The sequence below is a fragment of the Lates calcarifer genome, linkage group LG19 (genome assembly GCF_001640805.2).
Source record: "Lates calcarifer isolate ASB-BC8 linkage group LG19, TLL_Latcal_v3, whole genome shotgun sequence".
Taxonomy (NCBI): domain Eukaryota; kingdom Metazoa; phylum Chordata; class Actinopteri; family Centropomidae; genus Lates; species Lates calcarifer.
The window spans coordinates 1,562,178-1,818,327 of NC_066851.1; the positions used below are offsets into that span (position 1 = coordinate 1,562,178).

The 256,150-nt window shown below is 39.9% G+C and overlaps 6 protein-coding genes and 1 non-coding gene across 11 annotated transcripts; 2 read left to right on the top strand and 5 right to left on the bottom strand.

The window, feature by feature from the left end:
* The first annotated feature begins 7,329 nt into the window (after positions 1-7,329).
* Positions 7,330-7,401, top strand: trnaw-cca (transfer RNA tryptophan (anticodon CCA)). The gene has a single exon. It is a non-coding gene; the product is annotated as a tRNA-Trp (tRNA).
* A 94,262-nt stretch (positions 7,402-101,663) lies between these two features.
* vrk1 (VRK serine/threonine kinase 1) lies at positions 101,664-119,794 on the bottom strand. Of its 2 annotated transcripts, none has more exons than XM_018697718.2 (13): positions 119,688-119,794; positions 118,920-119,079; positions 118,260-118,315; positions 116,365-116,434; positions 115,691-115,778; positions 114,325-114,433; positions 112,101-112,193; positions 109,234-109,366; positions 108,344-108,464; positions 107,801-107,856; positions 106,424-106,593; positions 102,952-103,039; positions 101,664-102,018 (listed from the first exon to the last, which is right to left on the bottom strand). In XM_018697718.2, exons 2-13 carry the CDS (start codon positions 119,077-119,079, stop codon positions 101,852-101,854), a joined length of 1,311 nt encoding a protein of 436 aa, XP_018553234.1. In that variant the 5' UTR covers positions 119,688-119,794; the 3' UTR covers positions 101,664-101,851. The 2 variants fall into 2 exon arrangements, with proteins under 2 accessions (XP_018553234.1, XP_018553235.1); XM_018697719.2 differs by lacking the exon at positions 119,688-119,794 and adding an exon at positions 119,278-119,298.
* Positions 119,795-120,719: 925 nt separating this feature from the next.
* si:dkey-288a3.2 (protein phosphatase 1 regulatory subunit 37) lies at positions 120,720-187,620 on the top strand. Its single transcript, XM_018697717.2, has 12 exons — positions 120,720-120,971; positions 122,846-122,946; positions 133,941-133,986; positions 140,303-140,403; positions 140,597-140,716; positions 143,026-143,173; positions 147,564-147,719; positions 148,858-148,970; positions 152,375-152,516; positions 153,589-153,755; positions 185,254-185,371; positions 187,433-187,620. Exons 1-12 carry the CDS (start codon positions 120,806-120,808, stop codon positions 187,618-187,620), a joined length of 1,566 nt encoding a protein of 521 aa, XP_018553233.2. The 5' UTR covers positions 120,720-120,805.
* Positions 187,621-196,718: 9,098 nt separating this feature from the next.
* On the bottom strand, positions 196,719-206,630 carry ak7b (adenylate kinase 7b). 3 transcript variants are annotated; one of them, XM_018697709.2, is made up of 18 exons: positions 206,477-206,630; positions 206,128-206,289; positions 205,904-206,012; positions 205,083-205,177; positions 202,905-203,015; positions 202,735-202,818; positions 201,543-201,631; positions 201,244-201,334; positions 201,052-201,129; positions 199,939-200,088; positions 199,614-199,742; positions 199,390-199,495; positions 198,643-198,771; positions 198,470-198,535; positions 198,023-198,220; positions 197,448-197,668; positions 196,923-197,081; positions 196,719-196,833 (listed from the first exon to the last, which is right to left on the bottom strand). In XM_018697709.2, exons 1-18 carry the CDS (start codon positions 206,567-206,569, stop codon positions 196,795-196,797), a joined length of 2,109 nt encoding a protein of 702 aa, XP_018553225.1. In that variant the 5' UTR covers positions 206,570-206,630; the 3' UTR covers positions 196,719-196,794. The 3 variants fall into 3 exon arrangements, with proteins under 3 accessions (XP_018553225.1, XP_018553226.1, XP_018553227.1); XM_018697710.2 differs by lacking the exon at positions 199,939-200,088; XM_018697711.2 differs by lacking the exons at positions 199,614-199,742; positions 199,939-200,088.
* Positions 206,631-207,111: 481 nt separating this feature from the next.
* galcb (galactosylceramidase b) lies at positions 207,112-218,397 on the bottom strand. Its single transcript, XM_018697716.2, is given in 18 exon segments — positions 207,112-207,494; positions 207,982-208,058; positions 208,352-208,515; positions 208,668-208,848; positions 209,378-209,522; positions 209,612-209,701; positions 209,794-209,883; positions 210,138-210,265; positions 210,964-211,088; positions 211,368-211,523; positions 212,796-212,926; positions 214,782-214,820; positions 216,826-216,965; positions 217,449-217,562; positions 217,870-217,933; positions 218,016-218,054; positions 218,056-218,085; positions 218,206-218,397. Coding segments are annotated over 18 exon segments (1,998 nt in total). The 5' UTR covers positions 218,347-218,397; the 3' UTR covers positions 207,112-207,350.
* A 1,513-nt stretch (positions 218,398-219,910) lies between these two features.
* On the bottom strand, positions 219,911-227,186 carry LOC127143622 (GTPase IMAP family member 9-like). Its single transcript, XM_051078240.1, has 2 exons — positions 227,056-227,186; positions 219,911-222,367 (listed from the first exon to the last, which is right to left on the bottom strand). Exons 1-2 carry the CDS (start codon positions 227,075-227,077, stop codon positions 221,604-221,606), a joined length of 786 nt encoding a protein of 261 aa, XP_050934197.1. The 5' UTR covers positions 227,078-227,186; the 3' UTR covers positions 219,911-221,603.
* LOC108897910 (GTPase IMAP family member 9) lies at positions 223,279-227,185 on the bottom strand. 2 transcript variants are annotated; one of them, XM_051078239.1, is made up of 3 exons: positions 227,056-227,113; positions 225,835-225,908; positions 223,279-224,539 (listed from the first exon to the last, which is right to left on the bottom strand). In XM_051078239.1, the coding sequence occupies exons 2-3, from the start codon at positions 225,839-225,841 to the stop codon at positions 223,572-223,574; spliced, it is 975 nt and encodes a 324-aa protein (XP_050934196.1). In that variant the 5' UTR covers positions 225,842-225,908; positions 227,056-227,113; the 3' UTR covers positions 223,279-223,571. The 2 variants fall into 2 exon arrangements, with proteins under 2 accessions (XP_050934196.1, XP_018553236.1); XM_018697720.2 differs by lacking the exon at positions 225,835-225,908 and having other exon boundaries at positions 227,056-227,185.
* Positions 227,187-256,150: the final 28,964 nt, after the last annotated feature.

Below are 256,150 nucleotides of genomic sequence, written 5' to 3' on the forward strand. Positions count from 1 at the left end.
GGCAGTGAGGCCTCTGTTCTGTTTCATGTTGTCAGGAGCTTACCTCCACTCCTAATTGATAACCACTGGCATTTGATCTGAAGGCGTTCAAACACCCAGTCTATCTTTGTGCCTCCAATAAGACGAACCATCTGTTGTTGCCCAGCCTGCCGTTCATTAAATCTAATTTCCTTCAGCAGAAATAAGGTTTTAATTGTACAACTCGCGCACAAGGTTACCGTGAGCAGAGAGTAATGGGTTTCTTAGTGAGATGGGAGGACTGTAGACTGTGCGGAGGATATAGGAGAGATGGATGGACGATTGATTTAGATTATGGAAATCTGTTTCGCTCACAGAAATAGTTTTTCACCACTGAATGTGGCAGAGGACTGCACTGTAACAATATACAGTAAGCAGGATAGTCAGCAGCAGAGTCTTATTGGCAGGTGAAAAAGAAAATGCATGACTTTGATACAAGAGGAGGAAATTTACATGAGCATTGTAATGCTTAAAGTGACTCCTCATTCATCTGAAAATCTACTTTCTGCAGCACATTTGCAACATGACATCAGCACTGGTGCAAAAATGATACAGGGCTGTAGCTAACACGGAGGACACCGTGTCTTTGTTTTTTTCTTCAGGGAATATTCGGGGACTTGCAGTTTACTTGCAGTGAAGTGCAGTTTACATTATTTATAATTATACATAGTAGTTGTGTTCAAAGCAGATGGTCATTTTTTTACTCTGTGTCCTCATGATGTTTCAGCACTAGCTGATGTACAACTGGTGCAGAAACAGTTAACTGACTAATCAATAAGAATAGAAAATAAAAATAAAACAATTTTTAGGATTGGACTGGATTAGTCTTTTTCAGGTAAACAAGCCAAACAGTGTCACTTTCCATCAGCTCAAATGTGGGAATTTGCTCCCTTTGTCTATTTTATATCATTGTAAATTGAATATCTTTGGAGGCAATATGAAGATGTTAGTCTAGGAAATTAGAATGGGTATGATTCACGGACATTCTACAGATTAAACAATTCACTGACTTTCAAAGAGATGACCAAGATGAGTCTATAATAATAACTAAAAAATCAAACATAAAAAAATCATTAATTGCAGCCCAACATACAACTGAATTTAATGAACCAAACATTTTAGAAAACAGCATTTAATGGAACAGTTGAATTGAATGATCATATTGGATTTCCCTTTCCATTTCCTTAGCAAAAGAATAGTTAAAGTTAAAGCAAAAGAGGTGAAGTAATCCTGACATTTAACCTTAGTATGGGGCAACAATAATGCAACATCATAGCGTCTTTCATCATAGAATCCCCCCTGCCTAGTAGTGTCTAACAGCTCAGTGTAGATGAAACCACGGCCACTTCTGTATGATGAAAGTCCAGAACAAAACACTGTTTGTTTTTGTTTGTCTGTTTGTTTGTTTGCTTGTTTTTTTCAGCATACAGAATGGACCACTAGCAGATCATCAGGAGATATTCACAGAATCTGACAAAAAGTGTATTGGACTCAAATCACTTACTCCACCTTTAAGGATTTAAAATTTTCCATCAATGAGCACTACATGTGAATTTTACATTACATTCTCTCCTGTCATCATCTATGTGGTGTAGTTTGGAAACACAGTAGAATCTAATGTTATGTATGGAAAGGCAGTGGGTATGTGCAGATGACACTGAGGCCATTCACTATGTGATTCTCCCACCCACCACATTCTTCAATCTGCCAGCACCTTGAAAGAGCTCCAACAAAGAGTTATAAATAAGACTTACTCTTGCTACTTGTCTCGTTTCACTGGCCAACTTCACCATTCCACTCTTTTTTTTTCTTTTTAACAACACATACTTTTTTTAATCCAATACCAGCTTAGCTGATGGTGTTGTCTTTCTTTGTGATAAAAGAGTTGTTTGCAAGACCCTCACCGATGGGTCTAGCAAACTATTTTAATTGCCATCTGTGCGAAAAATGTACCTGGCGTGTTAACCGATGAAAGAACATTTAGTCAGCTCAGAGGAAAAGGGAGTAACATTTGTTCTGCTGAATTGGTGAAAGCTTAATGTATCAGCTTTCTGAATTCTTAACAGAAAAATGGAAATAACCAATTCCTGTATAGCTTCAAAATGCTCAATATCAGCTTTACAGTACATCTGGGACTAATGATAATGTAACTTTAATGAAATGTATGTTGTCTCATTAGAAATGGTATTAATATTGGAACCAGACAGATAATAGACACTGAGGTAAAGTTTGCTTACCATTCAATCCAACTGAGATATCTCACCAGTACTAAGTCATTATATATGGGGGACCGTTCTTGGTCAAGGTTTTGGGGGTCCTGGGTGGATGGTTTGGTTCATCAAAAGCATCTAGATGGAATTCAGACATCATTTTATTACATCACCTCTTCTCTCTTGCTTTTTTGAGCAACAAAACATCAGGAGCCCACTGTTCGCCTCCTACTCCTACCAACAGTCAGCATTTGTTTCTTTTAACCATGATCATGTAATTATTTTAACCTGATGAAACAAAGATTCTCTGACCTTAACAAAACAGTCATTTCAACCTAAACCACAAGGTTTCCCTAACCTTAAGAGAGAACTAATCAAAGTCAAATCAAGTTAATCATAGTGGTGTCAGATTCAGGAAGGTTTTATCTCTGCAGCAGTGATTTGTAACAGCTGTCAGATGACGTCATCCTGGCATAAGCATAAGATCAGAAAAACCTTGTATTATTCAGGAGGGCAGTCACAAACATGGTTTCATTTGGAGAACTTGTTGCCTGATTTGTATAAATCAGGGGAAAGCAAAAAACCAACATATGTCAAAATGTGCTTTTTCCAGTTATTATGATGGCTGCGACTACAGCCTCTACGGTTATTTTACGGCACTGGGAAATAGCTAAAGCTCCAGATTTACACGATTTGGTAAAAGCTGTATGGGATCCTATGAGTTTAAAAGGTAAAAAAAAAAAAAAAGAAGGAATGGGATTTGACTGTGTTTTATGAAATTATATGACATGCTAAAGTGTAGTATAACAGCAAAGAGAAAAGTCAGCTGACTTAGTAATGTCAGTATGTTACATGATACATGTCAGTCTATCTATTAGATCCATTAACTAATATTAGCTGTCAGAAATTACTGGTCATGCCAGACCATAATGATCTAGCTCAAAAATCTTGAAGTATATTTAATTGTTTTTTTGTTTTTTTGCTTTTTTTGTTTGTTTGTTTGTTTTCATTTTACTGATCAAAACTTATTTTTACATTTTTTCAAAGATTTTGTTATTTTTCCTATCACAGTATCACTTTAAAGAAATGCTGTTCTCTCTCATGTTTGTGGCTGTGAGTGACGAGATTTGTCTCTAATTGTACAAATGTAATCTAATTATGCTTTGGAACTGTGTCTTACAGGACTAACAGCAGAAAAAAGAAAAGTGGCATCATCCAGTGACCTGTTTATGTGCATTTCATGTAAATCAATGTGATGTAGATGGAAACAAGCGCTGAAGCATGCAGGCCATAATGAAGATGATCAGCAAAGCCAATGCCACATGTGTGTGGTTACCCGGTGCCTCAGTTCTGTTCAGACTTACATTTGTATCCAGATTAGCATGGATGTCTGTTTAGCACACGACACTTGATCTCTCTTTCCTCTAGTGTTAGTCAGACAGATGTAAACAGATGCGACGTGCTGCCCTGGAGAGAGAGACACAGAGAAAAATACACAAAGAGAGAGAGAGAGAGAGAGAGAGAGAAAGAGAGGGGATGAAGAGGTAACCCCACCCCCCCTCCAAAAAAAAAAAAAAAAAAAAGAAGCCCAGGGCAAAGACAGACAGGCCTGGAACACGGCAAGGCAGCAATTAGACTGCTGGAAGGGGAGAGGGAGGTGTTTTGTGTGCTCTGTGTGTGTGTGTGTGTGTGTGTGGTGAATGCTTTTTGACAGTTTAACAGATGTGATGTCCAAAGCTGGGCCAGGCTGTTTAGCGACGCCCTCCTGCATTAGCAGCAGGACAGAGAGGATGAGATGATGGACTTTAACGTGTTGTTGTTACTTTGCTCTTTTGTCACCTTGTGGATAGCGTGGCATAATACAGTATAAAGACAGCTGTATGTGATTGGAGGGCACAGTGAGAGGACACCAAGTAAAAGTCTCATGTTTATTCATTTCCGTTTAAGGTTAAAAGTTGCATTAATTGTTTTATTAATATTATTATTATTGGATTACATGATTATGTGAGATATGAAAGTGGTTCCTGAATAAGTGAAGCTGAAGAAGCCTCTTAAATAAGAAGCGAAACAACTTGTGAAACTTAACTTTTCTTGGATAACCATGACCTGGATGACTGAGAAACTTCACAGACTCCTCTTTTGATCAGTTGTTTTGGTTTAACAACCTGTAAAATCACTGTCCACTACTACATTGTTTTCTATCAAACAGCAGGCAAACACAGTTAGAGACTAGCTGATGAACATCGTGGAGCATTGAGCAGCGAAAGAGACAGACAAACCAAAGCTAAACACAGAATATTACACTGACATTAAATAGATAGTCTTTATCTGTTTTCAGTCAGGTGGGCACAATGACACTATTGAAACAAAATGTTGTTTTAAAGATTAGTCAGTTTATTATAAAGCAGGTGTTGTTACCCTAGTTTTAGCCGTCCCTCCTTATAGTGACATTGTACTCACATAATCAAGTGCTGAGATCCAGTAATGTACCTATATCTCTAACATTGCCCCATTGAACTACTATTTATTATTATAACAGCATTCCCAGAACTTTGCAAGTTCAGTATCATCATAACTGACAAATGATCTGCTACTACTAAACAAAACCCAAGTTGGTAGAAAATAGAATTATCCATGATGTTGATTTGCCACATGTGAAGCCTGCATGTGGACTTTATGACAGTTCAAGAAAATGCCATGTTAAGCCACTTTCCATATTCATAATTCGCCTCTCACGTCTTCCCTGGTCCTTGTACAGGGACTGGCGCATTGGTATCCTTCTGTGCCTACACATACACTTGCAGATGTTTGCTTTGTGTGAAATAATTGATGTGGCACACATGACGTGTCTGATTATTTCATTGTTATTGGTTTTTCATTTAGTGTAGGATCATGATTTGTAATTCATCTGACTTTAATAAATTATATTTTGGATTGCCAACAGTGCATTTTTATCCAGTAAACAATCTAAAGAGTTTAGGAAGTGGGTTGGTTGCCTGATTATAACCCCTCCCTATAATGACTTCTTTTACAAATGTGCATACTGACAGTACAAACAGTCTAAGGGATTTATGTTGTCTGTGGTATAGATTCAAGATAAACAATCTTGTTTAGTAATAATAACTTTGTGTCTAACTTCTTCATCAGGTCTCCAGAACTTTTGTTTTCAGCATGCACGTGATAATAATCATCCATTTTATTTATGTCTGAGATACTCAGAGATGCTTTGCACAGAAAGATACAGAAAAATCAAAATAACACATTAAAAACAAAGAATATACTAAAAGTACAGTAAGTGATCAATTAGCAGGGGGACATTTTGAATAGTAATAATTGTTTTGTTTTGTTTTGTTTTCTTGAATGTGGACAGGTGTTGGTGCAAGCTATGAGAGAGAGTTCCAGAGAGTGGATCTCCACCAATGGGGAGAGCCCTCTCACCTCAGGTTTGGGGCTGCGTGGCATTTGAATTAGCTCGCTATGTCTGTGTGGGTACTCTCCAGGTACACTGGCCTCCTTCTAGGGACCAGAGACAGGTTAGGTTAACTGGTAACTCTAAATTGCCTGTAATTGTGAATGTGATACAAGACACAGTTGACATTGTTCACAAGTGGTGCAATAACAAACACATTTATAACTAATCAAAATACCAAAACCAGTGCAGATGGATGAACATGGGGATTTTAGCTGTGTATGTTAATTTTCTCCATTAATAAAATTAAATGAATAAAAAATATTTTATAACTTTTGCAGTTGTGTATTTTGGTCAATATTCAATTTAAGATGTAACATGCTGTATGTACACTAATACAGTAAGATAGATAGATTCATTTCATTTATCAGAGGAAGGTTACAGTTCAGAGAAAACATAGATTTAAATAGACAAAAAAAGGGTTCAGAATTTTCATAAAACTTTCTTTTAGTAAAAAATAAAAAGACGAAGTGAGATGAAAAGTACAGTATGTGGATGCATTGAGGACAACGATTGAAATGGCGCACTATGTGAAAATAATGTTCACTCTTTCATAAAAGCATGAAATAGGGTACACTTGTTCAGATTGAGACCCTGAACATTTTCAGAAATGGAACCATCACAAAAACACCTTGTGGCCTTTACTGAATTATGGATCATAGCTACCCTTATGTTTTGATGGTCAAAGATTACAATGATACCATATGCAGCATCATAAACTGTTCAGGTGAAAATGGTGAATTCAGTGACTCTGAAAAGGAAATCACAGTATGTGAAAACTAAGGACTTCTAAGGTTAGACTACATGAAATAGGTCATCATCTAAGTCATGTATAGAAACAAACATGATCTATTTTGACTGATAACACATAAATCATTATATTGTTCTTACCATACTGAGTACACCATTCAAACATTCACAGTGTAGGTTGGAAAAAGTATATGAACCCCGCAGCTAATGACTTCAGCCAGTTAACTGGAGTCAGTCAATGAAAAGATCAGAGGTCGGGGTTAGAGCTACTTTTACTTGAAAAAAAAAAAAAAAAAAAAAAAACCCTCTCATTTTAAGTTTGCTAGGCAGTAACCCACTTAGCCCAGCTGGTAATGAACCTATGGTCCACACAACCAGAATTTTGTCTGGTTATGTGGACCATATTTTTTGAGTATATCAGTACCTTAATTCAAAGTAGGTTTTGAGCATGCAGTGAATACACATTGGAAAGAGATCGAATATAGACAAAAACAAAATATACTTGATTTTTGAGTGTGTCCCTGATGGACACTATCACTCTAAAGTGCAATGCACAAAGGAAATTGAAGAAGCTGCTCAAAAACACTGAAACACACAGTATGTTTGGATTTTCTCACTCCTACCTTCACACCAAACTCACATACCAATACGTACATTGATTACTGGTGGCTGTAATTATTCCTGCTTTTGGTATTGGCCATGAAGTGATTCCTAAAGGAATTCACATGACATTGTGTAAAAAAATCAATCTAAAAAGAGTGTAACTGCAAATATAACTACAAAACCCTCTGCAGATCACAGTCAGATACACAGAGATCATGGGTATACTGCTTATTTTTTTTCTAACTAACAGCAATCACTAACTGTGATTGCTGCTCGTCAGACCTCGTGGCGCAACGGTAGCGCGTCTGACTCCAGATCAGAAGGTTGCGTGTTCAAATCACGTCGGGGTCAATTCTTTTGATTAAAAAAAAAAAAAAAGCAGCAATTTCCCTCGGGATAAATAAAGTTTCTTGAATCTTGAATCTTGAATCTGAATCTTGAATAAATAGTACTGTACATAGTAAGGGGATGGGGCACAGTTAAAGAGAAATAAAGCTATTTAGCACTGACTTAATACCTTTTTTCTGGCATTTTCCTGTCATCGCCCACAGTTTGTTCGAATTTGCCCAGTTGTAGCAGCCTCTGTTCCCTTTGTGCATTGTGGGTCATCAAACAATCAAACATGTTTAGTCTGAAGTCTTTGAGTTTAACTGGTTTTGTGCCATTTCCAGTGTGAGCATATATTCAAAGCTGTTTACAATTACTCTGTAGTATGGGATAACTACTGAGATATCTGTATATTCAGGCACTTATTTTCCAGTGTCTTTACTCACCAACATTCTCCATCATTTCTTTTTTACATCTTGTCCTGCATTTTAATTTGGGTTTTGATAAAACATTCTGAAAATGTTGTGTTCTTTTTGGGTCGACAAACCTGCAGACAAAGCTAAGGTACTCGCTTCCCCTTTCCTTCCTTTATAATGCAGCAGGGTTTCAGAAAGATTTGAAAACATCCACTGTACTGTAACTCCTGCTAAACCACTTTATCCAACATTGAAACACAACTTAACTCCTTCCTGTGATTGCTGAAGTCCAACATCCCAACTTTACCCCTCTGATCTACCAATTCCAGCATCCTCACTTCTATTTTCACGTCTGCATCTAAAAGCAGAGTATGTTAAGCAGTTGGCTAGGGCATGTTGCAGGCTGTATTTAGAGCAGCCGAGCGGACCGGGCCCCCCCTTTGTTCTGAGCTTGATGAGGAGGAAACCCTGCTAGGCTGCGACGAGTTCTCATCATCACCCTGCATCTCCGCCAAGCTGCTCAGCCCCGCGCAGAGCCGGGTTGGAGGCGTGCTGCTGATTGACAGGATAAGAAGATGCCTCAGCGGAGGGAGAGATCTCTATCCTCTTCTAAAATGTGCCTCAGTCGCTGCGCGACTTGGAAGGGAAAGGACTTCTGGGAGGAGTGGAAGCAGCTTGGTTCCCTGCATCAGACGTCACTAAGGAAAGGGTCAAAGACATGCAGAGATTTACTAACTTTTGCACCAATACATGTGTCCCCAGCAGACATTTCATGTGTGGTTTTAATGTTTTGAAGCTAAGTCAGAGGAATATGTAAGTTTTGATTTTAAGGAAGGATTAAGAAACAGGGCCATAGCTATCATTCTAGATCAGTGGTAGAAGAATTATTTAGATGCATATAATTCAAAAAAATGTAATTAAAGTATCAAAAAAGTAGGCTAACTGTAGTAGAAAAAGATTTAAAGAAGAGCATTCAGAACTTCAAGTTGAGAAACAGGGACAGCGCTACCTCTAAAAACCACTGGTTGACGAGGTATTCATCTGCTTTACCTAAATAAGACCAAAAAAAAAAAAAAAATGCACCATTGCAAGTCAAATTCATGCGCTGAAAATATTATTTAAGCACATGTACAAGCTTTATAACAACATATAATTACATAAAACACAAAACTTACAAAAGATAGAAATGTTAACATTAAATAAATGTTTTTCTAAAATCATGGATACGCCCCTGTTCAGACACTTTAGAGAATCACCTCTTCAGCTGCAGAATATCTGTATTCCTGTGCAGTGAAAAACAAATGTGCTGATTTTCAATATCTGTAATATAATGAGATGCTTTGTGGGATGGGAAAAATAGTCTATTTTTAACTAAATAAAACATTTAAAAATCTCTTGGATTACTTAAAAAGGCACTGTAGCAAATCTGAAAACAGTGGGGGGTTTTTTTTCATGTGAACTTGAAACTATGAAAAAATGATATTTGGGACATACAAGGTTTCATGTGACATTTTTCTGTATGTGCATTCGTACAATAGATACAACTCACATTTGAGTTTTTAAGTCAATAATCCATCCTCCAGAAGTCATAAACAGTTATGGCTGATCTACAGTCCTCATCAGTGAAATACACAGAATTATGTCCCAGGGTGAAATGAAAAATAGGATGAATTCAGTCATTCTAAAGAGTAGATTAACACTAGAATGAAACTGATTGAGGAGTCTTAGCAGGCCAGAAAGACTTGAGTTGAATGGGGATAATTATATTTCCTTGTCATGAACAGTAGTTTGTAAGATGCTGGCTACAAACTTATATACCAAAGAAGAAAGAGAAAACAACCGTCTGTCGGTCAGCTTCAAAATATTTCATGGACATACAGGACATCAAGTTGTGTGTGTTATTTCGGTTTTACAAAAAAAGTTATCAAAAATAAAAACATGCATACAAGTGCATCCACAGCCAGCGTCAAACTGATGTTGTTTTTTTCCCTCTCTATAACGTTCTGCATCAACAAAGCAATTTGTTTCCCCGGAGTGTGCTAATTTCTGGATTTCACAGTGCCAGGTGTTACGGCTGCCAGTCATTACATGAAAATCAGCAAAACCTTAACCACGGTGCTTATCCTCACCGCAAAACGCGCCGGCTGAATTCTCTCTGATTTTTGGGCGAGAGTAGGGGGAGTCAGGAAAGGAGGTTAAGTTCCTAAGTGCATGTTCTCTTATTTGTGTTTTACTTTGAAAAAAAAAAACAAAAAAACACGAAGCTGTCTGACAGACAGCTTTCCTGATTCCACACTCTCTGCTATTTTCCCCCTCAGACAAAGATCAGTGTTGTTTGATACTTTTTTTTTTGCATTAACAATTAACTATGCATACCTATAGCAGCCTAGTGATTTAGGAGGATTCCATCAATTAGGGAGACGCTCTGCACCATTAAAGACAGAGTGAAGTGAGAGGAGGAAAAAAAAAGAGGAAGCGAGAAAAGGGTTTGAAGTGGTGATTCGAGACTTCACAGGTTGTTCTGAGATATGGTTTGCATGGTGACTGACCCTGCAGTCAACAGCAAGTGTGTGAGAAAAAAACACTGACACTTTACAACAAACTGGTTTTACATTCCAGCAAACAGCAGGTTGGATACAGGGTCAAATGATTCCACTGCCACACAAAGACGAAAAACAGAAAAACAGGAAACATAACCTGTACATTTGATAAATCACCTGCAAACATGTAAGTGAATTAAATAAAATTATTTATTTGATCTTATAATCCTCACTCTGTCCTCTGCTCTGATCAGTTCTCATCTTAATTCACAATACGTGAGTTCTTAAAATCTTGGAGAGCAGCCCAATTACATGAAATGTAAATATTGTTTTTTCTTCATAAGTGTTGCTGTGAATTATTAATATTTAATGGAGTGTTTTCAGTATATGAAGAAATATTGTGAGTTTTTTTTTTTTTTTTTTTTTTTTTTAAATATGCTGGTATGATGTGACTTATTTCATAGTGCCTGGAAAATAATTGTGCGATCAAGACGCATTGAGATATATTTAGAGCTGTTAAAATGTGGCATTAATTATGCACATGTATGTTAAACTAATTAAATCAATCAGCTGCAGACACAACTGAAGAGGAAAGCCATAAAACTGTGTGTGTGTGTGTGTGTGTGTGTGTGTGTGTGTGTGTCTCTTTCTGTTGTGTGTGTGTCTGTCTGTGTGTGTGCCAGGGTGTGCTTCCTGTATTTTGAGGAGTCTTTTTTTTTTTTTTTTTTGTCACTCTTAAGGTTATATTTTCTCTTATTAAATCATCTTTTCATTTTATGCACAGAGAAGTACACAATTATTGTTCTTAATGATTATGACAATTGTTATGTTATTTTTCCTTCTCTTTCTGTTGTTTTTCGTTCTTTAATTATTCCTTTCATCATTCACATATGATAAGTCAGAGCGCCATTCAAAAACAAAGTAATTTATTTTAAGGAAAACCCACACTTGATAAATTATTTAAGGCTGCTGTGATTATCAGTGTGATGTGGAGTGAGTGTGTGTGTTTGTGTGTGTGTGTGCTGCAGGCAGGAGTTGCATTCAACTCTTCTGATGTTAAAAAAAGGAGACGCTTGATGCACAAATAATTGGCAACTTCCTCGATGCAAATGCATTGTTATTCACATTTGGCCTTTTTTGGCCTTGTTTACAGGGATGTTAATTGAGGGGTGCGACCCCCCTCCCCCCACACACACACACACACTCTAGTCCAGTGGGTGCTGCCATGTGTTTTGTGTATTTCTGACTTCACATTTCTTCTCTGGAGTTTTGCATATACAGAGCTGTGACACACAGCTGGAGTCAGTTGTTGCCTGTCGAGGAACTTGTCTTTAAATGAGTTAAATCAACTGAGGATTCCGATGTATAATGATAATTACACTGGAAAAAAAAAGAAAGAAAAGTGTAAAAGGCATTCTTCCATAGGTAACTACAGTATGATGAATGTACAGCCTAAACAACTAACATCTGCTACTACCTTTGTTTTTTTAAATAGTTTTTTTATGCATATTTAATGCATTTAAAATGGATAATTAATTCAAGCTAATGAAAATCAATACTTATCTTGAACAGCAATTTGAGCGATTACACTTCATGAACACAAAGTCTGGGGATTTTTTTCACTGCAGTTTAAGTTCAACTTTTTGAACTCAGTTATTAATGGAGATAAAGGCAGAGGAAAACAGTTTTCATTTTAACTCATTTTCACAGTCGTTCGTTCGTTCGTACTTCAAATCTGCAGTGCAGCTTTAGAAACACTCAAACAGACTGAGAGTGGAAAGGGATATGAGAGCCACTTTCTCTTTTCACTGTCTGTGCAGGGGGGGGGTGTGTTTGGGGGTGGGGGATACAGACTGCCTTCTTTCCTGTCAGCGTCTTCCTGCTCACTTCAACCGTCTCCCCTCTGGTGGCCACGCCTCTGCCGCTGCCAGGCCACAGGCACTGGTGGGTGGGCGAGGCAGGGAACCGCACAGGAAACAGGAAATCATGAGAGGGAGAGGAAGCAATGGGGGTGAGAGACGGCGGCGGCGGCCATGACATGTCAGAGCTGCCACAGTCGCTCTGAGAGAATGACAGAGAGAGAAAATGGGAAGCTTGGGTGGCTTGCCCTGGCAGGCTTAGCGTCCCAATTACCTCCCCATAAACAAAGGAGGAAGTTTTGCCACATCTCTCTACCCCCACCACCACCATCACCACCACCACCGTCACTACAGCCCAGCAAGAGCTTCCTCTCTCCTTCTTTTGCCTTCAGATAAGAGATGTTCAAACGTGCCACAACCCCCACTATGATAACACAAGGTGTCACTTTTGAAAGGCAGCGTCCCCACTGAATATGCTCACGTCGATGAAAGGTCGGCAGAACTGGGGTTCACACACGCCGCCCTGTTTCTTGTCTCCCTGCCTCCTCTTGTCATCTTATTTGTTTGAAGCTGATGGCTGCCTGCTCCTTCAAGGCCTGTACCTAGTGTCATCTGCATAGGACAAGAGCCACACAACCTCACACTGCTCCCATATGTTCCTGAAAGTCAAGACAAGTTTCTTATTAATATTTTTTTTTCATGATTGGAATGAAGAAAAAGGTCTTTATCATCAGAAACGAGCAGGGTATGTGTTTGATTGACAGCAGATATATGTGTGTGTGTGTGTGTGTGTGATCGATCTCATATTACATAGAATTGTTCAGCATCTGATCTTGACATATGGGTACATATTTAAGCTGTTCAGTGTGCCACAGCTGACTAACTCATTAGCTTACCAGCCTGCGACAATACATTTTGGCAGACTGATTGTTTGGTCACTTGCTGAATGAAGTAACAAAGGAGCAGGACAAGAAATATGTCTATATGAGCTTCATTAGCTAAAGAATCATAGCTTGTTACTTTTAGTCTGTAGCTGTCTTTGTGTTGTGTTGTAGATGTTAAGCAGATGGCTACTGTTTTAAGCAAATACATTTGATTGACTGTGATGAAAAATCTTGAGACTCAGAGAAACACTAGTATTCAGACAGGTGAATGCTCCATTGTGAAACTAAAAGGTGTGTATGCTATAGCAGAAAAACATGTAGTTTTATTTCACTCTCAATATCTGTGTTAATGAGACGCACACGTTTGTATTCTATCCTCACACCTTCCCAGCAGTCAAAATGGAGGTGTAGCTGCTTTAGGCTTCAGGCTCTAGTGTCATACTAACGGCTCTATTCATATCTTTTTGTCTGAGCAGCTCAGATAAATTAACAAGCCAACTTGAAGTGTCAGTCTGAAGAATCATTTCTCTGTTCTCCATTAAAATAGCTGGACTACAGATCTACCCTTTGCATTTTGCTGCCTGTCTCCTTCTATCCAGGTTCCTCAACTCATCTGTCACTCCTGCTATTTTTCATGTGCCTCGGAGCAACAACACAACCTCCCTCCCCCTGTCTGTGAAGGAGTAAACCAAACTGGTGAGCTTAACGCATTTCTAATGAGCCAACGCCAGTTAGAGTGTGGAGATTAGTCATCATACAACCGCAGCGAGGATCACGTTCATCGAGATGAACCATGTATCATCTCTTGTACGCCATCAACGTCTCAGCAGAAGCACCAAAAATGAAAAAGCTTCTCTATTCCAAATGATTAACTTCGTTTTGCTGATGTCATAAAAATCTAAAAATCAGTGTTTGTTTGGCTGCTGGGTTCATAAAGGAGCAGTTCAAAGGATTTAGGAGGGAATCTCTTCTTGTTTGAGGAGGCAGTTCTTAAATTACTATTTGACAGATGGCATTGTCTTAAAATATGCTGTCATATTCATATAAATAAGCCCGGGTGACATCATCCATCCAGCATTGACAGACAAGAGAAGAACACAAAGTGCTTGGCAGGTGTTAAGAAGGCCTATCTAAGTCACTGCTCAGTGCAGAGAACATTGTCTCTCAGTTATTTCTGCTGCCTCATTAACAGGTAGCTTTTGATCTGCAGAGTTGCCGTGTTCAAGGAAGGGTCAGCGTGTTGCCAGTGAATGGACAATGCATCACTCCTCTCTCTGATCCAGCTGATTACATAATCTGATTACTGCAGAGATGAAAGTGTCTCAATGTGAGAGTATGTCTTTATTGCTAAAAGGAGGCTACTAATTTCCAGCCCTGCAGCAAAACTCTTAAACAACTGCACCTCTTTAACTCTTAATCACTCCTCAGAAGTTATTGAGGCACTGTAGTCATGTCCTCTTTAACACATTATTTCCAGGTTATTTCCTCTATGGGTTGGACTAGTCCTTGTCTTGTTATGTGCCTTCCATATTCATAATTAATCATCTGTCCACCACCAGATTTACATCACAACTTGAGGGTTGTTGGATGCCAACAACTCTGTGTTTTACATGTTTATCCCAACATTAAATTCAATTGAAAACTGTTCCCCAAATTCCAAAACCAAGCATCACAAACAGAGGAGCCACCTTCATGACCACGACTGCAATTTATTTGTGGTTGAATATTAACATCCATGTTCCTTTTCTCCACAAAGGCCATGTAAACCTGCTTCCAATGAGCCCAGTGACCTATGAAATGAGGTATGGCCAGCCAGCGCTCTCCACCTATAGTGGATCACTCTCCTCACTGTCCAAACTGACATGCCATTCTTAATTTGATTGGCATATTCTATTTATTACCATGCAACCAAGTGTTTCTCTGCTATTTGCTTCCAGATTAGCCAATAAGAATAAAGACGACAAGCTCATCTGTGGTAGTAGTGATGTCACTCGCGCAGAGTGAATACCCAAAATGCTTCATCTTAAAGTGGAGGAGACCAAGAGGATGTACGGAAAAAGACATTTTAAGGGCTGAAAGCCTCTCTGTTTACCTTGATAGTTAATTTGCTTGGTGTGAAGAGGAGAGCAGGTCAGACTGGCTTCTGGACAGAAGAACGTAGATGTGTCAGCAAGAAGTTCTTCTTTAAAAACAGAGAGATTTCTTTGCATATGCCACATACCAATGAGGATGCTGAAGATCAATCAGGCGTCCAGGGGCCAAACATATTTAGAAGTTTTGATAGGACTTTGGAAATTTAACTCAAATTATGAGGCAACATTTCAAGATATTTCCTTTTTCAAAATTCAAATCATAACTTGTCTTTTACTTACAAATCACCTGTTCTGACTGACTTACGAGTCTCAGCTACCTTTTCTTCTTCTAAATTGATTTGTAGCATTTTGGAATGAAAGCCTTTCCGCAGTTGTCTCTGCTGTTTTTTTTTTGTTGTTTTTTTTGCCAGTAGCTCTGACATGGCTTCTCTCGATGGCAGCGCATCACCATCTGAATCTTTCCATCCACATCAGGGGAGCAGAGCTGTGACTACTGGGATTAGGCTAATCACACATTCACCCAGGAGGCTGCACACACAGGAGATTCTGTGTGAGGCATGACCTTATTTTCAATGTATTTTCATAGCCTCTCATTTACTAGCACCCCAAGCTAATGTTAATGCACAGATTTCACCATGCTCTGGTTTACGTATTGATACGAGGCTGAGCCTTGTTCAGGTTTCTCCCTGCACGCTGTATTTTACATTGTTTTTTTTCTTTATACACTACAACCTTTAATGGAGAGCATTGATGAGGTGAATCCTAGGTTATTATTATTCCATTCAATAAACTGCTAATAAATCAATGGGAATCACCCAGGGAGACGTGAAGAGATGCAGATGAGTTACAGGGTGTTTACACTTTGACAGCTGGGATGTGAGTTGTACAAAAGCTAGCTGTAACTAAGGCAAAATGTCTTAAATATTTTGTACATTCAGTGAATATTGCTGGATTATTATTTATTGTGCTATGGGTTTCTGCACCAACTCAAGGTCAGAGCTGTATCTGTCTATAAGTACACTTGGTACTTTTTTCAGGGAATTAGGGAGATTTGCAACCTGCAGTTTATTTAAAATGTGCTCATGGTGGGTATTTCCTGAGAGGACTCCAGGATTTTTACACTCAATGTCTCTAAATCAGACTACCAGTAAATAAATACTTACATAAAATCTAAACAAAGTCAAAATATAAAATAGACATATTGTTTTCAAAAATCCAAATGATTATAAAAAAATGTTGAGATTTCTTTTTAGTGTCTATATACATGACTGTATGAGTTTGTATGCACACAGCATGTGTCAGCATGTGTCTGCTGGGTGACTTATGGGCTTCATTTCAGTCTTTTTAGACTTACATTTAAATGCATTTTTAAAAAACTTATGTATGTATTTATTATTATTATATTTATTATTTCAAGGTTTTTTTTGATAGGGATGGAGGTTTTAAAATACACATGGTTGGCATATCACATGCTGATTCCACTCATTTAAAACTCAATATACTAAACTAAAATGTAGTGATTTAAAATTCAAATATGAAAAAAATAAACAATAAAATTAAAATAAGGTGATGCTTTCTTTTGAAGTCTCACCATTTTTTTTGTTCTTAGAGGGGTGGCAGTTGAGTTCAGGAGACTCACTCACTAGGTGTAGAAGCCTATCTACGACAATGTTCTGGGCAGATTTTTTGCAAAAGGAAGTTTAGGCTACAAACAAAAAAAGTAAATGTTTCTAAAACCCCCAAGTTTTAAATTACCTACTCTGTGTGATAAGACCACATACGTTGTGATACTTTTTGGCCAGTGTTTCTGGACTCATTATTTTCATATGTGACAGTTGAAGGATTTAGTGTATTTTTACCAAAATTTCTGTGTATTTTAAAAAGAAAATTCAATTGAACATTTTGTTGAATAAATAAAAAAATGAAAAAATTAAATAATGAAAAACATTATAGGAACCTTTTTGGTGTATGGTCAAAATTTTCTGGGGTGGGTGGAGGTTGCCTTAGAGGAACCTATTCAAGATAAATTCTTCATAAAGGGAAGTTTCACATAATTTTTTCGAAGATATGTAATTTAGAAAATTTAGAAATAGAACATTTCAAATAAAAATACACAATCGTGTACTCGATCTGTGCAGAATCTAACCCAGGTTTAAAGAAGGAGGGGGAAAAGAGAGAAAAAAACACCTCCCTCCCGTTCTTCCTCCTGCATTCTAATCAACAGTGCTTCTAATTTATGAAATGTAATTCTGCCCTCCACTGGTATGAAGAAGGTGCACACACACTCTCTCTAGAGCACATATTTCTTTCTCTACTTGACTAAACCATTGAGCTAAAGAAAGTGTGTGTGTGTGTGTGTGTGTGATTGGGGTGTATGTGAGACAAAGTGTGTGTTTAGGGAAAACAAGTTTGAGAAGCAGGTGATTTGTAATATGGGCCTACCTAAAATTACAATTATACAGCTGACTTTTTTCCCTATTAAGCATAATTAGCTTGTTTTAATTTAGTTGTGATTCAGCAGCATAATAAGCATTTATGTTACACTCAAATTAAACAGAGTCAATGAATATTTTGCATGTTAGGGGAAAAAAGCTAATACTGCACTTTACTGTCTGAGACTGAAGATAATTATGGAAGCTGACTGAAGATTAAAAAAAATCATGCCTGACATGTATGGAGAAAAAAAAATCTGCTACATGTATTTCTCACTGCTGTGTGTGTGTGTGTGTGTGTATGTGTGTGTGTGTGTGATCCCCCTGAGATTCCAGTAGGGTCTCCCCTGGCAGGCTCAGAGTCTAAACCTCATTCACAAACTATTTTGCCGGAGTGTGTGTATGTGCACAAACAGGAGTGGCACGCCCAGGATTATGTTTTCTATTAACATAATGAGGAAATGTTGTTTATTTATGTATTTGACAAGTCACAAATACATTAAAAGCAGCAGAGTGTACACTTGTAGTGACTACAGCATTTTTAACTCTTTTATGGTTATGTATAGATTTTCACAGCAGTTGGTTCAGGTCAGAGAGAAATACAATACTGAAAAAGTGACCTCAGGCACAAAGTGTGTAGTTACATTTAAAGTAACACTATGTAACTTTTGCTGAGTAACAGCAGCTTCTGCAGCCACAAGTGGTACAGGTCCTCTGAGTTTAAGTGGTTAATGGTTCTGGAAGCTGACAGCTCAAGTATAGAAATGTTTGTGAGTCTTTATATTTTATATCACCAGAGATGAACCCTAGTTTTTGATTACCTCTGAGTTTTTTTTTTTTTTTTTGGTTGTTGTTGTTTATTTTTTTCTTTTTGATCCATAGTTCAGTATTACTCTTTAACTTGCTGGCATTGATTCCAGCAGTTTAAACTGCTGATTATCACTCAGTTATGCTTTCATCGTGGGAGATCGTACCCACTCAACTCAGGTTACACAGTGCAAGAACAGGTGTTTGGGGCACAGAGTGGGAATGACATTTCTCCCTATTACAAGTCAGTGCACCATCAAAACAATTTTGATACTGCTATTTCCACGTAAAAATATTGCATGAGGTGGCTTCAACCAAAACAACCATCTTTCCCTGTTAACCGAAGGGCTTTTGTTGCCTAAACCATAGATGGGACTGAATGTGTACCCTTGTTTCTGATGTGACAGTTGTGCATTTTGTACACCTGCCTTCCACATCAGCCGCTTCCTGGTGAGTCCCCTGTCATTAATAAAAGTAGCCCTTCACTCATTCAAAAAAAAATATGTTGCTTCTGAACATAATCCAGCCAGAGATTACACTTTCTAGTTGTAATCTAGTAATCTAGGGTGAAGTATTCACACTGGACATGGTGAGGACATGACGGGGGACACAGTTACGCTACATTTTTATCTGAAAGTCAAAACAGTGACGCTCAACTTGGACATCAAGAACTACCAAAGGGTTGCAAGATGAATCCTAGAGCTCATGAGATGATCAAAATTTGGGAAAGAGCAATAAAAAAACATATTTTGCTGCACATGTTTTTCCCAGATTTTCTCACAGCTTTGTTTTTTGCTTTGTTTTGTGTTCAAAGGACAGGTTCAGTCTGGTTCAAGTCTGTCTTAAAACAGCAGTCAGGTGTCCACTGAAATAGATTTTTGTGCTTTAATCATTCCTCCTGATCATACTGGACATTAAGAGACTCTTTCCAAACCACATTCAGTTAATTAATATGGTGCTTCAGTCATAAGACTTACAAAGTTACAGTCTTCAAACAAAAAAATCACTCTGTTTCCATCCCTCCACTGCAGCCCAACAGGGAAACATACATAGAGAATTTTAGACTATACTAAGGTAGGCTAACCAGCTTATGCTAAGTCTGTGCTTTGGACTGAGGCTGACTCTTTTCAAAGTAAAACAATACACCTAGCAGTATCTCTTAAGTTCACCAGCTAGTATGTTACATCTAATTTGTCTCAAACATGTAATTTTCCTGCAAACAGAAATTACAAAATTACTTTGTGGTTTCAAGGGAACTATTTGACAAACAACAGCCAGGTGCAGTGACTGTGCACAGCTTTCCAAAGTCTTGGCATTGCAGTGATGTCGCCAGGTCAATGAGTCCACACAACAATATGCTAACCGACGGTATCTGGTAACTGGAATTATGGCACAAGACACTGCACAGTGGTGCTGCGTGGATGGAGAAACTGTTCCCCCATGACCACACATTTTTACATTTCTGTTTGTGTAGGGGTTAAATATATTATATGCAACATATTAAATGTAGCTGTAGCTGTAGGTGTATTTTTTAAACTATGGACGGACCTAGGCTAGCTAACCATGTCCTAACTTTAGCTCCACACGCGCGAGATTCATACCAATCTTCCCATTTCACTCTTCTTACGAAAACAATTAAGCATATTTCTCTATCTATTTTTTACAACACTTGTGTAAAACTGGAATTGTTCCTGGGAAATGTATAATTTCACACCCTCCCTGTACCCCATGGTGTCCACAGAGATTACCTGTCGTATAGGACAACCTGCAGAAAAACTCACTGAGAGTGGGTACCAGGAAATGTCGGGTAATTACATGTGAAGGAGGAACCTTTAACAAACCCCGGTGCATTGGCAACAAAGACACCTGCATCTCCTCCCGAAAAAGTGCAGCTCAAAGCGTTTGTCATCTTTAATCTAATGCACCCGCAGGGAAAGAATAAGATGCTAGGATGATGTGTTTGGTGGGAAACAGCTGGTCAGCCCACTCAGTCAGTCTGTCTGTATGTCTCAGCTGACGACTGGGCTGACCATTTGTCACTGTGCTTTAAGCCTTCAGGAGAAAGTCTTCAGGCTTTTGAAAGGCATGAAATGTTTTAAGCATAATAAACATTTGTTTCACTATCTTATGCAGGTCTTATTTTGTTTTAAAAATATGTTAAAAGTATTCATTTCTACTAGTCTATTTAATTTGTTTTTGACATTTAGTGATATTATTATCAGTGCAGAGTATGTGGTTAATAATGTGGGTAATATTGGACAATTACATCACAAATGATGCATGACAGGCAAAGGAAAATAGGACCAGCAGTAAAGTTTTTTTGTTTGTTTGTTTTTTTTTCTAACATTTTATTAACCTTTTGCTTTTTAATGATGTTGTATGAGTTGTAATCTGGCATGTTCACTTTTTGCATAATTAAATTTACAAAAGGACAGACAAAGTCATGCTTTACTTTCAAGAGAACTAACTTTAGTTGGTGAAAATATAATTTATTAGAACTTTTCAGTTGTAATAAAAAAATTAAGAAAATGTTTTCTTCCAGGGCTGTAGCCAGGACTGTAGAAATATTGAGGTCACACAATTCAACACCACCCATCTAACAAATTTTTGAGAAGTCATCACAGAGGGAAAAATCTTCAAAAAACATCATTTTACAGCTAATACTAGCTTGAAGCCTCAGCATGATTGGAGTAGTGGACCAGAAGTGCATTCATGTGTTCCATGAGTCCTCACCCCTGACTTTGGCCTTCACTGACTGATTAGAAGAGTCTCACTCAGAAATTTTAGAATGGGATATCTCTATACTGCTGCTGAGTCTGGGTCACAGAAGCCTCTGACAACACCTCTCAACACTGATGTGTTTTGGAGCACATTTCAACTAAGAATCTTAAAAACTCCAGATACACTTTAAGACAAGTAAAAATGCTCTTCTTTTGTATCTGATATGTTTTTTTTTCTTCTTAGTTCAATCAAAAAGTAAAAAGAAAAAAATCTTAAAACTCCTTCTTCCTCATTTAAAAACACACAACTTCATAAGTCCATTGTCAGTATCTGTGACATAGGGGCTTCACATTGTAAGCTGTATACTGAATAATGGTTGGCTTCCAATCAGGCTGTGGTGTCTCAAAATCTTGCTCATGCTAAACTCAGATTGAAGGCGAGCACAGATAAACTCTCCCCCTTCAGCAGATGAATGTGAAAACAAATTCTGTACCAACATTGTTCTGCACAGTGAAGATCAAACATCCAAATGAAGGAGCTATAGTGAAAACAGTAAAGAAGTAAAGAGTTTAATACTCAAACATTTGATTTGCTTCTTCAGGACTGTGTGGTTTGATCAGATTTGACGGACAATTATCAAACAACTTATCACCTGTCATCACAACTTACCACCTGTCAGTAGCTGCTGAATCCTGATTGATGCACATGCATGTTACATCAGATCTTCAGAACTCAGCCCCGCCCACTTCAAACAGGTGAGAAGAAACTACTTGAGTAATATTACACACAGTTGATATACTCCAGTGTACAAATAACCAACAGTGCAAGTTTATTATACATTTCGTTTGATGACAGCAGAATAACATTTTCCTAGCAACGTTAGCTTTGACAGCAGACATTTCCTACTTCAGTCAGCATTTTAGTTGACATACTATGAACTTTGAATGGGAACATGTACAGAACATTTTTTAAATAAATGGATTGTGACTGAAAGACTAAATCCAACATTATGTCACATAATAAGCAGGTAACGGATGTAATATGCACCTCACAGAGACATCCTGCTGTAGTCTGTCCACTCTCATATTCAGATTCAGGCTTGAACATGTACAGATGGATTTAAGAGGTTGCCCTTTAATCAATTAGTTTTAGAGTTTTGCTGTGAGAACTGTGGATGCGATTCCAGTTTACTGAGGGGTAAAGTTCGACCAATCAGAGGAAAGTGAGCTTTATTGATACATCAACTTTTCCACCTCTGCGTACCATAAAAAGTTTTTTGTGATATTTTTTACAGACTCCCTGACATTTTCACTCAGGTTTCATGCCTAAGATGAAGTTGTGCATAAAAGCAGGTGGATGAAAATGCACTTATTATGTCATGCAAAATAACCAAGTGTGCCAACTGGCATTCCATTGCTCATGAACAGGAAACTGACTGAGGGCCTTTAAAACACATCATGTGTAATTAGTGTGTAATTGTAGATTGTAAACTCACGTTCTTGATATTATTTCAGGTTCAAAAAGACTCCATCTCAATGGAAGCTATGGCCCCGTCTTTTCAAAAAACAAAACAATACAAATGAGCTACCCTGGAAAACTCAGAATTGCATCAGCCACCTCTTCTTTTCCTCTGTATCCCACATCACGTTTCAAATTCCTGAGCCTCTTCACTTTCTCTGTCAGCTGAAAAGTTGAAAACCTCTCTAATGTGGCATCTTGAAAGGTGAGGCGAGGACAGGGTCAAAACAGACAAATACCTGCAATGGCAGTAGAAAAGTGGAACCACATGGCACATTTCACATCCACACAGATCCACGGCCTGCTTTCTGCACAGACAGGCACTCCTCCACTGTGCAGCCTCTGTGCAGCCTCTTATCTTTTGTTTGCTCTGAAGTTCAACATATAGACCGAGGGCCCTATCAAAAATCACAAGCAGAGGGGGTTGGGCGGAGGGTGGGGGGGGCAGGTAGAGATGAAGAAAAGCTAAAAGTGTTTCAAGCTATTGCTGAAACAATCCAATTACAATGCCTATCAAACTTAGCTTCACAGGTTATAGCTTCTAATTGCCTGACAAAAATTGACACTTCAGTCGCAACAGTGTAATATAATAGGGGGCCAAATTAAATTTGATCGAGGGGCAGAAAACGATGCTATCACTCAGCAGCGCGGAAAAGAGGAGATCAACTAGCATGATATAATGGATCAAAAATGAAAATTATTCATTAATCGCGTTGGGTTTTCCAATAATGGAAATGACACAGTTCAGACGTCTTCCTAAAAACACTATTAATTAAAGGGATGATAGATCTAACAAGGCATGGAGCCCAGAGAAATCACTCCACCTCTTTTCCTCCCTCCCTCCTTCATCCCTGTCAACTTCTTTCTTCCCTTCTCTGGCTCTCTCTTTTCTTGCTTTCTGTATTTTTCCGCATTCTATATTTCTCTTCCTCCTATTCTCTCTGACTCACATTTTCCCATTTAGCATGACAGCTCTCAGTATTCTCTGTTTTCCTTTTCTCTCTCACTCCATTAGAGATCTGTACCCTACCTGAACCTGACTGGTCCACACAGAATCTGAGGTTTCTGGTTCATGCCTCTCCCTCTCCACATGGACACAGACTGCTGTGTCTATGTGGGTCAGATAAATGAAGTACGCAATGCACCATAGGAGGTAAGGGAAGAAGGTGTAGAGTAGGTAATGTATCGCGCTAGTTTGGAAAGATAATGGTTACTGACCATCATTGAATGAAATATGAGCTTTTCCCTTCTCTTCAGGAAAGGCCGCTGCATTGTGAAAAAGGATGAACTTGTGACAACAGCTGAAATCCTTTACTACGACTACAATGTCACTTGGACATATGATATGACTGAACTCTTGAAAGTTTATTACAACTTGTTTGACATTTTCATAGCTTTGCCCATCAGTTCTATCAGTAAAATTTCTGCAGTCTTGAATCTTGAAGCCTGTTTGGGTGAACAGTAAAACGTCAATCCAAACTGTTTACAGAATTATCTCTCACTTCAACTTTTACCTGCTGTGGGTACTCTCTGTGTTTATGTGCAGTGAGGGATTATTATAACATCAGGTGCCTTGACATTTTTTCTGTACCTGGTTTAGATAATCTGAGTAAACTTTCAGCTTGTTTACAACTGGTCTGATGTGCACATTTGTTTCCCTATTGTATCTATTTCCTATTATTCCATGTTATTTTCCCATCATCTGACAAGAATATAAAATTAGGAAAAATATAGATGAGAAAACAATCTCAGCTCTTATTTGGAATCTGTTAAGTCATATTATATCATACATGTTGATAATGACGCAACGTGACTTAAAGCTCCAGATGGACCTTAAGATTTGTGAGCTTGTTTTATAAATTTCTGCTTCAACGAGGAAACAGCCTTAATTCAAAGGTTGGCCTCAGGTCTCAGATATTCAAATAAAAGTCAGTCAGGTTGAGTCTTAAATACAGGAATACAGGGTGCATTCATGTCTCAGTTTTAGGTCCATGAAGAATTCTACCATCCTCCTCCTCTGCACCAATCAGATGTCTAGCTAAAGGAGACTGACAGTAGTGCCAGTGTCACCTGGCAATAGTTTCTCTGCTCTCCACGCCCCCGTGATTGGCTGAGAGCTGTGTTACTTTCATCCCGTGGCCCTTGCACGACCTCATCATCCATCTAAACACTCTCATACACACACAGTTGTACTGGATGTCCAGGAGTAAGGCAGCAGACTTTATTTAATCTGTTTTCCTCAGCGTTAATTGGGTCAAAGCTTCCTTCTCTGCCTTCTTGATGTGCAAATGAATGTGGCATCGAGGGACGCCCGCCCATCACTCCACAGGCACATTTACAGGACACCTCAGGGTGCCAGGCCGCCGTCTGTGACCTGTATATGGCAGATGAAGGAGGGGCAGGGGGGGTGTAAGGTTGTCAGTACCGACCTGGATCAGAGAGACTGGAGCTGAGGAAAAAAAAAAAAAATCCCTGAGTTAATTATTGTGGTGGAAGCCCGGAGGCCATACATGTCACCCCGACTCCTAATGAAGTTTACCTTCTCCATCCTGCAATACTAGAGTTTATGTGATATTTAATAATGCATGTGGTGAATCAGAGATGTGTACGAAAAGGTCACAAAGAATATCTACATGTGTGCACTGTGAGCAACCTGGTCAATGCATTATTCTGTTGAGGTGTCTGTGTAGTAATCCTAAACTAAGATGCATGCCTTCTCCTTGTGTTTCCTCTTTCTCAGAGCTGTCAACTGGCAAAAAAAGGAGAAAGAGCACAAAAAACTGACCTCAGATTTATACATCACCATCATCCATGACGCAACAGAAAAGCAGCAGGGCTAAAAAGACTGCTGAGTCAGGTATTAATAATAGTGAACCAATCCAATTTGCTTACATGGTATCAGTGGTATTACTGACCATTAAACAGATCAGGTAACAGATAAATTAGACGTCAGCTATGCAGGCTTTTGTTTTTTTAAACATCATTATAAGTTTCAGCTCTTAGTTATGGCATTCATTCAGTGAAATGTCAATGACTCAAATAAAGCAGTAAATCTGATTATTCAACAAAAATGTATTATTCTTTGGATTGAAACATAACTGTACAGATAACTGTACAATACACTGTACAGCAACACAAACACAGGCAACATTTATATCCATAAAAACTTTGAAAATTAACAATACATTTCGGGTTAGTTTACATACTGTTTTAGATGTAGATCATGGGTTGACCTTTTAAGATGCTTTTATCACATTCTAGTGTATAGTCTATATGGTGCAAAGGATTTCAGTGAAATTACCATTTGAATGTATAGCAATCAAGAGCCATAAATTGAGAGCAGTTCTTCAATAAGAACCTCACAGCTTGACTCTGAGAATCCGTCTGTGTCTCACCATCATTGGACATAATTACATTGACCATAATCCTCTAGCAAAACAATTTATCATCACACATATAGGAAAGAGAAGCCCTCATACCCCAGGCTGGGCCATCGTTGCGAGCTAGTGGCACCCCTTCTAGTCATATAATTGGGTATCGATGGCCAATGATCCCCTCCATCTCGTCTCTTTCTACTTGGGCACGCCGCTGGAACGCCCAGACAACCCAATCACACCTCCCGCTGGGAGGGCTGGGTCCCAGCACCCCAGGGAGAAAAATCATGGACTGCCTCTTCCTATCCTCAGCTAATTGGATAAACTTCCCAGGAAAAGTGAGAGAACTAAAAAAAAAAGACAGATGGGATGAAAGGATGATTCCAGTTTCTTACAACTTATTTTCATAGTTTTACTTTTATTATTTCCATTGGTTATAATAACATACTCTCATACTCATGTACTTACCACAGTAATTGCTAAGAGCTGGCAACACAGTAATGTCACTTAACAGACAAGTACAGCTCTATAGGAACCAAAAAGTTGCAGGAACTTGGAACCAAAGGAACAAAAATAGAAACTAAAAGTCCCTTTTTCACATTGCTGTTTGTATTTACACTGCATCTGCATCAACAAATTTACACACACTGGGAAAATCACAGAATCATCCTGTTTTTTGTATCTTCAGTTGGATGAGTTTGATGTGATGATTAAGTGTAAAGGATTCAGTCATGGAAAAGAAGACTCTCTTCAAAGTGACCATCCTCTGAGTGTCTGAGGGTTATCTTGGCTTTTCTCTTTTTTAAAGTAGCCTGACAGCCAACAATATAAGTTCTTTGCTATTGTCAAACATTTTAAGAAATGTCCGTCTCTTATCCCATCAATTCTAGTGGCACCCAATGCTTCCTTGTTTTGTGAATGAAGCAGTGGGCTATACAGTGGTAGCTGCTGCAGCAACTGGGTTTAACCGATCAACAACATTAGCCCCGCAAAGCCTGCCCCAGTAGTTCCTGAACTATAAGATTGTACCATCCTGGAGATGAGACTTTTCGACCTGGAACTATCATATAGGAACTCAATTTAGTCCCTGTTTCCGCCAGTCAAAATACAAGTTCCTGAGTTCCTCAAAAGATCTGTGGTTTCCAGAGAAAGCTGATGTGTAAAAGACTTATACTCAGAGGCAAAGTTAAAAACAAGCATAGATTTCCATTACAAGAGGTTATCACAGAACTCAGATGTTGTTAGTATCGGAACAGTAGTTCAAATCTCAGTTATTTTCACTGTCAGTTTTTTATCACTGATTAAAAAACCACACAGCTAATGATGAAAAACTGTCTGGAAAATCAGGTGTCCACAGTTCTCTGGCATTTATTGTGAGTGCACAGTAGCTGGTAAGTTGACATGTTTGTTAATGAGTTAGCTGCTCATATGTTTTGCCATAACCCTTCTCTCCTGACTCTATGGGGGGCCAGGGTTGGGCACATGTGGATTTATGCTGTTTAGATGAAAAATGTTTGACCGCTTTAAAATGCTTAATCAGGTCAGAAATCAGTTGACATATGCTGGCTGTCAACTGTGGTGTTGACTGTGTTGAACAATGTGACAGACAGTTACAGTTGGTCGGTTCAGTCCTCTCTTGATCCTCACAACAATATCATTATTGTACTTAAACGCACAGAGAGAGAGAGTTCAGCTGCTCTAGTTGGAATTTTTTCTGATTCTGTTGTCAGACAACTAAATGAGCATAACAGTGAAGTGATTGTAGCTCAATAATGCTAACGTCACCTGCTAACCAGGAAAACCTGAACTCTTGCACTGTTGTGCTAAAATGTTTGTTACTGTAAATCACATTTGCATTATTAGGTTTGATGGGGATTTTTCTGCTAAGTGGAACTCAGTGGAGGAAACTTCAGTGAAGCTACTGGATATCACAACAATAATTGCCTCAGAAGCAGGAGTTAGACAACTGCACATGTTTGAGTGAAAGAAATGAATGTCAGTAACCAAGATTACAGGGAAACATACACTCTGTTTTACTTTTTTCTGTACAAGTAGGTGAGAAATGACCTAAACCCAGAGAAGTGTTAGTTGTGAGGAGAGAGGTAGCTTGCAAGCAGTAATGCAGTAAAGCGGTAACACACACAAAGAACACAAAACACAATATGTGATGTAAACAGAGTTATTATCAGGGTGTGTGGGTGGAGAGTATGATATGTAGCAATAGAAGATGTGAAATATTATCTAAGAATTTATCTCTGGTAAAAAGACACTCACTTAATAAAGTAATAAGTGCTGTAGCCACTCTCCCTATGTGTTATTGTGACTGCATATTAGTAACACCTGACCAGTGACATTGAGTTAGTCACATTACAGAAAAATGTGTTATGAACTGCCCTGCTAAATTTGGATGGTTAAAAAAATGGTAAATATATGAAATTAGGTTTCAAATTAAGCCTAAACCATTAAATAATTGACAGAAAATTCCAATTCTTTGAACTTGGAGCCTTTATTGGTCCCTTTGAACAAACAAACAAAAAAAATTCAAATATCATTTTCCATATATGAGTTTCAATTTGTATCATATTTGATACATCAGGTCACAATGCTCAAAGATTCTTTTTTCCTGAACAAACAAAAACATAATAAAACACAAACAAATCCAACAAATTTGTAATTCCAAACATAAAAAGTGCTACCATAATGCAGTAATGAGAATTCCACCAATGGAACTGGCTGGGTGGAAGTCTGGAAAACATAACATTTCAGTTATTTTTACTCATTTGTGGTTCACAACCTTTTTATTTTGCATGGTGGTAGGCTTGAAAACAGTTTCTGTCCTTGTTCAGGCAAAGATGCACACTGCATTTCTGACAGTACACATGGGTAAAGTGGCCTGTGCAGTGCTTGCATCTCTGTCGGGTTTCCCATGTTGGGAAATGATCCAGGCCATCCTTTCTCACATCGGGGGGCACCTCAGTGGTTTTCCTCTTCCGGGGAGGGGTTGGCGTTGCTTCTGGAGAGGACAGTGGTCTGCCATACTTTTTGACCTTTCCTGCGCTTGTGAGGGCAGTGCCAACAAAAGCCTGAAACCTTCGCAGGGGCAGGGGTTTCTGCCTAGGCTGCAGTTTCTCCAGGTCTCTTCTGTTGCGGATTCATGCATTGATTACTGCCACTGTAACAGTGTGCCACCAAATGTAAATGTACCATCTTTGGGATCTGCAGCTGAACTTGTACAGTGCAGATAGCATATCAAGAAGGTCAACACCTCCCATGAACCTGTTGTATGTGTCAACAATGGCTGGTCTGGGAACCATTATGTAGGTTTTGGCTTTCCGATCCCAACGCTTCACATGGTTCCACGCCAACAAAAGAAGAGAGCAGGTTATCTCGCTAACTGCAAATCCTGCTTCATGGTACAGGCCTCAGGAGAAGTACTGATGCTAATGCAGTGCTAATATTTATAATGGCTGTAGTTTTAGGGGCAGGGTTATGCTGAGTGGCGGCTCTAGTGCGTCATGAGTCACCATTTCAGACCAGCCCATAAAATCTTGAAAATGAAACTTATGAAAAACTGTGAAACTGTCTAACTCCACAATGCAGTGATACAGAGTTTAAATTATTTTCACATTTTCAGGAAGTATTTTCTAACATAAATTATGTGTTTAGAGACAAATCTCTGAATTTGCTTTACACAGACTAAAACCGTCATGAAACAGTAGCATGAAACTGTATTTGATTTGATTCTGAACCATGTCAACATAAGTGAAGGTGAAATTACTAATCGTACAAAGATTTGTTATGTACTTAGAAACTGCTCAGTAACCACAGTGTCTGCAGCTACCATGAGGACTATACTGTGTTCATATTTCATAGAGCGACCTTTTTTCGCTTGATAAGTTTTTGCTGTCAGATAATTATTGCCATATTGCTTTCAGAGTCACTATTTACTACTGGTAGTAAATAAAGGATTATTAGCAAAACTATTTGTCTATCTATCCAAGCCAGCATGATTAATGAACCAGGTTATTGACCCTTTTATATGCATGAAATCAGTTTTTTGTATCACCTGTTACATAAAAATGTTATGACAGAATATATTTTTCCATTGCCAAAGGACCCTTACTACTAAATTTACTACCAAATAAATTTTAAAAAAAAAACCTCCTTACAGCACAACACACAACACACACCTAGTGATTATATCCTCCTCTGATGGCCTCTAATACCATCAAACATGAGCTTCATCAGGTCACTCAGATAATCTGTAACATGGCAGATTTAATGTTGTGTACAACTGCAGATATTGAAAAGAATCTATTTAACAGGACGCATGGTGATCCCAAACTTAATGTTGCTTTATAGTATAACAAAATAAACCAAAATGACACAAACCTTTTAATCCAATTAAGTGACCAGTGAGGTGATGTGCAACAGAAACTCTTTCTCTCAGACACTGGTCAATGATATTGCAGTCACTCATGTCTTGTACTTCAATGGCACTGACACCCTGAGCAGAGGTCCATTTATTGACATCTGCGATGATCTGATGTCAGATTGTTAAGAAAATATACAATATAAATACAGAGTAAATTATATACAGTCTACACTGTATAAAATCACAGTCCACTTTAAATCTGGAACTTGCAGGATATTCTCATGTTTTGAGAGAGTCTATGATACCTCCAGCCAGCTGTTGGTTCCCGGTTCATGAAACACCCCAGGTTACACAGCCTGCAGGCCACCAAGTCATCACAACTGGCCAAGGCCAACCCCCCACCCCTCCACCCACCCTCTGTCGCTCTGTCATTGCCTCCTCTTTTGCTCCCTTCTCTGCTCTCTATGTTCTTTTGCCCCTACAACCCACAGCCCAATAATGATCAATGACCTGGAGCCACCTCCCACCCCACTCTGCTTCTTCACCCCTCCTCCTCTTCCTGACCTAACCTGGGGGGGGGTGCTGGTTGGATGGAGGACAGGTGGAGTCCAGCCTGGGGTCAGCTGCAGGGCCAGGCATCACATAAATCAACCTGACGTGTTCACCCAGGCCTGCCTGCCAAAGCTTGGGCACTCCAGCCAGCACCCGGCCTTGTAGCTCTTTTTCCCCTCCATCCCTAACCACCACCACCATTCCCCCTCCCCCTGGTGCCAAGGCGTGGTTTAAGGGGTGAGTTTGGAATGGGTCAGCGGATGGGCTTCCAGGCTTCCAGGGGCCTCGGTCTGCAAGTCGTCAGGTGCCTTCTGGTATGTTGGGTAGGGTGCCAAGGATAGAGCAGGAATGGGATGGGGGGTGGAGAGTACATGGGCTTACACATCTCTGGGTTACAGGATCATTGATGCTAGAAGGCAAGATTTCATTGAGAAAGGCTGTTTAAATCTTAACCTGTCACCAGACACTCCTATTTTTATGTACAAGCCCAAAATTAATGCACCCAGTATATGTATAAGTATAATGTTTACTGTTCTTCAACCATTTTACTATTGTTATAATCCTGGTCTCATTTGAAATGGAACCAAAAAGTCAAAATGAGAATAAGATACTCAATTAAAGTTACAGAGGCACAAACTATATATAATATAATATATGATTACATTACTCTCCATTATTCAGGTGTATTACAAGAATTCCCAAGCTCCCACATCCACACATCACATTTTCTGTTATTAAACTGTAGAAATAGGAAACAAGACACTACAGTGTAACAAGCAGCTAAATCCTCCAAACTAGACAACAAAAAATAACGGAGGAACCACTGGTTACAGTTAAGAAAAGATTAGTAACTGTGAAAAACAAACAATGCTGGCTGGTGGTAAACTGGAGGCAAATAGTGGGTTCCATTTTCAAGTCACACAGTGAAGTTCCAGGCTGGTGTAAAGCTAGCACTTCTCATACAAATCTCCCTGATTATGTTAAAAAAAAAAAATTCTGTATTTCATAACTAATCACTGAATTTCAAACAGTTTACTAAAAGTATTCACAATTCTGTTCACAGCTGTAGCGAATTTAAGAACAAAACCAGTGTTAGTAACTGTTTTAAAAATGTGTTCCCACACTTGATATACTGTACATATTATACCCCTCACATTCTTGTTTTAAGATTGGAGGAAAACTTACAGAGTAAGTTGCTCTGTGTTTGGAAGCCATGTTCTCTCCTCCAAAGTAATGACACATTAAAGTCTGCATTCTCAGGGGCCTCTTATCTGTTTCTCAAGTTATCTTCCTGAAGTTCTTGTTAATGCGTTTTCCCACTTTTACTCTCAAATTCATTATTTTTCTTACTAATCTCCAGTGTGGATAAAAACCTCTTAAATCCTTCAAAAACCATTTCTCATGAAGTGTCTGAAAAAAATATTATTGCCTCTGTTAAATTAATACTCAGTGCCAATAAACTATTGATATCTTTACTTCTTCAAAGCTGGTCTGGCACCTGGGACAACAGAGTGGGAAATTGAAAAAGATTTTGAGAAAAGGAAAAGAATCAGTTGAGAGCAAATTAAATTGCCATCTTGAACTCGTCTGTTAAGGATTAGTGGTTAATTGTAATTTGTGTGCTGTGTCCCCGGCCATCAGCATAGTGTTGCTGTAAGTTGTCTGCCAGCCAGTGATAGAATACTCACTGCTCCTGCTTTCATAATAGCAAGAAGAAGGAGAGACTCCGATTGTCGTCCGCAGAAGAAGCTGGGGGCGGTGGCAGTGGAGTTTTGTTTTCTTCAACAGGTTTGACACTTCACAAAATAACCTGCTTCAAAGAGTCTTTGTTTGTTGCCAACTGTTTTCCACATCCTCCATATTGCCCTTTAGGAGGCAGTGAGACGGGAAAGTGTATCAATTAAACACATTTAGTATTGTTAAGTTGCTCATCAGAGGAGGACACATCTGACAGTCAACGTGTAGGAGTCATGTTTACACATGCAGGGATGAAATACAGAATGCTGAATGTGTGTGTGTGTGTGTGTGTGTGTGTGTAAGAGAGAGAAAGAGCAGAATGAATGCAGCATTAACACTGCCCTGCAGAAAACTTGTGCATCTTCACCATCAAAAACTCAACATTATAAGAACTAGTGTGAACATTTTTCCACTGGCCATTGAAACTCACTTTTTACACAAGTAGAAATGCAAAAAAAAAAGTTTTGTAAACTCTGTTTCTTTGTTGTTGTATTTTCTTTTTTTGATAAAGCAAGTCAAAACACACCAGGTGATTTAGTTAGGAGAGGATATGGAATAGAAAGATATGAGGAGGAAAAAACAAGAACACAAAGAAAAGCCAGATAGTCAGACTTAAGAGGAGCACCGCCAAAGAGATGATGGGAAAAAAAAAACTAACAAGGAGGGCAAGAAAAAAAATGGGGAAAGGGACAAAGAAAAAAATGCAATGGACTGAGAATGCATGTGAACGTGTTGCAGATATGTTTTAACGAACATCAAGACTGAAAGAACTACAATCATTAATAGTACTGTTTAAACAGTATATATAGTATAGAAGTAGTTACAATAAATCATGATATAAAGAATGCAATATAAACAGGAAAAAGGCAAGAAGAGAGGCATCTTTCATAACTACTTCAGAAAATAAAGTAAATAAATGAACAAAATAAATGAAGATATGTCTTATATAAATGCTACAGAGGGATGCCTTGGGTAATAAAGGCAATGAGTGATCAATAGATAAATAAGTTACTTACATTGCAGTACTAGTTGTTTTACTAGTTGTAATGATGAGGAACTAACATGTGAAAAGAAAGTAAGTAGAAAATAGAACAGGAAGTCAAGAAAACAACAAGACCAGATCAGAACCTCGTATAAGACTGGATTCACCTGTATCTGCCTGCTTCTCTCTTACTCTCTGCTCACATATACAGTATTATAAAAGATCTGAATTCCCAATAAAGCTTCTCTGTTTTTGTTGTCAGACAATGGAACAAGTATGAATTACTGAGTGATATCCAGCCCATTAACTCTATGTATACAGCAGTCACTTTTAAGCTAGCCAGGCGGCTGTGGCTCAGGAGGTAGAGCAGTCACCCACCAATCAGAAGGTTGGTGGTTCGATTCCCAGCTCCTCCAGTCTGCATGCCGAAGTATCCTACTTTTGTGGAAAAATTGTTGCTAAAGGGGTCTGAAAATTTGGTAAAAGTAGCAATGAAAGTGCTAAGGTGGCAGCACACCCTGTAAACACCAATTTATTTTGAAAGCTCAAAGGCCAATGGTGTCACCTGTAGCCAGGTGGCAGACCAATGGTATAATTTGATCATTCACTCAGTTAGCCAGTTACAGACATTCACATTTATATGGCTGGCCTCTGGCTCTGGATCATTTTTGATCCCCAAAGCTGAGAGAGGGTCCATCCATTAATCAAATGCCCTGCCAGTGACCTTAGTTTTCCCCCAATGTTGGTCAAATTCATGTTTGGCATGAATTTTGGCATGAGATAAAGTTTTCAGTTTTTTGTTCGTGTATGAAGTTTACGTTGGACTATTTCTTGTGCTGGACTTCTGAAGCTAACAATAATACACTGCCAGCTGTAGCTGCACAGAAGAGACTTTTATTGTAGCGGGGCACAGGATAAGGATAAACATCACATTCTGAAAACTCAATCAGAGTTCTTTGCACAGAAATCAGTCAACATAGTGTTATAGGCAATGTAAAAAGTCAGGGCATGGCACACACTGACAATAAAAAAGCAATTATTACACATAAATACAGTAGCTTCACAATTTTCCATATAGTACCTTTAAGGAAGTATTAATTTTATTAGCGTAATAATCGTTACCATTCCATTAGCTTAACTGTGTGTTTATTATTTTTATAATATTTCATTGTAAAATTAACTGCAATGCTGCATATGCCTGTTGCCAAAGGGGGGCTATTTCAAGAGATGCTCCTATGGGTCACAGTAGGAACAAACAACCTATGTGGTTGTTTAAGTTGGAAGACTTGTTGGAAGTAAGGAAGTTGTTTATTGTGCGCATTTGTCTATTATGTGTGTGAGTGTGAGTGTGAGTGTGTCTATTATTAGTGTCTGTGTCTGTATATATGGTGATCGTCAGTGCTACCTAAGGTGGATTGTCTGGATTGTGATAGATTGGTAACAGTTGGTATCAGGCCGTTAGAGATGAAGAGATTGTCTTGGTTTTACAGTAATTTTTAAAAGTAGTTTCACAGTGTCTTAATTGTGGTAGGAAAGTAAGGTCTGCAACTGAAATGCTTTTACACTTTTACACACATCATTTACTCATCTGTTTTTCGGTTGTGTGAATAGTCTGTTTATAGGTTGTATGGCACTGCTGCATCTGTGTTTCAGCTTAGGTTCTTGAACCCTCTCCCAGGTCTAACAGTTTTACAGTTTAACAGTCTTACTTGTTCTGGTAGTTCATTATTGTGCGGAGCCATGTTGCATTAGATACAACACAATCCAAAAGTGAGCTGTGGCGTCCGCAGGTTATTTTATAACCATGTTCATGAAATTAGCCTGAACTGGAAAACACAGGTGTAATCACTTTTGTTACAGTGATCACAGATTAACTTGTTGCACTGAGGTTTTACTGTGGGACCTCTGTATTTTCAATGCAGTATATTTAACCAGTTGTTCTTTTAACAATACATACAATCAAATACTCTGAACTTTAACTTAAAAACAGTGATATTGCACAGGGGTTTGGTACAGTTTGGTTTTATACTGTATATACAGTATATTAATATAGCTCAGTGAAATCTATTTAACTTAAAAGTATATCAAAATGAAACCAGGCTGGACTTACCATATTTAGGTCATCTGATGACAGCTAAGCAGTTTTCAAATATGGGTGACAGATGTGGAGAAAGGGGACTATAACCTACTGTTTACGAGATAAAGAATGAACTTTAATGCTCAAAATGAAACTCAGTGAAGATAAAAGACTAAACATTACTACTGAGCTTCAAGATTAAATTTTAAAACTGGGAACAAATATCTTCACTTGCTGTAGCTTTTATCTGACCACACCTCTCAGCGGCCTACAGTGGAAAAGGTGTCAGCAGGTGACTTCACTACCCAGAAGAAGAGAAAACATATACAATCATAGTCTTCATGGTTGTGGCTGAGAAAATGTCATTAAGTTATTAAAATCAAAATATTTTATTCTCTTAACATCTCCCTTTTAGGTGATGAGATATTTTGTATGTAAAGATGACAGTTTGTTCTGTGGGTGGCAATAGAAGAAAACAACCACATACTGAGACCACTTGCAGGGCATAATTCACCAAAAGCATACAGTATCTGTATTAACCTGACAATTTGAAAAATTGTGTCAGTGTAGTCAGGGTACAGGTTCTCGTGTACATGTTGGCACGCACACTTGTGCGTGTGTGTGATAGGGAGATTAGTTGTTGGGCATTCAATTCCACGCTACTGACCTTACTGTGGCCTCTGCGCTGCCATTAGCATCACAGAGAGGAGCTTTTAGACGAAATCTAATCTGCTCTGCATTGGATCTGTCCACTTCAGAGCACTGCAAGATACACATCTGATATCCCTGTGACACACACATGCACACACACACACACACACACACACAGATAAAGATACTTGTGCAGCAACACACAGGTGCAGATACAATCAAACACATATAGACATAGACGTATAAACATACAACTGCTCATGCACAACTGCATACATACACATAAATGTACAAACACATACATGCACACTCAGATGAAGCAGACATACAAAAACACATACAATCACCCACCCACACACACACACCCACACACACGCACACACACACACACCATCACATCTTACACACAAACTCATAGCAACAGGTACATTGACTCCCCAGGCTGTAATTTCATTACTTATCCACATTCCTACAGCCTCCAACACCACCTAATGACTGACTGGAGTTTTATACCCTACACCCTTACTAATTTTGTCCTAGTGTGTAAGGGAACAGTTTGTATTGTTGACTTCATCTAACACTCAGTTTAAAACATATATCTCTACTGGTACTGAAGTGAACTTTTACCTTTGCTTGGATTAATTTGATGGGTTGAACTAGGGAGTGGGACACCACCTACCACCATGTACCTGGGGAAAATGTTGTTGTTGTTGTTTTTTTCCCATTCCACTGACAAATTTAAATTTGTGTAAAATGTTTTCCAACAAATGGGTATTATGTATTAGATCAGTAAGTTGTAACCATGTGGAGACCTCTGTAACAAGAAAAAAATCACACATTTGTAGTTTATGAATTAGCAAAGTATTGCCTAATCTTACATTCAGAGGGCATGGAGCAGCATTACCATTCATTTGGTTTTTGACTGCTGCTAAATTATCCACTTTGTTCACCAGCCAGTCTTTCACTTTTTCTGTCCTCTGTTTGCTGTTATACAGGTGGCATACAGTGGGTTTAATGTGATATGAATATCTGCCTGCAGCTACTAGAAACAGATCAAGAGTTTTAGACTGAACCAAACCAACAATAAGCAAATAGGAAAAAAAGGTCAGTCATTTGATCAGTGCAGCTTTAAGGTATAATTCAACAAGAGGTCACATTTCTGTAACATCACTCATAGGTTTAAGAGATTTTCTGAACCCTGACCATGTTTGTTAGTTACAGTATAATCGAGACAAAACCCAGATTTGGTCAAGAGGATTAAGATGGAGAAATCTCTCATTATTTCAACAGTGCTTGAAGGTAGGGTATGAGGGTATCAGGTATCTTGCCTAAAAGGCAAAAACAACCTGTTGAAGCAAAAAGAGTGCCCACACAATGAATATCACAATTATTAATGTTTTGATCATTACATAGACTTAACCTTATTCAACTGAGGTGTAAATCCCAGGTCAGCCAGGTCATTTATCTCAATATGTACACATCCATTTTGGAACAATAAATTGCTAAACAAATGATTAAAACTTTTAACTGGTTATAGAATAAAATAAGTTGCTCGCCAACTCAGAGACGACAGTAGAGCTTGTCACATTAAAACTTAAATTCCCCTGAATGTAATCTTGTAGATCACAACTCTTTCTCCCGTTACCAGGTTAAGACAGAAAAGCAGACTTTATAATTTCTATATCCAGCAGTAATACTTAATAAACATACTGTAGACAAGCATTCCAACAATCAATATTTACGTAATATAAAATCATATCACAGCCCATTAATTGATAATTTAGCATTTTCTCTTATCTGCCATGCTGTCAGAGAACCTATTTAAAATTAAAAGACTTGATCAGACTCATTTAAAAACAAATAAACGCAGTCTGTGTAACCAGTGGCTAAATACTCTGATAACATCAATAGTATATATTCTCTCTGTTCTCCTCAATATATTTCTTTGTCATAACAAGCTCAGAGGAATTAAGAGGGCTACAAAAATCCCCCCTGACCTTTCCTCATTAATTTTAATGGTATGTCTCATGGAAAGGGAAACAGGACTCGTCCCGTATCTTCTCTTCATAAATCTCCAGAGATAATGACGCTGAAGTGAAATGATATTGCAAAGACCTTCGCCAAACACCAATTTCATTATCTTACCATCTTGCATAAAATAAACAACACAGATCTCCAGTTAAACAGAGGCTCAGAGCTCAGCTTGTGGGAGGTGGAAAGCTACAGTGAGGGAGTGAACTCCAGATGACTTTAGCCAGTGGTTTGGTCCAAAACTAGAGGAGAAAGGGGCAGATGATAAAGCTATTACCCAGAACAGACCACAGACTAGAATCCATAGCCAGTGGGGGAAGTTGTGTACATGAATGATATAAATTGCCACATACAGAAAATATATTTATTTGCAGAATCAAACATTTGCCCATTTCTTTCTCTGGGCATTGCTCCACTTTTGACTGTTCTGCATTTGGAGAGATATTTGGCTCTTAATGCATCATAACAGAATCACTGTGATCAGTAGACATGAGAATTATCTCACAGAGGCAGAGTAAATCAATGCAGAACCTTCACATGATATTAAACTTTGTCATGCAAATTTGCACTGCTGGCCAATAAGAAACAGGCATGACAGTGTTGCTGTTCAAGGGGACATTTGTCCATCCCTCCTTCCATCCATCCATCCATCCCTCCATCCATCCATTTTCCACTATTTGTTCAGGTCAGCAGGCTGACCATATGTCCTTCTCCCTAGCTACATCATCCAGCTCTTCTCTGGACATTCCCAGGCCAGAGAGGATATGTGACCCCCACCAGCTTATCCTGGGTTTGCCCCATGGTCTTCTCCCAGCTGGATGTGCCTAGCACACTTCCACTAGGAGATGTTGCAATCTCTGAAACACTTCAGGTGACTCCCTTTAACCTGATGGACTGTTTCTACTCCAAGGCCAGTCTGTCTGAGCTCCTCACCTTATCCTAACAGATAAGACATTCCTGATTTAGGCCAGCTGCATCACAATATCATTCCTCTGGTCATTACCCAAAGCTTTGTTTTTAGGCTCAGTTGCACTGAAGGTCAGTGTAACTGATTGAAAAGCCAGCAAAACCATGTCATCTGCAAAATAAGCGGTGAAGCCAGAGCCCAGAGAGAACATGTTTGACTGAGAGCTGGGTGGGCAGCCCAAAGGAGGGAAGATATTGGATTTAATCAGCAATGCAACTCCAATGGATGGATGAAATGGCTATTACAACTTTAACCCAAACGAGACCACACCCATTTCTCCTTTTAGCAAAATTATAAAACGGACTAAATGGACCACATGTAACACATCAGGGGTTACAGGACATGTTGACATGCCACAACACCCTGGAAAAAATGATTCTCCCTCAGGGCTGTGTTTTGGAATCTTTCTATACTCTTTGTGATCATAAAAACAATTACTGAAACTTAAATCTTTGAAAAATATTTACTGTGAAGCAATTTGCCTTTCAGACACAATAAAACGTCTATGCTCCAACATCTTGGACACTTCCTCCTCTGGTATCAAGTCATGAATGCATAGAAGTAGTAGGAGGAGAAAAAAACAGAGGAACAACATTCTCACAACTTTTTTTTTTCCTCCCTTAAAATCTCCCTCATTGTTCTCTATCTTTTCATCCCCTGACAACTCTTCACCTCTTTCTAACTCCTCCCCTTCCCTCCTCCCCCTCCCCCACTGACTAATTTCCAGACCATTACACTGTTCTGCTCAGCTGGAGCACATCCATATATTCTTAAAGGGCTGGTTAAACTTAATCATTAGGCTAACAAGCTCCTTGCCCCCCAAATGATCATCCTCAGAATTAAAGGGATTTGTTCTGGAAGGTAAGCCAGTAACTGGAATGAGAGGCACAAAAGGCACTGATTTTGACATTTTCCTTCCAACAACAAATTAACAGAGAAACAATTTTGTCATGTTTAATTGCTCTGAGGTCAGCGACAGAGATAAACAATATCTGCAAACACACCTGCAGGTGAAGGTCTAAGGTAGCAAACTTAAGCTTTCTTTTTACATGACTTTGTTGAATACTTATGAAGGTTTTTAGAGGAATGATGTCTCTGAATAATCGGCTGCTTTCTCAAATTAGAAAACAACAGGTTCACGTCTAGTAACTTTTATTAATCAACACGTCCAGTCCATTTTGATGGTCTAATTAATGTAATGATAACGATACACAGAACACACAGAACTAGCCTGTGGATACCTGCTGGGTTTGTTTATGGTCTCTCTGTTTCTTCCCTTGAATTAATAAAATCAATAAATAAATCTTTACAGAGAATATGATATATATGGTTTCAGTGTGTCTTGCAAAGAAATTAAGCAAAAAAACAACTGCATACTGTAAAGCAAACCAAACATTTCTCATATAATTTGCCATGCATGACACAATAATCAGAAAGACATGTATGCTAGCGACTTTCCATAGCTCTGCCAAAATCAGTAGTTTTGGTTTTATGGACTACAGCGCTCATCAGTCTTGTTTTCAGTGACAGCAGGTGGCAGTTTTCAGGAAAAAAGCTGGAAAGCTCAGCAACAAACAGCAGACAGACACAGTTAGAGACCAGCTGGTGAATATACTGGATCATTTAGCCAAAGAGCCAGATATTTCCCTCAGGAGTTGGTAGAGACCAAAAACAGAGCTAAAAACAGAGAGTTCTATTGTGTAGCTCATTGATTAATAATTACAATATTTTGTCGAATCACCTCTCTAGCACATTTAAACAAGAGTTTAAACAAGAGTTGACCTGAAGTGCTTTACGATTGCAGGAGATGAATTAGCAATAAAGCCAAACATAAATAAAGGATTAAGTAGTACTAGGATAAAATCTCAATCAATGCAAGAAAAATGAAAGACTTCTGAGAAATTGAATAAAACTAACAACAGATTAAAATACAGTAAAAAAAAAAAAACACATTAAAAATAAGAGTGGACATTAACAAAATCAAGAGGCAACCTCAGATTATATTAAAAGCAAGATAAAAAGTTAGGTCTTTAAAGATGATGTAAAAATGTCAAAGGTGGAACAGGACTTAGTGTAGGATGGGGCACTATTTCAAAGTCTGGGGGTAGCAACAGAAAAAGCCCGGTCACCTCTGATGATGCTTGATTGCCAACTGAAAGGAGTTGTTGTGAAGGTGACCTAAGTGACCTAGAAACAGAACATGGAATCAAACGATCATGTATTGTGGAACTAAACCATTAAAGTCTTTAAAACTTTTTTTCTTTTTTTTAACCAGTGAAAAGTCTAGCAGATTTTCAACCATTTGTGGCTTTATGGAAAACTTTCTCATGTGTGTGCAGACATCTTTATAAGCCCACACTAACCTTAGCCTAAGTCTGAGCCTAAGTCTTAGACTAGCAGCAGGAGGAACAGAGGAGCAGATAATAGCCCCTTTTACACGGAGACTCTGCCTCTTGCTTACACTGAGCCAAACAAAGCTGGCATAATGCCATCACACTGTGTGATTTTAGACAGCATGCTGGCGTTGCGGAATCAGAGGTGTGACGTGTAACATAAGGGCCTTGGCGTCAGTAGGTAAAACAGCCCTTTAAAGTTGAGAAAATGTCCTCACTTTCAAGGCCGTATATTCAACCTGGTCCTCACAAAGATGGAAGTACACGCAGACACATACCCACACACACACACAAACACACAAGAGGCTGGTGGGCAATAAAAGTAGCTAATGGAGAACACCTAGCCATCAGTGTTGAAAGTGGAAAGTGTGCCAGAGTTTCCATCCCATTCTGTAGTGCTGTACTCTCAGGAAGTGTCCCTGCTATCACACAGTTAATTGTCTTTATTGTCTGCAGTGCTCCAACCAATATATTATGCTAATGTCAGCAGCTACGCCTGCTATGTACTATTTATTCACTCCCTGATAGCACTCCACGCACATACATGTTTTCTTTTAGACCATCTGGCTCGGCATGTATGACCCGTTCGGAAATGCATGTATGTGCTAATTAATTAGCATAGCTCAGGAAGCAATTATACCGTGATGTAGTCTCTCCCAACACCCCTCGGTTCCCACCCCTCCACCATCATCTCCCTCCACACACAGTCACACACTCTCCCTCTCTCTTACTAGTCTTTCCATGGCACTTGAACACACTTCATTAGCTTTGATGTGTGGAAGAACGAGCAGCGGTCCGAGTTGCTGTCACTTGGCATCTGTCCTCGGCTGTTGCTCAGGCTGAAGCTGGACGGGCCAAAAGGGTTGCGTTCAGAGGCCATCTGGTGTCAAGCACTACAGCAAAGCAGCCTGCACAACATAAAACCTTATACTGTATGAGTACACCGAGTGACACACGTACACACACACACAGCAGTTAACATGCCATGTACGTCATTCACGGCCCACTCACAGCTTTCTGGGACTGATGGTTTGAAGGCTTTTTTGGGATGTTATAGCTCCATTGGCAGGTCTACAAATATTTACAAATGTAAAGTGAAGATATTAGAGCTGGTACTAAAAAACATGTCCATCATCGATTAATGTTTGAGAACTTCTCTGTTGGTCTATGAAATGGCTCAAAATAGTGAAAAATATCCATCACCATCATACAAACAGTCCAAGACCCAGATTTCTAATGTTATTTTGCAAGCATGTAAAACAAGGAAAAGCAACAAGAAGCCACAATTAATAAATGTTAGGCATTTTGTTTAATAAATTACTAAAAAGATCAAGAGTTCATCAAAATTATTGAAGATTTATTTTTAGTCTATTCTTTATCTATTATCTGACTAATTATTTTGAAGGACCTCTGTGTAGGATTTAGTGGCATTTTGTGGTGAGAATGCAGATTACAACCGACTGACTATCTATCCCCTCACACTTCATGGGTAGTGTTTATAGCTAACATTAGCATTACATTCTAATACAAGATTTTCAGCAGCTGTGGGCCAAAATCTGAAAGGTATTTTGCACCACACAAAGAAAAATTATACTTTCAAAATGTGGCTCAGGAGGTAGAGCGGTCGCCCACCAACCAGAGGGTCTGTGGTTCGATCCCCGGCTCCTCCAGTCCAGGGGACAAGATTTGCCCCCGATATGTGTGTATGTTGGTGTATGAATGTGTTAGAGTACTGTGTATAGAATAAGTACTGTATGAATGTGTGTGTGAATGGTTGAATGTGACGTAGTGTGAAGTGCTTTGAGTGGTAAATCTGACTAGAAAAGCTCTATATAAGTACAGTCCATTTACCATTTACCATAAATATAAAATTAGAAATGTGATATCCGGTATATATTTTCAGTTTAAGCATAGGGGGAAAGGAAACTTTTAACAGCAACTAGCGTTATGCCCGTGGCCACGTTGTCACATTAGCTGAAGCTATCAATCAACAAATTGCAATTCGATTGGCTAAATTCTATTAATTCAGTAGGCTAAATTACCTGTCCAGCAGATAGCAGGCATCACTCTCTAAACATTTATCCCTGATCAGCAATTTCTAGCTGGGAAAGGCCACACCAATAATGATCCTTGTTTTCTGCCATCGCCTATCCTGCTTTTTTTTTGGCTTTCTCATCTTTATATGCTACATAATAAGTGTGATCTTCCATTTGTCAAAACTTGGGTTCTCAAACCTGTCACAGCAAAAGAGAGTTTGCCAGCAACCACTCTCTCCTTTCTTCCTCTTCTGACGTACACAAGCTGCAGTGTCAACATAAAGATGTGAAAGCCCCTATTTAAAGCCAATGTTTGACTCGGCTCATCCATTCTGGGCTAATACAGAAACATGGCGCAACATGACTCCTGGAAGAGGACCAACTCCCTATGTAGATATAAGTGGCTCATTCTAAACAAACAAAAACACAACAATTAATAGTTAGTTTAGGTGATTATACACTGATAAAAATATACAAGACCTTTAATCAATTCGTGGTTTCAGATGTAACAGATAGGGCTGGGCAATAAATCATAGTAATTCAATTAATTCATATTTGTTGGCAGGACATATTTTCAGTTAGAATACAATGGATAATAGCTTGCTCTATTAGCTGTCTTGAACCACAGCAGTAACATGTTAAGTAAGATCCTGTCGAATGGTAGCACAATCCATCCCTCGAATTGTTTACCGAGCTGACTTAGGATATGTGTTGGCTCTAGCTGTACCTCATAGCCAGTGATGACACCCATGAAACAGACACTCAGTTTGTGTTTGTTAACAAGATATTATATCTTGTTACAAGTGGTGAAGCCAGGGAGTGGATTCTGCTTTTCCCAGCCTGTATGGATGAATTAGTAGGGTACCTGTAAAGGTTCGATACTGTCTGTGATGAAACTGTGCCACAGAGCTCTGCTGTTCTTCAAAAACTATTAAAAGCACATTAGTGTGCCACACTGTTGCCCTGGATGACATGTTCCTTCATTACCATTAACACACGCTCACTGTAGTTTATTTTGACTCAATCTTACATACACCATGCTTCTGTCCTACATGCTCAGCGGTGCACCAAATGTAGATTAATCCGCCACTGAAAATAGTTATAGTGCTCTTTCCCTCCATCTGATAATTAACGAACCCTTTTTTTTAAAAATTAAGCCACATATGTGTGAGATGTTTTTAAATATTTACTGAATGTCTTCAGTAGGAACCAAGGCTTTGAGGCAGAGAGCAACAGATAATACTTAGGGAGGGACTATCACATAGTTTGTTTTTGGTTATAAAATATGACTTTCTGGCAATAATAACAGTAAAATTATAATAACACATTTAATTTTGTTATTTCTAAAATATTCTGCCTCTGATCTTGATATTTTAAATATCATAAAGGTTTTCTGTTGTATTTCCTTTTTGATTCAGAGCTATTCACCAGCCAGTTATTTATTCCTTATGAATCCTGCAGCAGTCATTCTATATCACACTGTGTTGATGTCAGAGTTGTGTATATAGAGTCTCAACAGTGTCAGCAGTGATTTCATTTGAATATATGAACTCATCCAAATGAAGACCACATGTCAATTCCAATATATGTAATTTATCATTAAGCAGTAGCATCTACTTACATGAACCTATGACTGTGAACATGAATCCCATTAACACTTGATAAAAAGGAAATGTGTGAAGGAATGTGAAGGAGCTGCAGCTGCTGCACAAATCAATCTTGAGGAGTGAATAGGAGGTCATCTACTTTCTGTATTTTTATAATATGTATTTGAAATAAGGAGAATTATGTTCATACAGCTATGACTATGGGCCGGGGTGTGTACATATATATGTGTGTGTGTGGAATGAGTAAAGAGTACATGATGGTTTTTTATTTCCTTCTCAGCTGAACACACAATAGTCCATTTTAATCTTGCACCTAACTCTTGGTTGGGCCATGCATATTCATGGGAAGCCCAGACCGGGGCAGTAGTGGCAGTGACACTGGCGTTTGGAGAGATGGGGGTGTTGGAGGTGGGGGATGGGAGATAGGAGGCAGGAGGGGTTTGGGGGGGCGTGCTTGTCGGAGTGTGTCACGTTTCCAGACCAGCGAATTTTTTTGATTAAAGTCCCTTATCCGTTTTATCATGCATATCCTTGCTCTGATTAAAGTGATCGGAGTCTGACACTCACAATGTCAGAGCAGGGAACCCAGGAGCACCACGCTCCCTTCCTCCCTCCCTCTCTCTGTCACTCTTTCCATCTCTATGTCTCTTTATGCCCCCACCCCCACCTCCCATCCTAATGCATGCTTGGAATGTGTAAATCTTAAGCTGGAGATACTGGAGACGCTGATACCCCATTGACATCTATACGAGACACCAACACTAAATATACAGTGTATTCATACTTAAAACAAATGTTACTGTATACATGAGCTACTTGTTCTGACATGATGGAATGCAGAATTTTAGGAATTCATGACATTTTAATTAGATTTTACCTAAATGAAAGATGAATCAAGAATGACTTTGTATATGCTAATTGGTTTATGCACAACATAGACAAATTAAAAGGACAATTAGAGAATGTATCACAAGATTGTCCAGGTTAAATGACTGTAAAATGATATGTAAAATCAACAATGTTGATAAAGCAGAGATCATCTGCGCCCCAGTTGTTCCCATGCAGGAAAACCTTGGTTGCTTTTCTTCATCTAGTAAATCCACACATCACTCCTGACCACCACGTGAAGTGTTTCATGAGTTCCTGTTTTTGGAGTCAGGGCCCATTTATGCTTGAACAAACTTCTGAAGGAGATGAGGCTAGCTATCTTTGTGTTACTGCAAGACATTTGTGCAGTTTGATAAGGCTTTTCAGAGTGTAAAAACCTAAAACTTAAAGGAAATATGCAGCAGTGTATGGATGTAATGCACTGATGTCTGGTGTCACCTTATGTGGATTGTTCTGTTTTATTGGCATACTCATAATCTCAGAACAGTGATTTCCAAGTTAGAAATATATTTTTATGAATACCCACTCATTGGAAGGCTATAAGGTTTTAATTCTTAAGAACTGTATTATTTTTAAAATTAAAAGAAAAAAAAATATTTTTATTTGGTACTGTTCTCATTTAAAAGACACACAATACTACATAATAACACAAGTCTACTTTCATTTCCTCACACGCATACATACCACTCTGCGATGGTGGGCTGAATTACAGCAGGAGTCTTGTAGAATGTCACCACATTACGAGGAGATGCATGTGGGGTGCACTGGGAGTGGGCGTTTCACTTACACACACACACACACACACACACACACACACTCTCTTTCTCTCTGTTGCCACACACACAGGCTTGATGAAACAGCTGGTCCAGACACAGCCGAGACCATCCAATCGGAAATAGTAATTAATGGCATTAGAATATCACACAGTTTGGTGCCATTGAGGGACTGGATGACTTTAAAATGTGTAAATCCACAAACTTATCTGACCTAGCGACGGGTGGCTTTCCACCCCCTCAGCTAAATAGATTAATTATCTGCAGGGCCTGGTGCTGTCATTGGGAGCCACATGGATATCAGATCAGCCCAGATACCGCTGGAAAGCATTCCTTCTGCTAATGATTACAGCACTGCTGCTGCTTACGAATATGTTTACCCAGAGATTCATGATGCGAGATGGGGCTCATATGCATTTAGCTAATACAGTTGAGAAAGGTTATAAAAAGCACTAAGCAAAAGTCCTGTACCTTATATTTATTCAGACTTGTTGTGTACTGGGGTTTTATTGTAAAATGCTGATTCCCATGATGCACATTTAACAGCTTTTCAGTCTAACAGTACATGATACTGCCCATGTGAATGTTGTGTGCAGAGAGCCCTCAGGTGTATAGCAGTATCTTAAAATGCTGCAGAAGCACAGAGTATGTTCCAACGCATTACATCCTGGAGGCGGACAAATCATCTGAGATTTTGACAACCAATATGGAAAAAAAGAAGAGGAAAAATAACAAGGCAAGAGAAAAAATAGGGTCCAAAGTCCCAGAAAATGGAGAGAGCAAAGGATCTCAGGGGTAAGTATTAGTTGTCACCCCATGATCAAATAGTACAGGCCGGGAAGCGACCAGAGAGCCTGCGCCCGGGCAAAAAGAAATATAAAGTCCAGATTTAATTCTGATACGGAGAAATAGAATTTCAAAGCTGGATGTCTTATCGTTGGCATGTCCCTTTGCCGGACTGATTTCCCTAGCAAAAGCCTGTCAGTGCTATTATGTTGAACATGGAACCAATTTACTGTGCCGGCTAAACAGGGTTACCAGTGCTCTTGTACCCCCTAAATGTTTGAAGTTATCACACAGTGGGAAAAATAGCATTTTGAATGTTTGGGGAGGGGCTGTGCTGGGGCTGGCTCGGATGGGAGTGGACTGTAATTGAAAAGTATCAATCAAAAACAAGGCAAGGGTCAGGGAGGGGAAGCTATTATGTTAACCCAGTCCACTGGTGCACTGGAAGAGCCCAAATGCATTTCTTTTGTATTGGTAATGCTCCCCTGCTCTCCAAACCTCTAAGCCCTGTGACCGGCCGGCCTCGTATCTTGGAACGGACAGCAGCTGGGAGGGGAAGGAGGGGATTATCAAGTGGAGCATGTGGCCATTACAGGCCTGTTTCATGATGCTATCTGCCCTCTGAGATAAGCAACCCTCGGCTGGTCAGACATTTCCAATTTCTATACATGAGAGATGAAGACCTCGTGCTTATGCTCGCCTTCACCTTTTTTATGTTATTATATTTTTGCTCAGCCCCTACGACTGCCCTCTTGGTATATTACAAGTGTCCTTTCATGTGACTGCAGCAGGCTGGCTGACCTGCTGCTGCCAGTAAGCAGTTGAACTTCATAGAATTGCTCTGCATGAGATAGACTGAAGAGGAAGAACAAGAGGGAGAGGAAGAAGAAGAGAGGTGGAGGATAAACAATACATGCAAATGAAGTGCCTGTTAGATAAGAGAAGGTAGCTTCACCAAAGTTGGGCAAGATATATCTTAAGTATTTCCAAACCACAATCTTGGTTGTGGAATCACTTCCTTTTCTTTTGTATATCCACTTTAGCTGTCTGCTTCAATTATACAATATTCCCACTTCACACACATTTCTTTTCTTCTTCTTCTTCTTCTTTGAAAATTCTGAAATGCAAACTAGTTGGCAGGCATAGCTTGTTGAATGTGTATTTCTATCAAGAGGCCCAGAACAAATGCATTTCATTTTACTGAACCACCCTTGTTGTGTTTTGGCCATGACTCAATCTGTTCTGATTAGGCTAGAGACAGGGACAACACACATATTCAAATGGGCTAGACCTCAAAGGGTCACTGAACAATTTCCTCTGTTCATGGAAAAAGGATATTGCTCAGCCATTGGTATTCCCTTGTGGCTTCCCTTTTTTTCTCCAAGGGTCTTAGAATAAATTCCTGGATGCATTAACATATAAGAAAGTACAAATGACATAGAGTATAGCCAGTGGTTTTTCACCAAATAGCCCTTAGTTAAGGACACCCTTAAGTCGAGGTCAAGCTCAGAGCCAGGGAAATTATGCATTCTCGCTTGGTCTGAAGCAAACTGTGGGTTTTCCATGTATTAAAATGAATTGTTTTACAAGTTTTATCCCCTAGAAATGGGACACCACTGAGACCCAAGTGAGCCAGTTTCTGTGGTGCTGTCACACATGGCATGTGAAAAGAGTGGGGCATACATTTCAATATCTTCTTCTTGGCATTTACATTAGAGAAAGGAAGAAGAGCTGATAGAGTACTGCAACTGTTGTCTCTGATGTTTTGTTAAGGTTTTATAATCTCACTGGTTATTGGATAAAGCTGTTTTACATATGTTCATCCAGGGTTGAAGAAAATCCTCCAGTAACCTTGTCAGATATACCAAAAATAGCTTTTACACCCTTATTATTCTGTTACCCACAGTTTTCCTTTGTTTTGTGAGTGATGAATGAGATACAGTGAAGCCTGTAACACAATAACCCATACCTGAACCAATCATATCATTTAATCACAAACCAAATATTCTCTAATCTCCGTGATGACTAAAAATGATATTGAAGTGAATCGGATGATCTGGCGATGATGGACAGCATCACATTTGTCCAGTTTCTGTATCAAATTTATTGTGTAGCTGCTTAAATGTAATTAATGTATGTTGTGAAGTTTTTGACCACTGGTGGTAAAATGGAACAGTGTTATCCATGTTTTGTTTGAGCATGCCATTGGTTTAAAATTATTCCACCAATCAACAGGTGGTGGTACCACGTGGTGGTGCCACGAGAAGACGCATTGTGCCCGGAAAAGGCAGGGAAGAAGAAGACTGCTAATAAGTAACAATGATGTTCAAAAAATTGTTTTATGAAGACGAAAATGACTGCAACACATCTGTTAGACCTTTAGGGCACACAAGTGTAAACAGTGTAAACAGAAACTCAGATTTCTAGAAAACTTCAAACAGTACCTGTATGAGCGACTCCTTAACAAACTGATTGACCATTTTCTGAAGGAACGCAAGATGCAGATGCTTGCAGCAGAGCCATAGATTTTAAGGCAAGCAGACAAAGTAGACAAGGAGCCATGTACTCTATATAGCAATCGCTGTGTTGTGGTCACATACTTTGTATGCCCAACCATTCACCAAATCCCCCTCCCTCAGAGGTTTTGGTAAACAATATTACACTGTACCAGTGTAACATTGTGCTACTTAATTCTTTGCTTCTGTCATTACTTGCTCACCCATAAGAGGCCACTCAACCCAAGCTCCTCTTTCTTTCTGGTTTGGCAGCTTTTGACTGGATTTAAGTTTTCCGAGGTACTCCGAATAATAAGCTTGGAAATCAGCAGTACACTGACATCAGTTCCACAACAATGGAATGTTTCAGAGCAAGTGAGAAGGTGCACCTTGACTTAAGATTGTTTGTCAGTCAAAACTAAACAGTTAAACTGAATAAATAGGTTGGTTTACACATGGGAACAACCACTTCTGTCATTTTTCAGATGACGACACATATTTGAACCTTTTTTTGTGGTGGGACTACCTAAAAGAACAAAAGGTAGGTAGCTAGCTTTATTGATGTAGTTAGCCATGAAGATAGGTAAGTCGGTCAGAGAGGAGGATAGGAAGTGTTTGGGGCAAAGTTAACTCAAGAGCTATGTATTGTGGAGGTAGCCTTCCAGGTAGATTGGCTGATAGGTAGGTAGGAAGGAAGAGATGGAAGGAGGTAAAGTAGGTATGTAGATGGGCAGGGATGGAGGAGGGTGTCAGGCGGAGGGTTTTTAATTCAGATTTCATGTGGGCTCACTCAGCAGTCACTGGAGTCTAAAGTGACTCTGGGGAGCCTCACAGTTCTATATGCAAATAGAGCAACGCACCTGGCCAGTGGAGCAGGCCTGCTGAGAGGTTACTTATGCAAATCTGATTGAGTGAGAGCATATTGCCAGAGCACAAGCAGGCAAGCAGGCATGTGTGCATGATTGTACACACACACACACACACACACACACAGATACTGGCAGTTATTTTTCACAGAGGCTCTAGGACACTATGTTCCCCCAGAATAGAGGTGGTAGACAGAGGGGGAAAGGACAAAGAGGAGGACAACCAAGACGGAGAGGGGAAGATAGAGAGAGTGGAAGTGAACGACAATGACAAGACAAACAGATAAAGGCTGTAGGTGGGAAGGAGGAGGACATGTGGATGGGGGACAGAGAAGAGAGAGAGAAGCAAAAATTCTTATGGACATAATAGCATCTCTCACTCCCCCCCGTCATCATCCTTTTCCCCAACCATGCCCTGCGAGCTCTAAGGGCATACTGAGGGCATGGGGGTGAGGAGTGGGGGGGGGGGGCACTAGGTACTTCACTATGCACACTTTGTGAATGGGCAGCCCCCACCCCTTCCCCCATACTTCTCCCTCAGAGGCTGGCATTAACCTGCTGATTAAGTGGTAGAGCTTGGCTGGAGCTCAATCTCAGTCTGATGCACAGGCCCAAATGACTGGAAATCACATTGGCATGAACAGTGCTCTTAGTCAGGCTGGCCCCCAGCTCAGACCCCAAGGCCAACACATTAATAAAGAGAGATTTAATCTAGTGATGATTATTGATAACACTTGATAATGTAAAATACCAGTATGGATCAGAGAGGAGCTTTTTGAAAACAGTGTTTTAATAGTTATTTCTGAGGAGAAAAAGTATGCATGTTAAGATATTGATAGGCTTTCTCATCAATGCAAGTAACACAATCATTAGTTGTTTGGGCACTGAGCTAAGGTGTCTAATTTTGAAGCCTCTCTTTCAGCCCAAACTCTTGAATAAAACTGACATACTCAGTGCTATCACCTGACAACAATCTTTGATATTGGATGATTAAACAAAATCCCAGATGAGATTCTGTGTTTTTTATGATTGGTAAATTGTTAAGTGTTTTTTTTTTTTTCTTCCCACAATATTGCATGGCAACTATATCATACTTAAGGTTAGGAAAGGCCCAGATTATGGCAAACAAACTATACTAATCGTATGGTTAAAGTTATAGCACTATAGCACTTAATCTGTGGCAGAGATGCCAGCAGGATCAATCAACTCATTCACAAGGTTAGGACCATCATTGGTCATAACCTGGAAATGTTTGAGTCAGTGAGGGACAGGAGGTCACAACCTTCTCTCCACCATGGACAATCCATCCCATCCCCTCCGTGACACACTACAGAGACAGTAGATCTCATTTTCTAAAGGACTCTTTCAGCTCTGCTGTCACAAGAGAAGTTTCAGGAAATCATTCCCACCAATCACCATAACTCTGTGCAACAGCTCGCCTCTGTGTGACAGATGAACACAATGCTGCATCACAATCTATACATTTATATCATATTCTTACTGCATTGCCATTTTTGCACACTTCTCTTGCCTGCCAACCTTTCTTAAAATGAACATTATCCTACTGTTTCTGATGCACATACTCATGGTAGCCACTAAAATGAGTAGGTAATGTTATCTGGGGGCTATGAATGTCTGGCCAAATGTTAGAATTTGCTGTAAATCCATCAAATAAATGCATTTGCCATCCCTAGAGTCTGGCTGCTTGTGTGGCTAAAAAGCAAAAAAATCACTATTACATTGTAAAAGCATGAAAGCTCCAGTCTCACTCATCAAAGTCAACACATGTTCATCCACCACCCTGACCTTCACACTCTCAGGCTTCAGTTATACTCCCTTGCAGATTCGCACATGAACACCTGTGGACAGCATGGATAGTTGATGTTGTGGAAAGTATAAAACTAGCTTTACATTAACGCTACTCTCTATACTGGCACAACTCATGTTGGGGAATTATGTGTTGGTGAATCATGGCTTTTATAGTAAGGGAATTTCATTCCACAATGCTCTACAGCCATAATGTGTGTTCAAATGGAGCACATCCCAAACAAGTCTTCCATCCACTTAAACTCTCTGCCATGTCCATCCACCACATGCAGACCTGTCAGGGAATATCTACGGTATCTATTTCTCTTTTGATCGATGGCCCAGTGTATAAGCACAGAGAACATACCATTTACTTTTACTGCCTTGCCTCAGGTGTTTACTGCTCTCTCCTCAGTCGCTCTTTATCACCCAAGTAATATTATGTGTTACATACAGGAATAAAGCTTCTGTCTCTGTTTGCTAGAGGAATCTAGAAAATCTGCACTCACAGACATGAAGATAATGTGATGTTTATGTGCTTTTCAGTATTAGATAGGGTATAGAATCCGAAACACATAAGTGTCAAAATGTCATAAATCTGTTTGCAAGGCTATGAAACAAATTCAGACAATACAAATGTTGCTGGGTTATGATGTATTTAGCAGATCCGGCCTGATGCACAAGCAAACCAAACACCTGCTTAGCCCTTAGGCCTTGGTCTGTCTGTGTCTTGCCTGCTTGCCAGCCACGTCCAGGGCTGTGTTCTGTGACTGACAAAAGTGAGAGTGAAGTATAACTATTTATTAGCTTTGATAAGCTGCACTGTATGGTAAGGACAAATGGTGGGCTCTTCAACAGAACTTTGCTTAGGGCCCCAGGGAAGTGAAGGCCAGCCCTGGTATTTAGGATAAAATTACAAACTCTAAACTACACAAAATACTGAAGATAGATCTGTCATTTTAACACAGAAGAAGATAAACCAACCTGAATCTACACAGTGACATACTGTAAATCTTTATGACTAAGAACTTGTTATCTACTTAGTATTTAGTTCTCCTAGTTAGTTGTATCCTAATAATGACAAGAAAAAAAAAAAGAAAACGGCAGCATGAAGTGAAATATCTAGCACGTTTCCCTCATTGTCACATGGCACTTCACTTTGGTTTTGCTTGAGTTGATTCTTTCTGCAGCATGAACCATCACACCTGGCATCAGTCACTCTATCTTGACATCAATTGCGTTTAATTAGTTGTAACCAAATGTTGGAGGAGATACCTGTCCTCATTGTGTGTCACATGTCAATTTTCTCTTTAGCATGTCTCACAGAGTGATGAATTGGCTCTGACAAATTAATTTGATAAATCTTAATTACTGTATATCCAACTTGGATGGGAGGGTGATGGTGGCTTTGGATGGATGATGGGTTCTATTTGTATAAACATGCACTGGCTTCTAATGTAGCAGCAATAAGGTTTGAATCCTCTTCAAATAGGATACACGAGGACACCCCAATCTAGTGTATATGGAGAGCTGTGTGTTATCAGCAAATCTGATGATTTTTCTTTTAACAACAAATGAATCCCTAATGGAGGCAGTATCACTTCAGCTAGGATCGTCCTCTGAAAATGTATTTGTTTTTGCTTCTTAACTGAGGGGTGGAAAAGCAGCCAATACAGCCAGTGGAGGGAAAAATAATGCAGCGTCTAGCTAATAATAACACAGCCCCTTTCTCGTTAGTCAATGCCTCTTGCTCCAGTAATGGCCCAATTAAGGGAAACCAACCCTGGTCCTCTTTAGGTATGTCACAAATTGATTATCTCACCATGAGCAGACAGCCCAGTGCTCCCACATCACAGATAACTGAGATGGTGCTTGTGCACATGTGGAAGGTCTGCCCAGGCCCAAACTGGGCTAATAAGTGACTGTTTACACACTTGTTTAGGCTTTAGAGTGCTCATGCAGAAGAGTGGATGGGAGGAAAAAGAAGTGAGGAGGGGGTCAGGGTGAGAGGGAGGAGCATCATGGATTGGCGATTTGCTAGTTCAGTACCACTCTTTCAGGCTTTTTTTCCCACCATTTGCACTTTCAAATCTCCTTTTGTTTTCCTTTATACGTGGTTTTATGCATCATTCTCTATCCACCAGGCCTTTTTTGTCAGGTTTGCTCTATCATCTTCTACCTGACTACTTTAGCTCCAGTTCTTTCTGCACTCATGTATGTCTCACTCTTTAGGAGATGTGTCCCCCCCAATCCAACTCTATCTCTCATACTCATTTGCCTGCAGTTCCTAGCAATGCCTAATTGTCTTTGCAAACACCCAGGTAAGAAAGCATTTGTCTGTTATGAGACTGGTCAGTCAGCATTGTTCCACATTGCCAGTGCATCTGTCAGGATGCCCTCTTTACCCCTGCATTCCCATCCAGGGTCTATCCTCCACTCACCCCACCCTCCTCAGCCTCCTCACCAGCTGAACAACAACAGGGTCCCTGCCTTGGTGACTGACAGTCTCCCTAATTGTATCCACTCATTCATGACAATTTGATTAAAATATTACGCCAAAGTCTCACCCCCTGTTTGTTCCTCCCCTCCAAATCTAATTTTGATTTAAAAGAAGAGAGATTACCTCCACCAGCATGACTGAGGATGCCATTAACTTCTACTTAATCTTTATTACTGCCGCAAATTTAACAAATGTATAGCTTTCGTTTTGCTTCCTTTGTTTTTTATTTGTGTGTGTGAGTGTGTGTGTGTGTTGTTTGTTTGTTTGTGTGTTTTTGTCCATGTTGCTGTCCACTTTTTCATCTCTGTTATCCCGTTAGGAGTTCAGGACAGCACTGAACAAAGAGGTGCATCTATGGTAGGAACTGAGTTGAAAAAGCAAAGGTTTTGGAAGTGGATGAACACCCCCAAAGCAGGGGTGGTGCTACAGACGACAGTCAGGGATGGTTCTCACACAGGGTTTGTAAAGATTACAAATAATCACTCTACTCTTTACTATGAATTATATTATGAAAAGGAGTGTTCAGGTGGACCAGGGCTTTGTGACCATCACCCCTTAAGTGTAACATCCCTGGTTTGAGTGCAGAAACTTTGCTGCATGTCATCACTCATGTCTTTCTCCTCATTTCCTCTCATCTCTCTGCTGTGTATCAAATAAAGGCAAAGAAAATACCCTGCAAAACACACACCAAAAAACCTATAGACAGCATTTTTCTCCATCGTATAGCATCTCTGCTCCGTGAATGATTTACAATGTTCAAATTAACAGTGCATTACACGTGCTTTACATTTCCATGTACATGATGTCAAGTGTCAAATGTAACTATATCTCATATCACAACAAGCCCCTGATGCCCCTCAGAGAAATAATATTTAATTATATTTGAACCCTGCATTGATTTGAAGCATTGAGTTCATTCCAAATGATATAATATGTTAATGTGCATACATTATAACACGCATAAACACATAATTAAACAATGTCACATTAATTGTCCAGCTAAATTATGCTACCTTTACAGACACTGAGTGTGTTAAACTACTTCCTGCTTCAACTGTGACCTACCTTGCATGTAGCACCCAGTTCTCTTGCACAATTAGGGGAAATAAGTGACATTTAAGGACACGTCTGAGTTTTTTGAGATTTAGATAATGAGTTGGAATGATACTCGACTGATATGATATTCCTTCATTGGTCTTTACTGTAGTGATGTTGCTGCCTTGGCAATTAACTTCTTTGAGCTGTAAGAGCTTGGTAATTATAACTCAAAATTATGATGATAAACCAAGTTGTTATAAACTGGATTTGTCTGTTTATTTCAGCTCTGCTGTTATTTTCATGAACACAGAACCTCTGGACACAGAGCACAAAGCGGTCTGTAGAAACTATTCTTGTATAAACCATTTACTTCAGATTTCCAAATCTGAACCAACCCCAATTTAAAAGGAAAAACAACCATATTTTTGCGTTTTGTGTAATATCACTTCTCCTGTTGGCTGCACTTTTTTGTTTTAGGTCATCAGTCCAATTAGCTCACTCACCTTTGGGGTGCATGTAAATATGTGGCAAGTTGACCCCTTTGTACCATTTTGCTGACACATTCTCTCCAAGCGTCTTGTCACCCACTCCCTAAACACACAGAAAACATGCACACATCCATCAACACCAGTATGTATAACCACATACATACAAGCATGCATGAATACAATCACAGAAACCCACACACACACATGTATTTTTTTCTTTGAGTTGCCCCCTCCCACCCTTGCCCTGCCTTCAAAAGAAAAAAATAAATCTGGTGTAATAAGATTTTTTTATTTTTTATTTTTTTTGGGGGGGGGGGGTTCAGCTCAGTCATTCACTGAAAAAAAATGCCATGTATCATTCACCTGATTTGAATTGTAGCTCCCCCCTTTTTTGAACCCCTGCCAATTCATTTTGTACATTAAAAATTGGTCAGGGTTGATAAGATTCCATTTTCACGGTTGGCAATGCAGAACTGGCAAAAGAATACAATTACAGACCCCAGAGTAAACTCTCCGAATGTCAACTTGATGTAAATGATCAGAAGGCAGGGCGCCACAAAAGAACAGGCTTCAACTTCAGCAGCCCCCACCAGCCTCGGCCCCACACCACCTCTACCTCTCTCCTTTTGTATATGTCTGTGTCTATCTACCTCTAGCTCTCCGTCTCCACTCGACAGCCTTTCACCCTGGCAGTGGCAGGCAGACAGGGCTGCTGAAGTGCTGTTTGTCCTGGTGGAGCGCAGAGGGGAAGTTTGGACTCACACTGGCAGCTTGATAGCAGACTAGCATTCATGGGAGGTGTTTGAATGTACTTAAGCCTCCAAAGAAACAGTTTATAACATTGTGTTTTGTTGCTTGATGAGCTCACATCTTTTCAAATCAGATTTTAACAATGTTCAAAGAGGTTGAAAAGTGACTCAAATTCTAACTCTGCTCATGGGGGAGCTGTGCAAGGAAAACTGCATGGATTTTACAAAGTGTTGCTCCAGGTTTTAGTGAGTGCTACTACATACTGTCTGTGAAAGAAAGTTGTATAAAGCCTTTGTGTCTCCAGTGGGAGTTGTGTACAGTCTGATAAATGTGATGTGATGCCACCTGAATCAGTGTTGGGCCAAAGACTACAAGTTTGCAATTTAAAAAAATCTGGGGGTGTGGAGATAAAAAAGAAGTGAGCTTACCAGACCTCCATTGAGTTGAGTTGTATTGTGGTTTCTATGTTGCCAGTTCTGCTGCACTGATTTCAATCTTTTTTTTTTTTTTTTTTTCAAACTGTCCATCATAAGTCTGACAATGTTATGGGAGTCCAAAGCCCAAGCCAGTGGAGTACCCCCTAAGGGTGGGTTCCTTTTTATTATTTATTTAAATCAATTTTAATACAACTCTCACATACAGAATGTATGTTGGGAGAGTTACAGGTTGCTGTAATCATCTGTCTTCTCTATATTTGCTGTTAACTGATACGCTCACAGAGAGTCTTCATTTTGTGTAAACATGCATTCTGGAGTTCTGGTGAAGCCAATACAAAGCTTTAGCAGTCTGAGTTAGCAGACAACAGCTAGTTGCTGTCACATGTAGGTTTGTTGCCGCCATTTTGTCCCAACAAGAAAACTTATCAAAAATACCCTACCTACTTGATTGGCTAACTTAGACTTGATAGCTTAATTATCATATACATTTTTATTGTTTCTCACTTTCCTTGTGACATGAAAAGACCATGATGGCATATTGGTAGTCACAGTTTTATTAATGCAGAGATTTTACACATTCTTCTCTTTGTGGGGATTTATCTGTTTGTTAAATTTCAGTTTCATTTTTTCATGCTTATCTGTGATTTGAAGGTCCTGATTAAGGTATTTAACCTGTTATCAAAGACAAATTTTGCTGGAATAGCTAACATTAGGATAACTATACCTAGAAACTGAATTTTAAGGGATATACCATAACGGAATACCTCTCGCACTGATAAGCTCATCCTCATCCAGAGATGGTCTTCTTACATGCTGGAGTCAGTGTTGAGGCTTTTCCCTGCCTTCAAAAGATCAACATCTGGGTGGGAACTCAAGCCCCTTTCTATACAGCCTGCTCACAATGGGAATGTTGTCCTGTATAAAATGAAATTAGGAGGCATTGTTGTCCCACCTTTAAGCCAGGTAGTCACAGAACTGAGTCTATATAAAAGGGAGAGCCAGAATGGCAAGACAGACGCCAATGCTGTTGTGTCACACATGGGGGTGGCATTATGCTGCCTTTTCAGAGGTTTTAAGTGTTTTGTGTCTTGAGCAACAAATTGCACAGTTACCTGGCATCTGGACCCGAGTTCAGAGTTCAACACATCTTCTTTGACATGGTTGTGAGCCCCTTCCAACTGATAAGGTATCAGAACACCAGGTCTGTCCAACCACAGTGCAATCTGCTTCAGATCCTGCAGTTAGGTGTCTGGTGGAAATGTTTGCTGGGTTAATTTTCCCTTGGCAGGGTGACCAAGACTTTGGATTAGTTTCTCAGTTCGTCACACACTGTTTATACAGCAGAACTGCATGTCCAATATAGCACTATCCCTGAGTGTGCCTATAGTCAAAGTTATGTCCTGTCTACTTGCAGTGATTTCATGAGGGTCCACTCCAGCCTGGCTCCTATTATTGCTGTACAGCCATATAGTAGGTTTTAACCCAGTCTTGTTCATGGTTTATGTTCAGATTCCCTCACTGCACTCGGTGAAGGAAAAGTCTGGTTTAATACAGAAAAAGTTCACAGTGACTTCAGATACAAAGTGTTTATTTACAATGAACCAGAACTGCAGTTATGTGCTGTGCACACTGTATATCCTTCCTGGCCTCCCTGTGACTGTGGTGCACTTCCTACATGTAGCACTTCATTCATTTGATAAAATATTGCTTTTCAACATAATCCAGATGGATATTACAAGGTAACTGGGATAACTTGAGGAGAAAAACATAGTGATATATAAATGTTATTTCTAGGGAACAGGGTTGAGATTCCTGAACTCTGAAGGTAAAAGTTGTGTAGAACAGTATGCCCAACATCCACACCAATCACCTCCCTGAACTAATTCAGTATAATACAGTGAGGCTAAGCTAAACAGAGGGTAGTTAACAGAAACACCTGTCCATATAATGCAGTAGTCTAATATCTTGTTCTCCATGGAGTAAATCACTATAAGTGCAGGAATAATTGTGCTGGCTCTTGGCACCTCTGCACAGTAAATTTCCCCTGCTGGTGCTATGTTTTATTCAGATGTCACCTCCGTTGACTACGAGGTGTCATCCGCTTTGACCTGAACCCCCACTCCCCCACATGCATGGTGTCACCCAGATTTGGATCCAGCCCTCTGCGGTGGCAGCAGGATACTCTGACACCTCACAATTACAAGGGTCGTGTCCCTGCCATCCGATCACACATTACCAGTCGCCAACATGCCCGATGACTCCCCACCATTCTCCCTTCTTTTCCCTTAATGACTCTCTCTCACTGTGTCTCTATCTCTGTCTCTCTATTCTCCCCTCTCTCCTCCATGATTATTCAGAGGTTTGCACATTAGTCAAGTTGGCTGTGAATGACAGGGTTATGCATAAATTGTTTGCAGTGGCTGAACTTTGACACTCTGCAAATAGATGGAGAAAATGCACAAGCCAAGATGTCTAATGTAAGAACCAGACCGGTGATCACAGAGGTCAGGGGTCAAAGAGATTGCTTGCATCAACACCAGTTTGCCTAATATGAGTGACAGTATGTCTGGTTGTATACAGACAGAGGCAGTGGTTCTACTCCAGTGCATCTGATCCAACAATATGCTCCAGTTTAATCTGTGACATTTACGTGGGCTTTGAGACCACAGAGCATGTTGGTAGCGGCAGGAAAGATAGAACGATGTCAGTTGCTCAGCAGAGAGTGAGTCTGTGCTTTGAATGGAAACTGCTATCTTCAGAAAGAACAAATAAGAATATGATGATAACAAAACTGATACATGTCTACTGTTACATATCAAATAATAGAAAGGTTCTTTTTTTATTTTGAATGCGCTTCAACTTTGGCCATACATTTGTGTCCTTTGCCCTGACTGCAGTTCCAAAAAAGACATAATTGGAGATAGTCTTGTTTAAAACCTGTTAAAATTTGCATATTTTTCTTTTGTGATCTGGTGCTGTCATTCCTTGGCTTTGGATAATGATAATGTTCTGAATTGTGCTTTGCAATGTGAATTTGCAATCATTGTGGTCTGTCTTTGTCAGGTTCACTCACTGCAGCTAATAAAGTTTGGTATACAGTTTAACACTATGGACTTAATAATATATATGAATAATATACACTTACTTGGGGTTATTGACAGGCCTTGAAAAGTCTCACCATTCATTGAAGTTTCCTCAAAAAAGTCTTAGAAGGTTATTGTCTTCGATTTCATTTCAAAGAGTTTTAAATATTTTCTCTGCCTACCATAGGCATTTTAATTAGAATGTGTTCTTTATCCAGTTGTGTTGGGAGGCAAATTGTATTCCTATTGGTCAATCTTCAATCATATTTTCATTCTTTTACCATGTGCTGCTTTGAAACAGGTAAATTATGTGGTATGAAAGGGGTCGTCAAAAGTCTCAAATTAAACTTGTTAAATGCTCAACAACAACAACAACAGCAACAACAATAATTATAATAATAGCAGCAAGAATTACAGGGAGTAAAAGGCAGTAATACAGTGTGATGCATAAAAGTACAACAAAAGAAAGATCTGGTCTTGCAACAAAGAAAAGAGTGGCTCGTCCCAGTTTTGAACACAGATGTTAAAAATGGATGTGTAAAAATGCTTCCAACATATTAGGATTGTATATTTTTATCTATTAAGATGAAACCTCATGGCATGTAAAAACAGTTTTAGTGATGGCACACAGAAAAACAGTTTTAGCCAAGTGGTTAGCAATACAAAGAAAAAGATCCAAACTCAACAATGCATGGAAGCTTTTGGAGATACGTATTAGACAGCACTCTACATCATCACCATCATCAAACCACCAGATGAGGGATATTGTTGCTTTGCTGTTCATCACACTGAACCAATAAGGTTCATGATGGAGCAACATCTTACTAACAAACATCTTTCATTTGTAACTCAGTATTACAGTATTACATACACCGATCAGCCATAACATTAAAACCACTGACAGCTGAAGTGAATAACATTCATCATCTCTTTACAATACAATGTTCTGCTGAGGAACTTCATTCGTCTGGATGTTACTTTGTCACGTACCACCCACCTAAACATTGTTTTAGACCAAGCACACACCCCAATGGCAACAACACTCCCCAGTGTCAGGGGCCTCCCCCAGCAGGATAATACTCAGAAATGTCTCCAGGGACACGACAAAGAGTCCAAAGTGTTGACCTGGCCTCCAGACTCCCCAGATCCCAATCTGACCCAGCATCTGTGGGATGATCTAGAACAAGTCAGATCCATGGAGGCCCCATCCCGCAACCCACACAGGACCTAAAGGATCTGCTGGCAATGACCCGGTGCCAGACACTACAGGAGATCTTCAGAGATCCAAACCCCGACAGGTCGGAGCTGTTTTGCCAGTACGAGCTGTGTGTTGTGTATGGATCATTATGTGAAAGTCAAACTCAACCAAGTTTGATCCAGTCAGCAGTTTTCCTTGGACTTTTCAGCTGAACAATTCAGTCAAGTGGTTGAATAAGTGGCATTAATTCACAGCATGTTTATCAGCAGAGCAGTTTAAAGGTCACTTCATATTTAATAATGTTGGCTAAGTGTCAGATTGTGTGTTTGTGTGTGTGAGAATGCATGTAGTCTAAATGGCTGAAGGGCTGTATTTTTAAGCATGTCACCCAGCATGCATCACAGGGCCCAAGATCATCAATATTCATTTCCTTATGACAGTGGCAGTCAGCGTTGTGTAACGCTTAGCACTTAACAAATGCTGCACTCCAACCACTTAAACATATGTCAGCGCACCGCGAAGATGTGTTCATCAAGGACGAGGGATCTGTGCTTGTCCTTAGACATACAAACATGCCATAAACACAAGATGAAGATGGGGAAGGGCATACACACACACACACACACACACACACAAACATGCGCACGTACACAAACACAAACAGTCTTGGCGATGTACACAACCTTTGGACGCAAACAGAGAAACAAACCTCTCTGCACAGGGCACCAGGAGGGAGAGAAGGGAGAGAAGTGCAGAGTAGGAGAGGAGAGGAGAAAAAAATAAAAGGAAAGGAGAAAAGGAAACAGGAGAGAAGGGGAGAGGAGAGCAAGTGAAAGGAAAAGAGTAAACGAAAGAAAAAGGAAAAAAATCAGACAGAATAAAGGAGAGGAAAAGAAAGGAGAAGGGATGCTAAGGGATGAAAGAAAAGGAAAGGAAAAGAGAAGAGAGTGTGTGAGGAATGGCAAAGAAATGAGAAAAGGAATGGAGAGGAGCAGAGAAGAGAGGACAGAATCAAGGGAATGTGATGAAGAGACTGATGAAATGAGGGGGGGGGGAATAGGGTTAAACAAGAAAAATGAGAGGAGAAAGGGAAGAAACAACAGGAAATGAAAGAATGAGAGAGGAAAGAAGAGGGAAAGGAAAGATGGGAAGAGAGGAGATGATGGTGGTGGCGTGCCAGGGCACAGAGAGTAAATCAGAGCAGAGGGCTTGGACAGGATGCCATGTTGGCCGATGGCTGCTGATCTCCTCTCTCACCCACCAGACAGCCTTTGACACCAATGAAACGTGGCTTCTCTGTCCCTAATGACCACATGGCTGAGGGTGGTGGTGGTGGAAGGAGGTGGAGTGGGGGTGGGAGGTGGTTGTCTGATGAGGCCGGAGAGGAAGGATCAGTGAGACAGAGAGGAAGCGGATGGGAAGGGGTTACTACATTATGCATCAAATTAGAAAAATTCATAATTTATCATTACACCCAGCCCGAAATGCCACCCAACTGAGCCTCACCCCCGCGAAAAACATCATGGCGAGCAAGGAGAGGGGAGGGAAAAAAAAAAAAAGTTAAAAAAAAAGAAAACTGTCAGAGCCCCAGCAGCAGCCGATGGGCAAAATTAATATGCAAATATATGCAAGAAATTAAAAAGCAGAATTACACAGGCAAATGAGGTAGCTACACTTGAATTGTTAGGATTATGAATAATTACTGCGAATTTCCTGCTCCTAATATAACTTGTTTTTTGATAAACAAAGACTTAATTATCGAGATGCGCTGGAGAATTTCCGCGGCACTCATTAATCTTGCAGAAAAAACAAGTCCCCGGTGGCCGCCGGTAATGAAGAGAGCGTGCCCTGAATCGGCGCGAGGATCAGAGCCACGGGGCGCCAGGCGAGCCGCCACCAGACGCCGCCCTACCACTGTCCCTCGCCATACCCAGGAGGGTCATAACTTCTTCCGCTAAGTATCAAAGGGACTTATTTATGCTGGCAACACAGCCATAAGTCCAATTTTATGAGGCCTGAGGCTGGGGAGGGAGGGGAGTGGGTGATGCAGAGAGGATGAGGGAGGCAGAGGATAGAATAGGGTATCTGTTGATGCGCTCTGGAAATGCCACTTTTGTCGCTGCAACCTCTCCCCTCTCCCCCTCCCTCCATCCCTCCCTCATTCTCTCTTTCTCTCACTGTTTGCTCTCTTCTGGTACAGACATGGAGCCTAAGGTGTTTTGGCAGAGTGCTGCCCTCTACAGGGGTCAGGAGGCCACAAAGGGGCAGCCCAGTGATTTTTGTATGTGTGTGTGTGTGTATGTGTGTTTACATGTTTATGTTTTTTCCTGTACTTCTATCCTTTTAGCCTCCTTTTAAAGGCTGTTTGAGGCATAAGGACCAGTTGGCTGGTGGTCAGGTTTTTAGAGGGGTCAGTTTTAAGAGTTTTGTTTAACCCTGTAAAGCCAAAATATTAAAAAAAAAACAAATGCATTTTTTCCACCTTTCAAATGTAGTAGGAGGCCTGATGCAGATATTTAAGCGTTCCCTTTCCTTTTTTAAGGGGAATTATGCAATATTGCAATATTGGCCCAGGTTTGGAGCAGAACTCCTGTATTTGTACTGACATTGCTCACATCTGAGCAAATATACAAAACAACTAAGGGTTTGTTTGCAGGGTTGACTGCTTATGTAGACCCATACACACACATACACATACACACACACACACACACACATGAATCAAGCCATGGTCTGAGTTTCCAGAATTTGTCGTTCTTTTCCAACTCCATCACTGTCAAGTTGTTTCTAAAATGTAATGATGCGAATAGAGATTGGGCTCCAGTATTATATACACACAGTACACCACTGCTTCTGATGTGTGTGTGTGTGTGTCTGCCATTAGGGAGTACTGTTGCTTGGGGGGGGGGGGGCTGGTCTGCAACAATGTTTAGGTGGGTGGTACGTGTCAAAGTAACATCCAGATTAATCCCAGGACCCAAGGTTTCCCAGCAGAACATTGTATTGTAATCTGCCAGTGGTTTTAATGTTGTGGCGAATCAGTATATATATCTGTCTGTATATCTTATGGCATGCCATGCTACTGCTCTCCTCGTGAGAGAAAGAGGAGAGGAAATGGTTGCATTTTTAAATGAATTAAAGGAGTTTGACTCCAGCGGGCGCTAACATTAGCCAGCTGAACTAGCTGAATTGTCAGCACCAGTTAAAAGCAGGTACCCCTGATATAAGCTATGTGTTTTATGGTGTGTTTTTTTGCTATGAGCCCACATCTTCATGCTTCAGTTGAATAATCTTTTCCTGTGCTGCCCAGCTAAGGCGAATAAAGCTGGCTTTAGCTAGCTATCTTTGCCCAGCTAAGGTGAAAATAGATGACCATATCTGAGTATTTCTGCTATGTTTAAGGAGCACAGAAAAGGACTGCTTGTTGTGTCAGTGCACGTAAAGGATTGCCCTTTGTGTACAGGCAGTGGATGGCAGCCAGTCACTGGGGTGTTACTTAAGTGCACATACAGTAAATGTAATAAACCAAAACACTGTAGAAACTGTAAAATGTAGAAATGTAGAAATGTAGAAAATGTAAAGCACCATAACACTACTGACATGAGGCAAGTAAAAATTTAGTAAAGATTTAAAACACAATTTTACGTAAACTTATGTCTACAACTATATTGTCTCAAAGCATGCAAGTTCCACCCACCTTCTGAACACTACAATTTTAATAAAGGCTAAAAAGCCCAAAAACAATAATTTAAAAATATCTTATTCAAAATAATGCACCATATACCAGCAGCTCTACAGATTAAAATCTGGTGATCCTCTGACTTTTCATGCATTGCCATCATAGTGTCAAGATTTTGAAATGTTCAGTGCTTTGGTTTTATGTCCCAATACCTGCAAATCTAATAATATTAACAGCAATATTGATTAATATTTGAATTCTCCTAAACCTTGTTTCTTTCTACCTTTTTTTGTATTCATTACCTGTGCGTTGTTTGGATAGCACCTTGGATTTTGAAAAGCTGTAACTGCAAAAATTATGATCTGACTACCTTACCATACCTTTTGAAACAAAGACACAGCAATGCGAGTGTGTGTGTGTGTGTATGTGTGTGTGTGTGTGAGTGTGAGAGAGAGAGAGACAGAGAGAGAGTGAAACACCAGTGTTGGCTGTTTTCCTGACCCTGACCCTGAAATCAATTTTACAAGAGTTGCAAAGCTCAAATAAAAACAGAGCATTATGAGCTTTTGACTCTGGCTCAATAAGATCCACACAATGTAAACCATGAAGTGTCCACACTCCACACAGCAAGTAAACCAGACTTTTATTACATCACACCACAGCAAGGGTCTGTGATATTTAAGTCATTTATAGAGTTAGGAGCAGTACGGGTGTAGCCGATGCAGTGGATCTTGTCAATATTTCATGTTGAGAGCAATTTAATATATTACATTCTCTCTGTGTGCTCTTTGAGCCAGTGCAGTCATCAGCCTCCTTTCTGATTTTCTTCAAAACATATTTGTGTGGAATATATTTGCTTTGTAAGCTCCCACCATGTTCCAGAGCTGCCATCTCCTCCCTGCTGGCCCTATTGAGACTATCCACACATATCGGCCTACCATCAGTAATGGACAGGGTGGCAGAGAAACACATTACAAATTAAAATATTATAAGAATGTGAATACAAATTAGAGTATTAAACATACTCTAGTGATTTAGTATGGTACCAAAAACTTGAGAGAGAAAGAAAGAAAAAAAAAAAGAATCATCAAAATGGTATCAGCATAGGCTGAGATATTCTGACATTTAGTCTTTAGTATCTGTAAAACATTGATAACCTTGATGACATCACTATGACATCAGCGTTATTTTCTCAGACTCGACAAAACCTTTGTCTTGACGCTGAAGTTGTATTCCTTATGTTGAATTAACTGACCTTTATGTGTAAATATAATACATATTGAAGTAACTCGAAGCAAGTATATCAAGCCACTTGATGTCTCATGAAGCGATTTTGATGTTGACCCGTCAATATTAGTGGATTGATACAGTGGTACAGACACAGTTCATGTTTTCCACATGACGTATCCTAATCACTTTGGTGATCCCTTAACTATCCCTTTAGAACCATCGATGGGTCGATCGAGGAGTTTTTATTGGTTCAGTACTTTAGTTTATGACCAAATACCACCAAAACAAATACAGCACATCTAACATCAAGCTGCTATCTAAACTGTAAAACTGGTTCTACACGACAGTACAAATACCAGCCTGCTGACACGACGGCACAGTCGAGCCATTACACAGTGTAACAGGAATGACAGATATCACAGCATTTGTTTCCACACTCAGGACCAGTTAAAGAGTATTTTCTGCAGCACTGCGGGGTCAACTACAATATATCATTATCTCTGTTAAGAATTAACATGGTGAGAATATGAAGAGAGCCTGACAACCTTCATATTAAAACTTGATGGGAGTGACATTCAACGATGAGTGACGATAACTTTTTTAGGTCAACTCGACACACACAGACACACACAGACACACACAGAGTCATTAATTAGACAACATCCTGCCATCGGCTCAAGACATCTGTTTGAAAAACAAAAGAAAGGGTGGAAGAAAGGAAGTAAGACTATCTGTCTCCTGATGAGGCCCGTACCTATGAGCTGACAGACCTGCTTTGATGCTGCCATCCCTCTCTCCTTCTCTCTCTCTTGTTCCACTTTTGCTGACATGTCTGCATGTCTGGAGAAAGAGAGAGAGATGGAGAGAGAGAGAGAGGAAAGCCTTTGTCAACATATTATGATTGAAAATATCATAAGGAAAGATCCCCTCCCACCCACATGTCAGAAAAAAAGGTTTAATGTATTATTTTTATTTTTAGAGAGAGGAATAAAACATCTGCAGCATGACGAGCTCCCTCAGTAAGCCTAAGGATGAGCAAGATTAAGGTTGTGTGTGTGCCTTTGGTTCAGCAAAGGTGTGTACTAGGCCCACATATATATACAGTATACAACAAAAGAACAACCCCAGACGATATCACTAAAATGTTACTTAATTACAAATCCTATCCATGTATTACAATTTTATTTGTTTTAGTAAAAACCCAAAACGAATGAAGCCACTTCTTTTTAACAGAAATGTTTGATTTATTGATATTTTCAATGACAGATTTGATTCTCCTGGTCATGATTGATATCAGTCTTGGATCAGTCTGTGGAGAGATGTTCTGCCATTCTTCACAGATGATTCTTCTCAGCTGCTTTTTGCTAGAGGGGATTTGCTGCTCTACCTTCTACTTTGAAATTCTCCAAACGTTGTTTGATTGGATTCAAGTCAAGGATACACTTGGCCACATGATAATAGTGTTCACTCGTGTGTTGTATTTTTTATTGAAACTATTGGTGAAGTTTCAGGAGCAGGACCACACCTCAACCACACCTCTTCCGGCAATTTCATACATACCAACCTAATCCTCTTCCTCTTCCTCCTCCTCCTCCCCTCTCCCTTCCCTCTCACCCTATTTTCTGGTTTCCTCTCTCTATCTCACTCGTAGGTCCCTGGGGGATTCGCTGCAGCCCAGGCGCTATGATGGATTCCCCACACCACATCTGAATCAAGAAATCAAACCTCAAGAACTTTTTGTTAATAAATACTCCAAACACGCTCTGTTGATGGTGTGGTCCTTGCTAGTGAAACTGACATATTTTACTACATTTAAAGTCAAAATCATTAAAGAGTCAAAATGAAAGTCATACAATGAAATTGTGTTCAACCGAGTAGGAAAGCAACAAATGAAAAGTACATCATATCAGCAGAGAAGAAACTGCTGATTTGATGTTCCACCCAGCAACTATGTCAAGTGGCCCCAAATCAAACACACTTTCCATGTTGCATGACCAACAAGTACATACTGGGTCTGGCTAAATGCTGAATGCTAAAATACTGACACTGCATCCTTCAGTTGTGACTTACCATCAGTGAGATGAGTACCACTTTCCTGCTGTTTTGAATATCTCTGCTGTGATGGCAGAGCTCATTCACAGAAGTTGGGTTTAGAGCAGGTTGTGAAAGTACTCTGCGGAGCACAGGACTCAAAAAAACATTTGGGCAGGCATGTGCAACAAATGACTGCTGTAACATGTTGTACAGAGGAGAGCATCAACAACTTCTGTATTCCCTAGCAATGTAGCATTTTGTTTGTGTTTGTCTGCTGTGGAGTTTATTTTGTTTTCTATATCTCCTACCTTTTCTGCTGCTTCATTCTGCTGTTAATTCTATAAGAAGTGGATAGGTTGGTTGGTTGTTGCAGCTTAAATGGATCACAAGAACCTTACAACACGAATGACTCAGGCTGAAAAACAATTTCTGATTAATAGATCGAAACAAAACTATTATTTCAATGGATCCAGACCAAGGCATCTATTGGCTTTAAGCCTATAAAAATGTGAGAATTATGCTAGCATTACATCAAATTACTGTGACCATTATATTTCTGAAATTCCTTTAAATATAGCATTGTGTTAACTTTTTACACAAAGTGACACTTCCTACCTTCTCTTGAGTCCATGATGTAGGAGGCCCCACCACACTGACTGAACTACAGGAAGCTATTGGGAGGATAAAAAGGCGTACATCACCAGAATGGGATGGCATCCCACCAGAATTGTGTTCCAGTTTTGGAATTAGATACGATAATTAGATATGATTAAATGTTCTATCGAAGGGCCACACAGTGGTGCAGTGGTTATCACTGTCACCCAGGACGTTTCTGTGTGGAGTTTGTATGTACTCCGGCTTCCTCCTACACACTAAGACATGCAAGGTAGGTAAACTGGTGACTGACAAATTGCCCGTAAGTGTGAATGTGAGCGTGGATGGTTGTTTGATTCTATATGTCTGCTAAACTCAATCACAACTCCTTTGAAAGCCGTCCTCTTAGTCTGTCACATCCAAGGTGGAAAACAATAAAGCAAATTCTGTTTATTACAGTGTATCCCACTCCCAGCTGTGGCTCAGGAGGTAGAGCAGTCGCCCACCAATTGGAAGGTGGATGGTTTGATCCCTGGCTCCTCCAGTCCACATGCAGTAGTATCCTTGGACAAGAAACTGAACCCTGATTTGCCCCTGATGTGTCATCGGCATGTGAATGTGTTAGACAGCGCTTAATAAATGCAGTCCATTTATTGAGCATCTAACAGTCTTCTCACAGAATCCTCTTTTATCAGACCACTGTTTAAATGTTTGCAAACAGGGAGGACTGCTTGATAAAGGCATTTTTTTCTCATAGTGTAGCGTCAATCATGGTGGCTTGCTCAGACTATTAGCCTGCAGAGGAAATTAAGTTAATGGATAGTAATAATAAAAAGTTTGGGAAGCAAGTAGGAGCAGAGGACTCACACAGCCATCTTCTCTGCAGGTAACGTGAACATTTTTTAGGTAACGTTCTTTCCAATTAATTAATTAATTGTGTAGACTATGAACTCCAGAAGTAAAACTTCTGAAGAATTCAAATTGTTTTGTCTGAAAAACAGTCCAAATCCCACAGGTATGAAATTATAATTAAGTATTTTTTTGTTGATGGACTAATATCTTAATCATTTCAGCTCTAGTTAAGGTTTTGGTCAAGATCTCCCTGACTTGACAATGTAAAATACTGACCTGGTTCCAAAGTGACAAAAAGCATTTGTTTTCATATAATTAAGTCCGAATTTCCCCTGTGATCAGGCCTGTGTGTGTGTTCATCCACCTACCATTCCTCATCAGGGAAGGTAAATAACTATGGTAACTAGACTAACTAATGGCTGCTGTGTCATCAGTGCACTTAGTGTGTGTTGCGGTGGTCACAACAGACTGATCTCGTTGCTGCCTGGCTGTGGCCCAGCGCATCCTTGTCAGTTTAGTGATTGTAAAGTAGCCACAGGAGGTGAGGAGGTTGAGCCAGTTCTACGGCAGCCAGCAGCATTAACTGGCTACTCAGAGCCAATTAAAATGCTTGTTTTGAACCCAGGGGCCAGGACAGCAGCGCCAGCATCCCCCCACCACCACCACCTCTATCTCTCCCTCTTTGGGGCCTTCATTAAAGACAAGATGCAGAGGATTGATCTCCAAGGACACTTCGGACACACAAATGTGCAGCACACACACACACACACACACACATACACACCCCCATGATTTCATTATGAGCAACAATGCCAGCGCACAGTTGAATATGTACACAGTGTCCCCCACACATGGACACACACAGGATGTAATTAAGCAGAGCAGTAATAACAGCAGCACGTGCTGCGGCCTGTAAGATTGCATCAGCAAGAGTGGTGTTGAAAGGAAAAAGTAGGGTTGCATCACTGATGTTAGGGGCAGTCTGCTTACCTGCAAGCACCAACATGAATATGCATTGTAGGCATTTTTGAACATGATGCAACCACACCTAATCAGCTGAAAAGTACAGCTGTGGCACTGATGAGAAAGAGGCTGCTTTAAATGCAGTTTCAATGTTTTAATATCTTAATGTCTCGGTTAAAATGTTTTTAATTTTCTATACAATTTGAACTGCCTTGTTTTTATTTTTTCTAAAACACAATTTCAATGTCTTATTTTTAATGTAATTCTATGCCTCTGTAAAGCACTTCAAATTGCCTTGTGTCGGAAAGGTGCAATAAAAAAAAAGGTGTAATTTGCCTTACCATGCCTATCATGGCAAAATCTTTGGTCATGTATGGTTTTTATACCGATTTCACATGTTAAAGTCAATTTACTCATCATAGGAAATACGTCACACCCTGTAGAAACAGGCATATGTTTTCTGTGGAACAGAACAAAAGACACTTTCAAGCTGCATTATACTGCAACGCTAGAAGTGTCTTTGGAACTAAAAGAAAGACTAGTCTATCTTTTGCAAGTACCATAGCTTTATGGAAGTGCAATACTAAATCACACATATAAGGTGGAGAAGGATGAGAATTCCAATAGAAACTTGTCTCAAAGAAATTATACCCACATATGACATCAGTTTGTGTGTTTGGTGTCTGCCCAGCTGTAAAATGTTCATACTGAATGTATCTGCAAAATGTTCACTGACTACATATTTTGTTTTCCTACAGTATCTGTGCATAGCAGCTAAACCATGAATAATGTCAAAACTGTACAATGATCATTAGTCATTACATGTGTGATATTTTTTATTTTTATTTCAGTTCTATGATTTATAGTGTCCTCAGCAGAGAGACAGACAGAGTCAGATCGATACAGAGAGCCAGAGTGTCTGCTGTTCCCCATCGGCAAACACAACCCCATAAAGAAAGGCCTGCAGCCATGCCTGGAGGAAGCACCAGCTCAGCAGCACTCTGACTGTCTGACCAGGACCCAGGGACCAGTGTCATAATGTGCTTTTAATTGGGGACTGGGAAGCATGGTGCGAGGCCAGGTTTCACAACACATGTTCCAGGGTTACTGCTTAATGTGTAATAAATGGGATTTATGGCATGTTGCTCAAACGTGCCCCCCTGGCAGTTGCAGAGGGAGTGATATAGGGTGATGCACAGATGTGGGGATGTCTTGTTTAGCAGTGAAATTCAAAGTAGGGCCACACAACATTTACAGCAGTTTGTGGCTTTTTCAATAGCATTTGTGTTAAACAGTTAACAGTGACAGAGAAAAATGGAAGCCAGAAATGGTTGAAGGTGACAAACTGGAATCCACGGTGTTGTATGAACATGATATGCTCCAAGTTGGAATCCAGTAACTGCTGCCCACGTTCATTTGCATCACATGCATACTACAAGAAAGTAGTATATCAATGATTTAGCTGTCCTGGACATGCAAAACATTCCTGGTAATCAAGTTGCTGTCATGTCTTAAAAACAAGACCATAACCTTGTAACCCTAAGGCCTTACGGTAGCAATGTTCATTATTCCCCATAATGTGAACATTTTGGATTGAACGAATACCTGGCTGCCAGCTTATCCAGTGTAATATAATCAACTGACTCAAATGGATTCTTCTTTTGAAGAGCTTGAGAGAGGTCACCAAATGTCATGGGAAACTGCTTTTCAGGTCATGAGATGTGCCGTAATGAAATGCAATATGTTGCCATTTCCTTTTTTTTTTTTTTCTTTTTCTTTGACGGAAGGAACTAGAACTCAGGATCAGGAAGGCTGGCTCTGTGCTGGGGACTTCTCTGGAGCTCTTTAAGTTGGTTGTGGAGAGGAGGATGCTGCACAAACTGTTGAACATCTCACACCCTCCACCACTTGCTGGTCAAACAGCACTTTCAGCAAGAGACTTATTCAGTTCTGCTGTGACAGGTAACACTACAGGAAGTCATTCTCGCCAGCAGCCATCACTATGTGTCTCCTGTTTTGGGAGAGGGAAGTCCTAACAGTTGATTTGTTTCTCCTCATAACAGAACAGTCAGATTATTCTGATCTTCCAAGATTTGCTCCATGTGTATCTAGCCAACTTTCACTAATAGACAGTGCATTATAATATATTATACTACCACCATTGTACAGTGTGTTTCCAGTGTATAGTATAGCCATGGGTCTATCTTTATTCTCTATTTATTTATCAATTACCTGTATTTTTATCTTTAAACAATATTTAGTCTATTTAGCTATTATATAGAATTTGATTGCATTGTGTGTCTTTGTGATCTATCTATCAGTAGTTGCCAGATGATCAGACAGGTTATCAACAATTCAATATCCAATTTACTTGAAAGAGAAAATGAATGTGAATGAAATTATTATCTCTACTGTCCACTGTAGTCTTACTGTAGTTTTATAGTCCGACATCTTATTTTACCCATGACCTATTGGACTTACATTTCTGGTGTGTTCACTTTCAGTTTCACCTCCAAAGAAAGTGGTTTATATTCAGATAAACTGTTTGCTTGTTTACAACCTGCTTGATTGCCTGACTGCTTGTGTTTCTTGACCCATGAGATTTAATTGTTGCAACCTCACTGTGTTGCCATTTTTCAGAATTTAATTAAGCAGGCTATCATAACTGATGATATCATAACTGAAACCAAAAAAAGGGAGCTAATTATCCTTTCGGCCAACATTATCCTCAAACTGAACCTGTAATAGCTAAGGTGAAGACTGCATATGAGGCTTAACAAAAGTTCATTCAGGAAGACTATCTCTCTGTTACAGAGGTGTATTGCTGCCACACAAAGATAACGGATAACTATCACTATAATGTGATAACTTACATCGTTATAAGTAAAGTTTCAGATTGTAATGTGATATGATGAAATAAGGAAATGATGTGTGAATACAGGATAACTGAGGAAAATGACTCAGTTTGGTAAAGTTGTACTTCATGCTTGGATTGAGACATTTCCTGTTACTGAGCAAGGTGCATGCCATTTTGATAAGTAAGCGTATACTAAGGAGTAGTTTAAAAAGTATGGGGCTGTACTGAAGGAAGAATAAGCCCAACCCTCTGAAAGTAGAGTCATTTCTCATTGATCAGCCGAAGGGGCACAGAAGGCACCATGGATACAAGCTACACCCCACCAAAATGCACCTGAGATAGTGTAGCTTGTATCTATGGTGCCTTCCCCTAACTGATCAATGAGTAATGACACACATTATAACAATATAAGTTATCATGTTATAATGTGACTTATGTAACATTAAAACCATCGACAAGTGAAATGAATAACATTGATCCTTTTGTTACAATCCAATGTTCTGCTGGGAAACCTTGGGTCCTGACAATCATCTGAATGTTACTTTGACACGCACCACCCAGTGAAACATTGTTGTAGACTTTGCGCAAGATACTGAACTCCAGATTGGTAGCATCAGAGTATGAATGTGTGTATATGTGTTAGAGTTCACTTTGTATATATTGTACAAGTGCTGTATGAATGCTGTATGAATGTGTGTGTGAATGGGTGAATGTGATCTGTAGTGTGAAGCGCTTTGACATTTTCATACACTTATAGATTTTGTTAGTCTTATCAATAGTTAAGTGTCACGTTGGTGTTAAGAAATCCATCCATCTATCCATTTTCTTCCGCTTATCCAGGGTCAGGTCGTAATGGCAGCAAGCTAAGCAGAGTATTCCAGAAGTCCCTCTTCCCAGCAACACTTTCCAGCTCCTCTGGGGGGATCCTGAGGCATCCCTAGGCCAGATGGGATATATAATCTCACCAGTGAGTTCTGGGTCTACCCTGAGGCTCCTTTCGACGCAAAGGAGCAGCTGCTCTACTCCGAGCCTCCCCCAGATGTCTGAGCTCTTCTCCATCTCTCTAAGGCTGAGCCCCACCACCCTGTGGAGGAAACTCATTTCTATCTGCAATCTCATTCTTTCTGTCACTACCCACAGTTGACAACCATAGATGATGGTTGGAACATAGATTGACCGGTAAATAGAGAGCTTTGCCTTCTAGCTCAACTCTCTCTTCACCACAATGGTATGGTAACTTTGTGCCGAGGATGTAGACACAGCTCCCACTTTGGTTGAACAAAGACCTGATGGCTTGCCTCAGCAGCCCTGATGCCCCATACTTACTTAGTACTCCCCACACAATCCCTCAGGAACATGGTCGTAGGTCTTCTCCAAGTCCACAAAACACATGTAGATGGATGTTCAAACTCCCATGACCCCCTCAGCACTCCTGCGAGAGCTGGTCCACTGTTCCATGGCCAGGATGGAATTCCCATTGTTCTTCCTGAATCTATCGTTCAACAATTGGTCGGAGCCTCCTCACTACCATCCTGGCATAAACTGAGTAGTGTTTCCCCCTTTTTGAAAATAGGGACCACTACTCCAGTCTGCTACTTCACTAGTACCCTCCCCGACCTCCATGCGACATTGAAGGACAATACTCATCCACGCCTGGCACCCTGCCACCAGGGATATGGGTGGGGCTTCCCATGTCTTCAGACTTTGCCTCATCCACAAAGAACATCTTGGCCAGGTTCAGGAGTTCCTCAATGTGCTCTTTCCATTGCTTGACAATCAGTTCAATCTTCTCAGTCCAGGTCAGCAGTTCTCCTCCATGGCTGAACACAGCCTGAGCCAAGCCCTGCTTTCTATGCCTGAGTTGCCAGTTTGCCAGAGCCTCCTTGAGGCCAACCAAAAAGTTATTCTCCATAGCCATAGGCCCTGTCCAGGAGTTTGGTTTCAGAGCCTGTGCCATTCATAAAGGTGAGCTCAGATATATCCAGTTGGTAGCGCTCCACTTCCTTCCCCACCGGAGAGGTAACGTTCCACATCCCCAGAGCAGGTCTGCACCTGGATCCTTGCCCTGCAAGCCTGCCACCCGGCAGGCACCCGACCCCAATGCCCATCTCCATGGGCAGTGGGCGCATGTGGCAGCAGCACTATATAGTTTTTTTGGGCAGGAGCAGTACTGCAGTGCAGTATTTGAGTAAATGTACTTAGTTAGATTCTATCATTGATTGTAATGTGTGATCACTTTACTAAAATGCTTCTTTGTGGGTGAACACAACCCTTCAGTCAACCATCTGACTCACAGTCTGCCAGTCAGATAAACAATCTCATACAAAGGCACTAAGAGCATTAATACTACATTCATAGCCCACCATTAAAGGTTAATGAGGGAATAAACACTCTCACATGTGAAATAGTTGCTTGAGAAATAACAAAAACCCACCCAGTGTGTTTTCTTATTTTTGCTGTTTACCCATCATAGTCTTTTGTTCATTTCCATTCAGTCAAAATAGCAGCAGAGTGATAGTTCTGCTGTCCCTGAAGACCATCCCTCTAAGACACGTAATGCTCCTAGAGACACTCGACCTTTTTAAATATTAACATTTCCTCTCTTGTTTCATTTTACTCACCAGGCCCACATTGCAGGAGTGAAAAAAAGCAATGTACTAACAGGCAGGCGCTGACATAAAACACTCTCTGCAGCCCGGGAGTGTTACAGAGTGCAAAAGACTAGCCTAAAGGTAATTTCACAACATGCTCTCTCATCACCTGGATAAAGGGAAACTGTACTCTGAACATTGCAAATCAATTCCATCTGAACATGTTATTTTTTTTTTAATATAGGTTTTCTTTAATGCATTAATGCAGTTAAACCATCTGCCTTTTGCATTAGATAAACAATTAGCAATGAAAGTAAGATGAATTCTGGAAAAATCCAAACAAACTACAACATGAAATCATTTACTATACATTATAAGCTAATATCATGAGTTTCTCTAAACCAAAGTATTGTTAAACTCTAAGTGTTACATTTATTTTGTTAAGTCTTAAAAGTTTATTATTTTTTAAATTAAAAGCTTGTGTCAGTTGACTCATTTGTTACCATCAGGACCTAATAAAATGCATGTTGCTCTCCCCTGCAACTACTTACACAATCTGTCAGAGTTTCACCCTGCTTAATGTGTGATCACTCCCTAACAAAACCATTGATTTGAATTATTTTAGTATTAATAATGAGCTTGATTTCCTATTTTTAACAGATACATGGTTAAGACCATGCTAGTTAGACTATAGCTAGTTAAATAAGCTTTGTCCTCAAACTCTGATTTTTCTCACCTTCCCTAGGCCAAGTGGGCATGGAGGAGACCGTCCTGTAATTTTTAAAAGTCATCTTAAATGCAGCCATATTTCTGTCAGTGATTTATCAGATTTTGAGGTAATGATGCTCAAAACTCTTCCAGTTCTCTGTATAGTCATCTATTGATCTCCATATTCATGGTCCACCCACAACTGTGGACACACACCTGACAGTGTTTGGATCTAAACACTCTCTCCATTGGAGGCCTTTCTGTCTCTGACTATATTCATATCTTGCTTAATATGGTTTGCCAGGATGCTACTGAACTCCACAAAACAATTACGCAGTTTCATGCTATCAGTAAGCACACAACTCAGTCATTTTCCTCACTTTACAATAGTGATAAACAATTTAACAATTCTTCCAGTACAAACAATTACTTATCTTTGCATGTCTTCCCCTCCAGCCACAACATTATAACCACTGACAGGTGAAATGAATAACATTGATCATTTCATTACCATACAATGCTCTGACACATACCACCCACCTAAATATTATTGTAGACTAAACACATCCCCCCATTGCAACAACACTGCCCAATGGCAAGGGCCTGTCCCAACAGAACAATGCTCCCACCACACCACAAAAATTGCTTAGAAATTCTTGAGGAACACGACAAAGAGCTCAAGGTGTTGACTTGGCCTCCAAGTCCTCAGATCCCAGTCTGTTCCAGCATCTGTGAGAACTGCCTAATATTATGTAGGTGCACCTCATACTGCCAAATCAGCTCTGACCAGTTGGGGCATGGACACACCACCTCTGAGGGAGCTCTGTGGTGTCTGGCACCATGGTGGCAGATCCTTTGGGTCCTGTGGGTTGTGGGGTGGAAGGCCAGGGCAACACCCTCGGCTCTTTGTCAGGTTATCCTACCAGATAGACATGCCCAGAACACCTCTAACGGGACAGGCCCGGGAGGCTTCCTTATCCAGTGTGTGAACCACCTCAACTGGCTCCGTTTGAAGCAAAAGAGCAGAAACTGTACTCTGAGCTCCTCCCTGCTTCCTCTGGCCTGTGAGTTCTGACTGTAGGTGTGGTTTGGTACAATGCTTTCATTAATGCTGACATTGCAACAATTCACTTGTCAGCTTAACATCTCATTTTACCCTGACATGTGAACAAGACACAGATACAACTGAATTCCTCCAAAAAGGACAGAAACTCAATCCCAACCTGGAAGGAGCAATCCACTGTTTTACAGGTGGTGCTGACTCCCACCATATCCCTCTAGCCCCCTGCACTCTTCTTGCTCTATGTGATTGGGCATTCTTGCTCTGAGCACTGAACTTTAATTTTGTAACTGATAGTTGGAGTTAAATGGAGATATTAATCTGTGTGAGTGGTTTTCCTGCACACTGTGGACTTTGCAAATGGTTTAAGGTGCCATCATGGTCAACAGGCACAAGGAAGAGATGGTGAGAAACCCACCCCAACCTAAGACCAGGACAGACACTTCTAAATTAAGTTTGATCACCAGAGGCAAGAGCTCCCTATAATACCCCCCTTTTTGGCTCAACTTCAACATGTAGACAGAATCAAGTCACAGGGAGTATGAACTAGTCACAAACCATTCAACACCGTAAGATCTCTGCTGGTGCACCCTAACGACAAGACCAGAAACAGACGACGTAAGCTGTGTGTGAACACCAGACCTAAACTGCTCATCCGATGGAAAGAAGTCAGAGATTATCTACAAAGAGACAGTGGAAGGCTGAAGAAAGATCAAGGAGGCAAACCTATCAAACTTGGATGGATCCCAAAGACAAATGTCCAGTATGTGCAATGTCAAGCATTCATTAGCAGTTGTGTGCGTGAGAGTGTGTGTGTGTGTGTGTGCGTGCATGCTCAAAGTTCCAACTGTAGACCACCAGGCCACCGTCTGCTGTGTACATGGAAACATTTGTTGTGTGTGGCAGTAACACTGCGTTTATGCATGTGTGTTTGTGTGTACTTCACATATGTAAGTCCATGTCCCTTCTCCCTTAGGAAGCCCTTCTCTGCGCTCTTAATGAAGTCCCATGGAAAGCATGGAGGGGAAGGAGGAGAGCATGTGTGTGTTGGGGCTGTTTGTGCATGTGTGTGTGTGTTCCCCTTGTTTTTCTCCCCAGTCGCCTTTTGAGCCGTGGCCTTAATTGGGGGCCCGAGTGTCCAATTAACGGCGAGCCAGTGCGGCTGTTTGGTATGGTGAACATGCGGTGGCCACATATAATGTTTTCGTCCCAACCCAGCCCCTGTCCCCCTCCACCAACCCCCCCACCCAGGGGACCTCCTTTTAGCTTGTGAAACCGAACGGGTTAACAAGTTTCTGCCTGGTGCCTTGTCCACTCCACTTCACACTTCACACCTTGAGAGAGGTGAGTTTCTCTTCCAGCCTGTGTCCTTTGTCAAGCGTCCTGCATCTAGGTCACAAACAAGGGAAAGGCGGTGGTTGGGTGGATGGGGGAGGATAGCACGGGGATGGTGGTGGAAGAAGAGGAAAGGCAGGCAGAGAGAAGGGGATGCTGGGGAGTCCCTCGGTCCCTACTTCATTAAAACCAAATAAAAACGGGAGGTCATTTATCTCTTTCCCTGCAAAGCCATAAACACAAATAGGTTCACCACAGTCCTCCCTTCCTCCCTCTCTCAGCCAGGGAGTATATATCACAAAAGATAAAGCCGACCTGTGATGATAGGTTGTATTCAATTGGAATGTAAGTGAAATTTTAGATTGCTGATATGACTGGAGGGGTGTGGAGCAGGTGTGTTTGCTGTTTCGTGTGTGTGAGAGAGGGAGATTAACCTGCATCTTCCTTTCTTATTTCCTTGTCAGGGACAGCATTAAATAACTGCTCCTGGTCTGACTGATGAGCGCTGCTTTTCATTCTGCATTCAGGTGTGTGGGGATGTGTTGAGGTATAAGCTATTAAGATGAGTACTGAGGTATAATGTTTCAGATCAATCTACACTGAGAAGAGTTAGGATATGTAAAATTCCTCACTCAAACCTCTACATGGATCCACATCCAGCTCAACGTTTGCAGTTGTACTGCCAAACAACCTGCTGCATGTTTAGTGGCCATCACTGACACAGGATGAAGTCATCAGTGTCACTGTCTCTTCATAACATTGTTGGGACTAAGTTATAAGTTTTACAAGTTCACAACTCTGGACAGTGGTGTATAAAATATGATGTGCAAAACCATTTTAATAGCACTGTTGTGACATAGTAGATATCCATTAGATATAAACTAAAAACAAGTTTATATTTCTGTATGGTATTAAGGTATAATAAATGAAAACAAGTATTAAAAAATGTGAAAATATAAAAATAATATGCTACATGCAAGGGAGGAAACACATTTAACGTCAGCATTTCCTGCAGGATGGTATAATAACAAAACTTTTCATCTCATAAGCACAGGTGTCACCAGGGAATCATGCATAGGATGATTACCTGGATTCCCTTTAGACAAAATAAGCCTGTATACTCCATCCAGTCTCTGGCCATCATGATGACAAACTAGCAAAACTGCCAAATCACAACACAGTCTGGTGTTCACCACAGACTTAAAGGAATCTCCCATTTGTGCTGGCCCACACTGCTGAGCAGGGTGCTCCGACTCTGATGTGGGTGTGTCCATTCAGCTTTGACAAGCAGACAAGTTGCAGATGAGCTCTTTCCCATTATCAGGAGAAACTCTAAAAACAGGACAAAACAAACTAAAAAGTCTCTTCAATACTGATATAACATGAGAAACACATCATAACCTCACTAAGATAGAACCTTTGTCACTAAGACAATGTTGGATAAAGTCACAGGGTATAAATGCAGCACTTATGACAACGAAATGTCATAAAGTCACAGTATGAATATTTCTTAGATACTGGAATGATTTAATTCAAAGTAAGCTCACTGAGTTACTGAACCGCCACCAGATGCTCTGAGCCTGTACAGGAATATATTACAAAGACTGACATTAAAGAGTGAACAAGTGTTCCTCCCTATATTTTGTTTTATTTGTTTATCTATTTTTTAAATTAATGAGTAGGCCTGACACTTTGATGACCCATAAATAAAGGCCATAAGCTATAATCCACTTTACGCTAAAGCTGCACTAATCAACATTTTTATATTAACAATGGATCAAACTAGACTGCATATGTTATGTGAAAGTGGTCCTTATAGTGACAAAGCCACAGAGAACCTGATTTTCCGGCTCCCTTCAGCTTTACAGAGAATTTTAGCATCTTTCATTTTGGTTTCAAAGTTAGCTGCTTTGGTTCACTCATAGCTGATCAACAGTGTTTCCAGTAGCAGCAACAGGCAGATCATTTCATGGGGAAAGTTCTGATAAACCCCCCTTTCCTCTACCTGCTCAGCAGCAAACAGCAGACAGACACAGTTAGAGAGAAGCTGGTGAACATCATGGTGCATTTTAGGAGAGAGCAAAAACAGAGCTAAATGAGTGTGGATGTAAGACTTAGATTCAGTCAAACTCAACTCCAGATAAATGATCGTGTTGCTTAAGTCCACAAGTTCAGTCTAAATTATTTTCTGCTAGTTTAAAGTGCTGGCAAGCTACATGCTCGCTAATTTTATGGCTAGTTTGCTTTGTGTGTGTATTAGCTTCCCCTCAAGCAACATGAAGGTGCTCCATCATTCTATGTGTTACTAAGTGGATTACAATTGAACAGATTTAGCCTTTATTAATGACAGATTGAGTTGGTGTGACAAGCAACCCCATTCCCTACCCCCTTGAACCCCCACCTCCACTCTTCTCTCCCCAGCTCCACCTCCAGACAGAGCAGGAACCAGTGGGGAAGTGACAGTGAAAAATCATCTCTAAACCACGTATATTAACTCCTGGCTGGGACGGAGGAGGAGAGAGTGGAAGTGTAGAGGGAGTCAAGATCACAAAAAAGAAACAAAGATTCTTTTTTATGGCATTTGTGCTTCCAAAAGTCCCCAGCTCCACTGCAACCATCAGCCAAAGGGGAATACTGCCTTTGATATCCAGGAAAGCTCTACTACTGCTGTGATGTGCTGATAAAATGTTGGCTCAGATTCCAATGGAAGTGTCCAAGCTCAACAATCACTGATATTTAACACTCTCACTGCTGCATTTATCCTAAAATAATTGCCTGGGGTGAAGTTTTAATTTCAGAGGCAGATCATTGTAAGAGTGTCTGTAGTTTGTTTCTGCTCAGCTTTTCCTCACATATAGTAAATGCACATTGTGAGAACATATCAAAGCTACTTTATAATGTGGGATCTGGCCCCATGTGTTCTCCATTTGTTGCACTTTCAAAATTACAACCCAGAACACTGTTGTTGTGTTGCGTTGGATACATTTGATGGAAGTTACTGTTACTAATTTGTAGTAGAGACTTTACCTCAAATGTAGAGAGAACCACATCTTTATTTAAAACAGGCATATATAGGCACGTATTCCAGACAGTCTTTACTTCTAAGTGTTTTATATTTGATCAAATTCTAGGAAGACATCTCTGTGTTTTCTGTCGTCGTCTCATCATACTGTTGCTGCAGACTCAGCACTTCCTCAGTGTTTATTTGTTGTCTAGATGAATTCAGCACAATCTACATTTCCACAGCACTAATTCCATTAGTACTTTTGTTCAAGCTATTGTCATACAGTCGACTACAACAGCTGTTTACATCCAAACACAACTTTGTAAATTTCTCACTTATAATGTCTGTGAGGGAAGATCATGGTTATGGCTAGTGATGTTCCTCTGGAAGCAGATCACTCACCACAGAATCACAGCATTGCAGGACCCTAAAGCTCTAACCCTCGAACATCACACTTGTATCAGAGAGTTGCGCTGGATTCGAATATGGGACGTTCTTGTCAGTCTGCATCAATATTTTAAAACAGAGCTTGAAAACTCTATTTAAAAGTGATTATTTAAACTTCTGGAATAAAATATTAATAATGAAAGACCACTCTCAGATTTAATCCAAACATGCAATACCAATGTATTACATAAAGAGCACAATGCTTCCTGCATTGGCATTGAGTATGTTGGCAATGGACATGCCCTACATGTATATAATTCTTAAGATACTGGGCTGGAAAAAGGACAGATTGTGCTGTTTTAAGGCACTGTAAAGCTTTTCTTCTGCAACATCTGTACAGGAAGTGTCAAATTTCATTGAAGGTAACACTAGTAGAAAAAACAGAGACTGACTGCACCATTCATTTCAGCAAGTGTTTACGTTCAAGTGATAAAACTCTTTAGTGACCATAGTTATTATGGTAATGACAATGACCATGATTGTTCATGAAACCTTAACCAAGTATTTGTTATTATACCCATGACAGTGAAGCTCCCTGACCCTGACCAATGAGTTATTTTCATACAGACAGTATGCTTCCCTGAATGTAACCTAAACCTGACCTAACCTTCACCACTGAGTCATGAAACAGTTTTAATTTCCAGCAGTGATTACAGTTACAGTTCTGAAGTCACAGACAGATGATGAGGTTGAAAACACAAGCATGTCGTTAAAGAGCGCATGTATAAAAGAAGTATTTAGTTGTTTAATTAGCAAAGTAGAACAGAAAATAAAGAAAATAATCTGAATCAAAAATATTTCTGTTAAAAAGACGAAGGATGGAAGAGTGTTAATTATGACGTGACTCTGTTGTAATGATGTAATTAGCACAGTGGGAATGTGCATAATGCTGAATTTACCATGTGAGCAGATATAAGACTAGTAACTCCATCCCCCAACCCAGTGTTTTTTTTTTTTTTTTAATGATTTTATGGTAAAAGATTGAAGACAAAACATGAAAACAACATGACAGGAGCTGGCTTTTAACCTGTCACAGTTTGAAAACAATACTTCCTAGTGACCATACTCAGCACCAAAACTAAATTTGGACAAGTAGTTTGAGTCTAATTAGTGAGGATGGCTCGCTTTCCTCTGTTGCAGCCACATGCTGTGATTTTGGCTGATGAGACGGCTTGATTTTTACATGAGCCATTATTCCAATCCATCTTCTTTCTTATCTGCTGTCTGGTGCAGCAGAGGAGAGCAGGTTAGCTGCAGAGAGGCCTGCTGCTTCCTGTCCTCTGAGAGCCAGAGACAGAGAGTACAGGGTGAAGATGAGCACTTGTTAAATGGACTGATGACTAATAATCCAGAGATGAGAGCACAACTTGTAGCTCATCGTACTGTACGTCTTTCCCATACATCACAGTGACACACAAAATTCCACACAAACACACTCACAGGGCTCATGGTTACATTTCCCAAGACAATGACTTCAGGGGTTTTAAGGTGTTATAAAACAATTACACACACCATAATTTCTCTTGTAAAATCTCAGTCATAATTTGTTGTATTAAGCACAGACCACAGCCTATATCGTTTAATAAGGCAGGAGGTGCCTTTCTATGATTACGACCATGAAAATGTGCATATGATCGAATGGGGTTTGGTTTGACTTCATAACAGAGGATTAGTTTAACTAAGATTTTATTTAGGTTCATCTGTTTTCATGTACATTGAGACATTTTGTTTTTAATATTACCTTCAAAATGTGCCGATGATGATCTGTAAATCTGAGGTCATTGGAGGATGAAAATGTAACTCTGTTTTTTTTAAACTACAGGTTAGTTGCAACTAGTTGCAATATTAATGGTTAATTAATTATTTACTAACTTTATAGAATAATTATAAACCTTTAATATGAACACCTTTTGTTTCTTTAATAAATGCTTAATGAGTAACTAATAAAAAGATTTTGGTGACCATACACTTGAGTTTTACATTTTGTCTGTTGGCTGAGAGGATCCTCTTATTTTTTTCATCATAGGTTTTTATGTTTTTGTCCTAACCTGCACAATTTGCTGTAAAAAATAAATGAATAAAAAACTCTTTATAGACCGAACACTAAACACTGATTCATCAAAAATATCAAAAGAGTAAAATTGATAAATAATAATAGTTGCTGCCAGAATAAATACTACAGTCACTGTCAGTAGTAGTCAAGTGTACTGACTTACACTGCAGTGTCACTGGTAAAAGGCAGTGCAGTAATTAGGAGATGTGGCACTACTAAAATGTTCCACCCCTGCTAACAAGGCTCAGATCAGTTTTCAAATCAGCGCTGCACTATCACAGGAAGACAGACAGCAATTTAAAGGCCATGAGATTTAAGTGGAAGAAAAGCTACTCATGTCTCTGGTAGAGTCACTGGCACTGATTATTATGATATGTAGGAAGTCATGTAAAGTTAAGCAATGAGTTATGAGATTTCCTTAAGTGTTTGTGGTCTCTACACCAGTCTGCACTGTCCATAACCATACATACTCACACTCTAAACCATGTATGAGCTGTGGACAAATGCAGAGCAAGCAGACAGGAAATCTTGATGATGTAAAACCAAGTTTTCCTTTGTACAGTATTAATCATTGTGTAGTTTAATACATTTTCAGAGGCATGCACCAGGTCTGTCAAACTTATCGTCAACCAAACACTGTAATAAACTGTTGCCAGATCAGTTTTACTCACACACCTACACTAATTTAATCCTGTGCATTAGCTCCTACCCTCACTCCTTCTCCATGTGACTTTCTCTCTGTCCCATGTCCAATACATCAGCATGCCCTCACCCTGTGCTCTCAGACAGTCAAACAGGAATTCTAAAACATGTCTATCTATTTGAATGGCCCTCTCTCTAACCCTTCCAGCTGCTTGTGACCTCTGCTACAATGTGCAGCCCGGCGATTGAATCTATTGCCTAATCCAGACTCCACTCTCTGGGCCTCTCCCTCACCTTTGCCCCAAACCCCAACATCCTTTGTAAGCTGCTACAGTGTATGTAAGTGGGTTAGCGCTGGGCTTAGGCTACCTGGTTCTCACCTCCATCCGGCTGCGAGGGGTCAGCTGGAGCACAGTTCTTAGGGAATGTCCTTTTTTGAATGACATCCATATTCTCTGGAGCGTGGGAGAGTAAGGAGAAGGGGAGGGGACTCAGGGATCAGGAGGTTAAAGGAAGGAGAGAAACAACACTTCTTTGGATTTGAGCTCCAACATGATCTCTGACCCCCCCCTCTCCCTGGCTCAGATATCAAAACACAGAACCATCTGCCCCATACTGATGGGGTTGCGGGGAGCATGGGGTTAATATCATACACTTAGGGAGCAGAATACAGACTGCAATTAACTTCTATTCTCAGACAGAATCCTATTATTTGATCCTGGAGTTGTGACAGATGGAAGGGGGGCACATCCTCACTTTCTCTCTCTCTCTCTTTGCTGCCATTCCTGTGCAGTCTGGAGTGTCGGGTGAGTGAGGATGAGGACATAATGGAGAGAGGGTGAAGAAGGGGCAGGGGAAGGGTGAGAGAGGGCACAGGGTGAGCAAGGCTGCAGAAAAAAGGAGGTGGAGGAGGGAAACCTGAGCCTGAAGGGGTTGGCTTCCTCCTCCCTCCTTTATCTATCCATCCATCACAATGGGAAGAGAGAGCGTTTGAAGGCGATAGATAAAGACATGCAGTTTGTAGACAGAGGAGGAGGAGAAGAAAGTGAGAAGTGAGGAACAGCTGGTGCAGTGAGGCACATTCGCTTTCTTTACATGATTAGATTCTTTTCATACTATATGTCCTGAAGTAACCTTAAAGCTGCACTAAACATTTTTATATCAACAACAGACCAAATGACCATGAGTCATGTCACAGGTGTTGCTTCTTGCTGGGATGGCAGTGGTGGTGATGGTCACTTGCCAAGAGCTTCAGACACAGACGAATACCCCCTCTGAGAAGCACTACTTCTTCAGGCAGTCTGGACACTATAGTGAGTCACTAGTGAGCAGGTAATGTTAGTTGTAGATGTAGATGGGTGCAGACCTAGAAGTTGCTCTGTAGGTAAGCAATTTTGCAATTTTACTATCTTACTATCACTACGACCATTTTTACTACCAGGCATTGCACTGTGGACTTCAGTGGCATGATCAGTAATGTGGATGCCTACCAACCAAAGGTCTCCTGTTCAGCTGACCAGACAAGTTCAAAAAGCCCTCCAAAAAAAAGAAGTAATAATGATAATAATATATATTATTATAAATATTTTGCAATTTTACTACCACTACATTTAATTTTAGCACCACACAACATCCTGTGGTCTTCAGTGGTGCAATGGGTAGAGCGCTTGCCTATTAATCATGGGATTGCTGGTTCAAGTCCAGCAGTGGAAGGTTATAGATTCTTAAAATAATATTAATAAAGTTTTGAAGAGCAATGGTGCAAATGATGGAAGCATTCATGTGCATTTTCTGCAGGAAATGCATATTATCTAGTTATTATAATTACTATTATTTATTCATTTATTTTTTGGTCAGACTAGGCTAGCTGTTTCCACTGCTTCCAGGCTTTATGCTAAGCTAAACTAGCCACATCCTGACTCTCTCTCTACACAGGTACTGATCTCTTACACATGTATAATTTAGATGAAACTTTAATTGATTAATTTATAATGGATTTTTAATATTTTGATCAAGGTATTAATTTATTATAATTAAACACTTAAAAGTCTAAATATTCGCTAAGCATGTGTCCTGAAATAATTGTATAATGAGATATTTTTGAAGCCACAAGACATTCTTGAATGTCGTACAAAAATTCCCAGATGAATGACCAGATATTTTTTTCCTTCTCAAATAAATTAGTCATGAGTATCAGGCCCTCGTCTCAAACACAGATCAGACAAACATACAGATATGCATACATTTGTGGGAGAAAATATTGAGGTTAAAAGATTCATTAAGTGTATTCCCCAAATCCAATGCTACAAGTGCACACACACACACACACACACATACACCAAGAGTGAAGCTGTGAGTGTGTGTGTTCTCTAGGCAGACATCTGAAAGTGGATCCTGAATTTCCATGTAGTATCGGGCCCAGGAGAGCTGGTTTACAGGGCAAAGAACCAGCCACGCTCATTTAATTACCGCCTATCAGTAGCATCAGAGTGTGTAGCTACCAGTTTAAATGGAAAGTGGGATGAAGCGGTGCTGGCATCAAGGCCAGGGAGCGAGCACAGAGAGCTGCTGTAATAGTTTCACGCAGAGATTTGAAACTTTCCTCTCTGGTAGCTGTGGTTAATCTCATAGACATACAATTTTAAACATTCAATTGTGAAATGTGTAGTGATTTATGAAATAAGGCCACTTTGATGTCTTCTTAGGATAACACAGTTTAATGCTTTGTTATGCACTCATAAGTACAATATAGGTTAATTGGAAAGCAATATAAATCAAATATAATTGAAATCAGTTATGGAATCTGTTTCACATACATAAATAAATAAATAAAAGACTTTAATGTGATGTTTATTATATTCCCCAAGGAGAGAAGTCTTTCCACTCAGTGTCTGGGTTGACTGGTTTTCCACTCACTTAATTCAAAATGTAAACAGAGACTGTAATTTTCATGTTTTACAATGAGGTCTTCTAAGGAAGTTCTTCCCGTTCTACTCAATGAGGTCACAGATGATCAGTTTCAGTGCTTCGCTACAGCAGCATGGGAATTCATAGTGGTTCGATGTCTTTCTTAAGGTCACCTCAGCAGGACGTAGACCTCCTAACACAGAAACCGCTACGGCACTCTACTGCCAGAAAAATGGTTTGGGCTACTGCCTCGTTAGTGACTGATCAACATAGGGTGATATTGTTCCATTGGTCCATCTCTCAACACTTTGTTATAGAGTATGACATAACAATAGATTTCCATTATTTATTTATTTATTTTTTTTTGGAATCTATCATGGACCAAAGATAGTGAACCTTCATAAATTCACTGACCTCTTTACACTTTCTATTTGCCTTATTCATACTCTGGTGATACCTTGATACCTTGAATGAATGATGGGTGCAGCGTCCGGATATTCCTGTCACTCACCCAGTGTCTGGTAGATAGTGTCTAATAATAAGGTTTCTTCTTCATTATTAGACATGTTTGGAAGATAAATGAAGTCAGAACACAGCCTGTCACATCTTATATGAAATTATTGTGAAATTATATCTTAACTTATATCTTATGTCTTATTCTGCTGAGAATGGGGCAGCAACAAAGACTAGGCCTCAGATAGCAGTAGCAACCTAAGTTAGCTTAGAGCTGGCTTTGTCTTGGCTCTGTTTCTTCCATTATAAAACATGCCCCACTTTATTACCATTGAAATGATAAGCCTCATACCTTCTCAGATTGTTCATCTCTTCAGAGGCCACATGTCATCCTCCCATCCCTTTTTTAAGTAGAAAGTACAGATATTATGTTTATGGCATTATCCAGTTTAAGGTGTTACCACACCATTTATTTTCCCAAAATCTCTATCAATCTCTAGCACACACCAGTTCTGTGAAAGGTTTCAACATGCCACAGCTTTGATCTGTAGTTATAGTTTTTGTGTGCCTGAAACAATCACTGGTCTGACAGGACTATCAGCACAACAAGAAATGTAAATATAGGACACAAGTTGTTGTGATGTTGTAATATTGTATGAAACCTTTAAGGCCAGCTAGCAAGGTGTGTTAGACTGATCTGTCTGTGAGCAAAAGGTTGTTAGTTTCAGTATTTGGACCAGCGGTAAACCTGGTCGTCTAACCACTTTCTTCCCCATATTTTAAAATGCTGTGAAAGCAAGACAAAGGAATTCCAGCTGCTGGATTAATCTGTCCTTTGTAAATTTAAAAGAAACATAAAAGAAACCTGATCACATTAGAGAGAGGCTTAATCTGACAACAAAGGGAAGGCTCCGGCAGGATCTGTTCTTCAGTTGACCGCAACTCTGATGTAGCTGAACCCAAAGAGTTTCACCACAACATTGTTCTGTGGCCCCGGTGTGGGACATTGCCCAGGGCTTCCTACCGGCCCTTAGTGTTTGCTGAATGAGCACGACTTCCCTGCGGACCACAGACAAGCTCCTCCAACCCCCACAGAAGCTAACCTCCTCTCATCTACAGCGTCCTAGCCACGGTCAGAGAGAGTGCTGCCTGAGGCCAGTCTATCTGCCGGACCCTGCCGGCACTTTCAGACATCTGGGGGGAACAAAATGGTTTCCCCCAGGACTTATTGCCCCACCCTCATGACATACATACTGTCTCTGTCTGAAGTGTGAGAGGAAAGTGATGTGTCAGAAGGGCTGGTGTGATGTAGACCTACAGAACAGTGAGGTGAGGAATGTGAATGAAATCAAGAACATGAAGACAGATTTAAGGGAAATTATATTTCAACCCTTGTTTCACTCTTAGAGCTGTGGCCATTCTGACGATGTTTCATGACTTTGCACCTGCCACTTCTGTTGTATGTGATGTATGTAATGTGACTTGGACAATAAAAAAAGCACACACACTAAATCAACAATGATCCATAGTCTAACCATTTAAAGAAACATGCATGTACAGATGAATTGATAGCTAGTTTGGTTAGCAGCGAACTTGGCCCAAATGTAGATTCCTGTTTAGTTAGCTTCAGTGCATAATCCAGGGGCTGATTTCAGCGTTTCTATATATGAAACGCGCTGTTGTAATGATGGAATCATTTTTCCATAACATCTACACAGAGGTAGCAAGTGCAAATTTACAGTAGTATGACCCATAGTCAGAATTGCCACATATGACTAAAGCACTAGAAGAAGAAAGAATACATTTAAACCTGAAGAATAGTCAGACAGTGCAGTCAGCAAGCTTCCCTGATTATCCTCTAATAGATGTTCCATGGCCCAGAGGTGCAAATTGCTTAATAAATATGTCCACATAGGTTTATTTCCTCTTAATGGCACTCTCAGCATGACATCCATTAGTTGCTGTGACCCAATTTAAGAGCCATCGTTCACACAGCTAAATCAGAGCTGAGGATTGTCTCTGCTGCTACTATGACTTAACCATCCAGTCCTTTGCATCGAGACAAAGCCATCCATGATGTGACTGAGGATGGGTTACGGCTTTGGTCTGGGTGATGTGAAGGTGGGTTTTGGGGCAAGACTAAAATTTGAGTGGTGTCAGGATGCAGCTACTTTCTTTGGAGATAGCCTCAGGGTGGGAGGGTTTGCCCAGACAGCATGGGACTGAACCAATGTCATCACAATTAAGGGTTATCTCATTACAGCCATGAGAGGGCCACTGACACTAGAACATATCTGATGCCCCTCACATTCATATTACTACTTTCATGAGGCCACTCAGACCTCTAAACGTCTGATTGCTCTCTTACCCAGAGCCTGAATTCTTATTCTAAAACAACCTTAAAGAACTTAGGTAATTTTTTTTTTTTTTTTTTTTACCATTGGTGACCAGTCATTTCTGTAGCTAGGATAAAGTCACAGAAGGAAGTGGTGCAGCTAAAGTCATTGACATATCCCTGCAAAATAGGAAGGCAATATTAGTCAGTAGCCCACCAAATTAGCTCTCTTAACTCACTTGTTGAGCAAGCTAGCAGGACCGCTAATAGCACAATAAGTAACTCAAGTTTATTCAAAATGTCTACAACTGATTCCAGTCTCAAGAATTTACTAACTTTATGTCTTAACACAGGGGACTAGCATCATTGTCAGTGATGACTCCTGCATATTGCATTTTTATTTCCATAGCTGTATTCCGTCACTTCATTCTCGGTGCTCCAACCGTCAGAGAAAGATTAGAATTATTTCAAAAGTAAGAAATGAGAAAACATGGGAACTCTCAGCTTTAGGGGTTTTTCACACTGAGGGTGTTTTTTTCGTGCCTTTGTCTGGTGGCACATTGGTGCAGTGGTTAGCACTGTCGCCTCACAGCAAGGCTCCGGGTTTAAGCCCCGGTTCACCTGGTTCATCCGGTTCACATGTTCTCTCTGTGCCTGTGTGGGTTCTCTCCAGGTTCTCCAGCTTCCTCCCACAGTCCAAACACATGTCAGGTTAACTGGTGACTCTAAATTGCCCATAGGTGTGAATGGTTGTTTGTCTATATGTGTTGGCCCTGTGATGGACTGGTGATCTGTACAGGGTGTAGCCCGCCTCTCACCCAATGACAGCTGGGAGAGGCTCCAGCCCTCCTGTGACCCCATAGATAGCGATAGATAAATAACGAATGTCTATTTTTTCGAACTGTCATTTTTGTTATGAGTGCTTTCACACACAACACAAATATTGTGTAGCGAAAAAGTCCATGTAATTTGTGGGAGCACAGTGAGACCAGAGAGGCTGAGTGGATTTTGTATTGAGAATGAACGAGCAGAGACGTTGGGTTTACTGCAGGTTGTGGACCACGTTGCTGTGCAGTGATGTTCATAGAGGTGTGTGTACAACAAATGACTAAAACCCACTGTACAGAGGAGAGCATCAGCAAGTAGTGTTGTCTAGCAATGCAGCAGTTCGTCAGTGCTCATCTGCTGCAGTCGCTGTGGAGTTCATGTTGTTTGTACCTTTTCACTCTGCTGCTAATTCTATGAGCGGTGGCAGGCTATTTGATTTATGCAGCTTAATATTAATAAATAAATTCTACATCCACCCATCATTATTTTATCCACCCCATTTATATCAATAGGGCATTCTAAGTAACAGAAACACCTCTTTGTGTGATATAACAACACCAGAATCTACATCCTCAAAACTGATTATATAGTTGATCCAACTACTCTCTACAGAAAAACTGAACATTATAACATTTAGAGAGGATTTATTGCAGGACTGTTGTCAGATTATGTTTTAGCCAGGTCCTCCTAATAAACTGTGTTATGTGTTCTTTTAAAAATTTTAACTGATTGACTTTGTACTTTTATTTGAGTACATTTTTCCATGAGTAATTTCACTTCTATTACATTTCTACTTAACCACAGCTTTTGCAGTCCTCTTTCCACAACTGAATAACTGTCCTTAAAAATGATCCATTGTTCTTTCCCATGTTACATCTGTGAGTATATGGTTGTTAAATTTGAATTACTTTGATTTTATTTTGTGTTTCTGGTCATTGACTGAAGCCCACTGACAGATTTGACAGATTTTGAGTTTTTTAATCATTTGTTAAACACTGCATCAAAGTGAAAGCAGATAAGCGGCTCATGAAAAAGGGCTCATTTCCTCACTGCCTTTGTTAAAGGATCTGACATCTAACTTTTCCCACACTGCAGCTGTTTACTGTTATTACAGAGTGGGTGTATGTGTTTAGGATTGAGCATGATCATCTTGATGACCGCTGAGCCCAGTCAACACCTCTGCCAGCCAGAAATCAAATTATAGCTCCCACTTGACCTGTGGCTGACCCCCTCTGGCACTCTGCGTCTCCTGACAGAGTCCATCACCCTTTGGGATTTGAAGAGAGATGTTAACTCTCATCCTGGACTTCCTCCATCATGTCATCAGTAAACACACATGAACACACAAATGTTCACAACAGGCAGAAAAAACAGTGATGAAACTAAAAAGAAACTGTTCACTTTCCCATGTCTCTGCTGCTTCTCCCCTCCCCCTAAAAAAAAAAAAAGGAAAGAAAAGATGAAATTAACTGTGTGTGTACATTTTATCATGTCTGCTATCGCCTTTTGAGAATTGCAGGTAGCGGAGTGTTTAACATTCTCTTGTCAAGCGTCCTCCTGCTGGGACAATAAATGCCTGTCCAGTTTTGCTCACAGTGGCGGCTGCAGATTACAAACAGCAGGAGCACGCCGGAGTCTGAACACAATACCGATAAGGATGCCTGTCTTAGTGCCGCCGCTTTGGCTGGCTTCTCCTCTCGCCAGGAACCCGCTGCTTTTAATATTTACACACAACTAGAATGGCAAATGTACCGTAACTTCACCCGCACACACCCCCACCCCACACCTGGAACCAGTGTGCATATTTTTGTGTGTTTTTGTCTTTTGGGAGAGGGGTCTGATTTCTGACAAAAAGGAGAGAGGGAGGGCTAAATTACAGCACAAACAGAGTGAAATTTCCATCGCAGCTTTTCATCCAGGAGTTTCAGGAGGAGGTAGGTGTGGATGATTGCAACTGTTGAAGAATTTTTATTGTACTTTTTCAGGTGGAAGATGGGTGAAATCCAGAGAGTTTCTGTTTTACGTTTTTTATTTATTTTTTCATCAGGTGAGGGTGGAGGGTGAAATGGAGATTTACTGTCTAAGCTGTGACAATTGAAGAGCCAGAGAATGTAAAGAGAAGACACAGGAGGCCACTGACACAGCACATTATTCACAATGGCAAGACAAAAAAGTGATTTAGATTAAAACACAATGAAAAGAGAAATGACTGTTGTTACCTTTTTATATCTAATTCTCTGTGTCACAACGGGCGCAGAGAGCCATAAAAATACAGGTATTCTTCAAAATGTCAATACTATAACATCCTAGATTTCAGCAAACTAGTTTTGTTTTTGAACAATCTGTCACTGTATTCCTCCCTCCGACTGAAATCTGAAACTTTAAAGCTGCAAGAGTTTAAATGCTCCAAGCTGAAACCTTAATAAATTGTTAGCAACTTTAGCATTCATTCGGAGTGCTGTTTGTATTCACCTGATGATTCCTTTTAGCTCAGTTTTTGATCTACTCCACCTCCTGAGAAAATATCCAGCTCTTCAGCTGTTAAATGCTCTTACATCAGGGGTGTCTCTTGTTTCAAAATCCTATTTTTGTTCCTCGCTTTAATTGTCACAGATTCATTTTCTTACCAAGCTTTCTCTGAGCATCGTTTTCTTATTGAGTTCATTGCTGACTGTTTTTGCTCTGGGTTTCACCCCTCATCAGTAAGGCAGTGCACAGGCTGATGATGGTTGTTGGAGCTGTATGCAGCCTGAACAGAATACCCACAGACACTACCTAGGGCTGTTAGGAATTCCTCCCAATGTTGTTTTTTTTTCTGTAATATTTTAATTTACAGTTAAGATGCTAGAATAAAAAAATCAGCCAAAGATATTTATTCCTCAAACCAAAACCAGCACTCAACAGCCAGCCAAACTTACATACATACAGCCGTGTGTATGTTTTTATTTAGTGCAACTTTAAAATAAAAGAAGGGTCCTGAAATCGTTTTGAAAATCCTGTTTGCTGTATGGTGGCTAGAAGTGAATAATTTGAGGAATCGTACATTTTTGACCAGACACAAAGCGTGGTCAACAGTATTTTGTGTCACAACCACAATTACAGTGAGTTATGGAGGCGAAGCACCGTCAACACACTTTCCTCCTGTTAGTTTGATTCGTTTGCAGTCACTCAACAGGCGGTTGTGTTGCGACCTAAACACCTCAACAGGAGCTACAGCAGGTACAGAAATGACCCAGTGGGAACACACGGACACACTCATGACTCTGTACACCCACATGTCCTATGCATAAACACAAAAACAACCAAAGAACAAACAAAAGGAAAAGATTTACCAGTTTGACGGCTGCTGAGTTGTGAGACAGAGCACACCTCAGCAGATGTTCAGGCTATATCAACACTCACATGACAGCAGAAAAAAATCCTCACACACGCTGCAGCACTGTCAGTGTTTTGTAGATCCACATCTTCTTCAAACGCCTCCACTTTCTTTAATGGACAGGGTTTCTTCTGTTCATGGTTTAAATCCAAAAGTTTTATACTTTTTCCAGAGATTTACTTCCAGATTTAGTATTCAGTATGATTTACATTATCCTACAGTCTCACAATTAATTAGATCACCAGAACTAACTAAATAAGTAATAATAAGACTCACCCTCAAATGAAACTTCTACAACTTTTGAAATAAGGAATAAAATGTTCTTCTTTTTAGAAATAATTCAGAACACTCGGGTAGCTTATGGTGGCTAATGTTAGTGCATATACACTCAGTGACACACCATACTAACACTGGGTAGAGCCTTTGCTCTCAAAACAGCCTTGGTTCTTCATGGATTCCACAAGATGTTGGAAATATTACTTTGACATCCTGCTTCATGTTGATCACATCATCTCAGCTGATGTGTCAGCTGCACATTCATGCTGCCAACCTCCTGTTCTACCACATCCCAAAGGTGTTCTACTGGATTCAGATCTGGTGACTGAGGAGGTCACTGAAGTTCACTGAACTCACTGTCATGTTCATGAAACCAGTTTGAGACGACTTCTGCTTTGTGACATGGAGCGTTATCCTGCTGGAAGTAGCCATTAGAAGATGGTGAACTGTGGCCATAAAGGATCAGCGACAATACTCAGATAAGATGTGATGTTCAAACAATGATTAATTGGTATTATGGGTCAAAAGTGTGTCAAAAAACATTCCACACACCATCATACCACCACCATCAGGCTGGATTGTTGACACAAGGCAGGATGGGTCCATGGATTCAGAAGAAATCCAGATTCATCAGACCAGACTGTGTTTTTTCCGATCATACTGTCAAGATTTGTCTGTGTCCACTGCAGCCTCACATTTCTGTTTCTGTCCTTGGCTGACAACGCGGTCTTACGGTGTTGTAGTCGATCTGCCTCAAGATTGGATGTGTTGGTCATTCTGAGATGCTTTTCTGCTCCACACTGGACAATTTATTGTTTTTGGCAACACGCTGGAGAAAACTCTGGAAACTGTTGTGTGTGAAAATTCTAGCAGATCAGCAGTTTCAGAAACACTCAGACCAGCCTGTCTGGCACCAACTGTCAGGACAATCTCATGACACTGCTTGTACTACTCATGTATTAGTGTTTCCATGATCATCACTTGAGAGCACAATGTCTGCTGTTTGGCAAAAGTTAGCTTTAAAGACGCATTCATCGAGAAGATGCTATCACTTGCATAGATGCCACTTTTAAAGGTGTTGTGTTTAATGTATTAGCATTATTATGCTAAACATACAGTAAATATATGGGCTACGGAACAAAAACAATATGCTAAAAGAGGCAGGTCCTGTAGAGGTGTATGGTTGGATGTAAACTCTCCATGATATCAACGCTTTTAAGGAGCCCTTCACTTTACACTTAATTCAGTGTTGATATGAAGTATGTTTAAGATTGCATTACTAATGAAAACAAAATGAAATACATGATCTTGATACATGATATGGTAAATCTCTATCTGAGTTGCTCTATCAGCTTTTACAGCCATAAAGTCCTCTCTGTACTGTGATCCTTTACTTATTTTATTTTATGCTTCTCTGCACTTTGCCTCGTCCTTGTGCAATGTATTATTATTATTATTATTATTATTATTATTATTATTCACAAATATACAAAAAAAATCTACATTTATACAAAAAGAACAAAAAATGTGATGGGGACGCACAAAGGCCTTCAAAGGGACTTTATTGAGGAAATCTCCAATGCATACCTTACTCAAAAAAGAAAGGAAGAAGAAACACAAAAAGGATGGGAAGAAACAGAAAGAGATAATGAATATACTGTATGTGAAACAGAAGTACACTTTTTCATCACATTATACCTGGGCAACATGCTTGAGGATGAAAATCTGTTTAAAATATTCTTGGCTGCTTGAAAGAACACCATCACATGAAAGTGGCTGCAGCTAAACCCCCACAGCAAAGGATGACCGGACTGTAAAAGCTCCTTCTGCTCTGAAGAGTAAGGAGATGATCTGCAAATGATCTGATCTGATCTGACAAATACTACATTCAACAGATTCAACTGTATTTCTCCCAAGTTTTAGATTTTATTTGAAGTTAAAAGTAGTGGATCTGTAGGTCTGAGTAATGTAAGAAATAGATTAGAAATATGTTGACAATTCATAGGTGGGCAATTCCAAACCAAAAGTTGCAATACAGATGTTAAAGCCAAATCACAGCTGACGCAGCTGCGCCATCATCATCATCAGAAAAGGATGTGGCTTAAAACGATGGTTCAAAGGAAAGGACATCTCTTCTTCTTTCTTTGACTCCTCTCTCCTCACATCCTGTCCTTCTCTCCATATGTCTTCACTGGGAGGGAGCAAGATGGAAGGAAAGGTGTGAGGGAAATGTGGATGGAGCTGAGGTAAATGAAATGTACCTTATGTTTTATGGTGACTGGCAAACTAGAAAGTGATTGAAAGCTATGGAGTGTGTCATTGGGGTGTTTGCTTTTACACCAGAAACTTTATTCACACCTTATTGCTAGGACACGCCCATACGGTGGCACATGCCGTACTCACTGTCAACACGTTCAAAAAAGTAGGATATAGCAGCCAAAGTGAAAGTAATTGTGGGTATGGTCTGTTATTATTATTATTATTATTATTTAAATGAGAAGCAATTTACTTTGTACATTTAAAAGTAATGAACCAGCCATACTGACGCATGAAATCCATGATTTTAAAACACTGCTAACTGCAAGCATAGAATGGATGAAAACATTCCAAGTCTACTTTTTCTTTATGTCTGAACTTTTGGACTCTGCATGAAGCCTGCCCCTGGCTGCACCTTACACTTCAGTTTCAACACTTTGGATCCCCTCCTGCCCCACCCCACCAAAATACTGACAATTGTCACAAACACAGGAAACCCACTGGTTGGGGAAACTGTTATTGAGTTATTCGGCGCATGGTCCCAGGGAGGGTTGGCATCCGTATCATGAGAGTGATGGTTAGGCCACTGCTGTGAGGCTTTCACGCGCCGCCAACTTGCCAATCGGAGGCCGACCACAGCAAACACATGGGCAACAACTGCCTGCCGGCCCGGCCAGTGGATAACACATCCATGCAAAATGAAAACGGCCAGCCGGGGTGAAAATGTGCACCTCTCTCCGCAAGCAGAAAGGATGGTAGTGTTCTCTTTAAGTGCTATCCCTTTCCTCCTCCATCTCTCCAACCCTGCCCCCCGCACACCTACATCCATTTGCTGTCATTATGTACTACTGCCACCTACTGTGGGACCATGGCTGTGGTGCCCCCAAGGTCGGTGTCTGGGAGGCAGGGGTGGGGGTGTGGAGGGGCAAGCCAGGCAGAGAGCTTTTAGTCTTGAGGTGGCTAGAAAAATCGATGGCGAGCCACCAGCCAGCATCAGGGCCCCCTCATGGTCCCTCACAACACTGACATTGGTGGAGGTGTCTTCCTGCATGGTGAAGGAAGTGAGGGAGACAGGTGTAGCCTGTTGGGAGTTAATGACGAAAGGTGGAGGAGGGGGGGGGTCCCATTGGGGACGGTCCATAAGCTTGAGGACAGGGGTGGATGGAAGGAAAATGGACAGCTTGTCAGCAACTTCTCATGTGTGAAATGTTCTCCTGTATACTTGTTGTGACATAAATGTAGCTCTGATGTTTTAGCGCACAATTTGAATATCTGTCAAAAATGTGACATTTCAGCAGCAGGACAGAGATGGACAGGACAAAGACCTGTACTTGCAAATGCAAGCCGGTGGTTCAGGTTTGACCAAGTCTATTAAGAAAATGTGATTATCATCCTGCACAGCAATGATACATTTAATCCTAAAAGGTTTAAGAAAGTCAAATGTGACATTCACATTTCTAACGCTTTAGGAGGTGAAAGCTGTTATATCAACAATTAGTCACAACGCCCATCAACAACCCATCTTTAAACTCAGCTTTCATTTTGATGTCAGCTACGCACCTGTAAGGTTTTCTGACATAGTTGTGACGCTACAGTGATGACAAAATCTGCTCATAAACACACAAACAGCCAAAGTCAACACTGCCTCTGTGGTAGTTCCTGCTACTGTAGCTGTGTGCAGGTCCACAATTTGCCATGTTGACACACACACACACACACACACACACACATACAGACCAGACAGGTGAAAACATAACCACTCCCACTATCACACCCAGGAACAATCCTTCCAATCTACAGATATTTTCAACTGAAGAAAGAATTTCACAGCAGTTTCCTCACCTTAACATGTTTAGAACATTCATACAGAGCAGCTGCCGTTGCTGGACACTCAGGAGGACATTATCTTCAAATTCATTCAGTTACTTGTATGTTGACAGGGATGGGGTTCAATACATTGAGAAGATGCTGTTAAGCACTGTCAAGCATGCCAATGATGCCAACACCGTTTACACCAGAGAGCGCTCAGTCATCTTATCGATCAACGCGTTGTAGGAAAAGTCACACAAAACGCAAAAAATTCTGACATGCCACCCTTTCTGTCAGGGTGTTATGGGGCGTCCCAAATACCACATTGCTGTTCTCCCATTATGTTACACTACAGGCCCATTCATTGCTCCTAAGACTTATATTTGGACCTGATGCTGGAAATTTGTCAGCCACAACATCATATCACAGGTAGGCTGAATTTGTGTTAGGGATGGGCATTTTGATTACTTTTAAGTCAATTAGTCCTGACGTCATAATTAACATGTGCTCTCCACCCAAGCTAAAATATGTTGTCATGCCTGAAATGTTCCGGCCACCGTCAATGTAACAGTGACAAAAAAAAAAATCCAGCATGAGAGCTGTCCATGCATCACGTGTTAAGTCAGGATCTTCAGTTATCAAAGAAACAAGCTGAGCACGTCCACGTCGCTGAGAAAGAGTGATTTTTTTTTTCAATCTGAAACTGCTTTATTCAATGAGGCCTCGTGGATAATTCAGGAATCCTAACCTAAAAACAAGCTAAGCATCTAGCAACAACCTGAGCTAACATCAGCAGCAGCTTGGTTTCAATCAAGAGAACAGCCTGGAAACCATTCATTGAAAACAAAAGTTGAACAGTTTAATTTCTTCTTTATTACAAAGAGTCTGACTTTAACCAAATCAAACACAATCAAAGATCAAACACAATCAGTGTGTAACAGATAGAAAATCATACCATCAAAACTTAAAAAAGTTAATTTTTAAGAAGCACAGCATGAGGGAGGAGTGCAGACAGAGGTGGATGTTTAGGTGCTAGTTTTCTTGGGTCTGCCTCTGGATTTCTGGGCGAGTCCAGGTGAGGTCTGGGTCCCCATCTCCACTAGTCTGGATTTGGGGTCACCCTGTTTTGCAGTGCTGGGCACTGTCCTTGGTCTGGGAGTCTTTTTGGGACTCTTCTTCACTCCATTCACTTCTGCAAGGGAAAGTCCATCAGATTTAAGCAGGGCAGTAAAACATTTGCCCTTAAAAGACACATAATTGGACTGCTTACAAAGTCTTTCACTTTACTCAGTCTAAACACATTTCATGCAACTGGGCAAAAACTGCCTGCAACCATACAATGCTGAGGTTTCTAACTTCACCTCTGTACAGTGGAAGTGAAGGTATTTTGTTGACCAAATTCCTGCAAAACTAACAACATTCTCAGCAGCCTCAGCTGTACTTTGTCTAGTGCCAATTAGTAAATATTAACATGCAAACATGCCAGATAATTATTATTATTACACCTGTTTAACATCAGCAATTTAGCATTGCCATTGGCATGGTGATGTTAGCATGCTAATGATAGCACTTTTTCCATTGAAGGAATGTAACAGCCTAATTTTGGGCTATTACTTGAACTTTAAATGTATTTGGAAGGTCTTGTTACTATATGTTTTACAAACCAGGCTATTTACTTTGTGGTTTGCTCCACTGTACACGCTGACACCTTTTTTCCTACAAACGTCAGCGATGCCAGGACATCATGGTTTGTCTTTTAGCTTTTTTGAATTTTCATCTTTAATTGAAAGTATAGTTGAGAGGGTTTCCCTGTCAGATATAATGTCAGTGTGATGTTTTTGCGGTTGTCCCCGATCCAACTATAAAATGGTGGTAGCTGTTGTGTGTAGTCGGTGTGGTCCGTCTGCTTGAGCAGTCGAGACCAATAACACTTCTTCCAACCCCTGAAAGTACTTTCATTCATTTATTATCACCTGTTATTTCCAAGAACAGAGCAATGGAAACAAAACAAACCATGACAAGGGGACACATTTTCAGAAAAGTTTCTGCAATAGAAAAGGGCTGTAAATGGACAGGAGGACACACACACACACACACACACAGACTCACACATCGTGGATCATACCTTTTTTCTTTGCGACTCTCTTTTTCTTTATGGGGCTTCCATCAGCCTCACTCTCTTCATCTGCTGCTTTCTTTCTCTTGGTAATTTTCTGGAGGGAGAAGAAGAACAGAAGAGAACAGGAGGAGCATTAGCTTGTTGCTGTCAGTCAGAAGGTGAGTGAACATGGACATATGTAGACATTTAAGCCTGTAACTCAGTTGTGGGTCATGTACTATTTGTTGCTGTGTCCCTTTTTCAGAACATATAAAAGCCTTTCTTCTCCCTCTGAAAAACTGACATAATGAGTTGACTTTTTGTTGCACCACTGTAGTTAAGCAGGAAATGTCCTGATGGACATCACATCTACCATCAAAATAATCCAAATACAATACAAAGAGTGACATGGTCTTTTTAAAGAGTTAAATGTCCTTAAATTAAGCCATTTTGTTTTTAACTAAAATTAAAAGCAGGGAGTTTGTGAAAGCCCTTGAGCACTGCAGTATCTGATGAGAAGAATGAAGGGACAAACAATGAGATGAGGCCTTGACATGGTGATGAGGCGACCGGACTTCTCAGAGCCTCCAGGCTTCTGTGTGAAATCTAAGCCACAGCACTTATCATTCTACCATCTCATCAGCCACCAAGACCTTGCAGACATTAATCCATTAAAGCATCCAATTATTTGTTCCACTGTTGTGACCTCAAAGCAGCGAACAAACACTCTGGCTTTCCTTTCCTCTGCTTGTAAAGTGCATTTTACCAGTGGGGTCACCAAAGTTGAAGGTTTCCCAGAATCACTGCTAATACAGCAAAGAGTTTTCCATAAACTATGACTGTATTATTTCTGTCCTGTACAGAAATCAGAGCGAGTGTGGGGTCTGCTGAGGAAGCAGAAAGAGATGGCGGCCCCTAAGAATGTGCTGCACTTAACGAAGGCAATCAAGTCCTCTGTCCGTCCACCTCCTTCCTGGGCCTCCATAATGAAGCTCCACTCTCAGTCTGAACTATCACTCACCCCCTGCCCCCCATTCCATTTTTGCCTCCATTTTGACAATTGCTACCTCATGATCACCATTTGACACCCGCTGAGGTGAACAGATTGGCGGGATAATTACATACAATAACCAGCGCAGGGGTCCGGTAACCCTTCGGCTGGCAACGTCATGTCCCCGGTGGCATCTTCCATATGCACAGAGACCAAGAGAGCAAGACAGGGACAGAGAGGGAAAGAGCGCAAGGAGGAGGAGGGATGGAGAGAAAACAAGAGGATGGAAAGCAGGAAACAAACACTGACTGACTTGTAAATAAAGTAAATGTTAGAAAGTAAACCTGTTAGAATACATACACTTTAACTGCTAAGTGCTGTTAAATGTTAAAGTTATAAATCTACAGATTTCAGGAAAGATTTAGCCTCAGTCTTTCAGCATTTCGTCATGTAAGTAGCCATTGATGCATGTCTATGACCTGTTTGCAGGCAGAGTCAGACCACCTCAATCTGTGATCTTGTCTGTTATGTCTTTGTGAAATGCTCTCACTTTCCAAGCTCTGCTCCAATTCATGAAGTCTACATCTAGCCATGAGCAGTTTAAATGACTTGAAATGTTCTTGCTTTAAGTATCCCAGAATGCATTTCACACAAACCAGTGGCAACTGCAGAGATTTTATGATGTTCTAATTTTGGTCCATTTTTCAACATTATTTACAACATGTGCTAAATTTATCAATATTGCCTGTGGTGCCTATTTGGAAATTTGCTGTGATGTTTTTTTGGAGATGTGACGACCCACTGAGTGGGTGAGATCAGCAGGTCATCAGGCATCTAACAAGCATCTAACTAGCAAGCAAATTGATTGTACTGTGTCCTGTTCTCAGGAGTTCGAACTCCCTAAGAGGAAAAGACAATGGCAGTTGAAATTTAAGCTAGCTAAATTGATGGTCACTGGATATGAATATGCATGCAGTTAAATGAAAATAAATTTAAATAAATGATTAATTTCGCCCTCCTGACTCCAGCCCCATCCCACAGCACAGTCTTGGCCCCCCATCAGCAAATGTCAAACCATCAGCTAAAAACTTGGGTGCCTTCAACCACCTGGTTGTTTATCTTACCCCTAGTGAGCTAGTAGAACAGTACCTCAGCAGAAATCCAGTTTCATCAGACCAGGCCACCTCTTCCAAGTCTTCAACTGTCTAGTTCTGATGAACCTGTGTTCACTGCAGCCTCAGATTTCTGTTCTTGGCTGACAGGAGTGGAAGTCAAAGTGGTCTTCTCCTGTTGTACCCAATCCACCTCACACTTTTCTGCTCACCACAGTTGTAAAGAGTGGTTGTCTGAGTTACTATAGCCTTTCTATCAATTCCAACCAGTCTGATCTTTCTCCCCTGACATCTCTCATCAATGTGTCCGTCCACAGAACTGCTGTTCACTGGATGTATTTTGTCTCTGGTATTTCCCCATTCTGATGTTTGATGTGAACATTAACAGAAGCACCTGCCGTGTGCCTGCATGATTTTATGTACTGCACTGCTGCCAGTGATTGGTTCATGGGATAACTGCATCAATAAGCATGTGCACAGGTGCTTGGTGAGTGTATTGTAGTAGGCTGTAAGGAGCATGTAAGGGGCGCTGCTCATGTGGCGACCTGTGGCCTGCAGGAGCAAACAAGCTGCTGTTGTCTATGTATACCTTCTTTGCACACTTGATGCCTCTAATTATCCCTTGAGGAACAAATACACTACAACAACAATCATAATCCAACAGACTATAAATTCTCATATAATACTGTAATTTCTGAAATAGGCCATTCTGCATGAGTCATTTTACTTTGATACTTTAAACATTTTGCTGATAGTACTTCTCTATAGGGATGGACTAAAAATTGCTGATATTTTGGTCTGACTTTCAGACGTTTGGGATGGACGTCTGTATAATTTTACAGGAGGTAGCTCCTTGTTTAGCGTTGAACTCCTCCTCGACTTCAACTTTGCCTTCCACCATGCTTGTTCTCGTTCTGCACCAGAGCTGCAGGCTGCGAGTGCGTCGCATGCACAAATATGTCATCAACTAGAGTTTTTGTTATTATCGCAGGAAGGCTCATTCTTACTTTTTCCAGGTATATCACAAACAATACAATGTCGTACATCCCTACTTTTGTATTTTTACTCAAATAACATTTTGAATGTAGGACTTAAGAATTAGTACTTCTCTCTCTAATACTTCTACCTCCATTGCCCATGTTCACCACTTCCTACTGGCAGGTGTAGTTGAGACCTGGTAAGGCACTGGTAGATACTCATCCCTATATGCAGCAACACCTTGGCGATAGCCTCTCTGAAAGGCCAGCCATAGCCAAATACTAGCCCTTTAGAGCTAAATGATCCTACATGACCCGCAATAAAATGAGTCTGGGAAGAAGCAGAGAATTCCCATTCAGAAGTTTTATTACTCAGGTCACTCAAGTTGCTCTTGATTTTAGCGTGAGTGTGTGCTGACCTTGGCAGGAGGTGATATAGCTCCATTGATGGGAGTGAACTCGAGCTTGCCATCATCTTTAGCCTGGATGGTCTTCAGACCAGCCTGCAGGATGGAGCGCAACTTCTCGTAGGGTGGTTTGTCTTGGTATCCCAGAGATTTAACCTCTTCCATGAATTTCTGGATTTCATCTGCAACAGAGTGACACTATTAGTTCATTATAAAATAAAAGCCTACAATTAGCTGCTTGCCCCTATGTTCATTTCAGTGGTACCAGAATAGGTCAGTCAGGTTAGGTATATCTGTTATATCTTTGTACAGGCACCAGTATATCAACAGACTTAGACTTGACTTTATTGATGCCTTCGGGATGACTCCTTCAGGGACTCCTTCAAATGAAATTGAATTAAATTAAACATCAAGTCTTCTTGATGTGTTCTCTTCCCCTTATATTATTTGTCTTCTGCATGTCGTCATTTTGTTTTAGGTTAAGCCAGCTAATGAAGTACTTTGATCCGTGTTTTATTTTAGGAGACTAAAAAATAAGCCTGACTGGACTTGAACATCCCTCTCTTTATGTTAGACTCCTCCTCCTCCTCCTACCTACTACTACTACTTTGTTCAAACACACTGTCATCACCATAATGTTCTACTCTGGTTCCAGCATCACACTTAATTCTGTTTGGTGTGATTTTTTTCAGACTTGACACACAGTCACAAACACAAACACAGATGGAGTTGCAAACAACAGTTTGGTTGTACTCAACAGAGCAGAAGGAAGGAGGTGTGACGCTTTGTGTTTGCCTTCTATGCCTGAACCAACACACTGCCTGCAGGTCAAAATGCCAACATTGAATTTCCGGTGCGGATTAATAAAGCATCTATCTAATCTAATCTAATCATTAAAATGGCTACTCTTACCACAGTGAGACAACAAACGTCAAAGTTGTCATTTACAGCCGCAGCTAAAAATGCCTGCTGTTGTGCACATCGTTGGACTTACTATCCTTATGAGAACCAAGGTGGACATTGCTTTTAAAAATTATAATTAGATGAGGATGAAGATAAATGAATGATCTCATTTACTTTGCTGGAACCAAAGCCATTTTCCCTTTATGTGTATGTGTGTGTGTGTGTGTCTGCTGAGTATAGTGAGATGATGTTGATGAAATTCGGTCTCAACCTTTCTCTGATTAATGCTCTTGATGCAGGAGGACAGGTTTAACCACAGCTGGAAAATACAAAAAGAACTACACTACTGGGCCATTGAGCGGCTAGAGAAATTGGTGGATAAAGGGGATTGTTAGTGGATTTTTACTGGTTGTCTGTTGTTATTAATGGCAATGACACATCTACACCCACCCCTGTGTTTGCCACCTGTGTTTGTATCTGTCTCACCTGGCTTGTCTTGTGAGAAACATTTGGTCATAAACTGTGAGATGTTTTCTTGACACCTGTAAGGGAGAAACAAGCGTCATGATTTTTTTCCCACAAGTTTGAAAATTCTCAGTTTAATACACCTCAATCTACTTTGAAGGTAAAAATGCTAAAGCTTTTTCTGGCTGTAAAGGACCTATGCCATGTCAAGTTTATCTCTTCACAGTTAAGTTCAACAAAGTTGTTCTTATTTTTCTGTACAGTTCAACATATCTTTTTGTAAAAAAAAAAAAAAACTGTTTGTTACTCATGTTTCATAAAATCTACAATTTATATTACAGTAGATTAATAGTAGGAAAAAAAATGCTTTCTGGCTGTAAAAGAGGGAGCCGATCCTAACACCACCCACACACACAGCCGCTTTGGGGATGTCTTAACAAGGGTGCCAAAAAAACAACTACGGACCCAGCATCCTCTCCCGATCCTTCATTTGCCACACCACACCACAACACACATCTACAGTGGTACTGCTACTCAGAAATGATGAAGTTGTTCTTCTCTCACTTGATTTTGGAGTCTCTGACATAGATGGGGTCCTGTAGCTTGTCCTCCCAGGGCAGCCGACCACACAGCCACTGAACCATGCAGTAGGACAGGATCTCTAGGTCGCTCCGCCTGGATGGAGCTAGCACCAACAAACACATCAGCAGCAGCGAACACTGCCAGCAGCTACTTTTAAGTGCTGTCATTAATAGCAATGCCAACATTTAAAGTGGCGATGCACTGTTATCAAGTTGTGAATATCACAATTTGATTGACCGTGTATTTTTAAAACTATTATTATTATTATACCAAATTAAATTCTAGCTTACAAAAATGTTTTTTAAAAAAGGAACAATTCAAATTTGTGGAAATTGGCAGATTTCTTTCTTTGAAAAAGTGAGACAAGGATGTAAATATCAGTCTCATATCTGTGTGTTAACTACGTAACTGGAGTTAGAATATGATTAGCCTTGCTAACCTAGCAATAAGACTGGTAGTATGGGGAAACAGGCTAGCCTAGCAGTTCAAATTTACTCCCACAAACACACTGTATCTTGTTAGTTTGATCTCGGTCAGTTTGCAGCTCTGTACGTAACGCAGAGATACTGACACTCAAAAAAAAAGTGAATATGGAGATTTCTCAAAACAATGATTGATGCTTTCAAAATAAAATGTAAGTGATTTTTCTTCCACTTTTTTTGGGAAGTCATTTTTACATACTTGGGAAATTACCTTAATGTGAAGAGATATATCTGCCTCATGCTATAAGAATCAGTTTCTATGTAGTGGTAATACTGCTAATCCCAATGTGGCTTTCCCTTTACAATTACAGGTCTGGCAGTATGCTTTATTAATTTGTATTTGGAGTCAAAATACTAGTCAAAATAGTATACCTGTAGTAATATACCTACATGCTCCTTTATGGGCGTCAATGCTTGTGAACTCGATGGTGCCATCATGACATCTCTTGGGGTCTTCCTTGTACTCTTTCAGGATGCCATCAGGTGAGTACCTATATGCCAGCCCATAATCTACTAAGAAAATCTACAGTTCACAAAACAGTGATTCAGGCATGCATACAGACATGCACAAACCAAGAGTCACATTTAACACTTTTATACAAATATATGTCTGTAATGATTCCAGGAATCAAACTTTATAATAGAGAATACAGATTTCACTGGTGGTTGTGGACTAAAAGCAGGAGGAGCAGGTGATTTCATTCTCTTTGGAATTGAAATTGTAATTCCACGTACATAAGCTTCATTGTTATTATTTAGCAGTGGTGGAGAGTAAGTATATTTACACAAGTACTGTACTTAAGTACAATTTTGAGGTTCTTGTACTTTACATGAGTATTTCATTTTTATGCTACTATATACTTCCACTCCACTACATATCAGTGGGAAATAATGTGTTCTATTCCACTCCATTTTTTTGACAACTTTAGTTACTAGTTACTTTTAAGATGAAGATTTTATACAGTGGATAATGCAACAAGCTTTTAAAGTACAACACACAGTTAAAGATGAAACAAGTGGTTTCACCCGTTTAGATTTCTGACTTCTGTGTAGTCATCACATTTCAGACGTCTAATTATCTGGCGTACATTTAGTTAGTATTAATGTTAGTATTTGGTAGCATTGCTTTTAGCTTGTTTATCTCGGGCCAAACATTTCAGGTAGCCTTCCACTCTCTGGCTGATGTGTTGAGATGTTCAAAATATCCACATAATTTTCCTTCCTCGTGATGCCAATTGCAGCACTTGCAGCAAAGCACCCCCACAGCATGATGCTGCCACCCGTGTTTCACAGATGGGATGGTGTTATTCAGCTTGTAGTCACATAACGATGGTCATTAAGACCAAACAGTTCAATTTTTTCATTTTTTCCTCTAAGATCTTTGTCCCCATGTGCAGTTGCAAACTGTAATCTGCTTGCATACTATGTACAGATGAACATGGTGCCTTTAGTCATTTGGAAATTGCTACCATACAAATAGCAGATTTGTGGAGGTCTATTCCTGTTTTTTGAGGTCTTGGTTTATTTCCTTTGATTTTCCCATGATGTCAAGCAAAGAGGTAATGAGTCTGAAGGTAGGATTGAGATTTTCATTCATTACTTGTAATGGAGTATTTTTACATGGCTGTAACTCCAGGAAAAAAAATAGCAAAATTAGCACAGCTACAAATTATCTAACATTAAAATCTAGGGATGCACTGATACCGATACCAGTATCTGGTATTGGTCCGATACCCTGTTCCTGTACTCGTACTCGTAAAAGTGTTCCAATACCACAGCACCCGATACCACTTTACGGCAAGCGTGACGTTCACTTGGGCGGTCAGGTGCTAATTGAGGGCAAGGAGGAGCAATGTTGGCGGTGTGGAGGTATTTCAAAGTGGATGATGGTGACTAAAGTAAAGCGGACTGCAAAAAGTTGTCAAGAAGAGGGACAAAAGTGAGTACTTTCAACACAAGCAATCTGATAAAACATCTAAAAAACCAACACAACGCTGAGTTCAAAGCTTTTGCTAATAATGGCAAACAGCAACAACCAACTTTGCAGCAAACTCTGGAGAAGAGGGAGAAGATGCTAAGAGACAACCCTGCGTGCAGTGAAAATAAGGAAGAGAGGCTCTGACCCAGTACATTGCTCTTGATAACCAGCCATTGTCGGTTGTTGATAATATGGGATTTAGACGTCTTCTCAGTGTACTGGAGCTGAGGTATGAGGTCCCTAGCCAACACCACATCACTGACACACGTGTTGCCAAAGCTACATGACTTTGTGAAGAGGCACATCCGCAGCCTGTTGCAAAACATTTCAGCCCTCAGCTTCACAATAGATATTTGGATGGAGCAGCGTTAGCCTGGTGTCCCTCATCAGTTTAACTGCACAGCGGATTGACGAGGACTTTACTCCGCGAAGAGTCGTCCTACATGTAAAACATTTTAGGGGTTCACACACCAGCCAAGCCATCGCAGGTGTGTTTGATAACATGCTTCAGACATGGAGGGTCCCTAAAAGTTCTGTTCATGTTGTGCTACGTGATAATGTGAAAAACATGATCAAAGCCATGAGTGACGCTGGACTCCTGAGCCTGCCGTGTGTCGCACACACCCTCCAGCTGGCTGTTAATGAGGGGCTTTTAGCACAGAGGAGCGTGGCTGAAATAGTTGGACATTTTAAACATTCCGCCTTAGCCTACTCCTGCCTTGAAGATATTCTGTTTGTTAAAGAAAGATGCAGTTGAATGCTAAAATGTCAATAACAGTACTTTAACAGTACTTCTATTTGAGTAAAATGTGTGGCAGTGCCATATATGATGGAATGTTCCAATTTCAGTCACAGCAATTTCTTAACAGCCAGAAAATGAAACAATATCTGATGAAAATAAAACATGTTTTCAAGTAAATGTACGAAGTGTAATGGCATTAATAAGTACTCGTATCGGTACTCGGTATCAGCAAGTACTCAGATCAAAGTATCGGTTTCGGAAAAAAGTGGTATCGTTGCATCCCTATTAAAATCCAGAGGGGTTGGTTTTTAAATAGTCATTTATAAATAGCGCTTTAATAATACCACCAATGATATATTATTCATCAAATTAAATTGGCCCTGCCCTTGTTTGTTAGAAAGCTCTTTGCTGTTGTCATCTAATACCCCCCTCTTCCCCAGGTCCTAATTGAATCCAATGAAGCAGTGCAAGTCTGAAAATTTCCCCAGAATATAAACACAATATGATTTCAGTCATTATGCTTTAAGTTCTACCAACCTGGTTGGGATCACTGTGGCTCAACATGAGGTTGGATGCTTTAATGTCAGCATGCACATACTCGTGGTCATGGATGTACTCCAGAATATCCAGCTAAACAAGAAAGCAAAAAATGATCTAATGTTAGTACTGACAAAACACATCTTTTTTGTTTGTTAATTTGACTTCCAAAACAAAGACCTCTTTTCTGACCTAGATACGTGTTGTCTGGGCTAAGAAAAAAAGCATGTTAATACAGGTGTAAATACCTGTCAGTAATCAGTATCAGTAATTTGGGTCTGCTGGACCACATCTCGATATGTCTTACTCACACTGTGATTCAGTCAAGTGTGTATGACATCTGAACAGTTTGGACATACAAGGCCTACGAGATCAAAAAACTCAGAGACTGTGCCAATAACAAGCCAAACCATACCCAATTTAAATTTGGCTGCCATCACCTTCTAAGCAGTCTCCTAATGCAGCGATACACTGCTCCCGCACTCTTGCTGTGCTTGGAATACTCCCTGTGAATTCCATTCTGTAAACGCATCAAGCACCATCTGCAACACATGCAAGATGTCCTCCAAACTATCAAAACAACAAGAATTCATTTTGGGGAAGAGGAAGACATCCCAGAGAGCCATATCTGGCTGAGTAGGGCAGGTGGGGAGCTGCAACTGTGTGGTGCAGCCAAAAAACGTACTATGAGTGGGCACGTGACAGAGCATTCCACTTACCACTGTGTCACAGTTCAGATCGTTTGCGCCAAACACCCTCCCTCAGGTACCTTAGAATGACGCAGAAGAACTGAACTTGACAGTCTGACTCTGGGACACATATTTACAGTGCACAACCTCACAAATGTTGAAGAAACAGGCAAGCATGATGTGCCTCCTTTGGTCTTGCAGACTGCAGGCAAAAACTACAGTTTGGTCCCTGGGTCATGGCTGATCAAGCAACGCAATAGTCACTCACAACAGTTATTGCTTGGACATGCTGCATGTGCATCACCATGCTGTGCTCCATCAGTCTGCAACAGGAAAAGTCTGTGATCTTTTTGAGTGTATCTGCCATCTGACCCTACCTCTTCTTTCTATCTTCAAGCTGGCCATCAAAAAACTACCAACAAGAAAAATAAGTAGCAGCCCATACAGCAGTATCACTTCAGAAGACTCTTGAAAGACCAGTGTAACGTGCAAAACAGGGTCACATGGCAAGAGTAGCTGATCTAGCAGTAGTTCTTGTAAGCATCCCGCCTTGCTCTGATTACTTTGTTACAGTATGACTGTTCTCATAGTTATCAGTGCCTTTTTGTAATTCCCTGACATTGAAATTACAGTGCATGCCCTGCTGATCTGTTAATACATTAAGATGTTTTCTTTGTTAATGCAATGGTACAAGCTAGTGAGATGTGCTGAGAGGATAAACCTGACACTGAACCACCTGAGAAATAGGGAGGAAGCATTTTGGATTCAGTATCACACAGGGAAAAAATTGAGAATAAAGGTCAGGTTGTTTGCCGACTCTGTAAAATGCTACTGTCTTATAGTAATGTCACGTTGTCAATGTAAAGCAGAGGCACTGCAAATGAATGGCACAACGTTAATTCCGCACCTTAGTTTCATAGTTATGTTATGTGGGTTTGTTTTAATTAATATGAACAACTTGTCTGTTAGTCCTCATTTGCTCAAACTCCACGTTTTCAAATGTGACAGTCAAACATCGACACTTTGGAGATTATGGCCACACCTCAGGATAATCTGTTCTGTCTTTCCTTAGTTCCTTCCCACCTCCATCTTTCTAATTTTCATACTGAGATCCTATCATTGTGTAGGCAGATTTGGGACAAGAACACTTGTTAACACCAGATTTCATGTTAATACCAGGTATAAACAAGGTCAAAGATAACCAAAATTCAATCTGTGACACCTGGATGATCAGGGAAACCCCTTTAATCCTACTCTCAGATTGCATACTTGTAAAACTACTGCCATAAGGAACTACAAAGTAAAGTGGCTAACCCCATAAACCAAAACAATGTGGTATAGTATGCTAAAACGCAGCGTGGGGCTGCAGAAATTGTCCCAACAACTTCACTTTTGACTTTTTGGTGCAGTGGGATGTTTAGAGCTAGGAGAGATATGATGTCCTCAAAGTCATTATCAAATCATTAATAATGCCACATGTAACTGCAAATCAGTGTTAAAGCAAAATGAAACCACTTGATCATGAAATAACCAACCAGTCGAAGACCAAGCTGCAGAACCAGTTTCCTGGGGAACCTCCTTCCATATTCTTCAAACTTCTTCTGCAGGTCTGTGCCAAGCCTGTCAATAACCATGAACCTGTACCTGGAAGGCACAGAGAGGACTTCTTTAATACCTCTGATGTGTCAGATAAGCTCTTTTACTTACTGGTGTAACTGCAGTAAGCCACTACAGAGCTTTTCGTTGTACTGATCAGGCTATAATTTGTTTCTCAAAATAGGCCTTTTTCAGGCCAGAGAGAAAAATGTTAAGTCAGTTCTCAAAACATTTGGCAATGTCTGAAGGTCCTGTAAAAGACAACAACTCAGGACTTTACAACTGCTTGTTAGATGCTGATAAGAATATCTGAGTCATCATAAGTTTTCTAGTTCTTACAAATTCTATCTTAAAATTAACTCTGGTCAGAAATCAACTAAAGTTCAAATGGATTTTTTTCAATATGCCTCTCAATTATCATTTGTCCCCTCTTTTACTCTCTAAAACAGGGGAAAAGAGGGCACTCTAAACCAATCGTTATCCATTACCTCACAAAATTAAAGATATTCACAGATTTAAACCAGCAAAAACCTAGTTTAAATAAATACAAAAAACACTGTGCCATTTATAGTAGGTCTTCTGAGATCCTGTAATCCATTCATTTTGGCGCTGCCTTTTAGTGAATCTTTTCTGCTTTTGTCAGCAGCCACACAGAGTAAACTTTAGTGTTGCTTTGTAAACATGTATTGTTTGTGTTCTACAAGGTAACAGAGATATGATATTTTAATTTGCCGTCATCATTTCATATTATATTATTCTTAAGCGCAAATTTGCAAAAGAAAGTAAATAAATAGTGTCAATTTCATGGTTTTTACAAAGAGTTCACACAGTACATTAGCCCCATTAGTTTGTCTGTCAAATTCAAAAGATTATAGGAAGAAGAAAATTATAAGAAGTTGTATTTTCTTTAACTCTTTTTATGAAAATGTAAGTCATCCCAAGCCTGGGACTGTTAACTTATTTCCTATACACATCTTTTCCAAGAGAAGTTGAATCAAGGACTTCTTCAGCTCTCTGAAGCCTCTTAGATGAGAGGTAAAACATCTTATAGTCCAGCTGTCCCTGATTCTGACTATTTTTGGATAACCATCACTGACCATCTTCACAGACATATGTTGTGCAGTGTCTGAATTTTATACTTTTATTATCTAAATAATATCTGGTAGAATGAACAGGTGTTATTTTGGTCTTTCTAAGATGCCAAGTTCATGAAAGTAAAACTAAAATCTGATATGTTTCTCTGAAAAAACAAAAAAGTGAATGGGAATAAGTATTGAGTGTGAGTTTCTCTGGTCAAAGTCTTACCTTTTCCCTCCTCTCTCATGCAGACCCGAGCCCCAATACCTGGGAACTCCCAGATTTTTCAACTTGTTAGACTTCATCCAGCTTTGGACTGCAGAATAAGAGAAATTTTTAAGATCTCTTTCAGGCTAAAATGTCCCAAACGTCTGTGTATACATGAACACACTGCTAACTGGTGCTGGTGTAATTGGGTGATGGCTGTGATGCTCAAAGTAATAAGAGTAAAATTCCATGGGGGGAGCTGGGCAGCGTGGCTGCAAGCTAATCTGCTGCTGGGACAAATATTTACCAACAACATGAGATTCCAGCATGAATAAAATATGAGCCTTTGGTTCCTTAGTAATATAACAGTTAATTGTCAGGGGAGATTGACATTTGGATTGTTATTATATAAAATGCAAAGCTGTGGCCTGGGGGCCAACAGCGCTTCCACCAAAAGCTTTCCCTCCTCTGTAGGGCCCCCCCCCCCCCCAATGCCTCTGCTACAAGATTGTCTTTTTTAATTAAGAAAGTTAGCTTTCTTTTATTTGTTTACCCTGGTGGTGGGAGACTATGGTGTGCTATGATCGTAATGGTTGTGGTTGTGGAGTTGTGGAGTGGTTTGGTAGCATACTTGTAGGGGTATGTGTGTTAGTGTGTAGGAGTGTGTGTTTATGAGGAATTATAATGTGGCTTACTCAGATCTGGCTTAGCAGCTCTCATGTAAAACTTGAGCTCAGAGAACAGTGGTCCATTTTCACTGGGCTCCTGTGGATATAAAAACACATAAATTTATGTCTAAATTCAATTGAACATTTATGTAAACCAAAAGTAGCACTGTAAAAACAAGGGAATGTGACGGTGTAAACATGTCACAGATGCAGGTAAAAAAAACTGAAATAGAATTTAAAAATCCAGTGTGATAGATGGATTCATGAGTCTGAACCCTTATCAGGCTTACAAATCTGGAAACAGTTTGATTAACATGCAGTGCATTCAGAAAGTATTCAGACCTCTTCACATTTTGTTATGTTGCAGCCTTATGCTAAAACAAAAAGAAAAAAAATCCCTCATCAATCTACAATCAATACCTCCTAATGACAAAGAATTTAGGAATTTTTTGCACCTTTATCTAAAAGTAAAAACTGAAATATCACATTCAGACCCCTTGCTATGACATTGGCAATTTAACTCGCAGCAAAAACCAAGCCATGAGGTCGAAGGAACTGTCTGCAGTGCTAGAAAAGTTCTGTTGTATTCAAGGATTTCAAGAGAACAGTGGCCTACTTAGTTGTTTGTTGATATCCCATCTCCACAGAGGATCTCTGGAGCTCAAACAGAGTGGCCATCAGGTTCTTGGTAACCTCTGTCAGCAAAGCCTCCTCTATCCTGTTTGCTCATTTTGACCGAGCAGCCAGCTCTAGGAAGAGTCCTGTTTGTCCCAAACGTTTTCCCTTTAAGAATTATGGAGGCCACTGTGCTCTTGAGAACCTTCAATGTAGCAGCAAGTTTCTCAGAGCTGTGCCTCAACACAATCCTGTCTCTGAGCTCAGCAGACAGTTCCGTCAGTCTCATGGCTTGTTTCTTGTGGCCTGGTTTCTGCTCTGATATGCACAGTCATCTGTGAGTCCAATCCACTGAATGGACTCCAATTAGTGTGCTTTACCCTTAAGTGCACAAACTAACAATACCATCTCAGCAAAGAGTAACATGTTCACATAAAGCAGTTCTGATCTCTGTATTACTACAAACCAACATAATATAAAGAGTGCAGCAAAATCTCTGATTTAAATCATCCTCGTGGTCTATATTATCATATTGCCCAACCCACCAATGTAGATTGTAAGTAAGTCTCAGACAATTTTGTAACTTTGGCCATATACACAAAACCAATGTAATAAAGAGGAAATACCTACTTAGTATAGGTGTAAAGATACATCAATCTATATTGATACAGTGATTCAAAGATCAGTGAGCCCATAGCAATCCAAAAAACAGAGAAAACTAACCAACCAACCAAAACAAACTGTTCAAACTGATGGAGCAGTCTGGTCAGGTGCCTGGAAAACAATTTGACAATGTCTAACAAAACAAAAAAAAGGGAATAGCACCTGAAAGGCTGCTGTGATTTTCAGCTGTTGTCAGACTGTGTTTTTTTGGTTGTTGAAAATGATAATAAAAGACACGGGCAAAACACAGGTGAATTGCACTAAACGGGACACATAGAACACATTGTAGAAACTACAGCCAATGATTGAACAGACATGGCCTAAAGGAGCAAAGGCAGCTGACGTGATGCATGAGGCCCCGAACAGATAACTGATAATTTAAGAGAAACATTGAGGAAAAATGTATTTCAGTTAAACTGGCCATGTTAATAGAATTTTGTATGGTATATTACAAATCATATGGCAAATTCCAAAAGTTACTTGGAAACTTCACAAACTAAAACAAAAACTACTATAGACAATGAAGTGAAAACCAAGTTACACAGCAGGTGGGCAGTGTTCATACTGAGGCATTCTGATATTTATGTGAAGTGGACATATGATGCGTATGAAAGGAAAAGCATGTTAGCACATATGAGTCTTACCACTTTGATGACATAGCGAGCATCAGCACCCACAGATTTTGCAGAATTCTCGTCAGCTGGAGAATAAGAAGACGAATAACTGGTTAATTTGCCATTTTTTTTTCTCTTTGACTGTCTTTAACCCATGTACACTGTATCCTTTTTTTTTTAGCACTAACTTGGCTACAGGTCTGATTTATCATTTTAACAAAGCTGCCAGGAACCCAAAATACAATAAAATGACATGTTGATGAGATGTCTATGACAATTCAAAGGGATAATCACTCAAAATATTTTAATACATATATTCAAGGCTGTAAAAATGTTGTTTCACTCTTAGCAGACACAAATACAAGACTTGTAGAAGTCAGTTTAAGAAGTAAGTCTGTTCAGATGCACATTTCTTTTATAATCTAAACATGAGATAGGAATGGAAGCCCCATATCAGCTCTTACAATAGGTTTTCACAGCTTGTTATATAAATAAGTTATGATACTAAAAAGGACTAATTCTCAGTGTATTCACTGCTGATTTGCAATTGATTTGAACTGGTTAGTGTCTTGAGTTCAGGCATTACCTTTACCTAAGAAAAACATAAAGCCTGATGAATAATAAAAATGCAGTAAAATCATCTATAGATGTTTCTGTGAACTTGGCCATCTGTGTTCCATCTATTCTTACCCAAATATATGAGACCAAACCCCCCCTGGCCTATTGGAGCCCCCAGTTTCCAGGCCTTCTTCCCGGTGTCTGTCAGGACTTCTCCAGGAGGGAACTCCTCTGCCAACTTCCTCTTAGCTGGAGCTCTGCCCTTCCCTGCTGCCTTGGCTTTTGGAGGCATCTGAAACGCAAGTCATCTGTGGCTGTTAGCGCTAATGCGTGTTAAACAGCATTGTGTTTAACACTGTGTTTTACAATTAAACGCGTAGTCAAATAGAGCTAAAGTGTACACTGTGAACAGACCCACAAGTTGTAATATGTTGCACGTGTGACCTAATTTTAATTTATCGAAATGTCAGTTAAAAACAGAGAGTTTTACCTACGGTGCTACATGGTATCGTATCTGATTCCTGTATTCACGAGCAAAGTTAGCTAACCACATCTTGAGTACGTCCGTTAGTGAAGTGTGTATAGTATAAAAGTTCATTAGACATAGGATTTAGGACACACTAAATACCAATATGTGTAGTGCAATGGTTACAGCCTCCTGACGTTAAAACAAAGCAGCTGAAAAAGCAAAAGTTACGTTAGCTAAGTGCTGTAGCGAGTAACATTACATTTTATAAATTTTGTTTTGCTACAATGCTAACTGCACTGCCTCGCTAGCATCGATATCTCAAGTAAGCTGCTGCATGACGACGTTTGATTACAAATGCTCCCGAATATCCGCGTCATCGCTGATGCAAGTGACAGTTACACGTTTCATTGAATTATAAGATAAATACAAACCTTCGCTGTGTTGTTTATCGTTGACTGTAGGTTAGCATGAATGAGGACCAAACTTCCCGCAAAACTACCGGTCAGGAAGTGGCGTCACGACACTTTACTATTCTATTGGTCGACTACGCTGCGTAACTTACGGCAAAGATTCTCCGCAAGCGTATGTGCTTGAACCCCAGGTGGGAATAAGAAATACATGAGTTTACTGGGTTTACTGAACAGATAGGGAAGAAGCCGTTTCATCTTCTTCATGTGACAGATAGTTGGCTCTTGATCTTAATGCAAAAATACATGTGAACATTCAAGAGTCAACTTTGTACACATTTTGCATTGCATACAGTGTTTTCTGTTGTCTGACTTGTCTTCATGTTTCTTGACTTTTGTAATTGTGATTGTAACCTAGTTTCTTTGGTGTGTCAACAGCTGATAAAAAAGGAGAAAACACAGAATTAATAAACATTAGATGCATATTACTATGTTATAGTTAATGTATTTTTGAGACATGTCTTCACTCTGTCTGCAATGATAAACTGACAATTAAACTACAGTTTAACAGTAATGGTCTGTAAAATAATGAAAATATTAATTTACAGTGTATCATTGATTGGTAATGACAATGTGCAACAAACAAAACAATGCTGAAATAGCTGCATAGTTGGTTATCAATGAGTTTGTCAATGTGACCACCTGACATTGCACATTGAACAGATGTTCAAAAGGTGTACTATACCATGCTACTTACCTATTGGATACTCCTGAATGTTGCTGTAAAGCTGATTTAACAGATAAATGTGCAGAGCCTTACCTATTTTGAATGTGTCATTGGATACAGACATATTGGGTTTCACTTGAAACCTGGCGCACAACTCATGAATAAGATAATGTTTCTTTAGTGTCTTGTATTTCCAACCCACAGAGTGGAAAGAGCAGCATATCACATCCAAGAGGGCCGTTGGTAGAACTCTTTCTCGTTTCTGCTCCATCTTAAATTAGGACTACTTCAGGAACTGTCGCCATGGTTCCTCAGAGGAGATACAGTGGTTGTTGACATCTCAAGCACTACCTGCTTGAACGGAATTTACCCTTTGCTTTCAGATTCTGAAAGTTTCTTGGTCCTAAACAGAGAGATGACCCACTGTAGTGATGAAGAAAATGATGAACAGAAAGATGACAGAGCAGAAAAATCAAATGAGGACCAGAAGAAGAGAAGCAAGGGAAGAAAGCATGTATCTTTCCCCCCTGATGAACGGATAGTATCCAGCTTTGCTGAGCACAGGAACACTGACAGAACAGGTAAGCTGAAGTTTAATTATGAGTCTGGTGAAACTGAATATAAATAGTGCAATTAGGATAACAGAGTGCTGCAGGGGTGATTGGTCAGCAGGAAGTTAACATCACTCTGGTTTTCTTGACAAATTGAACATCACTTTGATGATTTTTGAAGCAAACAAATGAACTACAGCAAGGTCACATGACTTCAGTGTCACGACCACTAACCCCCAACTTGTAACTTGATTTAGCGAACTTACGATAGCCTTTCTTAGAATAGGAAATACAAGTTGTGGCTGGTTTTCATCTTCTCTGTTATGATGTTGACAATCTCTGTAGCCATTCAGACACTTGATAGCAACCACCTTTTTTAAGACATAAAAGCTTAAAAACAAGTCAGATGTGAAAATTGCTTTTGCTTCTGTGTTAGCATGAAAGATATTTTCAATTGAAATACACTAGTCCTAAAGTCACGCTGAGAGGCGCTCTGTTAATGTTAACTTTTTCAAGTAACAGCCACGGTCATGGAGAGTGAGTGACTGTAGATATTTAGATAAACTTGCACTTTCTTTAGCTACTGAACAACAGTACTTGCTCCCTAGTTTTAGCTAACATGAAACAAAAAAACAAGACGTTTTTTTTATTTTCAGTTTGGAACAAAAACAAAGAACAACTAGCCTACCCATGAGACAGCCTCCACAATCCAATGAGAAAGATGTTTTGAGAGGGCCTTGGAGTTACCAGCCTTGCTATCTTTGCTAGATTCTGGGAGTCTTTTTCCTTTGCTCCAGGGACATTTCAACAGTGAAAAGGGTGGCACTGTCAGTGGACTTAACAATCTTCTGTTAGCTAAGTGAAATGGTGGTGGGGAAATGTAGCTTAGCAGGTGAAATTGTTAGTTGGGCTAAATAATTTTCTGTAAGTGAGGCTAAATGGTGTGGAGAAATGTAGTCAGTTAGCAAGCTAAACAGACAGACTTGTTAGCTGGGCCTCTGTTAGCTAGGCTAAGTTGTGGCAGGAAAATGCAGGTAATTAGCAAGCTAAAGAGACAGTGAGGAGTATAAAAATTGCACTTAAAGGGGAACCAAGTGCACAGGCAGTGCTAGGGACACCTTGGGGCCTGCAACATCACACTGCATCTCTTCACCACCTACACACAACACACACAAAAACAAAAAAAATCAACTGTGAAGTGTATGTGAGTTTAAATACAGTGTTTATTGTGCTGTTAGATGCTCGTTGTGCAGTCTCATCAGATATCTATGTGTCCATAGATGCTTATCAAATACCAAGCAGTGAGTTTTGGTGTCCTTGTGCCTCCATCAATCCATACTGTGGCAGTAAGGCATTCACTTCCATTTGACCATGATTGGCTGCTTTAACAGCTGCTACCATTCCTCCACATGGAACAATAAGCACATCACCATTCATAATGGTTTTGCGTTGACCCTTTATCATTAACTAAGGGTGTGTGGTGGGTGAGATATGAGGCTCACCCATGTGCACACATTTTCGACTTCATTTACCTTAGTTTTATTATCCCTAAAATGAACTGAACTAAAAATGTGTGAAGTGTAATCCAGCTCTCTAAGGATAAATCAAAACATTCACATATTTCAGCCAAAAATCCTCTGTAGTCCCACACATCTGGAATTTCTAATCCCATAAGGCTATGGTTGATAAATTGAGCCTGATTCAGTTGATTTATCGTTAGACAGACATTCATGTCCTTCTCACCTCTTACTGACTGCCATCTTCCCTGCACAAACACACAGATGCTACAGCATAGCGCAGTTTACCATTTGGCACTTTCTTGCCTCTTAAGCACTTTGGTAGCCGGTAGCTCACTGGAATGCACAGACATTAAAACAGTGAATGACTGTATTCTTCTATTTTAGCTGACAGCTGCCTCACCTTGACAGAGGTAACAATGGCCTACCAGCAGAGCTGCAGCAGACACCAGGTCCAACCCAGGGCGCGCATTTTGGAACAGCTCCAGGTACACTCTCTGACCTATGAACACTAGTTTTGTAAATGTCAGTCAAACTGCATGAAGTGAGTGTGTGATTTGCTGTTGAAATTTCGGTTTCTGTGGGTGGTGCTCTGTAGTATCCAACACTGTCAAAATGTGTTTCCCTGAGGAAGAATTAGGGTAACATTTTAACTAAATCACATGATCTATAAAAGCTAGTACAGTCCAGAAGACTTTCAGCATATCAGAACTGCTGTACTCCTCACAGTAAAAAATGTCTTTTTGTCTCAGACTGTCATCGTGGTGATGAGGGGGTGCACAGCTTAGACAGATCTTAGATGAGGTATAGTAGTTTTAAGATTATTCCAGTTGGAGACATTTGGGTCTGTTGGAAATTATTTTGAAAATCACTAAAAACGTGAAAAGTTAGTGTGTGTGTGTGTGTGTGTGTGTGTGTGTGTGCATACGTGCAAGTGTCCACTGCCTCCCTCCTTTCTGCTGCATTCTAAGTGGATACTGTTCATCCTCTGTGTTTGACTCATCTCTGAAGCTGCTGCAACAAGCTGCAGCGCATTCTGTTTTTGGCTCCGATAAAATCAAACATTTTTGAAAGGTGTCGTAGCATCTGGAACAGCTCACGGTAATGTCAAGATGTTTCTTAGAATTTCGTGCCAAATGAAGGGTTTTCGTCTCAGATCTCAAAAATGTGTCTGCTAGTGGCAAACTGGGCAAAAGTTGTGTGGTTCAAAATGATAAGACAAACATAATTACCAGGTGTCTGTGTATAGAGGGCTGCTTAGAAGTAACAGCCTAAACAGGGCCAAACTCTGTCCCACTGATACACATTTTTGCTCACTAAACATTGGGTCTAAAGCTGGGGAAAGACTTGGCACCTCACTCACAACACTTGTTTCCACTGTTGCATATTTTGCCCTCTAAGCAGGAAGAGCTGATTTGAGTAACTAAGTCAATACCAGACAAGAACGATCCAATGACCCATGGACAGGTGAACTATGATTAGTATTGCTTGAACCCCGTCACTTATTTAAGCTCCTTTTGGTATTACTTCTATGAGCCTTAACCATCAAGCTATGAGGTGCCCCTGTTCATTTATTTTGAAAACTTTTAGAACAAAAATTCATATCTCCAGAATAGCTTCAATGGAAGGGTTCACAGTTTTTCAAATCGGTTTTAAAACAGTAGTGCTCTAGTGTGCTCTCTGTGCAACTGATGGAGGGCAAAGTCCACAGCTCTTATTCTTCCAAAAGTTAATATGGTTTCAGCAGTCTGTGTCAGACAAATCACGCAGATATCTTCCCTCTTTGTTTTACTATCCCTCCACTGCAGCTTTACATAAAACCACTAGGAAACACAAAGAGGGAATTTTGTTCTAAAAAGACCTTAGGTTTGGAAGACACCTACTTGATTTGTCTAACTTAGACTGTTGAAGCCTCTTATTACCACTGCTCTTCACATAAACCTTTGGATATATTGTTGCACAAAAGGAGGACTGTGGATTTTGTCCCCCATCACTTACATGAAGAACCTTACAACTGTTAATCTTACCATTTTTTACATGCTAACAGATCCTCACTCTGAGGGTCTAAACTGAAACTGATCCAATATTGCTTTAAAAAAGTGAGTGCAACCCTGTTCTTCTATGCAACATCAGCAACTCTGCTCAGAAAATAACTGTACCATGCAATGATATTACAGCACTCCAGAAAGAATCAATATCAACACTATAACCTGGTGCAAGACCAAAAGAAATGAAATACTCTCCCCCTGCATCCTGTCAGAGGACATTTGAAGATTTTATTTAAAAAAAAAACAAACAGTTGAAGCTTACAGATACATAACTACTGATGTGGAGCACAGAAACATACTATATGCATCCACGCTAATAACAAGATAATATATGAGATAACTGTGACACCGTGAGTATGTATACACACATACTAAAATCCTCTGGATAATTTGAGTCATTTGGTTCCAACAGCCTGCATCAGGCTTATTGCTGCAGCAGCTCCAAACACAGTTCAGCTTAGCAACTCAACTGCAAATAATTTACAACCAAACGACAGCTAACACACACACATACACAGGCTGATGTATGACATTCTATGTAAGTTCATATTTTAAAGAGAGGTTTATTATCATTATTATTATCATTAATTTGTAGAAGCAGTGATTTACCCTGTGATCATCTATTTTCTTTCTTTTAGCAATTCTCAATTTCTTTGTCTATCATGTTGTTATTTATGTTGCAAAAACACATTTACTGTGTCCTGTACATTAATGATGAGTAACAACATCAAAGTGTTTGTTTTCAGTTGAACAGTTTTGTGAATCAATAAGATCTGTGTAATGCAGGTTTTGTTCTCAACACAAAATAAGATCACTTTTATTAATCAAACACTTGTTTTGACAATGTCATTCACTGTCAGTGGGACTGTGAAAAAACATGCCAACACCACCAGTGTAACGCAAAGACCAGCAGTGGCACTGCATGCAGATGTCCTCTAATGTGAAGAAGTGACAACTTTGCAACAACTGGTCAATTAACACTTTTGATGAGTTTCCTGGTGGCAACATGACCATACAGCTTTAAATTATGATCTGTGTGATCAGTCTTAAGGTGTGTTCAAACAGAACTGACTGTGCATTCCACTTTTCTTTGTCCCAAACATACAGTGAACCAAAACTACAGACATTAGCTGTTGGCTAGCACCAGGAACCCCTATTGTTATTTAGCTTTTTTTGCTTTTTAGAAAAGAGTTGTAAAACCTGCAGGAGCTGAACCATTTTCCTGTGCCCAGGTGAATTGTGCCCCCTCTAATCTTTCCAATGACTTTGTACTCTACTGCACTGCCTCCAAAATTTGTACTGAATGCACCTTTATAAAAAAAGCCCTCTGAAAGTCTTCATTTCTTATTCTCTCAAAATCATTATAAGGAAATCCAGATTGATGTCTAATTTTGAACACATACATCACAATCACTCACTTGTATACACACTCTTGTGCAAGTGTAAACATTTTTTTTTTCTCTTTCTCTGTGACACACACATAACCTCTCACTCTCTCTCCCCAATAAAATAAACTCACTTATTCTGTCTTAGCCACACGCAGTCTGCCATTTATAATTCATTTTATGTACATACTTACTTTACTTGGACCAGCCATGTTAAAGCATTCTGCTCACTACCCACCCCACCCCCACCAGTCTGCATAAATTTCACTTGAGATCAAGGGGAATTATTTGTGGAAAATTAGAGACTTAGCAGTGCTTACATTAAGCATACAGCCGGCGTATTATCTCTGAGGTGCTAATGAACCCAGCTGCATTGGAAACGAATGTAGGTGGTCCTCCTGAAAGAGTAAAATATGTATGGTTAAGCATTAGCTAAGAGGGGCAATATTTAGACCAAAAGGGCTGCATGCGAATGAATTCATAATAAGACGATGCAAAACGAAAAGATGAACGCCTAAAGAGCAAATTTATTAAATTAGGTCTTTTCAGGCGAGGGGCAATTCCCCCGAGGACCAGCACTGAAGACTATTTAAAGCTTTTTTTATTGCACCCTTGGGCCCCTTTGCACTCCTTTGAAATGTTGTAAGTGGATAAAACAGTATTGCTGTTGGTGACATTTTCATAGGAGTGGTAAACAATAATAGGCTGGAGCCAGCGGGGTCTAAGGCCGCCATGCTTAAACTCTGTGATTTCACTGTGTAAACTATGAAGTCTGTGTGTTTCTGTTTGGTTCACTCTGTGATTATAAAGGTAATTAAGATGATCAAGCTCTGACTTTACACAACTGTTTTGGCACGAGGGAAGAGCTTAACTGCAGTTATTTATATTCAAATTGAGAAGTAACTGAAACACATTAGGAGCTAATACAGGTGGTACTGTAAGGTTCAGCTTTCCTATGGGAGAGATGTTCTGCTGACTTTTGATTGATAATGATCAATCTTTAATAATCAAAATAATAATAATACATAAGAATAAAAACTGAAAACAGAAGTGTACCCAAGAGCACGGAGTCGTGTGTGTAAGTGTATATAGACGTGTGAACGCATATATGTAACCCAAATGGATTTATCATCATATGATGTTAAAACATTATTTTATACCTTTTTATACTATTTGTTAAATATAATTTTACCATGAAGAAGCAGCTTCAGTAAACTGCCCCACTCATACTGTACAGTCTCCACCACAAACCTGATTAAATTAGACATTGAAAATCTTGCAGGTGAAATTATTTAGCAGATGTCATGAAATGTGACATGAAATGTTTTTATTTGGCTTTTCTTTATTGATGAAATCAATTAAACAGCAATACCACAGCAAAATGTCTACATGTTTGTTTGACATCATTTAGCAGAAATCCAACATTTTGTCACAACACAAATCCTTTCTCCTTTTGAAAAGTTTTTTTTTTTTTTTTTTTTTTTGCCCAACTCTGGTTCAACTTCCAAATCACCTGTCTTTGTCACAGTGTACTGTGTAAATTATTTATCCTGTATGATTGTATCAGTTCGTGAAGCTAAATAGGCAGCTTGTTTCAATACTCCTCCTTCCTTAATGTGCTATGAGTTATTTATTAACTCATTTCTTTCAGTTTACAGAGGAAAAAAATGTTGTTTCTAGGCTTTAAGTGAAGTATTTTCCAACCCTCCAAACACAAAAGGATTCTAAATCAAGCAAGCTACAACTATGGGTTTGTATTCTTTCCATGATGTTTGGAGAATAAGCTTGGAATTAGTTGCATGTTGGCAAATCTTCTAATGAATAGCTTAGTGGTTGTTTCCCTTGCAGATTATTCAGTTGAGTGGACTGAAGAGAAATCAATTACCACAACTTAACTTTCATTATTTATCTTACAGCCGAGGAAGAATGGCCTTACATGGCAATGTGCCTCTCTTAAATTCATGGGGTCAGATTCAATTCCTATAAATATTATTTTCCCAGGATAAATCCCTCTGAGGAGGGGGGGTGAGGGGGGGTAGGGGAGAATCCCTCCAGAAATGAAAAGACAAGAGGAAATCTGTTTTACAGACCACCGCTGCTTTCTCAGCTCTTTTGATTAGCATTAATGTTGCACTGCGGAAGTCAGCCTGCACAACTGTTATAGCTCCTTCCACACACGCACACACACAGAGAAACACACACAAGTACACAGAAAGCTATATCTCTCCCTGCCTGCATAATTGTAAAGGGAACATTTTTTTTCTTTTAAATTAAATGCATGCTGATTGTTATTGCCCCCCCCCCCTCGTGTGTGGAATAGTCGGCAGCGAGGTAAATGTCACTAAGTAAGTGCCACACTATTTTCCTTGGTGGTTGTTAGCAGGTTTTGTATGCAAAATAAAAGCACAGAGAGGAGAAGGAGGAGGTGGAGGAGTGTTCCTGCATGTGTCTGAATGTGAGGGCTTATCAGGAAACAGTGGGGGGACCGGACATATGTTGCTCCTCTCATTACAGGCTGAGACGGTGTAACGAGGCGGTTAGTGGCACATTTGAAATGGCGTACAGCAGCAGCCGCGACGATTACACAGAAAAAAGATAAGTGGAGAGTATAGGTCGGGATGAGGATCACCACGGACCTGCCTCTAACACAGTCCAGTCTGTCACTGAGCCTCTACACACACACACACACACACACACACACACCACTGGTTGTCACAACATGGTTTATTTAAAGCACGCAGCCTCTCCATTGTAGTTTTACACGATCTTGCTTTAATGCCGTTTGGGAAACAGCATGCATAACTGAAAAAGGATAAAACCTTGTCTACATGTAAAAGAGTCTATTTTACATTCTCTGCCTCTAATTGAATTGGAGCAGTAGCAGTTAAAATGAAAGGCGTGTGTGATGCACTATTGGTGGTGCACTATTAGGCTGAATTGAATTTGCATGGTCGGGTAGTCACACAAGTAATATGAGTGCTTTTGTAAGTAGGATAATATTACAGACCTGGACTCACTGATGGCACACACAGGAGAGAGGCTGTGACCAAAATTACCACGTTTTAAAAAAGTGTAAAAAAGTTGCAGTGGATCCCGCGTCTCTCTTTACTGCGTCAGTGTTTGTGGTGCTCGCAGTGCTTGATATTATTTCGTGGAATTCGGGGGGTTGTGGAGGAGTTTCCATTCAACAGATTTAAAAATGGAAGTTCACTCTTGACTTGGGAACAGTATGTGTGACCACATGGGAGTGGGGTCTCAGTTGTCAGTGCATGACCTCAGTGACCTTGTAAAATATCACATATTGTGTTACATGTCTGTCCATCGTGGAAAAGGAGATAGACATCAGAAAGTGGAAGAAAGGGTGAGAAAGCTAAATTAAGGTCAAATTCACGCAGAATTTTGTGGGAAGAGGTTTTTTCTGTTTGAGCCCAGAACTCAAGTCTTACCTGCTTGTCTAGAATTGATGTTTTCACATATTATATTTCATGTGTCTGATTGTAAATGTGCTCCACAGTGATTCATGTGTGAAATTCACATGCTTTTAAAAAATGGCTTCATAACTGTATTTGGTCAAAAGTCAGCAATCAGCCTATTGTATAAACTACACACCATTTTAAAGTTTTTATTGTGCAATTTAACTCCTCTCACCTTGTTAGAGTCCCGCTCGTCCGGATTGTGTTGCTTGGTTGTACATTTAGCAATTCTGTAATGTGAAAAGGGTGGGCAGAATAGTTTTGTGATTGTGTATGCACATTGGGCGCATTTCTGCTTTCAGTTTTTAGAATCATTTATTTTAAAGACTAAAATAAAGTGGTCAAATCAAATCAAATGTTTGTGCCAGTGAAACAGACCCTGTTGATGAAAGACTCCCAGAATCCCTCAACACAGGCATCCTCCATCAGACTGTTTTTGGTAAATACTGCAGTTAGAAAGAGTGAAATAATGGCTTATTTTAGAAAGCATTACACACATTCAGAATGTTACAGAAAGTGTACATTTATAACGGTGACCAGCTTCTTATTAAATATAGACTTAACAGTAATTTGAATATCGCTATTCTAAATACTATTCTCATATGAAATGTTATCAAATTCAAAAACTGCATCAGCAATCTGTTTTCTCTCCCCTTCCCTCCAGTATTTAGACCAATACCATCATATGGCAAGAAAAACGTGCAGAATGTGAAATACAGTAGGGAGTTAAATAGACAAAACACTCGAACACGCAGATCAGAATGCTGAAGCACTGAGGCACATGAATGTATACATTATTTTTGAGATCAACCATTGAAGGTGACAGTGTATTTTACACAAAGTGGCATTAATTAAGTCACTAAATGCTCGCTATCATGTATTTTCAAAACCACTGCAGATCAACAAAAGCAGTGACAGTGGCAAATACTGTGAAAGTCAATTAGAATTTTATGTACATTTTTAGATCTCTTTTTTTAAATGATAAATGAAGTTACTAATTTTTTCTGTGCTCTTTCACACTGCAGCTTTAATTGCTAATTGTTAACAGCGAATGAATATATTTGCATATTAATTAAGTCCCAATTTACATTTTTAATTTGCTGCCTTCAAAGGGTGTGAGATAAAAGGTCGTGTTATTTTAAATAATTTATCCTTTATTGCAGAAAAGATGCTGAAAGGAAAATGTGGGGTGATTTTTAACCCCTAAGAGCTCTGAAAGTGTGTGTGTGTGTGTGTGTGTATCTAAATATATATATATATATATATATATATGTGTGTATACATTCAGCTAATTAAATGGGCTAAGAAGAGAAATTGTGCACTCAAACACTTTTTAATACAAAGCCACCTGGAGAGGCAGAGCGGCTGTGGACGGTTGAGTGAAGAATAGTGAATGCACCAGAGATGACTTCTGTGGAAGTCAAGTTTGGAAACCAGATCCCCCCTCTCTCTGTCTTTTCCTGCTGCCTGCGTGTGTCTCAGAGAGAGAGTGTGAGAGGGAATGCTTTTCTTTTTATCACTCGTTTTGTCCTCTCTCCCTCCTGACACATCAATTGATTTGGCAGCCGGCGCCTTCAGTTTCCGTCTTTCACCACGAGGCAGCGGCAAGCGGAGAGGGAACGAACAAGTTCAGAAATTCATTAAGATGAAAAACAGCCGCCACTGTATTCCTTGTGAGGAAGACGAAATGCTGCGTGTGTGTTTCTCTCTCTTTCTCTTTTTCTTTGTGTGTGTGTGTGTGTGTGTTTGGGAGTGTCATATGGGTAGCCAGCCAGTTGCTTGCACATTCTTACTGAGCATCGTTCATTGGCTTGGTGCCACAAACAAAACCAGTTTTACAAGCAGTCGCCAGCCGGACGCCAGCACACACTGACACTTTTTTTCCTTCTATAGTTGTTGCTGTGACAAAAAAAAACAAAAAAAAAAAAAACAGAAATGCCTCCAAAGTCAGTGAAATGGACTAACTACTAACATTCCTTGAGTTGTATTTTTTTTCCTAAAGGGGTGATGCTGTAAATGGATTGAATTAAAATAAATGATAAATATATCAACCAGTCCCATGAATCACTGTAATTTGACATATTTTTAGAATCAATTTGACAAAAAACATTTAATCCAATGAGGTGAAATTATATCTCCACTCCTTCCTACAGTGACTGAAATCCTCCTTTGTTTATATATAAAGCAGCGTATGTTGAAACACATCTACACATATATACATCAAGCACATATACACACATTCCCCTGCAGTGAATGTGTGTATGTGTGCATCTAGATGCATTTGTGTGTGCGCGTGCGTGTGTGTGTGTGTCTCAGTTAAGATGATTACGGGGGGAAATTCAACCACCTCTACCAATTACACACCAGCCTCTTGTATACATAAACAGTGCAATTTATGTCCCATTGATCTGTCTAATTCTTTCAACAGGAGCACATTATGGCCGCCGTCCTTTTGTCTTCTGCCTTGCTCGGCTCTCTGCAGCACGAGAGCCGAGCAAGGAAAGCCTTCCAAGTTCTTTTGTACTCCCTGTGTCCCTTTGAACAATGAATCATATTTAGCAACAACAGAGGAAACAAGGCGCTGTTCGCAAATAAGAAGGCTGCAATTCAGTGAGCCAAGATGAGTCGGAGTAGGAGAGGCAGTTAGAAAGCCAGGGTTCCATGTGGTTGTGAAAGGTGTGACAGGGTCAAGATGAGACTTTCCCTGGGCCTATGTAAAAAAGAAACCTCAAAGGACTGTTTTACAGTCATATTTAATATAAGAGTCCTTAAAAACTTTCAGAACTTAACTTTATCTGTGTAACGTTAAATGTCCATACATGAGTGAGCAGGAATTAAAGGTAAAGTTTGGAGGAATAACATAACTTTAACTATTTATGAAGAGTTAGACTCTACTGTGCTTCATCAGGACTTTGTGGGTGCGGTTTTACCAGGTTTGATTGACATCGACACTGGCAAACAAATAACAACTGTTCCCATATTTTGATTCAAATGTTGATTAAGTCCTGATTGGTGCTTATAAGTATGTGATGTCACCTCCTTCCAACTGAGCCACGCCCACTTTGAACCAGTGTGAAAAACTGGGACAAAAAGACAAATTCTCAGATAGTCAGATAGTCACAACTGTTCTAAATTTGGCAGATTATTGTGCATTCACTCAGAGTTAAATCTGAAGATACACACAGACATCACAGACATATTTAGAGAGGAGTGATGTATAGAAGAGGTGTAAATCACAGAGATTTGAAGATGGAGCCGACGTGCATACCTCCCATATCTCTGCATTGTGTTGGGCAGCCCTACATGTTAAACAGTCTGATTGGTTGATTCAACTCCTGTCAGGACTGAGTTCGAAGCAGAGATGAGAACTAATCGCAAACATAATACATACAAGTGTGAAAGAAACTACAACAGAGACATATCTATGCAAAGCCCATGCACACTCACCTAAGTGCAGCCTGGAGAGGTATAATTCCACTTTAAACATCAGTAATATAACAATAATATATGTCTTCTTCCCAATCGTTTAGCATCTTTAAAATCTGCGTTGTAATGTGTAACTCAGCCCGATACAGTTAAAATCACTCAAATGAAATAAACAGAAAAAACTTAAACAGTATGTTCAGTATGGCTTCCCTCCTGTGAAAAGTGCAGATGAACAGAGGAAACCAGAACGACTTCACTATTTTAATTTGTTCACTTTTGGGGCCCCCTGGTGGATGTGGGGCTCTAACTGAGCTGTTTTTTTTTTCTTTCTAATATTCAGTGTCCCTAAATTTGACAATTATTGATGCTAAACCCCCAAAAAGTAAAACAAATTCTGCAAATATCTCAATGAAATTAGTTTTTATAAATTAGTCCTAATTTGAAACCAAGCTTATCAAATCATTTCAGGGTCAGCAGCTGCTGCCTGCCCTAATCAATGATAAGGAATATTCAGTACATAACTGCCTTTACGTATCAACCAACTTTTTGGTCGGTGTCAAAGAGGAACTTCTCTCATGTCAGACGTGAAGTCAGCTTATATTAATGAAACAGCAAAATGAGCTCTATATTTTTGCTCAAACACTGATCTCCTTTCTAGAACTGCATCCCATTATTATCTGTAAAAGTGAGCTTTAAAAAAAATTCCCTGCTCTCTTCCTCTGTTTTGCTTGTCAGTTGAAAAAAAATCTGTGTTTTCTACCATCCGCACAAATCTGCCACCTCCGGTGATTGATGCAGTCAAATTAGATGTATGTGGAACACTGGCTCTGGCAAATGAACACATCAACTGATGACCAGCTGTTTCTAATTATTATACACTGGTTAATTAGGACGCCGTGTCACCATCAACGACGGCGGTAAACTGTGTGAAATTTATAATTCATGCTCTGGCGTCCAATAAGCCTCCCTGATCAAACCGGTACAGTGTGGCATGGATGGAGAGGCCGTGCAGAAAGAGACCAGGGAGGGTGGATGATGCACTGCTGTTGCCAAATATCTCTGTGTGTGTCTGTGTGTGTGTGTGTGTGTGTGTGTTCGCGCCTTTCCCTCACACCTCCTGCTTCTACCCCTCTCTCTGTCTCTCTCTCAGCAGGGTGTGTGTGTAGGTGGCAGTGTGAAATGTCTGGATCTCAAAGGTAAGCTGAATGCCTCACTCCATTATTATTAAATATGATTGAGGACTTTATGTGACATTCATGAAACACTGAATTATTTTGTTATGTTTTACATATTCATTGAAAGTGTAATTAGAAAATATGGAATACCAGACCAAAAATATCTTAGATAATTTTATGATTTTTGTACTGGAAGAGGAAATCCTTCATGTCAGCTAATAACAATATTTATTTTTTTGTGCTGTGTGTGATATGTTTAATGCTGCATCTTAACATACTTCACACACAGACACACACAATTAAATTTACTGTAAGTCTTGAAGACTAGCCAAGTGGGTTTATTTATAGAAATGATCTTGTTTAGTAAAATGTGTGCATAGCCTTTGTTTGCTGCAGCGTATTACTTATTTCCATGTGTATATCAAAAACCCAATGTATTTCAATTAAAGATCTCCATAAAAGCACTAACTACTGTGTTGTCTGGACTACAGGGTGGGATAATTCCACTTGTTCCTGATGCAGTTTATCATTTTTCAATAATTTTCTAGAAATTTGTCATTGTATGAAACAACACAGAATGTGACAGATCACTAGTAAGGAAATAACACACGGAACCAAAGTCCTTCAAACACTTTGAATTGCTTGGCAAAATTTTATTTTGATCTAATCAAATATATGAGCTCTCATGCTCCAATCCAGTATTCATCTCAGCTCTCAGCACTGATTGAAACCTGAGTCAGTGTTTGTCCCTATGTTAATTTTCATTCATTGGCTAATCCTGAATTTAATTCTCTATAAGCATTACCCTCACTCGGCTCTGATACTAAATAATCAATACTCAAATACTAACCATGACCTGAAATCCTATTCTCAAACTAAATGTGACTGTAAAAAACTAAACCCAATCCTAGCCCAAATCTAAGCCTACATTCAAATCCTCATAAACTGAATTTATCTGTAGCACATTCATTAAACAAAATCTAATCTGACTTAAAATCCAAATCCTGAATACAAATTGAAATCCTAAACTGAATTTGATCATAGTTCAACTAAACCTAATCACAAAACCAAAATTTACACCCAAATTGTAATCTTGAACTAAGTAAATATGTATGTACCCCTTACATTCATCCGAGCCTAAGCCTGGTTCAAATGCCAACCACAAACCCAAATTAAAAAATATGAATTGAATTGAATACAAATTCCAACCCTACATCTTAATCCTATTCCTAAACTAAGTTTGATTGTGGCCCTCACATTGAGAGAAACCTAATATAGTTCAGATTGGACTGTAACTCTAAACCAAAAGCTTAATCCTAATCTTAATCCTCTAATCTTAAACTAATATTAATCATAACATTTACATTAAACTAAACCAAATCCTGATTCAAATCATAACCCGTAAAGACGCAGTAAAATGAAAACTACATTTTCCATCTTCCATCTTGTGTCTCTGTGTAAACTGTTCTATTTGTTGTTAAATATGTAACATATATACACATATATTACAAAAATGATTTTTGTGTATTTCTATATAAATTAAAATAAAAAAGCATCCTACACTTGGGATGGTTGCATAAATTCAGCCAATCAAATGTGATTTGGGGTGACTAGCTAACCCATCCATTATATAAAATCTGATTTGACTATTAGCTAGCTTTGGTTTAATTTTGACCCTTATTAATTTAATTTAACCCTTACATTAGACTAATCCTAGTTCAAATCTTTGCCCTGAACCCTAATACCAATTCAAAACAAAATTTTCAAAAGCTAAACATAATCCAAATTTTACTCTCAATGGAATACCTAGTCTTGAACTAAACATGATTGCAGCCGTTACATGAAACTAAATCTAATCCTAGTACAAATCCAAAATTGAGCCCTAATGGTGATCCTACTTTATTTCAACATTAAACATTAAACTCCTAAACCCCTATCCTTATTCTAAACCAAACTATGATTAAATTAAACCTAATCCAACCTCAAATCCTAAACTAAATTTGATCATAACCCTTACTTTAAACAAAATCTAGTTCTAATTCTAAATCTAAACCAAAATCCTGACTTGAAAAAACTGAAACTGTAGCCTCAACATCAAACTAAACTTAGTATTAGTTCAAATCTTTACCCAAAAGTCAAGTCAGAGTTTATTTATATATCCCAATATTGCAAATTAGAGAATTGCTTCAAGGGGTTTAACAATCTGTGCGGCATTACAACACCCTCTGTCATTAGACCCCCGAATCAGACAAGGAAATAGTGCCCCAAAACCCTTTCATGTGAAAAAATGGAAGAAACCTCAGGAAGAACAGAGGACCAATTGCTCTTTCGGGACAGACTATATAATGTAATAATGTTGTGTGTACAGAATAGAACAACATATTAAATATACAGTATAGACTGTTAGGATAACAAGAGCATAGATTGTAAATGTGCATGAAGAATATGATCTGGGAGGATCTCAAGCAATTTACCATACAACCTCAATTCCCCCATGAAGACCTGGAAAGAGGACAGGCTACACAAACACACGAGGCAAAACGAAGCACATCATTCAACTAGGTGAAGGAAACAAACACTCAGAGGTGTTTATATATTTGTGACACACCCTGGCTGAACATATTAACTAAGCTGTTGGACTCAAAAACAACACTACCTTAAAACCTAGCAGGGTCTCTAATCACCTCTAATCTGCTGAGCTGCAAATCCCTAATGTCAAACCTGACTAAACACCGCTCTATGTTTCAAGATAAAATAGCAGTGCCTGCTGCAGTAGGATGAAGGCCGTCTGCTTTCAGCAGGTCAGAAAACTTCAAAACTAAATCCCTGCTGACGACAGTGATGAGCCACCCAGCAGTTCAGTGAAGTAAACCTAGTACACGCTTCATCATTACCTCACATGGGTAAAGGACCAAAACAATGCAGACACATCTGTCTGGCAAACTTGAATATCCTGGCTAAACTGTACAGTGCTGTTTATCAGAGCCCTACGATTATCTTATGTCAGAAACTCTGGTTCCAGCTAAACAGTGGCTGGTGATTCTTATCTATCCTAGTGAGCAATGGAGTCTCCTTTTACTGGTTTCACCATGTTGGTGGAGGTGGAAGATGCATGCAAGTCAACAGGATTACGAACAGGACTGGCTGAAGGTCGAAAAGCGCAGTCAGGAGGGGTGACTGCAAACCAGGTCACACAACCCTTTGTTTGGTCTTACCAGTCTCTCCATATTGGCAAACAGGGGTGACCTCCACACCACCTGCCAAAGAGGCTATGCTAGTGCTAACAGGCTGACTATCAAGCCTCTGGCTAACACTCAGCATGTAAAGTTAGGTGAGATGAGATGCTCTAACGGACAGAAACATCTCTCTAGCTGAGACGCCCTCTCTGCAGAAGCAGATACACACTATCATAATACCATTAGCAAGGTAGCATTAGCTGTAGGAAATTAGAGCCTAAACTGATATACTAGGCTAGGAGCTAACTAAACTTATTCTAACCCTCAACTAAATTCTCACGCAAATCCTAAATCCAAATGCAGATCCAAAGTAGTGTCCTGTATCAGTGAACAAGGGACAACATGTCCTCACTCTGGAGGTCTTACAACTCTGCCAGCTCTCACAAGTATAGAAGTACAGCAGCAGACACATCTGCATACAGCAGCAGTGTAAAGTTGTGCGTGATGCCATGATGGGCGTCACTGTCGTCACGCACTGATGACATCTGACTGCGGGTGTTGCTGCCTTATTATCTCCCTGACGCAGGGCGGATTAGAAAAATGGGATTTCAGATGGCACTCCCTTCCACCCCACACGCCCTCTGCCATCACTCAGTTAAGTGATTATTGTTAAAACAGAGGGGAAAAGTATCATTTTGGAAATAATTATGATAGTAATTATCATTTCCCCCTTCTTGGTTTGGTAGATAAGAACCCAGGAGAGAGAGAGAGAGAGAGAGAGAGAGAGAGAGTGTCTTTAAAGTCCCATGGGTTTGTTTGATCAGTCACAGTTTGGAGTGTGACTTCTGATCAGGGCGAGGGAGCAACAGTAATCAGATTACAAAATGTTAACTGTAACTACTTAAAGTCAAAAGCAAAGACACATCAGTCATAGGATTACTTATATATTAATATATATAGAAAACATGGGATATGAGGCAGTGACACATTCCAGTAATCAGATTATGAAATGGTAACAGTGATCCCTGATAATCATTCCTAAAAACAGAATAATCACAGAAACAATAGGATTAATGGTTGGATTACAAAAATAAAATAATAATGCGGAAGAGAAGAAGGAAGAACAAAACAAAACAACAAAAAAGGTTCATTTCACATATCTCTGTACAGATGGCAGGTGAAAGTTAAATAGTGAAAGTAATGCTGTTCAGATCAGGATAGTGATGAGTGAAAGTGAAGATAGAATACAACTTTATTCATTCTAAAGGACAGGCAGCTTTACTGTGCCTGAGATATGCAATATAGTCAAATATACATAGAGTGGAGTAAATCTAGTGTATAAACTAGGGGTATTTTGTAAATAAAATACAAGATTTGGTAGGTACCTGGGATTTAATGATTCGGTATGTTTTCTGTTGAGCAAGGAAAACAAAAGAATCACATAAGATATTATTTAGTCATTTATTTAGAAAGATGCAAATATTAAATAGTGTTACATTGCCTATATTTTTGCTCTAACCATTACACTATTTAGATTTATTTTAGGCATGTGTCAGTAAGACGAAAAATCCCACAGATGTCAGCCCATTTAGTTCAATTTAAGTTTTATATAGGGCAGCTGACTTTAATTGCACATGTGGATGAACATCGTAGCAGATCACATGCCCTGGTTGTATTTGTCTGTCAGCTGTCTCAAACAGAAAGAATTTACAAAATGATAATTAACCAAACTAATTGAGAGGATGTTTATTGGTGTTATCATCAAAAATGGTCTGGTGTTTGTGATTGTTTGAGAATCCAGAGACATACCCAACTTTAGTTAAGCACTGTTTTTTTTCTATAATCCATCAGTCTCTGTCTGTCATTGTAAATATAATACACTGATACAGGAGACTCTTGTGTCTCATTTGTGTTAACCTGCGGTCCTCTGACTCAGGCCTTTTATTTATTCCCCGCATCATAACGCGGTCCTTTGGGGATAGAGCCTTCAGTGTGGCAGCCCCCACCCTCTGGAACTCTCTCCCAATGGAGATTCGCCATGCTACAGCTTTGGTCACTTTTAAGTCTGCTCTGAAAAGTCACTCATTCACCCAGGCCTTTGGCACTTAGGTTTTTTTTTTTTTTTTGACATTACTGACAAGTTTTCACATATGACCTTAACAAAGACAAACAGAGGATGTAAAAAAAAGTCCAGAGTCCATCTGTAGGAGAGAAGCAATACCAAAAAGTAAAAAAAAAGATCAATTACAAGCAAAAGTACATCCACCCATCCGTTAGCTACTATACCACTTATCCTTTAAGGGTTGAAGGGAGCTGGAGCCAATCCCAGCTGACACTGGGCGAGAGGTTCGGCACACCAGGGACAGTTAGGCAGTCTATCACAGGGCCCACAAGTTAAAGTCCTGCATTCAAAAGCTCACTGATTTGCAGAAAATACAAAAAGTATTATCAGCTAAAATATCAAAACATAGTGTTAATGAAAATATAAGTATCTATATTAGTTTATGTAGAAAATATGGTATTGAAGGTAAAAGCACTGTTACTATATGTTACTACTGTATATGTTACATTGTCTCATTATTATTATTGCTGAGACATTAACAGACAATTATCCAGTTTATTATCCAATATTGATGCTAATGCACTAAGTGCTGGTAATAATAATAATAATAATAATAATAATAATAATAATAATAACAATAATAAAGTAAACTATTCATACATTTTTACATATTTCCACCACATATGTTAAATTATTTATTCTATTATCAGTATGATTTTTGAGGTAAGTATCTCAAAGTAATCAGACTATGTTAAGGAACTTTGGTGATTACAGTGTTGTGCAGGCAGTCAGTAATCAATGGACACTCAAGCAGTAACATGTTGTCCAATCATGAAAAACTACATTCTGTTACTTCAAACTGGAGCCGTCATCATGATTTCTATTTCTCTGTTTCTGATTAAGTCTCAGAACTTTATTAACAAAACATCTACACACACACACAAATAAACTTTGCCTGTAAAGGAAGTTGTTTTGTTGTGTTTTTTTGCTGAACTGTTCATTTCAGAAAAAGGATAAAGCACATTTAGAGCTGTGCAATTTTGCCTGTTAGCAAACAGCCTCCCAATTATCTTCCGTTTGATTGCTTGCCTCTATCAAGGTGAGCGATTAGACCACCGCTCCTGTGAAGCTCTGGAAGTCGTCCTGAAATCGCTGCACTTTGATTTCATCAATCTGCAGGCAGCCCAACTGGAAGAAAATGTGAGTTTTATGAGCAAAACTTATTTTCCTCATCTTCGTCTTCCAATTCCAATACAGTTTCATATTCAGGCCTTACCCTGTATCAGATTAGAGGCTATTTTTTTTTTCTACCAAAAGAACTTCATAACATTCCTGTCAAATTTGAGGCCTTGCTTTCTTAATTTTTTCTCCCTCACTATTTTTTCTCTCCCAGGGAGCATCATCTTTGCTGGATATGATTTTGTACTATGAATCTACAACCCATCTTGACATTTCTGACAACAGCAGTATGGGAACATCCGGTTGGAGGGCCCTCGCTCATTTGATAAAGCAGGTTGGCTGATGCAGTGGAATAGTAATCTTTTCTTGTAGGCTTTCTCGGGGGGATAATGTACATCCTAGAAAGTAAGTTTGTTGCACATTACATGGATTGGAAATGCAGGGCAGAGCAAATAAGGTGCAAAGTTCTCCCACAGCAAACATAAGCATAAACACACCAACACACACATATACAGTGGGTTACTGCGGCATAGCAAGCACAACTGATTAGCCGTGAGGTGGGAAACAATCAGTCAAATCCAAATCACACTACTGACTGACTTTGATGTCTGTGTGATTAGAGTGAGACAAGTTGATGGAAATCAATGTAAGGACTTTGAGCATGGCTTTGTTAAGATATTTGTCAAAAATTTGAGGGGTGCACCAAATATACTTCTTCAAATATACTTACTTTTAAACAGTTTTTCACTTCACTGTTTTAGTATCTGGCATTGTAATCTGACTTTGTTTCATCAAATGCACAAAACTGACAACTGTCAGAAGGCAGCTCACTGTGCTGTCTGAAGTGAATGTTGTGTGTTGTGAACAAGGTGAAACTCATCTATGTATTGCAACTCACTCAGATCTCAAACTGAAAAAATAAGGGAATGATAATGTAATGGTAAACATATTCCCCCTGTAAATCCCCAGTCACATCAGAAAGTTGCACAAAGAAAGTTCATCCACAAAGTGGTTGGTACTGGAATGGTGACAAAGGGACCATTACAATGTTAGACTGCTGTCTGTAGTCCATAGCAGACTACTGTAGCTGCTAAGCTGACCACTAATGTTAACCAGCTGCAATAACTTACCAGCTATAACAGTCAGAAAACAGATTATTAATTAACAGTTAACAGATAGCTTACTTAAGTGCTAAGTGTACACAAGTTAACACAGTTTATTCAAGAGATTTGTGTCTTGATTTTAGGCTGCCAACTTCACACCTGGCCAGAGACCAAGGATCAAAACCTTTGGTTAATTCTGGCATGGTTACAGTGCTGTTTATTAATGTGCAGTGTCCCTGACAAATAAATAAATTGGTAGAAAAAGATATATAAAAGAGTTTGCCGTGGTTGTTAAAGTGGCAGCACTTTGGTTCCAGAAGCCAGAGATCATGAGGTAAATACACTGTTCTGTACATGAGCTGTTAGCTTCTAGGGGCACACTGCTTTCAGAGCCATTAACCACTCTGAGCCCAACAGAATTTAATCCACTGTCCTCTACCTAATTACCACTTGTAGCTGCAGACTCTGCTGTTGCACTAGAAATTGAAACCTTAATGATTTTAAGAAAGCTAAACAATGATTAGTTTGTGAGCACAGAGAAAACTACAGCTCCCAGGAAATCACCATCATATCTTCGTAACTTGGTTTCATCCTTATCTAGGGCTGGGTACTAAACTTCAGTTCTTTAATGCTTCAATACTACCCAAAAAAGGCAAGACATCGGCAACACGACCAATTTGATGAAGCATTTAAACATGCACAGAATCAATTTACAAGCAGAAAGTTGCTCTGTGGTTTGATAAAATTGGAATCAAAGAAAGTATTGTTCAGGAACCGGTATGGAAGTTAAGGTATCAGTATCTGTACCGGTAACGATACCCAGCCCTATCCATATCTGTAAAACTTACCATACATTCTCTACTAATGAAAATTGATCTGAAGCAGAGGCCATGCCCTAACCTTAACCAAATGTTTAGCTAGTCTAAACCTGAGAACACATACAGTAGTAGGAGGCAGAATGTGAATCCATGTCTCTGCCAGTCAAAGCCCAAATGCTGACCCTAAAACCTGAGACCCAAACTTGACTCCGCAGCATCTGAGTTCAAGTTATAAGCTTTAATGTTTTTGTGTTTATTGGATGTTTGATCACTTTAAACCCACCAAACCTAACATTGCTGCTTTTGCACCCCCAAATCTCCAGCACCATCCTACTCCTAACAAAATCATCTATATCTACCATCAGTGTAATCCCAAACCCATACCAAGATGCCCCACATCTGCCCCAGCCAACCCTGCACACCATCCTGCAGCATCTACCTGGCTGCCACATCAGTCAGCCATGTTTTCGTCTACCTCCAGTTTTCTTCTCAGTGTTTGATGTGAGGGAGGACAGACAGGTCGGTCCAGTGTTAGATTATAACTCTTCAACACCACCTTCTCCACTTTTCTTTTGACAGGCCTGAGTGTTTGACAGCAGGTGATGAAGCTCTTGCTCTTCATGCATCCTCTCCCACTCTCCTTCCTTCTTTCCTTTGGTCATATTAGAAGTACCGTTGTCTGTATTCATTGTATTTCTGCACAATGTGTGTGTGTCTTTCAGAGTGTGTGTCTGTCCAGACTGGATGTGTGTAACGTGCCCATGGTAGACTACCCAGCCCTGTCTCTATGTAAAGCTCTGCTGACCAGCCGGCTCACAGTGCTGCACCTTCACAATGCCCAGCTCAGCGGCATGCCACTATACACACTGGGTATGATGTACACACACACACACAACTGACCACCAAGATCTTATTTGACTGGTAAATAATATTCATGAGCAAATGCGGTCTGTGTGCACAAATTCATATGTGTGTACAAGCATTTGTAAATATGTGTGAGTTGTGTGTGTGTGTGTGTGGGGGTGGTGGATGTGTTTGTGTGTGTCCTGTGGCCAGCAGGACCAGATTTTGACCTGTGACCCTCTCTGCAGGTATAGACCCGGATTAGAGGGCTAATCTCTTACCTGTCACTTTACACACCACTGCACACATCTATAAAGGCTCTGGCAGCCAGGACACAAACACACACACACACACAAAATATGACCTGAGATATGCATGTTTTTATGTTTGTTCATATCTTATATCATCTGCACATGTTCACACACACACACACACACACATTTATAGCATATGAACACTTAATTTGTTTATGATTCCCATTAAAAGTGTCATTTGAAATAGACAAAAAAAACGAACAGAGTGACTTCAGCGATGTCCGTCCTCCCTGACCTTCATTGATCTGTACCTGCTGTGTCTCTGAACAGTATCTGTGCTGATGGAAAAGAGGATCAGGGTGGAGGGATATTGGTGGGTCATGTGATCCACAAATGAATAGGGTGTAGATACAGGCACACACACACACACACACACACACACACACACACACACACATACATGCAATTGCTGGATGAGTATACACACATATAAATGCACTCACCATGTGGGTGAACGCAACACTCAATGGGGGGTTGAGTGCTGTACATGGATGGACACACACACACACAGAGACACACAGACACACACACAGAGTCACAGGTAGTTAATGATAGGCTTAAGGTGCTAAGCTAGTTTGTGATGTAGCAGGAAAAAAAAATCTCATTGTGCTTTAATATTCATTATTAGATAATCTAATAAAAATTATAATAAATGTTGTGTTTTAAATAACCTGGCGTCATGGTAACGCAATCACTATTTCTGACTTTTTGTTTGAGACAGATAAATCAAAACAGTGAACATAGCGTCTCATGTCCTCTCAGCTGGGAGCAGAAAAAGACCCAAATGGACGCAGTATGCTGCCCACTCTTCCCAACAGCAACTTGTTCCTCAAACATTTTCAGCCACTTCCTGGATCAGTTTGATATTTTAGGGTCTCACACTACTCCCCCACCATCCTCCCCTCCTGCCACATTTATCCCTCACCCCACCCCATTCTCTCTGCCTTTACCGAGCCCGCTGCCACCCCTCCTTCCCTCCCGACAGGGGGTCCCAGCTGAGGATCATTGCCTTCGATCGGAGGGGCCTCTGATTGCGGGATTGGGCGCTCGCGGTGGAGTCGACCGGATCAATCCCACCGATTCCACCATTTGGTCCCCACTGTGCCTAATGACAATGTTGGCATTCCACATGCAGCCCAACAGGCTTGATCAAATCTGCAGCATCGATCGGGATGCAAGGACAGTGCGGGGCCCAGGCAACACAGACACATGCACACAGACATGTGCCACAGTACAGTGCACATTACATGAATACACAGGGAATGTTCACACTCATAAATACAAGAAGAGTCTCCAAAACACTAAAGCTGTGATAAAGTATGGTATTTTAAGAGACTGAAAAGACAGTAAACAATGGCGTGCATGCTGACATTTTATAAGAGACGGTCATGAAATTTGACAGGTGTTGCACAAGGTCTCCCGTGCAGAGGAGACAAAACTCTGGCCTCAGCAATGTCTCATTCATGTTAGAGTACCACTTGATCTTTACTGGAGTAATTTCAGGAGGCAGCGATTCCTGCTGGGCTCTCGTTTTCATGCTCAAGTTCACTTGCCATCAATCAGTCTATCACAGCTACAATGCAGGTTCCCATTTTTGGGACTTAGAGGACAGACTTGTACAGTGGATCATATCCACTTTAAAACAATCAGATTTTTTAATTGCATGAGGTGTTAGAGCGTGATCCTCCTTTTTTCATCCCAAGTTGCAAGAGCAAATTTCTGTACTCTCACACTCACTGCCAACTCCTCTGACTGTTTCATCCTCCAGCAAAGAGCTTCACCAGTTGAGCTTAACATTCCAACCCCCTACATGGAGGTCACCTGACCAACAAATAGAAACTTCAGGCGCTCCCCCCCAAGGACCTGACCCCCAGCTGGGTTCCCATCAACAAACAGCTATATCTGGGGCTATATCTGAGGCTTACAATCTAGAACACCGTCCAAACATCATTAATGTTCATCAATCACTGTTAAAAACGTAAAAGAACAGGGTCCTATTGTCATTTCTGTGCCATTTTGACTATGGGTCATGCTAATTGGTGTGGAATTTGACAAAAAGCAGACAGGGCAAATAGCAAGAGTCTAAAATAAACTTAAGTTTTATATGAAATTTTTCCAAATCTGAGTGCAACTGAAATAGACACAGAAACTTGAACTAGTTATTGAGGTAACTGCATAGGGATATGTCTTTTTTTTCTGGTGTCCACCTTTCCTGAATCTCTGTAATGGAGGTGGAAAGTGCAAAGTGTGTGATTAATAGTAAGAACAGCCACCACTATACAAATAAAATCAAGGTTAAAAAATATTGTAATATTCTTTTAATATACACTGTGTGCACAATTATTAGGCAAGTTGTGTTTTTGACGATTAATCTTATTTTTTAACAACTACAGCGCTCTCGCTCAATCCAAAATGTTGATAAAGCTCAAACCTGAATATTTAAGGAAGTAAAAGTCAGGTTTTGTCTTTCTTAAGAGAATATCTCAGTGTGCACAATTATTTGGCAAATATTGGTGTGCAGAATTATTAGGCAACTAAATGAAAAATGAATATTTTCCCATCTCACTTGTTTATTTTCATCTGTTAAAGTGAAAATAATGAAAAACGAATGAAAATTTACAAATAAACATTTCTAACATTTCCACAAAAAATAATCAGTGATCAATATAGCCACCCTTCTTTCCAATAACTGTCACAAGCCTTCCATCCATGGAGTCTGTCAATTTCTTTATCTGTTGACGATCAACTTTTTGTGCAGCACCAACCACAGCCTCCCAGACACTGTTCAGAGAGGTGTACTGTTTTTCTTCGTGGTAAATCTCCTATTTAAGAGGAGCCCACAGGTTCTCAATAGGGTTTAAGTCAGGTGAGGAAGGGGGCCATGTCATTTTCCTGTCATCTTTAGGGCCTTTACTGGCAAGCCATGCAGTGGAGTACTTTGATGCATGTGATGGAGCATTGTCCTGCATAAAAATCATGGTCTTCTTGAAAGATGCAGGCTTTTTTTCTGTACCACTGCTTGAAGAAAGTGTCCTCTAAAAACTGTCAGTAGTTCTGGGAGTTGATTTTAAGTCCTTCTTCAACCCGAAAAGGTCCAACTAGCTCATCTTTAATGATACCAGCCCATACTAGAAACCCACGTCCACCTTGCTGGCATCTGAATCGAAGTGGAGCTTTGTGCCCATTATTGATCCAGCCATGGGCCCATCCATCTGGTCCGTCAAGAGTCACTCTCATTTCATCAGTCCCACTAAAACCTTTGAAAAATCAGTCTTCAGGTATTTCTTGGCCCAGTCTTGATGTTTTAACTTATGTGTCTTGTTGAGTGTTGGTCGGACTTCAGCCTTCATGGCCATGTCTCTGAGCACTGAACACCTTGTACTTCTGGGTACTCCAGGTAGGTTACAGTTCTGGAATATGCCAGCACTGGAGGACAGTGGGTTCCTAGTAGCTTCACGCTTGATTTTTTGTAAATCTTTGGCAGTTAATTTGCATCTTTTTTTCTCATCACGTTTCTTTTGACCTTGTTGACCTTTTGCAACAAAACGTTTGATAGTTCTGTGATCACGACCCAATATCAGCATACCAATATGCTGCATTGATCTGAAAGATGTTTTTAAAATTTTTGACTTGTCAGAGTCAGTCATATCTCTTTTTTGGCCCATTTTGCCTGAGGAAAAGAATCTGCCTAATAATTATGCACACCTTGATATAGGGTGTTGATCTCCTTAGGCTACACCCTCCTTCATTACACAAACACACATCACCTGATAATCCAATAAGCACATGTTTATACAGTTTGGAGTTGGGAAATATGCATTAAAAATGATGATATGGTCAAAATACTCACTTGCCCAATAATTGTGCACACAATGTAGATTTTCTAAATGGAAATGCACTGACAAAGTTGATTTAGCATGACTAATTGACTAATTACACAAATGTTGGAGTCATCTTTCAGTTTTGCTAGTATTTGTCTGATAGCTTTCCATATCAATAATTCAAATGTTTCAGGAGAATTATTGGAATTTAAGAGAATAGTGTAAATTTTGGATCATATTGCTGATCTTTTAAGCACTCTTTCCTTTTGTTGCTGTCTATAGTTGCTGCACTGAAGTCGAACCGGGCTTTGCAAGAACTCCACCTTACCAACAACCTGCTAAACAGCTACCATGATGCCCTGCAACTTGGAGACCTGCTACGCTACAACACCACTTTAGAGATTCTGGAGCTCAGCAACAATGTTATAGCAGATGCTGGTAACATGCTCATCTTTAGGACAGAACAAAAATTAGAATTTGTTCACAGTTGCACAATGTAAAATTAATATGCAAGAAGTCATATTAGTATGGTGAGTCCCGAATGAAACACCTTAAAAAAATATTGCATTGATGTATAGTAAGTTGGAGAAAGCATGTCTTAAAAGAGATGTTTGTAGTGCATTTTCATGTTTCCCCCAGCTTCCAGTCTTTATTTTAAGCTTAGCTAGCCATATCCTGACTAACACCAACTTTGTACTTAAAACACAGAAATTAGATTGATAACAGTATTCTCATCTCACTGGGAAAAGGGATGAATGTGGTTATTTGTAGCAATTCCTTAAGCTGGAATTTCACAGTTCAAAGTCGACACATTTTTGGAAACTGCTTTTTGATGAGTCAGACATTGTTCTTAAAACAACTAGCTGTTAAAGCTAAAAATCCATGTGCTTACATTTCTAAAGCTCACTAATGAACTTGTAACTTCTGTAATCTATATAAAGAGCGGCATGGTGGTGCAGTGGTTAGCACTGTCACCTCACAGAAAGAGGGTTCTGGGTTTGAGCCCAGGTTCACCCATGGCCTGTCTGTGCAGCGTTTGGGTTCTTAGTGGGTACTCCTGCTACCTCCCACAGTCCAAAGACATGCAGGTTAGTTTAAATCTGTGTCTTGATAAACTTCTTATCTCATTTTGTGAATACTTTTTGTCTATGGAAATGTATCCTAAGATTTTCATCATTCACATTATGTGAATAGGAGACACTCAAGAGACAATCTTTGCCGAAGTTGGTGTAAAACATAATGTTACTAATAATTAGTGATAATACTTTGGCAGCCCTTGATCAATTGACTGACCCACCTAAATTGCCAGCCAGCAGCCTAATCGGTAAATATAGTGGGAGGTGTCATCACACTGTCACCGTGCAAGCTTGCACAGTCCAGCTTTATCTGTGGAAAGGTTAAGCACATAGTAACCCTAGTCATAGTTACCGAAGCTCAAGTCATAAGTAGCACTGCAGCAACACTCCCACTAAACATCTGTCAGTGCCATTTAGCTTACAAACACTAGCAGAGACAAGCAGTTAACTTTAACACATTCTGCTAATTACCATAATTGATACTTATTTTTTAATTCCAGGTTTGGAGGAGCTGTGTGATGGTCTGAGGCGGCAGACGGCAGGTCTAAAGGTCTTACTGCTGAGGAACAACCAGATTACTGCAAAAGGCATGGTCCATCTGGCCAAGACTCTGGTGAGAAACAAATATCAGCTTTTGGTTTAGAACAAAACCATATAATGCAGACAGTCAGCATATAAATACATTTTAATCCTAAAGAGCACATTTCTTTTAGAAGCAATGCCTTCAGCCTAAAGCTGCAGAGTGAATGTTGCTATAGGTTAGTGCTACAATAGTTTCTATTGCAATACAACAGAAAGTTTCCTTTCTCACAATGAACAAAGGCCACAGCAGTGCACACTATTAAGGCCTATATATACTTACAATGAAGTGTTTGTTGCATCATATAACAGTCTCTAAACTCCTTGTGTGACAGCAAATTTACAGTGGTCTGAGTCTAGGATGTGTATGGAGGTAAAGATGGATTTATGCACCAATCAGCCACAACACTGAAACCACTTGCATAATATTGCATAGGTCCTCCTTGTGTCACTAAAACAGCTCTGACCCATCAGGACATGGAAACAGGACCTCTGAGGGTGTCCTGTGGTGTCTGGCACTGGGACATTGGCAGCAGATCCCTTTTGGTCCTGTGGGTGGAGCCTCCAACATCTGGCTTGTTGTGGTGCATCCCACAGATGTTCAATCAGGTTTGGATCTGGGGGATTTGGAGGCCAGGTCAACACCTTGGGCTCTTTGTCGAGTTCCTTGAGCCATTTCTGAGCAGTTTTTGTGGTGTGGTGGGAGCGCTGTCCTGCTGGGGGAGGCCCCTGACATCAGGGAGTGCGTTTGCTATGGGGTGGGGGTGTGCTTGGTCTACAGCAAAGTTAAATTAGGTGGCATGTTTCAAAGTAACATCCAGATGAATGTCGGGCTCCAAGGTTTCCCTGCAGAACTTGTATTGTAAAGAGATGATGAAAGTTATTCACTTCACCTCAGTGGTTTTAATGTTGTGGCTGATCGGTGTAGCTATATTTTCCACAGGAACTGTTTATATTCTTCCATTCACTTTACAATCACTGTGATATGAGTGAAGGTGAACTACACCTAAACTTACAGAATTAGACTTACATTCCAGGTAACATATAACATTATTTCACTTTGTCTTATTACTGAACAGGAGACCGCTGTGTAGTCGCTGTTCTCTCATTCATAGAGATTGTGGAGAGCAGAAGGTTTGAAGTATAATGATTTGTTAGATGTGTCTCACTGAAAAGGAAAAGACTGCTGAGTTCTTTTTCATCTTAAATTCTAACAATCTCCATCAGCATCAGATACTTCTAGGAGAAAACACAAGCAATCTGTGCTGAGCACCCATGTAGTATTTTCATAGTCATCATAGCCCTGACATAGTGCAGGAGCTACACCCTAATGTAAGAGCCCTATATGCAGATACCTCCTGTAGCTGTGGTGTAACTCTGCATGAATGCCTTTGAGGAGCGACTGTAGCTCTGCTATCCCCATTTGTAGTACCTGACACAAAAGACACAGTTTGCAGAGAGGTGTGGGAGGATCAAACAGGAAGCATTATTAGGTCTAAATTGTTAAAACTTTAATACTACTAACTTTATCTGGGACAAAGTCCACAGGCCTCATTTCATACTAAGTTTGATCTGAAGTTAACATGACGTGTCAACAGTCTGAGTTAAGACAAATTCAGTGGATATCTTCCAAAGTTACAGTCTGTTAGTACCAAATTCACTGTTACTGTTGCTGTGCCTCCACCACAGCTCAAGGAGCAAAACACTATCCTATAGACAGAAAAGGGGGATTTAATGCTAAAAAGACTAAGACTAGAAGATACCCACTTGATTCTATTTCTGACCATGAGGAGATCAGAATAACCCTATTAAGTTTGCACTAGCTGAGCTAAACTGTCCAAATGATACCTGTTTTCCTCTATCTGGTATTTAGGAAACGGAGAGCGTTAGGCCTCATCCCGAGAATTCCCCCACTGAAAAACGTCCCGCCTCCACACGTTTCATTGCACACTCCTAATAACATGCATTCCTTCCACCTGATTGGCAGCATAAACTGCACCTTCCTGTCATGTGAGTGGCGATTGTGGAAGTCAAAAGGCTAGAAATTAAAGGCCTGCCTTGTTCGCTTACACATACACACACACACTTCGCCTGTCTCCTCCAGTGCTACCAAAAGAAGGAACAGTTTGATTAAATAATAGATGTGTGTTAAGGAGGGCTGCTCATGTGGCCTGCCAGTCACAGGGATAAGTAGATGTCCTTGCAGGCCATAATGATGATAATTAGACTCGTAGCTGGTCGTGTCGAATATGATGACGAGGAGAGCTGTTATTAACCTTTCTGGTTGGTGTATCTGCTTTTCCTCTCTGTCCTCCTGGCTTGTCTTTTGAAGGACTAAGATGAGGCGGGGGGGGGCAGATCTGGGCCAAAATCCATTTGACTCCAATTTCTAGAATGTGGCTGATGATGTCTAAATTTACTCTTTGTTCAAAAAAAAGTTTAAAAAAAGATTACTCTGAGGTGAATGTGCAGGGTTCTCATTTTATTCTACTTTGCGTGCTTTTTTTTTTTTTTTTGTTTTAAAGCCAGCATGTCATGTGTGAAAGCGTACTGTGTGTTTGGTGGTTTCACACTCCTACCCCCCTCAAACTTCTCACTCCAACCCTCCCGTGGTTTACGTTTGACAGGCTTCAACCATGCTTGACTCTCACACACTCTCAACCACGCAGTCGCCTCTTTAATTGTCTGCTATTATCCCTCGTGCATAGCCATTCGAGAAACTCTTCTTCCCTCTCCTCCTCCCCTCCTCACCGGAGAAGCTTCTCGCCATGCGTTGGATGTGCCGGTGCTTCTGTGTGCTGCAACTCCGCAAGGAAGAAGGGGGGGGGGGGGACCCTCTCAAGTGTGTTTGTTGTCACCACGGTGCAAATTAACTCAGAAGAAGACGCTCTCTGGGTCTGTCGGTTGCCTTCCTGGCTTCCTTTCCGCCCCCGTGCTCCCTCTCTCTTCAGAGCAGTGACCAGAGGAGTTTAACAAGGGTGGCGAGGCGAGGGGGCAACCAAGGAGTGGGTGGCGTGTTCCTCTTCAAGCTGTTGGGCAACATGGGCCCCTGGTGCCCCAGACACCCCCAGCTTTATGCACCAGCTAATCAACCTTCAATGCTAATGTGGCTCTGGAGAGTGGAAACAGAAGTTCTGAGCTTTTAACATGAGAGGAAACATTTTGAAAAGGAATAATAATCACCACATAATAATGATGATTAAAACTTCTCAGCCTTTCCACACTCACTTGCACGTCGAAAGTAATACAGTACAGAGACTCTAAAGCAAAGATTAGTTGTTGGATAAAATCATTTAAACTCACTTAGACTGACATGCTTGAAAATCTAAACACAGTGATTTGTTGGTACCAAATGTCCCTGGATTTAGTCTGAACAGTGTCTGGTACCAGGTATGAGCTGACATGACTCAGTATAACCTCCGGATCTCTGTTTTTCAGCCAGGGCTGAAAGTTCTGCAGGTCCTGGATTTGGGTGAGAACCTCCTGGGGAACGAGGGGATCCAGGACATCAAGATGCCTCTGATGGTGAACTGCTCAGTGTTGCAGCTCGGCCTTGCCCAAACCAACATCACCTGCGAAGGTATAATCCGCATTCAGTATGGCTGTATGTGGACAATTTTTCTGTTTAGATCTTAAGTTACAACAGAAGGTGATAGGAAGTATGATGCATCAAAATTAAACATGTTTTTATTTTTGAATATGATTTTAATATCATATTTATGTTAATTATTATTGAATGAATTATGAATCCAGTCACATATTCATGAATATTCATTCAACTTCAATGAAGTTGTGACCAATATTAATACTGATGGATTTGTAGTTAATAGTTTTTACTCTTAATATCAGTGGTGACACAGAGATAGGGTCATTCATTCTCATTTTTCTTTCTTTTCTTGGTCTAAAATAAAAAAAAGAAAGACATGAAGATGCACACCACAATTTCCCAGATGCTAAGCTAATGGTTGGCTGTTTTGTCCAACTACACTCCAAAACCTAGAAAAGATATTCAGTTTGCTATTGTAGGACTAAGAGAACAGAAATGCTCACATTTGATGAGCTGGATTGCTCATGAGTTAGTTGGAATTTGTGCTCAAAAAATTACTAAAAATGAATTGATTGTTGGTGTAGCTGCCAATGATTTTTCAGTGAATAAACTAATCATTTCAGCTTGAAACAGAGATAATACATTTTTGTGTTTTTGCACTAGTAATTTTCCCTCTTTGGATCAGTGATATTTAAAACTAACTTTAGCCCTAAATGTTTTGCAAGTATCATTAGCAACAGAACATTGCATAAAGCGTTACTTAGCTTTCCACACATACTGTAATGTTCTAATTTGAAAGACAAGAGCATGTTTGACAGTACCTAAGCAGATTTCTTTAAGACAGAACTATTGTGGAGATAAATCTTCACACCTAAGCCTCAGCCTTTGTAGCCAAACCATAGATTTTCCTGCTAATTAAGCTTTAAACCAGAGCCCAGTGAAAGAATTAGGGTGGCAAACAAATTGCTACACAGTCTAGCCTCATAAAACAATAAGTAAGTCAGGGTAGCTAGTTAGTCAAAAGGAGTTTGCCAGATGAAGTTACCTCGTAACTACCTGGCAGCGATACCCTTTAACCCCTTGATGTATGTTTTCTTGGGTGAAGGTGCTGTGGCATTGGCTGAGTTCCTCGCTGAGAACCATCAGATTCAGCGTCTGGACCTCCGCCAGAATGAGGTGAAAATTGGGGGCCTGATGGCCTTGTGCCTGGCCCTGAAGATCAACTGTTCTCTTGTTAGTCTGGATTTGGACCATGTACCCCCACAGGAGCAGGTAGGTGCAGTTATTATGTGGACTTGTGGCTCCTCTGCTGTTTCACTGGATTTTAGATGGTGGTAACACTGAATGCGGCGTAAGGGTTTGTTAGACAGATGCATGGTGCAAAAATTTCATAAGATATTCTGCTGTACCGTCTAAAGCTTACCAAGACTATGATAAAGACTACAGCAATGCAGCTGATTAATACATCACCATGGCTGATATCATCAGCAGATTTTAGCTTATTACAGATATGCAGTAAACAAAGTGAGTAATAAGTAACAAGAAATTGCAGTACAGAAATGTCAGAAGCAATTTTGAGTTTCTCAGTTTTTAACTCCATTCGTTTATCCACCACAGAGCTCTGATGAGTTTGTTTTTCAAGTGCAAAATGTCCCATTCAGTACATTTGTTGGTCACAACTCTTCAACAGTCCAAATTTAAAGGGTCCCTGTCATTTGTTTTGTTTTTAATCATTAAAAGCAATATCAGTCATTATGTCAGATTTTTAGCCATGCAAGTCATTCCACAACTTTGGTCCAAATTGAAATATCTCAAAAACCACTAAATGGATCGTCATGAACTGTGGTGCAGATGTTCATGGTCCTCAGAGGATGAATACTAACGATGATCACATGACTTTTCAATTTGATTCAGTTCGAATTCAATTTAATTTATATAGCGCCAAATCACAACAGAAGTTAACTCAACTCATTTTTCATATAGAGCAGGTCTAGACTGTACTTTAGATAATAATAATTACAGTGAGAGACCCAACAATTCTCACTAAGCACTAGGTGACAGTGGCAAGAAAAAACTTCCTTTTAAGAGGCAGAAACCTCGAGCAGAACCAGACTCAGGGTGGGCGGCCATCTGCCTCGACCGGTTGGGTTGAGAAAAGAGAGAGGGGGGTAGAGAATGGCAACAGGAGAACACAGCATAATGCAGATTCCATGTAAAAATGTAAATTGGTATCAATAATACAAAAGAGGTAATAATAGTAATGACAATTAAAGTCGTAAGTGCAATAGCAGCAGTAATACTAGAAGCAGCATTAATAATTTCTAAATATAAAGCAGGTGTTGAGTGGAGTTGTAGGAGCAGCAGGAGACTTGTCATCACAGATCAGACTCTACAGCTCCAGAGGAAGAAATACCTGCAGAAAGAGACAGAAGAGGAGAGAGACATACTACCACTATGAGGTTCTGTGTTTTGGTTTTGAGTGGAATAGTTGACAACAATTGGATGGATTACCATGAAATTTCATTCAGGCATTTGTGAATCCTAATAACTCTGCTGATAACCTGACTAGCATTGCCACTGTAAGTATGATTGCATCCCAGTGTTATGCCTTACTGCGGCCTCACAGAGCCACTTGCTTGGCTTTACAGATTGTCAGCATGTCAGCAACTTTTTGTCAGTCACTCTTCACAAGGAAATTGTTGGAGTGCTCACAAAAATGTGAATTTGAAAATCTACAATTCCATGAAAACTGGGCAAAATCCATCAGCTGTTGAAGATCATGTGATATAATCAAACGCTTGATGGCAGAAATGGACGCTGTGGTGAAATTGTTCTATCAGTTGGATTATTTCAACTGAACAGTGATTTCTGTTACTATAAAGCAGTGTGAATAGTACAGGCTACAGGTGATGTTGTCGACAGTAAAATTCATACACTCTGTGTCTCAGCTCGGTAGACATTCAAATGACTATTTGATTGTCCTTCTAACTTAGAACTGAGGGATACTGGTGACTTGAGGATTTCTTATCTGTAACATCTTGTCTTTTGCAAAATATTCAGACTCACTGTGGTCACAGATTTGTCACTTGGATACACAAGTAAGTCATTTGTGTCTGAGTTCATCAGTGATACTTGTCTCCCTCTACATTCCATGGCTGCAGAGGCCTGAGGAAAACGATGCCATAACTTTAATACATGCCCCTGCTGGATTCACAAAATAATTACCCACACTTGCCATCTGTTTGTCATGATTTTATCTCTGCTAACTTATTTGCATATTAAAGCATTAATTAAAATCTCCAAGGAACGGGATGCTTATTTTAAAATTAACTCTGAAGGCGATCCGTGCACAGCTTCCAAAGTTGTTTTATTTTTGTTTGCAGTGGTTTTCTGTTTGTCTGCATGTTGTTTACACGATTAAGTCTGATTTTTATGAAATGTCTCCTCTGGCTAAAGCCAAGCGGCAAGATGTGCCAGATTTTGGAGAAGCAGCTTTTAAGAGCCATGACGCTTCTGTGAATGTGTGTCATTAAAGCTGGGACTTCTTCTTATTCTTTCTTCTTCTTCTTCCTCACTTTTTCGCACATGCACCAAAGTCTCCATATTGGTGGCTCTGTTTTCATGCTCTTCTAAGCCACCGAGAGACGTGATTAGCATTTCTACCATTGTTGGGAGTTAGTGTGGCTGGGTATTTTAAGGGAATGGTAATAAGGGAATTTTTAAGCTCTGTCAGGTTTTGGAGTCACACAGCTGGGATTTGTCTTGGTGTGGCATATCCAGGTGGGAAGAGTGACGATTGTATTAAAAAGCAAATCTTTCCATCAGAAAACAGCGGGTGGCCAGATCAAGTGTTCTCGCTCAGTCACATTCCCCGGGTCGCCAAGGAATACATGAAAATTTCATTCTTGTGACGGAAAATAAGTGTGGGTATGAATGTGACTGAGTGATGGAGGGGGTTATGGCAGCACTTTGTGTCGCTGATATGGAGTTTGTGTGTTCATACATGTGCCTTTTGTATGTGTGTGGTTTTACAGCGATGTGGGGGGTGACTGAAGATGCGCATATTTAAAAGGCAAAAAAAGAAGGTGGCAAGAGGGGAGGAAATCTGGGTCCTCTCGTCTTTGTTTACAAGAGTCTGATTTTTCATGTCTGTTGCCACGCTGCTCCATTTGATCACTGGCCTGTTTGCTGTTAATTATTAATTATTTACCCAAATAAAATATTCATGCACCCTGGCCCGAGTGGAAAGCAGCCTTTTCCAAGGGGCAAGTTCTCTCTGTTGCCACTGTAAGGTGGAGCTGTTTACACATTCTTATCAGGGGACTCTGACAACCCAGCTAATGAACTAAACTCCCCCTGCCCGATGCTCTCTTAATCACAGGTTGGACAAGGGAGGCTTGCGACCTATTTACCTGTTTGATGCTTAAATATTTGGATCTGGCCAGTGTGAGCATCCTGTCAGCTGTTTTCCAGCAGAGGAGTTATGAGTGTCCTCTCCTGAATGTCGCATCTTAGCAAGGTGTAGCTGTTAGAGAGTGGTTGTCTCACTGAGTGATAATTACAACAGCGTGATGTGTGCATGTTAATAAGTGTGTGTGTGTGAGAGAGAGAGGGAGAGAGCAGGAAGGAAAGGCAACAGGAAGCAGGTTCAGTAGCTTGTTTTCCTGTGGAGGTGGACAACAGGAGCTGTTGTTGGTCTTTGAGAGGAAGCCAGAAGGAAAACAAAGTCTTTTAATGTTTAGGAATTTAGGGGAGCATTTCACCCCAACTTTATTTCTACTTTGTTGCGCTGAGCCTTTATATATACCACATTTCATATTAAGTTGCTCAATGTGCATGGCTGTTATGCCTTTAAACACCATGTTTCATCCAAAAACACAACTGTCTTCTTGGAACACCTTAAATTGTCAAGACCAACACCTCTGAAGAATATGCCTTCAGATAACTGAGCCTTTCAATATCTACTTGCTACCATACCATACACAAACATAAGAGTGTGAGAAGAAACATATTTTTCTACAAATGTGTAGATAGAGCAGCTGTTCTGTCTAATCCACTACAGGGCACAGGGACAAATTTAGGTTGTTTTTTTAGGCCCTTATTTAACTCCCATTTCCTTTTGCCTTTTTTTTTTTCTTTGGTAAACAGATGGTAACTGCTCATGATATTAAGGATCCATCCAGTGCACAGAGAACCCTGCAAACCTATCAGTGCTACTCTGCCCTTCTTTGTTATGTATCAGTAAGCTCATGATCATTTTGATTGTGAAGTGTTTTAGATCAATGTACAATGATATTTGATATAATTAAGGGCCTGACAGGCCTTAAAGTCCTCATCATTTCAGTGTAGTTTCCTAAACAAATGTCAGTGCCCATCAAATTACCACAAACTAATTGCCACACAATGAACCAATGGCCTTTGGGGTCCCAGAGTGGTCGCCCACTTTGGTAATCCAGCCTGGTCAATGGGGAATGACATTTGATGTAGCACTCATTAGGTTATATTAAAGGACTAGTTAACTGTTTTTCAACCCAGATCTTAGTAAAACGTTCTTTGATGAGATCAGCTTTGGTTACTTGGTTAGTTTTAGTCTTATGGATTTTATTTAATTCCATATAATGTGTATATTGAAGGTATCTATAAACTATTCAGTGCCAAACAAAAATGTTCAGATTGAATATACCTGTGAAACATTTTGCACTGGCAACTAAAGCACGATCAATGCTTTGAGCCGTGCCTGAGGTGTGGTTGGAGGAATAGCATCAGTCCGTTGCTCCACCACTTGGTGTTTCTCTGACTTTGCATCTAGCACCAACAGCAGGTTGATATTACTGAGTGTCCTAACAACTAACTGGATGGGTTTCCTGTGGAACATGTTATGTTCTCCACAGGATGGATTGTTACTTTGCTGATCTCCTGACTTTTCATCTAGATCATCAGGTCAAACCTTCAGTTCGTCTAGTACCTTGATTTATCACCAAATACCTTTTAAACTAATGACATTCCTCTCAGCCTCAGCTGTATTTTGTGTTTAGTGCTAAGTAGGGACATTATTTGCTAAACATCATCATGTTAACATTGTCTCTGTGAGCCTAACAAAGCCACTGTAGCTGTAGACTCACTGGATCAATATTCATTCAGATGAGAAATCAAAAAGAAAACAGGTTGTAATACAATTAACCTTTCAAATAAATAAATAAATAAAACAAAACTAAAAATATTGTTAACAAACTTCAGGTGCTACATTCAGCTCAAACAATAGATGTAGTCCTTCTCCCAGGGGGACTGTGCTTGTGATGCTTATCCTGCAGTTTTTCTTCGAATGGCCAAAAAGAGTCCACGGTCATCTGTGAAAAGATCAGCTGTATTCCATCAACGCTGACTGTTCACACTTCAGTTTAGTTCCCTAGCTTTAGTCACATTTCTGTGAATGTGAGAGGTATGGGGGTGACATCTGAGAAAAGATACATGTGTTTGTATCAGTCTGTAGAGAGATTGCTGTGGGAAATGTACTGCACAGAGGGCACCATTTGAAGGAGCATGGGTTCTTATTTTCAGAGCAGTGTGAAACAAAGAGGTCTCTGGGTATGTTTTTGGGCACCCTTCCTGTCATGGTCAGTCCCAGTAGGATGGCTAGGTGACAGGGCGGCCTGACCATGCATGTAGTCAGCACTCAGGTTTCAGCTCACATCATGATGACACCACTGCTCTGGGGAATAAAGTATGTAGGCAGACAACAGCAACCAGGCAGAACAAACCTCACAGCAAGGCCTCAGAGGGCAGTGGGGAACAACTCAGAGCAGGGGGGGGGGGGTGGGGGGGGACCAGGGTTCACACTGCTACCAGATCAGTCAGCCACCTACTGGAAACGCAGCACACATGCAGCTCACATAGCTCAAAGAACATAAAGGAAAGGTAGTTTTAACACCTTTTTAACCACAGGAACCATCAGAGAACAGCTTGTTTCTGATGATCTGACCAAGAAATTCATCCTTCAACAGAGTTTTCACTGAAACAATGTGTGCTCTTGTAGTAATTAAAAACACTTTACACAACAGTATCCTATATCTATTGGTCCATGCTGCCACCAAAAATCTATACCAAGGGACAGGTGTGGTGGGTGATGCATGCATACCTCCTAGTGTTAACATCTATCTAACCATAGTTAGAGCATACTGTATCGCAACTGAACATAGTGTTATTATCAATATCATCATCACTGAAGCCTGGTCCCATGCATTCATTAAAAGTAAGTTTTCAATCCTGTGAGGATCTCAAATTAAATTCCATTCATCTTTGCTGTATTTGATTGGAAGGAGAGATCTTAGTTTGCAAATTGGGTGAACTGATTCAAATTATAAATATATATGTGGTATAGAGCAATAGTCATGTATGTATTAGAGACTCTCTGATATACTGTTTTAGTTTTCTAAATGAAGAAAAAATAGAAGAAACACTTGAACAGGTGAAAATGTGCCAGAAAAATCCAGTGTCACATCAGGTTTCCCAGACAGTTTCCAGGAAGTTGGACCTCACAGACTGGTATAATATCAGCTCTGTCAACAGAACATTCATATTCAAAGCTAATGAACTCCAGTTGTGTCCCTCACTAAAATACCACAATACTTGTGCAGAGAGAGTTGACTTTTCCTCCAGATACCTCTGAATGGGACAAAGCTGGATGAGTCTCACATGAGGGGGTGGGTGGGGGGGGCGCTGAGGTTGCTGGGAGGGGGCAATCCCCTGTCTCTCTGCAAACACAACAACAACAGCAGCAACACACTCCTCGCTGCACTCCTGATGTATTTTCAGGCAAAAACAGGCATATTTGCCAGCTGTGTAATTTACTGCGGCTCTCATTTGCATATTAAAGCCTTAATTAGCCCCTCTGAGCGTGTGTGTGCTCCTGTGTGTGTGTTTGTGTGTAAGTGAGGGGCTGGGGGGGTATAGTGTAATCACTTGGACGTGTAGTTGAGGGGGGATCAGCATTTTGGGGTATAGATTGGGGCCGGAGGGGAACAGAGTCACTTCCCTGCCCCGGTTCCCCCTGTGGACCGGCTGGTTCTGATACAGAGTGAGGTGGAGCTCTTTGAAGAATAACACTCGACATGGCTCCTTGTCATTTTTAATCACTCCCACTCAGCCAAACCAAGAGGTGTGACCTGTACGATCACAGGGAGCAGGGATTTGTGTCTTTTATCCTCTCAGTGAGTGGAGGTGATGGAAAACTGACAGTCAGGAGAGGGGGTGGGAACAAGGAAACACTGCTCAGTCTTTTTACAGTGTCAGGGTTAGGGTTACAGTTAGAATCAAACTGCAGAACAACCTCTGGATATCCCCACTGACTACATAATGTAAACAAGTGTTGATTTGAAAACCTCTTGAAACTTGATTGTCCCCCAGTTTTCTCCTGAAGTAACTTCAAAGTTACAAAAACATTTTGTTCCACACTGTTCACATATATATATTTTTGTACCTGCTTGTCACAATATGAACCTACAAACCTACACTGTTAAAAGAAGTAAAAAAAAAAAAAAAAAAAAAAAACACATGAAGATCCAGTAGAATACTGTCACATTCAAAACGTGTAAAATAAGGGTTAGTGGTCATACCACAAACAGCTGTTATTTTACAGTTAGAGTTAAGCCAAGGAAGTAGTCTGGTGCACCAGATACACAATAGTAAGTTACCGATGGTAACCTAAAGAACAACACAAAAATACCATAAATATATTATGATTTGAATTTTCTAAAAATTAAAAGCTGTAATAACTTAACGTGATGAAATTGTGCTAGTACAGAAATGCTAATAAAGTTAGCATTAATGCATGTTAAAACTTAAAGGTCACATAATGATAATTATTTTTATACTGCAGTAAACACGTTTTTCTACAAGGATATTCTTTGTGATTTAATAACAAGCCAATTTAAAAAAAAAACACACAAAAACATAAAGATATCATCTACATAGTTCTCACCAATAGGGATGTACCTGAATCTAAATACATTACTCAGCAAAGCACAATAATGCAATTGCACAATAATGTAATCACAGTGCAATATTCCCCTCTAATTTTCTCACTAATATTTAGGGAAGGTATATCAGCTCTGTGGTTGACATAACAAGTACCTGCTGCGTTGTGTTATATCCAGAGGCAAATGACTAGTGGGGTGTTACTAACCTTGAACATAACTTCACTTATGATGCCAACTATGCATTCTTCACAACAGTAACTATAAACTACCAACTGTAAACACTGTAGAAACAATGTGAAGAACTGTAATACTACTGGGAGTGGAGCTAGTGAGACAAGTTTTAGTCATGACTGTAACATGTCTGTTAGTCCATTCATTTTGGATTATTTATTCATATTAACATTCATATTTAAGCTATGTTTAACTGTTATTATGCAGTTATAATACGTTTAAATTACCAAAAAAATCTCAAACATTTTTTAAGGATTTACTATATTTTTTTTCTTTTAAATATCAGAAAATATCTGTAAAAGAGTTTTGACATTATAGCATGGTAAAGTGGTGTAATTTTATACTTTAACATGGTATGTATTATACAAATGGTATTAAAAAAAATCACCATTTGTAATAATACAGATATTTTGCTGTAGATATCATTTTCAGTTTTGACCTGTGACCTGGCATGTCAATCCAAACTTTAACTTCTTTAAATTCTGGGTGTAGTGTTCATCATATAACTTCCTTTTCATATACTTGATGTTGTTTGAAACCTTTTCATGTCAAACAGAATTTAACATGACGTTACTGTAGGTTTGAATCACTGGAATAGTTCAACATTTGGTAATACTGTACTTTCTTTCTTTCCTAGAGTTAGATGAAAAGACTTTTAGCAATCTTATATCTATGCAGTAAATATGAGGCTAAAGCCAGGATGTGATTAGCTTAGCTTAGCATAAAGACTGGCGGTAGGGGGGAAACAGGTAGGTCTTTCCAAAGCACTTGTGTGGGTTTTTAGTCCAAACACATACAGGTTAACTTGTGACTCTAAATCACCTGTAGATGTGAATGTGAGTGTGAATGGTTGTTTGATCTATATATGTTGGCCCTGTGATGGACTGGCGATCTGTACAGGGTGTACCCCGCCTCTCACCTCAATGATAAGCAGTATAGATTTAGAACATTAAAAATCAGCATCATCTTCTCATACAGAAACAAAACAACATATGATGCAGATATGATGCACATTCATTCCACCGTGAACAGTTCTCATTGAAACTGCTTTCTATTAAAAAACAATAGTTCTTGCAGTAGACATTAATTCCATTCACCTCCATCGTATTGCAATGATTTTAAGATATAGTCATCATCCCCACCAGAAATACAGATGGTATAATACCGTACTGCTTAAAGGACTAGTATGTAGGCTCTCTGCATCTCTACATCTAGCAGCAAAAAGCAGATTGCAACCAGCTGATTACCTGTCCCCCCCACCCTTCCCTTTCCAAGCATGTCAGAGCATGTACTCTCTCCTTCTTCCTCTTCGTCCTCTTTGTCTCCTGCATACAAGTCAGTGGAGCCAATGTAAAAACATGGAAAGCCCTATGAGGAGATATGGTTTGGTTTAGTTTGTCCATTCTGGGCTACTGTAGAAACATGGTGCCACAACACGGTGGACTCTGGAAGAGGACCCGCTCCCTATGTAGATATAAATGACTCAGAGTCAACAAGCAAAAATACAATTATTATTAATTTTAGGTGATTATGCACAAAAAAACATAACTTATGTATATTATATTCCATTGCTGCCAATAGATGCAGTAACTGTCACACACTGGTCATCGAATAGTGTATTTTTATCCACAGAATAAGCCCAGCCCACAAAAGCCAGTAATACCACAGACATCATTTCAGTGCTGAAACTAAGGTGCTTTATTAAAACTTTATTCACACAGCAGCTTTGCTGACACATCACCAGACAGTGTGATTCAACATTTCTGAGAAGCCACAAGGTCGTTTTATGCAGAGGAGGCTTTTCTCAGTGGTCATAGCCCAGTAAGTCCACATTCCCTATACCGACATGCAAGGCGCTCACTCAAACAACTTGGCATAATGACCAAAACACTGAAAGTTTTGCAATTGATATGGGCCTTCTCTGCATAAGGGGTGGGTGGTGGGTGGGTGGGGGGGCATATGTATATAAGCCCCGCATAAGTGGGGGTATCGGATCGCATCGCTTTTCAACGGGCATGTCCTGAGGCGCCACGCTCAAACAGTCACCCATCAGCAGCTGGCAGCCTCTCATCTGACTACCATGAAGCCCCATGCGTGTCTATCTCTCTCGCTCCCTTCATCCACAAGCCACATCCCTTTTCACTTTTGAATGGCGGGCTGACTGCAGAAATTGCCCCTGTCCACCATGTGCACTGAATTTTTAACTATGAATATGAAATATCTTGGCAAGATCTTGGCAACCACCTTCAAAAGTAAGAGCCCCACCAACTCTGTGAGCATACACTCACACCCTCCCACTATCCCCTCTTTTCTGCACTCAAAGAGATCGTCCCAGCCCTGTATGGAGAAATGTCAGGAGAGGAAGTGGTGAATGATCTTCTCCAGTTGGGCACAAAAGTCATCGACTGAAGGCAAAACTCCCAACATTAAGGCTCTGTGGATAATAAGTTGAGACTCCTTTAACACAGCACAGGGTTCTGGTGGAACGAGGAGGCTGACAGACTGAGGGAAAACATAACAGCTCAGGAGCTCTGCTTTTTTCTGCCTGGTTTTGCTTTTCTCTCCGTTCAAGGCCCTTCCTCCATCCTCACCACCAGACAAACTCCCCTCTGATTCACCTTAATCCAGACAGCAGTGTCGATCACAGATCAGTACTGACCTGCGATGATCACCATTTAACATGTTCTGTCCCAAACCATTAGTCAGAAGCAGTTTGGTGATTTAAATGAGTTAATGTGTAAAAGCAGGACACTAGCTGGAGTGTATCAGCTCACTGGGGCTCTATTTTATCATCTCCCACACAGGGCAGAACCTCTCAGAGTTAAACAGGTTTGAGACCTTTGGTTTAACTTTAAATTCTCAGCTCACATAGTCCAAAAGACTCAAATACAGCAAGTCAAAAAGACATTTCTTTGTCCTGAATTTGATGTGTTAGAGCATGAAAAATACAGCAACCCTGGTGTATCATCCAGAGGCCAAACTGAGCCTCGACGTCAGTCTGGTGTCAGTATACCACCTCTTGTCCTACTGTCCTGTCTCACATGTCCCTCATCCTCTATCCTAGCAACATCCGCCACTGCGCCCCCCCCCCTCGTCTGGTCCGGGCACCATGGAGGGGAGGTAATTGGATTTGTTGTCACCTCCACTGGCTTGCAGGCCTGGCCTGTCTGCTCAGCTTAGGGATGAAGACATCAGTGTGACAGGGACCCTGGGAGAGGATCAGCTGGTGTCCTGGAAGCCACTAATAAAGCTGTGGTCATGCCACGGCCATGCCGCCATGGCTGCAGCCAGCTGTTACCTCTGCCACCTCTCCTCCAGTGCCAGTGCCCATTCCACAGCTTGGGAAGTGGGGGGTGACATGGTGAATGAGGAGTGGGCAGCCTTATTAAAGCAGATGCCAGTTCACCCCTTCGTACTGTTGGAGAGGTCAGAGAAACCCTCTCCAAACTCTCCTCTGTGGTTCCGGGCAATGCTGGCACCAGAAACTAGTGTCCTGGCATTCCCTGTGACACAGTGTGTCGCCAGGCATCTTATTAAAGCACTGACAGGAGGGTAGCCAAAGTCAAGGTCTGTAGTTTAGGCTTCACTGCAGTTGTCCCCTGGTTCACCCCATCAGGGATCAATTAGTTATGTCCTCAGTGTCCTGTAAAATACATTATCATCACACAGTCTAATAATTAATGCAGAGAAAAGAGAATCTTGTTGATCTCTCTGCAGATGTTTGTACAGTTTATGGAATTAGTATGGCTTAGGAGATTTTTTTCTTGCAGTTTATTTGATGGATGTGTGTAACCTGACATAATCGTAGTTAATGAAAGGAAAATAGCTGATGTAGAATCCATCATGTTTAAGGTCCAACTCTCATGTATTCTTGTTACAAAGGAAGACATTATTATTATTATTATTATTAGTAGTAGTAGTAGTAGTAGTAGTAGTAATCATGCAACAACATGTGGGGAGAGAATATGTCACAAGTTTTTCTGCGTAGCAGTTTATAAGCACATAGTAAAACCACACGAAGCACGTGAGCAGGGGTGAGTGTTTTGGATATGAGGCTGACCTGCTCATGTGATGGTAGTGATGACTGAAGTTCAGACAGTGAGATGCAGTAATGATAGTAGTGATGATGTGGTTGTGATCGTGTGTCACTAACTGCAGCATGTCATTAGTTGTGGCAGAATGGATGATAACATGGTGGTGATGAAAGTGTGATGGTGATGACACTGTATTTTTTATTTTTTCGGTTATTATTTTCTATAAATTCTTTTGTTCCTTTGCTAAAATTTGGATTTTCCTTCCAAAATGTGTCCTCAGAGGCCTAATGGACAGCATTATGCCACAACAAAAACTTTTAAATATGGTCAAGAGACCAAAACAGAGAAAAAGGCAGCTTTGAAGATGAATACCATAAAAAATTTAAATATTAAAATTTCAACAAAACCTAAGCAATACTGCAAGTGTTATTCAGCAGCTATCATGTATTTATGGAATGCGGATTCCATAAATACATGGATGGATGGATTTAACTGACCAGTTACACTAAAAAGCAGCAACTAATTGAAATTCATCCTATTTAGAGACATCATCTGGGGACCATGAGCTCCTGTTCAAAATCTCATGTCAGTCCAATGGTTGATGAGATATTTCAGTCTGGGCCAAAGTGCTGGACATTCTGACCCATATTGTAATAGAATAAAATAAAAAAATAAAATAACACTGGTAGTCAGTTGGCATGTTGGCTTAATGAACACATCTTTCCAAACATAGAGATTACTGGTTCAAACCTGCTTTGGAGAAGTTGCCTTTGTACATTTTCTAGGATCTTGGATCAAGAATAGCTCTGATCTTACTTCAAATTTGATCTTGTTTTAGGAATCCCACCCACTGGACATCCACACACATTTAAAAAACTCTAAGTGAAATTACGTTCTACACTGGCAGCCAGAAAAGAAACTCATATCTAAAACGCTTTTGCTTAAATGTGATAGAACATTTTTGCAGTCTAGTGCTTTGAAAAATATACACTGTATTCATATTGTAAACTTGTGGACTTGCACCTTGAACATTTTATTATATTTTATCCGTATCTCAGTCTCATATCTAAGAAGTGAGCTGTGTTGCAAGTCATTCACATCCTCTGTCTCATTTTTTCTTGTCCACGCTCCCTAACAAAACACAAGTGAATTATTGTCCTTAAGTTGAAAAAAAAAACCAAAACAAACAAAGATGACAAATACAACCAATCCATGAAAACTTTAATGGTAATAATAATAATAATAATAATAATAATAGGAAAAGAAATGAAAGAAATCCATATGAAAGCCACATGAATACTGCATAAGCAATTCATGTGCCCTTAAGGAAACAATGAGTGCTGAGTAGGCTGCAATTATTTATTTATTTGCTGCATGAATTACTTTAGAGTGTACTATAGCTTTAAATATGATTAATAAAAGAGAGACATTTTAGAGTATTTCACTTTTCATAAAACTAGGGCAAGGCTGCTGTCCGTTCACAGTCCAAACAAGTTTAAAAGTTTCCATTGGGAGAGAGTTCCAGAGGGTGGGGGCTTCTCTATCCCCAAAGGACCACATTTTGGTGTAGGGAATAGACAGAAGGCCTGAGTCAGAGGACCGCAGGTTCCATGAAGGGGTATGCTGGTGGAGGAGGTCCAAAGGCTACTGTGGAGTGATTTATAGACAAGCAGGAGGAGTTTGTAAATCATGCCGTACTTAACCGGTGAGTGAGGGTGAGTCAGTGGAAGATATCTGCCAGTTATTTCTGTAAGTCATCTTACAACAACTTGTACAGCTGTGTCAGTCTCATTCACACCTGTGCCATTGTTGTGGCTACTTTTCTGTCTTTATTTAGACAAATGCAAAACTAGGGAATTACACAATTTTACAGTTTGATATGGTGTACTATTTAACATTTTCCATGCAGTTTAATACAGGTCATAATATAATTGACCACATACTGGCTCTCTTCAACTTGCTGCCCACTGCTCCATTTTCACACTCACTGAGCACTTTATTAGGAACACCTGGACAAACTGGACATTTGAAGAGTGGAAATCCATAGCCTAGTCTGTTGGATCTGGATTTCTGCTGAGGAATGCAGATGGTAGCATCAGAATTTGGTGTCATGGTCCCAACTTTCCTGACAATAATTCAGGCTGTTGGTGGTGTAATGGTGTGGTGAATGTTTTTTTTTTTGGCACTCCAAAGGTCAATGTATCATGGTTTCCATGTTTCAGTCTCTCTGGTTATTGTTGCTGCCCATGTTCATCCCTTTATGGCCACAGTTCACCATCTTCTAATGGCTACTTCCAGCAGGATAACGCTCCATGTCACAAAGCAGAAGTCGTCTCAAACTTTTTTCATGAACATGACAGTGAGTTCAACAGCCTCCCAGGTCCCTTTAACCTATAGAACCTTTGGCAATGGGTATGAAGGTGGGATCCATGCAGACTTGAGGCTGGTTTGAGAGCAGAGAGAGGCCCTACCCAGTATAGTGCTCCTAATAACGTGCTTTCTGAGTGTATGTACTGTCAGTGTGAGTAGCTATGTTTGCAATTCAGAGCAAGTCCAGTTTTACTGTGTTGTCTCGATGACGTCTGCTTTCATGTTTAATAATTCTCTCAGATGTTTGTGATCCTGAAAGCTTCTTCTTGATGAGGCACCCTCCCCTCCACACAGGAAGCATTTTTCTTCAAAAGACAGACTTTCAGATTTCTGCTGTAGAAGATAATCCAATTGGTGACCACAGTTGCTCCCCCCTTTAAAAGAAATAATAGCTTCTGCCAAGTGCAAGCAAATGATCACAACAGTGCTTGACAAATAGCCAATCAAATAGCAGTGAGGCAACACACAGTAAGCCCCACCTGGCATCAAATTTGTGCCATCCACTTTCATTGCCAAAAGCTGTGGGCATGTGTATTATTGTTTTCCCACTTGACATTGTGAGCATGGGTTTATCCCCACATAGAGACCTTTCCAGTCAAATTAATTAAACACATAATTTTTAAATTATTCTATCAGCAACTTAAAAGTAGAATAATGATACTGAGGATTCGTTTATGTCATGTAATAATCCAGAATGATATTAATTACTGGGATATTTAATCTTGATCTAGTGAATAGTGCTTTGACAAAACTATCGTGAAGTCCACTTACAGCCTTTTCTGAAGCTTTTCCAACCAACATATCAAGACAAATCATTTTGACTGGAGGGGTGTATGGCGTCACATAAAATATCTGTGGGGAACATCAATGAGAGGAGTCTAGACAAGAGACTGAATGAAGAGCAGTCAATGGACAACTGGACAAAGATCAAGAAGGACATTCACATGTGACACTAGAGCTATCTTTGAACAGAGGTGGGAGTCCCCCACCCCCACCCCTCCCCCAGTACAGACACCAGTCATCATGCAATCACAGTTTTCAGGGGTGAACAACTGAACTGAGTCAATTATAACTGAGTCAACAGCTCCATTCACTGATGAAAGCTCTCCAAAAGCTAGTCTGTAGATCTTGAATTAATAGTAATGATATGATAGGTCTAGTCATTAGTCACTAAATACAGCAAATTAGCGTTATTTGGATTAGAATTATTTTCACTCCCTGTTGCCAAACAGCACTGCTTGGCTGTTCTGGAGGTGGAGGCAACACAGTCAGGAGGTGGGGAGAGTCCCCAGATGGAGATTAAGCCTGCTCTTGGACCCTTCTCGAATTTTACAAAAAACAAGATTATGCACATCATTATTTTAAGACTCTTTATTGAGGAAACAGATCATGACAGGTGGCTCTTTTCTCTGACAGATGACCTGGCATGACTAAGGTGTAGGTGACCTATATTCCATACACACACACACACACACCGACACAGTAACCTCAGAGAACATGTCAGGGGTGACTGTTGTCACCTGAAACATTTCCACACATATGGCAGCTCAGCTCGGGCTGAAGCTGCTGAAATAACAACTTCATGTGGTTTTGCTTTCCTTTCTCCTCTGGCCGTCCCTCAACATACTGAATACACATGCATACTACACATTCTTATATAATGTGTATAGTATCTACCAACATATTTACATAAACTGCAAGTACATGTGTATGGAAAAACATTTGCATATATTTACTGTGACTTTATCAGATAATTGCTGTGTGCTGATGAACAGCTGCCATCAGCTGATCAGCTACAGATTCTTCACTTCATCTCCTCTGGCTCTGTCCTAACAGCAGGATGTAAAAGGCATCTAAAAAGTCAACCTTTATTTCCATTAATTCATCCATATTTCACTTTTTGGGTGGAACTAAATGCCACAGTGCAGGAGATCTGGGGGTGGTGCTCTGTTTTGAATGAGAAATATGATTTTTAAACAGTCTGTAATTCAGCCACCCTCATAGTCAACACAGAGACAACACTAAATGGTGAGGCAATTGGTAAAATTTGCCCTCAGGGAGTCCATTTGGGAAATGTCATGGACATAAAGGCTTTTTACTCAGCCTGAGATTGCACACTCACCTGTGTAAAGACCTAGTCACAGATAGTGCTACGGCCTGTGTCGACTCGCTCAAAGTCATTAAATGCCTCAGAGAAGTGGCACTGAGGAACGTTGGGAAAACCTGAAGAGGAGCAAGTCCAACAATCCGATGAGTAACAATGGAGGGCGTTACCAGTGACAGAGGCCTCGGACACCCATCACTAAGAATGAAACAAAAGTTGAGAAAAAGGAGGGAGCAAATAACAAGTGCACTTTTTTTTTTTTTTTTTTTTAAATTTGTGGTTCAAAGTTAAAGCTAATTTACAACTGTACTGCCAATAACTGTAAGCTAGCAAGACATTGAGGCACATACTGGATGTAAGAGAGTTCCAGTTCCAGTTTTAGCTCTTTGTGTCATTTCACACTGGTCTCTCTCTTTTGTCCTTTCATTTATATAATGTTAAATTCATGAAAAATTTTCACTCAAGTTGAATTTGCGCAGACATGATTTCACCTTAGTTTGCACTGCCCTTTCCACTGACTTGTATGCAATCATTCTGTTTGGACACATCATTTAGTGTGTTAGCAAGTTCAATTATTTATAACTTAGTAATAAAAAACACATTCATTCATTCAGGGATAACCAGTGTGATTATTCATCCTCAGGGGGACATGAATGTCCAAGCCGAATTTCATGAAAATCCATCCAACAGCTGTCAAGACTCTTCACTAAAATAATCACAAATATGAACATCATGGTGGCACTAAGATGAAAAGTCAGCAGATCACAAGTAGGCTTCATCCTCAGGGGGCCATGAATAGTTGTACAAAATTTCACTGCAATCCAATCAGTTGTTGTTGAACTATTTCAGTTTCAGCCAATATGGTGGACTGAACAACCAAGACTGCCATCCACAGAGCCATGCCACCAGTATGTGTATTGTTGTTTTTTCGCTATTACAAGTTCCATTTTCTTTTAATTATTGTGATCAGCACAAGTTCTCCAGATGGTTTCTTAAAATATTTTGCAGAGCGTCCTGCAGTAATTTGTCTGTGGGCCCATTGATCTGTTTTGTCAGAAGGTTTGGAATAGATACAAACAGCCCCTCCAGCATGGACGAAATAAAGTTTAGTTTCTTCTAAACTGTGCCATTATAATATTGTCATATTGTTTCACTGATACAGCGTGATAATGTGCTGTCAAGATGTGATTTACTATGTTGTAAGTCCGTTATGAAAGTGTGTTTTATTGGCTTAATTGCAAAAACACAACGTACATTGTTTTAACAAGAGAATCACATTGAGGATCGTATTGCGACAGGTGCAGCAGACCTCTCTCAAAATGTAATGAAAAAAAAAATCTGTCACTGAATTCTGTCTACAATATTTTAATTGTTGATTAAAAGAATCCATAAAAAAGCTTTCTCTGGCCACGAGGCTGAACTCAGCTTTTTTTGTTTTCTCACACCTGGCAGTCACTGTATGAAATGATTGTATATAGGTTGTGTTACCAGTTTTGATCATTCTGACATCAAAAAGGTGTTGGGGGAGACAGGGGTTTCCAAAGTTCCCATCCCTCAAGCAGCTCTGATGAAGCATTGGCAGCTTTAAGGACAGAAACCGAAAGACAGAACTTTATCATCCAGTAAAAGGGGAAAAAAAAAAGACAAGATGCAACATAATCTTCTGCAGCCAGAGTGTTAAGGGGTGTTAACCTGTTTTGATTCAGGGTGTAAAGTTATAAATGTGTGAAGATCAGTTAAACAGAATTAAAGCAGCACTGGCTTGGGAGAGCATGGCCAGGGGTCTCTGCGGTGGTCTCTCCAGATAATCAGCTGCCCAGGGCCCTCCATAATCACATGGAGGAATGTTAGCTTTCACACACCGCTGCTAAAGAAAGGGATTAGAAAGTCACACAGCCTGATAAATACAGGGTAAGGATAGAGATGAGCAAGAGAGAGAGAGAGAGTGGTAGTAGGTGTGTGTACCGGTGGGGGAGCAAAATAGAGGCATTCACATGTCCTTTCAGTTCCTAGCATGCGAGACCAGACCCTGACTGTCCTGGAGTCCCTTTCAGATCAGATCTCTCTCTAGTTTTATTTATGTATTTGTTTATTCATTCATTCATGACAGGTTTGGGTGAATGATCTCAGAAATAGTCATCGAAGTCATAAAAAACTTCTACCCCACGGCCTCACGGTGCATAATAACCCCAGGTTCACTGTGTGTGGGGTTTGTTGTCATCTGATTGTCTAATTTGTTCATGGCTTCTAAATTATTATGTTTCCTGAAATCATTATTGACCAGGGCATTAAATCCAGACGCAGCATGATTACTTTGTCTTGTAGAAGGGCCCAGTGTCAAAAATGATTATTTAAGTTACATTATTGTGCCAACGTGGAGTATATTCAATAGGAAACCTGTTTCATTTGTTTACTGACATTAGTCTATATTTTCTTATTGTCAGTATCAGCAGTGTGTTAGGATTTTTCCACTCTACAGACTTCTCTGCTCTGGTTCTGGTTCTCAAGCCCATTAGTTCCTACAGATGATCAGTAACCTCTGCTCACTGTATTTTTTTTTTGTCAAACAGGGGCTCATGGGTCACTTGGAGTCCCCTAAGGACCCAAAGTGGCAGCCATGATTAGGACTGATTGATAACACTGTGAAATCACTAAGCAAAATATTTGAAATACTTCTGGTCATGCAGAGATAAATCTCCTCACTACAGTCACACCTGAGTTATTTTCATTGTCTGTGTCTCATTCGGGTCTTTACCTGTAATTGTACCAGGTTTGGACTTGGTTTCAGATTAACATGACTCAGGCTCGCGCAAAGGAGGAAGAACATTTCTGACGAGTAGTTTACACTGTCTGTGCCACTTGTTTGGAATTATCATTAAAAGGAAATCAAATAAAAATTAAGCCAAATTAAAGCATTTGAAATGGAATTGGATTCACTGCCCACAGCATGTTTCATTCCAGGGTTCATTCATGAAAAGAATAATGCAGGATTTTCTGCACTGAAAATCACTTTTTTTTTTTTTTTTTTTTAATTCACTTGGTCCCAAACACAATACTGTTCTGCACACTGATCATTGACCAGGCATCCAAAACCAGCAGTGATTAACTAGAGACTACACAGCACTGTTTTAGTCACCTTCAGCAGCTGCTGTCAGTGAACTGTGACCAACGTTTGAATATTTGTCTGTTGAAGACATTTTGCTGATTTCCATTAAAATATCAATATTTATCAATTATCTTGTCTTGATTTATCACTTTCCCTACATTCCAGCTGCTGCGGATACGTTTAAATGCTAGACCTGTCTGACTTATTCCCTGAACATCTGCCGATAAAGTCAAGTTTATGTATAAAGTCATGAACCAAACTGCAGTACCAAAACAGCAATTCAACAAAAGACAAAGCGTACTCACAAAATCAGGCTCTAATGGTTATTAAAGATCGACTGAATCTGCATCACGTAAGATATAAATCCTACTCAAATACACTAAAAGGAGCAAAAGTAATTTGCTGCAAGTGTGTGCATGCTTGTTTTTTTAATTTATATATTCAGGGTCAGAAAATATTTTATGTTTTATTCACTCAGCAGTTGTGGAGTGTCTCATTTTCAGCCTCTGTTTTCACTCCTGTGACCTTTATTTTGACTCGTTCAGTTTTTTTTTTTTTTTTTTTGGAATTGTCTCTTTCTCTCCCAGTAGACCTCCTCAATATAATTATCAAATCATAACTTCCTAAATATGTTGATGTTGTAATTACCAAAAAACACCCCATCATGTACTGTAGAAGGCAGCCATGAAGGCAGATAACAATGCATGTGTATGTTAAAACTGAGCGTGGCACCACCTCCCACCCTTTAAACACCAGGCGTCATTTCCATAATTGTTGTAATGAATACCTCAGCTCTGGAATATAACACCATTATTTTTTGGATTTTCATAGGCCCGTGTGAAATCTGTTTGTAGTGCATGTGACACCACTGTGCAAAATGAATTTAATTTTTAGGATTTTAGGATTAAATAAGGTGCAAAATAACAAGAAAATAATACAAGTGACATTTTTTCATACCTTGCAAATTACATTTTAATGCACTTTATCTTTATTTGCTCAATGAGAAATTTCCTAAATGTAATTTTATTGTATTTGCATTTACATTAATGTGTTTATCTCCTCTTTAAAGATATTTTTTGGGAGTCTGTTGTACTCCCTGCATTGTCAAACCTCCACAGTCAAACGCCTTAAATACAACAACATAGCTTTGTTTCTCACTGATGAACATGAAAACATATTCTCTCATCTCACACACACACATACGCATAACTTCAAAGAGCAGATATTTGGTATACAACAGTGACACCTTCAGTTGGAGTGATGGAAGGCTGCAGACAGAGCGGAGGACAGAGACATGGAGGAGAACAATAGAAAAGCATCCTAAAGCAGCTCAGTGTGTCTGTCGATGGAGGAAACGCTTGTAATTAGTGCCATTTATAGAGATAGAAAAAGGCTCTGTGAATATGCTCAAAGTGCATTCATTAACATTTACTCAGTGTTATTTCATGTCTGCTGAATGACAGATTGAATCCTCAGTTTGATGTACAGTAAGTTTTCTGACACAGGAAAGCAGCTGAATGACTTTACGTACAGGCCGTGAGAATGAGTGGGGGCATGAAAGTGAAAGCATTTAACAGCATCAACCATTCTCTGGTGAAGGTGGAATGCATCGCCTCCTCTTTACAGAGCAGGGTAAAGAGAGGTCCACAGCACCTGGTACCATCAAATCCCCTGTCAGACCTCTATGTTTTCTTCAACTGAAATCTTAATTTAGCCATTTTCAGACTGTGTTTTATTTAGTAGGGTTTTTTTGTATTTAGACATTTCTGTTTTAATTACAATAATCTATTTATTTTCTGTGTGAATATATCTAAAGGTAATCTGCTACACAAGCACACGTTGAGAAACTGCAGACATCATACTCTAAGTCATTCAAATATTCATTTATTTGTTTTTATTTTATTTTATTTTTTTACCGTATCCCCAGTCTATGCCTCTCACTCCAACACAGCTACCCAGTGTATGATTTCACTGATTTAGGACTCGATGTGATGTTCATGGCAAATTATGTCACTCTGGTGACAGGGAAAAAGAATATTCTACTAAAAATTCAGACGTGGTTTGTATCTGTTCAGACAGCATTATCTGTTCATATCTGAATAATGTATTTGTATTCAGTTGCATAATGCACAGGTTTTTCCACAAGGAAATCTAAATACAAACACTGCATGCATGTTCAAGCACACAAGTAAAGCCACAGCAATCTATACACGTGCACACATTTGTAGATTAACAGTGTTTGTGGAGGATTTGAAGGATGACCTTTCTGTATGCATACATACACACACACTGTACATGCAAGCTGTAGTATATAAGTTCAGACAGTATTTACCATTTTCTTTCTTTCCTCTTTTTTTTTTTAGTAAAAACACATTCCTCAAAGAATCTGTTAAAAAACATTGGTCCTGAAAATGAAAATGAAAAAAAAAAAAAAAAGGAATTGCAAATGACTTCTTCCACAAAAAGGTCAAATGTTAGGAAATCACAGCTTTGAACAAGGACTCATTTACAGTGACTGACAGATTCCAAACTTCTGAGAAACACAGTAAATATGGTTTCTTGCCTTAAATTTGATTTAAATTTGTGCAGTCTATGGCGCTGCTGAGCTGCCCTGTCAGTGAACTGAGCCCTCTGGTAGCACTTTGTTTTAACCGTTCCTATTTGATGTTTTAACAGTTAATTAATGAGAGTCTCAACATTAGGCTAATGTTAGTATTCGGGGTTGTTATGGGAGTTTCATTTACAACTGGTATCATCCAGCACTGTGACCTCAAAGCTCTGTAAATGTACACAAAATAGTCGACTGCCTTTGTTTTTTTTGTTTTTTTTTCCTTTGAGTAAAACGCTGACCAAAACCTTTAACTATCTTTAACCTCAAATCTGGGAGACAATTTCTATTATTTAAGAAAGAAAACTGTAAAACAGAATCCTCCTTTTCTGCAGAATTCTGTTTAAAATGTGTGTGTTTTTTTAGGGCATGTGCAGACATAAAGTCACTTGACAAAATCCTATCGCTTCATCTTTCGCTTTAAATTCTTAAAAAAAAATGTAATATATAAATTAGTATGATATTTAAAGACTTTGCCCCTTTGACAAAAGTCAAAATCAGAGAAAACACAGACAGAATCATTGTTTTCATGTAGGAAATTCATAACTTAAGACACCTCCAAATTTAAAGCACTTGCATTGTTGATCAGCCTCAACAATATGACTAAAAAAAAAAAAAGACACAATACACCACTCGCATAATACTTGAAACTGGCATCTGAGATGTCATTTACATATATTAGCATATAAAGTAATTGGCACAGATGCCAAGGAAGCAGCCGCAAACAGATTAATTGTCATCGAGCAGTCGTGGTGACATAGTTAAAAATGAGCTCCTTTTAAGGCACCAATTATCAGAGAATTTCCAAAGTAACCTTTTTTCATCAGCGATTCCCTTCCCCACTGTTGTCGCCTCACACACGCACACACACAGTAGAAGACAGACAAGTAATATGCATAGTATCAGCATCCTAAATGTATAAATATTGTAAATAGCTGTCTGTCGTCTTTCAAGTTGTGGCTTTGAAATCAGGCCACGCTGCATCCCGCTCTGAAAACGAGCACATGTGCCTTTGTTTAGCTCGAGACGAGAACAAACGGCAAATTCTCACACACACTCATTGTGCGAATACGTAATGAATTTTCACAGATAGAAATAAGAATGCCTCTGCTGGGGCTTCCATATGCTGTTTCCTTCTTTTCTTCCTTTTTTTTTTTTCTGAGCACATTTTAATGCTTTCTGAGCCCTGGTTTAGGCACAGGTATTGTTATGCTCTGTGCATGTGTGTGTATGCATTTGCGTGTCCCGGTGGGGAATGCACACTTGGAAACCAAATCTGGGACTATTTTTTTTTTTGAGGGTTAAGACTTGGTTTTAGGGTTGAGGTTCAGGTTACAATTGGGTTTAGGGTTAGGGTAAGGATTAAGGTTAGGCATTTAGTTGTGATGGTTAAGGTTTGTTTAAGGGGCCAGGGAGTGCATTATGTCAATGAGTGTGTGTGTGAATATTAAAACCGATCTGCCTCTGAACCTGTGCATGTGTATATTTGACAAAGCATCATCTTCTTCCTCATCTATCACTTTATCTCTTCTCTGGTTAAGATTCGACTCAACATTTACCATAGTGAAATACACTTCCTAAGTAGTCTGACCTTGTTGACCTTTCAGTGTGTGTTTCAGTGTAATGGTCAGTCCTGAGCCCAGCGAACAGATCAGTGCCCCGCCTCTCTCTTCCCTTCTAATAATAATTGGAAAGCGGCTCCATTTGTAAGCTTGTCTTTGGGAATGCTGAGCTAACAAATGAGCTAGTTAAGCCACCTGCACTTCGGAGAGCTTTAAACGCTCGTTCCCAGCAGCCGCCGTGCAGCCATCTTAACTAATGTTGAGACGGCAGAGAGAGAGAGAGAGAGAGAGAGAGAGAGAGAGAGAGAGAAAGAGAGGGAGGCTGCGGTGATCCCACATGGAAACATGAAGCGTGAAGGAGGAGGCAGACTTCTCAAATCAGAACATCCCAAATGTGTTGTTGCTGTTGAAATTAGGGTTCGATATCGACCACAGCAGCAGAAAATAAGGCCCGGCATACCTGACATGCTATGTGTATTCTGCTGATTTAAATTTTCTAACAAGCTGAACTAAAAATGAATTCAACTAGAACAGGTTTTGATTTGATTTGCCACCGTAAAGACATAATCTATGACAGAGATACTGAAACGTATGAAAGTCTCAGTACTTACTGCTCTTCTACAGCTGTGATCTTATTGTGTTTACCTCTTTCTCTGTGCCATAGAGATCCATTGTTTCCAAAAACTATTAAAAACTCATCAGTGAGCCACACTGTTACACTGGGTGACATGTTACACCATCCTGCTGCCCCAAAGATTCACTAGAGCACCAAATAATCCACCACTGAAGATACTTCCCAACAAATGCACTATTTCCTCTTGTTTGAGTAATACATGATAAAAACTCCAGTGACCAGCAGGAAATTTACTCAGCCTTTAAAAAAACACACACACTCACACACACACACACAAAAAAAAACTATGTAAGAGGAGAATATATAAAGTATTAGTGAGGTTGTCAGTAATGTTGTAACACAGGCATGTACTGTTTTATGGTCCTGACACACAGAGATGCAGATCTTCTATCTATTCAATCACTGATAGACCTCAGCTTTATATGATCCGAAAATTATAGATTAGATCTTTAATGCCAGTTTGAAAAAACTATGATTTATTTATTTATTTTTTTTTAATTTCCTGGGCAGCAAAGTGGTCACACTTTTAGACAACATTTTTAGCACTTCAGTATTGGCCTTCAAAGATATCTATCAGACCTGGTTGGATTATAATAGAAAACACACACATATACAAACACACACACACACATACCAACCAGTCAGATGGAGGCCTTGACACACGTTAGAATTTGGACATGGCAGAAAATGGAGGAGAATGTGAAGAAAGAAGTAATTGTGTGGTGACAAAAAAAGAGTTCCCATGGCACCGAGTCAGGAAAGAGTTTGGATTTTCAACACTGATGGGAGGTGTGTGTGTGTGTGTGTGTATGTGTGTGTGTGTGATTCTGTACTGCTGTTGCAGAGGCAGACACTGAAATTGTTCAAACTTACAGTGTGTTTTTGTGCATGCACGCTCCAGGACCTTTGCATTTCTACACAAATGTGATTTATATGTACATATGTGTGCATTCGCTCTCTCTGTGTGTGTGTGTGTGTGTGTGTGTGTGTGTGCTCCCATGTGTGTTTATATTTCTTAATGACTTTCTAATTCAGGGCCAGCAGGAACCTGCCTTTATCTCTATTAGTTTAGTAGCCTGGCAAACAAAGAGAGTCTGTGGCTGTGGCACCGAGCCAGAGGAAGACTCAGCCGTAAAAGCACTTGTCCATCTGCGTCTCCTCCTCCTCCTCCTCCTCCTCCTTCTTCTCCCCCACTCTTATTCCTCCTCTCTGGGTGTGAAACGCTCTCCTCCTCTCTGTCTTGTTTCCAGGCTCAGGAGTCCGCTTACTCAATCTAGAGGTATTGATTGTTCCAGTCACTGATCAAGTGCAAAAAAAATATGTAGTGTGGATTGGGGGAAGGAGTGTGTGTGTGTTTGTGAAATCAGTAAATTAGTTTTGCTTTGCTGAAAGCCTGGCACCTCTGTTCCATGTATTTTATTAAGGCATGACATTCCCATGAGATGTGTGGTGATTTTACACATCAAAATGTACAAGAAGGAATCAAATACAAAAATGTTATTGATAGCAAATCAAAAAAATGGGCAAAAATAAGAGCGGATGGAACCTCCTGCACATAAGTGTGAAATGCATATAGCTCAAAACACTGAGACTGTAAGACTGTAGGCCAAATGAGTTCTGTAGCATTCAGTAATAAGACTCAGTTGTCCTTTGTAAACACAAAAAGTATACGATTTTTTTTTTTTTTTTTAAGAAAAATATCCATAGCGATATTGGGCCCTCAACAGTACCATAATATTTAGATGCCTCTGGGCCGCCTGAATGGTTCAATCTAACCCCAGTGGTGCCCTGTTGATATGGCTACACTTAAGTATATATTTTTTTCGTTTTATGTAAGTGTGAAACTTACTTCTTGACCTTTGATAATATTTTATTTTGAAAAAATGCTTTTTGGCTGTAGTAATTACTGACAACCCTCTTTCCTCTGATTTACTCGGCTCCAGTTTCCACTGAGGTGCTGCTGCAGTAACACAGGAATACTGAACAGCAGCTCCTAATTTTTCCCTCTTGGACTCTGTTATGAAAACAGGGCCTTTAATCGCTGAAATTCCTCAGTAAGACCTGCCAGAGAACATATGTACATGCTGAGGTTATATAAGACTCGTAAAACAAAGTTACCTCATAACTGAACTGTAAGCAGTGCAGTATGTGCTGTTTTGGCCCAAAACATGACTGAACAGAATTATAAAGGAATCTAGTCAATGAGGTTGAATTAATTAATCCTCAATGACTCATCAATTTGATAAAGTTTAAAATTAAATTTGTTTATTTAATACATGTTATGCAGTAGCCTAGAGAGTAAAAAATATTAATGAAAATAAAAAGGTGGTGTCTGGCTGGACCTCTGCTCTAGGAAGAGGTGAAGTCTCTAATTTACACTGACATATGCATATCTGAATTTCAAACATATGTACACATTAGTTAAGGGGTGATTTTACTTGATTGTCATTATTCCAAATAGACCCATGTTTGGCCCAGCACACACACCGTCTGTTTGCTGGTGCGTCACCCAGTGCACAGTGTGGCTCACTGGTGTGTTTTTAATAGTTTTGGACAATCACAACAACACTGGAGATCTATGTAGCAGAGAGGAATGAGATATCTCAGAGTTTGATTCAAACACAATTCTTGTCAGTGGGAGGCATTCACTGTTGTTTTTGTCTCTTCACTAAATGTGTTGACAGCAAGAAATGAGACTAACAACATCAGGCATATACACCAATCAGCCATAACATAATGACCACTGGTGGATGAAGTGAATAACATCGACCATCTCGTTATAACACAATGTTCTGCTGGGGAACCTTTAGTCCTGACATTTATTTGGATGTTACTTTGTCACTTACCACCTGCCTAAATATCAGCACAAACCAAGCACACACCCCTCCAATGGCAACAACACTCCCCAATGTCAGGGGCCTCCCCCAGCAGGAAAATGCTCCCACCACACCACAAAAACTGCTCAGAAATGTCTCCAGGACCTGGCCTCCAGGTCAACACCTTGGGCTCTTTGTCATGTTAGTTGTGGTGTGGTGGGAACATTATCCTGCTGGGGGAGGCCCCTGACATTGGGGAGTGTTGTTGCCATTGGAAGTAGTGTGTGCTTGGTTTGTGCTGATATTTAGGTGGGTGGTACATGACAAAGTAACATCCAAATGAATGTCAGGACCAAAGGTTCCTCAGCAGAACATTGTGTTATAACGAGATAATTGATTGATTGTTATTCACTTTATCCACCAGTGGTCATTATGTTATGGCTGATCGGTGTATATGATGAGACATAGATGATCATGTCACAAACCAACATAACCTCTGACCTTTCATGCTTCACATAGGACAGATATGTTTCCTTTAGTTAAAGTATCCTTAGGTTCCTCTCACAGGGGGGAGGCAGCTTGTTTCTTTGCATTCACCTTGTCAGCCTCATTAAATGCCACATGCTCCTCACTGCTTCAACAGCCTCTTGCTGTATGTTGACTTTGTGGCTGTTTGTTAAAATATTCTCATGTAACGGTGCAGACAGGCTGGGGGCATTCTGACATGTAACACTGTGCCCTGCTTTATGGAAAGATGGGGGAATAGACGCTCTCACCACTGCATGGACCTCTACATGTAAGTCCAAAAAGTCCACAATCTTTGTAGGCTGGCTGGATTCTCTTCTTGTCTCTGCTTCCATTCTCTTTCTTCTCTCATTGTCCATTTGAACAGTGAGTGAGGTGTGTCCCCCCCTACCTCCCCTCAGTAGAGATATTCAGAAGTTATGGGAGGAAGTGGTGACAGATCTGCTTTTATCAGGTGCACTGACGCCATGTGACTCCAGCTATAACTGTATTGTTAGTATATGTATGAGTGTGTGTGTGTGTGTGTACATGTATGAATTGTCTTGTAAAGGCAGAAAATGTTCACACACATCACACAAATTCACCTCCCTTTGAACACACAGGCCCCCCAGGTTATTCAGTGTTAAGGTTACAGTAAGAAATGTGTAAAATGGTAAATGAACCATGTCATCAGAACAAAAATCTTTTACATTCAGAAAAAAAAAAAACTTTTAAAGTTTATTGCTTTGTTTAAAAAGGTGAGACATGAAAACAACCGCTTTATAATGTGATATAGTCATTAAGTCTAGTTCTAATATCAAAGTGTGCAATGTAGCTGCTGTTTATAATGACATTACATTTTTAAAGCAGCAAACTGGTGATGAAAATGTCTATGCATCCAGCAGGTGGTTAAAAAGCTAATAGAGGCTGTTATAAAGGTGGATGAAAGAATTTTCAACATAGCATCTTTAGTCAGACCACATCACATTTAGGGGCACACGTGTGTACAGTAAAAATCACTGTGAAACTATGTAACGTGCTGATCAACAGCTACTGTGGCCATAAGTGACAATTAAAACAGTAAATGTTGATACACAGAGTAAGATTAGCACAAGTAGAGAAGAGTCATGATATGATAAAGTTTGTTTTCAGCTAACATTAGCCACCAGCTACTGGTCACACCAGACCAGGTAAAGTTGTATCAGCAGAGAATTTGATGGTACTGAATTAAGAATTATACATTTACAGCCACAAAAAAACTGGACAGTGCCACACACTGTGAACACAACATCATCAAACAGACAAAGAACTATTTTTAGAGTCATGCTGGTCAGACTTTCCTAAATGCTCCACTCTGTTCACTGTGAAACAACGCTCATGAAAGCAGAGACAGAGAACCAGAACAGCAAGGTCAGGTCCTGAGATGATAGAAAAGGTGCAACAAAGCCCTGCAGAGCTGAGAAGGACGACAGAGTTGGATGATTTTCTGTGGGTTTGTCACGACTGACAGGTTACACTTTACATACAGTCACTATAGGTGTAAAAACATGAATTAGTGTAGATTGGACTCGCTAACAGTGAACAGTCTTTCAAAAGTTACATAGTTTTGCCACTAGCACTGCCATGATCTCTGACCCCCCCCACCACCAATAATCCAGACAGAATATAGACTGTATACACACGCGCACACACACACACACACACACTCTTCCACCAGCAGAAGGTTGCTTTGCTGTTCTCCACATCCAGCCCCCCCCCCACATCCTCCTCCTCCTCTACTACCTCACCTACCCCCGGTGTTGGCAAAGGCATCTGGGTGTGTGTGTGCATGCGTGTGTGTGTGTGTCAGGCAGGCTGCTGCGTGGTGAGCATGCCCTCTGTCATTCATGCAGAGCAGCCCTGTCCAACTGTCACTTCCTGACAGGCCGATAATCAATCTCTTTATTAACTGCTCTGCTGCAGACCACCGCCACTGAGGGGAGGAGGCAGGGGAGGGGGAGGTGAAGAGTGAGGAGGGAGGGGAGAGGGGGAGGTGAAGAGAAGGGAGGGAGGAAGGGGACAAGAGAGGAGCAGGACTCGTGCTGCAGCTTGGAAGGAAACTGATCACATTTTTAAGACAGTTAGAGTGGTTTAAAAGGCTCTTATTTTGAAAGGCTATGTCACACTTAATGATACAAAAAATCTTTGAAAGAAAACTTACTGTTATCAAGGAAAGTGAAATATTCTTACCTTAGAAAGTTGTTATGGCAAATATGTTTGCTAACAGTAACCTTTCACACATCCACAAACATCATCTTTTTATGTGGTGTGTGCACCAGGTCAATGTGAGTCCAACATTCACTCTGTTGGCTCTGGTTGTTTTGGTCTCTGCAGAGAAATATCTGACTTTTTAGCTGCTATAGAGAATGTTCTAGTGTCTTGATGCTGGACAGGTAGAGCACAGCTTCTCTGTGACCAGACTGAATTGTCATTTCATCATTCAGTCTGATATTGTGTTCACGTTAGCCTGTTTCTGCTCGGTATGAGGAAAGTGATTTGTTCCACTGAGATCATTTGCAGTCCTACTTGTTGCTGATAGGAGAACATTTTTCTCAATATTCAAAGAAGTACGCTAATTTAAGAGTTATGAAGACTTGAAGTGGTACAACAACCTATACAGCTACACTGACTTCATCCACAGTTGTTGCTGTTGTTGTGGCCTTATTTCTGGCTGTTGAACGTGAATTTGATGTCCACATTCTTAATCCAGCTGTCAAAGCTCTGACTGGCGTCAACATGTTGGGCTAAACCGACCAAAAGGTCCACAGACGTGCAGAGCCGGGTGATGATTCCCTGTGGATTTGTCACTAAAGATGAGCCCTTTCACCCTAAACAATCATTTGATCCATTGCTGATGTAGACAATATTTACTGGTGCAGCTTTACAGAGAAATATACGTCAGCGTGTTTGATTCAACAATGGTAACACTTGTTTATCACACCGCAGGTCCACTCAGGCTTCTTTCCTTTTGATAAGCCAACACATGGATCTTTTTCAAATGTGCTCACTTTGCCGACATAATCTATTTCCATGTGTTTAAAAAGACAAAGCATGAAAGAGGAGTTAGAGAGCGTGTCTCAAACTGCCGTCCAGACCTGCTGCTGCTGTTGGTTTTTGGGACGCTGGGCTTTCCTGACAGCATCACACCCGTCGTCACAGCGATAATTTATGAGGCGGGAAAGTGTATCAGTGATTCTGGTGGCCAGCAGCCAGCCAGGAGTCAGAACACTGCCTGTCTGCTGCTCTTTCCTTTTCTTCTCCATCCTTTGATTTGTTTCTTTTTTCCAGTTTCCTCAGAGTCACTTTTCCAATGAAATGAGCAGACAGGAGGCTGAGGGAAACAGAGTGCAATAAAAATATATTACAACATTTAATCACAGAAGGAATTCCTGGAGTGAATAAGCATCACTGATGGATGAGATCTAAGGTGTGAGAAAATCAGTGGGGAGATTTTTCACCCTGGTAACAGCTGCGCCAAAGGACGTCAGTGTGTCCGACCACCCAACGCTTTCGTCCAGAGCAGGCAACTTTGTTTCTGATCATCTTTTTATGTCTGACACGTCTCAGGAAGACTTCAGGAGTCCATCATTACCAAAATCTGATGCGGTGACTGTCTCGCAAGGAAAAACTAAAGTGTAGTCTGATACTGTTGTTACCATTGCAACACTCTACATCAGTTACAGATGTCAAATACATGAGTGGCTGCTCTGCAGGTTTCTTGGCATGATGCTAATCCTGAATGTTTGTTGAAGACTTTAATGGTTGTATTCTTGTGTGTGATCAACAGGATGAGTTTCTGATGGAGACTCAGACAAGGCTTCAGTCAGAGATCACCCAGTGTTGCCTCACCAATGCCAGGCTCTCTGGCCTCGCCGTGGATACCTCTGAGATGTTATCTGCTGCAGGCGACAGACCGGCTGATAGCGTGACTACAGCCTGAGATCGTACACACACAGATGCTCACACGGCACACAGAGGAGGGAAAATGGCAAACTTTGTACAGATCACCTCAGAAACCACTCATGGGTTCAGACACACAGGCGGCATGTCCCAGTGTCCCCAACCCAAACAGCTGACTAGCAGATATATGTGAATAATAATTCTTTTGCAAATAATGATAACCATAAAACTCCAAATCCGGGTAATAAAGGCGGAGTAGAGCTCCCTAATGAAACGCAAGCCTCCCTGCTGCTTCACACCTAATGTTCCCGCCATGCCGCTCGCCACTTTCCATAAAGCAATTTTGCAAGCCCTCTTCAAACATGAATCACCTAGAAATGAAGAACCCCCCAACCCCCACCCCAACCCCACACCATCCCCACCCCTTCCTACAACACTCATACCAGAGCTCTGTGTGTGTGTGTGTGTGTGTGTGTGTGTGTGTGTGTGTGTGTGTGATGTAGCATCAACTGGGCTAAGTTTCATCTGCATTAATCAGCTGAGAAGCACAAACAGACGTTCATCAGCGATACGATGTGAAACAACGGAGTAAAGTGCACAGAGCTGCAGTGAACAGAGGGGTGGAGGTGTCATGGTTGTACAAACTCGTTCAAAAGCAGAAAAACTGACCTACACACACACACACAGTGTACTTTTATGAACAGTAAAAATGTTGTCAGTTATTTTCTGTGTTTTTCAGTGGTTAACATTCTCTATCTGGTAAAAGAAGACTCAGAAAAGTCTATTTTTGATTTTCCTCACAACAACCCCACTAAACGGTGTTATGCTGCTATGAAGAAGACTACTGATTGTATATGCATATGTAACATATATTTTATAGCACTCCAAATGGCTTCAGGTTTTAAGCTTAATTACATTCCCCCAAAACACATTTTTGAATAGTACCTGGTTTGAAACAACGTGGGCATGTTTAAGTTTTAATAAGGTGACGTCTGTGGTGGTGTGAATATTGTAAAAATGTATTTAGCTTTGGCTGAGGTGTAAAAGTTGGCATGTCAATAACAAAGTTGGTGTGTCAATACAAAGAATATATGTTAGTCTTTTTTATTTTTAGATAAATGATGATTTTCCTCCAGCAGTGTAAAGGCAGTGTCTGCGTTTATGTTTCACCAGAAAGACAGAAAACTAAAGTTGACTCTCTATGGACTGTGGAAACATAGTCAGGTATATCCATGTTAGGCAGGCAGTAGCAATGAAAAAAAAAAAAAGTTGAAAAGTTAAATGTCAAGTGTATTGTTAGTAAATTGTTATATTATTATTTTTCTCATGATGTTATGATTGTTCTCTGGGAATAATGTAACTTTTTCTTGTAAAATTATTCTCTAATAAAATGATTTTTTTTCATAGGAAAAATGTACGTCTAATTACTTTTTCCTTGACGACTTTTTCCAGCCAGTGCTATGGCATAGCTATACTGGCAATAACTTGAGTGAGTCTGCAGTGACATGTACTGTAAGTTAGTTGTACCTGTACCTCTGTGGATCTAACTTTCTGCCATGGTCTGAAAGCTACAGGGCATCAAACTAAGTTGTGTGCAGTGAAAGCAGCCCTGCAGTATGTGCTGTGATCTGCTGTGAATATCAGTTTCATCAATCTCATGACTAACACATCCACAAACAGCCAGCACCACCTCCCCTCCACCAACACATCACCAGTGAAAGATCCAGTGATTGACAGATGAGATCAGACAAGTGGATTTAGCAGGGGAGATCTCTGCTTCCCTCGGTGGGATCTGAGATTCACACTCAGTGCACCCAGACATACAACCTCCCACCCACCCACACATGTACACTCATGCACACGGACTCACACACATACACTATCTTCCCAGATGACTCTCTGCTTTCCCCAAGCCAGAGTGGGAGGTGTGTATGATTTTATGTGTGTATGTGTGTGTGTGGAAGCAGACTGGCAGCAGCATGTGGCCACCAACAAGACTCGACCTCCTCAACCCCCCACCCCCAGCTTCACCTGATGTTTCAGGCTCCTTGTCTTCATCCTCTCAGCCTCCTTCATCATAACCCATGTGGGCATGGCGGCCTCCCAACCTCCTTCTTATCCAGCCAAAGTGGCCCCAGAACAGGTTTCAAGGCCAAACCTGAGTCCAATCATTGCTCCCAAGCCTTCCCCAGCCACCCCACCCCCCTTCTACCCTCCACTCCCCAACCCCACCCCCAAAGCCTGGGTGATCTGAACCAAATCCAGTCCTGATGGCAGAGGCAGAGGAGGCAGATGCCTGGGCAGTGGGAGTAGGGCAGCGTCCATGGAAGGACTGAGGCTACTTTGTCATAGTTAGGAAGGAGTGAGGGCAAGGCATGAATATCATCATGTACACACACACACACACACACAATGTAGAATAAAACAACCTGCACTTGAGAAAGAACTTCAACATTTGCTGATTTATTGTAAATAGCGCTTAATGAGATAAGTCATTTCTTGCTTTGTTTTTTAAGCTTCTATCCTTTTTGATTACATGACTGACAGCTATATTGCAGTCAGAGGTGTGTTCTGTGTATGTTACTCTGTGTACATTGAAATTACAACAAATGACATGGCTACAGAGGGAAATCACTGCATTAACTGAAGACTTCTTAGGTAAAAATATTAAGTTTCCATGGAGTATTTAGAAAATGTGAGTTTGTTGCATGCTTTTAGTGAGATGTGAAGAGAGGTCAACTAAAACAGTTCACTGTTACCTTGTGTGTTTTATGAAAATAAAACATTCCAAAATAAGATGTGTGGATCCGAATGGGAATCATTGTCAGCAAAAGGCTGATCAAACATAGAGTGGCAAAGATTAAAGTAGTGTATAGAAGAAACAACATGTATGCTATTCTTAGAGCCTGGATGGCCTAAAAGTCATGTTTTCTGGTAAAGGTGGTGTTTTGATATATCATACATGTATGATGTATTGATGGTGGCACATTCTCTAATGACTATGATTACTATGACACAGCAAATTTATTGGAAAAACCATTTTTTGATGACGATGATGAAAAAAAAGATTTGGCTTGAGGCCAAACTTACTTGCCGACCCCTGGGTCACATGTTAGCATGCTAGCATCCAGTAATTAGCCCTAAACACAAAGTAAAGCTGAGGCCGATGGGAATGTCATTACTTATCAAGATATTTGTTCATAAGGCAAAGTTCAGGACAAATTAAAATCTGACCTGATGATGGTGCTTAAAGTTGTTACCATTCATCCTGTGGAGAACATGTTCCCCCACATATGCAATGTTGTGCCAGTCCATCCAGTATTAGTTACTAGAATCCAAGAAAGAACAGAATGGATTTGGAGTAGAACCGACAAGTTGACAAAATAATCTATAGGATCAAGTTGAAGATGTAATGCTTCAGATTTTATTCAAAAATGTTTGCCTTAAAAACAGACTCCGCTGTTGAAGTATGCACACAGTATGTTGTCTCCTCTTTTGTCCCTCTGGGGGATGATAAGGTGAAGTTTTCCTGAGCAGTGATGTAAAGAGTGCTGGTTGTGATCACTCATCACAGTCTGACATTATGGCTGAGCAATTAGGCAGGACAGTTGTGTACTTTACTAATGAACAATGGTTGAACGAAGCCTCCCCCAATGCTCCCATCCATCACCTCCAAACATCCCCAACTTTTCCAAGCTCTCACACAAATACACACATTCGCACACACCGCTGGCTCCTTAAAACATGAGCATCCACCTCTCTCTCTCTCTCTCTCTCTCTCTCTCTCTCTCACACACACACACACACACACACGTATCCTGCTGTTGCTGGGCTGTTGGAGGTGTTTCCACCGGTTTGATGAGTTTCTGGCCGACGCTCTCAGCCTCCCTGCTGAATGTGTGGCTGCCTCTCCTCTTCTTCCTCCTCATCATCTTTCCCTCTTGTCAACACAATCCCTCCATCCATCCGTCCTGAGGCCCAGGCCCGGCGGGGGCCAATCCGCCCCTTGCAGCGTCCTCTGGGTGCTCTCTGCATCTCCTCTGGTCCCCCTGCCACTGCACACACAGACATTTGTCTTTGGACACCAGTGAGGACCTTTGATTTATTACATTAGTTCTGTAAAACTCACAGCTCAGTCCTTGGTTCTAGATTTATTAACAACTTTACACTTACTACTCACAAAATAACAACATAACCTAATCCCAAACCTTTTGTGAAGGTGACAACAATGCCATTCACTGAGTAATGCTAAGCTAATGTTACATGGACTGAAAACTCAGTCATCACCAAAGCTTTCCTATGGTTAATAATATTCTGCAGCAAAGACAATACTTGTGCATCTATGTGGCTTTGTTTAAATGCCTTAATTTATATGTAGCTGGCTAGTGGGAGCTCAAAGATGATCGAAGACCACAACTTTCATTTACACTCATGGTGCATTTTCAGTGTGGTTTCAGTAGAACTTTTCCACACTGAATTCCTGATGGAAAATTTCATGATACAATAGCTTTTCACCTGTCAGAGTGGAAGTCATCTTGAAACTCCAGGTTAACCTTCAGTCTAGACACAGGCATCGATCAGCCGAACACCCATCCCATCCTCACAGCCGAAAATTTAAAAGGCATTCTTCTTAAATATTGAGATCTACTTCTCGGAGCAATTACAGACGCAGTGTGAAGAATCTCTTTCATTCATGGAGAGAACACTGTAGAATAGTTGTTCTCTGAAAGGACTTTCAGAGTGCCTTGTTTTATGTAACATCAGGCAAACAAAAGAACATCAGTTGCAGACTCATAACAAGGTTAATTCAATCAGTCATACATTTAAATGTTCATCAGGTCTTCTTCGGTACAATGGCACTTTAATGTTAACTCTTAGTTGACTGTCAGCTGGCTCTCATCTGACTTCATAACTTAAACACAGAAAGTTACACAGGAATAATCAAATCATGCTGATTACTCAGTCTAACATGTTAATTTCCCACACACCATGTCTGTGTAGGTTCTCAGTCATCCAGATCATGGTAGTCTAAAGTGCTAGAGTCAAAGGCAACATGACATCTTTTAGGTTCTTCGAAGATGTTTCACCTCTCATCTGAAAGGCTTCCTCGGTTCTAAAAGATGATGGGGAGTCCCAGGTATTTAACCTTCCAATAATCCAATAGAGCACCTTTGGGATGTGGTGCAACGGGACATTCACATCAGGAATGTGCAGCCAACAAGTCTGCAGCAACTGCATGATGCTATCATGTTAATATGACCAAAATCTCTGAGGAATGTTTTCAGCACATTGTTTAATCTATGCCACAAAGAATAGAGGCAGTTCTGAAGGTAAAAGTGGGTCCAACCCAGTACTAGCAAGTTGTACCTAATAAAGTGTCTGATGAGTGTACAGCTCTGCTGGGTAATGCCTAGAAAATTTCAGGTTTGCTGTGTATGTGTGAAAGCAGCTATAGTTCATCTTTTGTCCTGATGATTCAACCAGGAGAGTTTTATGACCATCCAAAACTTGAAGGGAGAGAACTGCCAACTGTCTATTCAGGAATCCACCAGAACGTCTGGAGCTTCGGAGATCTATGACCACCAGCAATAACTCACCCCAGTTAACAGCACTGTTGTGACTGCCTTTCTATACCAGATGCATTTCAGCTGTGTTTTTCAGTCTGCTGTCTGATGCATGTCTGGCAGAAGAGATACACTTTAGTATCGATTAGTGAAAATGTTGACACTGACCACATAATCAAGAAAACTTTACACTTTACTGTGACCAGTAAATACTGTAAATTAGTAAGTAACCCCATTCATTGTGTATTTGAATGTGAATGTGGTAAAAAACAAAGACAACAATTTCATCATAACAATTTGCTTACTTAAAATATGCAATGTCTTGTACTTAACACTGAAATTTGGCCTGGGGATGGCATGACAGGAAACTTCACTTAGTTGATGGTTATATAATCTGATGGGAATGTCATTGGTTTTAACAGGTATTTGGTAATAAAGTATTGGACAGTTTTAACCTGATGATTTATTAATACTGTACTGTATATACATCATAGATAAATGTAGAGATGACTGACTGGTTGCTGCAGACATTCACCTTTGATAAAAGCCAAGAAGTTTCTGGTACTCATTAGTGGAGAAGAGGAAGCAGACTGCTCCTCTTCCTCTCTCAGCTTGGCCTGCTTGTTGGAATGACATATGCCCATTCATTAGGGGGGAAATGGGAGGGGTGGGGGTGGGGGGTTTGTGGCTGTGCCAACTTTTTCGAAACAGACGACCAGCGAGTTAAGGCTCCACGTATACTCCCAATGAAATCCAAATTTGGCTCATTCACAAAGGCTGTCGAACTGCCGCTGAATGTGTGAGCAAATGTCAGACTCCAGGTCTGTTAGTTTAACAATGAAGTTTAGAGGTCAGGAAGACAAGTGACAGAGATGGAGGAAGTGATACAGCTAGAAATATGATACTAATTTGTCATGTATGTGATTATGTGTTAAAAGTATTTAAGGGTATATTGCTGAATGTATGTGAAGGTGTGTTTATGTTCTTGCCAGACCCAGACTATGAGAGGCCCCAAAAGCCCCAGTTTGACAATGTGTACTCACCAAAATTAACACAAAGCTATTTTTATCAGACCTAATGTTACCAATTTAAAGTAGTCTGTAGACGTACTGGTGGTGTCAGAATTTGACTGTTAAATGTCAGAGTTACAGAGTTTACGTATAAATGCCAGGTAAATGTCTTTGTATTTCATAGTATACCAGAGTTTTGAATCTAGTGTCTGTGGTGACATTCCAGCACTGGTGCACCAATAGCAATGTGTTTTATGTCAACCAACAATGACTGGTTTGCTAGAGCTGAAGAGGGGAGCAACCGTAGAGATGGACATGGCTACAGCCACTAGGAGTATGGCGGAAGGTATGGTGGGAAAAAAACCTAGGAAGCATCCAAGCAAAGTTTCGGATGCTCCAGATAAAACAGAAACCAATGTAGGATTACTTTCTTTTAAAAAAAAGTGATCAAAGGTGAGGACAAACACGGATTACCACAGGTGTGGCTTTTCCCCAGTGGAGAGTGTTTGAAAGAAGAGAAGGGACATGCATGCAAGTATTCTAAAGACAACAGGGCAGGTTAGTTATTGTAGTTTGGCTGCTGATTGGACCACTCACCAGCATAGTCAGCAACTGAAGCTGCAGCAGTGGCTGTGACACACAGCTCACAGAGGCAGCTAAGATGCTTAAGGTAATAACTCAGTCAAATCCAAACATACAGACATGATATACATATTTTTAGATTCATTGTGACTTACACTTCCCGAGGATATCATTATCTCTGATGTCCATCCAGAATAAATGTTTGTTAATCCTCTTAGAAATCATAGAAAAAAGACCTTATGACTGCAGAACTTGCCTGGGAATCATCATGTTTTTAAGTTTTCTTTAGTATCTCAGTAATCCAGTGATAGTTGTCTGTACATCCATGGGTACACTGCACACACAAACTGCTAACTGCTAATTCAGCATAGTTTTAATCATACCAAAATGTACAAAAAAAACTCTGCATGGATGGATGTTTTGGCATTTTGGATTTTCTCCAGCTCTGTATTGTAGCAGTAGTCTGTTTTCAGGTAAAGGCTCTCAAACAACCATACATTCATTTTATCCTAATCACCATCCTTTTCCTCTCTTCAGGCGTCTGCCTGAAGAAAAGCAAAACACTGCTGCTGCTAACCTTGACACCTGCCATGGCTCTGTGCAGCCGTTTTGATAAATTTACATTAAAAGAGGTGAGGTGTCTGGCGGTGGAGTCTGCCTTCCACCGCCTTTAATCAATGAAAACGTTTTTGTGGGCCTCTGGAGAGCGAGTAGAACCGAAGATAAATATTGGCAGAAAAGAAAAATGTGTCGTCCTCCCCAATCGAGGGGGACATAATGATATTCAGAAGGAGACCCCCTGCTGAGACGCGAGGCAAACTGTTCCTTAGCAACAAAACACATTTTCCCTTTCCGAGTGCTCAGAACAAGGCTGGTGGCAGGGTGTTTGTGGGGTGGGGGGTATTGGGGGTGAATGGAGGGGTGGGCTGGGGGGGTGGGCTTTACCACTTAAACCAGCAGTTTGATGTCTGTCATTCAGTCTTGTCTATTTGGGTATGACATTGTAGTTTTAAGTCTGTCTGTAGGTGTATTTGTGTGTGTGTGTCTGTCATCCAGGTTGTGAATGTTTGTCAGTTCTGAATGTGTGAGCATGCATGTATCTGCTTGATTCGTATGTGTGTGTGTGTGTGTGTCATCCCTCCATGGATTAAGGAGTGTTAGGGAACAGTGACCAGCATCAGTGAAAGTGGATTCAGTCCAGATGCTGCTGCACACTAAGACATACATGGCTTATGGCAGCTGATGGCTTGTATTATTTAGGGATGGAGGAACATATCATCTGCCGAATGTTAAAGGTTCTAACTGCCATGTGATATCACATTATCTTTTCTTCATGTCAATAAACAACAATCAAAAAATGCTAAGTAATTACTGAGTTAAGGAGGTTAAGGAGTACAGCTCCTGGATTTAATAGAGCAATAAGAAAGGTTGAGTGAGTATATTTATATGTATATGTATTTTAAGCAGCCTTTTCTAAGAGTGCAAAGCAAAGAGACGGATATACTTGAAAAAGTAATGGAAATGCATGATGTGCTGTTTCATACTACCATGGGTGCCTGCATAGGTGGGTATTTTCATCTTTGTTTTTCCTTTCTTTTTAACTCTATTCAAACAACAAGGGACACAGCACTGCGACAGGAGAGCCTTGGTGAAGTTGGACCCGGAAATAGTATTTTTGGTGTTGTGATGTCAGACTTAACATGGAACAACTGTTTTCACGGGGCAATACCCTCTCATGACCAACATGTGGAAAGTTGGCAGGGTGCCCCTCACACATAAAGCTTATCTTTCAAACTTTGCACACAGGTTGCAAAGGAATGAATAAGGAACTTTAAGCTGTTATCAAGGAAAAGGAAATGTTAATGTGTTCTGCTACTCTGTCACCAATTGATATAACTCAGTGCTGGAGTCAGTTAATGACAGCTTTTACACTTTAATGCTCAGTGTCTGGCAGAATGTGAAGTCCTCAGGGTTTTCATTTTATGTTTTTATATAGTAGTGTATGGTAGAAGTACTGGGTTGTCATCATTCTCAGCAAATTCAGAGTGGATGGTACATGTTGTAAATCCTAAATTGTACATTTCATAAAAATAAATAAAAACTGTCCATTTACCATCTGTGCATCCATTTACTGCTCATCTTTTCAAGGTTGTGGGCGACTAGAGCCAATCCCTGTTGACACTGGGCAAAAGGCAGGGTACACTCTGGACAGGTCGCCAGTCTATCAGTTCCACCATTTACCATCTCAAGAATAAGAACACGGGGACCCCATCATCATCACCTTTTCAGTGAATCCCTCGTGATGCTAATATATGATCTAAGACTGACACCTAGTGGTACCTGCCTTTAAAGATAAAATAAATCTGGGAGGCTGTGAGACAATTAATGAGGTCGCACAGAAGAAAAGTTCTGATTTGTGTTCATTTTTTGTCATTTGTCTCTAATCCTTTTTTATAAAATATTGGCCGATTTTACATCTGTGAGCCTGAAACAGTTACTGAAACAGTCATTTAAATGAAACCATGTGTGAAGTTTAAAGGGGAAATGTCTCTTTGGTGGAACTGATTACAACTTACATCCAAAGCATGACATGAGCCCAGAGTTGACAGAGGTCTTTGTAAGGGTTTTTGTACTGTATCTGACAATATGTTTTTAATGTAAAAGATATGGGAGATACATGTAGTTGAGTGACAATTACAGTATTTGAATTGTGGTAAAGTAAGTAAGTATCACAAACTGTAAACACTAAAATAAAGTACAAGTACCTCAAAATTGCACTTAAGTGTAGTATTTGAGTAAAAGTACTGAATTTCTTTCTAACACCAATGTGTTGTAAATGATGTAAATGATACCATAACACAAAATGTCCAAATGAAAGGAGTGGTTAGGCTTCCCCCTGCTGGGCATACAGAGCAACACAAGACCATTAACAGGCAAACAATAAGTCATATATAACAAGTCATTATGAAAAATATACCCTAAGTTCTTAATTTAAATTAGTGTCTGCTTGTGTACCAATTCTTGAGTTGGGACAGGATGTAAGATGAAAAAATGTTCTCTGTCTCTACAGGATGGAACAATATGAAGCAATAACATCAGTACAGACTCGTGGCAGTGGCTCAGCATCAAACATGTGTTTGTCATGGAGTGTTCAGATGTCATCTTACATCTCCAACTTATAGCTCCACAGCCCTATGTTGTTCATACCACACTGCATCTACACAGAGAAGCTTTTTTCAGTGATCGTCAGTATTACATCAATAAGTCAAATGGAATTACACACAACTGTATTGTGCTTTTTATTTTATTAGTGCCTCATTAAAAAGTAAGTGAATTGTATAACGTTCACTGGTGGTTGTTTTTCAGTTCTGACTGGTTGCCAAGCTTCAAGAGGGTGTGTGTTCTCTTCACTTAATTTCTTGCAATCAAATGTCATTGCAAGATCTGAAGACTGTTCACTAAGTTAGATAATAAAATGTTTTTTCGTTTCATATTGTCATGATTCAGATCACATGAGACTATCACATGAGAGTATGAGAATACTGTATTTATCATATTTACTTAAATCTGTGTATTTCACCTTCAGGAATCTCTCCATGTTATGTTTGTACCTGGGACTCACAGATGGTGCAGTCAAATTGCAGCAGCTTGCGTCACAATGTTTCTCAAATAAACTCAACTAATTTCCCCATGTGGTGATTAAGTATGTACAATGAAATAATTTGGTGTTCTGTCGCAACCAATTATGTACACTTTGGAGTCGCGAGTGGCAACATGAGAGAGAGACGCAAATTAGCTGCCATTTGTAACATTTATCCTTCCTGGATATCGGAAGCCAAATCAAAGCAATTATGACCCGAGTGTGTCTACTTTGGAGTTTACCAAGTTCATTACGCAAATTAACTTCCTTATTAGCTTTTGGCTTCATGCACGCTTTCATCTGCTTTTTTAGGGTGCTTTTAAATAATAGCGGACGCACAAGAGCTCAAGCAAAGCTGTGTGTAAATACAACAGGGGCTGGGGATTTGGCCACTTACAAATCAGACCTAATCAAAATCCCAGCATGAACTGAGGGACACTTGGCATGTGATGGCTGAAATACTGTGACAAGTCTCCAGGAGGTTTTCCTCTAATAGAAATGCTGCGTGTAATTGACTCCAGTCTCTAATATACTAAAGAGCACAGGAAAATTAGGAGTTAAAAAAAGATTTTATTTCAATTATTCGTTCTGTATTCGTATGTGTGTGCAACCACAGGAGATGACCTCTACCTTTAGTAGTCAAAGGGGTTGTTCTTGAACAAGTACTCTGCCTGGAACGAGACAAACCAGGATAGTGGAATCAAAATCTAATGAAGTTTAATTCTTAGATTTAGATAATAACCATTGGTGAGTGTAATACCAGAAAATCCACGGGGTCCTGTGGGTGTGCCATGCAGCATTCAATTAGACCTTGGGTTACCGTGGGCATGACTTGCTCCATCAGATAGTTTCTCATGGGGACTGACTGGGCCTCCAGCAGCTCCTCCTCCTGCCGCCTCACCTCCTCCAAACCTTTAGTCTGACACACACAGAATACATCAAACACCATAACATATATATTGAACACAGTTTGACATACTGACATAATAATAATAATAATTCTGTATTTGCAAATAAGGTGTTTAATAGTTCTGTCCATCATTTTTCTCATGTCTGATAACACTGTGCTTAGCAGTTTAATAGAGATCTGGGTCATCAGTCAAGAGTTCGAGAAACATGAGTGCTCAGACAATGAGGCATGACAGTCATTAACCACTTTATTATGTGGCAAAAACAAAAGGAAGCACACCTGAAATGTTGGTTTTACTTCCCTTTGATTTACCACCAGACAAAGCCTCCATAGCTTAGACTACATCCAAACCCCTGCTCTCCTCTCAGCACTTACCCACTCCTCCCAGCGTGCAGCTCTTTGTCTGGCCTCCTCCTCCTCCTTCTGCTCCTCTTGTGCCCTTTCCTGGGCCTCTTTCCTCATTTTCTCCTCAGTCTTCCTTCTGGCCTCCTCCTCCACCTCCTGGCTGCTGGGGCCATAGTTCCTGGGCTTGCCCACTGTGTCGCAGATCTTTTGCATCAGCAGAAGGCAGTCCGGTTCATCACTGCTGGTGATCTCTGGAGTGCAAGAAAACATTTGCGTTCAGAGCCTGAATGGTCCCAAGAATTTCATTTTTACTGAAACTTGTAAAGACCAAAATTTTGGTCAGAGGAAGTTTGACCTGACAGTAGTGCTACAGTGAAGACTGTGTTAATCACACAAATTGTTTAGAATCTTTTTTGGAGGAGGTCCATCAGTGTTACTTCCAAATTTCATGGAAATCCAGCAAGTAGTTTTTGAGAAACTGTGGTGTCTGTTTTATTCATGAAGTGTTTTGAATTTGTTACAGCTCTGATTCACACCTCATCTCAGCCAACAAATCTCTCCCTATATCACCCAAACACAGTATGTAGGCATGTTTCTGGGATTACCAAGATACAGAGGGGTGATGTCCAGCTCATCAAAGTAGTTGATAACAGTTTCATCTTCTGTGTTTTTTTCTCTGTATCTAGCCAGGCGTTGCAGGAAGTGCTCCTGCTCATAGCTGTGCTCCTGCACCAGCCTCTCTGGCAGGTTCATCACCCGATCCTTTAGGAAGGCATCTGACGCATCCAGGCACATCACAAACTCTGAGACACACACACACACACAAGGACACTATTACTACTGCTACACTGGTCACTCACCAATTAATTCAGTAATTCTAAGCATGTCTCTGTAGTTATTGAAAACTTTTTTACAATTTGCTCTTTGTTTCTGGAACATTTCTAGCTTGTCTATATGCATGCTTAAATCTCATGTGGCGTAACATTAAACAGTGTCTCCCTCCACGTAAAAAAAAATAACAGCATTGTGATGGTAGTGGACTACAGAGAGACCTGGTGTAATCTTCTTGCTATATGAAGAAATCTGGGAGGGTCCATCCTCTGATTCATGTTCTTCACCTAAAAAGGAAAGAAATATATACAGATGTAGATGTATGTACAGTAATCACTTTTATACAGAGTGCAGGTGACACCAGTGCAGTACAGGCTTTATGTTGGTGTCTCACCACTGAAGAGCTCTTTAGCTTGATCATATGTCTTGGGAAAGCCATCTAAAACAAAACCCTGGTTTCTGCATGGGTTAGACATCAGCTTATCCTTTATCACCTTCACCAACAGCTGGTCATCCAAAAGACCTAATGGACAAAAGAGCTCATATGAGATTGTGGCAAATGTCGGGCAACTTGTGAAAGACAAATTTCAAATATTTCCCAGGTCTCGCCTTAGAAATTCCTGCTTGATAGAGGTAGATGTGGTTGACCTGCCTTTTTTCAAATTCCAGAGATCCAGTTTGTGATATTGCAATGCAACCCTGATGACATCACTACTACATCACCGGGTTAAAATGCTAACCGCCAAGAGAGCCACAGAAGATGTAATGCAACTATTCTCTCAGACTGAGGAGTCCTCGTGACAAGTGAACTTTGTGATATCCATATCTGATGATTACATGATGATCATTCATTTAATCATCAGCCACTGTCCCTTGATTATTGCACAAAGCCCTTTGTGTGGACGCACTGATTTATAAATTATCCAAACCTTTAATTTTTTCTATTGAATAAGAATACTGATGTAAGACTGATGTGAAAGACTGTGTAAACCTATTCTTCAGGATTCAAAGTGACACTAACCTCAAATGAGTCCTATGAGTTTGACTAAACATGCAGACCATATTGCTTGAAACATTTTTTTTTTTTAAAGAATTAACTGATTTTAATAGAAGAATTTAACATGAACTTAGTGGTCCATACCTCCATTCTGCTCCATGCTGTCCTTCAGGCTGTTGAGCTGCTCCTGGGCCTCTGCTGCTGAGTCCTCATTATCTGCCTCTGGATCAGCATTCATCACAGTATCTTCCTAAATATGAGGACAGAAATGACTGGACAGTTTGTAAGGACAGTTAAAAACATCTAGTGCTGCATTATCAATACTTATACAATGACAATGGATCAGACAGATATGTGTGAGAGCTCACTAGCTGTGTGATAGTTTCAGAGATGGTCTCCTTCAGTGTAATGTGATGGAGTTTGTAGTGTTCACAGATCTGTTTTGTCACTGTGCTTTTCCCCACTGCAGGAGGACCCAGGACACACAGACGGATGGGCTGGAGAGAAAACATTACATGGATACTACTACAACTTAACACACAACTTTAAGATATATGGAGAAGTAGTAATATTATTCCTCTTAACAGAAAACTTTAGATGCCCATTTATTTATGATATAAACCCCACCTATTTCTTCAAGCATTTGAGTATTCTTTGGATAAACAGGTTTCTGCCTTTTGATTCAGTACATACCAGCAGTCCTCTGGTCTGCCGGTACTCCTCCACCACCAGCTCTATGTTATCCACCAAACCAGACTCACACAACCAGTTGATAGACAACAGCTCCTTGAGGTAGACACCCTCCATGCGAAGGTTGACCATCATGGATTCAATTTCCATGATCTTATAAAAACAAAAATAATAATAATAATAATTCTTAAATTCTTCTTCTCTTCTGTCTCTTTGATTTAAATCTACCTTTTGGCCACTTGGAGGCAGCATGGAAACAAGTTGTGACCACAGTACTGACCACCTTGACAACTCACCATAAAGCTCCATAAAACTGAGAAGAGCTGCAGATTTAGCTATTCAAATTTATTATATTATATATGATATATATTTCATATTGTCACATTATTCACATTGTCATTTCATATATTCTGCTATGTTACATGTTAAATATTGATTATAGCTGTTTTAACTACTCTAATTATAGCACTAGCGTACTCTTACTTACTTTTTACTGCTTCTGATATGAGAAGATAGATATCAGTCTCATGGCCCTGTGTCAAGTATTGAATCCGGACATGGTTAGCCTAGCTTAGAATAAATGGCTTGCTTAGGTCTGTACAAAGATCAAAAATATGTCTTCCAATACCTAAAGCTCACTAAACTGACACTGATCCATAAATATTAGAGGGTGCAACAGCCACAGTGTGTGTGGCTTTAGTTGACACAGTTGAGGCACACAGACAGCTCTCCAAAACCACAAATCACTTTTCATATATTTATTCTTACATCATATTATGAAAAATATGAAATAAATTACTATATATTAGTTGTCCAGATAGTGAGTCTTACACATTTTTTCTTTACACATCCAGGTATGCTGTTAAAGTATATACTGTATTGTCAGATTGTTTAGAATAAAGCAGCAGTTACATTAACTTCCTGTTTATGTGCAGGTCAAACACATGAAATTCAATGTGTTAGTCAGAGCTTTTGAGGTGTTTCCCTGCTTCAAGTCTTTAGTTTGTTGGCAATACTGAGGCACAACTGAATAATTCACTATTAGCCCTGACATACAATACAAACTCTCTTGGACATTATAGTACAGCAGGCCTAATTTAAACAAGTATAACATACACTTAAGTCCCGTGTGAGGAAGGCCTCTTCAAATAGCTTTTTCTTGATCTTCCCTGGTCCAAGTGCAGAGGCAATTGTCTGGTGGAGAGAGAGATGTCACTGCATGAATCTAACGGGATTTATAACATTTTCAGCCCATTAATAAGGATATGATTCTACTCTGTGACAAAATATTTCAGTTGCTACACACACCTTCACAATGTCCTCCATGGTATTGCTGGAATAGTCCACAGCTAGCAGGTAATATGGCTTGGGCCGATGTTCAATCACGCTCTGAATCACACTTAATTTACACAAAGAAATCACACTGTTTATAGTGTACAAGTATATAGTTTACAGCAAATTCCTATGTCTCAAATTTAAGTTAATACAGATGAAAAGCAGGTTTCTGTGCAAGCAATAAATGTTCAAGGAAACTTCAATAAAAAAAATATATACTGTTGTGTGTGTGTCTGTGTGTGTGTGTGTGTGTGTGTGTGTGCATGACAGACCTTGCCAGGTCACTGATGTGAATCGTCGGAACAATATTTTTGCCATCTCCAAAGACAGGTATTTCACGCTCTTGTCCCAGCCACGATGTCTGAAAATACAGATTATTTCACTTAGTTACACATGTGAAGCAAATTCTGATTTTGAGGATGTCTGGTGTTGAAATTCATAAAGCATGCTTCATAATATAATTCCTGATGATTTTTGAGAACTAAAGGCATCTTACTAATTACTGCCAGGTCAACATTTCCACTTCAACAAAACTTTCAGATCAGATATTCTTTTTGAATGGACTGTCTAATGTCCTGCTTAACCTGCAGGAGTTTCTGAGGGCATGAGCAATCTGTTTTGTTTCCAAGCAAGAAAGAAACTGGAAAACTGTTGTGGATGAACTTAGCAGCCCCATCTCCTCACCAACCAGACAGGCTGGTAATCCAATACTTCCTCACCCCAGTTCTAGTAGTTCACCTGACAAGAGCACTGAGAAACATGCTCATGCTTCTCAGCTGTCTTCTCCTTCCACCTTGATCATAAGTGTCAAGAACCTGTTGCTTCGCTGGTGCCACTGTTAGAGATAAAACAGATAAACCTCCGACTATATATTTGTCACACTCAGCCTCATGCAGAAGCTGTTATTATTCATGTCAGTGCTCATGACGTTCCCCTCCAGCAGTCAGATGTATTGAAGCAGGACTTCTGTAATTAGTCCAACAGACGTGCTTTTATTCCTAGTTCACTCTCCATGATCAACTGAGGCACAGAGCGTCGTCCTGATTGCTAAACACCTGGTTATCAACTATGTGTCAAAGCCATCACCTATAAAACTTTAAAAGAGATGGCCCCCACCCCAGTTTATTAGGGACCACATATGATCAAAGAAAATTGGTTTTATGCCCTGTATTGTCAGAAACAAACTGATGCGCAACTCTAAATGATATCCATTCATAACACAGGCCTAAAATTTACGACCTGATCTGAAAAGGCAAACCGGCCGGAATCAGACATGCATAAATTCATTTTCAACAAGACTAAGAGTCCTGGATTCATCCTCTGTGGACCATACAAAATTTCATGATCCATTCATCTGGTACTTGCTGAGATATTTCAGTCATGACCAAAGTGGTGGACCAACAGACCAATTTTCCACACTCTGTTCAATTCAGGTATTAGCCTGTTTGTGTCTTAGAATCTCACCTTGAAAAAGAAGTGGAAGACCTGCTCTCCCATCCCGTACTGAAGTCCTGACGCCACCACATATGTCGAGAATAATGTTCTGTTCTAAAAGCAGCAACCATGTGACAGAGTGATACATCTCAATCACATCTCCTGTACAAAATGTAACAACTCAGGAATGTGAAGCTCACAGTTTTGCCCATTTTGACCACCCTCTTCTCCAGGTCAATGTGTTGTTTGAAGCTGGGATGCGCTCTTCTTCTCCAGAAAATTTCATCAGTGAAAGGAAGCTCCAGATCATCCTGTTACACAACACAGACAACAACAGGTATGCTACTAATAACAAATGTATCCCACAGCAAACCGATATGGACAGTTGTTGATGAGTAAACAAACCTGGCACATTGTAAAGATGAATCTGCTGGTGTTATTTATAAGAATTACCTATACTACTGAAAGACAGATTGCAGGCACTAAACTAGAATTACTGCTGCATGCTGATGCCTCCACCAACCAGTCAAGTTGCAGGAAATCAATCTGCCCTTATGTTCCAGAGTGATAGCATTGAATAATGGCCAGAAAAGGTTTTTTTTTTTTTTTGCAGAACATTATGATGCCAGACTGAAACTAAAGAAACTAAACTTTGACCATTATATAAAATGTCATCACTTCATCATTTTATCCTATTAGATATTTGTGTTAAATTTGTCATAATTAGCATATGAATTCTTGTTATGGTGTTGTGAGGTCACAGTGACCTTGACCTTTGACCACAAAATCAAAATCAACTGGTAGTATTTTTTGCTTAATGCAGTTCACTCATATAAGAGAGGTAGCAATACGCTGTGGAAATCACTAAAGAGATTCATCCATCTGATTTTTGCAGACGAGATGGTTCTGTTAGTTTTATCAGCCTGTGATCTCCAGCATGCACTGGGACAGTTTACAGCTGAGCGTGAAGCAGCCGGGATGAGAGTCAAAACAAGACTGATGCCATGTTTCTCTCTAGGAAAACGGTAGACTGCTCCCTTTGGGTTGGGAGTGAGTTGCTGCCTCAGGTGAGGGAGTTTCTAGGGGGTCTTGTCAATCTCACACTACATATTGGTGTGTGGCAGATTGGTGTAGCATCAGAAGTAATGTGGTGTTGTGATTCACAGGTAGATCTACATCCCACCCCTCACCTATGGTCATGAGTTTTGGGTAGTGAATGAAAGAATGAGATTGCTAATACAAGCAGCTAAAATCAGTTTCCTCCATAAGGGGATAGGGCTCACCCATACAGATGGGACAGCAGCCTAAGCTGGTGAAAATAACTGAAACTGGGAGGACAGATTTCATTGAATATAACACAGACACCTGGTCTTAACCAGTCTTTGGTAAGCATAAATCTAAGTCATGACTGAAATACATCTCATTTGCCAGAGATCTGACATTTACAAAACAAATGTAACTTAGTTACAAGATGGGAATGGATTAGGACTGGAAACATTTGCGTTTCCAGCTGGGGACTGTTACCAGGGGAATTGCTTTAACAAGTGATAATACACAATGGTATCATAACTAAAGACAATTTGTGATATTTGGTGATCATTTGTGCTCTTAATCTGACTGGGTACAAACCGTATAAACTGCCAAATGCATCACACACAACCCCCAAAAAAAGAGTTCTTTACATATCCAAAGTGGTTAAAGTGGGACCACTTAAACAGCCAAGAGTCCAGAACGCTGACATAGCTGAGAACCTCAGCTGTATCTCTTCCACCCTCACTTTCAGTATGGGACCAGACCATGGGCTGCTGAGGCAAAGTTTCATTCATTCTGAGCCAGCACTTCATTTTCTTTCTGCCTCTGACAACAGGACAGCAGAGAACAGGAATGGAACAAGAGATCCTTGCCTCCTGTTTGTAACTGGCTTGCTGGGGTCAGGGCTCCTCTAAATTGCAGACAATTAATGTGTTTCAACAGGGGATGGTGGAATAACAGGTAGCTGCATCTTTACCACAGAGGAACCTTTTTAATATTTCCAGCTCAAATGGTCCAGCCGGTCAGGAGTTGAGCTGGGAACCAGCTGCTCAGGGCATATGTGCCCACATGGTATGCGCCCTAACCATTCGGTCATCAGGTTGCCCCACTGACTGAATATTTTGTACTTTATATTTGTATTTAGTTCTGATCACACTGAAACACTGCCTTATATGTTTTGCTCTAACAGCACTGTCAACAGGAATGTAACAGAATAAATTCACAAATGGAGAAATACATTTTAGCACTATGAATAATATTGGAATATGTAATGAGGAACAGACATAGATTTATGTAACACAAAAAGATAACATGTTAGGCACCAGGCGCTTCACATGTCTACTTACAGGATCTACTGGCTTGCTGCATGCCCAGGTCATCACTGTGGAGATGAGGATGAACAGCTTCGGTCCCCGGAAAGTATCCATTTTACTGTGAAGAGCTACAAGTACAGCACATGTGGCGTTATTACCCAATTTATTATTTTATCTAAATATTCAGTAATATCTAGTTCAGTGCTTTTCAGGTTTTGCTCATGTGGTGACCAAATGAAAAATGAGGACACGTTTTTATTGGAATGATTTAATTGTTTTGTTGTTTTGGAATCCATTCTCAAAGGTAAATAACATTAATTCACACATAACTGAAAGATACATATTATTTCCAAACATGAAGCACCAGCAGACAGCATTTTAGGTTTGTTTTTTAAAGATGGAATTGGAGACCTGCGTGGTGCACTATTAGATAACAGATGGTGATTGTAGTAGTAGTTCTGAGACATGACAACATGAAACCTCTTTAAGTGTTGAGGCTGTAACAGTTTTGGGATATAACATTATGGGAAAAGATTCATGTGACATTACTGGCTAATACAAATAGGAGTCAGTCTACAGGCCTGATGACATTGAAAAGGTACAAAAAGAGCTCTGACTGAAGACAGCTTAAACGACCAGTTTAGCAAGCAGCAGATAAACTACAAACATAAAAGCTGTTTTACACTTGTGAAGAATCACTGATGAATGAATGAGTCATTACAGAATAGGTAACTCATGTTAAATACTATGGATACAGGTGTAGCTCAATAAAAACCAATGGACTGTGAACAGTCTTAATACAACTTTTAATAGACAATGTCAACCCACCAACCACCCAGCTCAGCACTGCTTACCTGAAACAGCCCAGAACGCTTCCTCCACCTGATCAGCATGCTGGCTAATGTTGTAGATGACAACATCACAGTTCATCAGTTTTGGAAGTAGCTCGTCTCTGTCCAGGTGCTTGCATACAAACAAACAAACAAAAATCTTAGTCTCAAACTGACCGTCAAGTAGCTTAATATTTATCCACAGCATACCACTTTACTTGACAGCTTTTGTTGGATGAAATACTCACTAAATACTCCTCAAGCACATATGGTCCGTTCTCGTCAGATTGATCAGAAATGCTTCCAACAACCTGAAAAGCTGGAAAGTTGGAATTCATTCTCTCCTCCTCCTCGGTCTCTGTCTCTCCATCAGGATCAACAGGTGCTCCGACAACACATTCGGACAAAAACTGCAAAGATAAATACATTAACTAACTGCTGATGTTGCTGACCAAACTTGTCCACAACCGTATCATCAGTGTGCACTAGCTCAATTTCCTGCTGAGGCAAAATGGCTACAAAGCAACATATAACTGGTAACTCACATTAACAGCTTGACGAACTAAACTCTGACATTCCACATTTAAATATATTTACCTTGGCAATATATTTGGATGAGTATGAGTCTGTGTTGTTGATAAATACTCGTCTGAGTGACCGCTTTCCTTTCTCTATCCCCGACTCCGACATATTAGCTTGTTAACTGTTAGCAAGTGTCGTTAGTGTCCCGTTGCCTTGGAGACGCACTCTCTCGCGCTACTTATAGCTGCCCGGAAGTTGTCAAGTGTCCAGTTACTTTTGATCCCTGTGTGTTAAAAAGGCTATACCTCACACACAGTTCTTTTTTATAGTTAAATATTTATATTTTCTGCACTCATTATCATGAACAAAAATGTATAACCAAAGACGCAACGTGGTCTTAACTGTACAAATGCAGACTATCCCCCCCCAGAGCCTTACAAACCGGTTCCGAGTCCGCTATTATTCATTTTAATCACAGCGTCCTGGAAGCCATTCTACATCCCACTCTAACCAGTGCTCATAATTTCTTCAAATGATGTGTAAGTATGTATGACCTCAACCTTCACATTTACTGCAGAGTCTGTATAGTACAATGAGTTGTTTTCATTGAAAACAGCTGGAAATTAGGTTTCATTACACAGAATTTCATTCAGTTACCTATATGCTTACTTTTTCATTCCTGTTGTCCTTTACTCCACAAATGCTTTAAACCAATTTTAAAAGCAGTTTATTATAAAATCCCTTTATTCCATAAAAAAAAAATCATAGTGCAAAATCACTGACAATTATTTCAGTCATTCTGTGCCCGTCCAATTCTTTTAAATCTTTATAAAGAAAAAAAAATCTAATCTACATTCAACACTGTATCAAGTATCAAATCAATGCATTAATCAAGTCAATAATTTAATAAGAATATTAACAGAAAGTAGTGTAAATCATTCTTTCACAGTTATTCTGCCACCACAGCAAAGTTATCAAACTGAGCTAGTTCATATGAATGTGTTCCTATGGCAGCCCAGCCATTCTTTGGAGTTAGTACCACAGCATTCTTCCACAGTGGGTATCCATTCAGCTGCCCCGACGCATACTGGCCCTGTAGGACAGAGGCATCACAGTGACAAGTTGCAGAGGAAACTTTTACTACATACACTTATCTGCTTTATTACAAACAATATTATTCTTTATAGACTAGCTGCTTGCTCATCCTGACAGTCAGTCACATGGATGTGACTATAAAGCATGCAGAAGGGACTAAAAGGTTAACATACTATGCGACATGAACAACCAGCTGCTGAACAACATTATACAAGATTGCTTACTCAAAAAAGAAGTTAATTTATGTGAATTTAAGATGCTGCACAACCATTCTGACCAAGAATAATATAGATACAAATAAACATAGAGCCTTCTTAGACTTGTCCCTCTTACGACACATCAGTCAGAACAGAGAAACCCAGCAGCCAAACTGTAACTGTACACCAAAATTCTGTGGAAGACTTTCATCACATTGTTGAACCCACACTGTAGGGAAAAAGAAACAGAACATTTTTCCACAGAAAGGATCTAAAATCTTCACTTACTTTCACAGTGAGTGATAAGGTGTGCCAACCATATGCTTGGGTACCAGACTGACCCTCTGCGAGTACAGTCTGACCAGCTGTTGACAAAAGAGGAAAACAAATCAGCAGACCACACACTGACAAGAGGTACACTGATAACAGAAGCAATTTAATGTTCTACATAGGATGGTTTGGACGTTTGAAGATGTATTTGGAGATTTCTTTGTGCTGTGTGTTTTTTTTGGTTTGTTTTTTTTGTTTGTGTAATGCAAAAAAATGTTTTTAAAGTAATGTGTCAACCAATTAAACCCATGCTGCAGCCTAGAACTCTTGGCTTTGTCTTTTAGTTAAGAGTGAGATGTGTAATGAGGAAAAGAGTGATCCTACTGACCGAGATCATTGGTAACTTTGTAGGTGCCATCTGCAAACACCCAGAAGAAGACTCCTTTAGCGCTGCGGACTGACTGGCCTCCTTTATCTACCCTGGCTGCTATGAAGACACCACCCGTCTTAACACTCTCCATGAACACATCGCATGTAACCATCAGGTTCTGCCTATAACACAACAACAACACAGATGGATAGAAAACTGACACAGTCCTGGATTTTAGACAGTTAAGTTGCCATGTTTGCAAAGTGTTACTGTCACTGGGTATTAGGTCCTGAAAATGGACACTTTAAGGAACTTTGAGGTACCATCCTCTCACCATTGATAGTCTCCTATGACACTGATGGTCTGGTCAGCATCTGACACCCATGTGATGGGTCTCTCCGTTACAACCTGTCGCAGGGTGAAGACATGAGGTCCAGGGTCAGTCAGGTTGATGTAGTACTCAAACACCCCTGTCTGGTCTGCAAAGTTTGGAGCTTCAGAGAAGGGAGGGTTTCCTACAGAAGGATGATACAAAAACAGAATAGTGTGCTAATTTGGCACCTGTAGTTTGGTATAATTCATGTTATACTTCCAACTGATTTCAAGACAGAATTTTTCATGACATATTCAATGACATAAGGCTGGTATGGTATTTCTCTGTGTTTTAAAGTGCATTGACCATCTATTACCACAACCATGGTCACGTAATCTGTAAAAAGAAATACAAATACAGACCAGGCAGAAATTACAGCTTCAAGTCTTGTGTTAGTCTGTAAGTTTTTCATTCACGCCTCTATTTGGCCAGTTTATCCAAATCTTCCTGGCAGATCCTCTCAAGCTCAACACAATGTTTTTCAGTGTTTTCATTATTTCCTTAATTTTCCATGTGTTTTTCAGGACAGTATCTAATGTAGGTGTGTTGTCAAACGTAATGACGTTCTGTAACCATCACTGGTCATTTCTCTGAACGTGTCAAACTACAGAACTACATAAAAATGATGTCAAGGAATTAATCAACATGTGGGTTCTGTTCATGATACTTACCAACATTAAAGTCATCCTTGTAGACTTTAGGGAAGCGAGCTGAAGGAGGTGGGTCTGGGTAACTGCCTTTTTGTCCCTTTGTAATTGTGGTTAATGTGTAAAGCTCATCTTCAGCCAGATTCAAGGTGAACGTTCCATCTAATAACTAACATCATAAAACATGTAAAAGACATTTAAATTAGACCTTGTCTAAACTTGGTCTAGAAGAACCTTAATTCTAACTTGTCCCTTTACCTTCAGTGGAGTCAGTTTCTCAAAGAAGGAGGGCTTTTTCGTCTTGAAGTTAAACTGTGACCGCCATACTTGGAGCTCCTTGATGGAAGCCTAGAAAAAATAAATAACCAAATAACCTTGAATAAGACAAGAGAATCACTCACTAACTTTAGCGGTTTAATGAAAATCTCAGAGGAACTTACAAAGGATCCCTTCAGCTGGAAAGTTGCATTCTGGAAAGTCACATTGAAAGGAGGCAGTGGAGGTCTTATGCAGACTGAATGATCATGAGTCTGTAAAGGAAACAAGCAATTGTGTATTTAAAGAGCAGTTTTAGTGATTTTGTGTAATAGTGTATAGTCAGTGCATTTGCTGCTTTGTTAGTATTTGTAACAAAACCTACACAGGAAACAGCTGAAAAATGACAGATGGCAGCTTAAAAATGAACACTGAGACTTTGCAATGTAGTTCTATTGTCTATCTTCTGAATGGCTACACTCATAAACAGTAAATAAAAAAATGCAGAAAATATGGAAGCCTAACTTGCCATGGTTTCTATGACAACAGTAAGGTTTCCTTTCCCATCAGTAAGAGCGACATAACTTCCTCCTTGTGCCAGATGTCCAACAGTCTGCAGGTAGGTCCATCCTGGCTGGGTGAACTGTGTGGTGTGGGCTGGAAGGAAAACAATACAGCAGAAAATTGTACCAATTATTTATTAAACAATTTCTGAAGACCAATATTTTTTTTAAAATATGTTTTACAGATATTCTTATCACAACAAAGTAATTTCTTTAAGAGCTACAATGATCAGTCAGATAGGTCCTATAATTGTCCACTATGACACTAAGTCACTCTTAAATCACTCAGAAGGTTTTCCTATCACCCCTCTGTAGGTTCAGTTTAATGAGGTTCGTTAATCTTTCTGTACCATGCCAGTCTTCTGGTTGTAACACGTACTAAGTCAGAAGAGAGGCAACAATCAAGCATGAAACATTTTAATATAAAGAGGAAATAGCAGAAGAAAAAAAAATATATCTACTTTTAACTAAGACAAAATTATTCCAATAAAGATTTTTTTAAAGTATGTGTCCGGTTCTAATGTTTTTTGTGAATAGCTGACTCAACCTTATAAATCATCTATGGGAAAAAAAAAAAAATCTAATTTGAGACCTTTTAAGATGTTTTAATAACTTGCAGATACCCTGATATGAGATCAACTCATGGCAAAATGACTAGTTTTGGTTAATTCTGAGATTAATACAATAATAATAATTAACACAATAATAATAATTACACAAATTATTTTATTTTCAATAACAGGTCTCATATTAGTTCAGCATCTGTCTCTACATGCAGGATATAATGCAGACCTGTGATCCAGATAGGAGATTCTACCACATAGTTGCCACTCCAGGGCTCCTCAGCTGTCATCAAGCCATCTCTGCCAAATGGCAGCTCCTCATAGTAGCTGGCCACCAGGTTCCAGGAGATGGTGCTAGAAGAGCATTCACTATCAGCAATCACACAGCTGCAGACAGGCTTTTCCTGGATAGTTAGAGTCACTTCTAACCTCACTACAGCCTCTGATTCTGTACTGATGATTTTTTTTTACATCTTAAACATTAAGTAAAAAATGAGTAAATGTTTAAATGAGTTCAACTACATTATCTACAAGCAGAAATTTCAGGATAATCAAATAAATTCTACATTCTTAATGAATATAATTGATTGGAGATGCCAGTCATTTGGTGTATTTACTTGTGTGTTTACTTACGCAGTCATGTTTCCGTTGACATAGTTCTGGTTGAGGATGCGAGCCCAGCAGCCTCCGCCCACCTCGTCATTGAAGGTGCTGTAGTCCTCTGATGACCACAGCTTCTTCTGTGTCTTCAGGGCCTCCATCACTGTGTTAGTGCCTGGGTAGTGGGCGCTGGACATCACACAAACAACACACAAGATAAATGTAGTATGATAAGAAGATAACAGAGCTCTGTAAACACATGGGTATCAAGTTTTGGAGATGCAATATCTGTGCTCACATACTGGGAGATATTAGGTGTGGACTAGCAGCCACAGCACACGAAACCACAAATTAGTTTAATACAGGTTTAATATTGGTTTAATACAAAGCAAAAAACTTTTCATGTGCGAGTTTATGTCTGACTGAGGCATTAATTAACATGTAATCAGATGGTGGATAAAACCTACAGGGAAGAAAAGTCCATGATCATTTTTTATGTAATGCTCTTTTTAAGTCTAGCTAAAATCGCTTTATAGCACTTTATGCAGTCAAAAATAATGTCAACATGTTTTTTAATGTATTGTTAATAGTTGTAGGGGTGTGTCTGTGTTTGATTGACAGTAGCGGACATAATGTCAGAGTGTGAGTGTGTTGTTAGTGGTATGAATGAAATATGAGTGAGAAGGACAGAAGCATCTAACTGGACTCAAGTGACATTCTTGCTGCAGCTGCAGCTAATGAGCTATCTAGCCTGCAAACTGACATGAACAGGTGACTTTACCCTGATCAATGTTTGTTCGGTGGCTTGTTCAACAAGCTAATCTTCAGCAGAAAACCTAACACAGGTTGTTGTTCAGAGTCAGTGGCTCTTGTGTTATGTAGCGTGCTGCTGCCTGGTTCAGTGGGGCTGTCTGCTGTGCCTGTGACACAGCTCTGAGGTTACTGCTTTAAAATCTAAAATAGAAATTCTTCCCTTTTGGTTTCAGATTTTTTTTCTCGAAGGAGAACACAAGTTAAGACGGACAGACCATATATGAACATGACATTTCAATTCAGTTGGACTTGAAGTGACTGAGTTCACCAGAAATCTACAGAGTCTACAGATAAATAACACATACCACGTGCTACTGTGAAATGCAGCCACAGAACATAGGATTGATCATTGTTCATCTCTAATAGCTTAAAAACCACAAACAAATGAAAAGATACTCATGCAAAAGCACACAAATCAACATATACTGTTATTACAGGCATATTATTGTTGTTAGTATTGTATCATATCATGCAAGTAAAGACTATATTATCAAAGTCTTGTAGAGAAGACAAGCAATGCAATAGCTGCATTTGTCTCTTGTTAATAGCTCAGTCTTTTCAGGCACAAGTACAAGTTAGAAACAGACAACACAACAACAGGCTGATGTTACAGCACCTGCAAGCATCGTGCTCAGAGAGGGATCCTACCCTATCACGTCTACAGCTCTGCTGAGCTCTGGGTCTAGCAGCATAGACAGGGAAATGGGCTCCCACAGGTTGTCACTGGCTATGATCCTGACCCTCTCCAGACCGTTTTTATCCAGAGTGTACCGCAGCAGCTGGTGGAGCCAGTCACAGTCACACAGGTAGATGGAGAGGAGAAGACATGGATTCACAGCTGTGACAACTGGGACGTGCTTTGTCCTTATAATGTTTGCTGCAATCATGTAAAGCGTTCATTTGGAGTCCACCTGATGAAAGTTAAGTCTGGTTCTTTTAGCTCTCTTTTGGTTTCTACCGACTCAGAAACTTCAGAAAGTCTAAATTCGATTAGTTTCCAGAGACTGTAAATTTGTTCTTTTTCCATGTGTGAAATACACCGATCAGCCACAACATTAAAACCACTTGTATAATATTGCATAGGTCCCTCTTGTGTCACTAAAACAGCTCTGACCCATCAGGACATGGAAACAGGACCTCTGAGGGTGTCCTGTGGTGTCTGGCAGCAGATCCCTTTGGTCCTGTGGGTGGAGCCTCCAACATCTGGCTTGTTGTGGTCCATCCCACAGATGTTCAATCAGGTTTGGATCTGGGGGATTTGGAGGCCAGGTCAACACCTTGGGCTCTTTGTCGAGTTCGTTGAGCCATTTCTGAGCAGTTTTTGTGGTGTGGTTGGAGCACCACATGGGAGGGTGTGCTGCCACCCAACATGTATCAAAGTAACATCCAGATGAATGTCAGGTTCCAAGGTTTACTTGTATTGTAAAGAGATGATGAATGTTATTCACTTCACCTGTCAGTGGTTTTAATGCTGTGGCTGATCGGTGTATAGGCTTCACTGTAAACATCTTTATCAGGATATAAAGGCAGATGAAGTTCAATCATTAAGTCATCATTCAACAAAGTAGAACCCACATATTGCTCAACTGACTCCAGTGGATTCACCTGCTAGTGTAGCTAGCCATCTTGGATTATGACAGTCCTGTTAACTGTGGCGTGTGCTCATATACTGTAACTATCCATGTCATATTTTAAGTGAGTCAAGAAAGCTAATGCAGCCAGCTATCATCTACATTACTCTTTTAGCGAACTGACTGGTACAGATTTAAAGTGAGCCAAGAAAAAATGTAACATTGTATTTTTTGTTTTTACATGATGGCAGCAACATACCATACAGTTTATAACATAAAAATGAGTGACCTATTTTTGATGGTAAAATGGCGTAGTTAAATACTCAGCCACGCATGTGGGTGTAATATATAGAAGCATAAACATTTACAGCTTATTGAGTTAGTCTATGACTGAACAGTCACTTTTCATTCTTTAACAGAAAAACAGCCACAAACATTCAGCTGGCAGTTACAGAGGAAGAAGGAATCGCAGTGCAAGCCCAATTCACCAAGTGTCAAAGACCCACCCAAATGCATCTGACATTTCACCAGCTGCGCATCACATGTTTTCTCAATGAGTTGTGAGGGATCAACTTGTCCTTTAGTGACCTCACAGCACATGGTGAAGATCACGCCCTTACATTGTAACTGTCCTATCAGTGGGTCAAATGAGCAGCAACAGTTTGAATGGTTTAATTTCACACCACCTCTGAATATTACTTGAAACCAATTGTACTTACCCAATCACCTCAACAGATTCATTTAGATACGGGTCAACGATCATAGAATTAGCGATGCTCCAATCACCGTCTGCTGCGATGATGCCAACACCAGTTAGACCAACTTTATCCAGCATGTTCCGGAGCACCTTGGCAACAAAGACATGCTCTCAGAGGAACCCAGCTAGTACTTCAAATCATCTCAACTACTGAGGATCAAACTGTCTCTCTCATATGGGATACAACTCAATGTCAGTGGCTGTTTTTCTCCTTAATTCACAGCTGAGACTTCGCTTACTCATAATGCACTACCATCTGACAGTCAAATCAGTGAACAGGCATTGAAAAATCTGAAGTTTGATTACCTTGATATACTTGCTGTCGTAGTTTCGCTCATTCCATATCTAAAGAGATAAAAAGTGAATTTGTTACACAGCAAATTTGTCCAAATTCATTTGCAATCTGCTGCAGCAATCAAGATAGTATTACATGTTCTTTTTCATACAAAAGGTTTACATTAAGCTGAACTTAAAGTTGATTTGTATAATAGCACCTACATTTACCTGAAATATTGTCACCCAATTAGCAGCAATTAAAATGAATTCCCATTTTTTCAACTTATGTCACATTAACAAGGTGAGATGGATCAAGAAATACGAGCAGTAAGACACTCAGACAGGTTGTAAACAAGCTAAAACGTCATCAAGATTAACTAAACTACTTTATTTGGAGGTAAATCTGAAAGTGAGTGTACCCCTAATGTAACTAATTACCCCTAAATTCACAGGAAAACTGTGTGTGCACGGCTACAGTAAGTTGGTCTGTAAACTGTGATGGACTTTTACAGTTTGAGTAAAAATTGTACTGCTCACCTTCATTTTCACTTCCAAATAAATTTGACCTGTGTGTTTGTTTTCTTCCTGTCTAATCATCTGACTGCTCATGTTTCTTGACCTGTTTCTTTTTAATTATGCTATTTTGTTTCCATTTCACAGCATCATATCATGGTTAAGTACAATATTATTAACAGTGGGGGTGCTGGCCCAAATTATGCAAATAAGGGCAGAAACATGCCAAACATGGCGAGCTGGATACCATTCATTTTCTAGATTAAAGTAACAATTGACAGCAATCTGGTTTAACTTATCATTGTTAAGTAAATGTTAATTGCACAATGTGATGGCTATAGAATAATGATACCATCATACTTTACTTAAGTTTCCTATAAGCTTTGTTATTCATGTTTGTTTTTTTCAGTCCACTAGTCCTTCAGGATTTATCCCAGTAATCCCTGTGGTCAGAGCAACAGGACATGAGAGGGTTCTAAACCTACAGTCAGATGGCTTTTATCATAACACTGAAATTGGGGTTTCTGATTCAAATTGGGATTCTTATGGTTGTTTCTTGCTTTGGACGGTAGACAAGCTCATAGCAGTAGCTAACACTACCACTAGCAGCCAGAAAGAAACAGATGATTCACTGTCAAAATAATAGCACATTTCTTGGCGGTGACCTTTCTAAAACGAGCAGTGAAACTTTGCAGCAGTGGCACCAACATTAATATCACTTAGAAACGCTAGAGAGGAAAGTTGTCAGTCCTCTGCAGAGAGCACAATGCACAGTCGGATGCATGAGAACACAGTCTGGTACTCTTAATAGCCATCTACATGCCTCCTTCCTCTCTGATCTCATATACAGTGATTTAATGCAGGTGAATTTGTGTATAGTTGCTCTCATCTATACATTTTCTGTTATAAGACAACAGAAAAGAAGATTGGAAAAGAAGGAATGATTTACCACAGCTCTAATGTCACTCTCAGCTGCTGTGTTGCTGTGGTAAGACACAGCTGTCAAACCCCTGTCCTGCCTCCTCCCCTTTGGCCTCCTGAAGTGTATTTTAAAGTTGCCAAACTTAAAATATAGTTTACCTTGTTTACATGTACGTAGCAGTAGATTTGGCCTCAGTATACAACCTGTTAGTCAACAGTCACTGCAGGGTGGTTGCTGATGAAATGACTGCTACGGAGGTTATAAAATGAGTCTTCACAGAGAAGTTGTCTATTTAACTGTGGCCTACATCCTGATTAATATTTCCATGATTTGTGCTACTGTGTTGACCATGCTTAATATATATATGAAACCCTTTTATCTGGCATATGATATGAAATACTGTGAGATACGTGGTTGAATACGCTCTCCTCACTGCATCCAGACAGAGCAATGATGACGGAGCGACTTTGTGACGCCTGGTGGCAGAAAAGAGAACAGCCTGGAACCCTGCTGGGGTGCAGCAGCCAGACCATGGTGGAGGTGTGGCATGTATAAGTGCTACCACTGTATAAGGGCAGTTCCACTCTATATATCACAGCACTTGAAGAGGAATGAGCCTTTAAGTAAGTGAGTACACACCCCAACATACTGAATGTCCAGGTCATGGAACTGCTTGGCACCAAGGATCCAGTTCACCACGTATGCTGCAGTGATGTCTGGGAAGTCATAGGGCCAGTTCTTACCATGGCCTACCCAACCAGGAAATGCCCAGGGCAAACCTGCAGGAAGACACACACCAACACACACATACTAGGCTGAGGATATCTTGTGTATCACTAATGTACAATATCAATATGAAACTATTTCCCCCAGCTGTTTTCAGTCTGAATGCCCAATAAGACCACATTTCCTATCAGCCTTACTTAACATTATGAAAACACTTCACGTTAGACTCACTAAAGCTGTAAAACTAAAGCCTAGCAAGTCTGTGATACAGTTAAGATGAACAGTTCCCCGAGGCTTGTTAAACTGGTCATGCCAGATGTTTTCAAATCACATGTAACTAAAGGCATTTAAAAAAGCCTCCATGGTACGTCGACAAAGAAGTTCTTGATATCCATTTAATGAAGTCATGTTTTGATCAAAAACTGGTCTCAGTTTGATCTGCCTTTCCTTTTGATTTCTATTTTATCAGCTGTTTCTCTGACCTCATTAGGGTGTACAGCAGAGGAAGAAATGACTACGGATGAGTGATTTCTCACCAATGAGTGTGATGTTTGGGTTCCTCTTCTTGGCTTCTTTCATAAGCCACCACTCATAGCCTCGGAAGTAGTTCTCATCATTCTCATAGTGCATGTGAGATGGCTCTGTTCCATCTGAAAATGATAACAGCCCAAAGTAAAGTCAAAACCATGATGCAGCAAAAAGACCTTGTTCTGTATACCCTAACATCGCCCCCCAAAAAAGGCCAAATGTCTTCTGCCTTTCACTTCCACTGTACTTTGTTTTATAGGCAGGCCTATGAAACAAAGTACAGTGGAAGTGAAAGCACATATTGTTAGGTTTTATGCATATTGAATTGAACTGAATTGAATTTCCCACTATTCCCCGACAAATAACACACAGAAATATTAGTTAATATTTTTTTTAAAATAGGTTGTAGTGTTACTAAATGTCACTCACCAGTGGTTTGTGCATCACCTCCAATCTCTACCTTCAGTATGTGCAAAGAGGCTCCAAAGTTAGGCTGAAGACAGGAAATAAGACACAGGAATGAGTTTCCACGTACTTTGAACTCAACTGTATGCCTGACCTGCTTCATATCTTACCTTGAAAAGGTAGTCTAATATCTGGCTGCGGTATGGCTCTGTCGTAACTGACCAGTAACCTGGACGTCGCCTGAAGGAAGTCGAAGGTTTCATTAGTAAACAACGGTGATGATAACAGAAACGTTCTAGCTGCTTACTTTCCTGTGGACGTTACCGAACCAGGAAGTAGATAAAAACAGGCTGAACTCACCCCTCCACCGCTCAAACCTCCAATTCCGTCAAAAACTCTCCCCAGCCCGGCTTTATCGTCCAAGACATAAGTGTGTGACGAGCAGAAACCTAAAGACAAAGTGAGGAATAAAACAATCACCGCGACCACCTTCTGTTCCATCCTCACAGACGCGGGTCCCTGGAAGCTGCGCGCAGTGGCTGCGTGCACGTTCACGCCCTCTGTGTGTCACATGACAGCCCTGCTGAGCGGTCGCGTGCTCTCAAAACAACCACAGGATCCATTACAATTAATTGCTGTTCAAGTTTGGGCGGCTAAACATTTGTTATTCCTGTGATTTTTGTGGTCTGACGTATGAAACTATCTCACACCTATTTTATGATTACGTGTTCACAACAGTTTTTCAGGGGCCACACAACAACACTGGAACTAAAGGACAGAGACATTGTTTTTGTTTATTTGGTTAATCTTTTGCTTTTGCTTTTTGCTTCCACTTTCTATGATCAAGGAATATGGCATCTCAATCAAATACATAAAAAACAAAAAAGCTTCAAATAAATATGTCTTGCTTGAAAAAACAGATTTTGTACATCCTTTTTTCTTTTTTTTTTTAAAAAAACCTATTCCTGGGACTTTATTTTGTTGCATTGTTATGAAAAGGAGGAAATACCATCAATACGTAAGAAATATCTGTTACAAGTAAACGTCCTGTATTCAAAATGCTGTTTTAGTTATGGTGCAGATGTAGCTACTCATCACACAGAGTGTGGCTGATAAAGATGGAGCTAATATGCTGAGATCATAAAGTATTTGTTAATTCTATTTAGCAGTTTTTGTAGATTGAGATTAATAACACTAAAATGGTCAAATAGATGTAATGAAGGAAAAAGTAGGCTACAACATTTCCCCCTTATATACTGTGAACAAGGTGCATAAAGTAGCAGAAAATTTAAATAGTCATGTAGCTCAAGGGAAGGCTAAACACATAACTGCAGATACTTCACACCATTTACACTCATAGTTTGAGCTGCTGTTCTTTATGCCATACACAGACTGACTCTGTGTTATTTATCTATAAGACCTGCTTTCTGATACTGCTGCTATCTGCTTGTTGCACTATTGTTTGTATTGTTGCATGTTTTTTTAAGAGTGTGTGTGTATGTATAGAGTATGTCATTGTGTAAATTGTGTTGGATGAGAAGCCAAAGACAAATTTCCACTCAGGTAGACAATAAAGTTAATCTTGATCATAATCTTATGTTTCAAGTTTACTCTTCTTAGGTAACAAAATTTAGCAAATGTTTTTAAAATTGAAAAAATGGATTTTGTTAATAAATAAACTTCATGCAGAAATACATCTATAATTTCCAGGTTTTTCCAGCTAACAAGTTAGTTTATCAATCTTTTTTCTTCCTTTAGCATTTATAAAAATAAAAAAGACAATATTTGAAAAAGAAATAACATTAATAAGAAGATTTTTAAGTTTCATGAACTCATGAACCCCCCAACATCAGAAACGTTTTATAATTCCAAAGATTCTGTTTTGCATTGGAAATAGAAATGATTTCTATTGAAGACATATAGAAAAATATCCCTCACCTGAGGGGAAAATGCACAAACATATGTTACCGCAGTTCAGATCATGTCTTTACAACAGAAATTACATGACATTACAATATGAACTTTTTTTCTGTTTTATTTATTTATTTATATTCATACAGTGAGAGCTTGCCTTTAGTGTACTACAAAATACAACAGTTTCTGTCTGATACATGTTTAAATTAAAAAGACATAAAGTGATTAACACAATGCCAGAAATAACATCTACAGCTACAACATCTGCTGTAAAGAATTTTCAAGATACACCAGTTTACCAGACTTTCGATTGGTTGTGTGAGGTGTAATAAAGGGCACAGCCACCAGATGTCAATCCTGTCCACCTAAACAATGTTTGGTTCCACCTACTGCAGGCACACAGTGCAGTGGTTCATCATACATATATTGATCTTATAATACATCCATGTGGTTCATCGATTATGTCTGACAGGAAGCTGAGACCTGATACAGGTAACTAGAGAACTTTACCAGCAGACTGTTTGTAATTCAGAGTCATTCATCCACAGACATCATCTTACCAACAGCTGCTGTGTGGTTGTGCTACGTTAAACAGCTACTGTCCATCAAGATGCCGGTTAGTTAGTTTAATGAGTCAAATTAAACTTAACTTTAACTTCAATTCCATCCATCCAGTGTCAGACTGATCAACCTACAACTAAAGCTGAAATGCCTTTCTTCCAGTTCAGTTTGTGCAAAATGTTAAAATGTATATTACAATGAGGTACCACTATATATTTTTACTTCAATTCTAAGAGTATTCTAGAGAAGGCTGGTAACATTTACATAAATATTGATTGACTCTGTGTTTACTTTCTTCACTGAGGCAGACAAAACTGAAACACATGTCTGCACCCTGCTGTTGAAGAAATAACAAATCACCTACTGCCTGTAAGTAAATAAAAGCAGATGAATATATAGTTGAACTGGTTAATTTTGTGATGGAACATATCATTGTTCCCTCTGTCACTCTGTCGCGGCCATGAACTGACTTGTGTCTGTAACCATTATGTTTCAGATGACTGGCTAATTTTTTTTTTTTTTTTTTTTTTTTGGATCAAATAAGCAATACACACCTTCACTTAATTTCAGCACCTTAACAAATAACACACATTTAAAAATATAACATAAAAAAATATGTGAAACACAGGACAATCTGATCAATGCTGCTGGCTGCTTAAGAAATATCTTAGTATGAGTATAAGTATGAGTGAAATATTTATACTTTTAACATTTGTTGTTTATTCCTTAGACCATAAGCAAACACACATTTATTATGTTATTTATGTCTTTTTTTTATTGCACCTTGAACCTCTCAATGTAACAATATACACATACTGCACCAGTTCATAAGAACAAATTGTCCAGCACATAAAAATACAAGTAATTAATTTACAAAGTGTAACAGCATCTCTATCCACATCAGCTAACACACAAACACATATTTCATATAAATAATGCATGGAATTCCTAGTCAGCAAGATTGCTAGAATATGTGGGAGGAGCTTAAGAACCAATCCCAATATCCAAGTTAACATAGTGTGAGTGTGGCGGCTGGTATTTCTTGGGAGATAGAGTAGGTGATCCTCCTCCAGTCTGCACACATGTTGAGGTATGGTCGTTAATATCAGAAATAAATGCAGTCCATTTATCATAATAAACCATAAGCTCTATATGTAGCATTCAAGCATCTGTGCTCATTTCTGCCCTGTCTGATAAATGATCGTACAGTTCCACTAACAAGAGACCATAGAAAACATCCCTGGTTGAGTTCTGCCTCTGAATAGTCAGAATGCTGCCATCTCCTACTGCAGAAGACATCTACTGTGTTTCATTGGCTGTCCTGTTAAATTCATTTCTCTCTCAACTTCAGCTTTCAGGTCGTTCTTTCTCTGCTGTTCTTCTGCCTTCAGTTCCTTTGAAAGTCTTTGTTTCTCTCTCTTTGTGGCCCTCTGTGCTTTTCTGAACATCATTTTGGTGTAATGCCTGCCATCATTCTCAAGAATCATTCTGTTAATTTTCTCCAGGAGCTGATCAGTCTGTTCCTGGTCTTTCACTTGATTGTTGAAGACATGATATCGCCCATAGCAAACCTCAATGAGCTCTTTGAGATCTTCACTTTTTGAAACAAAGCTTTCAATAGTTTGTTTCTTCAGTTTGTCTCCATGTGTGAATAGTACTAGTGTGTATTTAACTGCCTCCTCACCAAAAATACTCTGAATCATCTTGACAGTTTCCTTCTCCTCCTGGGTGAACCTGCCCAACTGAAGAACCACCAGGAAGGCATGAGGACCAGGAGCAGACAGAGACATACATGTCTTAATCTTCTTCAACACTTCTTCTTGTGTGAAATTAGTGTCAAACAGCCCCGGAGTGTCGATGACCACAACCTTTTGACCTCCGATCTTCCCCTCATCTCTCTTGCATTGAAATGTCCAAGAAGAAGCAGACAGTTCAGATTGAAATGCTTCTCTTCCTAAGATAGTGTTTCCTGCTGCACTTTTTCCAGCTCCCGTCTTCCCCACCAAAATGATTCGGAGTTCATCATTTGTCTTCTGCTTCCGAGATCCTGTTGAGATACAACAGAGGACATCTTTGTTTACAGCTTTTTGATCTTTTACTGCTGCCACTGTGTAAAATATTGAACTTGACTACAGGCTTTTACTTTACTAATGAATGTATCCCTCTAACAAGTATAGTGTCTCTCTCCCCATCTCTCCCCCTTCCCCTCTCTCTTTCTCATCCCAACCGGTCGAGGCAGATGGCCGCCCACCCTGAGTCTGGTTCTGCTCGAGGTTTCTGCCTCTTAAAAGGAAGTTTTTCCTTGCTATTGTCACTAAGTGAATTGAATTGAATAGCACATCTGTGAGACACACTCTTGCACTGGAGACCATGTTCCTTCATTACCATGACAACACACAGTGTAGTTTATTTTGCCCCACTCACACTGTTCTGCCACCCCTAATATTCAAGACCAAATGTAGATTAATCCACTGCTGAAAATAGTCCCCCCAAAAATGCACTATTTTCTCCTGTATCAGTAACTTTTAATAAAAACTAAAGTGAGCAGCTGTCTCAGGAAATTACTGTTCCCTGTCACCTGGTTCACCAACCTTATCAGCTGTTTCCATTTCCTTTATTAGTCCCATAGCACTTCAGTCATTCCCTGCTGTAGCTTTCAGCATTTCCTCTGCTTGATTACCTGCCTGTTCCCTGCTGGTTTTTGAATTTTACCTTGGCCTAGCTCATTTTGTCTGTTTTCCTGAACTCCTGCTTACCTATTGGCAACTCCAGCCTGCCCATGGACTTTGCCCCTTGCCTATCACATTCTTTGCCTGCCAAGGTCTCCATAAAGTTGAACTGCTTAATCCTCTAACTGCGTCTCTTTTCATGCATTGAGTCCCACCTGTTTAACTGAGCCATGACAGTTTCTCCTATCCCACACATGTATCATTTTAAGACATCAATGAACAGAATCCACAGTTTAACATGATTTAATTTAGACAATGTACAATCATTCAGTCATATCAGTCGATTGTGGTGAGTGCATTAATAATTTTAATAATATTACATAAGTATTATACAGTCAAGACATTGTATAACACAATACATTGATGATTAACTATTTCAATTAAAATCATTTCAGTTATTACAAAAAGTGATTATGAGAATCACCCTAAAAATATTTGTACAGCAAAAAAAGAGGTTGCATATTACATGCCTGGAAAAAACAGAACATAAACAGCATTATTTCACTGTGTGTGCCACTTTCCTTATTGTACATGACAACGCTCTGACAGTCTCACTGATAAAGCACCAACAGTAGCGCCAACAGCTGCTCCAGCTGCAACTCCAACTGCCAAACCAATTGGACCTCCTGCAACACCAAGCAGACCTCCAATAGCAGCACCACAGGCTGTTGCTATAGCTATTGCTGGAGCAGCAGTGAAATCATTTGATCGTTCAGCTCGAGCTCTGGCTTCATACTCGTATCTCATATGCACCCTGCTCTCCTCCATGCGGTAGACCCTTGATGCACATTTGGCTCTCAGTTCATCCAGCTCCTTTTGCTTCTGTGCTTCCATCTCTTTCAGGAGTCGCTGTTTCTCCTTCTCTATGGCTTCCTCTGCCTTCATGAACATTTCGTTGGTGTAGTAGCCTCCACCGTTACCCATTGTCATCTTGTCAATTTTGTCCAGGAGTTGAGCGGTTTGTTTAGGGTCTTTGATTTCATTGTTAAAGACGTGGTATTGACTGTAACATGTCCGAATGATGGCTTTCAGGTCGGCACTCTCTGAAATATAGCCCTCAATGGTTTGCTTCTTCAGCTGGTCTCCATGGGTGAACAAGATCATTGTGTATTTAGCGGCATCTTCACCAAAAGTGGTCTGAATCATCTTGACAGTTTCCTTCTCCTCCTGGGTGAACCTGCCCAACTGAAGAACCACAAGAAAGGCATGAGGACCAGGAGCAGACAAAGAGATGCACATCTTGATCCTCTTCAACACTTCTTCTTGAGTGAAATTAGTGTCAAACAGTCCCGGAGTGTCAATAACAGCAACCCTTCGACCTCCAACATCCCCCTTGGCTTTCTGGCATTCAGACGTCAGGGAAGACGGAGACAGTTCTGATTCAAATGCTTCTCTCCCCAGGATGGTATTTCCTGCTGCGCTCTTCCCCACTCCAGTCTTTCCAACTAGAATGATCCTCCTTTCATATGAATCTGTGGCACCTCTGAACCCTGTCAGACAGAAATACACAGCATCACACAGTGCTGCGCTGTTAGACGCTGTGTGAAAACTCCAGATGGAAAAGAAATCTCAGCTAACCACATATTTGAAATTGAATGATGAGTCACTGCTCATGAGTCATTATCAGAGTGCACTTATCCTTTGTGCCAACAGTAATGCCAGCCTTTAGCCTTTAGCTTGATGACAGTGCATTTTTGATGTTATCCAACAGGTTTGTAAAGTCAAACAATTGTTTCTTCTTAGTGACATGTAAGATTAAATGAAAAGAAACTATAAGAAGAAAAACATGCATTCTCTGTCTAAATTTGAAGGGAAAGGTTGATGTATGATCTGATGAATTATACTGGCCCTATTGCAAAATCAACAAAACATGTAATTTACCAGCTTAACTTTTGCATATAACTAGAGAGGAGCTGATATGGTATAAATATGTCTCTAATTAATGTTGTGAACTATTGTTTTGTTAGCATTAGCTAAGTTGATACTGACAGTTAGCAAGCCTAGCTTGGAGAAATGTTGATCAGCGGGCATCTTAGCAGTTAGCTAACCAGCTGCAGTAGCTCAGGATTAATATAGCCCTGTGAGTACATGTTATCACCTTTCTTAACTGCACCACCTTTTTCACAAGGAGACATGAATGAACTTTTCTGATCATAGAGGAGATTTTTGACATGTCACGGCACCAGTGAAAAAAATGTGATGAATGAAATTCCATTTAGCTGCTTTTGAGGGCTTACCTGGACCATTAAATAGAACAGAGCCCATATTAATGTTATTAATAACACCTGTGCTTAATGTCATGATGTCTGCTGCAAAAAAAGACCTATAATGATTCATAAAATGACCTGTATGTTATTACAGTGTGCATATTGTTTTCTGTCCTGTTTTCCATGCTCTTCTGCTAAGTTGCTGTTTGTGATCTGCAAAGATAACACAAAGTAAAGAGAGGAGGTGTTTCCTCCCTGCACTGCCACTTTGTGTTTGCTTTTGTTTTGTGTGTGTGTGTGTGTGTGTGTGTGTGTTTGTACTCTTATTATAAAAGGTAAAATGCTACTAACATTGGGATCTGCTGCTGTTGTCATTGGTATTACCAGCCTGCTTCTTCAGAAAGCTGGCACCTCTGTTTTTATTGTACTGTGGTTGGTGGAACTGCAGATTCATAGTGTTGGGCAAGTTATTTTTACTATTATATTTGAAAAATGTAATTAATTACTCGTTACTTTACTCACTGGACAAGTAATTACACCACAGCTAAAGTAACAAGTGTCTTAACTTATTTTATTACTTTTCATCAGTTGGCCCAGTTCTGTCAAATGAGTGTCTAGCAACTCCACATCCTCCACACCATTGTCACACCTCCTAAATTTAACAAATGTAGAAATAGAAAATGAGACAGTATGGTTTAGTTAAACAAGCACCCAGTGCTTTGGATGTATTTACCAACCCAACTGCAAATCAACAGCTAGCTTAACCCTCCTGTATTAATGCAGAACCACTTGAGAAGGCACTTGCCAGTGAGGTGACACACCCTAGACGTCTTAAACAAATCTCTATCAAAATGTTTTAAAAGTGAACTTAATATACAAAATCACTGATTGAGAGTAGATTTTAGCTCCTCACTGCTCATTGAGAGTTCTGCTGTCAGTCCTTAATTCACAATATGTTACTTGTTAAAAGCATATTAAAAGAAGCCAATAAAAACAGAAATAACAGGCTGGAGACCTATTAACTTCATGTATGGGCTGAGTTTTGTACTGAACGGAAGACAGTCAAAAATTAGAGCTGAGTGATGTGTGAATAGTGGTGTGTTCACTTACTGCTGTATAAAATGAAGAGCATTTGTACTATTGTGAAACCAGACATAAAAGTGAACTAACTACATAGCGAGTGAAGCTTTGAACTGAACAAAGTGATTTGAAACAGTAAATTGATTCGCAGCTTCTCACAGAGGGTTTGCCCATCACTAACATTAGTAACCCACTTAATGAGACATAATGTGTAAATAAGACAACTTTGGAGTCACCATTAGAGGCTCCCCACAACGGTCAGTCTACCGAACAAAGACCTAAATGATATCAACCTTCCACCATACTCCTAATAGCTAACAAGTCGATTCCCAAATTGTTTTAGTATTATGAATTAGTAACTGTAATGTTATTACTGAATTTCAAATTGTAATCCTTTACATTACTAAAAGAAGTTACTGTAACATCTTAGTAAGCGCAGCTCAATAACCAATACTAGAGATTAGACACTAATCAAGAAGAACAAAATATAGTTCACCTCGTATCTTAATCGTCCCTAACCTTAGAATTTCACATTAATCACTTGTTCTTCAACTTCATAATTCACTACACAAAGCCTGGGATTCTGATGACTAAAAAACCAACAATGAATAAATAATGGAATCAAAATTCTAATTGTTCAGAAAGATGTGTTAATAAAGTAAAATATGTGGTAGGAACATAAAATGTATCAAATTTACAGAAAAACACTGGACTCTTACCGTGATGGTTTACCCTATTCATGTTGAAAAGCCGAGAGAATCCTGCTGTGTGTGTCTTGTATGATTTCTTTCTTGCTGATTGTTCTGACCTGACTTTACTTTTCTTACCTCCAAGTGGGTGTTCCCTCTCTCTCTCTGCTAAACTGGAATTTCCTAGCACAAGGAAGTACAGCATGTTTTTCTAAACACACATACTTCTGAAATCACAAAGCACGTGAAAGGTCATGTTTAAATGTAAATTTTTCATGTATGGAAATAAGCTCATACCACTTAACAAATGTGAAACATTCCTTCACACAGATGCTGTTTCTTAATGAACCCAACTATTGTACCAAGTACTTAAAGCATATCTTTTCTTCTTTTTCTTTTCACCCAGTCCAGTGCTAACACTATGTAACTCTTTTACCTTAAAATAACAGTTTCAGAATCATTTGATAGTACTAACTTGTAATATGGAGAATGGAACCTCTGTCATCCCCACTTCATACCCTGGATTGGCAGCTCTTGCGCTATGTAACTTTACAATAGTGGAATGTGTAATGCTGAATGGTGCTTCAGTTAAAAAGACTTAGAAATAATTAAAAACCAGGCTTCATCTCTGATATTCAGTGAGGAGACTTATTAGGAAAATATCAAGAATTCTAAGTGCAGTTTGGCATTTTTGTTGCAGTGACAGCACTTCTCTGGGATTATGAGGAATACACAGTTTGGTCAAGTTTCAATGAGTGGGACTATGCAGTTGGAGCTCTGGTCAAGTGATTGATAGTTTCCTGTACATGAAAACTGCCACTCATGGCTGCAGAAGCTACTGTTGCTCACCATGGTTACATTGTGTTGCTTTAGGAGCAAACTGACTTGTCCTAGATTATGAGAAAGTTGGAGTTCATCACTCTGTCATTCACCCAGCTTCTCGCCCTTCAAGTCGGAGTAGTAGGCTGGAATGATGCCTTGCATGACTGACATTGCAGTAAACACATGTAAACAATCTGGGCAGGTTTGTGTGCCACATTTCAGCATACAGGGTGTGAAGTGATTGCAGGCAGCTATTTTTTTAAGGAAGAGAACATTAGCTTGTCTTTATGACAAGTCTAAAGCTGATAGACTCATTAACAATTATTGGTGATAAGAATAAATCTATTTTACCTTCCTATTTCCTGTAACCTGCTTTTTTTTTTAGAGAGTGAGCCTTTTTTTTCATACCACCACAATACATTAAATTATACTTTTGCATTATTTGGCCATAACTTTGAATGTGACCCCACCTACATGACAACATATTTAAGTATAGTATTTTGAGTATGCTAGCACTTCACACTTAACACTTCACATGCTAGCACTTCTTTGAAGTGACTAAATGCTAATGTCAACTGAATGAACGAATAAATACAAATATTAACATGTTGATATTTAGATTTAATGTTTACCATAATCCCCATTTTAGTTTGGTGTGTTGGCATGCTGACATTTGCTAATTAGCAACAAAGTACAGCTGAGGCTGATGGGGAGGTTCCTACAGTGTGACTTTCAGTGGAAGAGGTTCTGTCTGAGGTTTCTTCCTGTTAAAAGGGAATTTTTCTTCTCCACTGTTGCCAAGTGCTTGGTCACGGTGGGAAGGTCTTGACCTTACTATGTATAAATTAAATTAAAATAACATTTGATTTAATTTAACTGAACAGGATGAGCTGGCATCAGCCTCTAACATTATATCAGCGCTCAGGTATGTTCTCTTGTTCTGATGGCATAGATTTGTTTTCAACATGTGAATTCTCTGAAATGACTGCTGCCTTTGTTTATGCCTTATCAGCAGCCAGACTACAATAGATATGAGAGGTATGAACTGTATGTGACAAAAACCAGCTTTTCTCTTTATCTCTTGCACTTGTGAAGGGAACTGGCACCGACATCTAAAAACAGTTCTCATGTCTATTTCCTGTAATTAATAACATGCTGAAGATACTGGGTGCTGTAAAAGCTCCACAATGACTCCTAATGAGCCCTTTGCCAACTACATGAGGCAGTTCAGCTCCTACATGGTGAAACTCCTACAAGCAGCCGTTTGATGTCAGTATTGTCAACTGAAAAAAGGAACCAGTCACTAAACACATCCTTGTACTACTGTCTTTGTGGGACCTTAATCCCAAACCTAATTCTAACCCTTACCCTGACCTCTACCTATTCCTAACCTCATCCACTGACCCAAAAAAGTTTTACCCAACTGGAGAATTAACTGGTCTTTAGTCTGAAATTTGTCTCCAAAAGTAATATACATCAGACCCTTACACACACACACGCAGATACAATGTCCACTATTTACATTTTGCAATTGTCTTTTTGTTAGACTGATTGGCTCTCTAGTTGCTGTTCAACAGTCTTGCCCACTGGATACCAAATTAATTTTCAGACTCACTGACTACTGAAATATTTACTCTGTGGCTGTGCATACTGTGCACACAACAATAATGGCAGCCTCTTGAAACAAATTTAATGCAGGCAGCACTTGGGTCCATTACGTTTGCACACTCTGACATTTCAGAAGCGGTAAAGTCTGTATAAGAGGGGTGCAGCATTCATGGCAACCTGTCAAGAAACTGAAGTCTGTGGGCTTGCTCCCTGCATTTACAACTACAAGCCACCCCTCTCACCGTGATTTGGTTTAACACTCTGACTGTGCCTTTGTCTACATCTTTGCTTTGCACATTAAAGGCTGGCTCTTTCTGCAGGTTATCCAGCACATTTAAATTCAGATTCAGAGTGTGTCTTGTCAAAGGTTTGATGAGGTAAGTGACTGAAGTTCACAGAACCAACTATATATACATCTCATAAGGTTGTTAAAATGTTTTAAATCTACTAATTGTGTGAGATCACTCCACTTGCTCCCAGTGTATATATCCGGTGTACTTGTTCGTAAAGGGTTTCTCAGAAACAGTTATTTGAAACAAGGCAGAATGAGGAAGGTCTCCTCACAGCAACTGAGGAAATGACACTTGACTTTGTGTTTTGTAAGTTTGTACTTAGTGGGGTGCTGGGCCACCACATGCTGCCAGAGCAGATTCAGTAAATCTCTACTAGAGGGATGGAATACCATTTTTCACCAAGATATTCCCTTACATCTGGCCAAAATTTCCCATGGGTGTTCACCTGGTTTGAGATCTGATGACTACAAAGGCCACAGCATATGATTCACATCATTTTTATTTTAGTGACCTCCTTGTGTCCTATTGAATGGGGTAATTTTCATCCTGTTTCTCCACTCGTTCTTCCAGATTTTTCCTTTAATTTGTATTTTTCATTTACTGATATCACCAGTCCTCTGTGCAGCTGAGTTATAGATGATTCTGCTGTGCATTATTACTGTGTGATAGAAATGTGTCTAGCAGTACAGTCCTGTTGTCAGTGATAAATGAGGGTTTGTGACTGACACTCCTGTGCGGGAATGTGTCACTTCAGTTGCAAGGTGAGTGCCGTATATGATGACTATACTCTAGAAATAGTCTAAACCATAATGAGAGAGAAGACATGCAGAGAGGAATGATAGATTAGCTGCTCTGCTGTTCCCTGGGGGGCTGGGGAGAGATGCGTCTCTGTGGGGAGGAGCAGGTCTGCTGGACACTGGTCTGCTGTTCCCCCTGGGAGGACGTAGGGGAGGTAAAAAGCTTCTGTGGAGTGCTGTGACAGACTTGGAGCCTCTTCTACTGCTAGTGTAAAGTCTAAGAAAGTAGTCTATAAGGTATGGAGCCTGATGAGATGCTAAAAGCCTCAGTTTAAAAGGAAAAGGCCTCATGATAAGACACACAGATGGACAGCAAGGACAGTCACTCACTTAATTACCATTTTGACTTGCAAATGTAGCTCACATCCATATCCAAGTGTCCAAAGTATCCAAATATAACCAGGGAATATATTTTTTTTCCTGAAAACTTTAATGTATCAAACTTGGCAGTAATACAGAAGAGTCTGAGAAGCACTCAAACACAGATGCCTCACATTAAGCATGGATAATTGAAAGAAACTGAACTCTATTTAATACCATTTTGATGATTACATGACTTTACCCTTATCTTTCCTCTGCCTGCACCATAGATGTAGCTCAGTGCAGAGACTGCATTTATCAGTGGAAGGATGGGCATATTGACTTGTCAGATGAGATGAACACTTCAAAGTTTTCATCATGGGATTGTTTTCCATTACAGATGTAGAGAGGTTGTTTTGGGCACATCCTTTATTTGGGTCAGTTTGATAAGAGAAAATTTTTGACCATACAAGGTTTATATCAGGCAAAAAAGGGGAGGATCATGGTGATGCAACCCTATCACCAGACAAGAATTTCAATATTGGACTCATTACATTTAAACTACAATATCTACAATGCCTCAACCTGACTATTGTTTTCAAATATATATTTATTTAAATGTAAAATGTTGTAATTTGTGTGAACCCAAGTCAAATACAACTGCTGTCCTCTATAAAGGAGCAGGACACTAACTTTTGTCACCTTTCAAGCACCAGTGAAGCAGAATTTCCCATTATAGTAACAGCTTTTCTGTATGTAACCAATACATTCACACAGCTCTGACTTCTGCTGTGACTCTTTTTTAATGTAATATGAAAATCAGCAGTATGAGTAAGTGAGTTAAACAGGCAGAGTATAGGATACAATTTCACACTGAAATGAAAGCACAGGCATATATTTGCAGCAGTGGATAGATGGATGATTGAGTCATAGCCACGGGGCTGTCAAAATGAACTGAGTTGTTGTGAATCCATTTGCTGAGCCACAGCTCAGGGTTTCTATCTTCCCTCTCTTTAAATCGTCAGGGCCGCCTCAGAGGGACTCTAATTCTTGTTTGGCTCTCATGATTCTTTACTTCCTTGATGCTGAATCTTAATGTGACCTGGGCTCCTTTCATCTTATGCATGCTGAAGTAAATCCAGAGCAATAAATGTCAAACTCCAAGAGAGTCTGAACAAAAGCTGCTAATGGATGACTTATAAAACCCCTGAATGTAGGTGAAGAAGTAGTAAATGGATGTTTCTCTGTGCTGGATCAATGTGCACAATTTTTCAGTTTGATAACTCTCTAATAACATTATATAACACGGACAATTGAAAAATATCTATTCTAAGTTGTACATTACACATGTGGCTTTGTCGAATATTAAATAGCACATTCAGAGGTTTGGTCTAATCAAGACGTGCTATTAAACCCTCCGGTGCCACCTGGTGGCAGAAGGAAATTGTAGTAGTCTGTATCTGGGTTGAGGGCGGCACAGTGGTGCAGTGGTTAGCACTGTTGCAAGAAGCTTCAAGAAGGACTCGATCCTTACAATCTCCAGCCCCCGGATAAGTGGTATAGATAATTGATGAATGGATGTATCTGGGTTGAAGTCTTCAAGATCAGATGAGGGCTACCAACATTATCCTCACTGACCTTAACAGACAAGAAGACAAGACTGCAACTTTCTGAGGTTATCTGATGGTGGAAAGACAAGACTCTGAAGCTCAAAGGACAAATTTCAACAGGTGTGAACACTATATGAAAACTATCTTTACATCCCTGACAACAACAAAGAGGCCAGACTGACATCTGAGCTTCAAGAAATTAAAGAAGACTTTGAAGAGGAGGTAAAGGACCTGAAGGGAATGATCGAGAAAGACAGAGAGATCATGAAACTGAGGAGAAAAATGGAAACTGTGACACACCAGCACCAGCAGATTGTGGATGGGCAGAAAGTGAGTGAAGAAGAGCAGGAAAGGAGATGTGAAGCCCTGGAAGACAGCCTCAGGGTGGGCGCTTTGAGAGGCAGAACAAAAAGCACAAGAGGATGAATGAGGCTGACAAATTAGTTTTTTGGAGTTTCCCTCAAAAAAAGAGGAGAAGGAGGAACATTTGGGGGAGAGAAAGGAGAAGCTGATCAAAGCCATGCAGCTCCCTGTGACTCCTTACTTTCCCTTCCTTATCTCTTCCCCTCCTTCACCCTTCTGCTCTTCATCTCTCTCTCTCTCGCTTTCACTGTTCCCCTGCCTCAACCCTCTGCTCTTCCTTTCCATTCAAATCACTGCCCCTTTTACTAAACCCCTTCACCCATCCCTTCATCATCCATCCTCCCCTCTTTTCCCCTTTCTCCCTCTCCATCACCCTATTCTCAAGGGCAGCACAGTGGCTTAGTGATACTTCAGCCTTACAGGAAACAGGGGCTGAATCCTGTATTTTATTGTTTTGTTTTTCACATTTATTTTTCAGGGACAATGTACAGAAATAATAATCTCATACAAAGAGAAAAGATGTGTTATAACAGATTTACAGTAGCTACTAGTTAATTTCACAGTCTCTGGGCAAGTCGAACTTAAACTCAACTCACAATGAAATGTCAGATCATCGTCTTTAGATATCTTTGATATCATGGGATGGCATATCTGGTGTGTACAGAGTAGGAGCAGTGGAACACTGGACTTTTGACAAATTATAATATATTAGTAAGTAATTATTTTGATGGCTACTTTTACCTCTGTTTGAGTACTTGATTTAACAAGGTATACCGAGGTAACAGGAGTTTTACTGAAGTACAGCAGTTTGTGGGAAATAAAGGATGTTTGCTGATAGCTGTGCAGGTCCGAGTCCTGGATCATGGTGAGAAGACACATTGATCTGAAGTACATCAATCAATGCAAGTGTCTCTGCTATACATACAGCAGATATTCATATATATGATGACTACTACCCCACTGGGACAGATGCCAAGTAATTATTCTAATTTACCTTATGAATTTATGTCACTGACTTGATAATGACTGTTCAAAAATGTTTAGACATTACCATAAATGGTAACAATTAGAAGAAAATTTGAGCTAGTGTTTTTGCTCTACAATGAGATTCCAAGCCAAGGTATAGGAACCGACTGTCATTTGTCACAATGAAGGGAAGAGCTTGGGAACTACAATACATTCAAATTAGATTTTTATTATAGCACTGCTCTCATTCCCTAATGAAAAATGTTTCTTCATCACCAAAAAATCACTTTTTTCATCCATTCTGTTCTCTGTGGAGTTGTACATCACTTTGACATCAGTATGATAGTGAATATGCTGTGATACTGACTAAACTCAGGAAATAACATATTTCAGAAGTGACATTTACCGGATTCCTCTTTAAAATGTGCTCCATGCAGATGAATAAGTGCTAGAAAGGTGTAGGCAGAGAGCCAAATATCACCACTTGACTATGAATGTTCAAAACATTCTCAAAATATTTCATATTATCTCTGTATTCTAGCTCTCTGCAAGAAGTTCAGGAATCATCCTGACACAATCATGAACTCCAAAAGCCAAGTACAAAAGATTTTTCCGTTTTGTTAAAGCAGTTGCATTTTCTCTCAAAAAAAAAAAAAAATAATGATAATTGCTGTTGACCAGGAGAGAGTTATTTGTTCTATTCTAACTTGTTATACTCTGCAATGAATAAATAAATAAATGAACTCACTAAATTGTCTGTAAATAGCTGCTTTGTTGTGTGAGTGAAACAGAATGCAACACCTGGAGATTGAGCACAGATGAATAGGATAAGCATATCTGACTGCTAGGAGTTGTTCAGAGTCTGACACCACAGCCATCAACACTCAGGAGCAGTGGTAATTAATTGAGGTAATTACATGTAACCTTATGCTAGTATCTACAGTAATTGCAAGACTAGTAGTCCAATGAAGACTTTGAACTTCATTGGACTACATATTTTAAATAGTCCATTGAAGTACCATTTAGGCTGAAGGTCCCATCCAAGACAATGGAAACAGCGAAGACCAGTGCTAAAGAACTAGATGATGCCTTGTAAATGCTTCTATATGCCACCACAACAGAGATCCTACATAAGATCAAATATGTGACATGCAGAGAGTGCCTCCAATGGGGAAGAAGGTTGGAAGCCAAGATGAAGAAAGCCCTTCACCTTCACTCTGCTGCCCCAGCACACAACAGCATAAAGGATGGCACTGGTCACCACAGACTCATAATACATCTGCAGCATTTTCTGGCAGATGTTGAAGGACCTCAGCCGCCTCAGAAAATAGAGACGGCTTTGGCCCTTTCTGTAGAGGGTGTGCCGTTGGCCGTGGACAAACTGTTAATTGTTATTGGGGTTATTTTCTGAGTTGAGATGATTTGTGTTGTGTTTCTGTTGCATTTGTGTTATTTCATTTTCTTTAATTAATCTTTAGTATATCTGGATTATTTTAGGTCATTTGGTGAGGTCATTTGTATTTTTGATACTAATTTGTATTTGTGTTAATTAGTTCTTTTTAATTTATTTTCTTTTCAAACTGTGAATTTGGGTTATTTTGGGCAGCAGATTTTGTTGAAGGCTTGAGTTTGTAATTTGATGATCTGCCCACCTTTTATATTTTGGGTTTGTTTCTCTTGGTAAGTTTTGCTTTATTTGATTTCCTTTGGGTATAACCTCTTTTATTCATTTCTTGCTTCTTTCTCCTTTTCAGTTGCTGAGGGCTGAAGGTGGTGGTCCTGGGGTCCGAGGTGGTGGTGTCTGGTCAGTTAGAACAAGAAAGGTGGACTCTCGGGTTATATATATTTGAGTGGGGTGGGAGAAAAGGTTTTTTTTGTTGTTGTTTTTTTTTTGGGCAGCAGTGCCGGAGTGTTTCTTAGTTAAGAAAACTAAGTTTTCTCCTCATGTTTTTCTTTGTTTTGTGTTTTGTCATCAGAGACTACAAATAAAGGTGGTTAGAAAAGGCTGGCCTGCAGGATAGCACAGAGGCTCTGATCATGGCAGCAGAAGCACATGCCCTCAGCACCAGATCCATTGAAGCTGGGGTCTACTGCAGCAGACAGGACCCAAGGTACAGGTTGTGCATAGATGCCCCTGAGACAGTTCAGAACATAGTAGCAGGCTGTAAGATACAAGCTGGGACTGTGTACATGGGGTATCACCAGATATTCACTAAGATTCACTACATCATCTGGGCAAATTTTTGCATAGTGATTCATTCTGTGTATAGCAGAACAGGATCAAGGTAGAAGCTATTCAATATTCAATGTTTTACTCTTGCATGTATTTGATTGGTTACAAAAGCACCATGCTGGATCATGCTACATTACATTGTGTCAAAAGCTGATTCTGGTTCACTTCCAGCTGTGCTTGTGTGTGTGTTTTTGTTTTTTTTTCTTTAAGTCAGTTTGAATGCAGCCTTAATGATAACCTCTGTTGTAGTGGGTGTTTTTCCCTCATTGACTAGAAAGGCCAGCAATGAAACTATTCTACGCTTGCTACTAAATGTGAGAGTCATGGAAGTGCAAAAGAGGTGTAAATTTGACAATTTTACATATCAAAGTAGATCCAGCATTGAGGAGTAAACTGTATATGTGGAAAAAAATGTATAAAGCCCTTGTGTCTCTGGAGAGAACTGTGTAAAATCTGATAAATGTCCCCAGGTGATGATACGTGAGCCAGTGTGGGTTTGCGCTGAAAACTACAAGTTTGAATACTAAGAAATCTGGGGTGTGAAGTTAAAAAGAAGTGAGATTACCAGACCTCTGTAGCCCACTTTCTTCTCCAGGATACATTAGCTGCAACCAGCAGAACACACCCAAATCTTTGACCCAACTGTTGGAGGTTGAGTTACACTGTTTGGGTAATGTAGCTACCAAGGTTTGACAAGGGAGAAGATGACAGTGTGACAATGAGCCAGTAGGTACAATACCAAGACCCTGAAACTGAAACAGCTGGAATTCAACCATCAAAAATTCTTCTTATTTATACCTAACTGTTCCCCACTGTCAGATGTCACAATGGCTTCCATGTAAAAAGGCCAATGGGAAGCAGTGGGTACTGTATCCCACCTGACAAATGAGACCGTTTAAGATAGATGAACTGAAAAAGTCAACTAGTCTTGTCATGTGCTTCAACTGCATTAACAATGATCTTTCCAGACCAACTCTGAGCTGCCTAAACAGAACCATAAAATAACATCTCTCAACATTTAAAAAGTATCTAAGGAATGAAATGAAATGACTTTGGACTGAGGTAGTGAGAAAACCAGGCAGGTGGTCAAGAGTTGAGGATGTAATTTTCTATCACTGGTGAGATATGAAGCAGGAAGGTGGAGGCAAGAGGACAGGGATGAGTCTGCTAATAAGGATGATGAGAAAAGTACAAACTGAGAGTCTTCAGAGATCTCAGTTGCTTTGGAAGTCAAAGGCTGGTTCCTTCAGCGCATGGGGAAAGGCCAGCATTCATAATTCCAATGGTCTTTCTCATTATACTAACTGTCTCACTTGCCTGTCTGCTGTGGAAATAAATATAGCAATATGACCACTGTGTTACTGACTCAAAATCCTGGCTGCTGAAACAGTACAGGGGGAGATGGACCATGTAAAAATGAATATGATGTCTCACTGGCCAACTGAGATGATCGATGGAAATGAAGCTTGGTGGTTTTGGGAGAACTGTACTTCAGTTTATTGAGAGGTCTGATTGTATGCATACAGCCAACCAAATGAACAGAATCAACATTCTTGTGCAGTCAAAAAGATCACTCTGTTTTTTGGTACATGATTCAAGCTGTTTTCATTGAGTAAAGACTAAGGACTTTCAAACTGCCAAACTGTCTGGGTTCCTTTAGGTAAGGTAATGGAAGGACTGAGGTCAGGTTAAATATAGAAAACAGGTCCTGTCTCTCGTCACCTTTGACTTGTGTCAGACCATCCTTAGACTATGCGGAGGCACTGAAACTGTGGTTTTGTTTGCTCAGAGGACAATGATAGCATTTTTTGTCAAAGAAATGTTAGATGACAGTACCTCTCTGCCCCCACAGAGCTCTCCTTTTAAACAGAAACTTCTGTGCTGTGTGACAAATGGAAACTTTGGAACAAAAACAGGACAAAAAACTAAACATTCAAACTGCATATTTCTTGTGTATGTACTACAGTATCTTGGCTGCAACCACACAGTAATGCAGCTGTCTTGGGGAGGCAGTCTGGCTGTATAAACTGAAGACATTAACATTACATAATTTCTGGGCATTTTGTTTCTTTGCGTGTCTGACATTACCTGACAGTTGATGACTGCAGTGAGTACTGGCTCGTCAGATGGCAGTTGACAGAGCTATAACTTTTAATTGTTGCTTTATAGATGTGAAGATTGCATCCCTCGCTGAGTAAGGAGACTTCATTGTGGAGGTAACTCAACGTGCCTTGCAGGCACAACACCAGACAGTCACAACACCAGACAGTCACAAAGATCATAAAGTTAATTGATAATGAGAGAATGGAAATACAGTAAAAGAAATAACACAAACGCAGAAAAAATGCAAACAAAAAAAATTAAAACAGAAAAAAATTGTAGTGAAACCAAAGGCTGGATTTCCATTCAAACTATTCCTGTAGTTTCTGTTTTTCTGTATTATGTTGTGTTTGCTTTCTGCTCCCAGATTCCTTGTGTTTGCTGACCCTCCCCTACATGTTGTGGACTTTTTTTTGTGGTTTTGGACTTTTGCCTGCTCCCCTTTGGATTTGTGTGTCTATGAGGCTTGCCTTCTTCACCAATAAGCCTTTTGTTGTTTTCTGCTCTATAATAAATCACTGACTTGCTTTGAACTTGAGGCCTGTACAGGCCCATGATATCTTTTGGTCATCTGGCTTCACTAAACCTAACCACCACATTCTTGCTAAAAGGTCAAACAGTAGTGTTTATGAACTCAGAAAGTAAACCCAGGATTTCCCAATATAGTCTGATGGACAATTACAAGCAACATTGTCAGAACCATGGATAATGCACTTACTATCATATGAGAAGGTACCTGCAGGTTAATTTGGTTAGTGATGTCCAAAAGTCATATTCAACAGGGTGAAATGTGAACAATATGATCATCAATTTCCAAATAAGTCAGGCTGAGGATATACAGGTGCAGGAATTACTCTTATTTTTTGCTCTTTTGTCTGATGATGAACAATTTGTTGCAGATTTTTTGAAAAAGTAAAAGTAATGTCAGACTGTTTCGGCTGCTAAAGCAGAGAGGAGAGGAGAGAATTAGTTAATGTCTGATGAGGTCAGTCATTTTAACCATGAGAAATAGCAGTGTGGGGATAATTTATTTCTAATAAAAAAGGTCATCATCAATTTAGTTTTTATTTCCAGTTACTGTCACAGAGTCTCCTCATGTTACTCTGAGCTGCAGTGAGAATTTTGTCGGATCTCTTCAATTCAAATGAAGCTATAATAGATATTATGGATTTATTTGGTGTGATAAACTCTCCCACTGTTTTAAAACCAGGGTGGACACATGGAAAAAAAACCTATTCCACTGGTTTACAATCTGTTCCTCTCTACTTTTTTACTTTAAACTCTTCTCCATACTGGGATTCTAGTTTTCCAGTTATCTGATTGGTCAGTAGTTGGACTGTTGATGGGTTTTGTTCTAATCCTCTGAACATAACCCGCTCCGGAGCGAGTTAGTAGAATGGTTACCATGGTGATGTAAGATGTGAACCATTGTCATAACCCTGAAAAACCAGAGTTAAACCTGAAGTTACCTTGCTAACCTCAAATTCTGCTTTGAAGTACAGGCCTCTGATACTGATGTCTGCATTTGGGTAATTTCTCTCTCTCAAATGACTGAGTGATTACTTTTATTTACATTACACTGCTTTTTAAAGTCTTTTGGCTTCTTCAAAGTCCTGTTAGGTCTCGTCCCTCCTCATATATTTCTATAGTTTTAAATCTGTTTGATGAATTTATATTTTCATATAACAGAAAGTGGCAAAGATTCAAAACTTTAAATCCCCTTTATCCCCCCCTTATTTAATGTATCATTTTCAACAAAGCATTAGAAGAGCTCTGTTTCATGCGTTTTGATTATTTCAGGTGAGACATACATATTCACTGTCAAGTTTGGACACCCTAAAATAAAATAAAATATCCTGATTATGCAAAATTAATTTCATTTTAGGATCCATTTTCTGGGGACCAAGAATATCTAAAGCAAATTTCATCTCAAACTGTCCAGTCTTTGTTTCACTGAACTGACAGATGGCCTGATAAAACTGTGAAGGGGCTAAATATCAAAATCCATGCCTACACAAGATTGATGACTGTCGAGTCCCCAAAACCAGTTGGCCTGCTGTCTAATCAGCTGGAGGTCAGCACAGGAGCTACCTTACGCTACAGGCTATCTTTAGCCTACTGTACTGCTGGAGCATCAGCACAAGCAGATCACTATAGAGTTTGGGAGATGAAACTCGCTGCCCACAGTCAGCACTGTACCGCCCACTGCCCTCCAACTCGACAGTGTATCACTCTTTTACTCCAGGGCTGCAAAGTTGCTTTCTGTTTTACCACTAAAAATTAGGGGGGCTCTCTGTATTTTTTATCCCTGTCAGAAGGCGGAACGGAGGAACCAGGAAGGAGCCAAACATAATGAACAAATAAAATCCTTCTTGATCCTAACTGACATGAGTGTGTGAGTAGATGAAGCAGAGAGGTGACAGTGTGCTCAAAAGCAATAAAGCCCCCCACACACACAGAAGAGTCCTTAATTTGTCTTGTCAAACCACACAAATTCTTCTGTTTTTTTCATAAATTGGCCTGTGGATCGATCTGAGCTTGAAGGAGCCCTGCACCACACTGAATAATAGTAATGAACATGTCGCTGAGTTTTCTGTTCAGTCACTGCTGAGAGGAAGGAATATGCTCAGACAGAACCTGGTGACATTCAGGATCATGTTTGCCATCTTCTCACTGGAGTTGTCTATGTGGTGAGGGGGCTGTGGTCATTATTGGCTGTGGTGGAGTATGTGAGACTGTGTATCCTTTGGGATGCAGCTGAGCAACCAACACGCTCACCTAAGGATTCTTTGTATTTGTATCTGTGAGCCTCATAGGGCTTAGGGTATAAATCAAGCTCTCAAGCTTCTGAGGGAGGCTGCAGTGAAACTGCACTTTGGTTCTGCCTAAAAAAGTTCATATTATTTTGTTTCTTCATGGGTTCTTGTGGATTTTCTGTAGAATTTTTTTTAGAATGATTCACCTTTACCCTGTTTATACACTTCAAATAATAGTCTCTCTTTAAAAAAAAAGACATTTAAAGCTGCATATATTGGCCACTGGGGGGCAACAGAACAGTTTCTATGGTGTGTGTATTAGCAAACAGTTACATTACAGCAGCAACAGAAAGTACAATATTTACTCTGTCCAGTCCCATTAATTTTAAAAACTTTACATTTCAAATGCTATATGTCCAAGCCCAATTCATAATGTGGACTTTCAGTTATAAATTTGGTGTCTCCAAACCTAAGAAGAGATAACCCTATTGATCATAAGAGTTAATTTTTCAGACCTCATAAGGCTCTCTTCAGAGCCACTGAGGACAATATATAACTGCATAGTAATAGGATGACTATTACTCCATTTGGCAATTAAACTGACCACTATATGTAAAACTGAATGTTGGTAATTGCCCAATTCCATATGGAGAATGCATTTATTAATCACAGAATCAAAATGGTGTCATTTTGACTGTAGGTTGTTCTTCTTTAATTACACTGCATGAGGAACTAAACTTAAAAATGTCACTGCGCCAACACCATCAAAATATCAGATCCTCCGGGGAGCGTGCCTGTATCTTTGAAAGACTAAAAGCTCATTCTCATCAACCATCTGGTCCCATAAAGTTTTTTTGCCAGGCAGTTTTATTTCAGTGGTGAGTTTGGGTGTCATGTAAAGTAAAGACACATCAGACCAGAGACACTTTGCAGCCAGCCAGCCAGGCTTCGCTTCTGACAGCCGGTCCCAGCTCTGACAGCTCACCTTCAACAACAAAGACAGGCCTTGAGAAACAGAGTTTTTCCACCAGCTTTTACTTACCAGTCCAGGAACAAAACAGTAAAGAATGGTATTTTCTTTAATTCAATAAGTCTTTCAAGTGTACTAGACATTTTTGGATGGTTTGATATTGAGCTAATTTACAGCAAGGACCCAAAGACTGTTGGGGCTAATCAAATGTGAGCTTATTGTGTTGGCATTCAACATATCCCTTCAGTTAAGAAAAAAAATCCTTTGTTAAACTGAAATGCTCAAATTTTACTCATCCAATAGGAATGTCCTATCACACTTTATCACACTTTTAACCCCTTGTTGTGGTGGCTCAAAGGACAAAAATCACAATCTGTTTCAAAGTAGGGAACCAAGCAGGAGTCCAGTGATCTTCGGTCTCCATACACCACTTAACCAGCAAGTGGTTGTAAAGTGGACACGATGGTTGGAGCGCCTCCCTCCCCTCACAGGAAAGATAACATAAAGCATGGAGTTCAGCCAGGGCTAGTTCAACCTCCCAAAGATTAAAAGATGTGTTGTTAGGCCCACTGGGTATTGTGGTGTCATTATTTACCCAGGCAACTGGAAACCAACCAGTACTTTAGATAAATTAACAGGAAATAATTGGCAATTTTTATAATTTATTAATCATTTAAGTCTTTTTAAGTAAGAGATTAAAGGCTCTCAAAAGTGAATACTACAAATTTTCCCGCTTCTACAGTTATAAACTGACTGTTGGAGTGTTGATCGGACAAAACAAGATATTTGAAGACATCACTGTAATGGCCATTTTTTGCTATTTTCAAAAATATCTATAGCATAAATGATTAATTAATCATAAATTAACAGGGAAAAGTACATTAAAGACAAATAAATAGGTGATGAAAATAACTTGTAGTTGCAGCCCTACAACCCTACAGTGTGCTGGGACAATAATAATAATAACACTTTGCCCCAGGTTTTCTTTGCATCAGTTATCAATTTCATACAACACAGATGTATTTAAAAATATATACACCAAAGCACAATACCAACTAAAATAATTAAAGCCACAAGAAAAAAATTAAACTGTGGTTCAGATGTATAAACGGGTTGACATAAAGTGACATATATAAAGCAATAAAGCACTTTAGGTGCTGCTCACCTCCTCTGCCATAAATTGCTGCCAACAGGACAGACAAGATAATTTTAACACTAAGTCTGGCTTTTCCTTTGCTCTCAACTACCTCTCAGGATCTTCACTGAGTTAAGACTATCAAAACAAGAACAGTTCCAGCTGTGTCACATCTTCTTCAGATTCTAGTATACCTTCAGATAATGAAAGAACATGTTATCATGATAATCTAATCCGGGTGAACAGGGAGTCTCAGTTACACGTTGTTGTTGTTGTTTTTTGTTTTTTTTTTAACAATCGTCTCGATACCATGTTCACACTTTTCAATGTTCAGTGAGCTAAAAAAAACACTAACAACTTTAACCATTGTAAATTGCATATACAAAGTGTGCCTGTATCTTCTGCTTTGGCACAAATTTCTTTCATGTTGCAGTGCAAAAAGGAAAGTCCGACCCATTCCAAATCACTGAGAGGCCCCTATATGCTACATATTATTTCATACTGGCATTGTAATCTGATTTTGCAGGTGGTGTACATTGACTGAGAGAGGTATTCATGAGAGATGTGATTGAATGCAGTTTGTGTCAAAGCAGTGCAAAAGTATACACAGTTTAGCTTACATAGTCTACTGATATGGTGAATGTGTTACGTGCTTTGCAACAGTGGACATGATATCGAGTGGTATTAAGTGTTAAAATGATTGTAAAAATACTGTAATGAGAATGGGACTCTCCACTGCAGTCCCACTTTGTAATTCATGACACAGATTTAAAACATGAATGAGAGGGTTTTTTCCACCCAGCAAGGATGCTTGAAATGCAAAGCTTGCTGACATGGATGGATGGATTTAATGACCACAATATACTATATAATATTAGGCTATATAGATAACGAAGTCCTTCCTTTCAAGTTTGCACCAAATATAGGCAAAGAAATACATTTTCCAATCAGGCCTGAAGATAAATCAACCTCTATAATCATGTGTTTACAATCCATGCTGAAATTAACATGCAGTCAAGCATGCAAACACAGATGCACATTCACAAAGCGGTGGCTATGCTTCACTAGTGAGCCTTATATAGCGGTGTCTCCCTGCACCACAATGCCTGAACATGTTCTGATGAAGGCACAGTCACCAGCATAAATCAGGAAAAAGGTGCACTGTCCTTCTTCTGCCACCTCATTATACACACACACACACATACACACACACAAAGTGATTATAGTCATTTGTTACGTTTGTTTTGTATATCATTATTTTTTACAGTGCATGTATGAGGATATAATTTAAAAGTACAATGCAGATACAGGATTAAAGCTAACACACTTCTGAATTTCATTATCACCATCATTATCATTCCTTCCTTCCTGCCACTGTCAGACTCTACAACCAGCGCTGCTCCTAGTAGACCACACAGTCACATGGACCATTTCACTAGGTTCTGCACTTTAATCCATCCTAACAAAACAGCTGCTATCAGGCATTCACAGAGTCCATCCATCCATTCATTATCTATACCACTTATCCGTTAAGGGTCACTGGGGGCTGGAGCCTCTCCCAGCTGTCATTGGGTGAGAGGTGGGGTACACCTTGTATGGATCGCCAGTCCATCACAGGGCCAACACATATAGACAAACATTCACACTCACATTCACACCTACAGGCAATTTAGAGTCACCAGTTAACCTGCATGTGTTTGGACTGTGGGAGGAAGCTGGAGAACCTGGAGAGAACCCACACAGGCACAGAGAGAACATGTAAACTCCTCACAGAAAAGCCCCTGATCCTTGCTGTGAGGTGACAGCACTAACCACTGCACCACCGTGCCACCCCTCATTCACTGTGTGCAATACCATTTTCAAAATGTGCAATATCTGTATTTAGTTCTGTGTATATAGTCCTGTGTATATTGCTTCTCTGTTAATATTTTTCTTACATTGTCCTGTTCATACTGTTCTTTTGTTTATATTTGTTATAATGTTATTTTGCTTATATCTTGTCTTTTCATATTTACTCATATTTATGCCTTTTTTTCTCTCATCTTTTCAATCTCTGATGCTGCTGCAATAATGTAAATTCCCCCGTTGTGGGACTAATAAAGGATTATCTTATCTTATCTTATCTTAGAACAATTCTCTTTGGTAGAGATCACCTGAAGATGGACAGTTAAGTCAGATGCACACAGTTATCAGAGGGTAGGGACAAACAATTTCTAGTTTTAGTTTTATTTAGTTGTTTAGGTTGTTGAGTTTTTTCCAAACTCCCCACTGAAACATGGAGCAGTTGATCATTTTTAAAGCTTTCCTACTGTTAAAGCTTTAAGAATGTCACAGTCATCAGAATGATCTTTCTTCTTTAGCATCTTCATCTTTTTCTGAATCTTATGTCTTATATCGGTGAATTGAGTCGGTATGAGTTAAAAATAAGGGATGACAACAGCCATTACTTGGAGACATTGGTTGTTACAATGCAGCAGTGGCTGTCAGGCCATTTCCCCAAATCAATTTCTTTGTGGTTAAAGGTGAAGCACTGTCACAACCCTGCAAAATGTCGACCTAACAAGTTTAAAAAGCTGAACCACATTCAAAATGTCACCAAGACACAGTATATAAAAGGTCAACATGTCCAAACTGATGAGCTGTACAGTGCATCAACTGACAATGAACAGAAGACACACTTCCAGGGAGAGAGGGAGATTGTAAGTGAACTCATGAAGTAACTCCACTGGCTTTCACTTTAAGACTGTGAGCTTCCAGCAGGTAAGTGTTTAGTGGGGGCTCGTCTGATGAAAAATTACTGTTGCCGGCACACTGGGAAGTATCAGCACTAATAAGCATTTTCATTTAAAATAAAGCATCCTATTAATCTCACTAGTGAACCCCTGGACTATCCCAATGAAAGAAATATATTGCATGTGCAAATGAGCCCCAGAACATAAAAAAACAACAGCAGAGTAAGGAGCAGTTGTCTTCATTTTATCGCCATTTGAATAACTCCAGCTGATATTGAATAATAATGTAATTTTACCGTAGATGTTAATTTAATAACTGTGTAAAACGCGTTTGTGTGAGCACAGATCCTTTTAGAATTACGATGTTCTGGAAAGTGAATGATTTCAAAAAGCAAAATTACCATAAAAATATAAAAGTGAAACCAATCAGCCTGGTGTTGTGAAATGTCATGAAATTAGAATGATGTCTTAAAATGCAAATAAAATTCTCAGAGCAGGAAAAGTGTGTGTGTGTGTGTGTGTGTGTGTGTGTGTGTGTGTATTACTTACTACTTACAGCAGGAAACACTTGTTGTTGTATTGGGCTGAACAATATAAATGTCACAGTCATGAAAAGAAGAAAACAGTGTGTGCAGCTGTGTAAGAAGGCTGTGAAATACACCATACACACATACAGTGTATGAGGTGAGTGTTGAGTTTACTTTTCTGGTCAGTGTGGCTGTGGTGCGTACAGTGCTCTGTGGGTTTGGGCAGGCAGCAAAATTATGTCACGCAGACCCTTGAGGCCACATAGACACAAAACCATGAAATGATCTTAAAAGTATTGCATCACAGTATCACCCTGTCTACACAGAAGCTCATTTCAGCTGTGTTTCTCAGTCATCTGGCTTCCACTTTAATCATTACAGCTATCTACACAAGCTGAATAACACAGTGTGGACAGAGCCTTCATAAAGCAGAACATTTACAGAGCAGAGCTTCAGTCCAGGATACATTCAGGTACAGTATTGAATGTATGTCACCTGTGTTTTGGCATAATAATAACAATAAATTATTTCTATTAATTTCATTATTTAACTATTTATTTATGTTATATATTTGGTTTTTACTTAAGTATTTTAGAAGTTTAAAATACTGCATATAATACTGATACTACTTTGGCATTATCTTAGGTAAATCTGAGCACTAAGCTCCTGTTTTCATCCAACTAAAAATCCTCTATCTCTAACCTTAATACTTAATGCACACCTCATGCTTGTCTTCTATAAATGTTTAAATGAATATGCCAAATACACTACACCTCTGTGCAACAAGCAGTACCAACAACACAGAACAAAGGAATCCTTCTCACTGTCAATTCACCATTAAATATAGAAGATCCTAACTGTGGAACTGTTACAGCACCATTGCAGATCAGTTTACATCACTCAACTTCAAATATGATCTTTGAGCTTCAGAGCGTGATGAAACAAACTGTTTGTATTAAGCTCGATATGATATTACTGGACCCAAAGGTACAACTCTGGCTCAGAAGCAGAAGTTAAAAGGAGGGCAGTTAATTGTAAAGTTGTTAGTGAGGTTCATCTTTATTGGTGGAGCAGGGCAGACAATAGAGTGAAACAGGCAGAGGTCTGAATCTTCAGCAGGCACAGGAGACAAACAAGGTGGAAGGAGTGTGGAAGACGAATCAGGAGGCCAGTAGCAATGAACCAGAAGCACAGACAAACAAAGAATCAGCCTGGGTTAAACATCACACAAAGTAAAGGGGGATATAGGGGAGAGATCCTGCCTAACTAACAGTTTGCAGTGGCCATTTTGTAATTCTCTCTTCCTGTCGCCCTCACTCTGACAAGCCTACTTTTTAGTCCTAATCATTTTAGGACACACAGTATTAGCTTTGGGGTGTTTCTAGCACAGACACAGAAACTGTTTTTACTGGACAGCATTATTATAAGCTCCAAACCAATATTATCCATTTGTAATTATATTACATTAATGAATATGCTGGTGAGACAAACATGACTACGGCTGTTTTTACACTGGGTTAATATGAGTCCAAACCAAAGCTCATATTTCCCCCCTCCCTCTAACCACAGTAGTCTGTTTCCACACACTCAGATCCACAGTCCTCTTATACAGTCTCATACAGTCCTTCAACAATGTGTTTATCAGCATTACAGAGAACTGAGACTGACACTGAGAGAGTATGACCACCTGCATGGGCAACAAATGAACAAACTCATCCACCGCTCTGCTCGTCAGATGAATCTGATATAATCTGAATGTTATTCTATTTTCATACATCAGTGTATTTTCTGCCAGTGACAGTAGGGATCGTCTCTGACTATATAGTTGTGAGGAGCTGCTGGTTCCAAATGTGTTTTCCACATTCTCTGGTCCCATTTCAGCTTTTTTTTCTTTGAACAATACCCTCAGTGTTACTTTACTGAATAATATATTGAATAATATATTTGTTTATGTTATGACCACCAGTTTTTAAATATTTCAACTCTATTTCTGTCAAATCAGGTTTTTCCATCAGATTTTCAGGGCAGATGGCTGAAAATACTTTAATACCCATGATCTTCATCATGACTCATGATGTCTATTCGAGCTGTGATTCAGACGCCATAAAAAAGTGACTTCCTGGAATCTCCAAGGAACATGTTATATTTTGTCACCCCTGTTTCCAGTCTTTGTGCTAAGGAAACCTAACCAGCTGAAAGTGATGTGAGATATGTTTATGTCATCAGGGCTGAATATTGGCAGTGATCTTTCATACAGTCCATATAGCTACATATGAACTGTCTGTAGAATAGACATCCACTTAGATCATCACTGTGACCATAGACTGGACAGAAACTGAAGGTCTGCTCACTAATTCACCTGCACTGTTTGTGTTGACAGGACATCCGACAGCAGAATAATAAAGTAGACACCCTGTTGTCTTGACTTCTACAGCCTTACATTACATAGCCTCACCAGTGGCAGAGGATTGCATCCTGTGGTTAGGTGTAGACTGCAAGAGCACAGATCATGGTTTGGTTAAATGTAAATAAACTCACTGTGTCTGAAGTCACTGTGAGCTTTTTCACTATCAAACAGAACACGATCTTTCCCTAATCTCAGCCAAGTGCTGTGAGTGTAAACATAACCATTACAAGTTCTTTATAATGTTGTAGTCACTACAAGTGGATATTGTGCTGCAAGACCAGATATTTGGTGGAAAAACAAGTTACATTTGTTGTCGCTTAAGTAGTAATATAGTGTACATGATATTAAGTAATATAATATCATTACTTATCATATGTGTTAATTTACAACACTTCATTTTAATGCAATACATTTCCTTCAAAATGGATTTGCTGTTGCTAATCAGTACTATATCAATGTAGGCTTGAATGCAGAATATGCACAAAGTTAATATTTGCCTCGTCTTTAACCTTGCCACCCCTACAAGAAAAAGAAAGAGCAGAGTGGAAAGACAAGTTGTCCAGCTGAACTAGTTTGCAGTACTTCTTGTCTGTTCTTCACTCAGTTCTTAAATCTGTCTGGAGACTCCAGGATCATTTTTATAACTCTTGGAATGAAAGCATTTGTTGATACAACTGCAGCACAGATCATTATGGAACTCACTGCTTGAGTGATTCAGACTCAGTGGTCAAGAAAACGAGTTCATGCTTCACTTACGACTTATCTTATGTTTAATTGCCCTCTTGACTAATTTCATTCTGAAAATGCATTCAGAATACATCACTGTTTGCGCATCACAAATCTTCTGTTGAGGTTTGATTCTGTGTGTAAAACCAAATGTTACTCTCAGTCCCCTAGAATCTTACGGTTTCATGGCCATGACACTGAGCTGTATGTTTAATGAGACATAAATTACAGGGAGAATAATTATAAGAGTTCAGCACCTAGGATTGTAGCAAGGCCTCGTTCCTGCACTTCTGCTACAATAAATACATGTTTTATTGGTGTCATAAAGTAGCTTGAATGGTGGTTATGGTTTTATGGCCTTGTTCATGAATGCTGACTGACTGGAGGGCTTTCTCTTTCTCTGATCAGGAGTTCAATATGTCTACATGGCTTAAAACATTACAGCTATCTGACAACACCTAAAAACCGTTTGTGTTTGTGCACGTTCTTCATTTCACAGCAGTGAGGGGAAATATGTGCTTTAATCACCTTCCTTTGTCTGCTGCTACCTATTATACCTCCAGTCCCATTCTTTCAATTGTCAAATGTGCTGCAACAGCAGATTAGATTTGAAGGTGAAGTTCCAGCAGGAAAAAAGGAAGCATTATGAGCCGGGGAGAGGAAATCGGCTTTTTTTGCCTGAAGTGACACTTTTGATGATCTGTATCCTTCTACCAATCTCATTAATGTTAAAACATGCAAAAACTCTGTCTTGAGACACAGTTGGGAAACAATATTGTCGCGTCAGCTCTTTGGGATAATACCCTGACAGATATGGTGCATCTCAAGATTCCTGTCTGCTAAAATCTGTTTGGGAAGTTAGAGTCCTCTTTCTTATCCTATATGAAAAAAGACATCTGTTCTTTTTCACTAAAAGTTGGACTCAAGGGAGGTTTGGACTATCAGTGTCTATGTCTGCTGCAATACATGAGCAGCTTTTTTTTTTTTTTACCTTAACTTTTTTCATAAGTATCTCATTCACTTGAGTTCTCTTGAATTTGCTAAAACAAGTGTTTCTGAACAAAGGTGAATGAGAGATTAGAGTTTGGCTTTAAGCGCTCTTTGATTTCCTTTCAAGCTCTTTTATAGCAGATATTGGCTTGACAAGTAAAGAGGTTGGCAGATAAAAATGGGACAAAAAAACAATGGAGAGCTGTCAAAAAAGTTCTGGAGAGGGAGATGTGAGGATGGACTGATCACAGCAGTAACTTTATTGTTGCCTGGTGAAGCTTCAGCTTTGTTTTACTTATTTTCTGTCTGTTAAAATAAGCATTGATGGAAACAAGAGTGGACTCATCTGCAACACTCAAATGTAAGGTAAAAGGCAGAAATACTGCTTCATTCCCTTGAGACAGATATAATTTTTCTGAATGAGACTTATTAATGGATCTATTTGGAGACAGAAGAGCTGTGCCTCCAATGTTTGTATTCAGTGTAAAGAACACTGACTTATTGTCAGTGCAATTAATACTCAGTATCAAATACAATAACATTATCTGTATCTTCTCCCAGTGTGATGCCAGCACCCAAGAATAGCCTCTTGGAAGATGTGGCCTGCCTCTATTTTATTGTTACATTTGTAATTGAAACCTGTAAATTAAAAGATGAGCTTAAAGATGAAATGGGTGATAAAAACCATATTCTGAACAGTGAGATCACACTAAAGGAGGAGCAAAGGATGTCATTCAAAAGGCTGGGTAAGGGAAAGCTGTGGGTGTAAGGGATCTTCTTAAAGAAGTCTCCTAAACTCCTAATATGTTGAATATGGTATTAATCCACGATGATCCATGATAAAACCCATCCCTATATCTGCAAATGCTGACCCCAGAGTTCTATTAAAGGTTGATCATTTAAGTTTATAAATTATATTCAGCTGTCCTCAATAATAGACTTCTTAATTACCATGAGGCAGGAGTATGCAGATGATGTTAGCGGCAGCAAAAATATGAGGTATGTCTATTAAATAATGAGACTAATGCTGTAATGCAATTTTCTTGAACATAAACATTTTTCAGTGTCTTTCTCCTTCAACATACTCCCCTTCTGCATCAACACATAGCTGCATTCAGGTCTTCCACCAATCAAAGCAGTGCAGTAGGTCTTGTGTGTGAATACCCAACCTTTAATATATAACACTCAGTGTCACTATGAATCGTGGTTTTAAACTCATGAGCAATCTCATTATTTAATAGCCATACCTTGTATGAAGCAGCCCAAGCCTTACCCAGTCCTCTGAATGACATCCTCACTTGCAGAAGCTCAGAGTAAAACCACTGACAAAGATGCACTTCCTATGGCTGCATGGCTTGCCTCCATATTTGTCTCTTACCTCCTCTCCTCGGGAGGCATAATTGCTTCAGTTATGATGGGCAATAAGAAGATGCTGATATTGCATGGATAAGATTTTATCATTATGTGCCAGCAAATTAGTTTAATAACAAGCATCCCCATGCTTTGACTTACATTGTGCTTCCTTTAAAGTACACCAGTTCTCATAAATATCTTGGTTTTGTTTTTCAGGGAAATATGAGCTTTACAGGGGCAAGAAAAGAGTCAGCAGGAACAGCATTAAGGTCTATAATAACAAAAACAAAAGTGTGTCCTGACATTGGTTTTTCAACCTTTTCAAAACTTGGAAAGGGTGACTCTGCAAGTTTACCACTGAATGCTGGAAGATTATGGGGAGTTAGAATTCCTCTGACAGAGGTGAGTAATGAGGTTCTTTTGTGGGGTACACACAGTATACTGCAATGTGGGCTATTGAAGGAGATATGAGATGGGAGCTGCTGTCTCTGATTTACATTTTATTTTAAAGGTTACATTTCAGTATAGCATGAATGTAGTCTGTTAGGGCTTGGTTTGTAACTGGACCCAAATACAGACTGGAATGGTAAGATAGTAAAGGAAGGAGAGGGGCGCTGGGGACAGCAGGGGACAGGCAGGCGAAGATGACAGGGAATGGCAGAGTCCAGCTGGTAAAGGCTGGGAGGAGAGCGAATGGTCGCAGGTGAGTGTGAGCAACAAGAGCAGAACGACAGGGCTGGCTCAGACACTGGTTAGCAAGAAGCATGAGAGCAAAATGCGAGAGAAACTTGTAACAATAAGCACAAGAGCACTGGGCAGCCAGGAGCATGGCTGTCACTGAGTGAGCTGTAACATGCTGGTGTTGAGTGGAAGGAGAGCTGGAGTATCTGAGCAGGAGAGTTGATGAGCTGATTGTGACAAACAATTAAAACTACCAGGTAACAATGAATGAAGATCTGGAGGCTCAGAAACAATCCCAATAAATTAGAGACAAAACCACATGTAATATTTAATTTATAGAGAATGCAGAGGTTCTTATTCTTTAGTTAAGAGTTAGCACCTTACAACCAGCAGCTAACATACACAGATGTAAAGGGATGCTGCTAAAGAGCAGCATTTATGCTTTTTGTGATGTGTTGTTTTATGTTTTTGCACTCTGCTGCTGGGAACAGGGTTGACGAGAGCAGTGAGACTGAACCAGAGAGTAAAGGTGTAGACTATAAAAACCAAAACAAGGAGCTGAAAGATATTTAAAAGCCCTTTTCTAGTCGTATCGACCTCTCAGAGCGCGTTACACTACCTGTCACATTCACCCATTCACAGCTCTTGTGCTCTGCACAAAGCAGCTCTAACACATCCACGCCAATGATACACTGGGGGCAACATGGGGTTCAGTATCTTGCCCAAGAATACTTGGAGAAGCCGGGGATCAAACCGCTGACCTTCAGATTAGTGGGCAACCCGCTCTAGCTCCTGAACCACAGCCGCCCCCTAGATAAATAAATAAAAATCTTATGATGATAAGTGACGACTTCATTGAGGTTAGAGGACTATCACCATCATGGTTACAATAATAAACATGCGGTTGAGGGTGTGGAATGACTGTGGTCAACAACATTGACTTTGAACATTGTCTTTCTATGATAACATCACCTGACTTCCCCCTTTACTCAAATCATAATCATACGACCCCTAGAAACCTTTGTGTCTTGGAAGTAAACACAACAAGACCTTCTCTTTCTCTTTCATGCTGAAAACAAGTGATTTCATTCATTTTGGGAGAACAATCCTGAAGCTTGAAATTTTCTTTATTTAAAAAGATCATGAAAAGGACACTCACTATTCACTACTAATTACTTTTAATTATGTGCTTCTTAGACTGAAGTTGGGAAATGCAAACCACATCATGGTGAAGAACTGACTTTCATTCAGCTTTAAAGCATTTATTCAAAAACCTCTTTTACTGCTTGAGTAAGTTATGTAAGACCAGAGAAATTCTATATAACATTTACTCACAGTGTCCCTGACTGTGTTAGACACAGTCAGCTGGACCAGGGGCTACATTATGATTACTCATTAAAATACTGTGAACAGCGAAATCAGTGCTATACAAACAACATGACTGTTTGACAGAACAACTGCCTCGAAAACTGTCAGATGGTGACATTACAGGTCATCTGATTCTGACAGTTTATTCTTCCTTTATTTCTTTCACCCTGGGTTAAGGAGAAAACCACCCACACGGTGACACTTTGAACACCCACCAGGCTTTCTTTTCTCCCTGCTGCCTACACGCTCTCATATACATGGAGCAAGGGTGGGAGAAGGTTAAGTAGAATGAAAAGCAGGAGCACAAAGAAGTGTGAGAGATGGGACATAAACAGCAGATTAGCTGAACCTTGGCCCACTGCTCCAACACATTTATTAACATCAAATCCTGCTGAGGGTCTCTCCTCATTGATTCAGCTTCACTCATGACTCAGTAGGACATGATCAAGGTGCAGCACAGACACGTCAAAGCTGTAAATCAGATGTTTGCATGCTGAGTGGCAAACGTCTCCCTTTATCCTGTCTGCTGCTTCCTCTGGTGTGAGCCTGTTGTTTTTCTTTTTCCATGTGTGAGAATAAATAGGAGGGAAAAGCAACAAAGAAAACATGTTCTTCCACCAGAGCCTCAGGCTCTGTATTACAGCTGGAAAATGTTCTGAAAGAATATTATTAGAATCAAAAATCTCCCAGAGATGGCAAGGAGAAGCAAACAAATGTTTTTCCTATCATGCATCTCCAGCAATAGCAAAATGTTCACTTTTCACCTCATCTCCAGGCTAAACACCCATCTTTTGTTCAACAGGAGTAGTGTGTGGTAGGTTAACAATACAGAAAGAGCAATCAACAGACAATCTGTCAAGAGGACCTGGCATTTGTCAATCAGATAGCTGCATTACTGTTTACAGAGCATTGCAGGAGCAACACCATGGCAGGCTGTGAAATATAAACTGAGTCTTGTCTCAAAATGACTGAAGCACAAAAGCGACTGTGATGGAAGTATGGGCGAGTGAAATGGAGGGCAGTGTGATGCCAGACAATGCAAAGCAGGGCAGCGTGGCTCACGTCTGTTGTACGACGCCCTCAATTCAGCTGGGCTATTTACCCAGTGTCAACAAGCTCTACTTTTAATGTGTCACATAGGCCTGTCACAGCTGCTACAAAATTGTTGATTTGTGACTATTTGAGGTACCGTCATATTTCCATGTCGTTTCCACAGCTCCACCACACTCTTTTAACAATCACGTCTTTTTGGGACTCCTTCTTCTGCTATGGTTTAATGACATGCATTTAATGACTGCATATCACTAATGGCTCATGTTCATATTATTAAACTATGATTAGGTTTGTACTATAACAGTGCCATAAAATGAACAACAAGACAATTAAATCATAATTATTTGTATGACAATTAATCTTTGACTAAAATTTTGTCAGCTGTCATTGGGCGAGAGGGGGTACACCCTGTACAGATCACCAGTCCATCACAAACAACCATTCACACTCACATTCACACCTACAGGCAATTTAGAGTCACCAGTGAACCTGCATGTGTTTGGACTGTGGGAGGAAGCTGGAGAACCTGGAGAGAACCCACACAGCACGGAGAGAACATGCTCGAACCTGGAACCCTCTTGCTGTGAGGCAACAGCACTAACCACTGCACCACCATGCGCTCACACAGATAATAAATATATATATTTCTTAAAAATTAATAACACACACACACACACAAAAAAACACTCTCAAGCAGGAGATGCAAGATATTATTAGCTAAAGAAAAGAAAAAGCTTTCAGGAGTGGGAGAGAGGAGAAGAAAAGGTCCAGCAACAATACAGCACATAGTTTACCTAGGGTCTCTACATCAGCACATAGCCTGCTGTTTAGACCTGTGTGTTTGCTTGCATCAGAAAATAAATCTACTGTCGTTTGGTGCTCAGTACTGCTCAGTATGTGTGCTCAGTGTTCAGACGTTGCTTTAATGATAGCAAGCTTAATGCAAGTCCAGGTCTAATCAGCTGGAGGAGGGACAGTCTCCTCTGACGGTGGAAGAACATCTGAAGACGCTCAATTGCATCACATCATATCTTACAAAAAGAGAAGAATTTCACAGCATGGATACGAATGTTCTAGCTTGAGTGTGTTCTGGACTTTATTTTAGTTAGTGTTTGTTTAGTGTGTTTTTTGCTCCTGTTTCCTTCTACTCCCACTTCAGAGGGAGGAGGGACAGAAGGCTGTGTGAAGCCAAGAACAGTCTGGGTATGACCTATCACTGTCTCCGTTTCCACTTTGTAGTGCTGCCATCATGAAGTTAGATGCCCACTTCATAACCAGATGATGTGCCTACACTCACTCACCCAGAACAGTACAGAGTAGGTAAGTAGCCTCTTT

Coding starts and splice junctions, on each gene's coding strand:
- LOC127143622 (XM_051078240.1), bottom strand. CDS start 227,077: ATGAATAGGGTAAACCATCACG. Junction 222,368..227,055: donor GAATAGGGTAAACCATCACG/GTAAGAGTCCAG, acceptor GTATCTCAACAG/GATCTCGGAAGCAGAAGACA.
- vrk1 (XM_018697718.2), bottom strand. CDS start 119,079: ATGCCTCCAAAAGCCAAGGCAGCAGGGAAGGGCAGAGCTCCAGCTAAG. Junction 103,040..106,423: donor CTATATCACCTCCTGCCAAG/GTCAGCACACAC, acceptor TTCTCCCTCCAG/AAAATTACCAAGAGAAAGAA. Junction 102,019..102,951: donor GAGAGTCGCAAAGAAAAAAG/GTATGATCCACG, acceptor TTTCCCTTGCAG/AAGTGAATGGAGTGAAGAAG.
- LOC108897910 (XM_018697720.2), bottom strand. CDS start 227,077: ATGAATAGGGTAAACCATCACG. Junction 224,540..227,055: donor GAATAGGGTAAACCATCACG/GTAAGAGTCCAG, acceptor TCTGTCTGACAG/GGTTCAGAGGTGCCACAGAT.
- ak7b (XM_018697709.2), bottom strand. CDS start 206,569: ATGTCGGAGTCGGGGATAGAGAAAGGAAAGCGGTCACTCAGACGAGTA. Junction 205,178..205,903: donor AGCGTTCTGGGCTGTTTCAG/GTAAGCAGTGCT, acceptor CTGTACTTGTAG/CTCTTCACAGTAAAATGGAT. Junction 200,089..201,051: donor TCCTCACACGGGACTTAAGT/GTATGTTATACT, acceptor TGTTTTTATAAG/ATCATGGAAATTGAATCCAT.
- si:dkey-288a3.2 (XM_018697717.2), top strand. CDS start 120,806: ATGACCCACTGTAGTGATGAAGAAAATGATGAACAGAAAGATGACAGA. Junction 133,987..140,302: donor GAAATGTCTGGATCTCAAAG/GTAAGCTGAATG, acceptor GCCTCTATCAAG/GTGAGCGATTAGACCACCGC. Junction 185,372..187,432: donor TGAGATGTTATCTGCTGCAG/GCGACAGACCGG, acceptor TCATCCTCTCAG/CCTCCTTCATCATAACCCAT.